Source organism: Xylocopa sonorina, chromosome 1 (genome assembly GCF_050948175.1).
Source record: "Xylocopa sonorina isolate GNS202 chromosome 1, iyXylSono1_principal, whole genome shotgun sequence".
Classification (NCBI taxonomy): Eukaryota; Metazoa; Arthropoda; class Insecta; order Hymenoptera; family Apidae; genus Xylocopa; species Xylocopa sonorina.
In genome coordinates this window covers 18,768,784-18,973,902 of record NC_135193.1, presented here as the reverse complement: position 1 = coordinate 18,973,902, position 205,119 = coordinate 18,768,784, and the positions used below count along the sequence as shown (strand labels likewise).

At 49.2% G+C, this 205,119-nt stretch overlaps 20 protein-coding genes and 1 long non-coding RNA gene across 38 annotated transcripts; 10 read left to right on the top strand and 11 right to left on the bottom strand.

The window, feature by feature from the left end:
• The first annotated feature begins 3,481 nt into the window (after nt 1-3,481).
• On the top strand, nt 3,482-11,285 carry Arm (armadillo). Of its 5 annotated transcripts, none has more exons than XM_076909052.1 (7): nt 3,482-3,672; nt 4,536-4,599; nt 4,694-6,330; nt 6,430-6,609; nt 6,687-6,989; nt 8,079-8,175; nt 9,482-11,285. In XM_076909052.1, exons 2-7 carry the CDS (start codon nt 4,563-4,565, stop codon nt 9,664-9,666), a joined length of 2,439 nt encoding a protein of 812 aa, XP_076765167.1. In that variant the 5' UTR covers nt 3,482-3,672; nt 4,536-4,562; the 3' UTR covers nt 9,667-11,285. The 5 variants fall into 5 exon arrangements, with proteins under 5 accessions (XP_076765167.1, XP_076765169.1, XP_076765166.1 ...); XM_076909054.1 differs by lacking the exons at nt 3,482-3,672; nt 9,482-11,285 and adding exons at nt 3,799-3,925; nt 8,565-8,587; XM_076909051.1 differs by lacking the exon at nt 3,482-3,672 and adding an exon at nt 3,801-3,925.
• Nucleotides 11,286-13,882: 2,597 nt separating this feature from the next.
• On the top strand, nt 13,883-23,900 carry LOC143427311 (atrial natriuretic peptide-converting enzyme). Its single transcript, XM_076901338.1, has 12 exons — nt 13,883-14,088; nt 17,314-17,497; nt 20,123-20,336; nt 20,425-20,796; nt 21,069-21,301; nt 21,384-21,590; nt 21,680-21,893; nt 21,972-22,117; nt 22,192-22,363; nt 22,456-22,703; nt 23,258-23,376; nt 23,694-23,900. Exons 1-12 carry the CDS (start codon nt 14,041-14,043, stop codon nt 23,865-23,867), a joined length of 2,331 nt encoding a protein of 776 aa, XP_076757453.1. The 5' UTR covers nt 13,883-14,040; the 3' UTR covers nt 23,868-23,900.
• A 991-nt stretch (nt 23,901-24,891) lies between these two features.
• LOC143427384 (pyridoxine/pyridoxamine 5'-phosphate oxidase) lies at nt 24,892-26,546 on the top strand. The gene is made up of 5 exons (XM_076901467.1): nt 24,892-25,144; nt 25,212-25,311; nt 25,374-25,448; nt 25,514-25,716; nt 26,268-26,546. Exons 1-5 carry the CDS (start codon nt 24,924-24,926, stop codon nt 26,395-26,397), a joined length of 729 nt encoding a protein of 242 aa, XP_076757582.1. The 5' UTR covers nt 24,892-24,923; the 3' UTR covers nt 26,398-26,546.
• Nucleotides 26,547-26,840: 294 nt separating this feature from the next.
• Rudimentary (carbamoyl-phosphate synthetase 2, aspartate transcarbamylase, and dihydroorotase rudimentary) lies at nt 26,841-43,021 on the top strand. Of its 2 annotated transcripts, XM_076901150.1 has the most exons (26): nt 26,842-27,136; nt 27,862-28,000; nt 28,226-28,511; nt 28,592-28,908; nt 28,982-29,549; nt 29,616-29,849; nt 29,934-30,578; nt 30,661-31,213; nt 31,279-31,654; nt 31,721-32,147; nt 32,227-32,425; nt 32,488-32,639; nt 32,721-32,825; nt 38,294-38,542; nt 38,890-39,141; nt 39,245-39,409; nt 39,525-39,686; nt 39,760-39,931; nt 40,025-40,140; nt 40,345-40,759; nt 40,827-41,170; nt 41,246-41,387; nt 41,459-41,529; nt 41,602-41,780; nt 41,878-42,082; nt 42,377-43,021. In XM_076901150.1, the coding sequence occupies exons 1-26, from the start codon at nt 27,016-27,018 to the stop codon at nt 42,572-42,574; spliced, it is 6,792 nt and encodes a 2,263-aa protein (XP_076757265.1). In that variant the 5' UTR covers nt 26,842-27,015; the 3' UTR covers nt 42,575-43,021. The 2 variants fall into 2 exon arrangements, with proteins under 2 accessions (XP_076757258.1, XP_076757265.1); XM_076901143.1 differs by having other exon boundaries at nt 26,841-27,136; nt 32,488-32,825.
• LOC143429690 (uncharacterized) lies at nt 33,253-36,871 on the bottom strand. Its single transcript, XM_076905409.1, has 4 exons — nt 36,657-36,871; nt 36,128-36,426; nt 34,266-36,052; nt 33,253-33,852 (listed from the first exon to the last, which is right to left on the bottom strand). Exons 1-4 carry the CDS (start codon nt 36,869-36,871, stop codon nt 33,253-33,255), a joined length of 2,901 nt encoding a protein of 966 aa, XP_076761524.1.
• A 287-nt stretch (nt 43,022-43,308) lies between the features above and the next one.
• Nucleotides 43,309-46,985, bottom strand: LOC143422473 (uncharacterized). The gene is made up of 3 exons (XM_076893143.1): nt 46,754-46,985; nt 44,440-44,584; nt 43,309-44,335 (listed from the first exon to the last, which is right to left on the bottom strand). The coding sequence occupies exons 1-3, from the start codon at nt 46,809-46,811 to the stop codon at nt 44,176-44,178; spliced, it is 363 nt and encodes a 120-aa protein (XP_076749258.1). The 5' UTR covers nt 46,812-46,985; the 3' UTR covers nt 43,309-44,175.
• LOC143422479 (uncharacterized) lies at nt 45,862-47,538 on the top strand. Of its 3 annotated transcripts, none has more exons than XR_013101719.1 (3): nt 45,862-46,058; nt 46,915-47,173; nt 47,399-47,538. It is a non-coding gene; the product is annotated as an uncharacterized LOC143422479 (long non-coding RNA). The 3 variants fall into 3 exon arrangements; XR_013101720.1 differs by having other exon boundaries at nt 47,376-47,513; XR_013101721.1 differs by having other exon boundaries at nt 47,391-47,504.
• A 102-nt stretch (nt 47,539-47,640) lies between these two features.
• Nucleotides 47,641-49,645, bottom strand: Sing (MARVEL domain-containing protein sing). Of its 2 annotated transcripts, XM_076893116.1 has the most exons (4): nt 48,361-49,644; nt 48,103-48,285; nt 47,845-47,985; nt 47,641-47,770 (listed from the first exon to the last, which is right to left on the bottom strand). In XM_076893116.1, the coding sequence occupies exons 1-4, from the start codon at nt 48,511-48,513 to the stop codon at nt 47,693-47,695; spliced, it is 555 nt and encodes a 184-aa protein (XP_076749231.1). In that variant the 5' UTR covers nt 48,514-49,644; the 3' UTR covers nt 47,641-47,692. The 2 variants fall into 2 exon arrangements, with proteins under 2 accessions (XP_076749231.1, XP_076749222.1); XM_076893107.1 differs by having other exon boundaries at nt 47,764-47,985; nt 48,361-49,645.
• Nucleotides 49,646-49,747: 102 nt separating this feature from the next.
• On the bottom strand, nt 49,748-51,872 carry LOC143422468 (uncharacterized). Its single transcript, XM_076893130.1, has 5 exons — nt 51,834-51,872; nt 50,712-50,848; nt 50,387-50,566; nt 50,184-50,300; nt 49,748-50,111 (listed from the first exon to the last, which is right to left on the bottom strand). Exons 2-5 carry the CDS (start codon nt 50,829-50,831, stop codon nt 50,037-50,039), a joined length of 492 nt encoding a protein of 163 aa, XP_076749245.1. The 5' UTR covers nt 50,832-50,848; nt 51,834-51,872; the 3' UTR covers nt 49,748-50,036.
• Nucleotides 51,873-52,292: 420 nt separating this feature from the next.
• On the bottom strand, nt 52,293-63,233 carry LOC143427410 (plasmolipin). Its single transcript, XM_076901525.1, has 4 exons — nt 62,863-63,233; nt 53,719-53,886; nt 53,516-53,629; nt 52,293-53,427 (listed from the first exon to the last, which is right to left on the bottom strand). Exons 1-4 carry the CDS (start codon nt 63,034-63,036, stop codon nt 53,344-53,346), a joined length of 540 nt encoding a protein of 179 aa, XP_076757640.1. The 5' UTR covers nt 63,037-63,233; the 3' UTR covers nt 52,293-53,343.
• Nucleotides 53,896-56,936, bottom strand: LOC143427296 (dynein axonemal intermediate chain 3). The gene has a single exon (XM_076901280.1). The coding sequence runs from the start codon at nt 56,839-56,841 to the stop codon at nt 53,998-54,000; it is 2,844 nt and encodes a 947-aa protein (XP_076757395.1). The 5' UTR covers nt 56,842-56,936; the 3' UTR covers nt 53,896-53,997.
• An 851-nt stretch (nt 63,234-64,084) lies between the features above and the next one.
• Nucleotides 64,085-66,899, top strand: LOC143426066 (syntenin-1). The gene is made up of 8 exons (XM_076899193.1): nt 64,085-64,323; nt 64,642-64,707; nt 64,797-64,985; nt 65,049-65,159; nt 65,272-65,507; nt 65,594-65,747; nt 65,828-65,937; nt 66,014-66,899. Exons 2-8 carry the CDS (start codon nt 64,657-64,659, stop codon nt 66,066-66,068), a joined length of 906 nt encoding a protein of 301 aa, XP_076755308.1. The 5' UTR covers nt 64,085-64,323; nt 64,642-64,656; the 3' UTR covers nt 66,069-66,899.
• Nucleotides 66,900-67,037: 138 nt separating this feature from the next.
• Nucleotides 67,038-71,724, top strand: Brun (trafficking protein particle complex subunit brun). The gene is made up of 12 exons (XM_076909535.1): nt 67,038-68,217; nt 68,304-68,577; nt 68,648-68,846; nt 68,929-69,140; nt 69,197-69,395; nt 69,481-69,895; nt 69,973-70,193; nt 70,289-70,646; nt 70,729-70,885; nt 70,954-71,131; nt 71,215-71,438; nt 71,533-71,724. Exons 1-12 carry the CDS (start codon nt 67,280-67,282, stop codon nt 71,722-71,724), a joined length of 3,567 nt encoding a protein of 1,188 aa, XP_076765650.1. The 5' UTR covers nt 67,038-67,279.
• An 81-nt stretch (nt 71,725-71,805) lies between these two features.
• On the bottom strand, nt 71,806-73,836 carry Pif1 (Pif1 DNA helicase). The gene has a single exon (XM_076909536.1). The coding sequence runs from the start codon at nt 73,743-73,745 to the stop codon at nt 71,892-71,894; it is 1,854 nt and encodes a 617-aa protein (XP_076765651.1). The 5' UTR covers nt 73,746-73,836; the 3' UTR covers nt 71,806-71,891.
• Nucleotides 73,837-77,853: 4,017 nt separating this feature from the next.
• LOC143424071 (uncharacterized) lies at nt 77,854-93,566 on the bottom strand. Of its 3 annotated transcripts, none has more exons than XM_076895881.1 (8): nt 93,359-93,566; nt 85,813-85,973; nt 82,953-83,110; nt 79,999-80,155; nt 79,626-79,922; nt 79,241-79,551; nt 78,710-79,059; nt 77,854-78,630 (listed from the first exon to the last, which is right to left on the bottom strand). In XM_076895881.1, the coding sequence occupies exons 1-8, from the start codon at nt 93,535-93,537 to the stop codon at nt 77,883-77,885; spliced, it is 2,361 nt and encodes a 786-aa protein (XP_076751996.1). In that variant the 5' UTR covers nt 93,538-93,566; the 3' UTR covers nt 77,854-77,882. The 3 variants fall into 3 exon arrangements, with proteins under 3 accessions (XP_076751996.1, XP_076752004.1, XP_076752013.1); XM_076895889.1 differs by having other exon boundaries at nt 78,710-79,035; XM_076895898.1 differs by lacking the exon at nt 93,359-93,566 and adding an exon at nt 90,308-90,782.
• Nucleotides 93,567-93,654: 88 nt separating this feature from the next.
• On the top strand, nt 93,655-95,132 carry LOC143424088 (uncharacterized; the record flags this gene model as incomplete). Its single annotated transcript, XM_076895910.1, has 6 exons — nt 93,655-93,848; nt 93,914-94,030; nt 94,127-94,388; nt 94,449-94,634; nt 94,703-94,863; nt 94,925-95,132. Coding segments are annotated over 6 exons (1,083 nt in total), but the record flags the coding sequence as incomplete, so codon positions are not given.
• A 439-nt stretch (nt 95,133-95,571) lies between these two features.
• Nucleotides 95,572-98,847, top strand: LOC143432606 (acetyl-coenzyme A transporter 1). Its single transcript, XM_076909356.1, has 8 exons — nt 95,572-96,342; nt 96,418-96,707; nt 96,797-96,951; nt 97,022-97,215; nt 97,299-97,483; nt 97,571-97,688; nt 97,769-97,984; nt 98,069-98,847. Exons 1-8 carry the CDS (start codon nt 96,130-96,132, stop codon nt 98,246-98,248), a joined length of 1,551 nt encoding a protein of 516 aa, XP_076765471.1. The 5' UTR covers nt 95,572-96,129; the 3' UTR covers nt 98,249-98,847.
• Nucleotides 98,848-101,269: 2,422 nt separating this feature from the next.
• LOC143432599 (cationic amino acid transporter 4) lies at nt 101,270-104,865 on the bottom strand. 2 transcript variants are annotated; one of them, XM_076909346.1, is made up of 9 exons: nt 104,732-104,865; nt 104,335-104,484; nt 103,848-104,096; nt 103,435-103,770; nt 103,116-103,362; nt 102,644-103,043; nt 102,340-102,568; nt 102,101-102,262; nt 101,270-102,018 (listed from the first exon to the last, which is right to left on the bottom strand). In XM_076909346.1, the coding sequence occupies exons 2-9, from the start codon at nt 104,474-104,476 to the stop codon at nt 101,837-101,839; spliced, it is 1,947 nt and encodes a 648-aa protein (XP_076765461.1). In that variant the 5' UTR covers nt 104,477-104,484; nt 104,732-104,865; the 3' UTR covers nt 101,270-101,836. The 2 variants fall into 2 exon arrangements, with proteins under 2 accessions (XP_076765461.1, XP_076765460.1); XM_076909345.1 differs by lacking the exon at nt 104,732-104,865 and having other exon boundaries at nt 104,335-104,503.
• A 570-nt stretch (nt 104,866-105,435) lies between these two features.
• LOC143432593 (ATP-dependent RNA helicase DDX42) lies at nt 105,436-109,264 on the top strand. Of its 6 annotated transcripts, none has more exons than XM_076909320.1 (10): nt 105,436-105,679; nt 106,103-106,331; nt 106,415-106,687; nt 106,753-107,293; nt 107,377-107,605; nt 107,738-108,012; nt 108,104-108,254; nt 108,349-108,683; nt 108,758-108,886; nt 108,951-109,264. In XM_076909320.1, the coding sequence occupies exons 2-10, from the start codon at nt 106,117-106,119 to the stop codon at nt 109,143-109,145; spliced, it is 2,343 nt and encodes a 780-aa protein (XP_076765435.1). In that variant the 5' UTR covers nt 105,436-105,679; nt 106,103-106,116; the 3' UTR covers nt 109,146-109,264. The 6 variants fall into 6 exon arrangements, with proteins under 6 accessions (XP_076765435.1, XP_076765436.1, XP_076765437.1 ...); XM_076909321.1 differs by having other exon boundaries at nt 106,100-106,331; XM_076909322.1 differs by having other exon boundaries at nt 105,446-105,568; nt 106,100-106,331.
• Nucleotides 109,265-109,363: 99 nt separating this feature from the next.
• LOC143432585 (uncharacterized) lies at nt 109,364-122,557 on the bottom strand. Of its 2 annotated transcripts, XM_076909303.1 has the most exons (8): nt 122,481-122,557; nt 121,970-122,392; nt 119,599-119,811; nt 119,395-119,533; nt 114,658-114,784; nt 113,237-113,285; nt 112,962-113,141; nt 109,364-112,877 (listed from the first exon to the last, which is right to left on the bottom strand). In XM_076909303.1, the coding sequence occupies exons 2-8, from the start codon at nt 122,263-122,265 to the stop codon at nt 110,237-110,239; spliced, it is 3,645 nt and encodes a 1,214-aa protein (XP_076765418.1). In that variant the 5' UTR covers nt 122,266-122,392; nt 122,481-122,557; the 3' UTR covers nt 109,364-110,236. The 2 variants fall into 2 exon arrangements, with proteins under 2 accessions (XP_076765418.1, XP_076765419.1); XM_076909304.1 differs by lacking the exons at nt 119,395-119,533; nt 119,599-119,811.
• Nucleotides 122,558-128,232: 5,675 nt separating this feature from the next.
• On the bottom strand, nt 128,233-166,585 carry LOC143432600 (uncharacterized). The gene is made up of 6 exons (XM_076909347.1): nt 166,349-166,585; nt 138,840-139,052; nt 138,473-138,611; nt 132,079-132,205; nt 131,216-131,444; nt 128,233-130,147 (listed from the first exon to the last, which is right to left on the bottom strand). Exons 1-6 carry the CDS (start codon nt 166,480-166,482, stop codon nt 129,124-129,126), a joined length of 1,866 nt encoding a protein of 621 aa, XP_076765462.1. The 5' UTR covers nt 166,483-166,585; the 3' UTR covers nt 128,233-129,123.
• Nucleotides 166,586-205,119: the final 38,534 nt, after the last annotated feature.

Sequence of the window (205,119 nt, the reverse complement as noted above, 5' to 3'; positions counted from 1 at the left end):
GAGAGAGAGAGAGAGAGAGAGACGAGGACGAGGACGACGACGACGACGACGACGACGACGACGGGCGGACACGTAGACGTTCGGCCAGCGAGGAGAGCCCGCTTACGTGTACGTTCGTACGGAAATCGACGTGTGTACCTACGGATCGGAGAGTCGGTCTCGAATCGTGCTAGTAACCGCACACTCGCATTTCGACGCGTAGCCCCGCCGTCCCGTATGCCGGCGCACCGTTCTGCCCTCGTGTGCGTGCCTTTCGCGATACTTAGAGAAACCGCTCCCTCTTATCACCCCTCCCGCGCGCCCCAGCAGAACCTTGTTCGATACCATTTGAGGACCTCCAATAACCTATCCGAGCCATTCCGATAGGAGCTGTCAGCCCGCACCCACACGCTGTGCGCGCGAGGAGCCGCTCAACGCGGACCGGATAAGCCCGAGCGCAGGTGTGCCGCACAAAATCGTCTGATCGACGTGCCGAGTGCGCTGATCTCGATGACCTTCGCCAAGGGTTTCGATTCGACGACGCCGCGATACACGAGGCACGCCCCGGATACCATCTCTCGACGAGTTGCCCCGGTACCAAGACGGTACCACGACGGGTACCACACGCTACCCTCGTAACTCCTTGCCTCCTCCTCGTGCCTCATACCCGCCTCGTAGCCGCCGCCTCTCATTCACACGACCGCGGGAACGCGCGAACCGCCGTGTCCTTTCTCATTTTTCACTCCCAGCCCACGGTTGATTGGCGTTTCAAAAGAAAAGGGGGCCAATTGCCCGAGAACCACCGCGATTCCTTCCGACGCTCGCGACACCTTTTCACTCGGCCACGATTTTCGAGGCCGCTCTCTCGATTTACTCGCGTCTTGGGAGTTGCCCCGGCAGCCAGTCCCTTTCGTTAGTCACCGGTGATGAATCGGATACCGTTCGTCGTACTCGACGTCCTCGTCCCCGACTACGCTGACTGTAACCCCCCTCGCTCGACATTAGCCACGAGACTACTCCATCAACTCACGCCAGACGATACGACTGTGTCTGGGAAACTTCTCTCGGTACCGTCTCTCGTTTTCTTCCCCCGGGAGAGGAGAATGGTCATTCCCACCTTTGCGCGGCTCAGACTTTTGGGGATATTGCCAAAACTTCCGCGTGCTTGATCATCCGCGACAGAGGAGGAAACGTTCGCCAACGCGGTGCCGCGCCGCGAACCGCGTTACCGCGAATCGATCCGCCGCGAAGAACGAATTCGCGGTCCAAGTTCGCAACCAGAAAGAGCTGAGAAATCGCGACTTTCATATGCTTCTATTAGCTGTCTCTTCCCTCCGCCCCGGATGCCCCCGTGCCTCCCGCGTCCCTCCTCCCCAGACTGGAACGGTAAATGAGGTACGGTGACTATCCTTCCTTTCGCCGCGTAAACACGAAGCATTGCAGAATACACGGGCATTAAGCGGTGGAGAGCAGCGCAGATTCTGAGAATGCATATAATTAAGCACGTTGCATCTCGGGAATCTTGTGTACGTGCGTGTGTGTCCAGCTTTGTGTAGTGACTCGTTCGAGAGGCAACGTGTGCCCGTGTGTACCTTATATAGATACACATAAATATATGCCTAGCCATCGTTGGTCCCTCCACCCCTGCGAACCTCTCAGCCCCTTCAGCTCCTCATCCCCCCCTGTCCCCGTCCCGTCGTCCCGTCTCCCTCCCTCTCTCCGTACCTCTCTCTCTCTCTCTCGCAACCCTGCCCGACTCTTCCCCCTTTTCTTGCCCCGCGTTCGACGGTGATCTATGTATCAGCCTGTGCTCGCCGAACCGGGCAACGTGTGTCCGTCCCCCTCGTGTGCTTACTTTATTATCGGGGCTCAAATGAGAATTTATGCAGACATAAACGCTCGTGTCAGCAGCATGCCGCGTAGGTGGGGAGACACACCGTTGAACGGGCATCTGTCACCCTCTATGCTCTCTACCTGGTCTGCCTTCAAGACGGTGTATACCTTGCTTTTTCCGAGGACCCTGCGAAATTCAAAGAATCCGCCGGACAAACGAGCGGAACGAAACCTCGATCCACTTTGTTCAACTACAGCTCCGTCGATTCTCCGCTCTCTGTCTGGGATCGATTGGTCGGTCGGTCGGTCGGTCGGTCGGTCGATCGATCGATCGATCATGAATGTACTCTGCTTGATCGCGGACCGTACGAATCCTCTTTAGGCTCGTAAAATAAGCGAAATCTACGGGAATACATTGTACGCTAAAGGAAAGGCAAAGGTAATTATTACTTTCGAGCGATAGGTAGATGATTCCAACTCTGGAATAACTTTTGTCTTGCGAATAACATTCCGTACACACTTGCGTCTCGCGTATTTCTGGGTGAAATACGAGTTGGCGCGTTCGATAATGCAAAAACGGGGCCGGTAAATCGATCAAGATTTTGTATACGCGAATCGAAATAGGAAACCATTTCGTTTATCTTTCAAATTATGCGAAACGTAGTTATTTCTCGTTATTAATTAAAAGAATGGGCATAAATTTATTCCAGGAAGCTTTGCGCCCCGATATTTCAATATCGGCACGATGATGTATTTCAAAACGCGTTTTCCTTTTTTCCGATTATCCGTTCAATATCAGCGTTGACATAAAATGTATCATCACTGTACGGAACGGAAGGAACGGTACCGCCATCACGCATCCGAAAATTAATCGGCGTGGGCGCAGCCGATAACGAATGGTGTTCCCGCCAAACGGCCAGTATATTTTACTTTGGACTCCAGTGTCTGTTATTTTGTGCGCATTCTAGCTGTCCAGCAGCACGATTTACTCCCGAACTCGATCAGAAATTCTCGACTACCGTGGATGGACAAATACCCACGAATCCATTAAAAAATTGCCGTGTCCCGGGGAATTGTCTTTTAATTGAAATTGATCTCTCCGACTGTACCATATTATCCTTCAATCTCCCTTCATACATGAGATATTGAAACATCATAGAATATTGCTAGTTTCATTATGACGCATATGCTTCTCTAACATACCGGCGGAACAGTTCTGCATTCCTTCCTTTTTCTTTTTTTTTCTTGCCACCAAGTACGTGGCGAATACTCGGACGCATTCTTTAATTTACTCGCGCAAATTGCAACTGGAAACTCGAGAACGGCTGGCCACGCTTAATCGAATATTTTTTAATTGTCGTTCGCGGCATCTTATAACCTTAAATTCAGCGTGCATCGAGCAGCAATCGCGATACGTGTGCTCAAAGCCGCGCGTGTATCGAAGGAAGCACAGCGGATAAAGGGGAATTAATTAGCCAGGGGATTCTGAGAAACGGAGCGAGCGGGTTTGAGTTAGACGGGATCGAGTATTCGCGAGTGGTAAAAATCGATAAATATTCGTCTATAGAGATGGAGGCGGGTAATCGGGGTTACGTTACGGGGAATGAGCACCGCTGGGAACCTCGAATCAGTGCAGGCGACAGGTGGCGGTAGAATCGGCGGTTCCGCGTCGTTTTCCGCCATCTTTAGTTGACGGATTCGAGGCAAGAAAGGCCAAGAGGTCCGTGCGGAGAAGAGATAGGCGGATTGTGCGTCGGGGGCAAAAGGGAATTTGGTGGATCGAGCGTAAGGTAGTGAGTTATTCGTGTCTTCGTTCGAGCACGATTCACGAAATCGCCTTCGGTCGATCCTCGCGACACGGTAAGCAGAGTAGAATTTAATCATTCGCCATTACATCGACCGATAGGGAAAAAAATTGTCATTTCCGTGACGGCGGTGTTTACGCTGGGTGTGTCAAAGTGTTCATCCTCTCTCCCCTTTTCTCGTTCCCTTTCTCTCTTCCATTAGTGTATCGTAGTCAGCTCTCTTGTTGCCCCTTCCTTCCGTTTTCGCTCTCTTCCCTGCCACTCTCTCCGCACTCCACTCTCCGCCGCTCGTGGATCCTCGGAAAATGGTGATACATCGCATTCTCAGAGCCTTTGTTGTGCCGCACGCCCACGCGCGTCCCTCTACCTTTGGAAATCGGGCATCGTTCGCGCCTCGTGTACATCTCTAAATGCGATTCCCTGTCGTATTCTCGATCGAACCGGACGCGATCCCCGCTTGTGTCCCAAGATAAAAGTGGAAGCTGCGACGAACGCTTAGAGGAATCTTTCGATCGTGCCCACATTCCGTGCGGTTGCATCCTCCTTCCATTCTTCGCGATACAGTGCGCTGACCCTACGCGCGTCGTGGCGTCTTCGAATCCTCCGAACGAGAGACGAGCCGCATAAGCTTTGCGTCGTGAGATCGAAGACATTTTTTTTTTTTTCTTCTTATTCGTTTTGCGTCACTCGACAGACCTGTATTACGCTGCGCTCAACATGTTCCGAATAACGTTTTAACACGTCTTTTTCCAACCTCGAGTATCTTGCGTTACATCATTCCTCCCTTTTTCTTTCTTTTTTTTCGTTACGATTTTTCTTCTTTTTTTTTTCTAACTTTTCACGCGAGTAGAAGTCCTTTCACGCGACCACCGTTCAAATCACTTCACAGCTGTGCAGCATAGTTTCCTTTTATTTCAGGTGTGGATAGACTCTCCAGTAGGAGCCATGAGTTATCAAATGTCTTCGAATCAATCCAGACCAAGTGAGTAAATCACCTTAATAGGTACCCGATGGTGTGTATTATGTACAGTTGCACAGCAAGTTCGCCATTACTTTACTTATTTTCATTTTTGTAGTGTCTCATGAAAATTATCAAGGTTTGGGCGACCTACCCATGGGTTCTGCCAAAGAACAGACATTAATGTGGCAGCAAAATTCCTACATGGGTGATTCAGGAATTCATTCAGGCGCTGTCACTCAAGCGCCGTCTCTGTCAGGCAAAGAGTACGACGAGATGGAGGGTGATCAGTTGATGTTCGATCTGGATCAAGGCTTCGCTCAGGGATTCACTCAGGATCAAGTTGATGAAATGAATCAACAATTGAATCACACAAGATCTCAGCGTGTTCGCGCAGCAATGTTTCCAGAAACATTAGAAGAGGGTATAGAAATTCCCTCTACGCAGTATGATCCTGCTCAACCCACTGCCGTACAGAGACTTGCGGAGCCAAGTCAAATGTTGAAACATGCAGTTGTCAATCTGATTAACTATCAAGATGACGCAGATCTTGCAACACGTGCAATACCAGAATTAATAAAACTGTTAAACGACGAGGATCAGGTTGTTGTGTCCAAGGCGGCAATGGTGGTTCACCAACTTTCCAAAAAGGAAGCATCTCGTCACGCTATTATGAACAGTTCGCAAATGGTTGCTGCGTTGGTGCGTGCCATTTCGAACAGTGACGATCTCGAATCGACAAAGGCGGCAGTCGGTACGTTGCACAATTTATCGCATCACAGACAAGGTCTGCTGGCAATTTTCAAAAGCGGCGGCATACCCGCCCTGGTGAAGCTTTTGAGTTCTCCGATGGAGTCCGTACTGTTTTACGCGATCACGACACTTCACAATTTACTCTTGCACCAAGATGGTTCTAAAATGGCCGTACGTCTTGCTGGCGGATTGCAAAAGATGGTCGCTCTTCTACAACGTGACAACGTGAAATTTTTGGCAATAGTAACCGATTGCTTGCAAATTCTTGCGTATGGCAATCAAGAGAGCAAATTGATCATATTAGCTTCTCAAGGACCAATAGAGCTGGTACGCATTATGCGTTCCTACGATTACGAGAAGCTTCTATGGACGACTTCGAGAGCCTTGAAAGTGTTGTCCGTTTGCCTTAGCAATAAACCGGTGATCGTCGAAGCTGGTGGCATGCAGGCACTCGCGATGCATCTCGGTAATCCAAGCCAGAGACTCGTCCAGAATTGTTTGTGGACGTTGCGAAATTTATCGGACGCTGGCACCAAAGTCGATGGACTGGAGGGTTTACTACAGAGTCTTGTACAAGTCCTAAGCTCCACCGACGTAAACGTCGTCACGTGTGCCGCTGGTATATTGTCGAATCTGACATGCAATAATCAACGTAACAAAGTAACTGTATGCCAAGTGGGAGGTGTCGACGCTCTTGTACGTACGATCATTTATGCGGACAGTCGGGAAGAGATCAGCGAACCCGCAGTATGCGCGCTTCGTCATTTAACGTCGCGTCACGTGGAAGCAGAAATGGCACAGAATTCTGTTCGTCTGAACTATGGTATTCAGGTCATAGTGAAGCTTTTACATCCACCTTCGCGTTGGCCGCTCGTCAAAGCGGTAATAGGATTAATTCGCAACTTGGCACTCTGTCCTGCGAATCATGGCCCGCTCCGTGATCACGGCGCGATCCATCATCTGGTCAGGCTTTTGATGCGTGCCTTCCCAGAGACACAACGAGTAAGCACGTTTTTCCAATAACGATTCTCCATCCAACGATCTAACGATAGCAAGCTCGAACGGTGACGGGTAAAAGAGATCTCGATTTCTCCATTCCAGCAACAACGATCATCCGTGGCGAGCACCGGAAGTCAGCAGACGTCGGGTGCATACGCGGATGGTGGCGTCCGGATGGAGGAGATCGTGGAGGGTACCGTAGGGGCGCTTCATATTCTCGCGAGGGAGTCCCACAATAGGGTCATCATCAGATCTCAGAACGTGATCCCGATTTTCGTACAGGTTTGTACGCACGCCTCGTTCACCATTGAATACCCGTCTCGATTTGCATTCTCGTTTGCCGTGTTCTCTGTTCGTAGTTGTTGTTTAACGAAATCGAGAACATTCAACGCGTCGCAGCCGGTGTACTTTGCGAGCTAGCAGCGGATAAGGAGGGCGCCGAGATGATCGAGCAGGAAGGTGCTACTGCGCCGTTAACAGAGCTGCTTCACTCCAGGAACGAAGGAGTCGCGACTTACGCTGCGGCCGTGTTATTCCGTATGAGCGAGGACAAACCACAGGAATACAAGAAGCGACTCTCGATGGAGCTGACCAACTCTCTGTTACGCGAGGACCCAAACATTTGGAACAACGCTGACTTCGGGATTGGTCCAGATCTACAGGTACCGTTGCTCATTGTGTCGATGCATGCCTCGCTTATGCCGTGGCTAAATTTATTCATTTATAAACACCTTGTAACATTGCGCCTAATGCTGTTGCGTTAAAATTCACTTCGATACATACACGCTACATCGTGCTAGCTTTCGAATCGATTCCAGGAATCAGGTTGGTAAGCAGATTCACTGTAACAGTTCGTCACCGGTTCGTAAGTCATTCCGTCTAGCTGTTTCCAAGCTTTCTCTTTTACGTTTGGTTACATTGTGTTAAGTAAATTAAGCCACGATGACATAAATAGCGACATAGAGTAATTTTATCTTAACTAGTGAACAGGTAATACACACCTGTATACGTAATCTGCCCCCTCCATGTAAGTTTAGAAGTGTACAACTAGATAGTTAGCAAAAATGAATGCCGTCATCCATTATTCCAGTTCGCACAACTTAGGTACGTTACGAAGTGAAATTGAGTCTAGCGGGAAAAAAAGTACGAACCTAATTACATTGAATTGACGACAAACTTTCGAATACCATCCATACATTTTTAACAAGCCTTGTGTATGCGTTCATCGTAACTTTTCATTCAGATCGATGCTTTATCCTTTCTTCACGCCATTCCGTACACGTCGAAAAAAACAAAAAAAAAAACAAACACATATCGTACGTTCGAAATGGATTCTTTATTAGCGAGCTCAAAGAAGGCCCCAGGGTCGTGCCTAATGGAGCAATGGAACCCGTAATATAAATGTACAGCGATGATTTTATTATGATCCTTAGTTTGCAACGTTACGTTATGCATGAGAATGCGTTTCGTTACCATTCGTGTCTCCTCCCACCCTACAGCCCCCCTTGCCCCCCCCCCCCAACAACCCCCCGGGCTGAATAATAAGATATCGCGATTATGTAGTTCCGAACGCTACGAACGTGTCACGGGTTGATTCGTGGCTTTTACATATTTGTGTATTGTAACACCGTTAAACGATATTATCACACGCGACTTATCTCGGTGATACTGCGAGTCTCGCCGGCTGTTAAAGACACGCCCTGCAAAGGAAGATACGTTTTGTGTTGATCTGAGCTACCTAATCTCTTCAGGACATGCTTGGCCCTGATCAAGGCTATGATGGTATGTATGGACAAGGACCCCCTAGCGTACACAGCAGCCACGGAGGTCGAGGGTATCAACCGCAAGGTAAGTCACCGAGCCTTATCCTTTTTATTTCGATTATTGCTTTCGGACGATCGATGCACTCGATCGGACGTAGATGGATTTACAAACATGGTCGTTTTACGGTGCTCTTTGCCCCGCGGCATTAACGCGACGTAATCTTTGAAACTTTTGATACGCCTTGTAGCCTACCTTGAGTCATCCGCTGGCGTGTGACTCATTTCGAAAGAGATCGAGTAGTTTTTCCTCGTTCGTTCGCATCGAATATCAATTTGTATTGTGTCCCATCTCTTTCTATCATCGGTACGGTATAAGATGATTGAATATGTTCGTAACTGTTCTGCCTCTCTAATTGTAAGAATTATCGACGATAAGAAGGAAGCAATGCATTTAATTCTGTGTTATTTTAACAGCAGCTTAACCCACGGACTTATATTAAAATACAGGCTATCAACAGTATCTCGCAGTAACATAGGTGACACTCAGCTCTCATGTACTGTTCTGTGCTTTGTTAATAATCGCTAAACGCCCTCCTGTATGCTTTCCATAGCTCATACGTTCAATCTTATAATTTGGTCACTACACAAGTATTACTGAATTTGGTAAATATGTTACACGTACTGCACGTTTTGTGAATGCTTTTTTCCTCTTCCGACACGCAACACGGGTCCTCACCGCGTGGTTTTTCTTCTCTTGTTCCTTTTCTTCGTTTATTTGTACAACTTTTTGCATGGTATATTTGTACTTTTACCGTTTCTCCTCTAATCGAACAATTCTTTATGGTGGAAAGACGCATAGATAAATACTCGTAAGTAATTAGATAAGATACGTTCCTCGAAACTCTACTATCGCGAAGAGAAGTATCGCGATGAAAGTTTGTTCTCAAGTGTCTATCGCCGATCGAAACTGAAATTTTTGCTGTTTGTTCTTTTTGTTTCATTGGAGTTGAATTTGAACGCTTTTCGTGGCTACATTGTGGTACTCGTCATCTCTTCCTTTTCAAGTTTCATTGGTTTCACGTGCTCCCTGTTTTTAAAAGCGTCGATGTTGTACGCAAAAGAAAAAGAAAAAAAGAAACATGTATATAGAAAACTCGACGATCTTAAGTAATCGTTTATCCTTTGTTGTTCTTGCTTCGTAATAGCAGATAAGAATGGAGAAATAGAAATGTTTCTCAGTAGAGAGAATATAAAGTGTTGTAAAGTTGTGCTCTACTGGGTTGAGAAAATTTTTAGCAAAACCGTTTACAATGTAGTACTTGTCGATTTAACGTAGTAGAATTAGCCGAGCTAAGCGGAATTGGGTTCATCGTAAATTTTGTACGAAACAGGTTATGACCAGATACCAGTAGATTCGATGCAAGGGTTGGAAATAGGTGGAGGGTCGACATATGGCGCGATGGACACTATGGACGTAGCGCACGAGGGTGACCTGAGCTTCGATCATTTAGGGGAGCTTCCCGCACCGCCGCAAGATAACGACCAGGTTGCAGCCTGGTACGACACCGATCTCTGAAACTGTGCCAGCATCATATCTCCCCAGAGAGAAACGGACTCGTGAGGCTCTTAAGTAATTTTAATACAAGACTAGTATCGTCGTTTTACTCTCACCCTTTATCGATCCAGATCGAATGAAATTTTGACGAAGAAACCGTGGAACGAAAGGTTCCTAGAGAAACGATACGGTACGAGCAACGGTATAGAAGCACACATCACACACACATACAGCCATTACACGCGAACAACAATTCGGAGCAATTATAAAGCTTGTTTTTACGTAAAAGTGACACAGGGTACGAAATCGTGTTAGACTACATACAAATATATATAAATATATGATACATAATACAACTTACCAATGCCGTACCTTAGATATTTATAATAAAGTGTGGGGGCCCTACTGCAACCGCTACTAGATGATTGTCAGCATGAACCGTTTCTCACAAGTTCTCGCTCGCGCCGTTAATAATTCCTATGTAACAAAAATTCTGATTTAACTCTATCATCTCCCGTATCTAAGGCACGAGTTTGTTACGTATCTTTACCAATGAGTCTGACTAACAGGCCCAAAATGGGAACGCTTCATCTTTTTCCTTCGTCTCTTTCCTCCAACTTCTCTCTCGTCCTTATCTGCAGGAGCAATGTAGGAAAATTCCTTGCCGACTTAATGAGCAAGCGTCTTGCAATGCTGTCGTGTCTCGGGGGGGGTTAGCGGTGTAAATAGGTAATCGCTCTCTGCCATAAGCATGTTAAGTACGTTGCAATAGGCAATTAGTCAAGTAATCGTTGGACTGATCATTGCGAGGAATGATTGCGTGAATAAATGCTTCACACGTGTCGTTATCACGCGTATTCGTGCACGCGATACGAATGATGCGCGTTGAATAAAATACTGACGGCCTTTTGAATATATGCGACACTTTTGTTTAATATTGCGCTATTGAACTGTATACTGTTGAACTCTGCTGTCTTAGGATGGCCAACGGTATAGTGGCTGTATTCAAAGTCTGTTCGCGATGCTTGCGTCTTTGCCGCGTATTCGTACGACGTTAGGATCATCAGGTGTAGGATGCTTGCTGAGCTAGTCGGTAAAGAATATTCCTACGTTACTCCTGTAGATAAGAAGAATGTGAAAGGAAAAAGACGAAGAGAGAGACGAAGGAGCGTTTATCCTGGACCTGTTATGATAAACTCGTCAGCAAGATTATCTAACAGATCTCAGTACTTAGACGAGAATTATGGTGAAGTAAACGCGGAATTTTTATTATGTAAAATATAGGGTAGAAGTGAGAAGTTTCGAGAAACTGTTCATGCTGACGAGCATCCAGCATCGAACGTGGTAGGACCGCCACAGTATCATTCTCGAGTATCAGTGAATCACAATCAAGTATAAATATAAAATATCAATGAACTTTCGCATTACGTATTTTACAGGGTAGTTATACTTAATTTTTATTATTACCATTAACGTAGCTGCGCAATCGTGGCGGTACTTTGCTTCGCGCGATGCTCTGTACGCGCCTGCGATCGCTGTCGATGTATTAGACCTAAGAGAGAGACACATAATTCGTACACACCATGTATATGTATCGTTTAATTGTCCATACGAATAAACTGAACGATTAAGTATTCGAATTGTATCAGACGTTCCATTTCTCATCTCTATTTACCTTTCAGCACGAGGTTTCTGCGAGCAGAGAAAGAGAGAAAGAGCGAGAGAGTGAGAGAGAGAGAGAGAGAGAGAGAGAAAGAAAGAAAAAGAGAGAACGCAGTGCGCGCGATCACCATGGGGTCAGAGCCTTCTTGGGATATGCCAACTTGCCACGTTCAACCGTATAAAGCGACTCCAAGTGAATTCCTCGCATAGATTTCTACCGGTCTGCTCGCGTTCAAACCGTTGATCGATCATCAGATTAAGTCCATAACAAGTAAAAGGGGTAAACAGACAAATATGCTACCAGTTTCATGAGTTACTTACCAGCATGGAAACGAACGAATGCCAAGCGGAGCTGAGAACGAACGAACTCTTCATGTACGACGACACCAGAATTTTATTTTTATTACAATACACAGTGTATCGACGTTATTTAATTATCTAGATGCGAGAATATTTTATATCGTTCATAATTGTAAGAAGCGGACAGAAATTTAGGAAACGGCGTTGCGACGTTACCACGAGCACAGTCTAAACAGGAACAGAATTTAGTGAATAGAATTGTAAACAATTAGTCGGCGAGCAGGTAATGGAACGGTATACGTGAGGTGATCCTGTGACGGAGAAGGGCGCGTGCGTATGTATACTGCTCGTACGTACGCTCGCGTAGGTCATTAATCGGCGGTTGGCTGCCGAGTGGCGCACATTCGTGCGTGTATCTCGCTCCCAAAAGGTTCGGGTATCGCGTTAACGGTTATTTCTTTCCCTGACACGAAGAAAGAGGATCGCCTTGAGGGGCGCTCTCGGTTGCTTCGTAGAGTGTGAAAGGCCGACTTAACGTTCCCGGCAGTCGAAGAGGGAAACGCTTCCGGTGCGACAGACACAGCTGTCATCGCGTAACAGCAGACGTTTTCGAGTGAAATGAAATCGTGATGCTGCACAAAGCTTGGTGAATATTTCGGTTCCTGTTTTTTTTCCACCCCACATTCGGGTTTCTGTGAGGAACGTGTCGCACGGGGATCGAATGAAAATATGAGGCGCGCAGTGATATAGATGGTGGAAACGATGATCGCACGACCATCCGCTGGAAGATTCGCGGTCACAGGGAAACCAAAGGTAAGTCCACTAATTATTTTATTTCTGCTTTCTCTGTCTTTTCTCTCGAATTATGTTTCTATTCGCGTACTTTTACGTATTCCCTTTCATTGCTGTCTGGTTTGTTATTAAAAATCAGTGCGCGCTTGCATGTGATCGAAATCGATACCGTTCGAAGGCGTAGCGTTGATTTCCATCCACGGATACCCTTGAAATTCGATAGTTGACCCGTATAGCAAGAACGTAATATACGTAGCATTTTATTAAGTTCATTGACAATAAGAAAGACAATAAAAGAGCGGGGATACACGACAGAGAGTCGAGAATTGGACCAGTTACCCTTGAAAAGTTTAAGCCAAACGAGTGGTTTCGGCTGCAACCAAATTCCTTGGTAACTGGTTAAAGCTAAAAATATTCCTTGTTCGTCGGATGGGATACCTTCACCTTTTTTCCCTCGCTTTTTTTTCCTCGTCAACCTTTCACATTCGGACGCGATGTACCATACCCACACACCAGCCCCTCTCGGCTCGAATATCTTGGACGGTACCCGCGTGCCGTTCGAACGCGGATGGCGCGTATCCGCGTGCCGATCAATTTCGCGCAAGATCGCAGGTAGTTCAATTAGATGCATGCAACGCTCAATGTGACGTCGCGGCGCGGCGCGGCGCGTCGTGTCGTGGAAAACCGGTAATGACGTGAAAGTGCATCCAGGAGCGAAGGAGCGATCTAGCAAGCGGGCCTCCGTTCCCCTGGCAGTCTGGTTTCGTTCGGGACAATCTCCTTTGGCTCGCAGTCGGCTCCGACTTGCTCGAAGAAATTGTTTCCGAACCGTCTCGCCGATCGAACTGTTACATATTTACGTAATATCGATACCGTCGAACAACTCGCGTTCTCTTTTTTCGCCACCTTTTTACAACGGATAATCGAACCGAAACCTTCTCCAACGGCTACGATCATTATCGTATCCACCTGTCGTCTATATAGATCGCTCGACTCGTTGCTCGAGAAGGGGGTTCGCTATCAGATACATTGTCGGAGGAGAGATTTAACTGTTAAAGGGTGTAGCGCGCAGGAAAGCGGGTTCGCGCGTGTGTTTAATCGAAAGGGACCGGTTGTAGGTTTCAAGTAGTACCGCGGTTAATGTAACAGTGTCGAGCGTTGCTTCTGAATCAGGTTTTCGAAATATCGCGTTACTCCGTGTCACGTGTACTGATTTTTTCCTCGATTGTTTACAGTGCCGTGGAATGTTGTATCTCCGAGTGTGCGCGTGCCTCATCGCGTTGTAATTGCTACTTTTTTGCGCAGGTATCAAGAGCCGAACGGTAGTAATTCGGTGCACGAGAAGGCACAAAGTGGACGCGGAAGTACTCGCAGGGGAGCTGTCTTAACCCTTCTCGGGGGAAAAGTTGTCGCCTCGCGAACAGAACAGTACTATCCGAGGTATTTGGTGCAGTGTGATAAAAAAAAAAAAAGAAAAAAAGAGTAACGGGGTAATATCGATTATCGAGAATCGGTGACGAACGCTAACCGGGCGTGACGAGGTTCGAATTACGACGACAATGACGTTGGCACGCCTTCACGCGGCGAATACACCGAAGAAACGTTGATGGAGCTGAAGGGAATCGTATCAACGGCACGAAGATGACCGTCGCGATGGAGCACAAGCGTAAGAGCTCGTGGGACTCGAAGGTGAGACGAATGCGGCGCACTTTCCCCTTGCACGCGCTTTCCTCGTTACCTACTCGCGGTTTAATTAACGCGGTTGGCCCCCGTGTGAAATCGGACGTGAAGGAAAAAATGTAAGATCGATGAGAAACGATGAGCATGGACAGAAATGGGCATTGTCTGGCACGAAAGTAGGTAGACGCGGTGCAACGCGGAACCACGTTCGTACCCGGTGGTAGCTTTCAGGATACACCGTTGACACGGTTCGCGACTGGTGGCTGCAAGAAACGACCCGCAAAGAAATGGTAAATCGACGCCGCGTGAATTATTTTCGCGGTTTCGTTGCGCGGCGGTCGTTAACCGAATTACTCGCGCACGCGCGCGCGCGCGCACAGTCGTTGCGGCAACCCGGCGAGTTTCGCAAACAGGCATTTGAATCACCTTTGATGCGAAACGCGGCGGCGTAGACGAACGAGACGTTCAACTTCCATCGGTTACTCCGCGGATACGTTGACCCTGTTCTCCATTGACCCCGAATGCCTACGCACTTGGCGGGAAACTAGGTTGAATGAAATAAAGAGCGATGCGTTAGCTGGGCTGGGTCGACAAGGGTTGGGCCCAGTCATCGGCTCTCCTCTAGACGCGTGCGTACCGTTACTTTACTAGCGGCGACCGATCACGCGATCGGCTCTCCCGTCGAAATATGCGAATGACATTTATCACGTGTCCCCGCGATTCCTCGGCACCGGCTCGAATCGAATCCTGCATGCGCGAGTCGCTCGATCGCGACACAAATTTCCAGAGAGTACGGTTCCGCGCGGCGGGTCACTTTTTAAAGAACCCGTTACGAGACGCGGTATACGCCAACCGTGGGCTCTAAGATGACAATACGCTTGGCCATTCGCGTCGATGCGAGAGGCTCGCTAAACAGCGATAACCTCGACTCTGTACTCGAGTTTTACTGCTACTCTTGCCGTTGCGCAGTGCACCAGCGTGCCCAAAGCAATCCATATGCACCAGGAACGCACGGCTAACCGATTGTAATTTAAAGCAAGCAAAGAACTTGTTCCTAGATTCTCGCTCTTTTGGAAAGGTAGGCAGACGTTTGGAATAACGGTGTAATAACGGTGAAGAAAGTCACGGGGAACCGGGCGAGCCAATGAAACTTGGTAGATTCTTTCCTTGGGTCGATGACACCGTTTCTTCCCGTGACAGACGGACGCGTCCGATCGACGGCCATTCTTATCTCGAGGGATTCGAACGCGCGCTGTCCCTGCGACGATCGAACGAGGGAAACGCGCGACAGGGGCGTCGCATCCGCCCGGTGAAAATCAGAAAGCGGTGGAGAGACGTTTCGATTCGTCGGCACGGTTGAACGATCATCGTTCGACTCTCTACACCGATGGAAAGCGCTTCGGTAATGCGCCGCGCTGTCAGCTCTTGATTTTTCTCGGACTTGAAGTCATCGACCGTGTCCGCCGCAGGAAGTATCCCCGACGCGAAACTAGACCAAGCGCATCGCGATCTCCTCGACCGATCTCTGCTCGGTTTCGTCTTTTGACGACGTTCAATGTTGGCCACCGATCTGACACACGTTTGGACCTCGATCGTTGGGCCATTCTCCTGCCACTAAGCGGACCATTTAACGAATAATCGCGAAACTCTTCGCCAGGCGTCCTCTTGGAAGAGTTTCTCGTTCTCCATCGTTGCGGATCATTCGTCGGAAGGTGTTTCGTCAGAAGGTGCCGTTTCTCTCGCAAGAAGAGATCGAGTCTCTTGACCTTTCCGCCGCGATGCATCGCCGTGGAAAGAAATACTTTTACCGGCGTGCACCGTTCGTTAAAGAATTTTCGTTGCAACGGTACTACAATCGTCATCGCGGGTATCCGCGCAATGGCGCGTTTCATTAATTGCGAACGATCGAGTTCGGAGTAAAAACCCCGAAGATTGGACTATCGAACTAGGTTAAAAAGAATACGAAGGTTCCCCGCTCAAACTTTCATTCGGCTTTCGTAATGCATCTCGGCGGCCATTGTTCGCCAATGGCACCCCTTGCGCCTCGATCGCGATTTCTTACGTAACGCCCGAACAAAATCGCGATTTGCGTTTAACTTCGATTGTTAACATGCACGTAGCCACGGGTACCAAGGTTTATCGTTTCGATCTGTGACTTGCAATTTTCTTCGCCGCGATTACCGCGGTGGGGGTAACAGGGGAGAAAACAAGGAGCGTGACAAAATTTAGTCCGCGAGATCTTTGTTCTCCTCTCGCAACTTTTTCGTCACGACGATGTTCCATCGTCCTCGATGGCAGAAGCATTCGCACGGTTCTCGCACAATTGGTGGTGAAGTTTGACTTTTAAAGAGGGAACGACGACGTTCAACGACTGCTCGGAGCGCGTCGAACGAAGCATCGATATCTTGGTATCTGCAGGAAAAGGCGCGATTCACCGGTTCCCTGGCACGGAGTTAGGAGCGTGTGCCGAGCGTAACATTTGAACGAGGGCGTAGGCCTCTTTGTGCCGACTTCGTGCATTCACGGGAATGAATATACGTACACAGAAGGCGCATAGCCTGTAGTCCGTGTTGGTGACGAATGTGCACGCGCATCGGTGGCGAGACGATTACACGGACGCTTACGCTCTTGGACGCGCGTGTCCCAGAACAAGAGCTCGTTACACCCGAAGCTGAATGCGTCTGCTCGAACGCACGTTCCACATAATCGTGTGTACACAGCGTGCTGCGAGCCGCGAATGCACGCGTGAAATCGCACGCAACTCGAATCCTGGATAATCGAGAACTCGGTTGCGCAACGTATCATTTCGAGAATTGCCTTCGCGCGATCATCGATCGCGACGTTTCAAAACGATAGCCCCCTTCGACGCGACCCGATTGCAAACGGCTCGTAGTTAATTCTCGAAGAGGGGTCAGCCAGCCGCCTCGCGTCTCGTCTGGCTCGTAAGACGGAAGTGCACGGCGATCGTTTTAATGCAAGTCGTGCCTCGGCAATGGTTGCTCTTTCGTGCCTGCGGAACGAATCTAGGGGCAAAAGAAAGGAGGGGCCCGCGATGGAATGATTCCTGAGCGTACCTCTCAACGGAGAGAACCCACCGAGGGTACCAACCGCCGTGGTACACGCGGACGTATCTGACGTTCCGATCGATCCTTCTTTCGTAACTTTCGTCACGTCGTTCCGTCGAGCTCGGCGGTTGCCACGTAGCCACGAATCAGATGCCCGTTTCGTTTTCAGATATCGGTGAGCACGGTGAGCACAAGGAGATTCAGCCGTGCCGGGACTCCGAGCTCGATCCTCTCCTCGGACAGCGATATTCGATTCACGAGGAAACTCGGCGGACAGTATCGATGCGGATGTTGCGTGTTAGCCGCGTTTCTGCTCTTTCTACTCTTCTCCGGCGTCTCCATATACCTTGGCTGTGAGTATAACGCGGTTGCTTCTCTGCGAGTATTTAGTTTTACTATTACTGTTATTACCAAACGATAAGGTACAGCCATAAACAGTGTACCACGATTCGAAAGTACCTTGAGCTGTTTCGCCTCGAGTAGCGTTATATAAAGGTTAGTTAATTCGGTGGTTAACCGTATTCATTCAATCTGATGAACAATAACCCGGGACCAGTTGGCGGTTAATGACAAGAAACCATCGATCTCTTTCTCTAATAATTATCTTAACTAGCACGTACGGATTTAATGTATTCCATCCGTAGGTGAATGTTATCTGATAGCAGTCGCGATCAAGGTACGACGTTCTAAAATACCCGCCGCGCAGCCAGCAGAAATCAACGGCGCGCGGGACGCATGATTTAAAATTAGAAACAATTAATAACCTCTGGTGTTCGAGCGTTGTATATCTGGCGCGAAGATCGGCCGCGAGATCGGTCGAGAAATCGCAAACACGGTAAACGGTTCGCAGCTTTCTCCGCGAGGCTTATATGTAATCCAACCGATCCCGTAAATGAAACTGCACCGCCGCCACGGTTAACCAACGATCGACGCTCGCACGACGTCGCTCCTCTCTCCGTTAGCCATGAAATTGCTACGGAACACACGGACTAGTTCGCCACGGTGTCTGAGCGTTTCGCCGAGCGTAAACGCGTGATCGACGTCTTCCTTTGTCCGCGATAAAAAACCGCGTTCTTCCACCAGCGAGCACGCGTGCCGTGTACTTCACCTTGGGATTCGCGTTCGATCCGCGCGACGAACGGAAGAGTCATGGTACCGCGCGATGGAAGACCCATTCACCTAATCGACGCGAGTGCGCCGACGATATTCGCGTTACGGTTAACGGTGAACGCCTGGAGGAGTCGAATGTTAAATAGGTGGATTTAAATGGTCCCGCGGCAAACGCGAAGGGGCTGGAAACGAAAGCGAGCGGCGTGACGCGCACTGGGGACGTCGTTGGCGAACAGCTGGCGAACGATACGATCGAGGAAGAGAAGAATCGTTGTCGCGCGCGTCGATCTTGGCGTGGCCGGTCCTTTTTTTTCCTCTTCTGGGTAGGGGAACGAAACGAACAAGAGGAGAGGAGGATGATGCGGCCAAAGCCCATTGAGGTCTTTCAGCGCGCAAACATAACGGTCCGACCGAGTTACCGAGAAAACGCGTTCACGTACACCGATCGGACGTTCCGTTCGGTGGCGATTTAGACGCGTCACGTCACGGTACGCTTGGTTAACACGTACGGCGCGATCACGAGACCCTGAAGACGTACATTTGTTTTTTTCTCTCCTACATATTACGTATAAATACATACTCGTTCTCTCGTAACGCACTCGATAGGTGTTATCAAGATTTTCCAACGAACACGTAGCGTACCACTACACTCGATGCTTGTAGATTATACGTGTGCATAATATACGATCAACTCGGTCACTCGAAAGCACCTTCTCCTCGATACCATGCACCGACCTCGCATCGAACGTATTCGAAAGAGCTCTCTCTCTCTCTGTGACGGGATCGAAAAGTTCCGCGTGAAAAGAAAGCGAGGTGAACCGTGGCGAGGCGAGGGCGAAGCACAAAGTGCAGACGACGTCGTTGTTATTCATTGCCCGCGGGTGAAAAGAGGCAAAGGTCGAAGAAGATGCACGGTTGCGAGTCCGGGGACCAGGCGAGCAGCCAGAGGCCTTGAAAGTAGCGAAGCTAACGGTCTGACCGAGTTGTCGAGCCATCTCCCTTGCGCACCCCTCCAACGGTCGACCTCCAAAGGGGGGGGATAGGTGTCCTTGGATCATTTCGAGTCGCCTCGCCTCGGCGTATCATCCGAATTCCCCTTTCGAAAGTAATGGCGGCGCTCGAGGAGTCGCGGGATCGCCGCGTCGCGGCTCATCGGGACCGTCGCTCGCCGTCCCGTTTCGCGGTAAAAGGGAAAACGAGCGGCGCACGGCGCTGCTGGAAAGAGCAGCTTCCGAGTAAAAACGGGACCGCTGGCTCGCGCGATCGCTCCGCGGGACCCGCGGATGATCGCCCGCGAGAAATCGTATCGCCGGCCCCAGCGGACAAGTAATCTCCGCGCCGCTGTAAAAATGATCGGAACCGAAGGTATGGTGAAAGGTGAGCCTTCGAGACGTCGAGCTATAGCCGCTCGATTGCCCTCGATTCCCTCGTTCGCGCTTACCTTTTAACGATTTAGCCGAATATTAACCGCGCGCTGGAAAATAGTCGGAAAAGAAACGGTTCCGACCGCGGAACGATTAATTATCGAGGCAACCGATAGGCCATTAGAAAGTGGTCGACTGTTGATTAGCTATGCGAGCAACATTTCTCCTTGTGTAGTAGAATGGAAAACGATCGATTGGTCCGAGGTGAAATCGCATTGTTCGTTCCTTCTCGAGTGAAGGAAAAACTCTGCTGGTTCCGTAAACGTTCGGTACGTGTAAAAATCGTTGCTCCTTTAATCGTCTATTTTGCAGCGGTATTTCAGTTCCGTTACTACTGATTAATTTAAGCGAGAATTATCGAAGGAACGTTACCGTCGATATTGACATAATTGTCGAAAGTAATCGCTCAGACAGTTCGCCAGCATGTGATCGGTGTATTTCCAGACACGTTCCTAACGTCGGACCCTCCGGGTGATCAGATCTTCCTGGCGACATTCCGAGTGATCGAAGGAGATTCCTTCGCCACGGAGCTGGCAGACCCCTCTACAGAAGCATTTCGTATACGATCTCGGGAGTATCGCGATCGGCTCAACCTCATCTTCCGTCGCAGCTGGCTGAAAGTCTCTTTCCTCGCAGTGGAAGTATTGGCGTTGGACGGGTAAGCGATTGAAAACGAACGATCTCGCGGTGTTTATCATTTTTAACGCTCGACAATGAACGCCGTATATATTTTGAAACCTGTGCAGATCCGAGGGTGGCGATTTAGTGGTACATTTCGACATTCGATTCGATCCACGGTATCAAACGATCGCCACGGCCGACGTCGTCGAAATTCTAGCGAGAGAGATCAATCCTGAGACTTCGAAGTACTTAACGAATCTGTCGATCGATCAGCAGAGCCTCGAGGTTCAGGAGAGCTTGAAAGCACTGAACGCTCCGGTTGGTCTGCAAACGACCGTATCGACTCAACCGCCGACGACCACGCCGCCGCCTCCTAGAAGATGCAGCAATTTGGATCTGGTTTACTGCAAGCACCTGCCGTACAATATCACCTCCTACCCGAACGTGCTGGGGCACCGTTCGTTGGCCGACGTGGAAGAGGACGTGATCGCTTTCAGGTGCATATCGAACCCCTCGATCTCCTAGCGGAACTTTCCTTTCGCGTTACTCCGCGCGCATGCCTCGATACACCTCGTTTCGATCGGTCGTGTTGTTTCAATCGTGGCGTCTGTAATTCGAATTGACACAGATTGGTACGTATTTAAACGTCGAGGAAAGGAAATTATATACGAACCTGTACTTTACGAATGAAGTATAAATCGAATAAGCCAATTTAAGGAAACCGACTTGTGTAACGAGGAAGTCATTCCACGAACGGTCTCCATTACAGGGAACTAGTCGACGCGGAATGTTACCGATTGGCCTACGATTTCGTGTGCCAGGTTTTGCAACCGGCGTGCGTGTCGAATCAGCCGGAAGACCTGCTCCAGCTACCGTGCCGAAGTTTCTGCAGGGAGTTCTGGAACGGCTGCGGAAGCCGGCTTCCGGAGCGGATCAAACGGCTGCTGGATTGCTCGAATTTCCCGGAGTACGCGGACCAGGGTGGCTGCAGAGCGAAACCAGGTAAACGAACGTAAACGATCGCTGCCGGCGTGCCCGACACGAGCAGGCCTCGCTCGAATCCATACGAATTGCGTTCTCGCAGGGTGCGTGCAGGCACTTCAGGCGAAGGCATTGTCGCCGAGAATTTGCGACGGCGTGATCGACTGTCCTGACCTTTCTGACGAGAAAAATTGCGCTTATTGTCGCGACGGCCACATGCACTGCGGTGTAGGTAGAAGTTGCATTCCGCGCGGCAAGAGATGCGATGGAAAGGTGGACTGCGCGAACGGCAGCGACGAGAAGGATTGTCGTACGTATCGTTTTACCTGAGGACCCGTTTCATACGATAACAGTGGCTTTCGCGTTCCTCATGTATCCAATCTCTTTACCTGTCGTTAGTGTTCCTGGCGCCGAGCATTCGATTCGTAAAGTCGCAGCCGTCGGACACGCCGTTCGCCGCCAAGTACAACAGCGAGGGGTTCGTGGTATTCAACGAAAAGGGTACCGTTGGCAAACTCTGCACCGCCAATCTGAACGCGACCCTACCTGGAACGGAAATGGAAACGGTTCTCCAAACCGCAGCCAGCTCTTTGTGCAGTCTGTTGACTTACACGTGAGTACACGCCACGTCTCGATTTTAACGACGGACGCTTAACGGTCTTTGAGAACGCAGCTGACTGTTCTATCGTAGCGGAGTGAAATCCGTGGAGGTTCGCGTCGACGACGAGGAGGACGTTCAGTACGTGCACATGGAGGACCCATCGGCCACGGAGATCACGTTCGTCAGGGCGCCGTGTCCGAGCAAGGAAGTCATGTACGTCCGATGCTCCGAGCTCGGTACGAGGGATTTCGTATGAGCTTTCTTGCTGCTCAAGTTCACGCGAATCACCGAACGTGTGATTTATGTTTAGAGTGCGGCGTGCAGTCTTTACACGCGAAGACCGGCAATAGAGGTCTGAATAAGATGGCTGAACCGGGAGACTGGCCTTGGCACGTCGCTCTGTTCAAGGAGGAAGTGCACGTCTGCGATGCTACGCTCGTCGCGGAAAATTGGTTGATCACAACGGCGTCTTGTTTTCAAGGGTGCGTATCACTGTTAACTCATCTTGCTGCGATTAACAAGCTGTTGATAACTTTACGTAACGATCGTTTCTCTTGTGATAATCGAAACGCAGTCAGCCAAAGGCGGAATGGTCCGCGAGGATGGGCACCGTTCGATTGTCGAGCACATCGCCGTGGCAGCAGGAGCGTAGAATCGTGGGTATGATTAAGTCACCAGTCGAAGGGAGCACCACCGTTCTGTTGAAGCTTGATCGACCTGTGACCACGTTCTCCGATTTCGTGAGACCTGTTTGCTTACCCTCGAATCAGGATCCACCGACGAACGCATCCCATTGCAACACTCTTGGGTGGGCTAGAAATCGTAAGTGTCCTATTGATTCACTCGTTTGTATCATTTTATACCTTCGATTTCTATGGTTATGTAAAGATTATGTCGCTGCGTTGTCCTTAAAGGGTTGCTTAGAACTATACCGGATTACACGTCGATGATTACTTTCTCGAGTTTAAATCGAGAAAGCCAAGCTGAACGCGGAATTTCGAATTGCATCATTTATATATTCTCTGAATAAAATGAAGCAAACGGTTGTTTGCTATGGTTGTATAATCGTTAAGACAGGTGAATTAATCGAACGATCAGCGTTCTCGTAATCGAGTAATTAGCCGTGTAGATACGCATCGGAATACGCTTGCGTGTACACGTAACGCTCGATGCATTCGAGCAGGCTTTTGACGAATGAGCGTATGCGTTTTACAATTCGTCGCGCGTTTAGACGAGCGCCCCATTTATACCACTCGTATTTTCCTCCGTTTCATTATCTGTTGATTTATTTTGTACGAGAAAGAAAGAAAGATCAACATAAATCAGCGGAATAATTCTTCGAGTCTGATGAGAAAAAAATGTTCTGTTTTTATCAGGAGATTTACTACAGAGGGTACAGCTTAGGCACAGCGCGATGGAGCGATGCGAAAACATTAGTATCGCATCGGTAAACAGCGTCTGCACGGAACCGGCCTATTCTACTGACGACTGCAACGTAAGTAACTCGCCGTAACATTATCATATACAGTAGAACTGACCTTATTGCAACGAGACTTTATTGAATGTTTGATTAACTGAACTGTTACCGCTTATCTAATCTGTCGACGATCGTCATTTCGTTACGAAAAAAAACGTAGGCAGTGGAGAGGAATCACTGAACTCTTGTTACGTATACGTATGACCTGGTTGTTGGTTTAATCTTAAAACTGAAAAAGATGTTAAATCAATAATTCATTAGATATCTTTTCGATAACAATGTTATACAGTATACGTAGTTCTCTCATTTCATTACTATTAATTCGATGTTCACAGGAAGAAGAGGTTGCCGGTAGTCCAATGTTGTGTCTCCAATCGGACGGTCAAAGATGGGCGCTGACGGGCGTCAGTAGTTGGCGAATAGCCTGCTCGAAAGCGGGCGTCGAGAGGCCTCGGTTGTACGATAAAGTTTCCTCGAACATTGCTTGGATAAAATCTACAATCGAGTAGATTATTTAAACTATTATTTAACGAAACGAACAAGGACTGAAATTGGTACCGCGGTATGCGAGCCATGGAACGAGAGCGTTTCCAGTTTTATAGAATTTTGTCACAACATTATCGAGATTAGGCTATCTAACTGGTTGTAAAATACGTAAATATAACATTGTAAATTAGTGCGTTGAGAATTATCGTTATACGTATACGGTGTCGTTACACACACACACACACATCTCGTACCGATTCGTGTGAATCGATTGTAAAGTTTTGTAAAGACGATTGTTTCATTAAAGCATAAATACGCTCGAGAAAGACCGACGAGCAGCGTTCCTCCTCTCGCAGACAGACTGATGTGATCATCGCGTCGCGATGACAAGTGATATTTCTCTACTCGATCGCTTTGGATTATCGTACAAGTTTATATTAAGTTTCGATTCGTTGTAGAAAATGTTACAAGTACGAACGCGCGAGCGGCATTCTATATCCACCTTGCGTTGCGAGTGAAGTCGTGCGCAGTGTCTGACAGAAATGGTGGGAGGCTTGGGGTAGGGGTGGTTAATAAAAGACGAAGTCGACGTTGTTTCAGCGTAGTCACTGCGACGGTGTACGCGACGTTAACAGATCGGCACGGTATAAACAGGAGCATGGTAAGCCGTGATTTTCTAGTATCTATAAGTACACATTACGTAACTATATATACACACATGGTGCAGCATTCTTAGATTTTGAACAGTGTCGCCTTTCGAACGAGCCAGAAATGCGCGTTCCTGCGCGAGTCAGATCGCAATTCGACACTTTGCGTTTGCAACATAGTAGCAAACTGTGCGTTTGCAACATAGTACTTTCAGTCAGGTAACAAATACCAGCCGTGAGAAATTCAATCGTGTTTACCTTGTGTAGCCAGAAATTTGATATATCCTTGTGTCAATGTTTCAATTTGCGAATTAAAGTGGCAATAACCAATAATGTCGGCTGCCCGATGAAATCAAGATCAAGACGAGCGTAATACTTTTTTCCTTTCTCGCTTCAATCGGCACAATGGATTGAATTATTGGCCAGTCGTTGATGCATTGGTTCTCACGTTCCACTCGATGTGTTATTAAATCGATCCCCTTGTGGGAATCATCGTCTGCTAAGGGGTCGACCGGGAACGAGGAACCCTCGGATCTGGCTAGAATCGACGCGACGATCGATCATCCGGTAGAGCTGTTCAAGGTTTGGCACGAGGAGAGACGAAGATACGATCCGAACACGCCGGACGCCTGTTGCTTGGCAACTACTTCCAAGTTGGTACTGGGTTATCGAACGTTGCGTACTATGTGCGTGCTTCTCAATGAAACGATCCCGTTTCAGGGACTGTAAGGTGTCCGCGAGGAGCGTCGTTCTTCGGGAGTTCGATAACGACGGCTTCGTGATCGTGACGGATTCGCGCAGCAGAAAGGTCGACGATATTGTAAGTGAATACGCGATTTTACGAGGACCTTCTCTCCCACCGATCGGTCTCGGTTATTTCAGGAGAACGTCCCGTACGCCGCCATGTGTTACTTTTGGTTCTACATCAACGATCAAGGCCAGAAGATCACGAAACAGGTAGAGAACGGAACGATTGGTGATACGTTTGATCGTAACGCGTAGAGTTCCTGGATTGTTCACAGGTGAGGGTGGAAGGTGCCATGAAGAAGCTGGAGAGGGAACAATTTCGACATCTGTACGACAGGGAGCCGTTGTTTTGCAAAATTCGTAGCCACTTGTGCGAACAAGGGCGGGAAGCAAATTGGAACGAACTGAAGCGGCGGCACGATGAAATATTAGATTCAGTTCGTAGAAAGGCGAATGACTTACCGATGCCGGAACACTTGTAGGTGGTACTCGTGTCTGCGGGAAGAATCGATACGAGCCGTTATCTAAAACAGCTCGTTACCTATGGGTTGTACTGAGAAACGTTTTAAATTCATTATTTTTTCCCCACGTTTCCTTACCGCGAGCTCGTGGTGCATACGTGGAAACACTAAAGTGATAGTGTTCTAATTTTAAACGAACTTAATCTTTACGACGTAACTGTGACTATTTTAAATCAAGAAGTTAATCACCGCTAATGTTTACATGCACTTTGTACACGTACGGATTTTCCGATCAATATGCGCTTATTTCAACTAAAAAAAATATGTATACTCAGATTTGCAACATTTTGAAATTTCACATCAGCGCAAGGTCAACTTGATAGCTCAGAAAGTATAACATATAAAGAGATCGATCTCACCGAATGCGCATTATAATTCGTTTGAAACGTTTATATCGATGCAACCGATAGCTAACGCGTTGTTGCAAATAATAATTCGCAATGTATCGTCTTGCGTAGATCGCGTGTAGCTATCTCCGATAACGAACGTGTATTTAAATGGATTCCAGTGTTGGATACAAACTCGTCCCGTCGATGATGGAGTTCTACTTCGCGAGGGATTATCTAATAGGCGATCGTCTACTATATCGAAAGGATACATCGAGCGATTCTTGGAAGAATCATCGAATCGCAGCGTAGCGTAACACGTTCAGTCAATGAACACTATTATCGTTCGATCGTGTCGTAACAACACGCACGATATTATCTTTTAATCGTTCCGTAATAAGATTACCATTATTATCGTTTAATTACTTCATAATAAGACTTGAATACTATCTACTCTGGTTGTATCGCAACGAATTGTTTTTAAAACCCATTCACTGCACGCGATCCCCTTCTTCCAGTCGATATCTATCGTCGAACGCGGTCAGCAACTCAGTGACGCTACGCGAACGCAACGGAACGGAAAGTTCGCGGGAGAATTTCAAATTCGAATCCGCGGCGCACAGTATAAAATGGCGCGCGAGCGAATGGACGGCCCTCGAAGAAAGTCTCCGTGTAACGAAGGCGGCGATTGGTCGACGAGAGTCGCGCAGTCGACCGCGCGCACAACGACCAGCAGAACCGGACGCCTATCGGCTGGAGCAGAAAGCGTTTCGTGGCGCTGCGCACGGTTCTACGCGAGGCTGAGCAACATCGCGAGGCCCGCTACGATCCTCGATTCTGAATGTATAAAGCGTGCCCTCGACTCGCGTTGCGAGCAGTGTCCACCGGGTCGAGAACACGCCCGGAGTATCCCGCGAATCGTTCGAGAAAATGCACGAGCACGCGACCGTTCTTGGTCCCGTGTCTAAACCGGTCTATCTTTTGCTCGAGGATGGCTCTGTCTTCCCGGGAAGACATTTCGGCGCGGAGAAACCGGTCGATGGTGAAATAGGTGAGTGCACGAGGAGCACGTGCTCTCGTCCATGTTCATTGCGTCGCGCGGTTCGGTGCACGTGCACAGACTCTTTTTCCGCGATCAGCGTGCTTTCGATTTTAATTAGACACCTCGGATCAGCTCGTTTCTTCTCGCATTACTTCTCGCGTAGAATCGTACTATTTGTTTGCGTCCGAGTACACGCTCCGATGAGAGCAGACGGAGAGGGATAGAGAGAGTGGGTTGTTACATATACGTTTGTTAGGTCAGCGTATAATCGAGACGCCACGTGGGACCGTTTCTCGTCCCTCGTTGATTATACCTCTTCGGTCAATGATTATCGTCTAGTTATTATCTTTCAACGAATTCTTACGATAATACTCGCCGTGCAGGAAACACGTCGTTGCGTCGCACACATTGACAACTCTATTTGCCTCGAAGACTTTTGCTTTTATATCGTACGCGAGTCTAACGATATTAACGTTCACGTGTATGTGTGTGTATATATATATATACAGAAATACGATTTCCCTTTCATGCAAACGTATTCAACAATTCACGAGGTGACCGCTATCATCTGCTCTAATCCGTTTATATCGCGAGCCCGTAAATCGGATCGTTCGGTCGCAAGTGATTTTCGATATCGTATTTACATTCCGAAATTACGGTTACAATCCGAACGACCGTTCCACGCGTAACGTGCGTATACCTACACGCTGCCCGTACTGATGCATTTTTTACAGTCTTCCAGACCGGTATGGTGGGTTACCCGGAGTCGCTTACAGATCCTTCCTACCATGCACAAATACTAGTGCTCACGTATCCATTGATCGGGAATTATGGCGTATTCGGTGACGAGTTGGACCAATATAAGATCCCATAGTAAGATCAAAATGAGAAAAAGAAAAGAAAAAAATAGAAAATACATTCGTTTTTTGCCGGTGTACACAGTAACTACCAAATAAATATATCCTTATCGATGACTAATATTTATCGCTCTACCGCTGTTTTCGTCGATACTCTATATCGACGATCGCGGAGCAAATGCCAGCGATAGAGCACTTCGAAAACTGAACACGATCGTAGCGGGGATCATTCTTCTTGCAGCTGGTTCGAATCTAATCGAATTTGGGCCGCTGCTCTGGTGGTTGGAGAGATATGCGAGACACCGAGCCACTGGCGGCAAACCAAGACGTTATCCGATTGGATGCGGGAACAGAACGTTCCTGGTATACACGAGGTGGACACCAGGGCTCTGACGAAAGTAATTCGCGAGAAGGGTACGATATTGGGTAGGATCGTGTTCGAGCCCCCGGGTGGGTGTCCGTTACCCTCGCTGATCCCGCCGATAGCGGATCCCAACAGGAGGAACCTCGTCGCAGAAGTTGTTCAGGTGGGCAAACGGCGAGGCGCGTCGCGATCTAAACGATAGCCTTCCTAGTAACGCTGATTACATCGTATGTTGTGTTCCAGCCACGGCAAACAAGCTACAATCCCGCTGGCTATCCGCGTATTTGCGTGGTAGACTGCGGTCTAAAGTACAATCAATTGAGATGCTTGATTAGTCAAGGTGCTCGCGTCGACGTAGTGCCTTGGGACTACGATTTAAACGAAGCAGATTACGACGGCCTGTTCCTAAGCAACGGACCAGGAGACCCTAACAGATGCGAGACGACGATCGACAATATTCGATCGATCCTACGATCCGAGACATCGAAGCCGATCTTTGGCATTTGCTTGGGTCACCAGTTGCTCTGTTTAGCCGCGGGATGTACCACCTACAAGATGAGGTACGTACCGTATTTTTCATCCAGTATCTTATCGTTATCTCGTTTCTCGTAAGCAAACGCAGTTTCCGTCCAGCTACGGGAACCGTGGCCACAATCAACCGGTGACGCACCACGGAACCGGACGATGCTACATGACCTCGCAGAATCACGGGTACGCGGTGGACGCGAGCCAACTGCCGGTCGATTGGGAACCGCTTTTCACCAACACCAACGACAACAGCAACGAGGGGGTCGTGCACTCGTGGCTTCCTTATTTCTCGGTTCAATTCCACCCGGAGCACACCGCTGGTCCCCAGGACCTGGAATGCCTGTTCGATGTATTCTTGGGCGCTGTGACCGACAATGCGAAGGGCAATGGACAAGTGGCCATCAAGGAACGATTGAATCGAAAGTTGATGTATAACATCGAAAACAGCAACTTGTTCCTACGACCAAAGAAGGTCCTCATTTTGGGATCCGGCGGTCTGAGCATCGGTCAGGCGGGCGAGTTTGATTATTCTGGCTCGCAGGCGATTAAAGCGTTGCGAGAGGAGTGCATACAAACGCTTCTGATCAATCCGAATATCGCGACCGTGCAAACGTCCAAGGGTATGGCTGACAAAGTCTACTTTTTACCAATCACACCGGAATACGTTGAACAGGTAGGCGAGACGCTGATATTCTCGCTCGATTTCAGTTCTATCTGACCAATTTTAATTTCATTTTAGGTAATCCGATCGGAGAGACCCGATGCCGTTCTTTTAACGTTCGGCGGACAGACTGCTCTCAATTGCGGCGTCGAGTTGAAAAGGAATGGGATGTTCGACAAGTACAACGTTAAAATTCTAGGGACACCTATACAGTCGGTTATAGAAACGGAGGATAGGAAGATCTTCGCTGAGCGCATCGCGGAGATCAACGAGAAGGTTGCACCGAGCGCTGCAGTGTACTCCATCCAAGAGGTGAGAAACTTGAGGATCGTCGCGATGAATGTTGGATATTTCCTGAAAATTTCCAGATTATATACCACGTTCGCATTTTTTCAGGCACTGGACGCAGCTGAGAAATTGGGCTACCCTGTGATGGCTAGGGCGGCGTTCTCTCTTGGAGGTTTGGGCTCTGGTTTCGCGAACTCCAAGGAAGAACTGAAACGCCTCGCGCAGCAAGCGTTCGCCCACTCGAATCAGCTGATCATCGACAAGTCGTTGAAAGGATGGAAGGAGGTGGAGTACGAGGTCGTTCGGGACGCGTACGACAACTGCATCACGGTTTGCAACATGGAGAACGTCGACCCTCTTGGTATCCACACTGGAGAATCGATCGTTATCGCTCCTAGTCAAACTTTGTCGAACAAGGAGTACAATATGCTTCGAACTACGGCCATTAACGTGATCAGGCACTTTGGTATCGTGGGCGAGTGCAACATTCAGTACGCGTTGAACCCAAACACCGAGGAGTATTATATAATCGAGGTGAATGCGAGATTGTCTCGCAGCTCGGCACTGGCGAGCAAAGCGACCGGTTATCCGCTGGCTTATGTGGCCGCCAAGTTGGCTCTTGGTATTCGTTTACCGGATATCCATAATACTGTCACCGGGAAGACAACGGCGTGCTTCGAGCCCAGCCTCGATTATTGCGTGGTCAAGATACCAAGATGGGACCTCAGCAAGTTTCATCGAGTCAGCACGAAGGTATGAACGAATCATACCACTGAATATGGATATGGTATCGTGATTTATGGTATCGCGAAATTTTCATTTTTGACCATTTCAGATCGGCAGTTCGATGAAAAGCGTTGGGGAAGTAATGGCGATCGGACGCAAGTTCGAGGAGGCCTTTCAGAAGGCTTTGCGAATGGTCGACGAGAACATCAACGGTTTCGATCCGTATGTGAAAGCTCCGAACGACGAAGAACTGGAGAAGCCAACGGACAAACGGATGTTCGTTCTTGCCGCCTCCATTAAGGCCGGCTACACGATCGATCGGTTGTACGAGCTTACGAAAATTGATAGATGGTTTCTGCACAAGATGAAGAACATAATCGACTACTACGCGGTGTTGGAGAATACGGATCACACGAAATTGTCGCACGACATTTTGCTACGAGCAAAGCAGATTGGATTCTCCGATAAACAAATCGCAGCCGTGGTTAAGAGCTCGGAACTAGCGGTGAGGATACAAAGACAGGAGAGCAATATTCGACCGATGGTGAAGCAGATAGACACGGTGGCTGCTGAGTGGCCAGCTACCACGAATTACTTGTACCTGACGTATAACGGCATAACGCATGACGTGGAATTCCCTGGCGGGTACATGATGGTGATAGGTAAGCGAATGTGCGAGCAAGAGGTAGGCGTCAAGATGATTCACGTAGACATTTCGTGTACATAGGCTCTGGAGTGTATCGAATTGGCAGTTCCGTGGAGTTCGACTGGTGCGCGGTCAGTTGCCTGCGCGAGTTGCGAAATTTGGGGAGAAAAACGATCATGGTCAACTACAATCCAGAGACGGTCAGCACGGACTATGACATGAGCGATCGATTGTACTTCGAGGAGATATCGTTCGAAGTCGTGATGGACATCTACGATCACGAATGCCCCGAAGGAATAATTCTATCCATGGGCGGTCAGTTGCCAAACAACATCGCGATGGACCTCCACAGACAGCAAGCTAGAATTCTTGGCACTTCACCGGAGTCTGTGGATGGAGCCGAGAATCGTTTCAAATTTTCTCGTATGTTGGATGGAATAGGGATCTCGCAACCTAGGTAAAAATGAAGTGAATTTTTCTCTCTATTTTTTTTCCGTTAACTTAACAATCGTACTTACAACAGATGGAAAGAATTGACCAACTTAAAATCCGCCATCGAGTTCTGCGAGGAAGTCGGTTATCCATGCTTGGTGCGTCCTTCGTACGTGTTAAGCGGTGCCGCCATGAACGTGGCCCACTCGAATCACGATCTCGAGTCCTACTTGAAGAGCGCCAGTGAAGTGAACAAGGAGCATCCGGTGGTCATATCAAAATTTATACTCGAGGCGAAGGAGATAGACGTCGACGCGGTCGCCTATGACGGAATCATCCTGTGCATGGCGGTGTCGGAGCACGTGGAGAACGCGGGGGTTCATTCTGGCGATGCCACCCTCGTCACGCCACCGCAGGACATCAACGCGGAAACGTTGGCGAAGATAAAAATGATGTCCAAAGCTATCGCTGCATCCCTCGGCGTAACAGGGCCCTTTAATATGCAGTTGATCGCGAAGGTAGTGTTGTCGATAAGTAAACTCCATCGAAGAGGTGGATGATACATATTAATCTCTCTTCTTCTTCTCTTCTCGGTAGGATAACGAGCTGAAAGTCATCGAGTGCAACGTCAGAGTGTCCAGATCTTTCCCGTTCGTCTCCAAGACGTTGGACCACGATTTCGTAGCAATGGCCACGCGATTGATCGTTGGAGAGCCCGTGGATCCCGTGGACGTTCTCGCCGGATGTGGCAAAGTGGGCGTTAAAGTTCCTCAGTTTTCGTTCTCGCGTCTTGCTGGTCAGTATACGAGTTTTTCATAGCCAATCGAGGATGAAGTATAACACCTGGTTGTTGAATAGGTGCCGACGTGATGTTGGGCGTAGAGATGGTGTCCACCGGGGAAGTAGCTTGCTTCGGAGACAATCGATACGAGGCTTACTTGAAGGGGATGATGAGCACAGGTTTCCATATGCCGCAGAAAGGCATCTTGCTCTCGATAGGTAGTTTCAAGGTAATTTCCACGTGTTCCAGCATTCTAGAGAACCGTTGTACACGCTTCGCGCACAGAGACATACGTTATTTTCGATTACAGCACAAAATGGAATTGTTGCCGTCCATTAGCAGTCTTCACAAAATGGGTTACAAGCTGTACGCTAGCATGGGGACCGCCGACTTTTACACAGAGCACGGGGTGGAGGTAAGTGAGAAGTACATTTCACGAGTGTCCTTTAAGATCCTCTCTCTTAGAACAGCTGAACACATATATTTAAATATAATTATATACAAGTTACGTTTACCTAAGCTCCTCTGCGTTCTACCGCGATTAATTTCTTTAGAAACAAGAAATGCGTCCGATCTCGTGTTCGTGAGTATAAATAGTAATTAAATATCAATAAATTATGTAGGTTACTCGCTAAAGTTTGAAAAATTTATTATGAAACGGAAGAGTAGATAGAGAACAGTGGGATAGTTACTATAAATGCCGAAACTCGTCGATGGATCAAGTGATATGCGTATATGTGCGCGCGCGTGTGTTTCTTTTTCTTTTCTTTTCCTTCTCTTTTTTTTATTTTCTTTTCCTTTTGCGTTTTTTCCTTCTCTCTCGTTTCTCAGTTAAGACGTTTCTAAATGTACGTAGTCTCGTGTGCTTCTGAGCTATCAAGAAGCTTTACCGTGAGTCGACGTTTCCCGTTGTTCGACTCCGAAACTACACTTTCCTCGGTCGAACTTTGACTCGTGCTCGCAGTCGGTGCACTTTTGTCGACCGGAACGCTCGGAGGCTGCTCGTCCGGTTCTTCGTAAGGTGACTCGTGAACGATCGCCTTCGTAACGTTCGTGACACCGTGACTAGCGCTAGCTCTCGATTCCATCGACGACCGAACTTTGTTCGGTGATTCGCGCGTGAACCGATCGTTCAACGCAGAGGCGTAAATGGCCGTCTCCTGGTTCCTCTTTGGCATAGGCGGCCGTTTTTCCTGCGATTCGTCGGAGCCTAGTTTCTTCCTTCTGAGATCCCTAATTTTATTACGAAACGCTAGTGCGTTCTCCTTGAAATTTTGATTCTCCAAGAGAAGGATGGACAGCCGATCGGCGTGGTTCAGGAAGCTCGTCTTCTGCTGGCCCGCTTTGTAATGGCCGCACCGTTCGGCTATAACGATGAAGTGCCGTATGAAGAACTCTAACAGAATGTACAACCTTGGACCTTCCAGACTAGCACATCGTATCTGAAAGTAGAAAGATAAATAGAGTTTTTAATCCCTAGGTATCATCCTATATCATAGATTATAGATAATATATGTGTAGATAAGATTAGAGTTTAGCGGAGTAGAAGTAAATTAATTTAATTTCACTAGCTGTTATCGAATATAGAACGATAGATAATCGTGTTTTTAGGTAGCCTTTTATTCGGCTGGTCGAATTAATACGGGCAATTGTATTTGACGTGGCGAAGGGTCGTCGGCCGAGGAAATCAATGAAATGGAGAAATAGCTAACAGATAGCGATATGAGTCATCTTTTTAAACAGGAGTGTAATGATTTCGAGAAGAACGATCTTTCGAAACAGCCCGCACAATCAGGAAACGTTCGTTCCGGATTTCGATAATAATTGGAATTCTGTTACGAAGTAGCGTGCTTACCGAGATTTCGATGATAGAGTCGGAGGCCTTGCGCGTGTTAATCAACGTTTTATTAACTATCGGTTGGGCGACCTGCCTGCTTCGTTGATTCTTGGTAGTCTTGACCCTGTCCCAAAATCCTACTGTGCCATACTTGTCCTCCTGCACGATCGCTTCCGGTTGCTTGCGCGTCATCGGCATAGGTATGTTCTGGGACAACGTCGGATTGAGCAACGACAACGTGTCCATCGTTAATATCTTGAACAACATCTCGTAATTTAACCGCGGGAAGAAGTTCTCGTTGTAATAGATGTTCTCCATCGCGTGGAACACGTACATCACCGGGTTCTCGGTGATACGTTTCAATTGCTTCTGCGTGTACAGCATGTCCTCGCCCGGTATATTTTTGAAGAGATTCCTGCCGTTTACGAAGTAATCTTGCAGCGTGGGCTCGTTCTGGCCGATGTTGCTGTAGAGAGAGTTGAGCAACTTCAACAGACACTCGCCCATTCCGTTGTACGGCCACTTGGACGGCCTGTCGTCCTCCTCGATCATCCAGAACAGCTTGTGCCTGATGTGCGAGGTGGTCAAGCCGAATATAGTGTCGAATACGGGTCTCAGGAACGTCTTGTGGAGCATCAGCGTGATCAGATACACTTGCACTTGGGCCTGTGTCATGCAGGTTTCGAGATACCTTTCGGTAGCTGGGAAGGTCAACTGCCACTCGAGATCCTCCATGAGATTGCTGTGTTCGTGCGTCAACTCGAAGGACTCTGGCACCACGTAGCAACCGAAGTCCTTGATCCTGTCGACGTCGGTGTAATCGGGCCAGGTACTCCGCGGCCTGTCCAGCCACTCCTGAGCGCACATCGGCCAATCCAGCCAAACGGCTGGTATTACCTCGTACTGTTCCATGTGGCTGTATCTCACCTCATTGGACACCATTATTTTGTCGCAGTAAACCACGCAATCGGCCGACTTCTCCACGTTATTCACCGACTCCTTGTCGAAGCCCAGCAAGTACGCCAGTCTCTTCTCGAACAGATACTTGAAGTGATCCGTGAACTGCTTGCTGTTCACGTACGTCAGTTGATAGTTGTGTCGACGCATGGCCTTCTTGAGTCTGCGCTGTTTACTGTTCAACAGTTTTATTTTTTCCTTCTTAGGGTTGTACACGGTCCCATCAGGCGCGTACGTGATCTTCTTGAAGCAACTATTCGGGTACTCCCCGTTCATCATTCTCAATATATCGGTCTCGGTTGAGCCAGATTTAGGGGATGCCTTCGAGGTTTGACTCGGATTGCTGTCAGTGTCCATGCCGTAATTGCCGGATCTGTATCCAGAACTATTGTTGCTGATCTGATCGTGATTGGTCGACCTTTGAACGATCTTCGTTCGAGGTACTTGTTTCTCCCATTGCGGACTCTCTCGCGTGAACAGCTCGCCCTTCGATCCTGCCTTGACGTTCGACCGTCCTCGCTCCTCGGCCAGCGACCCGTTATCGTAATCGGTTACATTTTTAACGTTACGATTAAAATGAGATAACTTGATCGGATCTTCGGACACGACGTCCTCGTCGCACAAGTTGGGTAGAGATTTCGAATGGTTGAACTTGGAGTCCTTGAAGGACTCTCGCATCGGTACCGCGGGCCTCACCATGTTGGCGGACGCGATCGATCGAGGCTTCGGACCGTAAATGCTCTCCGCCTCGCTGTACAGTTCGTCCTCGGTCTCCGCGATGGACGACAGATCCACGTCGTCGGACTTTTTCGATGGAAACTCATCGAGCACTTGGAGCTGCACGTATCCTATCAACAACGTAGACACGATAAATACCGAGAGGGATACGATCGCTTAAGTACACGGCGATTTCGATCACTTACCGCAATGCTGCGTAGGTTTCAACAGTACGTTGTACATGGGAAAGTCGTTCACGTTGCTGTACTGCGGCGGATCGTCGTGCTCGGTGATGTCGATGTTGTTGTGGACCACGTAAATTCGTATCGGTAGCAACGGCTCGAGGGTCGGTCGACCCGTTTTCCGCATCGACACGAAGCGAACATTCCGCGCGATTTGCTCCTGCAGAATGTCCGGCATCAAGACGTGCTTTTGCCGCGGCAGATGTTTGTTCAGTTCGCTCTCGCGCTTCGACGCCAGCGTCTCCTTCACGAGCTTGATTTCCCTGAAACCCACCAGCGCGGTAAAATGCGTATTGTTTTCTAATCGATCCCGATAAAGTCGCGTTTTATCGCGAGCACGGGCGTTAGCGGTACCGATAATCTACGGATCGTATCGGAGTTCAATGAATAAGTAGAATGGCCCTCGTCGTATTAATAATAAAATTAGAAACGTGTACGTGAATATTCTTCACGTCGCGATACACGATTCTTGGAAAATCGTTTGATATCTTACTCGTCGTAGTTCCCGAAGAACTGAACGCACATCATGAGATTGTTCAGTATGAACATCTCGGGGTTCCTTTCGATGGTCCTCTTCAACAACAGCAACTGCGGGTCAGGCTCGCCACGATTGGCCACCGAGCTTCTGGTACTCTCGGCTTGGCTGCTCACTCCGACCTTCCCGTATGTTTTCTCCCGCGACTTGATCTTCGACTTGGAGTTTCCCATCTCGCGTCCGTGGCACTTAAGTGCTTGAAACCCCGCGGGAAACTAAATTCACAACTACAGAATGTCTCCTCTCGGTTCTTCAACCGATTCGGTGGGTTGTTGTTCGTTGATCCTGACACTTCACCGAAGAATCAACGTCCGCGTTCATGACGCATGTAAACGGGTATACGAGACAACGCGTGTTCAATCATCAACGGGACAATAATGTAATCGCGGCGTACCGATCCCGATAAATACCTACCTACCTATCGTTATCGAGCTACGAAACGGAATGCCTCTAATCGACGCTCGCTATCGGCTATCGACAAATAAGCCGGTCATGAACAATTTTTGTGCTAACATCACGGCACTCGCGCCGCGCGGTTCTAAACTATAATTCCACGAGGGAAGTGCGATAGTCGTAACGCGCGTTTACGAGTACCGAAAATTCGCCAGCGGATCGTAAGTTCAATAAAAAAACCGAGGAGATTCGCGTCGATCGTGCTCTCGAGTCGATCGTGCACGATTTCCGTGCCGCGGAATCGAGTCGAAAAATCTGGGTCAGCTATTAAGGAGTGATATCGTTTCGATATGCAAGATATTTCCCGCGATACGGGATATACACACGCGATAAGCGACTACAGTAGGAATTAATGTATACGTAGACATATTTTCGATTGATATTGCAACTACAGTAGAATACTTTATTTGTTCGAGCAACAGTTGACTGAACTTTTGCAAGACTCGTTTCACACGGTTCCACTGTCGATCGTCGTATCAGTATAAAAAAATTGTAATTTTCATTCCTATATTGCGATGATTAATGCATTAAAAAATTAACATACTGAAATAATCAATCGACTTTTGTTATACGAGTGCTTCAGCTATTTCATTCTACAAGCTATAGAAATACTAGTAGAGTTCTGTTCAGTTATAACTTGTTTATGTCAATGATATATATTGTAACGGCAACTAGTTCACGATTCTCCTATTGAAGTCAGAGATAAAAATATGTTAAGAAGAAAGTTGATCCTTATCTAATCTAAGTGCTGGATATAAAGAGGCAATCGATATATCGAAAATAGCTTCTGATGATACCAAAAATATTTTTATATAAACATATTTGAAACGCAGCAATAGCGCACGTATCCGTGTCACGCAGCAGGGATTCACGTACGAGCGAAGAAAAATCGCCGAAACGATTCCCGTCTATCTTGATCGATAGAGCTCCGTCGATTCCGCCAGTGATTCAGTAAAACTACTGCGTATTCAAAGATCGTTATCGCGTAGATACGGTCAGATACAACAGGTCCAATTGCTTTGGCTTAACATAAGAAAAAAAAGAACAAAAAAAAAAGTAATATGAACAATCGCGTTGAAAAGCGTGATAGATAAAATATGCGAGAGAAAATGAAACGTGAAACGAATATTTTTCGAGCGCAGGTAGAACCGGTACAATGGACGTTCGAGAACATCAGCGTGAACGAGGATTCCAGCCCCAGCGACCTGAGACACCTGGCCGATTTCCTATCGTCGAAGCAGTTCGATCTTGTAATTAATTTGCCGATGAGGAATGGCGGCGCGCGGCGTGTTTCCAACTTTATGACACACGGCTACCGTACGAGAAGGCTCGCCATCGATTATTCCGTTCCTCTGGTCACTGACGTCAAGTGCGCCAAATTGCTCGTCGAGGTAAGCGTGACACTGTACCGCGCGCAGATACTTTTTTCACCAAGCCTTAATTCAAATATTGTTTATGTCCGCCTCTTATCGCCGAATATCTAAATCGCTGTATAATCACGTTGGCAAAGGAGTGACGAGTTGCCCACGGTATTTATTAAACTGATTAAGAAAGTTTAATACAAGGATTATAGTCGGTAGCATTTTTATATCTGCGACGAATCATTACGAGAGACGAAAAAAAATCAGAATAGAATTACTTTCTATAGTCGTCGATGAGTAACCGTATAGTTGTACTTATTGTTTAAACATCATCAAGAGCGAACGTGACGTCGAAAACGTTTCTGTTTGCTGCACAGGCGATGAGAATGCTGGGCGGACGTGCCCCACGCATGAAAACCCATACGGATTGCATGTCATCGCGAAGGATGATCAAGCTTCCAGGGTTCATCGACGTCCACGTGCACACGCGTGATCCTGGCGCGGTTTACAAAGAGGACTTCGCTTCTTGCACCGCCGCTGCACTAGCCGGTGGTATCACGATCATTTTCGCGATGCCCAATACGAACCCCGCGGTTGTCGATCATCAATCGTTCGCTCTAGCCAAAGAGGTGAATATCAAACGAACGACAGATTACCTCGGACGAGAAAATTACGAGATCGTCCCAAAGGTTCACGGATTACTTGTACATTTATTTCTTTACGATCGTGCAGCGCGCCCTTCCCAACGCAAGGTGCGACTACGCGATTTACGTGGGCGCTTCGTCGGATAATTACAACATTACGTCGGAATTGGCCCCGTTAGCGGCTGGTCTGAAAATGTATCTGAATGAAACGTTCACGACGCTGCGATTGACCGATCTCACGTTGTGGATCAAGGTACGTAAACGGGACGCGGATTAATCGCGTTGATAACGTGACGACAATTGCACGTTGCATGTTTCCCCGTGTGATTCACCGCTTAATCGACGTTTCGGGTTTTTTTTTCTGTTAGCACTTTCAAACCTGGCCGAAGAAGTATCCGCTCTGCGTGCACGCGGAGGGGCAAACGACAGCCGCGATCCTTTTGTTGGCCGGTTTGCATAACAGGCCAATTCACGTGTGCCACGTAGCCAGGAAGGAGGAGATTCAAATTATACGCGCGGCTAAAGAAAAAGTATACGATCCGTTGCCGTTTCTTTTCACAATAGTATTTCCTAGCGAATGCATTTCCCTTTTCTTTATGCTAGGGAATGGCAGTTACTTGCGAGGTGTGCCCTCATCACTTGTTCCTCTGCGAGGACGATCTAGATCGCATAGGACACGGACGAGGCCAAGTAAGGCCAGCATTGGGGACCAGAGAAGACCAACAAGCTCTTTGGGACAATCTCGATATTATCGACTGTTTCGCGACGGATCATGGTTAGTGCCTTCTTGGTCACTTTTTCAACGATTTGCCATGGACTCAGGATAGTTAAGTGATAGCTCTGTTAAACACGCGATTTTATGTTCAAGCACCCCATACGGTGCAAGAGAAATCCAGCGAGAAACCACCCCCAGGATTTCCTGGACTCGAGACGATGCTCCCGCTTCTGTTGACCGCAGTCCACGAAGGGAAGCTAACGATCGACGTAAGTATGACCACGAGTTTCGTGAACACCAGCTAAATTGACGATAACTTAAAATCTTGATTATCACACTATTACATAAGTGTCTTGTTTTATATCTTCTCGTTACAAAGTACGGGCTACTGATATCACTTTTCCGCTATTTTTTTTTATCAAACACTCGTCACATCCATCTACAGTACTGGCAAAAATGTCTCGTCATTTCAGGATATCACGGACAAACTGTACAGAAATCCGAAGAGAATCTTCAACGTGCCGGATCAACCGAACACCTACATCGAGGTGGATCTTGACGACGAATGGGTGATCCCGGACGCGATGCCTTTCAGCAAATCGAGGTGGACCCCGTTTGCTGGCATGAAAGTCCGTGGAACGGTTCACAGGGTAGTTTTGAGGGGAGAAGTCGCCTACGTCGAAGGACAGGTGCTGGTGAATCCTGGCTTCGGGCAAGACGTTAGAGAGATTCAAGCCAAGGCGAAACTCCTGACAGTTGCGAGTGCACCGGTCGTCGACGTGACTAGTCGACCAGGCTCAGCCATGGACGGACTTTTGTCGCCGAGTTACGAGAAGTACAACAATTACGCGGACCGGATAGCTGACATGTCGGAGGAGGAGCAGAACGGTAAAGTAGATCTTAGATCGAAGCTTCGTATCGCACGATTTATTCGTTCCTCTCTTTTTTTTTACAGATTTATATGCGCATCTATTCCAGACAACATCGCACAAGACGAACGTCCACTTCGCTCTGGACGTGGATTCTCGCGAGCAATCGAAGCTCATAACGTCTCATCAGCGCACCATCTCGCCTCTTCCGATTAGCAACGCGACCAAGTACAAAAGCGACAGCAATCCCAATCTCCTTCTAACCCCCGTGCCGCCAGTTCCTTCCGTTCACACCAGCCACAATCTAGCGGGACACGATATCCTGACAGTGGACATCTTCAATAAAGAATTGCTGAAAGACATCTTCAATCTTGCGGAGATACTTCGCAATGCTGTTAGAAAGGAAAGGCCTTTAGATCACATTTTGCGGGTGAGAAGGAGCTTGCAACGCCGTGATCAATAATATTTCAAAAATTTATCGTCGTTGCTCTCCATTTTGACGCAGGGGAAATTGATGGCATCGATCTTCTACGAAGTCAGCACGAGGACTTCTTGCAGCTTCGCGGCTGCGATGGAGAGACTCGGTGGTCGAGTGATATACATGGATGGGTCCACGTCCTCGGTGAAAAAGGGAGAAACGTTGGAAGGTGGGCTTGACAGGGAACTCTAATAAAAAAATACACGATGCATCGTATTTAACGTGCATCGACTTTTACAGATTCGGTAGCGGTGATGGCTGGCTATGCGGATGTAGTGGTGCTCCGGCATCCAGAGCCGGGCGCCGTATCGGTGGGTATTGAATTCTTTGAGATAAAGGTGATTAATCATGCTTCAGGCATTCAATGAGTGTTTCGCGTTCAGAGAGCTGCACAGCACTGTAGGAAGCCTTTGTTAAACGCTGGCGATGGCGTCGGGGAGCATCCTACCCAAGCGTTGCTCGACATCTTCACGATAAGGGACGAGATCGGTACGGTGAACGGTTTGACGATCACTATGGTCGGGGATTTGAAACATGGCAGAACTGTTCATTCTCTCGCAAGGTCAGAGGGTTCGTCCCTTATAAATTTTGCGAATCTACATACAAAAGGATGACACATCGACGGATCCCCCAATCCAAATTTTCCCGTCACATTACAGATTGTTGACTTTGTACAACGTCGAGCTTCGTTACGTCTGCCCGCCCGAACTTGGTATGCCCGATCACGTAGTGAAGTACGTGTCAGAACGTGGAATACCGCAGGATAAGTTCACGACCCTCGAGGACGCCCTCCCAGATACGGACGTTCTTTACATGACGCGCATTCAGAAAGAACGTTTCGCTACTCAGGAGGAATACCGTCAGGTAATTGGGTGAATGATTCTGCTATCAATGAACACGATAGTGTGCGGATCGAATAGTTGTCGTTAATACACGTAAACGAAATCATACGACGCACCTTGACCTTCGTATTGAGATAAATTGCTATCACCTAGTTAGAAATATCATAGCGCAAAAAAAAGGGGGAGAGACAAGTTGTAGAAGCTATCGCGTGATTAACCCCGTTGCGCAAATCAGACAGACTTCTGTTTGGTCTTGGCATAAGTGTTTTATCGATTTACGACGCGCGTGCCGGATATACGCGACGTTTTTTTACAGGTTTGCGGGCATTTCGTGATAACGCCGCAGCTGATGTCCCGCGCGAAGAGGAAGATGGTGGTGATGCATCCCTTGCCACGTGTTTTCGAGATCATCCCGGAATTCGACACGGATCCGCGCGCCGCTTACTTCCGGCAAGCCGAGAACGGCGTCTACGTTCGTATGGCACTCTTGGCAATGGTTCTTGGGCGTGCGTGATTCGTTCGGAGAATGAGAGTGGCGTCCTTCGTTTCTGGGTCAAGATCGTTCTGATTTCGGACGTACAAACAACGACGTAAGAGACAAAAAGAATAGAAGAAAAAACAGCACGTTCTTAATCCATCGCATTTCCAATTTGACTGTGATTCGTAACACGTAGATTGTTTTTATCGTTGACCAAAGGGTTAGTTAGACGGAGCCTTTCCCCTCCACGAACGAATGTAGGGTAAGATTTTAAACAAAACACGATGTGCCAAGGACGTTTACATTCGTCCAAATCTCATGACAAGGTAAAGCTTTTCTATTGAACGTTCGTCGTGCTTTTGACGGCATTTATTTTATACAAATGTATTTTGATAAACTTTTATCTCTACGCGCAACATGGTGTTAACGAGCATAATAGAAAGATACATGGTACGAGCCCCTTGCCTACCCCATATTGTTAAATAGGGGAGAGAAAGGACACGAACGAGATAATAAAAAAATATTCGACAGCATCATTTATTACACATATACATTTATATATATATTTTTATATACGAATGCTTCCCCTATATACACGTAATGTACGTATAAATAGATACACGTCCGGAAGTAGTACAGTTCTCATTGATAAGTGTCAACGTGTTCGCATGTCGTAACTGTGCGTACTTATTCCAGGTTAAGGTCTGCATTTCGTTCGAACTTTGTAACAATTCACTGATTATTATCGATAAAAGCATCAGTGATTCATAACGCAAAAATTGTTGCAAGTTCGAAGGAATGACTAGACGTTACAAATAATAGAACCTGACTACGTAGGTGTGGTAAAGATAAAAACCATTTCTTTCCGATTCGATTCGCATTAACGAAATGCATTCGCGTACAATCGTACGGGTTATCACGTACACTTGCTCGTTCTTCTCGTATATCATTACACCAACCTTGCGTATCGTTAACGTTAGAACTATCGCAATTTCAAGTTTCCCTTGACTCGATATAAAAACGAATACTTGCCTCACGCTTACTTATCTAGAATATTTTTTAAAATTACTTTCTTTGGGGGAGATTCATATACACATTAATCGTCGGTAGTTCTAACGTTAAAGGATCGAGCGTACGACGGAGCTCGATGCCTTCGAGCGATCGTTGGTATTCCGATGTTCGCCTTTCACATTCTGTAAAATTAATGCTGTACACACTTTGGATCGAAATCTGTTTGCTACCGGGGGGTAGGGGACTTTTGGAAACAGCCACGATGTACGATCGATGCGATCGAGGGACTCCTCTGGTAGCTCGTAGATAAATAGGGACAAAATAGATCACAGTCGCGCGAATTACGTCGAGCGGTGTCGGAGTATTCTGCATCGTTCGCAAAAATTTGGTTACGTCACACTTGGAACACGAGAGTCCACTGTTGGATCGAAATGATCGACGCGAGCACTGGTTAATCTGCACACGGTTCCCTGGGCGATCGCAACCCGGTTGCGTTCGCGCGTTTCATTTCCCTGGGGGGCTCTTTCGACGTTATCCGAGACGAAGTAATTCGACGCGAATCACCAGCCGCGTTTCAGCTCCCGCTCGCGTTGGAAGTGGACGTGGATAGGTTTGCAAAGGGGGTGTCAGACGATCGCGTCCCGCGTACGAAAGCCGGCGTCGCTGGCACCGTTCGGGCACATGTCCGACGCCAGGGACTTGGCGTCTTCCTTGCGCGCCTTTCTCGTCCGTGATATCGGCGGCATTTTCAATTTCAGCTTCTTCTTGTTCAAAATGTTCTTCTCTCTGCGGTGATGGTAAAAAAAAAGGGGATAAAATAATAATAATAACAATAATTGTTACGAGGGACGTTTAAAAGATAGAAGTCGATATTTGTTGTCTCTACGTACTGGTGCCTGCAATCGATAAAGATTCCCATTGAGAATAGCACCACTATTGCTACTATAATACCGATCACGATTACCACCAGCGTCACTATCGCGTCTTCTTCTTCGGGAGTAAAAGGCTCCTCTGTCGTTGGCCACGACACTTCTCCTGCGCAGACAGAAAGCGTACACGTGTACCATGCATCCTCGGCTCTAAATTCAACAATATTCCACGCGCACTTCTATATCATTTTTCTGCCCATTTCGCAATAATCGCTCGCGTTACATAAATACACGGTGAACGACCGCGCGGTATGCATCGCGGGGCTAGTTCCCCCGAATGCCCGGTTACTCGCAAAAATGATCAGCAGCGTATTCGAATTCCACGCGACAGGCCTGCTTTTATGCACAGGAGGCGAGAATGAAAGACGAATTGGTTAGTTCGGCGCGATTGACGTCATCCCGTATCCTCTCGTTCTTCGTAAGAACACACGGATGACGTCCTTTCGAGCACGTACGCCACCCTCGTGGCATTCCGCGACGAGCGCGGAACAGGAAACGGAAGGGTCTGAGCTATTTTAAAAACCCAACCCGTAGCCCGCGCTGGCGATCGTGGCTGTATTATTGTCACGACTCGAACGACTCGTAAAACGCGTACTATATCGCGCGGTATTATCACGCGGTATCAACTCGTGACCGCCGTTTCGTTTATTTACCAGGCTAAAACCGAATCATAAAACCGCCAATCATGTCGGATGCAATGCGCACAAGTTCGCAGCCATTCAAAAAAAGCGTACCGCGCTTGTCGCGGCAGTTATCGGTTGTACTTATTCACGGGAGACACCTGGACGAAAGGTCCGTCGATGGTTTTTGGAACACGTCGACGGTGAACATTAACGGCTCGCCATTTGTACACGTAGCGTACACCTGTTAACTCGCCAACCGTGTTTGCCCGCCGAAAAGTTACGAACAAAATGTCCGCGACTTGCCCGCGCGCGTAATCCCGACGAAGTAACGGTTCTAGAATCGCATAATCGCGTTAAAAGAAAACGGCGAGCGCCGAAATACTCTCGTCCCGCTGATACCGATATCTGCGAAACGCTCGAATGTGTGCAATTATGCTCCAAGGTTTCCAACCGATTAACTCTCAGCGAGGCAAAAACACGGTACGATAGCTAATGAAATAGCTGTTCTTGGAAGAGAGCGTCTTTTTTCCCCTCGACGTTCTCCCTGGTCGCGATACAAGTATCCGATAGCGGAATATTCCCCGGAATTGAGTACTCCGAAACGTGTTCGAGGATTCCGCCCGCGGTTATCACGGGAGGCGTATACACGCGCTTCGAAAACGCATCCCTGCTGTCTCGAATATCGTTTGTTCTCCAGATAAGCCCCGAACAACCGAGCGTCATCGAAAGAGTTAACGATCTGTACCACTCGTGCGTACCGTTTCGCGTCCAGCCATGGAGCGATTTTTTAACGGCGAGATATTTTTACTAGTAATATTGTCGCTGTACGCGTTGTGGCTGGTAATTTCCACTTGGATCATGGGCTAACCGATAATCGCCGCCGATAGATTCCGTTTGAATGACGGAACGCCGGTGCGAACGATTGCGACTGCTATTGGATTCGCGTGATCGCAACAGGTTAGTGGAATCTAAGATTTTATCGGCACCTGTACGTACCATTACCTTACCAGCTTCCTACCCTTCCCGCGTGGCACGATCGTCAGCGTTCGCGTTACGCGCGTTCGCCGTGTATTTGTTTCCCGCGAGCAAATATTTGTTATTCAGCTACCAGCGACCCGGATTACCTTCCCGTTCCCATTGTTATCCCGGCCTGTGCAAAATTCCTTTCCCCTCCCCGCGTCGTGGAAATTGTTCGATTTGTATTTGAAAAAATAACGATCGAAGTGAAATCGATGGGGAACACTCGTGCACTCGCGTTCGCGATTGATTGGAGAAAGTACTGAAATCTGTCACGATACGGTTCGATCTGCCGATACAAATTGCTTTTTTGCTCCGTAGTTTAAGAAACCAAAGCGGAGAGCCTTGAACAATTTTTATTCATTCCCTGCTTCCTGGCACGATAACGCTACAGGGATACACGGTACGCGTGTATACATTTGAACGACCAAAGGGAAGCGATATTTTACGGATAGTGGACACCTGTTGAGTTTCGCGGAGATTTTGGAACGACTCGCTTCTCACGCAGCGAGGCCAAACAGCTCTCAAGTCGCGAGTGTCACTTTGGGTTTCTCGCGCAACGATCGATTTGTTTTGCAAGACCGAACCGTGACGATCGTCGATGGAATTCGAGAGAAAAATGTAACCCGAATTACCTTTCATCGTCGACGCGAGTTTGAGGCTACCGTTCATGCTCCTGATGTGTACCCCCATATCAGCGATCGAGCCCTTCCTTCACTTTTTCTGCTAGTCCACCTTGTCCGCGGGAAGCGTCCGGGATCTGTGTACGCGAGTCAACCGGTTCGAAATCCCGTAGTAAACTGACGGCCACATGCCTCGAGTCATGCGATATGCTCGGTGAGGCCTCTATGAGAGCAACGAAAACCGCAGGCGTGGAATAAAGACCGGGTGAAGACGAAGAAGAAAGAGGGACTAGCTACGCTTCACGGATTGTTGGAAGAGGAAGGTGGGGCAGCGTTGGAAAGAGAAACCTCACGGTTCTCCATCGCGGAGCCCGTGAGGACCCGCCGGTACATATAACTTCCATTCACTGTCCGAGATCCACGTATAACCTGGTACGTATTGAAACGAGCCGCACAGTTTTCTGTACAGTCCTCGTCAAGAATTACTCGACGCTGTCAATCCCGATTAGCTTTTAAGGAACGATCGTGATACGCAGGCGATCGAGTTCAGGGAAGATACACGTTCGATCGATTTTGCGTTTTGTATTTTTCCTCTTTTTTTTTTTCTTTAATTCATTTTTTCGTTACAATACAGAATAAAAATATATAGATTTATAGATCGAGGATATTCGAGGATCGATTCTCTGGTGGATTATTCTGAACATTTTGGCCGACATCCAGACTTGTATTAGCAGCGGTGGTACAAATCACTGGAGATGCCACATGAAATAAAAGATTTTACGAACATCTAAGTGTCCGTCTGAATAACCAACGGGGTATAAATATATGCGCGATTTAATTTATGCATTTCAATTCTCTGGTCAATTATACAACTTTGGAATGCTGTACGTATTCGAGTCACATGCGAGTGACTTCATTTCGACTTCAATTAAATTTCACTCCCCTTCCGACTCATCTTCCGGTCCTATAATGCGTGTAAGAGAAGTATGCGTCTGCCCCGTGCAGCACACCGATGAAACCGCTCATGATCTGTAAACGATGAAGTTTTTAATAACGAGGATGAAATAATTTGATATAATTATGAATAATGGTATGATCCGTACGTAAGCAGCGGTCATTGCAGGATAGACGTCGAAGCCTGGCTTGATATAATATTCGGGGAGCAGAAATACCTTCGTGGAAAACGCCAAATAGGAAGCAGAGCTTAGATACAGAAACGAAGCCAACGCGTTGAACATCATTTCCTGAAAAAAAGAAAAAGACGGGAACGCGAGATGCATTTGTACGTTTGTAGACGCGCGAGTAAAGGATTATGCAACGTAGAAAATTGCGATCGAATGTACGATAGAACTTTAACATACAAAGAGCGACGATCTGATCAATCTGTACGATTTTTCGGACACGACGTAACAGGCGAGCAACACCGCCGACGTTAAGAAACAAGCGGAAGACGTGGTCAGAGACCCCTCGAAAGCTGAACCAATTGTCGTGCTGTACTTCAGCCCGTAATTAATCAGCAAACTCTGTATCAAACCACTGATAACCTGAAACAGAATTTCCCTATATACAACGGATTAACAGAGTCGACGCGTCCTTTGTATCGCAACTGAGTCGCGTACCGTTTCGCACAGTTTCAAAATGCCGGGCATGGTTTTCAGGAACTCCACGTGTATGCACGTGCAACATCTGCAGAAGCAACACTCGATACCTCCGGCAGAATGCGTGCCCGCGGAGGACATCCTGATCACTGGACCCGCTCCGTTTCTACCCATCGCGACGTCCTCCACGCGTATCGATCGATCGATCGATGGAAATTCAATGAAAATCCAATAAAAGTGTACAACACTACCAAGACAACCAAACGAGTTTGGAATGCCAACGTACGATCGATGGGCTCGTTAAAATCGTCTCGTGTGCGCTCAGACTCTCTATTCGATCTGCCTAATTGGTTAAACGACGATTAATTCGCATGGTTGCAAAGTGGAGAACGCACTGGCCGGGTTGATCCGTTACACTCTCGAAATCGAGATCCTTCTATCTGGCTTCCGTCAAAATCGACGTTGATTAAGGGACGACCGCGGTCGCGGGAACTTTCCGACGAACTGAGGGTGCGTTTACGTCCGATGCAGAACTGAATTTAAATGTCGTTGCACCCCCTGCGTCGCCGTCGGAACAAGGGATACCGATGTCTATTTCTGGCACGTGCCACGATGGAACGTGTAGCCAGCTGTACTGTCTGCACGGGAAATATAAAAATACAACGTACCGCGCGATTATGTCTCGTAAAAAAGGTCGAGAAACCAGATTGGATTCCGTTGGACTTAAATTTAATCGTAGGTAAACGCGATACCTATTGAATCGACGAGCCTAGACGAGAAGGCGCATCGATTCTTTGTCGCTCGTACACAGTCGCATGCATAATGCAATTACTTGCGTTATTATACATACGCGCCACGGTATCCTGTTCGTCTACCGTCTCTCTTTTTCCTCCTCTGCAACTTTATCAAAACTCCTCTCGCATACATCGCTACGTGCAAACTCGTACTCTATCAATGGCCGTGCGAAAGTCGTTTCCTTTCCGCGGACGTTATGCTCAAATTTTCTGACTCATAATTACGTCAGTCCAAGACTGGCGCGCGTAACGAAAAAGGACAAGGCTTTCTCTTACAGACGAATACATAATTGTTGGATTTTACGTTTCTCTTCAACCGAACCTCCTCCACGGGGCAAAGCATCGTTGCAGCAATTGGACTCGTTCCAATTGTTTTTATTACACTGTTATATTGTAACGTATAAATATCAAGTACAAGTACAATAAATATATATGTATATTTTTTATCATTTTTATATAAATACGAGTCGAAAATAATTTGAGACTGAATAGTGTGCTCGTAGGAACCGTGTATAATATAAAAGATTAAAAAATTTGAGACTGTGGTTGAATAAATTGTTCGTCGCAGTTGTACGTGCTCCGCTATCGAACGCATAGGAATTATATGTAGAAAATAGCGCTACGTTCAAATTCGATGTTTTCATCGTTTTGGAGCACGGTTTACTTTCAGTGCGACCTAGTAATTCGTTTTAAAAGTTAGAAAGTTTCGATTGTACAATACAAACATACGTAACGCGTAATATAAGTGTATAAAATACGATAAACATCTATAAAATAGACAAGTTTCGTATAAAAAGGCGTAGATTCGATCGCTAGATTCCGAACAGTATAAAAATCATAATGTTCGTGAGACAGATGACACAGAGGTATTCAAAATTGGCAGCAAGAGGCACGATGGGTCCTTCAAAGTCCTCTGTACGTGCGGAGAGCGATGAGTGTGCTTAAGAAATACAGCACTGCGTTCACCAAACCGCAGACCTGAAAAAGACATGACGTGCGTTTGAAAAACCGCAGACACGTAACGAAAATACTTTTCTTTATTCGACTTACTGCCGCAGCCATCAGTACGTTGTACTGTTGATACCCTTTCATATCGGACACGTGAATTATGAACGTTAACGATGCAGCTAAGTAAAGCGCGAATGCCGCAGCATGGAAAAGAATTTCCTAAAAAAAAAAAAGAGAAGAAAATATTAAACGTTGACATTTGATTCATCGATCGTTTCGTTACTCGTCAAATAAGGAATACTCACATAAGTGGTTTTCGCTATAATGGAGGATGTTGAAAAAGAAGCCAAGCAACTCATGAGCAATATGCCGGTGCCGATCAAAAATGTTGTTGTCATTAAAAGAAAAAATAAATGTGGGGTGTGTATGTAGCCGTAAGAGGGCATATGAATGGAAGCTATTGTCACGCATACCACGCCAAGCGCCTGAAACGTAAACGTATAGGAAAATGTTAATAAAGTAGGGAAGTCTGCTATGTATTAAAACTTAACTATAACATCTTCTGAACAAAGGCAGAACTACCAATAGCGAAAGTTTTTTACAAAGCTACAGGGTAAAGAAGAAACTCACTAGTTCCAACACTTTGAATATCCCGCTCCACGTCTTCAAGTAACCAGTGTTGATAACAACTGCGGTGGAGCTGGTCGTCATCGTCTGAGTCCTAATGGTTACCGAATGCGACATTGTCATTCCCTTCGTTGCCGGTCCTGACAAAATTCAAAGCAGCGCGTTACTACGAGTGGCGACACGTACCTACGTCCAATCAAAATATGACCGGACATGGCTGGACGGAAGGCCCCGGAGAGGAGGAAGAAGGCCAAGGCTAAAAGTTTCCAGGCGTGGCCTACATATCGCCGAAACGTTACCTTCTTTTCTCGTAGCCCAGGAATATAGTTCTGCCTCGGATCCCGTTTCAAAAGAAATGGAAATCCTCGCGTGTTAATTTTATTCGTCAATTTCTCGTGCCGCGTTGTACAAGCTTACGTCAGGCGACGATTTAAAATAGAACGCGAGGTTTCGACACGCTATCGTAACGCCGGCAGGGAAATTACAAGCATTATCGCTCACGTTCGCCTTCTCCAGACGCACCCTAAAAATGCTCGCCGGCGATCGATACGGCGTGTAAGCGTTTCTAGCTTTATATTTGGTGTTTGCCGAGAAGTGGGATAACGGGAATTTATTTAAGGCGGGATTAAGTGGTTCTGGAGGAAGGAGCGTCAGGTTTACGAACAGTGCTTCCCACTGAATTCGAATCGCGAATCTGCCCGAATTAGGGCGGCTGCGAATAAACATACGCGAAATGTTGTCATTGGCTATTTTTAAACGAACACTCGAGTACAGGAAACAAACCGACCGAAATCGTTTCAGACTTCCCTGAACTTTCTCGCTCGCTGCATTCGCTTGGCCACTATTGTCCCTCGCACCGGTTAGGATAATCAGTGTAAAATTAGACCAATTTCGACGGTAATCTTTTCTAATCCGCACGATCAGTTCACATATATATGTTGACTCGATAATGCCGGCATGATTCACAAGTGCGAAAACCTCGAGACCGCACGAGCACTCGCCAATGCCGTTTTACCTTATAATGGTTGCTCTGCGAACGCATACTTTATGGTGTAATTGGCGACGCACGATCGGTAAAACCGCGATAGATGGTATACAGAGTATGTACGCAAGACTTTAACTGACCTTAAAAAAATGCAGATGGTCACGCCTCGAGCGCCTGCGATTGACTGAAGTGCACGCTTGCGTCTTCGACGCGCTACCATGGCTGACGTCACTGGTGATATCATACTTTGATCCCTCGTACGTGAAAGACGTGTGCGTGTATACGCACGGGTCAGTATAAATGAATGGCGGTTTTTTAAATTGTTATAAATCGAACCGACAGTGTGACAACTGATGGCAACTTTTTCAAGCAAGAAACTCTTACCATTTTCCTTCAGATGTCAGGTACGAGGAACATCTTTGTCGATCGTTGTTGAATACCATTAATTACTTTTGTCTACTTGTTGCGTTGTCGTGAAAAGAAAAAAGATAATCGGTTACAATTTGTATAGACATATTCGATACTTTATACGCGTTGATTGTACCATCATTGTTAGACGCGAAGAAGAATGGAATCCGAATAGATTCTAAAAGACAATATCGAAAACGAACATATATTTCAATGGTAATGTGTACAGAAAAAGTACAATGTATTCAAAAAACATGCATTCGCGTAGTAACGAGTAGTCGCATCGACGAATGCTACTTACATAGCTGTCCTTTATGAGAGAGTGAAGAAAGTACGAAAAAAAAAGAAAAAAAAGGAGGAAAGGTAAAACAATGTACTGCATTCGCTTTGTGCAAATATATTACCTATATAAAATAGATATGTATGTATGTATATATATAGACGTATATATCTAGTGGGTGTATACATAGATATAAATAAAAAGTCGCGGTAGTGCGAAAAAGGTACGGTTAAAAAAGTAAATTGGACGGGAAAGCGGCGCGCAAGGTATGTGTGCAGATATTAAAGGCCAAAGGTGTGACCGATTCGATTGCTTAAAATTTGGAAGATCGACATCCAATATGGACTTCATCGACCTCGAGAGCGATTGAACATTTAAAAAGCCGACCATTACTTCCTCCTCGGCATTTTCATTGCCGATGAAGCTGTTTGTACGATAAGAAAATTGAAGAGCCGCGCGACGAAGAAAGTCCACGATGCTCGCCGAAACGGAGTTGTCGAGGATCGTTGGCGTCTCTTCAGCGCGGCGCAACAGTTCGTCCTAGGCTAGCGCCAACCTGTATGCTTGTCTGCTTTCTTTTTTGTTTCTGTTTTTTTTAATCGTTCAAGACGAGCGTGATCCCAGTAAACCGTAGTCGCAAACTTCCGCCGATGCAGGATCGCGCGGTTCCAGATTGCTGGTACCACGGATGGACGCGATCGAACCGCGCGATCGGACGATCGATCGACTAATTTTTAAGGCACGTTAGTTGCAGAGTCCCTTCTTATCGTTACATTAAGCTACGACACATTGATCGGGCACATTCCGGCAGGGGCCACGTTGGACTAGCTTCGATCCAGAAGACCTCTTGTACGATCTCGTTGTTGGACGTAGAACGAGCTATCGGGAGAGCCCGAGTGTGGTAGCTTCGTCGTAGGTGCTCTTCAGGTACCTAGCATTTTTTCAAGTACCTCTGCTCATCTTCACTGCGTATTGCTGCTTCGCCATTCGACCAGCAAGAAATAGGCTCCGGCTGCGTACGCCAGCGTGTTCAGGATTCCAAATACCTATGGAAATACAAAGGAGAAGGTTTAATCTTATTATTCTATTTAGTGTACAGTTCAGTATAGCTTGATAAAATTAGTTTATCCTTACCCCCGCTGCAATATTCCTAGCCGTGGATGATCCGTGCACCGCGCTCCACAAGGACAGTTGCGCTATGAAGGCAATCATGTAAAGTACACCGAATATCGCCGTGTTCAAAAGTTCCTGCGATTAAAAATGCCTCGTAAATATCAAATAGATTTACGACTGCGAAATCGTGAGCGATTGCACGTGTTAAGATCCTAAGTGTTTACCGTCAGAATCCAGTTGATGGGTAACTTGAGCGCCTCTCGAATCGATAGCAAATAAATGAAACACCAGAGCACGGTGGCGATGAAAGCTGTTACAGCGACGAACAAGAACCAGTGGCTAGCACCTACGTATGCCGGTGAGGCGCATGCCATGCATATTATACCAAGACCCTGAAACAAATTAAAACACACGTGGAATTTAACCACATCTCCCCCGAGCATTTCATCAACATTTTCATTTACATTTCTACTTGTTAGAGTGATAATACGAACGCACAACGACTATGGACAATTGTTTCCTAGCGCTTCGTTGGCTCTACGTCGTACTTCGGCAAATTTCTCTAAGTAATCGTTAATTGATCTTTCGATTTCCATCGGTCTCTCGGACCTTTCAACCTCCGAGTTCGTTTCGAACAGTTCAGGGAACTGTACGCGCAACGCGTTCGAAAAGTACAGGTCGCGACGTGCTATCGTATCTCGAGCTTTCTCCAATTTCGCGTTCCGTTCTGTTTTGTAAACGACAAGCGGCAGCCTCTTCGCTTCGATTTCAGACGGAACTAAACGCTTCTTATCCAAAAGCGTTCCCCTCATTCTGTCGAATTCCTTCGATTTCCACGCGACGTCTTTCGGAACCGGAGCACCGCGCATCCTTTTCACTGCTTTCGATCTCAGACGCGCTTCTTGTTCCCGTCGATACCTTTCCCTCGCATCCTCCGCTTCTCTCCTACGCGCCTCGTCACGCCTAGCCGATCTTTTCGCTATCGCCGCCGGGTCGTTGGCTAGAAAATCGTTCTGCCAATTGGCGAACACTTTTTTCCGCCGCAATTCCCTCCACGCGTATTCCTCGAACCAATCCATCCTCTCGACGATATCCTCCCCTCGAACGATCTCTGGCTCCCTGAACCCGCGAAACACTCCGTCGCCATCACCCACCCCGATCATCCTCGAGCCTCCGATATCAAACACGGACGACTCGAACAAAGCCAAGTGTGCAATCGATTTCGACGACACGAGCTGCGAGAATATTGGCTGATTCGGTTCGTTCTTTATATCCCACATTTCAAGGCTCCCGTCTTGGCTGCCAAGCAGAAACACTCCGGGTTCATTGGCCCAGCAACAAGCCGTGTACCGGGAGAAAGTTTTTCTTCGAAACAGCGGAGAATCCATGTAGCCGTCATTCCAAACGGCAAACACTTGACCACCGACTGTCAACAGGATGTCCTCGAGATGCGGCGATCGTGTAATACCCGTAACGGGACCATCGTGTACGTACGAGCAGCTCAGGACCTCGCAGTCTACCGTCTCCGCTGATTTCACCTCCACCGATCGCTCTTCCCATCTGCACTTTATCAACCCCTCCGCGCAACCGATCCACAAGCTTCTCAGGTAGTCCTCCTTCCTCGAGTCTAACTTGCTCGCGCCCCCCAAAGTTTCATCGCATTCGCGAAGAAAGTTGATCGACGGCAGACACAAGCACAAAGGGCTAACGTTTCGCGAGCGCTCGTCCGGAGAACGAATTGTTAAACGAAGCATCGGCTGGAACAGCTCGCCGTCCCAGCTGAGAAAGTCGAAATCGGGAGAAAGATTCCAAACGGCCACGGTGCCGTCCTCGGAAACGGTTAGAAACTGTACGCTACAGGAAGCGGACGATTTTGTCAGCTTTCCATTTGGCTCTATTCTGTACTTGGCTGGTATCCATCGAATTTTTCGAACAGGCAGGCAATGAGACCGGTGTTTATCCGAGACAATAATTGGTCGTAACACCGATCCGCTCCCAGGTTTCACACGTTTACCATTACGATCGTTGCAGAGATACTCCCTGGCGTTCCAAACGACTACTTGGCCGGTGGAGCAGCCGCCTATTACGAGACGATCATTGAAGAAACAGACGGAATACACTTCTCTGTGATCCTGAAGCGCAACCCGTGGACGTAGCGGATCGTTCAACCTCCAAAGAAGCACCCTGGCTTGAAATTCGCCCAAGTTCGGAGATTCGTTCCTCGACATTGAATTAGAAGCGGTGACGTATGCGATCGCTATGTATTCCGTGAATTGGTGATGGAAAGAGACGTCCGATACGGATTTACCTGTTGTGAAATTAAAATCGACGAGCGATACCTGCTCGCGAAACGTGACCGCCTTGGATGACGCTTCGATTCCACGACCTGATCGAGATAAATTTTCAATGTCGTCTACGTGGAGATTCATAGCTGCGTTGTATTGAATCGTATCGATCATTTCCTGCGAACGAGCTTCCAGGAACAATTGCAAAGGGGTCTTCTCCGGCGATTTTTCATCGTCTTCCTTGCTAAGAGCAGTCTCTTTCCCTTGCGACTGATCGTCGTCACTCCGTTCCAATTCCTCGTTCGATCTTCCTCCTCCTTCGGAATCTTCGTCGACGACAGGTTCGTTCAAACAGTCTTCGTACGCGTACTGCGTCCACGCGTTTCTGGGATAGCCAGGATACGTCTGAACGAACGTTTCTCTAGGCTGCATGCAAGTCTGCACGGATCTGCAGATGCATTTCTTGACGACGTTCTCGAATTTTTCGTCGACGTTTACGAGCTCCGTGTAACTGTCCCTGGAACCATTCGTATTTCTATCGCTCAAGGTCCTAGAAGAGCCCAAGAACTTTCCTGGTAGTACGATCTCTATCTCAAAGAATTGTCTTGTGTTTCTCACAAAGGTTTCCTCCACTTCCGAGCCGCCGCCAAAAGATTTCCACGGTTTCGCTGTTTTTATCACTTTGCCAACAGCTTTGCCTAAGATAACGTCGCTGATATTCTTGTTTCGACGCAATATCTGGCGTTTCGCCTCCTCCGTGAGGCAGATGACAAAGTCGTCGGAAATCAATCGAGCGGAGGAGTAGCCTACGAGTAAGGTGTCGGCTTCGTAAGCCTCGATCCTTTCTCGAAACCCTGCTAGAGGCGAATCTGGTAGTCTCGCGTGTTTCGCGACAACGTCTCGGTGGACGAACGCCCACGGGTATTCCAGGAACACGTGCTCGCCGACCAAACAACCCAGTTCTCGTTGCGTCTCGCGATCGATCTTCACGCGTTCCACATTTTCGATATTTTCGTCGACCAACGTCCAGCCGAGCGATCGCGTAACCCCATTTCCTACCATCCCGTTTCGCTTTATCACCGTTTAGTCTGGGGTATCGCGAGGTTACGAGGAGTTAAGTCGAGCGTTCCCCGGTATCGATCAAACTTTTCTACGTCCCATGGAATCGAGCGCGCGTGCATGAAGGAACAGGTGCAAGATTTATTCCATAAATTTACCTCGTTGCTCCTCTTATCGTTTAGATATCGCGGGACGAGTATCCGTCAGCTGCCAGTTTATTCCGCGTCCTCAAATTTCTCGAGCCGCGAGTAGAGACCGTGCCGTAGAAGGGCAGCAGGAATTTTCGCGCCGTGTCCTCGGCTCACCGTGTTACAGGAGTGTCGTGCGTGTGTTCGCGAAACGGCGCGCGAACAGCGGTCTAATGAAATTTAAATGTGACTGCGTATAATGCGCGAGTGTGCACCGGAATGCGTGGAAAGGGTGAACGGGCGCGAAAGTGCGAAGGATTGGAACGCCGGGAGTGTGTGTGGCGAAGGAAGAATTTCACTTTCACCGTTTGAAAACGTCGTCGACCGCGATAAACGTTCGGCTAGGAATGTCTAATATCGATTATCCGTGCGACTAGTTAAGTATCGCCGCTCCGACACGGTGTCCCGAGCGACGCTACGAGCATTTCAGAACACGGTTTGTCGAGCACCAAGCGTCCAGGCCACGCTGGTTGGCTCGAGCGGCCGGCAATTCGCGGCGAGCGAGACTAAATGTGTAATGGCGGCTACTAAAATAACTTCATGGAGGATTAAGTAGCCGGTGCCGCGCGGGAAATATAGGTCGGGATTCGACATTATTAATGGTGGGAATGATTTGCGCGTCGCCGCTGATGCACCAGCTCCGATCCACGTACGTAACATTAGCGATGTCGTAACAACGATGCGGCCGTTAGGCTCGCGTCTTAATCCCATTCACTCGAGCTGGTCGTAAGCATGTAGATATGGAATTGATGCGCGGCGAACTGGAACATAACGAGTGACCGTATCCATAGACCTCGCCTGCCGTTTACCTGTTTCCGTTAATACCACGATTATAGCGTTCGCGAGAGAGTCACGGCACGTAGGTATAACGAACCATTAACAGAACCGAGGCGTGGGTGCTACTTAGACAATGTGGAGCGATGAAAATGATCAAGGCAGCGGATCGGCTCTAAAATTAGCGACGGCCGTCCGAGATCCAAGTTTTCAACGTCGAGACGATCGCTCATGGTGTTTGGCGAACGACGACAAGATTTATTGGAATGTTACTAGATAGCGGTGCTTGAAGTGGGCACCCGGTCGCCGGCAGCCAAGGGTCAGATAACTTCGACCAAGTAAATACTATCGAGATAACAGAATATATTAAGTTGAACGGATGCGAAAGATGCAGCGGAGGGATATTTATCCACGCGCGTGTGTAACGCGATCGTGGCCGTCTGCGAGCGTATGAAACAGCTTACACGGCCGAAGCCGAGGGAACTACGCGGACACGCGAATACAAGACGCGCAGATAAGGCATAACGCGAAGGGAAACCGCGTACGACCCACATACGCGATTCGTACGCGATTACCGACAATAACCGGTTGGCAGTTACAGCCTACACCGATAATTTGCAAAACTCTGGCAGTTTCCATCTGCCAGTGCCAATTGATCGAGATTAACGAGGCTGTTTTCGTAAAGATCGGCAGCCGTGATCGGTACGCACTCACGTGAGCTCATCAAGCCTTTCTCGTTTCACAATTCAAATTGAAGTTAAAAAATTTAATTGACGCGGACAGACAAGCTGTCCCATTTGTGCAACGCCAATACGTATCGAGCCACTTACGTGTTAATGATAATCGTCTGGACTGTATTTACTGATAATTCGAGCGAATCGTCGTCACTTACCGATACGAGAAACTTGTTACTCACTACTATACCCTAACAACGATACGGTTACTTCGAGGCGGTGACGCAATTGCACTCCTTAAAACAGCGATGACTACGAGACGCTCCTCGTTTTATCTCGGCTCTCCAGAAATAATTATATTACAATCAACACGAGGAGGCGAGATCGGCCGCTTTCGTTTCGCAAGCACGGCTCGTCTCGTCGCTCGTAGTAAATGTAGTAAAATCGGACGAGCGAGCAATCTCCGTCTTCCGTCGTGACAACCTTCGTAACGACACCGGAAGCGGCGAGTCATAAGAAAACGAAACGTCGATCGGTTCCATGCTGGTTTCGCTCGTTCGAATTGGCCAACTATATCTGGAACCGAACTACTTCGCCGTGTGTCGCGAGTCCTCGAGAACGAAACGCGAGGGAAACCTCTTTTCCTTTATCGACGAATCGAAATTTCCGCGACATTATGATTTACCGAACGATTGCGCGTTTCCAGCAAAGTGACGCACGTCGCGTAATCGCGATGAAATACACCGCGCTTTTTATAGGAACAGCCGCGCAATTAGCGATGCAAATCGCGCGAAATAAGACTGAGCTTAAGTCAAAGCGCGTACGTTTCGACTCCGAGTATCGGCCTCAATCCTGCGAACGATTACATAAAACTCGCGTTCTGCCCGCCGCGCGATCGTTAGATATTGGTTTGTTGCTCGCGCGCGCGAGTAACATCGGCCATTCACAAGTTTTATCGATTCGCGCGATTCTATTATGAGAAGACGAGCTCGGTGACTAATAACCCGAGCCGCTCGTTGCTTTTCAAATACGTGGATCATTTGCACAAGCGTCCACCCACGTGGTGTTAACGTAAGAGTAATGCTCCTAGGAGGTTGGACAGAGCAACGCGATTGCAACGAGCTTGCACGTTTCACGGATATTATCGTGTTTAATTAGCGGCTGTCTAGTAAAATGATGAGAATATCGGCTTGATAAAAACGAGCACAATGTAATCTAATCGGCTGGCGGTACTTTCTGGAAGAAAAAGGAAAGAAAGACAATAGTCATCCGACTTGGACACATCCCCAGTATGTCCGCTTTATGAGGCGCGGTTTGTCCTTGCCTCTAAGGTATACACGTAAGCGTGGTACTTGCGTACAATTAGCGAGGTGTATAACTTGTTGCATCAACCGATATGCTCGGCGGGCAGCCTACACGCCACAGGAATCATCGTGGACCCTGTGATACCGCAACCGTCGTAACGCGCTGCCATTGCGTAATTATTCTGCGTCGCTTGCACTATATACCCTGGCCAATTAACGTATGTGTGTCGTGACGAATATTCGTCGAGATCGTTGAAAAACGTAGCGAGAACAGACCGTTCGATAAAAATGGAGCACGGAAACGTGTATACGCGCGAGGTTAGCCAGAGCATCGGTGGCACTCGAGGCTTTTGCACAGCGCTGCCTTTTCGCTCGTTTTCTTCTCACGCGTCATCGAAGAGAATTGCTGTACGCGCGCGTATTATTATTACCCTGACCGAAATTAACCCTTCGAACGAGACCATCCGCTCCCATTCGTCTTGACTGTTGTGAGAAGTACCTGCGCGATACGAGGGGAGCCAGATCTCTTTCATTGCTTCGCTCTTTCACGCTCCTGTTGTTCGACGCGTTACAAAGGCGCGAAATAGAATCGGTACTACGAGAATAGAATTCGATTCCCCGTTTATCGGTATCCAACGAGACCACTTAGAAAAGCGAGCCTAAGTAAGACACGCTTGGACAGCGTGTACCAAACGGTAACCTTGAAAAATGCTGGATTCATTCTGTTCGCGAGTAACGTATACCCGTAACGTGAGATTACAACTTATATCGCGACTCTATAGGCATGTATACGAGAATAAATATGACGCACGTGAATGACACGATACATAGCGATCGCATTATGCTAGGTGGACATAATAACGTATCAACAAGAGCCAGCCGATGATCGTTGCAGCCGAAGATTCCGGCGATTCGGTTCGCCTACGTAGTATCTTGTACGTAAATCGAACAACAAGCTTACGAAAAGATAAGGTCTCGATAAGACGATGCCGAACGCGGTGCTATTTATTGCGCGGAATACGCTGTTACGCATCGCGTTGCGATACTTCCGCGTGACCACGCGGAGAGAGAGAGAGAGAAAGAGAGAGGAAGAGAGACACGCGAAGTTTCGATGAGACGACGGTTCGAATGACTTATTAGCGATACGTAGAGAATTCTTCCTTTTCTCGTAACGGTGGATCGATCGGCGGTACGAACGAAAATTGCGGAGAAAAGGTCAAGGACAGCTGGAATTCCTAATGAGTCGCTACGATACCGTTGCTGCTACTCCAACGTATGGCAGTAGGATGGAACTCCGAGTATGTGGGACGCCACGTATGGTCCCGGTCATCAGGATGAACATGTATGGTCATCGAGCGTACGTCTAGTTTGTAGGGACGTGTGTCAGGCGCATCGGAACTATGCCACTGGCCGGGAATCGTTCCAACTTTTTTCGGTCGATCACCAAACGATCGTCATCCTCAGGTGGAACCGGTTCCACCGCTTCGATGTATCATTGATATTTGTAATTTCGGTGCGTGACGTTATAAGAAATCTATCCTGCGGACGGTTCCACGAAGCTCGCCATCGGTTGTACGATTGTTGCGCGTACAGTAGCGTCTATCGCGGGGAGGTATTTAGGAGTTGTCAACGCGTAACGATCGTAAGACGTTAATTATATAGGATTCATGACGTGTGTTACGTTGCACGCGGATGCGCGATCAATAGTGCCCACCCTCTGTATCGACGGATACGATTCGAGGACGGCAAAAGTCTCGCGGAGCTGCGTGGTGTATTTAATTTCTGTCTGTCGGTAATGCGATCGGATTGCTGCAGAGTCACCGTCGGGATTTATCGCGCCAGATAGCCTTTCCACTTTTGCGCGTACGTTAAACGACACTGTTACACTCGGAGATGTTGGTTCTTCCTGCGCGTTCTCGTTAAGAGTTTATTCAAAGTCGAGCCATGGCGCGATATATTTTGCAATGGTGGAGAAGGTAAATTTAGCTCTTCGTTGGTGTGCACGTTGTTGAATACAGGCCGCGTATGTGAGCGGTGTTATTTGGAGCATAAAAAAGTAGTAGAGGCGCGCGATTTTATTTACATGCGTGTGTAAACGGGGAAAACGTCGACGGGTGTGTCTCCGATTGCACGTGCGTGAACCGGAGCAACCGACGCTTACCGATGCTGATCGGTTAACGGTATACACCGTCAATTTCGACGGGAGATATCACACTCCGGTGGAGAAAGCAAAACATCTTAACGGTACACGTTTACGATATTAACAGTTGATATCCGAATTCCTTAAATACGAACTACCCCGCGCCTGTTCCATGAGGATAGTTCGTTAATCGTTCCGTAAGAAGACTACCGTTAGGTGGTTATGCCGTTGCAGGTTCAACGTCACGGTGCAAGCTACGCACACGGTTCAGTGCTACGTGTGTAACTCGTTTGCTTTTTCGTACGAAACAGAAAAAAAAAAAAAAAACAGAAGAAAAACCTCTTTCGCTGCACCGCACGGGAAACGAGTACGGTACGAGGGACGCGCGCGTTTAAAATAACAATGCCGCGTAAAAGATGTGATGATCGAAGCGCCAGAAACAATGATGAATGTTTGCCAAAATCTAATAGGATTAACGAGAGATCGTGAAAAGTAAAACCTTGCTTAAATGAGCGAGCCGTTCGTATTTCGCTGCGCCGTGTAACCGCGTATATGTACATACCATGTGTGTACATGTATACCATATCCTTGAGGTATGGAAAAAAACATGTACACAACGTCTGCTAATGCGTGCGATTCTATTTTTGTCAAGATAAATGTACTTTGAGATCGATTACGTAATATTATAATAATTAATCAGTTCTTAGGGGGAAATCAACGAACGACATCGACGAGCTGAATCGCTTCTACAAATCGATTTAACGATACCTTTATTCGTACTGTTCGCATTTTAGTCATCTGATGAGAGAATGCACAGTGTTATTTATAAAATTATAATCGATCATTGAGTGACGCGAACAAATTCTAAATATCGTTAAGGAACGAACTTCACCTAGGTAAATTAATGATTACAAGAACAATGATTCCAAACGCATCATACTTACCACCTGTAGGAGCTTAATGATCCCGGGTATCGTGGAGAAGTAGGGCACGTTCAGCGTAATGTTTGTTAGAGGGTTTGGTTGAACCGGTTCTGCCTTTGCGGTGGGCACCTGTCGTGGATTGTTGCTCGCGTTGTTGCTGGAACCGTCCATCGTCACAACGGTCTCCGACATCATGTTACGTTTCCTTCGACAAGTGTACCGCGAGACAATTCAACGTATATATTCGTCAGTGAAAGGCACCGGTCTAAAAGCACTATTAGAAAATGAAGGGAACCGGTACCGCGAGTGCCAAGCTCGAAACACCTGTTGGTTCACCACAGCTCGCACGGAGGCCTCACCACTGAATACTACCTACGTATTAGCCGACGACCCGCTATTCCCCTACTGCATTCTATTTCTCCCCCCCACTTTGGCTCCATTCCTTCTTTAACTTGTCAACGAAGTTGAAGCCAATCGCCACGTTTTATGCGGTTTCCGCTTCCTCTTCGACCGCCCCAATTGATAAAATCACTCCAATAACTTTTCCTCGCCGCTCTTTCTATGAATTATCGGGATTCTTTTAATATTCGTGACTAAACTTTGTTTCATTTGTAAAGTTTACAAATACATTATCTTCAATTTAAATGCAGAAAGAGAGAGAGATTAGTTGTATATTTATCGCGTAGCGGAGCTTTTGATATCGTTATTTCACAAAGTTACGATTTCCTCAAAGGCATTCTGCGAAGCAATCAATTAATATTTCGAATTTGTACGTGCAAATTTGTGAGTTGGAATTAAGATTTCCTTCTGAAAAGTTTTACGAGTGAACTTTTGAAACCAAGCCTGTTTCCCGCGGGTTCGAAACAACGCAAAAGGTAATTGGCGGTTGAAACGAACAGAGTTCCGCGTGCAGGTATGTAAGAGTAATATGTATCCAATCATCTACTTGCGTAACGTTGTATTATATCCAATACGCTTACCAATTAATAAATTTCTCTAACAGAACAGAGAGTACTCTGGTCCATCTAATAAAGTGAATTTTATAAATTTTATTCTAATTCCTGTTTCGCCATCTCTGCAAGGAGGACTCAAACTGGTTGCATAATATTATCGACAGCAAGGTAAACTAGCGCAGAACTCGTGGCGTCATCTTTTGCGGTAGGTAATCGCATCGTGTAGAATACAGTACCTCAGAGTTCGTTTAGATGCTGCAAATGGTTTTTTCTCGATTGTAACAAGCAGGATTCATTTCATCATAGAAGCAGTAAACCTATGCCATGTCCAGTCCTAAAGATCCGTGAACATTACTCACTAGGAAGACTGTTTTGTTCATTGTTTGTGGTTTATCGGTGATACTTCACGTATCTTTGGTGACGTTTAAAGCGCGTGACATCGTATCTTGCACAAAGTAGTGTAACCTGAAATAAAAAAAATTTAAATATTAGAGTGCAACGACCGCGTTATATTGATTACTTTACAAAGGTAAATACACGAAATACTTTGCAAGTAGTTGCGCTTATACTTGATCTCAGATATCCAGCACATTCATCGCATCGGTATGCAGACGACCATCAGTTGGAATACAATATAATAGATATTATCTCTGAACATTTTCCTTATTTTGTATGTTATACATGCAACTATTCCTATTTCATCGATAATATTTTTGTTTTATAAATTATAATAAATAATTTAATATCTCTGTTTGTTTTCTTCCTTTGCAACCAAATAATATTTTACAATCGCAAAGAAACACTTCCTTGAAGCATAAGTTACAAATGTAGGTGCATTTTATTCCAGAAAAATCTGTACAAAATGTCTCTATATCCAACGTTAGAAGACATGAAGGTGGACCATATGATGAAGGTAACTTCTGTACCACTATGCAGTTATCAATATTAATATACATATATAATACATATGACACTTAATATTCATTTATATCACATTTATAGGCCCAACTGCAAGCCCAGTCAGAGTATAATGCTCCACCTGCAATGCCTCAACAAATTGAACCATCTGCACCTGCTTATAATTCTCTTTCTAGTACTTTGTATCCCATGTTAGGAGAATATATGGGTTTGGAACTTACAGAAGAAGTAATAGCACAAAATATGCCTGAATATTCTATTGCCAATCGTACTGTAAGTAGTACAATATAACATCTATGATCTTGATAACTTGCTAAATATGAAATTGAATTTTAGATGGCAGTAAGCGTGCCTGCAACCTCGGGTCCTTTAGCAGGTATGGTTGCACCACTGTCTGGCCAATCGCTAGGATTACAAAGAGCACAAGTTACTAATGGCATAAGAGAGGTAAGTAATCAGTCATAACTTTGCATATATACCTTTGCTATAAAATATGCATCAACATGACAATATGCTAAAAAAGTATGGCATTTATGATATTATTATGTTCTTATTGTAGTTAATATTATGCAAAGATAAAGATGGAAAAATTGGCTTGAGAGTACATGCTGTAAACAATGGCATTTTTGTATGCCTGGTAAGGCAAAATTCACCTGCTGCACTAGCAGGATTACGGTTTGGTGATCAAATATTGAGTATTAACGAGGTCTCTGTTGCTGGATATACAATGGAACAAGTTCATAAAATGTTACGAAATGCTGAGATTAATGGGATTAAGGTCGTAGTAAGGGACAGGTTAGTAGTTATCTAATTCGAAGAAAATTGTAAACAAATGAAATTTATGCCCCGATAATTTTCATTAAATTTCATCGATATTTCAGACCATTCGAACGCACAGTAACAATGCACAAAGACAGTATGGGATACATTGGATTTCAATTTAAAAATGGAAAGATAATTGCCTTAGTTAAAGATTCTTCGGCTGCAAGAAATGGACTTTTAACCGATCATCAAATACTAGAAATAAACGGAAAGGTTTGCTTTCATTTATAAAATATAGATATCTCGCGTAAGTGATATAAGCTTGATAAATCACATTTCGCGAAATGGTTTAGAATGTTGTAGGTCTAAAGGACAAAGAAATTACAGCAGAGATCGAGAAAGGCGGAGATGTAATCACGGTAACGATTATTCCATCGTACATTTATGAGCATATGATTAAAAGGTATGTTTTTGTCAATAATTCATATTACTCTTTAACTTTATGATACATATTTCCTACTGAAATTTTTCTCTCTCAGAATGAATAACAGTTTACTGAAAACGTTGATGGACCATTCCGTGCCAGATGTTTAAAATACCTTCCTTACAAATCAATTATATATTTTTTAATTTTTTGAAGGTCTATATACTTGTCATTCCCAATATTTTGCAATCAACAGAATAATCATACATAAACCAGGTATGGTACTGTGTTTATATTGAAAGTATTGACACAACATTCTAATTAATATTTTTATAGATGTTGACTTATTTTTTTTTAACTAAACAACTAACCAAAACTAATAGAACCGTTTTATCATTCTTTATATGTTAATGCCATCAGATCGAATTTTTAAATTTGCATAATATTAATATTTACTAAATATCTAATGGGCTTATATTTGGTCATTTTGCCATATAATTACTATTTATTATTGTATGTGTAGTTAGGTTTAGGGTATACCCTTTGTTGTTCAATTAGAAAATATATATATATATCACTTGTTATCCCCTCATAAACTTTGTTCGTATATAATTATTTATAAAAATATCTCTTATAATATATATATAAAGACTTGAAGCCGACAAATGTTTTTTAAATGACTGCGCTTATTTGTGTGCTATTTTGTATGTACATATATGTTTGTGTACATTTTTTAAATTACCATACTTTCCTATATCATTTTATTTCTAAATTTCTATTGTTTTTTTCTTTACAATAGCATATATACTTTGGCATATATACTTTGTTATACCTGGCATTTTATAAAGTTACTATTCCGAGAAAAAGCAAACTGTTTCATGCTGTTCTTGTTTGTCAATGTGTGCCAAAATCTTGTATAATATATGTAAGTTACACATAGCTATTTAAGATAATATATGTATACAGATTTCGAGAAAATGTAGACGCCTAAAAATGGAAAACTGTCAATTTTAATACCTTCGTCCCCTTACATATTTTCTTGTACCCGATATATCCTTATCATCGAGCCACTTTTAAACGTTCTAATAGGAAGTTATCTTCTCTCGCTCAATGGCACACGATACCATATGATAACTTCTTGTCACGCACGCGCATTTGATCTGTTTCAAACGTGACAGTTTTGGTTTATTTGTCGTTTCTGCTACTGCTGCAGTACAAGAATTATCCAATCGAGGAATAACATTACGTATATTAGTATGATGAACGCAGAATTTAATTGCCGTCTTCAAGATTTCTTACGTGCCTGTTTCGTCGTAGAAAAGATTACCATTTATGTGAACCCAGGTACCGTAAAGTACCATTAGTTAGTGGAGTGACATAAATGCGCTCGGCTATCAGTGTTATCCTGTCGAGTCCGGTACCCGACAACAAGATGTCTCATCCTGATTACGAGCAAACTGCTCACGATCATGCGGCGTTACTTCTACTTTTGAGACCGATTGGTACGCAAATCAAACAAAAAACTGTTACTAGGTTATGTGAACGCATAATTAAAGCGGGCAGCAGATTTACAGTGGCCGATTCTACCGGTGGAACACGTGAAATCCTTGCCAGATTCGTTAGGGAGCATCCAGTTGAAAATAACGATTGGGGAGATTTCCAAACCCATAGAAGATTGTTGGGGCTGATCACTTTTGGCAAATACGACAATCAAACAGAACTGAACGAGCTATGTAGAATACATGAAACGTTGAAGGTAAAATACACTGCAACGTTGTACGATTCGCGCGCTATACTTTTTGGGCCACTCGAGTCGAATAATGTACACGAACCACCAACGTCATTTAGTACGCCATCGAATTTCAAGACTAGAGCTGTATTCTATACCGACGAGACGTGCCCTGACTTAGAAGTTCACGTCACGGAGTGCCTCAATTCTCTATTTTGGATTCTAGAATCCAAGAGATTAGAAAGGTCGAGAGAAAAAATAGATAGGGTCTCTCTTCTGTTAGCGCCTTTTGAGAAAAAAGATTTTATTGGACTAGACCTAGAGTCTAGAAATAATAGAAAACGATGCGTGGGTCGGATGACAAAACATTTGGGGGATTTGTGCCTTCAAGCTGGACTTCCAGCAGATGCTCTGAGTAATTATAATTCTGCGGCTAGTGTACTGCAAGCTGTAAATGATTGGCTCTGGCTAGGAGCAGCTTTCGAGGGTCTGTGCGCGGCATCTGCTTTAGTGTTGTATCCGAATATGTGTAGAAGTCTTCCATTACAAAGAAACTCTTCCCTGCAAGAAGGAAGTCCAGGTAAGCAGAGGTATGTACGCATCGTTACCGATACTCTTAAGATGTGCAAGTTTTATACTTCATAGAAGAAAAGCAATAGTTTATTACTATATTTAGAAGGGGTTCACAAGCTGTAACTATTTTACCAACACCACCAGCTATAGAGGTGGTGAAAAGTACAATGCCACATATTTTATTACCTGAAGAAATATCCAAAAAGTATCGCGAGGCTATAGTTCATTACAGTAAATATCAGTACGCTGGAATAATTGAGACAGAAGCTAGCTTTAAAGCTACAAGAATTTCAATTGAACAAAACTGTACTTTACAAGCTGCTTCGTATTTAAATAATGTCATACTTATAAATTTGCCATTGAGTGAGCAAGAAAAAGTATGTAATTCCACTGAAACTATTTACTGAATAGTGTAATAACGACAAGTAATTATATGCAACATTTTAGATTGATCGATTTACTACATTATCAGATTTATATACAAGCTTTGGCTTTGTAAGAAAAGCATCGTTTTGCTTAAGATTAGCTGCAACAAGGCATGTGTCTCAAAATAATCCTAATACAGATTGGCAACAGTGTTACAATTTAATGCTGCAAGCTACCTCTGGATTTAAATTGTCTTTAGATCCTATAGACATGTCTCCCGGTAATTTATTTTTTTCTATATAGAATAACATACAACATCGCGCTATAAAGCATAAACATTATGGAAAAGTTTGTTTCTATAGAGAATCATAGAGGTTGGCCGGTTATTCAAATTCAAGTGATAAATGAACTCGTTACCGCCGCTAATCGTATGGGCAATCCAGCATTGGCAACGAGACACATGACATTTTTACTTCAAACGATGTACAATTATTTAAGCCCCAATGAACGTAAAGAAACCGCTTTGCAACTTCAAAGCGTGTCCCAGCAGTGCGAAGGCGCTCCGGTACCTCTTGTAAGTTTTAAGAGAGAATGTTACAACCGCGTTGAGAGTACAATTTTTTCCGATAGGTTTTAGACTCTGGCACGGTCATACCACCTGCGAACTTGACTAATATTCCGAAAACCAAATCGTTCGTTTTAAAAAATATGCAACCACACCTTCAGCCGCAAAAGATCGAAAGAGTCAAGGAAGATCACGGCCCATTTTTATTTACACCAATTAATTTTGGATCGTTAGAAAGGAAGAATATATCTAAGAGTAAAGTTGGTATGTTCACATGTCATTAATATGAATATTGGCCCATAAAATTAAATGTACAACAGTTACGTTACAATAATATAAATTATCACAGATTACTTGTGGGTAGAGGGTGATATCTGTGAGGTATCGATGCAACTCATTAATCCCTTGCCGTTCGAACTTCACGTATCCAATATGAGACTTCTTACAAACGGCATAGTATTTGAATCAATTCCCGAAAGTATTACGCTTCCTGCCGAGTCAGGCCCAATCGCGGTAACATTAGCGGGCAGGCCTAAAGAAGTTGGAGATTTAGAAATTCTTGGATTTAGTACGCACACTTTAGGAGTGAAATCGAACTGTAGATTAAGATACATGGAAGGGATGGTTCATTCTCAGTATACAGTCGAAGTAGTCCCAGCATTACCGAGGATAGAAGTAACTACAAGTTTACCTCAAACTGCGAGTTTCAGCTCTGGGGACAATATAGTAACTAGTGCAAGTATATCGCTATACGGCGGGGAAAGGTAAATTGTAATTTAAATGAGCGTTACGTCAGTTACATCATTCTTTCGATTTTTATATAGTCATTTCAACGTTTTAGCGCGGAATGTACTGTAACAATTACAAATAGCGGCCAAGTTCCTATTGAAACGATCGAATTATCAGTGCAATCAACGTTAGACGCGGTAACCGAAAGTAAAATATTTAAATGGAGCGATGAAAATTTAATGGCACAATTGCCATTACAACCTGGCGCTAATGCGAGTCTTACATTATATTTATATGCGGCTACGGATTTTATAGTATCTACGTCCCGAAATGGTAATATTAGCAAGAACTGAGTTCGATAGTTTTTTTTGTTTTTTAAATAAAAATCATGGCTTAATTAATCTTTCCATGTTTTGAATATGTTTTAGATATTAGTAGCAGTACATATCTCAGTCAACCGAGCAGTCTAATGTCTCATTCAGGGCACAGTTCGTTACCATCTAGATTAAGTTCTCCGTCACATACAAAGAGACAATCCGAGCTAACTTCCTCGTTCAGGTCAGGTTTAAGTTCCCTTTCCGGACATTCTTCCTTGGCCAGTTCTCGCTTATCAAAGCTTGCTGTTCCGTTGCATACTTCAAATGTTGTCGAAGGGCAATTAAAAATAAAGTATTCAGGTGGTGCGGGCCTAATAGCAGGCTACTGTCGTATTTCGTCGGTCTTTATAACCATCGAGATGTTGCCTAGTGTACAAATTACAAGTTGGGATGTACTTCCGGCAGAGACGTAAGTGGTAACAAAAATACGATATAACGAATAGAGATGTCGATTGGTCGTACTTAATATAGATACACGTATGTTCTTTCAGGCCATCGCAATTTTATCTCGTACTCGATTTAACGAATATGACTAATCACGAAATGGAATTGCATTACACGCAAACTAAATGTATTTACATGGAGGGTAAAGAACCTTGTAGAATTCCTGTGCCAGTCGATCGGTGCCCGCTTAATAAATTGTCCATGGTAATAATGATTCTTGCGTACTCTATGAAAATGGAACGTAAACATATTTCTTCGTATTTTATTAACAGTTAAATGGGGCTGGTGATATCAGAGAACTTCAGAAAGTTTGTTCTGAACATATTGCCTCATTAGTTGATTTACGTTGGCAATTATTGGGCACAGAATCGATCGGGAAAGCGACACTTTCCGGCATTACACTGACCCAGGATATGTTAGATCTCGTTAGGATGAGTCCTTTACAGTGGGGTATGTTTAAATAATCATTACACAAGTAATTCTCCCCTGATAACTTTCTTATGCTGAAATTGCTCATTACGCGCGTTTTCCAGAGATTAAAATAAACGATACTATTGTTAAGGCGCAAGATGAACTTACGTGTAATTTAGGGGAATGCGTTAGTATTGGAATAGGAATATGTAATGCTTTGGAACATCCATTGAGTGATCTAACGCTGTCTGTCAACTTTTACCAAGATCATCATAATGGAGTGAATAATTATCAATTAGAGACGAGATTATCCATCGCTGGCGCTAACAAAGTCATGCTTCCAGCGGTAAATTATGTTATCGACACTAAAATGTTAATTAAAACTCGATAATAACAATTTTGCATTATCATCGCAACGACGTTGTTTTTTTTATTTCTAGCTACAGGAATACGGAAGAGTTTATCACGAATGTCGCGTAGTGTTCTTTACAGCTGGACAATATAAAATAGATATTCAATGCAACAGCAAAGAATCAGCCCCGAATACGCCGGTGCTATGCTCGGAATTGATAAATGCTGGACACACATGGCGTTATATACCACCGATAGAGATAACTGTTGACGATTATTAAATGTGTGAGTACTAAATGCATAACTTTGTTATATTTGTAAAAAAAAATGGGGGAAAATGAAATGTGTCTATGCTTTGTTATGACAATTGTACCTTTTTTTTTAATAAACTATTAAAAAAAATTTCTCTAATAATAGTTCTTAATTTTGAACTAGAATATTTATCTAATCAGATTCTTTTTTTCTTTCCTAGTGGAATCATTTCCATTTCTTGCAAGTTCCGCCTAAATTTTTTGTAAAACATAAGCACAGCTGGATGAGCCCACACCTGTTGATTATTAAAGTCTAAAACTCTTAAAGATTCTAAGCTTTGAGCCCTTGAAAGAGCGACGTACGACTGTCCAGCATTAAAAACTCTTGTAAGGCACATTTCGACACAGTCTAAAGTTAATCCTTGGCTTTTATGAATGGAAAAGGCCCATGCTAATTTTAATGGAACCTGTTTCCTGTGCACTATGGTGCCTAAGTTTGTCTTTAAACTCCATTTTTCCAGCTTTGCATGATACTGAATGCCAGATTTAAATTGAACTACCGGTACATTGTCTGCGAACTTAACAATTACACCTCTTGCTCCATTTACTAGACCAGTAGATAGATTTATATTCTTAAGCAACATTACTTGAGCACCTATTTTCAGTATTAATTTATCAGGGACGGTCAACTGTTGATTCAATGTTGTAGTCATCGATGGATCAGAATCTTGAGCAGTGTAAACCTTAGATTCGCTTTTCAATTCATTTAGTTGAAACTCGTTAATTTCCTCAGCTTCGTTCACATGGGAACAAAGTCTTGTTGCTAAAATACCATTGTCTTCTATTTTTTGCTTAGCCGTTGCTTTCAATTTCTCAGCAATTTCATCAGTCACTCTACCTATTCTAATGTTATTTAAAATCTGTACAAACTCAGAATCTTTCTGTCTGTGGACAATTTGCAGTTCGTAATTGAAGTGAACACATTTCTCCCATGCACTACTTTCGAAACAGAACTGTGCCTTCTTGTCCCTTGAAGAGACCGGTGGTAGTTGAAAAAAGTCACCGCACAATATTAATTGTATTCCACCAAATGGCCTTTCGTTTCTACGAATATGTCTGGCGACAGCTTCAATCTTATCGAAATACTCTCCATCCACCATAGAAATTTCATCTATAATCAAATGCTTAGTTTTTCTCCACATTGAAGCAGACGAATTGCGAGAAGCCATTTGATAGCATCTGTCTAGATTAGCGGTTCCTAATCCGATCCCCGCAAACTGATGTAAAGTTATCCCACCGATGTGACACGCTGCTACTCCTGTACTTGCTGTGGCCATTGTGACCTCTGGAGGAAGGGCCGCTATTATTCTTCTCAACAGATACGACTTTCCAGTACCCGCGCTGCCAGTGAAAAAGATATTCTTCCCGCTTAATACTGCCTCTAAAATCCTACTTTGTTCCTCTGTCATTTGACCCACTGTTGGATTCTCGTACAATTTTTTCGCACTAGGTAAACTCAATTTGTTTTCATCCACCCGCTTTCTCTTCTTAGAAGCACTAGGGGACGGAGTTGTGATTGTAGCGCGTGACACGCTGATGGCCTTTTCTTTAGCTTTGTTCACTTCGGTACTTGTCGCTGGACTGATTTCCTGATGACCACCGAACGACTGATTAGAAAGTAGTTTCTCCTTTAACGTCATTTTTCCTGCTCGTTCCGACTCGTTTGAGATCTTGATGTATATCGTCTTTAAAAAACTGATCAGCTGAGATGTCGGGGCATTCGATAAGAAGAGCGTACAGTGTTCCTCCTTGAACTTAATAGAGGCTTTCCCTTCAGCCATGAATTTATTAAAAACCGATATAGATTTCAGCGATAGCTTCGTCGTTTGATTCGATTTCTCCGCGCGTACCTCGACAAACATTTCACGGAAATTATTGCGGATTAAGCGCAACGTGGCCGTTCGATGATTCGTCTTCTTTAACATAGTACCTTGGGAATTGGTCCATTCGATTGTAACGGAACACGTTACCGAACAGCTTTCTTGATCCATGTTTATTTACGGAAATATATTATGTACAATTAAATAAGCGGATATCAAACACTACTTTCCAAATTATTTCGTTACATCTGATAAGAAATTACAAAAGTTCCATTGAAAAATACAACAGACGTTGGCTTCTACTTGTGTTCATTCAACGCCATGACTGATTAATTTGGCGCGATATCCTCGCGCCAGGTACTAGGGACATTTTTGGGCCTTCGTAAACGATTGGTCATTGTACAATAAATAAATATGTATTCTTTAATCATAGGGTTATAGATAAATATACGTATTATTTATGAAGCCACTGGGGACACAATTGTGCGCGCACAGTCATTGCAATCACCGTTGCACTTTTGCATCTTCTAAAAAGTTTGTTTATAGTAACCGTGGCGCCATCTCTTCGAAAAGTGCTCAAACTGGTCGCACATCGTTATCGACAGCGAAGTGAACTACTGATCGACTGGTGGCGCCATCTCTGCGCAAAGCATACGAACTAATCGAGGTTCAGTTTCACTCATCTCTAAAGAGATGGCGCCAATTTTTCGATGGTTCACTTCGCTATCGATAACGATGTGCGACCAGTTTGAGCACTTTGTGGAGAGATGGCGCCAGTAGTCGATCAGTAACGATGCGCGAACAGTTTGAGCGCTCTCTGTAAGGTGGCGCCAGGTGTTTTAAAATAATCAGCGCGATAATTGAATCAACGCGGGTTTCGTTTCCTTCGAATACGCCCGAACCCTTTTCCGACATTTTTCTAATATTAGTTTATTATACCTTACTTATTATATCAAATTATATAAATACGCTGTTCTATTTCTAATTAATAGTACGTGTAGCCTGATTGAGAACACAGATTCCTCTAGTTCGTAACCCATTCTCTTTTGAAGATTTCTGCGATATTATGCGGTATCGTGTAAAGAAAGATAAGCGAAGTAGTCTAACGGAATGGTTTCGACGAAATTTGGGATCGTTCGTTTCATATTAAGTTCAGAGATAGCAATTGATCAACAAAGTTTTCTTTATGCCTGGGACGAATGCTGATAAGTCACACGATATTCCTATAATCACCACGCGTACAAAATGGTGCTCACCTTCTCCACAGCTATTCTCTTAAACAGAGACACATATCAATACATAGATGTACTTACGTATAATATACATATATTGTCTGTTACTTAACATAGAAAAATCAGAGCGCGCGAATCGTTTGCTCGAAGGCTTACTCGTTGAGAAAATACTGCGCTCTGTGATATGAGAACACCATCGGAACGAGACGCGATCTGTTTCACTTGCTTTCACATCGATATCGTAACACCGTCTCTATCAATCGTCTCGCCTCGGTTCGCCTCGTCTTAGACGACGCGCGGACGCCATTTGGTAACGTTTTTAGGGGAAGCATAAGCCGGAAGATAACGGGGGTGAATACACTTTCCGAGAAACCGTCGTTCGTGTCCAGAAAAATATGAAATGCGTATATATATTTATATATATATCCGCGTAAAGTAGAGGCACTCGAATCAGCTACACTGTTTGTTTGTTTCTTTTCGTTCGACTTTTTTTGGGGAGGGGACCGACCCACGTCTTCGAGCTTATACTCTGGATCTCGTTTACGAGGCGTGCTATCCCTAAAAGGGGAGTCATTTGGCAACGGACACGTTTAATCGCGTGGTTAATACGTAATTGACTATCGTATCGCGCGGCACTCTGCTACGTAAATGAACAACGTCGCGGAAACTTTTTAATTAACATCGAATCCGCGCCGTTTCTCGCTCTCCCCTTTCTCGGCTCGTTAAATTGCACATGGCGAGAGAGGTTCACTGAAATCTCCTCGGAACTGCGACTGCCCGTCGCGTTGCTTACGTACACTTGGCACGATTAATTGATTAATTAACCACGGTCGTTGATCACACGGGATGGTGGTCGAAATGGCGAGGGGGGTGTACGCGTGAAAATGGAAAACGGGTCGCGAACAATAATATCGTACACACTGATACACCTGGGGACTGCGAATATGGCTATGCTACGGGGATTCTAAAAAGAGAAATGACATCGCGAAATGTTTATCTTAACGTCTGTACACTGAGATGCGAGTTCGACTAGTGCTACCAATGGAAAACATTGATTTTTTTTTTATTTTCGGGTGCTCGCGGCCTCTAGCTGAATATTAGACTGAATCCTTTTAACGATCTAACGATTAGCATTGCACATGCCCCTTTGAATCAATCAAATTTCGATACCTTGAAATATCCTACGAGTGAAATCAATTATTGGCTGCGAAAATTGTTCTATCGCAAGGAACGTGAATTATGAGAAATTAACGCGTCGCGAGAAAATGGTTGGTAATTTAATATTCAGCCTGCGAGGTTCCGCGTTGACCATTGCTACTGTATGGATGGATTACATGTGTTGGGCCTTTGCGGGCGTAAAAGCTCTACATGAACAAGAGAGACTTCCCATCGTACTTTACCATTTCTTCTATTTACGATATATCCATGGAATCTATATAATATGCTACCTTCTTATAAATACAGTCACAGCGTAGCACCTCGGCCTCCACGCTGATTCGTGCTTCTCTTACATCGACGTAAAGGATCGACGGTATATTTAAACTCTGTAGAATCGCCTCGGAACACAATTGTTTTCATACACACGATTGTACGTTTCTCGCGCGTTCGCGACGGGGTTCGAAACGAACGGTCGATTAAAAATTTTCCCTTCTCGCCTCTATGTCCGATCTCCGCGATCGTCGAGGGAATCTCATTCGAGGAATTGTCTTTTTTTTTTTCTTTTTTTTCTCTCTTTCTCTTATAAAAATCTAGCTTCCACGAAAACGATCGAGACGGGCATCGAATTATTCACAATTGGACACAATCACACATCGATTTCCATTTAAATATTCAGAGTGTTTTGAAACGTCGAACGTTAAGTTCAAGTTTATGCGGACGTAACGCGCCTAATTTATTATTCTCTATCGATATACGGAGTTCACAGTCAATGGCAGTTCAAGCGCAGATCAGGCGAGTATTATCATTTTTTTATTTTCTTCTTTTCTCTCTTTTTCACTTCTCAACTTCTATGCCGTTACTCGTGATTTTAATCGTCGAGTTAAAAAGTTTCAAATAATCTAAGATCGCATATTAAACCTCTATCTACCGTAGTGTGAAAAATTTTTATATCAATTCTGAGAAATCTAACGGTACCTAACGCGTCGATCTTAATCATAAATTTTAACGATACCCTCCGGCGAGACTTATTAATTACCACTTAAAACCGACAGGACGCAATGACGGATAAAGAATTGTTCACCTCCACTCGCTTGACTTGCGCTCTGGCACGAACGTTTTCTTCCTCTACGTTAGCTCTTACCTCGTAAAATTAAACCGTAGAACGATCATCGTCTTATATTAGTCGGTCCAATATGAACCCGCGACTCGCACGTACGCTTTCATTTACGGATCTACTGTAAATATGAACGTTCCGTGTACGATTGCGTTGATCGCGAAGCGTGAGTAACGGGACGAACGAAAGAACGAACGGAAACAACATTGAACGTCGTTCTACACGATTACTCTGTACGTGGGACAGTTTAACGAATGCATATTCGGTTTCTTCGCTCAGCGAAACGACGAGATCTATGGCGCGAATCCGGAGAAATCTAGATCGTACGATCGAACGCGATCGAAAATTGAAATTCGTTCGAACGAGACATTCAACGTTGCAAGCTCGAGCACTTCTCAGCTTCAATCACACTTGATATTGCACTATAAACCGTATAAATAATATATCTTCGAGAATCAACGCTTAATCAAACTTAAAGAGTATCTGGAAAGAAACAGACTTGGCTTCTGCGTTTAAACGCAAACGGAAGATTAACAGAAACATGTGCTCTTCAACAATAAATATAAAAAACCAGAGAAACTCTAACGAAGTAAATGAAACGCGACTAACTACTGCAGCGTGACGCTTGGCACTGGAAAACTTCCTCTGCGCGATTGCTCTTTCAATTCGTCAAAAGAAATTAACAATTCTTCCGCGAAGAGAACTAGTCCAATTTCACGAATGTACCAAAAAAGACATTCGAATGGAAACGCGTAAATGGACTTAGAAAAAAAACAAAAAAAAAAAGACGTACCCACGTCGCTCTTAAAAGATGTGCGGCGCTAATTGCAATTTCCACAAGGAAACGGGTCTGGCGAACACCGTGACCTGGCCCTTCTCTTTCCCTCCGACTAGAAACACGTACAGGGGTGCTGGTCCGTAGGATAGCGTCTCCGATTCGTTGATGTCAACCGCGGCAACTTTGGCGCGTTGCCTCTCCGCCCTCGACGCGCTGACCGCTCTTCTGGAGGGCGAGCCCAACGGTAAGCTCTTGGGCGGCACCCGTGGCACCCTTCTGATTTCTTGAAGCTCCAGTAGCTCAGCGAACGTCTGCGAGGCTGATCTTCCTGGCTCGTCCTCCAGGACGCTGTCAGGCGGGCTGTTCAACAGCTTCGCGTACTTCCCGTCTTGAGACTGCTGCTGCTGCTGTTGCTGGTGTTGCTGTTGATGATGACCCTTCGTTTCGTCCAGACCCAGATAATTCGGGTTGCAGAACCCAAATTGGCCCTCGCGTATCGTCGACGGTGTGATCATGGGACGATACTGTTTGCTCTTCCGTCCTGACGGCCAATCGTCGTCTGCCAGAGGATCGCCAGGACTTCTTGCCTCGATGCTCGCGTAATCCGACGTCGACTCCTCGCCCTCCTCCAAGTCGGCGAAGCGGACAGACGCGGACATGGGGATCTTGGATGTGGTTGGCGTCTTTGGGGTTTGCAGCGCAGCTTCGTACAGATGAGAGCTGTAACTCTCGCCACGTGTCGGTTGACAGGCTTGGTGCACAGCCGCGAAGTCTCTGAAAGGGTTGAGGAGGATCTATACACGTGCAGAGACGTCCATGGTTTTCTATGAGCCGTCGCTACGAGTTTACTTACCGTCTTTCCTCTTGGACTTCTATCAACCTCGATGTAGGCGGCTCTTTTCGCTCCTCGTTGTCGCTGTTCTCGTCAGGGTCGACGAACACGAGCCTGGCTGCCTCGACAGGCGTCAGAACCGGCGTGGGCAAGGTGAGAGCACGGAAATTCGGCACTGAGATGGGATCTCTGGTCATGCCTGAACTACTGGTGCTGTTGTTGCAGTTGCTACCATCAGGGTTCTTGGACGTCGTTTCTGGCGGTTTTTGTCTTCGACGTGCCAGCGTGTTCGCGCTTCGGGACTTGACCATCCCCGTGGACGGCTCGACCACCTCAGAGTCCACTTGCTGAAACGGATAATACGTATTCGCCTGCGGGCAGGCTCACTTGTCACATGCGTTTCGTGTGCAGATGGAAAACTTGACGCGTGTGTGTCTGTGCGCATGCATAGGATGGAAATGGAAGATCGATAACGAAATAGTAATTGTTACGATTAAAGGTACGATAATACTTTTATTGATTGAAAGGAGTAGCTTCGAACGAACTACTTACCTCTTGAGGACTCTCCTCGTTGTCGTCCTGTCCGCTTAGAACGGAGTAGCTGCACTTCGTCGGATGACTCAAACGCGACAGATTGATCTGCGACAATTTGGAGATCTCCTTGAGAAAACTGGGCCTGGTCGGCGCTTCATTTGGCGATATCCTATTGTTGCAAAGCCTCGTGCGTTGATTCCTTGGCTTCGGTTTCGGATTGTCGATATTGGTCCCGCGAATTAACAATTCGGAAACCGCTAACGCCACGCTCTCCGCTCTTGGTTGAGGCTTGGGACCCGGCACTGACAATTTCTCCCAGACTTCCGTACCTAGCAACGAACGTCCCTATCGTAACGTGCTTCGACACAACGACGGAGCCTTGGTCAATAATTCGATTATTTACCGAAATGAAATCGCCAGAGCTCGTTCGTAGCCAAACCGCCGCTTTCTCCGCCGAAGATTAGCATACAGCTGGGTAGTCTACAAGCTGCGTGACCGTGGAGCGGTCCTGGACCTGGCTTGTTCTTCAGCAAGCACCAAGATGCGCTGTTCACGTCCCATCGCCAGCAATCGCTTCTCTCCTGCAGATCTGTCATACCGCCGTAAATGTACATGGCGTCGCCGTGTAATACAGCCGAGTGTTTGTGCCTCGCTGCTGGACCGCTCTCACTCGAGGAAAGAAGGTGCCACGATTCCGTTTCTGAAACCAACGTACTTGGTATTGTAACCTCGCACTCGTTCGTGTTCAAATGAGACGAATAATCGTTCGATTTTACCGAAATGGAATGCCCACAATTCAGGAGAACTCCCGCGTAAATCTTGGTAGCCTCCGTAGACGAGCATCTGACCGCGATGAACCAGAGCGGTGTGTCCTCTTCGTCCTCTCGGCACAGCGCATCCCCGTTGCGCTCTTACTTTTCTCCACACGTTAGTCTGGAAAAAGAGACGAGCCCTCGATCGAATAAACAGAAATCGGGATGCATTCCGTGTTCATCAATCTTTCGAGAGACAATGGACACGAGAGTTCTCCAAATTTCGGTAGAACCAGTAGCGTTGGAGCACTGAGTATGATTTGGGGTCGCGTGTAACAAAAGGCACGCGAGAGTTCTAATTTGTCACTCCCCTGTTTCGCCCTCTGAATAGACTCCGGTTTCGTACTTGAGGGAATCGTTGCGACGATCACTTCTTGAAAACCCTGGATCGTTGCCCTCCGAATTCCTCGCGAGGAGATCGCGAGAACGCTTCGATGCTTGAAACCGATTGAAAAAAGAAAAAAGAAGAAAACGAGGAGGGAGAACGGTACAGAATCAGTGGCTCGTTAGATGCGTCGGTCTATTTTTAATCGTTCACCTTGAAAAAAAAATATCAGCGAAGAGATGTAGGACATACGTAGGCAACGCGCAGTTCGTTTCACAAGGATAGAGCACGCTCTTGTCCTTGTTCTAAATTTAATCAGAACCAAAACCGATATCCGCTCGTAACATAACGCGGTAATTAGCGCTGTGTTTCTCAACACGTTTTTAATCACACGCATAAATAATATAGCCGGTGACGGGTTTCTCTTACGCACGGTGACGATCACACGGGCTCCTCGCCTCGCAGCCTGTCGGCAGGGAGAAAGAAACCGCGTAAGCTTCGACGAAGACCCGCGATCGTACGCGTAAAGGAGAGAACATGGAAAGGAAGGTGTATAAGCTGTACGTAGCAGGGGGTGCTAAAAGTAATTACGTAACTTGAAGTACGTGCCTAAAGTTGATAGGTCTGTACAGCCACTTGCGTCTACCCCGTATTACGGCACGAGGGGGTCGGCGGAAGGGTGGAATACTAGCTAAATTTCGCCATCGACGTTAAAGCGCTGTAAAATTAGCGGGATAACAGTTATCGTGTACGATACGGACGTTTAAAAGGCTCGAAAGAGACGCGCGATCGGGCTCGATCGAGCGGCTGCCTACGAATTTACGTAACGCGGCACATGTTCAACTGTCTGGAATGTATAGTTCTTCCGGGTTCGATTTGCTGCAGACGAGAGAGAATTTTGCGCGTCCTGCTCGAAGGGAAGATGGGAGAGAGCACCGCGAAGCGACCCCTCCGGTCTAACCAATCGGGTTCTGGCTGGCGCATTCATAACGCGGATCTCAATGATACATCCACGAAGAGACAAGCCACGGGGAATATCCTTGGTCCACGGCACGGTTCGATAGGCAAAAACAAACGGACCAAAGGTAACCATGGCGACCGGTATCAAAGAAAAGTGTTCGAATTCCGGGGAGGAATAAAAAAGTGGGACATGCGACGAGCGTATTTCTCTGTTGGGAAACGTTCGAGTCGAAAGGTCGAGAAATCGGCAAAGATAAATTGACGAAACTGCTGATGTCATGTATACCCCGATATTATCAATTTTTAATGGTACACGGGTCGAGAGCGAAGAGGAGCCCTCGGGAGGACAAGCATCGTTCAATTTCGAGGGTACGAAATGGAAGGTGGGAGTGTTGACACCAGCTGTTGCCAAAAATTACCGCGATCCGACAGCTTTTGAAGGATCAGCGAGCGCGGTTGAACGTCGTATGCAGATGCATCGATTTTTTTTTTTAACACGGTTATTCCCTCTTCCGAGCAAACGAATCGCACGATACATAGGACGCATCGATCGGTAGAACTGTGCCCTTTCGAGAAGCTCGTAACGGCTGATCGTTCCAGGCATTGACAAACGACGCGTCTGCTGTTATTAATCATCGGTAGAACGACAAAAGCGTCGCGATGAGACTGTCAGTAATAGTCACACATGTTTGGAGACGTCGCACGTAGACGCATCGCGTCAGATCGTATTCGATGGTTAACTTGGACGATTCAGGGGACAATGTCTTCCCACGTGACGCGGTCCCGTCTGCGTGTTCGCGTTGTCCCTCGTGTTTCTTCGTAACGATCTAGCGTGGCCTTGTGTCGCATCTTGCAAAGGAAACTCTTAATGATCTTACTCGTCGTACGAGGGAGCGCACTGGGAGCGCAGAGAGGGGTCGCCGATAAAGGAGAAGCGAGAGGGACGAACGGATCGCACCCTCGGGAAACCACTAAATCAATAGGAACGTCATCGGGTACAAGCAGTTTTACGCGAGGACATCCACTCTCGCTTTCTCTTTCCCTTGGATGGAAGAGGGTTCACCAGCCGGTGACACGCGACGAAGAACAACCACGAGACGAGTACGTCGAGCAATTATGTTCCACCATTGTACTCTCCGCGGAGTGGCAAGGACTCCTTGGGGATGATGATAACCGCAGCACGAAACGGGCAAACGAGGATATCGCTCCTCTCTATACGATTAATACGCACGCCTACGTCGAGCGAACCGTACGCTCGTATTCTCGAACGAGTTTTCGGTAATGTAACTAAACGGAAACCATCGAAGCAAGATATTGTCAATCAAGAGATCGACACGGTCCACCGTCTGGCTTGCTAAACGAAGGGTGTCGTAACCCTAGCTAGATATATACGCGATACGGCGGTATACCCTGAGGCTACCGTGGCGTGGTCAAATCGAATCGCTTAGATCGTAACGAAACTGAATCTCGCTAACGAACGGCAAACTATTTGCGGATCGTTTCGAGGAAGTTTGGTGCGAGAATCGTTTCGTCTGAGAATCTCGTTCCTCGCGGCAAGAACGGCGTTTACCGCGACGCGTGTAATCTTCTTTGAAAGGGGCAGCAATCCGGCTCGCCTCGAGTGATACGTTACCTTGACATTGTAAACCCAGAGCGGTGTTTCCGTGCCCGCGGAGAAGCCGAGCTCTCCCCCGAAAACGTACAGGCAATCCTTGTAAGCTACCGCGCTGTGTTCCTGGAGTGCTGGCGGCCTTTCTCCCCCAGGATGCAATTCCTCCCATTTGCTCTCCGCTGTAAAGAAAATAGAGAAAGGGTTCACGCGTGGGCTCGTTATTCCAAACGTTTTCATAATCCAGACTCACCGGCTCGCCCTGCCCCCGTACCTTTAACCGCGAGCTGGATAAACAAGATTTATGCAGCGTCGCTTTGCGCGTCTCGCGCGAGGGGATGACGAAGCCGCGGTTCAGGAAAAAAAAACCGACGGTAGAAAAAAACAGAGGGGCTCATCTTATCGGTGTCGCGTGTGTGCATTCAAACGGCTCGCTTAATTTAACGGCGCGCAAAGATTTTTTAACGTATCCCGCTGCAACGCGTTTTAATTGCCTCTGCACGTTATTGTAACCAGCGATATTCGCGTACGAGCGCGTACGTGCCAGTCGTCCCAGTTTTTCCACGGGAACGTAGGGATAGGACGAGCCACCTTTGGTTGCACGCGCGCGGAGGAAAATTAAAAAGGAGGCTTACGCGAAGGGAGCCGCGGTCTCAGGGGTATCGAGAAATCTTCTTCGACGCGCTAAATCACGCTCTCACCCGCCCCGACAATCTGCTACTCTGAAATAAATCCTCCAAGCGGTTGGGGCTTCTTTGAAACAGTGGAAGGCAACGAATCTAAGACGGAGTTCGAGGGGATTAAATGTATAAGCAGTCCCAAGGACGTGAACGAAGCAGAAACGTTCACGAAGGATAATAATATCGCGCCTCGTGCGTCGAAACGAAACTAAACTGGCGTTGTTTAATCTTCTTTTAAAAACATCAACTCGATGCGATTTCCATTTAGCGTCAACTCGATGGTTAGAAGGGCGCGTTGGAAACTCGTCTCTTTGTTGCGCGGGTTTAACAAGACGAGCGTTCTTTACCCTTCGGGAGTTTTGCGGAAAGAGAAAAAGGGACGGTCCCCTAATCCGGTCAGAAAAATGAAGGCAAACGAAATCAGCGGGGTATGAAGTTACGTTATACGCATTGTACGAATAAAAGAAGAACTAAGTTTCCTTGATCGATACTGTAACAAAAGGTTTCCCTTTCCTACCCCCCGTTTCTTTTGCCGTCGCAATGTTCAACGAAAGTTGAAAACTAGTTCCACGTCCGACTAAAATATCCAAGTCACAGGCTGGTACTGGAACGTGCCACGGAACAAAGCCTACGAAATTTACGTAAGAGCCATAATGCGCTGGTTGAAGGAGCCGCAACTCTCGTAGACCGCCACTACAGATGCCCGACATTGATTACGTACACGTGTCCTATCTAGCTACGAAGCAATGCACCCTTTTGTCTGAAAGTGCTTCGATGGAAAAGAGATCGGTTCGAAACAGGAACAAACGTGACTCGTAAATGATTGATCGGCTACAGATTTCTGCCGTTACACAAAAACCTGCCCCGTTTCCTCGAAAAAGAAAAAACAAGGATAAATAGAAACATTGTCTCGATTCAATCGTCGCTGATGGAATTGGTTTCCCTGAGAACGCAAAGATATGCTTTTGTATTTTTTCGACTTTTCATCGATAGTACGCGAGGCGTGGAAATAAAATGTCTGCTAACACGATTGAAGCCCATTTAACGAATAGACTACGAGCGACGAGGAGTCCTCGATATCCCCACCGGTTGAAAGAGAGGGTGAAACAAAACGTTCAAAGATGAAGCACTCTTATGGTTCCTCGAGTTATCACAATATTTTTGCAAGATCGAGTATCGACAATGCAATGCTCTCAAAACATGCCAGGGGTTCCCGGATAGTATTTGCCCCCAGGAGACAAACCACTACGTCCAACCCTTCTGGTACTGTTTTAATATTCACCCGGTTCTCGTAGTCGAACAATCCCCTCTGATTAATAGGTACTCCCGCGGATGCACGATCAAACATGGCGAATTCTATTACGTCACAAATTCGCATCGTACATCGCGGAAAATATCGGATTATCTCGCGTGACGAGCAGTCTCGTTCTATCTCCATACCGATTTCAAGGCTTAAAGGACCCCCAAACGAACGTAACGCGAAATTCATCGAGTCTGAAAACTGCTGGCGTGAATTCGCTGGCTTATATCGAACTAATGGTCAATCGAGTCTGCAGAAAATACTGCTTAGACCACTGTCTGTTGGGCAGATCGAAGTTTGGCTAGGTTCGAAGCGTCAGCTATTTAAGTCAAATAATCCTTAATTCGTGGATATGTTTTTTTTTTTCTGTCTGACGGATAAAACATTGTGCTTGGAAACTCTCTGGGCATTCGGAACGAATTATTCCGGAATCGGAAAGTCAATCAGAGGTAGCATCGCGACGAGATGGTTAATATGCTGAGCGCGTAAACCACTGATCATCGCGAGAGCGTGCAATTAATTCGCATATGTCTGATCTCCGTGGAAACAGCCGTAATTGTGGAGTATCGTCGACGGATTTAGTTGATATACGTGGGCTTTAATAATGGCGTATTATTGATCAGACTGAACCCCGTTTAAATTCCGTCGCGCACCCTCGTTTGCCGAGCGAGATGATAGGGTGCGTTGGTCAGAGATGCTGTTCGTGTACCGTATTCACGGTGCCCAGACATCGTACGCGTATCGATACCCCCGCCCTCCTAATTACGCGCGTATTTTTCCATCTTCGAATTTCAATTTCCCTTTAACTGCACCGCAGTTTCCGTCGTTGTCTCTGAAAGCACCGCCGTAACGATCCGAGCGTTCTGCCGCGGACAAATTAAAAGCGATAGCAATTATCACTTACCAAGGCTGTATCGCCAGAGATCTTTGAGGGGAAGATTGCCGTTACGTCCGCCAAGCAGATATACGTGCCCAGCGAGCAAAGTGGCGCTGTGCTTGCTCCTCGATGGTGGTGCGGGCCCGTTTTCCGTGCCAGCCGCGGTAACCGAGCTCCACATTTTCTTCCTGCAACGAGGGAGATCTTCAATTAGTCCGACACGTTCTGGGCAAAAGAACGATCGAGCGTTTTCACTCGGGAGATAGGTGGTCGATTAAAAAATTAGGGTAGAATCAAGAAGCCTTCCGATTGGGTCTCCAATTAGCCGAGAAAAAGTTAAGCGACGATCTAGTAAACGTTCAATCCTCTCATCCAGCGTTATCTGTAGATCTACAACGATCTATAGTTTTCGCATCACGACGACAAAACGGTTGATTAAATTGACTCTCCTCCTGCGCCCCCACCCCCAGCCCATCCTTGTTTCTTGCACGCTCATCTTTAAGGCATGAAGACAAATGGATTCGTTGAAAGCAGGGCGGTGCCCTGGCGGCTGATGCGTCGGGAAATTAAAATATGAAAGGGAATAAAAATATTACGTAACGGAGGTTACGTGGTCCCCCTCTTTCCGCTGTGGCAGAGAGGAGAGGGTATCCTCAAACGCCTCCTACATCGCCGTTAAACTTATCAACGGCCACCCACGTAGGCCAACTTGAAATTCAATTATCAAAGCTTCGAAATCGAGTTTCGGGTAAACGAATGCACCCTCACGCACCCCAAACACGCGTACGCAAATACGGCTGGGAGGCAATATGCTCGCCGGTAGACGCGCCTCGGCCGTACAAATGGGATTCCCCGCGGTATTCGTTTTGTGCCACGCTATCAAAGGCACGGGGAGAAGAGAAATCTGTGAATGTACGTGAGAAAATAGCAAACGCACCCTCCGATTGGATTGCTTTAAGATACTTCGATCAATAATCGTATAAAAATGTCTCGATATACTATCGCAAAGATCTATTCTGAAAAAAGAACGATTTAAACCCGAGCAGCGACGTCGTAGGATTCAATTTAGCGCCAACATACTCGTTTCGTTAAAGAAATTAAGGGGAAACGCGTGTCCCTTGTAGAGGGCGGTCTAATTCAAATGTATGGAAATACGGGTCTCTGCGAAACCGTGTTTAAATTATACAAAAAAGCTGCTAACTTTTTTTGCACTCGCTCGTCCGTCCCAGCTCGCACTTTCACGCGTCGTCGAATCGATATCGGAGGTGTTTGAACCGGAAACAGAAAACGCGCGGGAGGGACGAAAGTCAACGCTCTGGTTAGCGATTGTGGCATTCGGCGTTCATCGTTCTGAAAACATTCAAAGTCGCGGACTTTTTAATCCCTTAATGTTCCGTCAACGCTACGTTTGCACGCGCTCATCCTAGATACGAAGCTCTTCAAACGTTTACCGTCTCCTCGCGTTTCGCTGCGGTACCATTGACGACAAATGAGTGCGCGAGGAACAACGTAGACTTATTTTTTTACCAACTAGAACGCGCGCTTCTTTCGTACCTTCTATCTCTTCCGCGGGAAACTTTACATTGGAACGCGATAGCGCTTCCATCCTGCTATCTAACCTTTAACGCGCAAGGTGTACTTTCAAACGGTAAACAATAGAGATGGCTGGTCAACAAAGTGGTTCGATAAAGGTCTGTCCACAAGCATTGCTTACAGGATCGAGTAAGACGTCTCGGATAGAAACGAATCCAATGAATTTTTTCCGAGTATACGTCCCAAAGCATTTTCCTCGCGCATTGTTTCACCGCAGCAATCTCCCTTCGACTGCCGACGCTTGAGCCAAATCTATGGGGAAACGTTTCCGCCTTGCAACCCTTGATGGGAACCGGCGCGTTATCGACCGGTCGTCGCGGGAATTTTATTTTTCTCGTGTTCGATACGTCGCGAACGTGAAAAGATTCGACTCGGATTTTGATCACCGGACTCCCTTCTCGTCTGAAAGACGAAGGGAGAAATTTTAGAAGAGGGTGAGCGGCGAGCTTTCTCTCTCTGTCACTCTTTCTACGTTTAACTCGAGTCGCGAGGGGATGCGCTGCCGCTACCGGCTTCCGTAAAGGGAGCGTAGTCAACAGACAATTTCCTCTATCACGAGAACACTCGTACATCTCTCGATTTCTGTGTAACGCTGCTTCGATGCTCCTTTAGCCGTTGTTTCGTCGTCTCTTCGAGGGTCTCCTCCTCTCTTTCGTTTCCTTGCTACGAGATCCTTGCCCTTCGCGTTAGCGTGTCGCCTACGTTTCGAGGGAAAACTTACGATTTTCTCACGCGAAAATAATCCGTCGGACTTGGCCGTGGGAAGGCGAGCACCGTCGCTCGCCGCGCTTTTTCAACGTGATCTTTGAAATGGACGCCACGCAGGGGGGAGAATCGAGCGTAAAGATTTTATGGAACGTACACGGGTGTCTGCACCGCGTCAACGAATCCCGACTACCGGGGAGGAAATGCGAGGAGCGATATAATGTACCGTTCACAGTTTTTAAAAAGCACACCCTCGCGCGCAAGTCCCAACGGCGAAGAGAAAAAGCTGGGATTAACGAAAGAGTGTCTGATATTCTTCAATACCGATTTCGCAGTATCGATGCTTCAGTTGTTTCTCTAAAAACTTTCGAACTTTACTTATCGCTACCATTTTTAGAATTTTTGTTATCCAGCGTAAAATGATGCGGACGATATTAATAAGTTAAGATAAGCCTCTGCACGAATTTCCGTCGAGAGGTCGTTAACGCATCCTCACGTCGACGAATCAACGGTGTTTCTCATTACGGTGTGTACGCGTGTAAAGAACCACTTTCCATCGTACACCACTCCCGTGTAATCTTTGTCCTTTTTTCCTCGCCTTTCTTCCGCGTTTTTCTTGTTTCTGTTCAACGAACGTCAACTGAAAGTCACCCGGAGCATGCAACGCTGCACACCCCAGAGCAGGAAAGCAGAAAAATGCCCGCGTATCGCGCGATCTTTTGACCCCTCTTGATTCATCGAACCGAATGAGAGCATTAAGAATCGAAGCTACTTAAAGAGACGACTCGAATGTTATCGAGCATTTCTAGCTTCGGTCAAATGACGCGTTAAAAAATCGCGTGTCGAAATAACGTTGCCATTCGGTCAGAGGCAAAATGTGTCGTTTCCTGATAAAGAACGATGCGGCGTTACGACGTGGAACGTCCCTCGGTTGACGCGAGATTTGAATGACACCCACTAGAGACACCCCAGCGTGTCACTAGTGTCACTTGCGGTGGGATCTGTGTAACCACACAACTTACATTCGCACGCGATTGTATAGCTATGTTTGACTTAAATCGTATAAGCTAGACCGATCAAAAAACGATCTGAATCAGGACTGATGAACCCGTCATCTTTTCTGAGCCGCTGCATTTCTTTTCGGGTCCCTAGAGGGTAGCCAAACCCACAATCAGTTTCTAATGAACCTCGGACAGAGGATTCGTTTGCTGCGATTTCATTTTTCTCTTCCGTACTCTTGTCAGTGTACACTTGCGACCCGTTAGCACACATAACGTGAAACGAAACCTTAGAACAAAATCGCGGATAGAATGTAGTGCCGGTTGATAATCCGGTTCCTTAATGCTCGCGGTATCGATGCTCCCGAGCAGAGCATTAGACCTAGCTAGGTTTCTATAAATGAAATTAATGTAACAACAGCGAAGATCGCGGTAGCGCACGGTCGTGATTGGTATTGCTTTGCAGACACGACACCGGGCCAGGTGGTCCATGAATTATTCCAAATGCTGCATTAGTCAGTGGACGTGTATAGGTGGACGTTTGTGTCGAACAAACATAAAAGATGAACGACCCTCTTCTATAACTCCTCGCGAAAGAAGGCTTCAAGGCTGTAAACCCGCGCGCAGAAAAGTAAAAGAAGAGGGAATGGAATATTAATTCCTTTTCATATTGCAATACCCACGTTTTCTTCGAGGCTTATTCCGCACGTATGGTAAAACCTACACGATTCTTCTGTTGCGAAGTTTTGTGCAAAGAGGTGTCATTCTTAGCTTGTTATGTTTTTCAAGTGGCATAGTTTCTCAGAGGATGGCATAGTTGATTACTGTTATGCGAAGAGAACATTGATTTTCCGAGGGGTTAAGGACACCGTCAACTGCATCCACCACGTGACTTGAACCTAACCAATTTGACGATTTATAAATATCTAGAACAACTTCAATTGTCATCATCTAATCGGAACGCGTGTCTAAACGCGTTCATCGTCCATGTGCAATTCGATTGTTGCATGCTTTTATTCTAATAGACGTTGGAAGGGGTGAGAGAGGAAGCGTTACGCGCGAAAGTGCTATTACGCATAAAAGGGGTGATAAATTTTCGGCTGCTTCGACCCACGGTGAATATCGAAGTGCTCCGCCAAAAAGCATTAAACGAAGAGTGAATTATAATTAAAAAGACAACGGTAACACGTAGGATGCCCGGGGGTAACGCAATTAAACAAGCTTACCTCTCTACTCGGTGAACCCTCTATCCCGTTAGCTTTGGCGAATGCGACCTGCGACCCACATGCATGCGGCGATTAAATGCGACTAAGCTTGTCTTTACGTAGTGGTAAGAATGTCACTGAATGCTCATCGGCGATTAACCTTTGATTCGACAGAAGTGCATCGTCTAATTGGTAAATCTATTCTGCCGTATGACGTGGCCCGAGGGAGCAACTAACTCCGGTTCGTGTCAAGTAATCTCTCGAAATTATCACGAACTCCACCTTCAACCTGTTGTTCCAGACAGACGTCTGACACGCTTAACAGACCGAGTCAATTGTTCGCGGTACTTCAGTCCGCGCAGATCATATCGCTGTCGAATACTGGGCTCATCCTGAAACCGTATCACCATGACACGTCGACTATATGCACCACGCGATATCCTCGAAAGTGCATCCTGAGAATTGACCAGTAGTTTTCTATCCGCGTCGAACGTACGGTGTGCGGTGCTTCACTATTATTCAGACATTCCACGCATCTCTCATCTCGCCGCGGTACAGAGTCATTGATAACTTTTACGTCAGCTCGGATGAATCATTTCCTCAGTTTAGAAACACTGCGACCACAGAGAAGTAGGAGTACCGTTCAGCGTCTTCATCGAACACCGGATTCACCCGATCAATGCTCGAGAGATCGAGTCACTGGCTGGCTGGCTTTCCCACGTTTTCTTGTTGCCATGGATAGAAAGTAAAGAAAGAGCGAGATGTGTCACGAGGACGGCACTCTACCTGCTCGATGTTTCTTCCGTACTGCGTCCGGGTCGAGCACCTACCTCGTCGAGTCGTCATCGAGGACTCGACGCAGGCGCCCAAAGGAAAAGCACCCCCTGTTACCCGCCAACTACTACGCCTCCATCCCCTCTGACTTGGCTAGGGGGTGAACATCCGAGAGTCGAACGTTCCACTATACTCTACAGTGACAACGATACATCAGGATGGCCATCCTCGAGGAAACAATCGTACACGATTAGCTTCCTTTCGGACGGAAATGTTCCACGGGAGGAAACTCCCTTGGTACGGCTAGTGCGTGTTGCAACAGGGAAATAAATAAGCGTCTGCGGTGTTCATTCGATCTCTATAAAACTGTGCACGTCATAATGAATTCGCTCGTTTCGTTGCACCTCGTTGCAACGTCGGTATATAGGGTTGCAGCTGGGTCGTTATAGGTTTCAGTGCAACGATACCCGTGCATACCGTGGCATACTGTTGAAACAAATCGAAACGATCGAAACCTTTACGATCGTATGGCTGGACGATCAAAAGACAGGGTGCATAGAATGTTCCGCATCGGACTGGGGCGGAATTGTGTCTGAGTAAATTTCTATGACAGAATAACACCGGTCAGGTTGCACATGCGCCAGCGTCGGTCCCCATGGAAACGGGATGCGAGCTACCGCGTGTGAATGCGTATTGATTACTCCACTCTTGCTCCATTCCGCGATCTCTTGGTCCTCGTCGTATCTCCTCCTGCCGCCCCCTCTGACCCTGCCCCAGCTCCTTTTTTTCACCGCTTTCTCTTCCCTCTTTCTCATCATCCCTGCAACGAATCATCCCGTTCCGTCCACGACCTTTCCCCCTTTTTTTCTCTAAATTAGCTCCGTAATGTCCCCGCGCGGTTTCCAGTCCCTTTGCATAAACCAGAGATTTCCTTCCACCACCTTCTGCAGGCTCGTTGCGAGCAATAAATTTGTATCCGTAGAATGCATTGTTCTTTCCGTCTTTCTTTCTTCTTTTTTCTATTGGTTAATACCAAGTAAATTATAACAGAAATAACAAGATTCCATTCACAATGGTTACACTCTCTGATCGTTTAAATCCTTTTCCTCCTAAGGCGTCTCCTCTTATCGTACTTTTCATGCCGCGGGTTTTCTTTTATAGTTCAACCTTGCGAATAATTCACGCACGATAAACAGAAAAATTTTTTACTATGTTGTAATGCGACACAATGCACGATTATTAATTTTAATGACCGGCACTACGAATGCCCAGGCGGAACAAATTATTCTTGCTGTATCTGCGTACTTTGCAAGATCGGTGAACAGGGTGTCTCGAACGACCATTGGAATCGAGGCGGAAGGTTTTCGTTTAAAAGTCTGACGACGAGTACGCATGCACTTGAGCTTATTTAACCCAGTACACGCGCACTTGACAAACGTTTAAGCTCAATCTTCCCGAAAACGAGGCTTCTACCTTTTTTTGATTTATCTTCGCGCGTGGAATAAATTTTTGGTTGGTTTTATTGTCTACCTTGAGACATCTTGTAGATTACTTTGTGTGCTTACAATTGTGTTCGTCAGAATTTTTACAAACGAAACATTTGCTTGGATGCACGTAAAGATAATAGACAACAAACGATGAGAACAGAAGATTTAAGCGAAGATATTTCGATAGTAGAAATAAACTGACGCGATGTACGAGCAACTCTAAGATAAAAACTGAGATATGGTTTGTCAAGCTGGTCGCATTTCCTGATACGTTATCGCATCAAATTTATGCTCTACGTTAAAAAATCTTGTCGCGTAATATTTCTCCGGTTGTTCGTAAAAATGTGTACTTTCACCTAAAACTGTGGTAACAAAGCGGCGTTAATTAAACTGAGCGTGGCGGCAGGAGCATTGTTGGCTCACCGGTGACACTTTTATTTTCACCAACGTGCTCCTGCGCATCTTTCCGTTACGCTTTGCGAGTTACAGGGACGCAATTAAACTTTCAAGGTTTTCATATTGTGCGCGACACTTTTTATTGCAATATCAAGGCGTTCACCTTGCATAAACGTAAAATTCGACCAATAAATTTCTATTAGAATGGTAGAACTTGGGGGAGAATAGCCTCGAGCACGTTTTAAGTAGTTTTGTCAATTGAGGTAACAATGGAAAGAAAATTGGTAGCAATCCTGAGGAACGAATGTACGACGATACTTCATGCGAGACCACTATATAAAACGGAGAAACTCATGGAAAGTGCCACTTTTGTTTCTGTCCTATGCACTTTAAAACGTATCTAAAAAATCTCTACCTTCTCTCGGTAAACAGTTGGTTAATTGGATTCCTTATTGCGATGTCGTCACGATTCATTTCTGCTTTGCTTACAACTACCGTTGTTTGCTGTGCACTTGCGGAGCATAATGAATTCACCGCAACTTCTGCGTCCATTAAGAAGCGGCCCGACGAGGACAAATTGCTCGCGAATATCATACGCGGTAGAAATTCCTCCGAGACGTCGCACACGAGGTTTGATTACGCGGAGGGATACGTGAAGGATTCGGATAAGCAACCGCGAATATCGTATCATCGATTGGAATCCAGAGATAAGTGTCGAGTATTTTAAAAATCGTCGCACCTCGTCACATTTCCATTAACGATAAATTGAATCGTGCAAGTTCCAGTTGTTGCGGATCGAGATACGAATCGAATTCGTCGACGCGACCGGATTGGTATTACAGTGGCAATCGTGTGGACGGCAGCCGATACCCATCTAAATTCGGAGAACGTTTACCCAGCGATAGGTAATTTTTTCAATTAAAGAATGTTCCCGAAATAGAAAATTTTATATCGAGATGACGATACGCAGATACGGATGGCAAACCCAAGGGCAACCGCCGTCAGGTTCGAGCGGAAGTGCTGGAAGACCCGTAGGCGGAAGCTACGGTGGAACTGCATTCTATGGAGGAAGTCAAACAGGAGATAGGTAATCAATTACCCTGCCATAGGATAATTACAGAACGGTCCTCAAATTTTGCTGCGCACACCTTGAACGCCTAACGAGATTTCATATAAATGTTAGATTTGATTCACGACCGAGTTACGCTGCTGAAAACTCCCACAGACCCAGTGGTTATGGTTCTGGTATACATGGAGGGTCTGATTACGGCAGTGGTAGTTATGGAGGATATAGTTTCAACCGACCACCTGGTTACGGAAGGCCAGTTCCTAGTGGTAGCTACGGGATTTCAGGGACTTTTGCTAATGGCGATGAATTCGGATCCGTTGAGCCAAGTTATCAAGAAGGAAACGCACCTCCGCATCCGAATATCCAAACGCAAAAAGTAATGCGATTATCATAGTCTGTAATGAAATTTCTCACTGACACGTGTTGTTCTTAATAGGCAGCAGCTTTAAAGGCATTGGCAGGCGTTGCTTTAATTGGAGCCGCCGCTGCATTGGCAATAAATCCCGTTCTTCTTCCGCTTGGAGTTATATCCGGTAGAAAGAAACGATCGAGTTTGGCCACTGAAAACGAAGACGCTTATACGGATTATATTCTGACGATATTGAAAAGTGATATTATAAAGGTAGATTGTGAAGGAGTACCTTCATTATAACTTACGATTATTTCATTATAACCGATGTTCTTAAATAGACTTACAATAACGGAGACGGAAACAAGCTGACTTTTTCTCCAACATGCCTCGCTAGAGTAACGTGTGAAATTCAAAAGAATTATTTAGTTAATTCCAGGAAGAACATCGATCTTTTCAAAGGGGAACCAACACTACATCATCATCTTATGAATCTATACGCGTACGTATACATCTTTTTCTATTACAGTAATTTGCAGAACAGTTAAATTTAATTATTGCAGAATACCGAGTAACGTGCCTAACGGAGAACCAGTGACCAAGCGCATTAAAAAATTAATAAAAGCAGGAATCATTGTAGCATCAAGCGGAGAAAATTGTAATTCCTTCGCCTGTACATTTGTAAAAGTTAAACGTGCAAAAAATCCGTCTATTCTTAAACTTTAGAGTTTATACAGGGAAAACTGTAATCTGTAATGAGGATCTCCAACTTTTATAATTTATAATGTATTTGAAATAAAAGATTTGTTAATGCAAGGAAAATGAAGTTTCAAACATACCGCTCATAAGCATTGCAATCAGATCTTGCGTTCTAGTATGCTTTACACTTGGAAGATGAATGAATAAAATGTCCCTACGCTGCACATTATACGCACGTTGCACAAGTGCTGCATTCTACACGCGTTACTACGAAATTTCTATGCTCAATGATTTACTATCCAAACTTAACAGAGGACTTAAAATGATTTTAATGATCAGATTTTTGGTACTCTGACTTCGTTGAACATTATTAATACACAATCGCGAGACTAATGGAAATGGAGACTAGGAAATATTGTATACGAAACGAAAGGCGCGTTATTATGTAGCTAGACGCATTGACGGTCCGCCCAAACGAATGCATTCGCAATATTTTTGCACTTCTATTAAATGTTTAGTTTTAGCGGTGAACGCGATTTATACACGTGACTTTAAGAATGTAAAGGACGAACTATGACTGACGTGTCTTTAATAAGAAACAACGTGGCAAATCAGAGCCACTGGACGTTTCTCTCCATGAATCCTATATAGCCAAGTCGATGAAAGCAAAATAGTTCGAGATGCTCTTCGGTGATTGTTCGTAACATAAATGTAAAAAGTTAATTTTTTCTCGGTATCTCATCTGACGATCAAACGTAGACGCGTAACATTTTATACACGCGGAATTAAGGTTACTACGAGCAATAACCACGTCAATACTCGATGCTTGTTTCATAACATAAATTATTCATTTTGTTATCGTCTAATTGGTTCTTCCGTTTAGAAATGTTTATGTCATTTGACCGAGTCGCTCGAGGTATCTGCGTTTATGCGGCTTGGGATAAGATATTGTTAAAAGTAAGCCGTTAAGAAGCGGTAGTTGACGCTCGTGTGAGAAGAAACAGCTGTTTTGCTGAAAATTTATTGATAAAGTAAATGAGATTGTTCTTGATCTCTTTAATCGTTCTCCATGGGGTCCACTAGAAGGAAAATGGAAAAACGTGACAGCCTGGAGGATGGAATTCACGAGTCGAATCACGTCCAGGAATGTTCAGATTTACGAGGTGACGAGAAGAACATAGCTATTCTTTTATTTTTATATCTGCTACAAGGAATTCCATTGGGTTTATGCGGGTCCATTCCTATGTTACTGCAGAACAGAAACATTTCGTATCGTCAACAGGTAAATCTTGAGATTTACAGTAAGGTCATTCCGATTAACAGGGATAGCGTTTCATGCGTATTGTTTTACCACCAGGCTGAATTTAGCTTTGTACAATGGCCCTTTTCTTTGAAACTCTTTTGGGCGCCAATAGTGGATTCTGTGTTCTCTCAAAGATTTGGAAGGAGGAAAACTTGGTTAATTCCAACTCAGTATTTAATGGGTTTTTTTATGCTACTTCTATCCGGCCATGTAGACCAATGGTTAGGCAATAAAACGTCACAACCAAACATAGAAATGTTGACTGTAATATTTTTTGCTTTAAATGTTTTGGCTGCTACTCAAGATATTGTGGTAGATGGGTGGGCACTTACCATGTTAAAAAGGTATACAATTAATCTGATTATGATGGACTGTACCGGCTGATATTGTTTCAATTAAAACTGCATATGTTTGTTATGTTACGCATATGCAGATGTAATGTAGGATATGCATCGACTTGCAACAGTGTGGGACAGACTGCTGGATATTTCATCGGTTATGTACTTTTTATGGCACTAGAATCTGCTGAATTTTGTAATAGTTATTTAAGATCCACTCCTTCCAACGAAGGCATCTTGACACTGCCTGGTAAGTTTAGCTACTAATCTTTAGTTTCGATGTTAAGTTCATTATGATAACTAACCATATTTTCTCATAGATTTCCTTTACTTCTGGGGTTGGATATTTATAATTACCACCACTTTAATTGCATTGTTTAAACACGAAGATTTAGAGAAAATGCACAAAAGTGGAGACTTGAATACAGATGTTAAACACGCTTACAAATTACTTTGGAATATTGTCAAATTACCATCCATAAAGATCATCATTATATTCCTATTAACTGCTAAGGTTAGAAGTTGCGTATATATGCAGAGTATGATAAGATTTTTATTTGTAACTATAGAAAATAATTCAATCGTGTGTTAACGCAGATAGGGTTTTCTGCCTGCGACGCAGTAACAGGTTTGAAACTAGTAGAAGCTGGTATTCCGAAGGAAAAGTTTGCCCTTATGGCTGTGCCTCTAATACCACTGCAGATATTGTTACCATTGGCAATTTCTAAATATACAGTGGGTGCAAGGCCTATGGATGTATACATAATGGCTATGCCTTATAGGTAATTTAAAAACATACATGTCCATGGAACATAATATTTCAACAAAATATATAACAATTATATAATATATAACAATTAATATTTTAGGTTAGCATTTGGGTTAATAGCAGCATTTTTGGTATGGGTAACACCATATGTCGTAACAGGTGGACAAGTTCCAGTCTACTATTTCATAGTTTTAGTAGCCATATATTTGGTACATCAGGTAAAGTGTAGAAATTAACGACAATTCGAGAACTAATAATAAACGCAAATAAATATTTTCGTAATTTTCGCTCGGTTTAGATTTTCACAAGCAGCATGTTCGTGGCGTCAATGGCATTTTTTGCAAAAATTAGCGATCCAGCGGTTGGAGGTACTTACATGACATTATTAAATACACTAAGTAATCTAGGAGGTAACTGGCCAGCAACTGCTGCTCTTTGGTTCGTCGATCCATTAACGTTTCGACAGTGCAGCACTGATCCGTCAAATGACTGTAGCACAATTTCGAAAAGGGAGGTTGGTACTGTTTAGGTCATCCTACTTCAAATTTGTACTCGATTATAAAAAGAGTTCGAAAATGTAATTATTTTTCGTTTTCAGTTCTGCACGAACACGCACAATGGTGTTTGCAATATGCAGTTTGATGGTTACTACATAGAGAGTATCATATGTCTAATCGTAGGATTTGTTTGGCTCAGGTGGGGCAGACGAAAAATCGACTTGTTACAGAGCAGGCCGATGTCTGCTTGGAAAATTATACTCTCAAAACAAAATAGATAACAGTACAGAATCAACATTACAACTTGTTGATGTGGTACCTGTAATTATTAAGAAGTTGTACAAATTAAATACGTATTTATACTGATCACGGGTCGAGTGTGTGCTCGGGTAATTTCCCGCACACCTTTCAAGTGTTCCAATTTTATTAGCGCAACATGAACCGAACTTTTTACGGTTCCACTTTTTCCACTCTTTTTTGTTGTGCTTTGATTTCATTTGACCATATTGTTACTAACATGACGAATCGCAACCGGTATAATACAAACTTGATAGTTAATTGATACAAATATGTGTACGATATTTTCTCACACATTGGCACAATAATAATGTTGAGCAAGTATTGCGTTCATTATAAAGTTATTCGTACGGTACGTGAATAAATTTGATTGCAGTACGGTACGGTTATCTTCTAAACCTTCCATGAAGGTTAGTGATTTTAGTTATGACATGATGTATGCAACATGTTGCACTGGTTTACTGCATATCTGTAACTTGCTGTTAAGTTTCTACAATTTAATGATAAAGATTGCGAACGTCCGCAGTGCTTGTAAGTCAATATGTACGAAAATATGATACGAATAAAAGTTTTCCATACATAATCCACATTTTGTATTACCTCTTCCATATTTGCCGAGTTTATAATTTGTGCGAATAGGAAGTAACAAGAAGAGTGATTGCATTATCTGATTCTATTCGTGCACCTTAATAACCATTAATTTATTTCATATTTACTATCTTATATCGTGAACGGAATTGGGAAAAAGATGGACCAGTATTTGGTGTATCCATTTAAGTACTATCTATCATTCGTACGTGAATACATTTAGAAGCAAATACTTGTGGAGCAGGATTCATCAACAAAGAACAGTTTACCAGTATAATCGTATTATCCGCAACATCCGGGTCGTAAATTGGTTCCACGATCTTCTTTCAAATTGGTTGCTTTTTTCTTTGACTGTTTTGATCTCGTATGCATTGTTTCGTGATTCGTAATTAATGTATCCTCGGTTGCAGATGTTGTAGATAACTGAAGCGCGAGTCGTTCTTCCTACGATTTGCATTTTTGCATTAATTTTTGCTTGTATTATTAAGGAAGGAACGCACCCAAGCTTTTACTTTTTCTTGAAAAAAATGATTCAAGAAAGAAAAGAAAGTATTTACGGCTTCAGTAGATTCAGCAACCAGGGTGGAATCTGGACGAGGGCCGCCGAAGGAATAATGTTGAACGTCACGATTTTCGATACTCCCAGCACAAACGAAACTGATTATCGTTAAGATCAGAACTAATTTGAACATTTTGCGTACGATCGGTTGCGTTGACTTCCCAATTCTTACTATAGCTCTTAAGTGTAAGAGTTCCGCCCTTTATATGGACCGCTATTATCGTGATTGCTCGTAAATCATGGTCATATTGTGCGTTGCTAATGATTCTTACTACGGCGGTGGTTTAATCAACCAGCGATACGTCAAAATTTCCGAGTGCTTTACGATCGAATTTCCAGAAAATGTTGTGAAAAATGTGTCGCACAAAAGATAAACGTTCACTTCGTACGCGAACCATTCGAAATAATTTCTACTTCGGTAGAAGTCACACATAATCCGGAGCGTCATAAATTGTCGTCAGAAGAATAATGATTTTTCGATGACAAATATTTTATATTAGTAGATATACAGTACAGAACACTGATAATAATTTTTCGGTATCTTTTTTTGTTTTATACATAATTATATGTACTCGGTAATCACGTACAGCGAATTGTCACTATTAACTATATTTTAAACCCACGTACATTTTCATAATGTCGTTTTTATGATCGTTGGCTGTGTACATATTCATGGAACAATTAAAATTAGTCTGCTGTACAGTACGCTTCTTAACGCTTACACGTCCATTGCAATTGCATTTGCAATTGTGTGCTATAGTAACCTTCGTCTCGAAGAAAATTTGCATCACTTTAAGCGTAACATATTCAGCAATATTCCAATTCAATCCTCTCGTTTGCGCGTTTTCTATTCCAAAGGTGGATCACTTTAGACGGACTATCGGGAGATCTTGCACATTTCTCGACGCAGCGAGAAATGCTACAAATATGTATATATGTACATATATGCTATGTAGTACTTCTATAATACTATGATTCTATTATAACATCTCACTTACTGTGTATCTTTTATATGAAACATTTCTATGCATCTGAAAAGAACGTGAGTTATTCGTCCGAAGCGACTTTTCATCTACATACATAGATATACATATAATAACATCTATGGCACTATGCAAGTACGTAGTTATACTTTCTTATGTAACATCGATTGATTATCTGTATAGTAAATTGATCCTTGTTGGACCTACTCAGCGGAGGACTGTCAAAACAAACTATTTAACAAAAGAATGCAAAAGTCTTAATTCAAGATACTGCGTGATACATTTCATTCGTTTATTGAATATTTCGAAGTAAGAGATCTTAAATAAAGTGGTGGATTAGGAACGGTCAGTCCCAGAGGGTTTTCGTATATTCTGAACGAATGGAAGAAAATTAGGTTGAACCAGAATTCTATGATTAGACAGGCTACATTATATACAAGGAAATCGTTTCAGTATTAAAAGGAGATTTAATCGAATGACAAAGTTATAATTAAGCATCGCGGGCAACCCACGTGCTTGGCAAATTCTTGTATAGATAAATCTTAAACTTAATGCCCGCCATACGATAGGCGAATCTATTGTCATGCTTTTAGATTCGTATATCTTACTGTATAATTAGTCTATCCGTTCCCAAGGCACCATGTTTCGATCCTTGCAGCAGAACGCTGAAATTCGTCAAACCGCACAATTGTTCCGCATGCCTTTTTAAAATTACATACATATATATATTCCACCCTTTTACACGTTTATTTTTGATTGCAACACCAAGTTCATAGACATTCTAAATTTTCTACAAATTTTGCAGACCGGACGATCGTTTCAATAAAATCAGATTACTAAGAATGCGATACTTTCGCGCCTACAGTCGTATCGTTGGATAAATTTTGTTTCTCTCCTTCGCCTATATAAATGCACAACTGAATGTTTCAATAATTAATAATCAATACACATACGTACGCATACACGATTCAGTTTTTTTGTACGTATATCGAGAATTAGTGTAAATCTATAAAATATACAAAATCTGTACACACACACCATAGATTTGTGCGTAATAAAGTATAAAGGTAACTGAGCTATCACTACAACTAAACTCTGATGTACGTGAAACATATGTAGCACGATGATTTATCGAAAATTAATTAAGATAAATTACTAATGAAAACACAGTCTTGTCTATTGTGGAATCCCTTCGATCATCGGCCAACAAATAGCCTCGAGAGGGATGCAACGCGTCCTAGCATTTTACGTAACATTGTTATATACAAAGATCCAACTACACTTAGACTTTTAGTTCAGCTCGACGTGTACGCAGGAGACCAATGGTCAAATTCCGTAACCTTTCCCATTTTCTACATACTACACTTAATTTACTTACATTCAGCTGACCGATCGGCGTACTTTTTCTTTTTTTATACAATTGCATCGAACTCTACTCTTCTCTACTGCACGAATTCCTTTTCGTTCAAGATCGGGACTTTATCGGCTTTCTGATTCACGCGTAGCGTGGCACCCCATTTCGCGCCACGACCAGCCTCCGACGTGGCCATTAGGATCGAATACGAATTCGGAGTTGCGGCTTCTTTGCTGTAGTGAATTCCATACAAAAAGTATATCAACATTCCTGCAACAAACGTGGGCAAGAAATTATCGGTGATCGTACGACCTGTTTCACAGCGTAACATAGATCGAACGCGTTCACCTACCGACTATCATCCATACGAGGAATCGTAACCATGTCAAGAGAGACAAGTGAAACATTAGCCCTATATTGAACAAGATACTCAGAGCTGGGACCAGAGGTACCATGGGCACGCGGAATTTACCATTCGCTGGAGTTTGTTGGTGAGCAGCGATTACGAACAGACCTACGCGGCCAAGTATCGTCGATTAATTCAAGAACGATCGTCGTCTGTCCAACGAAACAGTATCGAGCGGGACTTACTTGCGATCAACAGTAGAACAACGTTTACCAAGACGAAGTAGTCCCACCAGGCTGGTACAAAGTATGTCTGGGATGTCAGTATCAACAAAAGACACAGGGAGATGCAACCTACTGTGTAAATCATTACGGAACCAGTCACCGCGTCCCCAGGTTTGCAGTTGCCCACGAAACTAGCCAACCATATGTATCGTGGTTTCAGTTTACCAGTGCCCTCGCTCAGATCTAAAAGCTGCGCGAAAAGGAAGCAGAAGTTATCAATGTTATTGCCTTATCTTTTCTTCTTTCTAAATACGAATGGAGTTACTTCAGATTCGGCGGACGTGACGCTGTTGCAATCGCTGTTGGAATCGGCACCCTCGGTGGGAGGCGACGTTAAGCTGCTCGGTGTGCCAGCGTTCGATGGCATCGGTGTATTCTTTTCAGGGCGATACCTTAAAATGATCACGCTCGCTGAAACGATGGTGTAGGCTAGGAAAGTACCGATCGACATGAATTCAACCAGATGCTGGAGATCGAAGAGCAAGGCGATTAAGGCACTGACGGAGCCGCTGATGGCCAAGTTGAGGACCGGTACTTGGGTGCGTTCGCTGATGTGGCCCAGGAAGTTAAAGAGCAGACCATCGTTCGCCATGGCGTACATTGTTCGCGGTAACGAGAACAGGGATCCGAAGAGGGTTGTCGTCATACCGCACAAAGCTCCAACGCTAACGCGCGAGAACAGATATTTCGATAAGTACGCGTATAATCGTTTTCAAGTTAAGCGAGGATCGTCTTACCTTATCACGTATTTGGCCCACGACACTCCTCGCGCTGAGAATGCCTCTGGAAGAGCTGCCGTGGGATTGATACTCCAATGCGGTACGACCAAAGTCAGAGCAGCGCTGACCATCACGTACCCGATGGTAACAATTGCCATCGAGTATAACGTTGCTCGTGGTATGCTGTACGCGGGATCGCGGGCCTCTTCGCCAGACGTTGCGATGGAATCGAACCCGACGTAAGCGTAGAAGCACGTTGCGGCTCCTATTCAAAGATAGTAATTATCACTACGAATAGATACGCAATCGAATCGTGTACGCATCTCGCAAATAGTACCTGCCAGTACGCCGCTGAAATGATAAGGTAAGAATCCTCCGTTCTCGTAGCTCCAATTAGAGAATTTTGCGTAAGCGATACCCAGTCCTATCACCAATCCCATCACGCCTAAATTAACGATGGTGAGCAAAGAGTTGACTGTTGCCGAACACTTGACGCCCAATGCCAACAGCATCGCGTAAGCCAGACATAACGCGGCGGCTAAAAAGTCTGGAATGTTTCCAAGAGGCTCCACCATGGTGTAGCCATGCATCATGTGACGGGTATAATTGCTGATTGATCCTCCTGCCAAAGAATCGACGTATCCGCTCCAGGCTCTAGCTACTGATGCCGCACCTACGATCAAGTATAAAAGATTGATTAACGAAACTTGACGAGACGAAAGAGCCGTGGTCCACTGTATAGAACGTTACCGATCATGTGCTCCAGTATAATGTTCCATCCGATGACAAAGGCCCATAATTCACCGACCGATATGTAGGTGTAAACGTAAGCGCTTCCAGCCTTTGGGATTCGTGCACCGAATTCCGCGTAACAGAGCGCTGCTAATAAAGATGCCACACCGGCGAGGAGGAAGCTTAAAATTACACCTGGACCGGCCGTGTTGTGAGCTACTGTCCCTGTTAACACGTAGATGCCGGCGCCGACCATATGACCTACGCCTGAAGGGTGAACGAATGATCGTAAGCATGTACAAAGATCGTAAATTAGCGGGCTAATTTTACGTTTCACCAATATCGGACGTAAAAACCGCCTCGCGGTCCGGAATGTTATTTTGCGCGCAATGCAATTAACATTTTTCCGGCTCGGGAACTGCTTTATCGTTGCTCGTGAACGCGATACCGCGAGCGGCGGTCGTGTACGTCCTTACGACGAAAATAGCACGGTTAACATACGTACCGAGCAGCGTAATATCGAACGTGGAAAGGCATCTTTTCATTCGTGTCTCGAGTAAATCGCCTTGAAGCTTTTTCGTGCGGTTCATTTTGGTACACAAGCCGGACATAACGTGCCCGAGGATCATCCGGCGGACCGACGGCATCTTGGCTACTTTAAAACGCATTTATTGTTAAAACCTGTTGAGGCGAACGGTGGCACGATCGTTCTTTATGCACGCAAATAATGTGTTTTGCCAAAGTAATCGTCCTTATGTCTAGAGCATTATACGAACCAAAGGCCACACTTCTGGACCGTGTACCGACAAAGAACGGACGCCTGAGAGCGAACGTTTGTTTGGTAAACGCGTCGCTGTTGCTTTAAATCAGAGAGATTTTGGAAATGAAAGTTCTCTACTTACGTGCGACTGATCACGTCCGTGTTCGCAATTGCTCGACACTTGTCTGATTGTGGCAGGATCTGAACTGCAACGAAGGAGATCACGACGGACGCTGAAATCTACGAAGGAGTCGCATGGCGCCTCCTTTAATACGCAGGCTCGTATATTCGATCGATCCAGCTGTGATAGAAAACTATTTATGTCACTCAACCGCAAGAGTATGAATGAAGATTCTATTACTCGGCATCGCGGGGACATTAAGCACGATTTAAATAATCGTGTTCTATCGTATCCCTGTGTTAACATCTCTAATCAACATTCGGGAACCTGATTTTCTTTTGCTCCTATTTCCTAACTCTAATTTATACGCGAGTCATTCTGAATTTAGCTCCATGAAGCGACCATGATTATCGATAGTTTACAGGGTAATCACGGGATAAATTTGATTTCTCTAACGAAGTGTAATTGCGATTTATTATTGCGCAATATTGCCCAACTAAAATGGTGAATGGGGATGAGATAGGGATGAAGAAAGCGGCATTTGTTATAAGTATTTTCTTTTCAGATTCAGACGATACTTTCTTTCCGTAAATTAGTTAGGATAATATAATGGATATTTTTTGTTCACTTTATAATATTTTCAAGCTATAAAAGGTGAATAATGTCTATGATTAGTTTTTTGGAAGACAATGCCAGCCAGGAACCGTAATTTGGAATAGCGATTACGGAGGATGGAACCTCCACTTGGAGGCAGCACCGTCTAAGTTGTTGCAGTTACTTTACCGTTCGATATTGAAGTACAGTCGAAGTCGCACTTTGTTAAATGTGAAATAACGTCTTGAAGGATATTTGTGTAAGGTAGATCCGCCTCACGTAATGGTCTTAAAATATCGACCAAGTAGTGAAACAGTGTTTGTGGGGAAACGAGACGTGCCTCAACGTTATACCTTAAATTAGTTGGTTGCAAAGGTGTTCTAACCTCTTTCTTTGCATTGAAATGAAAACAATAAATATGCATTGTTGTAAAGCATTTCTTATTATCCCTAAAACTATATTGCCTGAATATTAACTGACGTATTCTCTTGATTTTGGTACATGCATGATTTGCCTCTACAATAGACATAAATTAGAAATAATAAGCTTCGTAGATAGCATTCTGTCATATGCACTTATCAAATCTTGATCCAAAGGTTCATTAACAATATATTTTCTGAACGGTTGTTGCTCTAATAGTAGAAAATAAACTGCTCCTTTGTCTAGAAAGAGAAACGCATCAAAATTGTAACTGTATCCAAAAGTGATACGACTAATAGCATCTGCATGACTGTTTTCTAGTAAAAATAGAATTAGGATACGTGACAAGAAATCATTAATATAATAACATTTTAGCAGATAACAAATTAGACATGAGTTATCACAGAGGAGGTGGAAATAAGCCAAAAGGCTTTGGGTTCGCCGGCTTCCAAATGACCGGCACAAAGAGGAGTGGTTCTAACATACCACCACCTCCGCCAAATTCTACTCTAAGCAAACAGGGCTATCATACCATGAATTCTATTACCGAAAATGCTTTATCCGCATGCTGGGGAATGCCAAAGAAACGTAGCAAAACCGAAGAAGAGTGAGTATACGCCTTAGGAAAGTAAGAGAGCATGTTCGAATGAGAAAGAAAACCGAAACGCAAAGCTAATCGCGTCATGTTAGATACTTTGAGGACGACGACGATCCTCCACCATTCTCGTTGGAGTACATACCGGCGCCTGGTTCTCCCACTTACGAATGGATGAAGAAATCGACGCCAAAACAAGACAGCGACAGCGAAGAGGATCCTCTGGATGCATTTATGGCCGGTATAGATGCGGAAGTGAAGAAGAATAATTACGAGGCTCAGCTTGCGGAAGACGATCGGAAAGAGGAAAAGTCTAAAGGGTTCAGAGCGGACATCGATGGCGAAGACGACGAGGAGAGTTACTACAGGTAAGGAGAGATCTTGTAACAGGATAGAGCAGGGGAAAAAAATATCGAACTGTTCCTCCGCTAAGGTACATGGAAGAAAATCCAACTGCGGGTCTGCTGCAAGAGGAATCGGATCAAGAGATCGAGTACGACGAAGACGGCAATCCTATCGCGCCACCGAAAAAGAAAGAGATCGATCCTCTGCCCCCTATCGATCACAGCGAGATACAGTACGAACCGTTCGAGAAAAACTTTTACAATGTTCACGACGAAATTGCTAGTCTAAGTAAACAGCAAGTTGACGATTTGAGGAAAACTTTGGGGATAAAGGTGTCTGGTCCTTGTCCCCCGAATCCGGTCACGAGTTTCGGCCATTTTGGTTTCGATGACGCGTTGATAAAAGCTATTAGAAAAAACGAGTACACCCAACCTACTCCCATTCAAGCTCAAGCCGTTCCAGCGGCGTTAAGCGGTAGGGATATAATAGGTATCGCAAAGACCGGTAGCGGTAAAACAGCGGCCTTCATATGGCCCATGTTGGTCCACATTATGGACCAAAAAGAATTAAAGACTGGCGACGGACCTATCGGTTTGATACTTGCCCCTACAAGAGAGCTGTCTCAACAGGTAGTTGAAGCGCTAACATAGTTTAACGGATTACGCTTGCAATGGGATTAGTTGTAGATGGAATTGTTCGTATTTATTCGCAGATTTATCAAGAAGCGAGAAAGTTTGGGAAAGTGTACAACATTCAAGTGTGCTGTTGCTACGGTGGTGGCAGCAAATGGGAACAGAGTAAAGCGTTGGAAGGGGGAGCGGAAATAGTGGTCGCAACGCCGGGTAGAATGATAGATTTAGTTAAAATGAAGGCGACAAACTTATCGAGAGTAACGTTTCTGGTGTTGGACGAAGCCGACAGGATGTTCGACATGGGTTTCGGTAAGCGTACCGTTGCTACGCAGTTTAATAATAGTGATCTTTATCGATTGCACGTAGCTGCTGGAGAACTTTGAATCTTCAGTTATTAATAACATTCTGTAACTCTCTTGTTACCGCTCTATTTGATTTCAGAGCCACAAGTGCGTTCTATATGCAACCACGTAAGGCCAGACAGGCAAACGTTGTTGTTCAGCGCAACTTTCAAAAAGAGGGTAGAGAAGCTTGCCAGGGACGTTTTAACGGACCCGGTCAGGATAGTACAAGGGGACGTCGGTGAAGCGAACGCTGACGTCACTCAGCACGTGGTGGTGTTCAATAACAATCCAACCGGCAAATGGACGTGGTTGTTGCAAAACCTGGTTGAATTTTTGAGCGCTGGTAGTCTGTTGATTTTCGTAACCAAAAAGGTCAGTAATCGCGTTCCTGTCCACCGTTCACGAGACATATGTACGGTGTAACGAGTAAATTCTTTCTACAACTCTTTCTTTTCTACCGTAGCTCAATGCGGAAGAGCTCGCGAACAATCTTAAGTTGAAAGAGTTCGATGTTTTGCTCTTACACGGTGATATGGATCAGATCGAAAGAAACAAAGTAATAACTTCTTTTAAAAAGAAGGAAGTCAGTACTTTGGTTGCTACTGACGTTGCTGGTAATTATAGATATTCTGTTGCTACGAGCTGGCTCGTAGGCCTGCGTTACGTTGCGCGGCAGTCTTCTTAAAATCGTTCTTAAATCCCCTATAGCCCGAGGTTTGGACATTCCACATATCAGAACGGTTCTTAATTACGATGTCGCCCGCGATATCGATACCCATACACACAGGATAGGTAGAACAGGTCGAGCGGGTGAAAAGGGTACAGCGTATACCCTTGTGACGGAGAAAGACAAAGAATTCGCCGGCCATCTAGTCCGAAATTTGGAGGGCGCGAATCAAGAGGTACCAAAGAGTCTGATGGACTTGGCGATGCAGAGCGCTTGGTTCCGGAAGTCGAGGTTCAAAGGCGGGAAGGGAAAGAGTTTGAACGTCGGAGGTGCTGGACTTGGTTTCAGAGGTAGACCTGACGCTTCCTCGACTTCGGTATTTATTTGTCTACACTTTTTACAGCTTCGATATTATCGGCGTTTTGAATTTGCTCCCATTATCTCGTTTAGAGTGGAGGTTCATCGTCGCAGAGTTCAAAGGACATAAGCGAAGTTGTTAAAAAATTAGAAAGACACGGACCGGGTAGCGATCGGCTGTCTGCCATGAAGGCCGCGTTCCGTAGCCAGTACAATTCCCAGGTAAGCATCGAAATGGTAAACGGTGAAATTTCAAGCTACGAACGCGGCGCGATTATGATTTCAGTTTCGAGCATCCTCGGATCATACGTGGGAACAAACTATCACGCGCCCTTCGGTAATAATGCCCCCACCGCCGCCGGTTGCTCCGAAACCAAATACCGAGCAACCAAAGGTACAGGTACAGGCACAAGTACAGGATAGCCAACCCTCGAATGCCGGAGGAGAAAGGAAGAGGGTGAGAAAGAGTAGATGGGAATAGTGGAATGACCGAGAACCCGCAATTATTTTGTGTATACTAATATTATTATCGCTGATAATACGCGAGCCAGCTACGATGCCGAATTGTTTTATATTATAATAAAATTTAATTTTACCAAACCTGTGCACACCCCCTTGGCTGCAATTTTCTCCTCGTCGATTACCTGCGCGAATGTTCACCGGGTTTCGTTGCCTTTCAAAATCGATAACGCTTACCACTCAGCGGTGAAGAGTCTTTATTCGGATATCCTCGATACAAAACTGAATGAATCGTTTAAAATCTAAATCAAGTATAACTGCTAGAGTACTACGATTTAATCGAGTTACAATTTTCGGCGCACCAAATTGGACAGTCATCGTTACTAGTTGAACTAGAGCTCCCTAAACGATAGGTCAAAGAGAGTTAGTAGAGGCAAAGTTGTATCGTAGAAAGATAATCTCGCGAGTGAGCAATAGTTTTCAAACGCAAGACGCATTGCGTTCTTTGTAAGAGTTAAGCGATTCGTGAGTTAAGCACTTGGCTTTCAGTTACCTACACAATTCCGGTTTGATTTGAATTTCTAATCGACGCCACTCTCGTAGAGTAAGTTCGTATCCCGTTATTCGTTGATTACCATTTTTTGGCTGATATAGCTGCTCCCTTCTCTTATATAGTAGCCAGCCGCGTGTTTCGCCGATACTACGCACTTCGTGCGAAAAAAGTAGCTCTCGAAGATCGCTCGATATGGAGATTAAGTCAAGGCTAAAGGCTGACGATCAATCACGTACAATCGCCTTGTTTGACCACGCGAGGTGGGATGTTAATGACAGGTTACCGTTTGTCGTTCGACAATTTGATGACACACGCATGCGGATTATTTGTCCGTCGGTTTGGTCCAGCCTGAAGATGACTATCGCGCGATTCCAGTCATCTAGATTCGCGAGCGTTCGTCGGAAGCGAGGTCGTGGAGTCGATCGTTTCCTTCCCGGCCGGTCGGTGGATTAGCGAAATGAAAATTTTAGTCGTTTGATTTAGGCTTTTCCGGCCTGAGTCACCGTGATTCGGGAAGGCCGAGTTCTAGATTCAAAACCTTGTGGAAGGGAGGTCTATTTTTACGGATCCGTGTAGCGAGTCATAGCGGGGCTGCTTTTCCGTCTGGTCTTCTCGTTCTGTTGTATTCCATTCAGCTGACTGACAGGCTTTTTGTTCGCGTCGTTGTTCTTGCTAAACTTCTCCATCGCTCTGCTGTACGAGCCTGTGCAAACTCTGCCCCAAAGTCTCTTGTCCTCTGGACATTGCTTGCCTCTTCCTTCACTCGAAGTTCTCTGAATTTCGTTTCTCCGTCGAACTCTACCAGGATCTTCTTTTTCCAGGGACACGTTCGAATCGGATGTACTGTTCTGAACGTCTTCCCAGGGCACGTGCGAGTCCGAATGAACGCTAGAGGGTGTAGGACAGCTGCTCTCGCTGGACAACGATGGAGATCTCACGAAGGAAGATGGCACGACCAATTTGACTTTGTGATCCTCCTCCTTGGTGGTCAGCGTCGAAGGAGGCTCGTTTCGGATTCGACCGCTCGATCGGCAGTCTTCTTCGTTCTTGTCGTGACTGTCATGCGTCATGTTGTCATTTAACATTATTTTAGCGATAGACGTCCTTTTCCTCAAATTTTCCATGTTCTCTTTCGGAGTATTCTGAAAACTGTCTACCCTCTGCAAAATGTCCTTCAAATTTACGTTCACGCTGTCCGTAGTGTACGTAGGCTTCGATCGATCTGCCTTTTGGACTTTTGAGTTTACTTTGCCGTTCGCGTTTGTCCGTCCGGAAGTTGGTTTTTCAACGGAGTCTCGAAGATCGTCTTTGACGACGTGGCATGTGGTCACGTTGGAGTGTATGTAGTTTGGTAGTCTCTCTTTCTGACGAGTCGAAGTCCAGAGCGTGGAACGATCCGTGCTAGATGGCAATTTTTCAGCTTTCTCGTTGTCCCTGTTCACCGTCGTCTCCATTGCGTTCAACTTGGCTCCTTTCACGCATCGCTTGTACTTCTCGTCTATCGTCGTATCCACGTTGTCTTGGATCGTGTCTTCCGCGAAAATCGAGTCTCCGTTAATTTCGATCGGCGGCAGATTCGGCCATCGATCACAGGACGAATCGACCTGGTCTTTATCCTCTTCGTCCCTGGTCGTTTCACCGTTGGATATCTTTTCGTCGTTCGCGGAACCGAGAGCAACTTCGTTCTCCTCGTTCTCGTCCTCGTTACCAGAATCGTGGCCAAAGTTCGTCAATATCCCCTCGTTCTTCTCGCTCTTCTTCCTCAACTCTTCCCAATTCTTCCGCGGCTTGTAACTGGTCTTCCGCCTGACGATCTTGCTCTCGGTGATGTTGATGTCCGGTATGAACAGCCTGAGAGCCTTCGTCCCGGTGGGGAACGTGACCTCGTTCACTCTCTTCTCGGTCATGATCGCCTCCAAGCTGGTCCTCGACGCGACCTCCTGGTGTTTGTTGAAAGCGGAGACAAGCTGCGCGACCGTGTACTTTGGCTCCTCGGTTTCAGACTCGGTCGATCGATCCTCTTTGTCGTCGGATGTTCCCGAGTTATTCGAATGGCTCGAGGCGTCGGAATGTTGCCGCTGACAGGGCCGCTTGCTGGCCGTGGGATTCGTTCCCGTTTCGCGGTGCACCGCCGTTTCGTCCGAGTCCTCGGTCAACGTGTCCGACTCGATCGACTTCAGCGAGTCGAAGTTCTCCTCCGATTCGGAGGTGTGCACCCTCGACGCTTCCGGGCTGGTTTCAATCTCGTTCTTCGTTTGCGCTTGAGACGCTCGATCGTCGAGCTCGCTCCCAATCACCGATCCACTTCCATCCGTCGTCTGCGCGCTCGAACCGTCGTATTTATCCTCGCGCTCGAGGTCCTTCCTGGTCTCCACCAGACTCGAGATGTCGTCGTAGGACAGGTGATCCCCGACGTTGCACGTGGTCGCGATCGACGCGTCTATTTCAGCGCCCAACCGCTTGAAGATCGGTAGCATGTCCTCCGTTTTCGCTCGCTGATGGCTCTTCTTCCTTCGTTTCAGACACTCGAGGCTTCTGTATATATCCAGAACCCCCTGGGACTTGGACAACGATCTCAGCCCGTACAGCTTCTCGCGCGACTTGCTGATCACCGGATTTATCGTCGTCATTCGTGGCCGCAGCGAAGTCGAGGCTGGCGATGAGTTCCCGTTGAGCAGACACGCCTGCGACTGGATTCGATTCAAGCTTCGTATTCTGGAGAGGAGACCCCGGCTGAGACCGTGATTCAGGTTCGCCTGCGATCGACTCTGGGCCCGGCTCAGTAGGCCTTGAGTTTGCTCTTTGTTCAACAGGCAGCTCTGACTGACGCAGCTCAGATTCGTTCCAGAGGAGTTGAGGCTGGTGCGCGAGTCGGCCGGGCTCGGGAAGTCCTCGCTACCCTCGAGGCTGGACCGACTTCCGGTGAGACGGTGACTCAGGCACATCTCGCTTTGACTCAGCAGACAGTCCTCCAAGCTCTGATCGCGGCGGCTCGACGATTCTTGGAGGTTGCTCGAGAGGTTCGCCTGGCTGCTCGCCTGGCTCAACAGCGCCGCTCTCCTCAGGTTCTCGCGGCTGACGACACGCTCCAGAAGAAGTTCCCTCGATTTCGACAGGTATCTCCGGAGATGAGGCGACGCTTGCGTAGGCGCGCCGCGTAGCCAATCGTGACGCAGGCATTGTTTCGCGGTCAATCGTGCGCTGAAACATACGCGATTACATGGAATAATTGTTAGCCGCCGTTTTCGAGGGACGACGCGATTCTGTACGCGATTCACGGCTCACCTTGGGTCTAGCACCAAAAGTTTGCCAACGAAATCTTTCGCCTGCGCCGAGATGTCGCCAAACAGTTCCTCTGGAAAGTCTACCTCGCCCAGGGATATGTTCTGAAACGTCTCCTGATCGGTTTCACCGCCAAACGGAGAGAACCCCGTTAAAAGAACGTACGTCGTTACGCCCAAGGACCTAGAATTATAAAATTATCGCGGTGTTTCTACGAATTTTTGCTCCCTCGACTAGATACTATATGTTTTAATCTCATTTCTCCTAGTGTTACGCACCACAAATCGGCAGCCAGCGTGATCGGTTCGTAGTGAAGAATTTCGGGCGCTGAAACGAAGAAGACTCGGTTTAATATCGCGCGTGTGTCGTTGTCGGCTGAACGGCCTCGATTGCGTTTTAATTCGTGATATCATCCGGCGATGTCATTTTTATTTGCAAACGAAAATTGATTGGCCCGTGGGCGTCGGCGACGGGAGGATGATGTCTTGCTCTCTAAACTCTGAACAGCTGAATTCGCTAATCCCTGCCCTCCCCGCTCCTCCTCCCATCGTTCTCTGTTACGGCGCCGTTGGAAATAATATTAACGTCATTACGCACAGTTACGCACACCGACGCGCGTACCTACGGATCATTAGTTCTCAAGGCTCGATGAGATGCATATTGAGAATTCCTGGGGCGATTTAATTCGAGCATCGAGATACGATCGCGGCGGCCGTCCTTGTTCAATTTCAAGAAGCATCGAGCCCGATTAAGATATCCAACGGATACAAACTAGTTTTATTGTCCCGCGAGCCGATACGATCGACGACAATAATGGCGCGCATCAATTATATCGGCGTACGTATACGGGCCGCGATCGGAGGCGGCGCCTCTCGTTCGGTAAACTTCCTGCGCCGTTCCGCGGTTCTAATTGCACGGCGCAAACGTCGCGTTCAGAACGGACCGTAACAAGTGTATCGCTCCACTGTTCCCGATAGTCCCGCGATAACGATCCGCGATTAACTCCGCGACTCGACCGGCGGCGAATCGCGAACGGGCACGGGCAATTAAAAAAAATTACGATAACGATCGGTGACGTCCAGCGTGGCGAGGCGAGAGTTTCGATAAATGCGCACGAAGCGCCGGATCGAGCGGCATTCCGGGGACCGTTCTCTCAGATCTGGCGCCGATCGACGGACGTCGACGCCGCTCGCGAATACCACGAGACGGCCGCTACCAGGGGATTTAAGGCGCCGATCGCAATTACCCGTCACGTATCCGCGCGCCCCGCATCGATCTCCGGGACCAGCGTGTACGTTTATTAAAACCCGAATATGTCAATTAATATCGATTATGCTCGCGTATCCGCTCCGAGCAGGGATCGTCAATTAGCGCGCGGCAAGATATTGATTGGCGGCAATTAACCGGTAGCGGAGCGAGCAAAGTGCCGACACACCTGTCGGGTTCTGGTCCCGGTGTCGGCGAATTCGTGGCCACAAAGTAATACCCGCGATATGTCATTCCGTGTACACGAATAACCGCTGTCATTTATATTTTCCAGCAGTGCGGGATGGTTTCACCGGAAAAGGCGGCCACGCTTTGTCGGAGGCTGCGGCTCGTTCAGCGTTTCCTCGTTAGCTTCGCCCGGGTGATCGCGAGCCGAGATAAAGTCCGAGGAGACGAACAGTGAGTCGTCTCGCGGGAAATAGTCTCTGCTTACCCACGTAATCCGGTGTCCCGAGGATCTCGCGGACCTCCGTCCCTTCGAGTACCACTCTCGAGATCTCGAAGTCGCAGAGCTTCACCTCGCACTCCGGGAAGCTGCCCATCATTACCAGATTCTGCGGCTGAAACGTAAACCATCGTCTGTAATTCGATATCAATTAGCCTGCCGTTAATTGAGTCGTTAATCCAGCCTGGCCAAGGCCCGCTCGTTTTTTCCCCTTTAATTGAATTTCGATCGTAAATAACGCGTAAACGATAATATAAGGTGCGCGTATGCGTGCGTATACGGCCGGCCGGCGTGCTTTTAGCTCGCAGTCGACGAATGAAAAATGAGATCGTTAATGCTGTTTTTTTACGGCACGGATTATTGCTCGATGGGTTTCAATTATAAACGAGTTCGCGCATTGTTCGATCGATTTCCCGCGGGAACGGTGCCGTTCCACGTTTATTGACGAGACGCCTGACGTCATTCAGATCGCGGAAATTTGCATACCACCACGATACTCGTCCCGGCTAGAGGCACTTTCACCGTGCAGCGACGAAGACAACGACGACGACGACGACGACACGTGGCGCGTCACGGTGACACACCTGTTAAAACGTGAATAGTATCGGTACACGCGTTGAGCGCGCGTTCGCGATGATTCGCGATAATCGGACGGAGGGACGGGGAGGGAAGAGGGAGGAGGTTTGTTGTCCCGCTGAAAGGAATCGGTTATGCTCGTTCACGTCCAACCCGGCGGTCGCCTCGCGAATTCTCGATGATGCACGCGGCCGATAAAAAATCTCGAGGGACTTTGGTCCATGCAAATGAGGCTGTTTAAAAACAACGTCGCCGGCTAATGACGAGTTAATCGCGGCATCGGGAGTCGTTCTTTTACGCGTCACGTACAGTCGGTCCGTGGACGACATGCGCGCAGCGGGACACCTTGTACCTTTCTTCTCTGCCTGGACGATCTTTTAAAAATCCACCGCGCGTTTGGGGATGGTATCGAGCGCGCGAGCGCCCCGGTTCTCTCGCGGTGCGAGCGAGCCACGAGAAAAACGACCGTTCGTCCCTGATTCGCGCTTCCACCCGAGGGGAGCATCTCGCGATCGTTTCCATAAAACACGGCAGATGCTGTTACGATAAATTCGAGCGCGCACGCGGCTTGAATAGAATGGAATATTAAGTTTCTCGGGGAACGGGCGCGATCGAGGCTGCGATCTTTGCTGCGTAGCCGTGTTCGCCTGCGACGCGGACGCGATTTCGTTCGAACGAGAGTCGCATAAGAATGTAACCTATATTCGTGGCGAGCGTCGTCCCGCGGAGCCTAGATTTCCCAACGCAACGGCCGGTTCTTCGTGTTTCCTTATACACGTCACCCGTCGCGATTTTCCAGCCTAACAAGTCGTCGATAAGCGATCCTCGCGTTAGACCCACGCCTCTGGATCGTCGTCCGTCTCGAACCTGGGCTGAAACGCGGCGCCCGCCGAACGAGATCCCGCGCGACGCAGAGAATCTTCGCGGCGTTAAAAGTCCGGGGTCCTTGGCGAGATGCGATCGCGTGGGCGGATCTGAATATTCAAAGTTCCCCTCGGTAGTCCCCAGCGCGCGACCGGCTGATAAATAATGACAAAAGCGCGAGACGCACGATTCCAAGGGTACGATCGAGAAACGCTGGGACATCTCGCGCGGTGTTTCTAATCCTCGAACGCTCTACTCTCGTCGACGGACCTTTCTCTTTTTCTTTTAATAGGCAATCGAGGTGGACAGTTTTTCGGCGGATGTCATCGAATCCCACATCGAGTCGTGGGTCGGAATGGCTTGTAACGCGTTGCTAAATCTCCGTTCCCCATCGACCGTTCGCCTTGACGAAAAAAAAACGAGGAAAAAGTTGTTGCGTATCCACGGCGACACCGTTAATTTCGCTTTGCATTTAGCGAGAGGCTGCGTCGATCAAGTCGGATCGGTTATTATCGTGAGGCTGTTCTTTTCTAGAGCACGGCACGGTCGAAAAGAGCCGAGGCGTTCGATTAAGTTACCCCTCCCTGTCCGCGCGTTCTAGTAAATGTCGCGATCGACACCCAGAGGTGCTCCAGTTACGGCGAACAGGTTAGTCGCTGGCAGATCTATGGGTGCACGGCGAACAGAGCCAGTGATTCATCGGGTGCGAACTGGCGAGCGAACCAGAATGCGATTATTCCGTTCGCGCTGGCAACGTGGGAGCTTCTAGCCGCGGTTTCGCTCGCGAAATCGCGACGGGCCCTTTCCTTAGCCGGCTGTACTCCCCTTCCGCCCTTTCTCTCTCGCGAGTTATCAGCTGTTGCTCCACTAACGGCCGGCCAGAGACATAGGTGGTATCGAGCGTCCGACGAGATAGGAACCAGGTGTGATTCACCGACGAACTCAGGGCGTGGTCGCTTCACCGCGAGGAGCGTGGGGTCTGCTCGCGTTCCGTTGCTCCCTTTAGATCGTAGCGAGCGTACGATCGATTTTCGGTGAAAGAAACGACAAACAAAAAATGGAAAAAAAAAAGGGAAAGAACGAAAGCTCTCGTTTCGGATAGCTGGGGACGTTATTGAGTCCTCTCGGTGGGAGGACTCGAGGCAGGAACGATCGGACTGGATCGGTTTCTGGCGGACAACGTATCGCTTACGGCGAGACAATGTAATTGCATCGTTTCGGCGACGCACACACAGTCTCCTGGGCAAGGCAGCGAGCGCATCGATACGCGGCCCGCTACGTCCAAATACGGTGGTCGAGTGTTTATGGAGCGCGGGAATAATGTATCGTACGCGCGGCGGTGGCCGGGCGGTGCGCGCAACAATCCTTTCGGTTCGCAGCAGCCCGCGAACCGTGAATCGTGGATCACGAATCGGAGCGGCGCGCGCGCGAACGGACGCACCAACACGCCCGAGAAAAATTCGCGCTGGTCAAGGTTGTTCATTGCCGCGCCCGTCGTTTCTTCCATGGTGAACTATACGAGACGCTGTTTGTTTTGTCGTTCGCCATCGCCGCCTGGTACCCTTGGTCGCGAACGAATTTCGCCTGGTCGCGTGAAAAAAAAAGGGAGAAGAGAAAAAAAAAAGGAAGGAGTGGAGAAGAGAAAGAAGGAGCATCGATTTCCATGGATCCTCGAGACCGCTTTCTTTTCTAGACCGTGAGCACCATCGAAAGCGACGCGGTGGTAGGCCCGCGCGCGCCTTTTATTTCGGTATTTACGCGCGCGCGGCTTGTAATCGAATTCGGAATGGACAGCTAAATAAATAACTTGGCCGATTCGAGGGAAAAGATTCGCGCGACACGATTTATGCAGCCGATAAAAGTCGGCACGCGCTGGGTAACACACGCTCTCTCTCTCTCTCACTCTCTCTGGCTCGCTCGCACTTGGGCGGTGTACGCGGGCGTTTCGTGTTGGCGCCTTGGCCGAGGATGTTGTTCCGTGCCCGGGTAAAGGCTCGTCGACCTTTCGCGAATTTCTCGCGAGGATAACGAGAAGAAATCCTTTTATCCGTCGCGGATCGAGCCGTAGTTTATTGCTGCTTCGCTCGTCGTCCCTCTCCTCCGCCGCGCGCGCGTATAAGTATATACGTGCGTGCGTGCGTACGTACCAGCGCGCGTCCGAAACGAAACGATCCTTTCTCGCTTTGCCCGTAAAGAGAAACGGACGAGCGGCGAGAAGAGGGTGGAGGAGGAGGAGGGGGAGGAGGGAGGGAACGCGTTACGCGTACCACGAGTAGCTTGTATCGTCGGGGCATCGGAAATCTCGAGTGGAACTCTTAATTACGCCGACGCGCGTTACTTTACGAGCGTTGTACATGGCCTGGCGCGAAGATCGCCGGAGCAAAGTTCGCGCGAGACACCGCGAGACCGGTCGTTATTCCCGGTTAAGAAAGACGGTCGCCTCGACTCACGGAGGAGCTGAAAATACACGAGGGGCAGAGGAGCCTTTATTCGACGACGCGCCGCGCGTACAGAACGCTCTTCCCCTTCTCTCGTCTTCTTTTCTTCTTTTTTTTTTCTTTTTTTCTTCCACCCGGAGCAGCGCCCCGGCTAAAAGGCGTTCGCGTTTCCGCAATTACCGAAATAAAAGAGCGGCCCGTGTATCGAGGGGACGCGATAAATTGGCCGGGAACGAGCCGGGGAACAGGGAGGACGTTCAGGGCGCATCGGGCATCTCAGCCGTTCTCTTCGCTCGTGTCCGAGTTCCAGCGAGTTTTTTCGTCGCGTTCAACGCGGCGTTCTCGCCGCCCGCATCGCGGTGTATCTCCCTCACCTTTGTTCGTGGAACGGGTACGTAAAAGGCGATTCCAATTTGTTTACCGGCCCGTTTATCGTCGGAATCGCCTTGCCCCGATCGTAACGCGAGCGAATCGCAATTAACGGCGCTGCCTTAGCCGCTCGTCGCTCGCTCCCCTTCCGCTGCTCCGCTCGTGCTCCGACGATAACGCGTCGCGAAAATTCCCTTTTACGCTCGCCGGCGGCACGTCCGCCGCTGAATCGGTTTTTCTTGCCGTTCCCGGCGAACGCCGTTTTCACCGGAATCGCGTAATCGCGGCCGAATTCCATCGCGATAGTTCAGCCGCGCTTAGCTCCAACCCTGGATAGGACGCGGCGCGGGGAGGCACGGTGTTACGCGCGGGGTTTTGGCGCGTTCGCGTGACGCGACGTCGAGCGTGCTTGGTTCCGGGATCCGGATATACGAGGAACGTGACAAGTTCGCATCGACCTTTTATGGGTCGAACTTACCTTGATGTCCAAATGGGCGATATTTCTCTCGTGGAGGTAGACGAGTCCTTCTACTAGCTGCCTCACAAAGTGCACCACGTCACCTTCGAGGGGCACCAAATCACCGTCGATGAGCGTCTGCAGATCACCTCCGGGTGCGCTGCAAAGTTTAAAGTTCGATCGATCTCTCGTCGGGACGCGGCCGTGCGTCACGCGGATACTCACTATTCCATCACGAGGATTATCTCCTTGGGCGTCTCGTAGACGTCGTGCAGTCGTACGACGCGCGGCGATTGCGAGCAGAGGGACAGCAGGGCGATCTCGTGTCTCAGCTCGGCGCTGCAGTCCGCGTTGAATCGGCTCCTCGACGAGTACTTGGCGGCGTAGAGGATGCCCGTCGCTCGAGATCGGCATCGGTACACTTTCGCCCATTGTCCGCTGTGCGGAACCACGTCGATCGTTTTATATGAACGCGTTTTTCTAACTCGACGATACTACCGAGAGTAACAACCGCCGGGGGGGACTCGTTAAGGACAGCGTACAAAGAAACGAGTACGAGCAGGCTACGAAATTTCGTTGGCCGTCAACTGGAATTTTTATGATCGTCATGGAGGATTCCGAGCGTCTCCGACCGGCAAGGTCGACGCCGCGGCGCCTCGCAAGGCTACGTCTGTAACGCGTAAAATCGACGAGACGCGATCGCCTTTACGCATCTTCGCCTTCGACGTCGCGTGAACCGTCCCGGATCGGGACCTACCAGCCGTCGCGTTCCGAGACGAACGATCTTCTCGAAAGATCTCGAAGAATGGGAACGGCGCGATCGCCGCCGCGTAAATTTTCCTCAAGTACCTCTCCCCGGAAGCGGTTCGCAGCCCGTAAATTAAAGTAGACGCCCTTGCTGGACAATCGACCGGCGATCCTCCTTCCAACGCCGCGACGCGCTCGCGACGTCCTTTAATCGGCTGCCAGATAAGCGGCCGACAGTCGTAACGAGCATCTGATAGTGGGTGCAATTAACTTTAATCGCTTCCAATTTGAACGCGCCGTTGCCCGGCGAAGCGGCCTGCTCGAGCCTCGATTTTTCCAACCGCCCTTCCCCCCTCCCAGCCACCCTCGAAACTGGTGGCGTGCGCAATTTTTGCGCGCCGTTTGCCGTGGATTCAAGGCCCGTTTCTAAAAGTAATTACCAGGTGCTCTCGCGATACCGAATCGCAATCGTGCTCACTGAATCACGGTTACACGGAACAACACACCGATCGGTTCGCTGTGTACGCGAGAGGATCGTAGAAGAATTTTATTTAAACGCCGTCTTGCACGCGTGCCGATAATTCGATCGATCGGTCGATCGATCGAGCTGTCGCCGCGGTATCGACCCGTTGAAAACCCGACCTCGTCGACGTCGCTCAACCGGCGGATAATTTATGAAAATTTATTGCCGCTATACCTGGCCATTTTTATTACTCCCCCTTCGATCACGTCCCCTTCCTCCCTTCGGGAACAGCTACTGCCTCGCGTCGAGCAATTAACCTCCGATGCTCGGCTGTCGTTCGTCGGATTAACTGTCCGCTTGCCTTTCGCGTCTCGATCGTTTCGAGCGGAGTACGCGCTCGCTAACGAGACCAGGAGCGACGAAGAGCGTCGCGAATTCGAGACCGCGATACACGGGAATTGCGGGGATAAAGTAAAGCGAGCGTAACCGTCGAGGTTCGCGCGGATCCGGTATCGGTATCGGCTGGATGGATCCTGGTTCGTTAAGGATGCAAAGAGTCGCGCGAGGCAATTGCGCCCGATATCGATGCACGGCGACGGCTGTTTAAAGTCGCATTAACATGTCCAATAAACGTAGGGACGACGGTGAATGTTATAATTTTGGATCAACAATCGCGGTACGCGTCGATCGCCTCGGTGAGTAACGAGCGTCCGCGATCGTTGCGAACGGTCGGCCGGCGGAATCGACGGTCTCGTTTTTACGAGTGTCGCATCTGGACCGAGTTACACCGAGTGACTGGAATTCGTACGCGTGTAATACCTATATATTATCGCTTTCCATTCGAAGCGCGCGACAGTTCGCCTCGATTGGCCCTCGATATGCCCGGCAGTCACCCGGGGAGCTCGAGAGCGCCTTATTCAGCCGACGGTCGTTTAGAAACGTTCCCGTTCGACGTATCGTTCCATATTAAATTATTAGCGGGAAATTACACGTTCCTGGCTCGCACTATGTTACTTTCGCCGCGAGACCGCACCGTTTTGCTTGCCTATGATCAACGATAAATAATCCTGCAGCCATTTCGTGGCTCGTCTGGTCGTAGATGCTACGTAAAGATAGGCGTAACAAATGTCCCACGCGTGCAGTAACAACTACCGACTACGATATACCTACGCGAGCTGTTTGGTCGAAGGTTTGGGAATCGCTGCGAGCTCGAAGGGACGCAACTATTTGAAAAGAACTACGGTTCAGAGTAATTAACCGTGTAACTTGGGGAACTTTTCAATGAAAAATGTACGATCGAACGTCAGCGATTTGCGAAAAGCGTGACTCGAAACGTTCGACCGATAACAGCAAGGAAAGGAGTTAAGTGTGTCGAGCGCGTCTTACTTGGCGAACGGCTTCGGATCGATCTCGTAGTGTTCCGTGATGGGCCCCGTCTTCACCACTCTGGCGAGCTGGGCCTCTTGGACGAGGACCAACCCCTCCTTCACGTGTTTCTCGCTCCACTGCACTCTGCACCTTCCCCTGCACCTTTCCTCGGTCCCAGTCCTGTCGCCGCCGCGCTTTACTTTCGTGTTCGCACATTTCCCGGACACCGTTTGCAAACTGCGACGCTGTGGCCACGGCGACGTCTTCCTCGCGGACGACATCGTCGGCGACTGATGGTTCGGCTGATAGATCATGCTGCTAGCGGCCAGCTTCCCCTTGTTCCCTCGTCAATTCGTGGCCGCGCGAGGACGATCGAGCATAACGATGTGAGAAACCCTTTCGTCGATCGCCAACAGCGATTAACCCACGGGGCATCGAGAGCTGGAACGAGAAAAATAACAGATTCGTTAGAGGTAACAGAGAGAGGGGAGAGAGACGATCGATCCTCTCTCAAGCCAAGTCGACGTACCTGAGCACGATTTCCCAGTGACCGAAAAACGGCCTCCGCGCGACTCTCGCGGTACCACTTTCGATTTCACTGATAGAGCGGGTGACGGGCAACGAGGCAGGCGTCCGTTAAAAGTTCGCTCGCTGGCCGTGCGAACGATCGGATCGAATTCGCATCTCGAGGCGAAACGACAGGGGTCTGCCGTCCCTACGAGAGGATCGCGAGCTTGACGGTCGAGCGCCGCGGCTGAAACTGGCCACAAGTTCGCGAGAGACCACAAGCTTCGGGTTCGTTTCAGCTCGCTTCTCTTTTCTTTCGTGCCGCGGAGTCGCTGGACCATAGACTACCGTTCCTCCCGTTCCCTCTTCTCTTTCGAACCGTCCACGGCTTGCCCGCTCGTCTCCAGCCTCCCGCTCACTGCTCCCTCGTCCCACTCCGTTCGTTCTTTCTCGAGTGGACGCGAGAGCGGTCGTCGTTGTTCCCGCCGGTGTGTACACCGTGTCGCTGGCTACGTACCAACGTAGGTGGTACCCCACAGCCGAGCCGAGCCGAGCGTGGATCTCCTCGACTCGCACGTACGCGCGCCTTAAAATCGCGTTTGGTAAACTCGATTTCCCGTGCGTTCCTCCTTTCGAATCGCTTCCGTTTCGAGAGACGGGACGAGTGGAAGGAACAGTTTCCACGCAGGTCGTTGTATTCCCCTGCGGATGATGGACGTTCGGTTGTCCGCTCGAGAGCTCGTAGCGGCGGTAGTAAAACGTGGTATAAGCGTGCTCGTAAAAGCGTTAATATGTTAATGAACGCGTGGGGGTCTTACCTTCGAGATTTCCATGTCCGATTGTATCGCTTCTTGGAAACGAGTCGCGGTATCGAGATCGATACCAGTGGAACACCTCTCTGTTAGAACGTAGCGCGGAGCACCCTGGTTCCTCATTCTTTCTTCTTTTCTTTTTTTTTACACAATTTTCGTACACGATTTTTCAATTACACCCAACGGAAGTCGACTGCGTAGTTGCAGGACTTGTTTAGCGTACCTACATGGTACTTGTATAAAGATTCCGCGTTTGTTAGTCGCCGCTATTATGGATCGAGCGCAAAAACGACAAGGATGCTTGATCCCACACCGAAAGGGTACGCAAAGGTCTTTCCTGGTCGAGTCTTCTCTAAGGAGAGATCGATTAACGAGCCGACGAGTCCAAACTTGCGTATCCTCGTCGCGTAACATCGTCGCCTGTCGCGTTGCGTTTCGATACGCGACGGTGCAGCGGTGAACGGATACGCGTCTAAAAATCTGCTCCATCGCGCGGCTAGTAGATCGTCCCGTGGCCTCTGACGCTGGTCTCCTTTGTTCTCCGCTTGGCATTCGAACGATTTTCTACGGCGCGACACTTCGATCCGATCGCGTCGGATCTATTATGCAGCGGGACACGCGCGAATCACGAATACGCGGAACTCCGTACAGCCGCGAGTGTTTGTCGCCGCGAAGAAAACGTATAGATACGTGCTAGTGTCCACGGGACGGCGAGAAGTGGTGACAAGCAATTAGTACCGACAATTAGCGGCGACGTGTTCGCCGGCGATCGTGCCAAGGATAATTGCTCGCTTATCCGCAGCTCGTCTACTTTCAATGGCGAATTCGCGATAGCTGCTGTCTTTTTTTTCTCTCTCTCTCTCTCTCTTTTTTCGCGGCTTCCCGCGATGTTCACCTTCGACACGCGAAGAAAGAACCGCGTTCTCTTCCGCCGGTGTCTCGTCTTTCGCGCGCGTCCGATTAGGCTCGAGATCGATCGGAGCTGGGAGAAATTGCGTGGTCGTCGTCGTCGTCGACTTCGAGCTAACGAGGGAAATGGATTTCTTCGTGAAAGGTGGACGCTCGTTTAGAAGTCGGTAATGTTATTCGAGAAACTTTTCCCGGCTGCCAGTTTAAGCAAAGAGATTTCTCGTGCGACTCGCTCGCTTCTGAAACGGAAGGCTCCTCGGGTGGATGGTAATAATGCCGTTAGCGGCGCGGCAGCGTTGGTCAATCCGAGGAGACGATCGTCGTTAATAGAATATAGGATATAGGCGCGTTTGCCGAGAGGATCACGCGAGGAATCGCCATTTACGGGCTAAACTGGTAAGCTGGAGCGCGAACTCGAGGTCGTGCCTCTCTTCTCTGTCGCAGCGAACGAATTCAATTACCTACCCGCCGACGATGACGACGACTCGACGCGACGTCGTCGATACGGACCGCTTAATGATTTCTGTTTATAGCTCCGCCGGCAGGTGCAATAAATTCAAAGCGCCGCGACATTGTTGCTGCCACGATGGGGCCGGCTATCCTCGATTTCATGCGTTTCGACGCGTTTCACCGTAATCGCGACGGAACGTCTCACTTCTGTCGCGGGGAATGAACAGCAGCGCTTGTTCTCCGCACCTACGAAAGGGCGCGCGATTACGCGATTCGCGTTACGCTCGCGGTTCGACCGTCTGGAACGCAGAAATACGAGGGAGGCGGATCGTTTAATTCCTTAGACAAAGCCAGTGGGGCAGGGTGGAGAGCGAGCGAGACTCGTTAGATCCGCGGACCGAGCGAGCAGGCATTATTTGCACAACGAAAGAGTATCCACGGGGAATGCAAATTGGCGACTACCATAAAGGACGGCACGATGCGTGCACCGGTTGCTCGTAATGCGCGACGTGCACGGCATGCACGTGCAACCTCTCCGCGATTTACGATCCAAGAATTAGACACAATAGGAACGACCGGCTCGTGTCTAATAACTGAGTTACGACCATACTTGGCGGTCGATTAATGTCCGCTGCCTTGGTGTATCGCCAGAATTTCTGAGCTCTCCGTTCAGAAGGATCCGCGACATTTATCTCGGTCCTATCGTTAAGCTGCTGTTTTCCTCCTCGTTACTCGCGACGACCTCGAGGTGTTCCTAGAAAAATCTGACCGTTGTCGTCGCTTCCTGGACGATCCGAGAGTCGATCGATGTTCCCTTCCGAAAGGCTGTCGCAGCGAAATGAAGAAATTTTGTTCAGCCGGATTTTCAGCGCGTCTTCGACTCGTTTCCGTTGATGGAAAGCGCCTCGGGGCTCGCGAGACAATCGCTCGACGTCTGGTGACGCTTAGAAATCGGTAAATCAACACCCGTGATACACACGCGCGCGGCACCAGTCGAAGTCGAATAAGGCTCGACGTTCGCGATTTCCAACGATGATTCGTTAATTAGCGCGTAGGTAAAAAAAGAAGAGAAAAAAGAAGTACCGGCATCGGCGTTAATTACAGGCCACCGCGATTCCATCTTGGTCCGTGCTGCGAATTCGTACTTGCCGGTTGTTCGTCCTCGCCGATTAAAATCTGCTGCGCGTCACCTCCGTTCGACGTCGCCGTCGCGGAACTTCGGGCCACCAACTCGAGCCAGCCTCGACTACCACGTATTTTCGGAGCTCTCTAAAAAAGCGGGATCGCGCTAGCCGCGCGAAACGCGTCGTTCAACTTTCGAGTTTCTCGAATGCGAGAAGAATTATGGGCGCGTGGGCGGGTTCGTTCAAGGTGAAAAATGAACGGGGGTTCCGATCGCGCAATTTGTCAAAACGTCGGGCACGGTTGCTCCTTTTCGGGAGGATGATGCCCCCCGGTGATCGCGATTTATGCAACGCCGCCTCCGTGCGGGCGAAGCGACGCTCGGCTGTTCGCTATCTCCGCGTATCGCTCGGCCGAATTAATAGCTCGTTTTCCGTTTACGTTCGCGGGTAGAAAAAAAACCGGGTTGTAACGTGAAATTCCCCGACGCGGGATTAGAATGGTATTAACGGCGGCTTTTGTCCCGGCAGGAAATCTCGCTAATGAATCACCGCGTCACCTGGCTGCTATTAATGACCGCCTATTTATAGGATGAAAAGAAAACCGACGTTCTTGGAGAAGTTGGTGCCCAAGTGAAACTAGTATGGCGATGCACGTAGCCACCACCGATCCTGGCTCTCCGTCAAGCGAAACGTCTGCTGCGCGAGTTACACGACTTGCGGTTTCGAATGATTTGCGGCATTTATTTCGTACGATATTAAAATTAATACAATGATAGAAGTATTTACAGAAGGTCTTCTTATGACGTCTACATGCGCGATTCTTCTCATCGTAATTAACTTCGATATTAATAACATTACAGCAATAATGAAATAATAATAATAATAATAATAATAATTATAACAGTAATAATAATAGTAGTAATAATAATAATAATAATAATAATAATAAAATAATAATATTAAAATAATAATAATAATAATAATAATAATAATGATAATTGATTAGGTCGGAGAAGAGGGCGTGCGCGCATAATAGAGTAGAACGCGGTGTGCTCTCCCGCGAGGCCCATTAATCGGACTAAACGCCACGAGAAGGAAACGCGACACTCGGCTAATTAAATACGGTACCGGATAGAAAAATTAGGCGGAAATAAATAACGACGAATTGGCCTTCGAGGAACGGCAAACCGCTTCGACCGGGTACGCACGCCCTTCTCTACCGCGGTAGCAAAACTATATTACAGGTCTCTATTGATTTTCTTTGATTCTCAGAGGCAATCATGAATCCACGCATCGCATTCACGCGCGTATCACCGTCCACTCGTACTCTCTCGTCCGCTCGTTGTTCGTATCCTACGAGACAGGATACCAGAATTCTCCGTGAACCGGGCATTACGCGTCGTTACGCGTAGTTCACGTGTCTGTGTGCGCGTTGGAATTGCCGCGGACGAACGCTCTCGAGATTAATGTCTGCGGAGTCTGAAAATTCGATGCGAACGTGTCCCCTCGATCTACGAGGTACGATTTGACACGAAATGACGACGCAAAGCAAACGCATTTCTCCGACTATTACCACACCTCTCTCTCTCTCTCTCTCCCTCTCTTTCATTCCAAGCGTTTCCGCTGCTATTTTTATACGTCTTCGAATCGCGCCGATTCGTCATTTCGATCCCGCGCTCGTCCTTCCTTCTCGAATCATCTCGTCTCTCCGATTCTTCCGTTCGCGTAAACTTGTCTGTTACAAAAGGCACGGGTGTCGTCTCCGCTCTCACGGTGAACGCGTAAGAAAAAAGAAAAAAAAAATAGAAAAAATGGCAAGGGAAACGAACGAGTTCGAACAAGAGGACGAGCGACTGTATGACTAGCATTTACGGAGCGGTCCCTTCGTTATCACGCAGGTAAGCGCTCCACGAGATTTCCAGGCGTTCGTCCATTCGTTAGACTTTAGCTACGATACGCGGGGTAAACGCGACCGTACACCTGTGCAACGTGTTCGTTTTGTTCGACGAGTGAGCAACTTTCGATCATTCGATTCCTCGCTAACGGAAACCGGTCCACGAACGGACACGTTTCCACACGATGGCTACAGTTCGAACGGTTGCTCCGTAAGTCTTGAGGGGATGCGTACAAGAAAGAGGAAATGGGGACGTGAGGAGGAGGAGGTTTATCGTAACGAAGCCAAGGTTCGTTCGGTGGTGCAAACCGCGATGTCCACCGCGTCGCGAGGGTATGTCTCGAAAATGTAATCTCCCTCGTGAGACGGTATCGATCCAACGAGAAGAATTGGAGAGGCCTAAAGCTAGTCTAGGCTCTCAATTTCGCTCGATCGGTAAGATCGTCCGTACGACTGTAAGGCACTGTGCGATTCGGCGATGTTCCCATATCTCTCACTCTGTCTTCCTTTACGTTCAATCGCCACACGCTTCGTCGCGTAGACGAACAAAGAAGCCGCGCGGCGAACGGGACAAACAAAAGTAGGCACTAGGCGGGTACGCGCTCGCGGGTCGCGATCCGCGCGCTTGTGAACGGTTCGTCGAAGCACGCGATCGATCGAGCCAAGCTATCCGCGAACGTGCGTACACGAGTCTCTTAAACGCTTACGGTAAAAGGCACCCAAGTAATCGGATTTAGATTTTAGCGAGATCCGTCGAACGGACCCCCCCACCAGGTAATTCGCGTTACAGCGATTCAGGCCCGATCGATGATAATGGTATTATGGCTAGGTTTGGCGTCGAGTCGCTCGCGGCCGTTCTCCCCTAACCCGTTACTCTACTATTCCGCGCCGAGTCTGACATATGCTTGACATTTGCCGCTTGCGTAACGATCGCGAGGCTCTGCGGCGCACGGATTTTCGTTTCGCGAGCAACTCGATGCATCGAACGCGCGGCTCACGTTCTCTTCTCATTACTCTCTCTCTTTATCTCTCTCTCTCTCTCTCTCTCTCTCTCTCTTCAATTTTAATCGCCCTTATGTACAAATCTACGAATTCACCGTCCGCTTTCACTTTCCGCGCGATCGAATCGTAGTGAACATGGGCCGGCGTTCTTACTCTCGTTAGACTCTTTTTTTTTTTTTATTTACATGGGTGCGCCGCGACGGATCGGTATCGGACGACGTACAGAAGTGTAATTATTTACAGCCAACAGGTTCGATCGACCTCCTCGAATCTTCCCCACCCTGCAGATTTCCATGCGGATACCGATCTCTCGCGACGCACCCGTTTATCCGAACTACGCGCTGTACATCGTGAACTAACATATATATATATATTCATACATATGCGTATGCGTGTATGTACAATGAACTCGGCGACGTGAAAGCTGCGCGAGGAGGGAATCCATTCGCGGACGGGAGCGGCGACGCGGCCGTCCTACGATGCTCCCTGGACCTGAAATCGTCGGATCCGTGCTTGGACCGACTCGCACTGCACTTCGCTGTATCTGGTGTACCTGCCGGCTCTGACTGGCTCGCGTATCACCACCAAGTTACCGCCCCTTTCGCGGAGCGCCTCCAGACCGGTCTTCCCGAGGACGGTCGGCGGCGTCGAGATTTTGCTGAACTTGGCGCTCGTCGTCTCGGAGGTGAAACGGCTGAGCGCCTTGCTGACGACGCCGTTGCACTCCCTCGGGCATACCCTCGTGTGGTGCCTCTGCTCCCATCGTTCCGACGACGTTTCCGACGCTGAAAATGGAAAACTGGCTCTGCCTTGGTTCTTTCCGTACAGGATGAAATCCAACGAATCGTCCGAGTAGATGCTACTTCGATCGCTCGAACTGTCCGTAGAGATCTCAGAGACGGAGTCGCTACCGCTGTCGTTGCAGTGTTGCTCCTCGCCCAGGATGAACACGGGCGTGCACTTGAACACCTCGCCGGTGGGCATCGTGTGCGTCGCCGTTGCTCTCCTCTGGCTGCCGCCGGTCACGCTAGACGAGACCGTCATTCCGCTCGACGTAACTGGCTCGATTATCATTATCTCCGTCCCGGAGAACTTCTGCGCGAGGTTGTCCATGTTCCTCTTGAAGGTGTCCCTGCGGTCCGAGCTCAGCCCGAACGTGGCTGGCTTCGCGGACAGCTTCGACTTCGAGTAGAGATTCTCCGTGTGCGAGGAGATCGCCCTGTTCGCGATCGGTTTCGCCTCGACGCCCTGGCAGTCTCTCGCGCTCGTCGATCGTTGCTTGTCCGCCGCGTCGTTCTTCGCGTTGCTCGACATCGTCGTTTGCTGTTCCTGTTTCGCGCTCGACTCGGAAACCGATTTCGTCGTCTCCTGCGACGCGCAGTCGTTCACAGCCGACTGGTCCAACGTTGAACAAGCGGAGCTCGAGAGTGGTGGCCGAGGATCGTCGAACATGGTGAACCATGGATGTTGCAGGCACTCCGTGACGGTCAGGCGTTCGCTGAAAAACAACCGGAGATTCGATCGATTAAAATCCTCTTCTACCTCGGTCTACACGTTCGCGAGCGCTTTTCAACCGGCGATCCCATTAGGTATACTATGCTATACTATACGCGGAGCAACGATTGCACCGTGTCCCCGCGAGCGAATCTTTTTCTCCGCCCGTTCGCGATTCGCGATAACTTCCCGATTCGCGTCGACGTCTCGCGACTTCCGGCAGCAGCTGCCCGCGGGACGCGTCCTGTCTCCTGGTAACGGGTGCCAGCTGGTTGTGTAACGCGCGACGATGGGCAAAAAGAGAAAAGAACGGAGGCGAAACGGAAACGCGATCGCGGTGAACAACGAGGTGGACGCGAATCAAAGGGGAGACGCGCGTTCTAACCGGCGGCGATAAAAGCGCGCGTTGCCAGCGAGATAAGCTGGTTCCGCGGTAGAAGGGCCAGGATATTCCGGATGGGGACTTCCTCCCAGCTGTCCGACGATAAGGAAATCTACCAGTTTTTCAGCGGAACTCGTTCGATGTGTCGACGTCCCTCTTCCCGTTTCGAAGAAAGTAGCCGCGCTCCGGTGGAATGTCGACCGTTCAGCTTCTGGGATTCAGGAAGCCGCACGATCAGGTTGTTCGTACCGCGGCGGCCGCTTAAATCGCGTAACGAGGACGGAACGAAACCAGAGGTTACTCGCGCACGTACGCGAGGCGACCTCGAGCTTATCATCGCTCGCGAAATGGCGCCCTCGTCGGCCCCGATAGGACAGCGACATAGCGGATAAGCATTATCGGACGGCACCGGCTACTAAGAATTCCGGCACCGGTGAAAATAATGCCTTCGGGGAAGACCGCCGGGCGCTACCTACTACCGAGAACGTTTACCGCTCGGCGTTTACCTCGAAGCGAAAGAAGAGATAGGCGGCGGATCTTGAGAACATTGTTTGTTACAAGTTCTGCTCGCGTACGTTCGCGTTACTTAACTTCCGAGAACGAATGCAATCGCGTTACGCGGTAAACGGCCACGAGTGCGACTACGAGCGGGACGATTTCGTTCGTCGTGATCGCGACGCTCCGACTTACTTTGGATCCTTGACCATCAGCTTGCGCATCAGATCGCGCGCCTCCTCGGACACGTCTTCGAACAGGTCGTCGGGGAAATCTAGGCGACACCGGCTAATGTTGCAGAACGTTTCCTGCTTCGTGTCACCGCCGAACGGGGAGCATCCCGTTAGCAGCACGTACAGCAGAACTCCGATGGACCACATGTCGGTCGCCAGGCTGATCGGCTCGTAGTTCAACACCTCTGGGGCTGAAACAATCGAGAAACCCGATTTCAGCGGTGAAACTACTTCTGCACGGCCGTGGGAACGTTGCCGAGTTCGCGTTGACCAGCCAGTCGACTGGGGTCGTCCGGGACCGTTAGATGGAAGCCAAAAGTACCCGCGCGTACGTGTATATACGCGGTGTCGTGGTAACAACGCGCGAATGTTAGACGGTGGACGGTCGAGCCGAAAAATTCGACACCGTTTCCGCGAAACCGATTTATCGACGCGAACCTGTTACTTCGCTTCAACTAGCTTGGCGAAGTTTAAGTTCGTTCAACTATCCCCGCCCTGCCTTGAAACACATTTCGCGCGATGGGAAGTTCGCGTTTAATTGAACACGCATCGAGACAAGTTACTCGACCCGTGTAAATACGGGCTCGAATTCGAGCAACACGACCAAGTGTACCGCTGGAGGTATAATGGAATTATGCAACGCGAAAACGAGTCGCGGGATACTGGTCCGGCGACCGTGAGGACGGAGACGTAGAAAACAGTATCAAGTGCCAACGGTCTAACGTCATCGCACGGCGCCACGGCTCTAATCTTTTTCTCCGTTTCTTTTTTTCTTTATTTCTATTTCTTTCTCTTTTCCTCGTTCAACGGGTCGAGATTACTCACCAACATAATCGGGCGTGCCCAGAATTTCCCGTATGTCCGCGCCGTGGCTGATGTACCGCGAGATACCGAAATCGCACAGTTTCACGTCGCAGTCCGGGAACTCGCCGGTCAACACCAGATTCTGTGGCTGAAAGAAACGGATGAACGCGAGTTAACACTTAACATATGCTCGTAACGGCGGCGATGATGGTCATCGTCGTCGTCGTCGTCGTCGTCGTCCTCGTCGTTTAAGAAGCGGAAGTTCGCGGCAACGAAGAGGAGCAATTTCGGTGGGTTTAAACCGGTGAAAGCGAAGATTCTTTCGGAGTCGGTCGGTGGTCCGGTCACGGCCACTTTCAAGAATTCCCTCCCTTGACCGACAACGGAGACAAAAGGGATCGTTATTTTCTTTCCTCGTGCCGTGTAATTGCTCGCAGCTCTCGCGGAACGCTCTTCAAGACGGCGAGACGATCATATTTTATCCCGTCGCGATAAACCGCGCGATGAGATCTCCGGTGCGGAGGCTAGTAGACCGGCCCAGCTAGGCCCAAGGGCCTAACATTGTTTCATATTTTACCCGCGACGTTTTACAGCGGGAATAAATTATTTCGGCCGATCTTGTCGTCGCAATTATCAGCCGGCCCAGCAGCGTTCGACGGGGAAAAAACGCGAACGACGCGCATCGGGGGCAGTTTTTTCCCCCGTGGGCGCCGTATCGTGGTCCCAGCGATCATTACACGCCTGGTGCCTACGCGATGCCACTTAATTAAACGTATTTAATAAACGACGATTCGCGGCTCCGTTCGTCACGTAATCTGGATAATTAATCGCCCTGGGAGCGCGTGTACTCGACGACTTTTTCCTCTTTTTTTCTTTCCCTCTTCCCTGTCACCTTTTTTCATCCAGTCGAACAAGAGGAGGCGGACGAAGAAAGAGAACACGTTCGTCGAGCGAAAGTGAAACAGAACCACGGGCGGTGGATCCACGCGATGGTTTCCACGTTCCATTAACTTGGCCGGAACTTAACGACGCGCCATTGTCCCACACGTATCGGGACAATTAACGCGTTGAACAGGGACGCGGGGACTGAATCCAAAACAGTTTTGCTGGAAAGTTGTTCGTGCGTATTGCGAGGTGCGTTTTCCGGGGGTGGTCGCGTCACAAGAGCGTAGTTAACGGTCGTTAAGCGTCCGAATGGACGCGCGCAAACTCGACGCTTAATTAAAACTATCGAATAAAGGCCAATTCGGTGGCTGGTTCGTTGTTGGATAATGGGTGCGATTAATCGCGACACTCGGTGGCATCGTTCACGTGGGCATTTGATAACCCTTTCGCGCTCCTGTTCAAACGTTCACCGATCGCTTCTGAAAAAACGTACGTATCGTCGTTCTACCTAGGAGGTCGTAAACCGGTCGTGTAACGCGTTGTGACAATAGACTAGCAACGAACTCTCCCCCACCTTCTCTCTTTTTTACCTGAAACGCGTTCCTCTGTCTCTCTGTCCGCGCAGCCAGTCGAGCATTGTTCGATTGTTTCGAGAGAGGAAAGAGTTCTCGGCGAAGAGGAGAAAGAGGAGGAGCAGGAGGCGAAGGAAAAAAAAAACGATCGAGAAAGGAGCATGAATCGCACGGCTAGGCCGCTCCGCGACCTTTCTTATCGGCGATCGTTTGCATCCGCGTATCGAGTCTAACCGTTCAGACGAGACGCCAACGCATTCTCTCTCTCTCTCTCCCTCTCTTCCTCTCTATTCGTTCACGATTCGAACACCCACGTTTCGGGACTCGCAAAGAAAACCACGTCGATGGAATTCGTTCACCGTTTTATAGACACAAGCAAATAGACAAACACCTGCGGTGAAACTCTCGAGCCGCCTAGCGTGACAGAAGCGTTTTAAGGGAAATGCTTTCCTCTCTGCTCGACTGGTTCACCGCGTTATCGTGGCGAGTCATCGTTACGTTCACCCGTTCCGCGAAACAGCGTCCCTCCACGCGACTTATTGCGAGAGCGAATCGAAATCGTTCCGAGATGACGAGGAAGAAGATTGCCGTGCACGCGCGCTCCCCCCTTCCTCGCCAAGACTTTTGTTTCTGCGTTACATTTCGTTATACCGAGTTACCAGTCGAACGTGACTGGACTGCGTCGCGAGACGCTCGATAAACGAACCAAGAAACGAATAACGCGTCCGATTTCAGAGTGACCCCCTTTCGCACCGCTTTCGATTTAACCACCAAACTCTAACCCAGCCTACATAATACCCTATATACGCGTCGTGACGCGCGTAAATTTCGTACGCGTTCGCCAGGGGCAGAGGATCGGTCGGGGTTCGAAGCGACGCTCGCCGCTCGGTTTGGAGTCGCTCGAGTTCCGGAAGTCGTTCAATAAGGAACAAAGACATTTCCATAATTAGCCATTACGAGGTTCCTGCGTCGGTCGTGTCTCGCGAGCGTTCCACGGGCCTCGACGCGGACGCCTACGTCGTTCGCGATCGATTACCGCGGATATATTATCGCGACGCGCGCGATTCTCCTTGGCGAGCGGGCTAATCGCTTCCTGATTCATCGTTTTCGTCGTACACGGTGCTCGTACACGGTCGAGTACGGATCGCGGAGGGGGCGCGGTTTAGGAAAGCGTAACAGGTGAGCCGCGTAACAGCCCGGAGCGCTGACTGCCGCGGATGTCGTCGTTTAACGTAACGCGGGGCGATCGCAAAAAACTGCAGGAAGGACGCGAGCCATTAAGCCCGGGTTATCCACCTTTCGAGGGAAAAAACGAGCGACCGTTCGAGATGATTCTCACGATCCGGTGGATCCGATAACGCCGCGATAGGCGATCCGAATTTCCTCGCCGATCGAACATCTGTCGGATCGGAATGCGAAAGAGTCTGCAGGCGTGCTCGTGCGCGCGCGAGCGCGAGCGCATCACCAGTTGGAAGGCAGAACGCGTTTTAGCCAACGGGCAACGAATTTATGAGGATCCGTCTCTCGCGTTCATTGAAACTTCCGGCGCGGCACGCCGCGCCGGTTGAGAAAAGGGGGAAGCGGCCCTCCACGCCGGCTCCGAGGCCAGACGCGAGAACACGCGTCTCTGCGCTGCTGGCGAACGGCAGAATTTAACGAGAAACCAGCTCGATCCTCGATGCGTAATTGATACGGGACTGATATCGAGCCACGCGTCGCTAATCCCTCTTCGCCTGGGTTTAGTCTAGACTGATAGACGATTGTTCGCGGAGAATTCGTAGATAGCGCGAGACAAAAGCAGCACGATTCGCGGAATCTGTAAATGCAGAGCATACAGACATCTCGTGAAACGATCTTCTCTCTGTTACGTATCGATAACCTTGGACTAAGAGGATCTACGTGTTCGCGATCTTCATCGCTCACAGATCGTAACGACACGTCTAAATTAATTTCATTGTCCGAAGGAAAGGTCCGCTTGAAACGCGGCGAGCCGCAAAAACCGCTCGAGCCCGCTGTTCGTCGACGGACAATGTCTGTCAGTTTAAACGAGGCTTCAGAGAGCGAGGAGAAAGGAGATCAACGAGCGGCGTAGGCTCTCCCTCGATACGGCAAGTATCGATTGAATTTTTTCCGCCTCGGCCCGTATCGCGTTCGTTGGCCAACGCTTGGCGCTGCCCGATCGGTTGTTCCATTAATTGTAAGAGGGCCCGATGAATCGATTTCATCGAAAGCCGCGCCGCCGCTCGGCTCCGTCCGGCGAACGGAGGAACCGGCGAGCCATTGACCACGACAGAAGTGGAATTCTCGGTAGAGAAGCCCGGCTCTCCACCGACTATCAAGGCTAGCCGAGACCGTTCATTGATGAATCTCTCCCTTTCTCTACGGAGGTCGATCGCCTCTGTTCCCGAGAAAACCACGCTGGAAAAACTGCCCCGGCGTTCGCGGGAGAGCCAAGAATATAACGGATGCCCGCGCGATTCGATTGCCCCGGGTCTCTCGTGAACGCGCACCAATTTCAAACAACGCGATCCGCTCGAGCGGTGGCGAATGGCGGAGGTGGCTTGCTATCCGGGTTTTAAACGCGACCGCGGATAGACTCGAGTTTATTATCGTTCGATCGCCAGTTTCTGTAAGCTTCCACGAATCAGAGGCGCGGAGGGCAGCGAGTCGGGGAGATAAATGAAATCGTTCGACGATGACCGCGACGACGACGACGACGACAACGGCGACGACGATGCATGCCTCTATCTCCCCCGCGAGTCGTTTCGAGTTATCGATTACAGGGAAATCGTGGGGCGCGAGCAGTGACTCCGTTCGCCAGGCGAGCCCTCGTGGACGCGGGCCAACGACAACGCAGGCGTTCCTGGAATCGGGCCAAAGAATTCGCCGGCATTTTTCCATTCATAACCGCGATGATCTATATTTGGGTTAGGCGCGTTGCGCGAATCCGTGGCACGGCGGTATTTTAAGACGAACCGCGAAGGGAGTGACGAATTCTTGCCGCGCGTGGAAAAGTTCGATCGGAAAGTCTCCGAGAGCCGGGTACACGGGAACGCGGAATCGGCTCGATGATTCCCCTCTGCCATTTTCGCGTACTCGAGGCGCACCGAATTATCTTATCGTTTGGGAAACATCGCGATAATTCTGGCAGATGTGTAACCACCGGTATCAAAGAGGGAATAGCTGATAAGGCGAAGCGAAGGACGCGTTGCGCGCCGGAACGAGCGACGCGTTAATGCGGGAGGCCGGCCGTTATTTTATTGGCAATTTGTAAGATCGCGATCTACCTTGGTAATTGATTGATTCTTTGCAGAGGAGAGATTAACAACGTCGCGGCGATATTCAGCCGCCTCGTACCCGGTAACCCGCATCCCCGCAAATTGCTATCAATTTGCGAAAGGCTGGTTAATTGGGTTGCATAACCGCGATCATAATCCGAGCCGCGTTAAGGAGGTACGTAAGAAAGAAGAAAAAAAGGAGAGAAAAAAAGAAAAAAAAAAAAATAAAAAGGAGGAAGGTTGAGATAGGCGACCCGCGGCGTGTGTGTCGCCCAAGGAATAATATTAATACGACCCGTTCGCCTTGGCTCACCCATATCGATCGCCTCGATAATCGATAAACACGTAAGCGGCGGTGGTGTCGGCGGTCGCGCGCTGCCCCTCGCGGGCCTCTCTCGCGGTGCGCGCGTCGCAAATTGCAAATCGTCGCCAAATAAGAAAAACCTATCGCCGCGCGTGTGCAACGCGGTTCGTGACGCGCATATAAAGCGCGGTTGTCTATCGGGCCAGGAGATTCATCGCCGTCCTCTTACGCTTAACGCGACTCGATGCGATTTATTGGCAAAATCGAGAGATTTATCGACGCGGCCGGTATCGGGGCTAATTATGCAAATGCCGCGATTGATTTTCATCGACGTCGCGGGACCAGAAAACTTTGTTCCGCGGCAGGATCGCGCCGTCACCCTCCGGCTATTACCCTGCGGGAGCTTGGAAACGGCGGCCAGGCCAGGCTCATCGAGTTATTCTCGAAACAAAGTTTCGCGTCGAGACGCGAGACTCCCTCGGGGATCGGTACAAAAATAATTTCGCTTCGGGCATGAAAACACCCTATCGCCGGAATTCCATCGCGATGATTCCCGTCTCTTCTTCTCTCGACGAACGAGGGGGACGCATTGTTATGATAACGACGCCGCGGACAAATGCCGCGTCGAATTCCAACGCGATCGTCTCGCCTCCACTTTCTAGCAAATATTTGAATTCGCGAGAAAGTTACTTTCCGTCGCAACAATGCGAACGCGCCGCTGAGAGAACCGGCTAGGAAAAGTTCCACGAATTAATGCAACCCTCGTAACTTCGATGGCCTACACTCCGCGAGTTCTGGCCGCGGTAAGAACGATCGATCGACGGTTAACGGCCACGCGACCGTTCGAGCGACGGTTAAAGATGCGCCGCGCATAGCGCCGTCCCGACGACGACGCAACAGTTTACCCGCTCCCGCTCGACGTTTGGCAGAGATCAGCCTATTATACGGACACCTTTACATAACAATTTAGGTCGTTCGCACCGTCCGCGACGAGGACGCTGAGAAATTGCCAGCGCCTTCCGAAATGTCGCCGTCCCGTTGCCAACCCCGTTTCTTTCCCCGATTAGCAGCAACGGCCGGGCTTTTCCCCCCATTCGACGAGCGCGATCGAGAGAGCTGGTGCGCGCGTGCTAGTTTCCTCCCGAAGGTTTTTCAACTCGCGGTGAAAAATCCAGATAAGAATTATTTGCAGAAACGACAATCTACCAGCCGTTATCGGCGCTGTTCGTTGTTTTTAACGTTCGCGCACAGATAACAGAGTTGACCGGAATTCCTAGCCCCCGTCGAGCGTTCATCTCCGTCGTGCCGCGAGCTGTTTCGCCGCCTCTTCTTCGTTGCACGCGAAGTTTATTAATTCCGTTTCAAGGGGCGCTCACCTTGATGTCGAGATGAGCGACGTTCAGGGAATGCAGGAAGGCGATGCCGTCCAAAATTTGCTTGAGCAATCTGGCGACCTGCCGCTCTTCCGGAACCTCGTCTCTGTCCAGTATCATTTGCAGTTCACCACCAGGAGCCCTTCGGATAGAAGAGAAAACTTTGTGAGTCACGGGATATCGTAACAATCGAGTGGACTCGCGTCCAACGGTATCTTCGACGTAAGTCTATCCACCGATGAATCAAATATTTATGGCTCTAGGACCGATATCGGTTGAAATATCTAATCGCCGGTTGGAATTCACGAGTTTTACGGACGACTGATAAGAACAGCGGTTCTGCGTCAACCTCGACGCAGGTTCGACTTACAATTCCAACACCAAGACCATCTCGGTGTTCGTCTCGAACACCTGATGCAGGGACACCAGGCGTGGGCAATTCGCCGCGGCGTCCAGCACCGCGACCTCGTGGAGCGCCTCCGCCTTCAGCTCCTGCGCTCGCCTCCTCTTCCTCAGGAACTTGGCGGCCCATTGTCGTCCGCTGGATCTCTCCCGACATCTCCTGACGGCCGCGTACTTTCCCCTGCGAACACAAGCAATCGAATTCAGCTCGTTAGCGGAGAGAAGGTGTACGAATCAAGAGCGAATCGGTATCTCTACCGCGCGAGCACCGTGACCAACGAAAACGTCACGAATGAGGTAACATCGCGCGTTCCTATCCATCTCGCGCGATGTAAAACAGTTAGGTTAGAAGACTTTCGCTGTTTCGTTAACCAGCAGTCAGAGGATCGGGGCTGGGTACGCTGCTCGCGATTGTTCCAATTCCCCCCCTCGCTAATTCGATTCCCCGGCTTCCCTCGGCGTAATCTCCTCGACGCGTCTCTCGGCGTGCATAATCCCGTGATCTAAAACAGCCTCTAGAAAGCGAACGTTACGCGTGCCACGCCGCGGAGTCCTAGGAACAACGGTGAAAGCCATCGGCCGTTAATCGCGGCTGCCTCTCTCGTTTCGTTCTACAATGCCGCGGCATTTTTCCGCTCCGTGAACGATTCGTTTCGGGAACGCGGGCTCCCGTCGCGCGGCGACGAATTAAAACGAAACGAGTGTCGCAAGTCCCTCTCACGAATGGAACGGCGATCGTTACAAAAGGACAGATGGAGCGAAGGGGGATCGACGTGGCCGCCGTCAATTTAGGCGTCGTTAGACCGTATTGTCCGGAAGCTCGCGTCCCATGGAACGGCACGACGAGCGAGCGACGAAGCCCCCGTTCACCATTACGACCGTTCGAGTACTATTGCTTTTAATTACCAGCGACCATGAATCCGTTAACGATCCTGTTTATTTCGTAACAGGATCAATTTTACGATTCTCCGCGAGGTAACTCGGAGGTGGAGTTGCGTCGTCGATCGTCGACGAAGGAAGCTCGCTATACTTTCGCAGAATTTTAATCGTTAGTAACTTGGACAATTTCTCGTCTATAAAACGGTCGTAAGAATCTGCGTGTAATCGCCATAGATTGGCGAATGAGATAAACGTTACGATCGATCCTCCTGGCGGCGGCGCGACGATATTAACGATTCGTTTGCAACGCGAAGAGGTTCCAGGACGAGTGGCAGGGACGACAGACGCGTTGAACGGAACCACCACGGACGGGAAGCCGCTCTTTCGAGCCCGTTTCGACGAAGGCGTAACGAGATTGCGCGTTACGAAAGGAAAAAGCAGTCGGCTTCGGAGAACGTGATCGCGACAATTGCCGGTTACCCGTACTTTCGTTTACCCGGCGGGTTCTAATTTTCGAGCGAGACGCCGCCGCGGCAGCGTCACGATGATAATGACAAACGTCGCAATCGTTCTCGTTGTAACGTCGGTTTTACAGTTGCGCCATTACGCGGCGAGAAATGGCGAGCATCGGTTGTTCCAGGAACGTTTTATATCCTCGAGTGGTTACGACCGTTTTCCCCCGTTATCGACGATCGTTCGACCACCGTGTGTCACGGTCGCCGTGGCCAAGCACTCTTCCGACCATGTACGCGATGCGCAGTTCGATTCGCGAGACTTGAGATTCGCGAGAGCGACACATCGTGGCCGACTCGCCTAAGGTGGAGGGTTTACGTAACCGACGTTAAACGCTAGGAAACAAGTTCAGAAATCTAGGAAGTGAACGCAGAGTCGTGGCTGCATCGGTATGCGCGTGATCCCGATTTCCCTGGCCTCGGTCGAGCCCAGGTCGAACTCCCACGCTCTGTTGTTACCGCGAACGTATGCACGATCCGCGTAAAGATCGCGCCTTCCTACGGCGATCCCGGATCGCGATCCACGCTCGAGTTTAAATTTCTCTCGGGGATACGATTCGAGCGGGCGAACCTCGTGCCCGCGATGACGAACAGGTTTCAGAGTAGCAGCGGCGGGTAAGAAATCGAAATCGTATTTTTTGTCGCCTCGAGGTAGCACCTGCGGGAGCGCGCTCGTGCGTTCGCCACGCCGTTGAACAAATTCTCCGTAATGGCGGACAGGGGCAGCTGCGGCGGCGGCGAACAGGTGGCGCGATAAATCGAGGCACCGAAATTTTATGCGCGGCCGTTACGAGTTTAACGAAACGAACGAACGAACTCTCGCGCGGTGGTGGATCGCGCGGATCGGTTTCTCGCGGAAACAGGACCCGTCGTGACGGAAATCGGGTCAGCCAGTGGATCCGCTCGAGCGAGATTAACGTTCGCGGCGGTCGTCGCGCCGATAAGTCCTCGAGACGCGGTGAATTTAAAGTGGCCCGAGTCCGCGTTCGCTGTTAGAGAGGCCTCTAACGAGAAATCTCGTCCGCGGCTGTCCGTATTCGGATTTCACCGGGAATTAATTACCGCGGCTGCGGATTCTTTCGTCGAACGTGCGCCGCGCGTTTCCGTGTTCCGTTGCGCAACGAACGTCGTATCCCTTAGTCGGTTCGCGAGACGTGGAAACGCTGCCAAAAACTCGACGCGCGACTCGCTCGGACGGCGTTAACCGCGCACGGGCGCAAGAAGTCGTCGGGCAATTATGTACGCGGCGGCGTCGTCCAGGACTCGCCGGGCTTTCCGCGGTTTCCCGTCGATTCGTATTCGAAATCCCTCGTACGCGCTGCCTCCTCTTCCCGGGGTGCAACTGTTTTTGCCAGGCGGTGCGTTCGAGACGTCGGCAGGTAAACGAGAGATTCGCTGGAATAGCCGAGCGGCAAGAAAATCGTCCGCGCGCGGAGGTCCTCGCGATCCTACGACCACCTTCCGAGAAGGAAACGAAAGAACGGAATATCTCGAACGAAGCCGATAACCGTGGAGACGAACGCGCGGGACTAGGCGAGCTAGCGGGATGCTAGGGGGTGAGCGATCGTCGTCGAGACGTTTCTTTGTCGTCGGGTCGAATTTACGAGCGGGAGTCGAGCGGCTCGTGAAACTGGACCGTTCTCCACTGTCGCGGGCTCTCGGCTCGAAGAAACTCCCGGTCGCTTCCTGCTCCTCGATATCCGCGACCGATACTCGTTCGACGTACGACGGTGTTAGCCTTGAGGCCGTTCTCCGAGTTAACGAGAAACCGTGGAAAGACCGGGTTCGCTTTTACCGCGTATACCTATCTCGGGTCCATTAGGTGCAAAGGCGAAGGTTGTTAAACCGCGTCGAAGACGGGGACGGAATCGAGAGTTTACTCCGTCTGGCCTGGAACGATCGTTCGCAAAATGTCGTGGGACCGTTCGCGAACGGTCTCGCGTTTAATATTTAAGGACGCAACAATACTTTCACTGTGTTTGTTTCTCCGGAATGGCGGCGGCGGCGGAGGCTATGTTATTATTTCTCCCGTGGCGAGTCTCTCGTGTCCGTGCTCGAGGCTAAAAGCGAACTTAGAACCTCGTTCGATCGTTCGAGAGCGTCGAGGAGCTCGCAAAGCCGAAGATGAGAACGGCTCGATCCCCTGAGTCCCGTTGGAAACGTTTGGCGATCCGCGGCTGATTCGGATGTCTCGGTCGAAGACCTCGCTCGCGTTCAGCCGAGTTTTCCGACATCGAGCAAAGTTCTAACCGAGGCTGAACGACGCGGTAGTGCCGGCGACTCCGTCCGTAGAAAGTACACACTTTCACCGTGGTATCTCTCCGTAGCTGGATTCGTGGACGACGGTTGTCTCTTCGGAGCGGTTCTGCGAGGCGGGCAACCGGGCGGTGGACACGTCTCGGTGGACTGGGTGGCTCCTAAATGGGAAGGTCCGTCGTTCCTTCCCACGACCGGGGATCAACCGCAAAGCTCGGAACGGCGGGTTATATACTTAAAACTACCGAGCGTAGCCCCATTAAAACTGTATATACGTAGCTTGGTGTAAGATCAACGACCCAGGGTCAACGGGAGAGGTAGGGGAGCCGAGCAGAGCGTTAAGTGCTCGTTGCCCTCTGGTGTACCGTCGCGGACCAGGAAATCGGTGCTAACACCGGGATCAGAGTCTACGTCGTGCAACACAACCTTGCGTATCCGTCGTCCTTTAAGGCATCCATTAGCTTCCTAACTACTAAACACACCGGTGTCGGTCCGACGACCTCGCCGCGCTTCCACCGGCCGACCAGTCTCTACGAACAGAACCCCATCCGCCGCCACCGCCGCCGCCGCCTCTACCCCGGGAGCTTGTCCTCTTATTTTTCTTACTCCTTCGTCCCCTTTCTGCTTCCTGCTCTTTCGCGTCCCCCCTCCCATCCACCGTCTTCCGTCCACCGCCTCGTCCCGATACCAACGTTCGAGGGTCATCGACATCCGCGGCCGGAGACATTGTGCGCGACGTTGTTGCCTCGGTTTATCGCGGTTACGAGCGCGCTTCGCATGGCCCGCTGCGCGCTGCACCTTGCGCCGCGCGCCCGTTCCTCTTCTCTCCTCGCCGAGGTTCGGGAAACCGGGCCGCCGCCAGCCTTCGAAAAAAATATTAAACGTCCGAATGCCCCTGAAGAGAGCCAGGTTGCGCAACGTTGCGCAATCGGCTAACGAGCTGTGAACGCAACTGGAACGAATTTCACCGCGTTCTACCCAGCGCCGGTTGCGCAATCGATTTGCATTCGGTGCAGACCGAGACGAGAGCATCGACGCGGACGGACCTGCCGACTGTTCGCTAATTTCTTTAATTGCCAACAGTGCCCGAGCATAATTAATGACGGCCGCGCTACGGTTTCCGCGCTGGCAGCCCGTTAATGAGACGAACTCGGATCGCCATCGACCGCCTGCCTCGCTGCCCGACGCGGAAAGTATCCTCGCGAAATGTCTCCTCCAGCCTCTGATCGAACGAGTACCGAGAGCTAGACGAGAGAGAGAGAGGAAAGCCGCGAAACACGAGCAACAGAAAGGCGTTATTGCGCGAGTCAAGCGGACACGTTCGCAGCCTTCCCGCTCGATTGTCGCTCGTTAACGCCATTGTCCCGGAGAGATGTTGAACGCGGTGCGTGTGCACGAGTTACGCAATCCACGCACTTGATACGAGTCGCGGCTGCTGCTGTCCACGACGGACCCGAGAAAAATACGGTGAACGCCATTTAAAGCGTCGCGTCGTCGACTCGGACCGATTAAGCTCCGCGAGGAAGGAAAATTTCCAGCGAGATCGTTCGTGGATCGAGCGTGCGTTCTACACAGCCATTTCCCATTATTCCGTTCCATTATTGTCGCTAAAATTTGCATCAAATGGTAGAGCGCGAACGAACCGCGCGCTTCGTCCGGGATAATGTCGCGATGGCGAAATCCAGAGCGTCGTTGGCACAAAACTGTGCGCTTTCCAGCTGGTTTCCTCGAGCCTCCATCCGGGAGCAGTTTTATCATTTTTACGGGATCAACTGCGTTCCCGCAAAACCGCTTCGAATCGTTTCATTCGAAACCATCTGCGGTCGATCGCCGCAGAAACTTTTATTATCCCTCCGCGCGGAGGATGATTATTATTGCGACACCGAACACGAGAGACGGTCCTCGATCCGCTTGGCTCGATCACGGTGATACGCGCGTTCTTTTCTCGGCGAACAGAAGCGGAATTTCGTCGCACGCGTGAAAGGAACGTGCGTCACGGACTTAACGACTTGGAGTTAGTCACGCGAACGACATTGGACGAGCGATTCTCGATTACGCATCTGGTCGTATCGGGAATTTCATCGAAAGGTCAGGCGAGGGGTCGCGGGTGGTAGGAGAGCTAGTTCCCCGAGCGGAGAATTTTGATCGCGCGGTGAAACTTTCACGCGAATCGTTCAGCGGCCTTTGCATTGTTGCTCGCCGGAGAACGAACGGAATGATATTTAACCTCGTTCGAGAACGGTTACAAAACGATCCGTTCTCGTTTCCTCCGGCTTCTCGCGGCTCTGAACCGATCGACTTGGTCGGTTATTTTCCATATCCTCCGGAATAGGGTAGCGAGAATCGGATAGAGAGAGAGAGAGAGAGAGAGAGAGAGAGAGAGAGAGAGAGAGAGAGGAAAGGTGGGACCACCGATCGATCCAACAATCGTTAATTTCGAGCGCACTGCGACTTCCTCCTGTCGATCGTTGAAATATGGCTGACGCGGCTCGACCAGTTTGGTTCCCTTCGAAACTTCCAATCGAGGGCCGTAAATAAACCGGACAGATTCCTCTTTGATGCGTTGCGAAAATAAAGCCAGCTCTCGTTCCTCTCTCTCTCTCTCTCTCTCTCTCTCGGTTCTCGGTAGACGCCGAGCGGGACTGTAACGAAGCGTAACTACTGTACTCGCGCGTCATCGGACTTGCAGATTTCGCGCGAACGGAGACGAAGAGGGCGAGCGTCGCGTACGCGGATCCCGCCAAAAAGATAGCGCAAGAAAGGGACGGGCACGGTGGACCCACCGGTTTAATACCGTTTCGAGATGCACCGGTTGTTTCGTCGGTGGTTCTCGATTTAGCCACGGAACGCCGCGATACGGGCAATAAAAGGATAGTTCGGTCGTTGTCAGGATTAATGCTCGTCACGGTCGGGCGAGGGGACGGGCGTCGACTTTCAAATTTCACCGAACGCGAAGAAAAAGAGACGCGAGAGGGTCCGCTCGCGGTGGCAGGGGGAGGGTGGCGAACGTGAACGAAAAGAAGGAAGTCCCGGGCAAAGAGGAGAGAAGAACATCCCCGGCGTCCTTCGTCGGTCGCCACAGTTTGCTGACCCGGTTCGAAAAGAGCAAAAATCGATGTCGATCCGAGAAGGACGGGCAGAGAGGGTAGGAGAGTCGGAGGGATCGGAACAAAATCGAGGCAACCGGTTGAAGTCCTGGTACCGCGCGGTAAACTCGTACAGGCTATTCGTATCACCTTCCCGTATCGCTTTCCGCGCGGAACGAAACAACGTCGGATGACACCGCCGGCGGTCGTCGTCGATCTCTCGATCTCTCGATATCCTCGATGATGGAATCCGTGGATGCACGCGCGCGCCTCGCGCTTACGATAGTAGCGGGGATAATTTCCATAAACGTCGTAGGTATCGATGGCTACCGTCGATGAATCATAATTAACCGAGGAAGATGTTGCGTTAAATCAAGGCGCGGCGTGTCCCTCCCTCGTGAAAACCAAATCAAGTCGCGTGAGTCACGCGCGTGTACCACGCACCCGCGGACTCCACTTTACGACGCGCGGTGATCGCCGCGGAACGTGGGCGACCGAAAGGAAGAGCGTCCTCCTGATAGGGGCCGTTAAGTACCATCTCGGACCACGGGCTCGTTTCTTCGCGCGGTTCGCTTGCATAAATCGTGTTTGCCGACCGGACCCGACGGATTTGCTAATTCCCCGGTTTCAGCTTTTCTTTTTTTTTTTTTTTTTCTCTTTCCACCGACGAAAATACCCTTTGTCCGATCGCGACGAACGACGACGATCGAGCAAACAGAAAAATCGGTGACCAAGAACGCGAATTAACACCCACCGAAATTACATCAGAACGGATGGGAAACACGTTTGTAACCTTTCGCTGGTTGCCACGTAGAGAGCGAGAGATAATCGTGAGGCAATCTCCCGGCGTCTTCCACGCAATGATAACTGGTTATCGTCCCGGGTAATCGTAGGCACCCCTCTCACAATGGGGAACCCTGTTGCGGCGGTATCTCCGCGCTCTGGGTAAATAAGCAACGCCCGAGCGATACGTACCCGCAACGAACAGGAGAACCACCGTCCGGTTAGCCTCGCTCGCGTTAGTTGGCGAACGCGACGGAATTTCGGTAAAAATACCCTCGGGTACAGGTGTGCGCGCCTCCGCGGGCCGATAAAGCATCCGCGAAAGGGTTAACGTTTGGTGCATCGAACTCGGTTGCGCGAGTCACATGCAAATTAGTCGACGGTGAGAAGAGGAGAGGAGAGGAGAGAGACACGGTCGGGCATTCTCGTGCACGGAGGAGGAACGCGTTCGTGCGCGAGAGGAGAACGCCGGTTATCCTCGACACGTTACGCGGCGCGTGTACGTGTAGGAAGGAGCTATCGAAAATCTCAAATCCCACTAACCTCGTTGGCGAGCTACCAAGGCGATGGTGCACGCCTCCTTCGGTACCGATTTCTTTACGGCCCGTCGGGAATTTATTTCTTCTTTACGTGCGACGGATATATGTATATTCGCGATAGCGGACGGTCACCGCAGGTAGCCTAACGCGGGAGAAACGCGAGACGCGACGAGTAAGTGCCTGGCGAGAGACTGTTCCACGTATCCAGAGTCTATACGCGTACGATGGAACGTGTTCCAACGGTGATGTCTTTTCCCGAGGTATCGAATTATCGCGAGATTTTTCGCTCCCTCCTATTACGATGCAGCTTCTCGCGCGCGAAAGGAAAGCGAAAGCGCGGCACTCGCGGTTCGAAATTCTCTTCGAACCGTATAAACGGCCTCTCGAAATGAAATAGCCGCTGGTATTCGCGTAGAAGGAATCGTCGTGGAAGAACGAGGAACCGCGTCGGCTCGCTAAGGGGCATCGATCAGGGGCGACCGCGCCGCGATCGTTCGCGTTAAACGGATGCTAGAAACTCGGTCGTGTGACGTAACGTCGTTTTGCTCGAGACTAACGATTATTAGCTTCCCCGTTACAGCTGGCGGTGTTCGCGGTTGCCAGCGAAAGCCGAGCGGCCACGTGAAATTGCGACGAGCGCCAAAACCGTGTCGCAATTACCGGGACGACGCTGCTCTCCGGGGATCCGCTCTGACACGGGTCTCGTAGCTGCCGCGGCGACCATTTTCTTTATTGTTCTAAACACGAACGCGGTCGTATTCGAGGCACGCGCGTTACCCGGCAGACCTACGGGTATGCGTGTTCCTAACGTGCTCTCGTTCGAGAGTCGCCCGGGGAATCCGTACGATCGTGTCTTTCCATCGTCTCACCGTCTCGAGGACGCGCGTTCCGCTTTTCACCGCTCTCGACCGCTCGACCACGACCACGACTTCGAATACCGCCGCGATGGGTGACGCGCCTGTTCTATCGGTCGAGTTCATTAAAAAGAACGAGCGACGATAGTCGACGACTCGGGAACCGGTTATCGTTCCAACCACCGTTTCGAGTTTGGTTCGCCGCGGGTAGGATCGGCAAAAATTCGATCCTCCAGGCGGAACCGCTCGCAGATTCGCAGTTAGGTATTCAAGCTACCCGGGGATATTCGTTACGCGCAATTAGAATCCATTAGCAGAATCGCGTTCACGCCTGGTCCGAGCACTGGTAGCAACGAGTTTGCAGATACCAGTTCTACCTGCGGAATTCGCAGGGATCGTTCGCTCCGTAACGACGCGAGACAAAGATCTAGGTTATCGTCAATCGTCGAACGCGCGTTCGCGATGTTTGTCATCCGATCGCCGGCTTCGACGCGATACATCGTAGAGCGAAATAAGCCGAGTCGACGACGCGCAAAAGTATCGTCGGGACGCGATGGCGGTGAGGCTGCGCGCGGTAACGACCTTTCGTTCTCGTTTCTCGCTTTTTTCCGATCGACTTTTTTCCCGCGTCCCCGTTGCTCGACGGTCGATGGAGGAAACCAGGATGAAAAGCAGACGGTGGCATTCCAGCCGAGGTTAGCCTCCTTAAGGACGCTCTATTCTTGGAATGCATCTCGGCTGCGGCTACCCTCTCCGTTAGCCGCGACTCCAGCCTCCAGCTCCCCCGGCGATCGCGATCGCGCACAGTTCGCCGGACATCCTGGAGCTTCCGTTCCAATTGCCTCGCGATCGGATCGTATCGATTCCGCGGCGAGCTGAGATAGGAGCGGCGCGATCGATGGAAACGCGAGCCAGGCTTTCTCGCGCGCCAAGGCAAACAATAAAGGGGCAAGGTTATTAACGTCAGTCGATGCGAGCCGTTCGCACGGGGGACTTAATGAGTTTTCCGAATGAGCGGTTCGACTCGAGAACTCGACGTGCCCGTGATTTATAGCCGGTATTAAAGAATCCAGAAAGACGTATCGCTCGCTGGCTGAAACGCGTGGGCGTTCGCGTCTCGGTTTAACCAGGGGGAGGGAACACGATGACCGGGGTGTCCTCCTCGAGTCGATTCGTTTTAATCGCTCGAGCGTGGAGAAAACACGGACGAAGCGGAAGAGAGAGACGCGGTGTCGGAATCGGCGATGAGTTTCGCGGCGACGCTCGAAAGAGAGGCGGGCGAGCGCGTCGACGCGGTAAAGGGACCGCGTCCGGCGCGAGGCGGGACCTGCATCCGGCCTGAAAACGGATGAGACCTGGCATTCAAGTGCAAATCGTTTCGCAGCATTGTGCTCGAGACCTCGAGACCGTGGTAATGGCGAAGTCGTTCCTGTCCGACGTTCCAACGACGCTCTCTGCTCCGAGAAACATCCCGACACACTTTTAACGGCTGCCCTTTCGGCGAAAACTATCGTCCCTCTTCGTCTTTGCCGCGCAAGAAAAGTCTCGCTCCTGGAAGGATACGTTTCGTACGGAACGAGGCTAATCTTCCCTCTATTACGGAATTAACCATAATCCCCGGTCGAATGATGTACGCGGCGGTGCATCGGGGCGAGCAACCCTCCGATATTTATTACCCCAACCGTACGACCGTACCCTCCTTGCGAGGTATACCAGGGCTTAATTGGAATACTCTTGCTCCATTATTGCGCCAAGGTCCGACCCAGGGCGTAATCCTCCTAATAAAGTATTTACATAATACCGGTAATTGACCGTTCGATGGGAACCAGAAAGAGCACCGGTAATAATCCAAGTTGGTTGCTTTGAAAAGTTCGAGCCGCTCCAAGGTATCCATTACCCTAAACCGATTCGAGTACCTGGCCACCATCAATTGTTCCTGTATTATCCTTCCGAATAGGCGCAGCTTTCGATGGTTAACGGTAGTTTCGAATTGCTCCATATAACCGTAATTAAGTTAAGTCAAGGGACGAGGATCGAACAATACCGCGGGCCAGCGGAAGCGTTAATGGAATTCTTTTCCCGTTACCACCGGTAACGACGTCAATAACAGGAGATCGCCGGGCATTAAGTCGACGCGGATAGCGACGCGAGTCCCTTAAATAAACGCGTTGGTAAACGGTAGGCAGAGGCGAGAGAGCGGTCGACTCGGTCGCGCCGGTTCGCTTGGAAACAGCGAGAGGAAGCGAAGGAATGGAGAGGAACGAAAAAGAAGAAGAGAAAAAAAGGGTCGAGGGAGGAAGAAGACAGGGGTGAAGGCAAACGCCGAACCTGCCGAGGAATAGCTTCACGCATGCTTCCCACGTGACTCAGCCGGTCGAGCATAGATACGCATCGTTCGGCGAGCCCTCCGCGTGCAACCTGCACGCACAATGCGTGGCGAACGTCGGGGCGTTTTCAACGGCTCGTGCTCGGTGACTCATTGGCAGAGAGTCCAGGAGGCGCACGGTTCGCCCGAGCTCGAAGCTTCTTCGAGGATTCTCGAACGGTTTCCCATCGTCGACGACTACTGGTCGTCGTCGAAACGATGACGCAACTGGTATCGGTGGTTACGAAACGAACGGTCGCGTTCCTTTCTCCGCTTGGCGAGAGAGCACACGCGGCTGTTTTGACAAGGGTCCGAACGCGAACGGTGTGAGTCACGTCACGATCGGTACGCGCATACGTCGAGGCGAGTTAACGTCCGCGTGATTCAACGTCGGCCGGGCCCTGGTCGAAATTCCTCCGCGCAGTCCGGCGCATACCGCCCCGCTCGGTTCTGCATACAAAAGGGCTGCCCGTGAGAACGGTCAAGAGGAGGCTAGGATAATCCGTAAACCGCGGTGCACACCGGCATCGATTCCGGGTTCTCCCAGAGCCAATTTGTCCGCGGTAATATCGTTGTCCGTCACAGCGGTACCAGCCATTGTTCGCCTTTCCGAGGGAACGATATGGTCGTATGGAAGCTATACGTCGTGGTCGTAAATTAAGATACTCAGCGGGGACACCTCTATCGATGAAGTCGAAACCACGGCGAACGGTATGCACGGTACGTACACCGAGTACTATCCGCGCGCGTGCACCGTCCTATAAATAAACGCTCGGTTTCGAGCCGCAGGCCACGGTCGAACCGATTCCTGGATCTCGTCCTGGGATGTACCTTTTTAATCCTTTGTTTTGGCTAGCCGCGAGTATTCGGGTCTCTTTCGAACGACTCTCGGGACTACCTGGCTAACGATTCGGCGACTTTCAGAGTTGGCGGTTAACCGTGAGGTAACGAGCGGCGACCTGCCCTCGAGGATTAGCGATTTACGGTAGGAAAGCGTGATTTACGAGCCGGCGGCGGGTGTTTCGTAAAAACGTCACGGCGGAAAGTGTCGCAAGTTTGCGCGGCGGAATAAGGTCGGGGCTCGAGCGTCGAGGTCCCCGTTAAAAGGGTTGTTATTCGCCTGGTTGGTTGTATCGGCGATACCTAATCTCGGTTTCGTAGGAAACCGGGGTTATAAATCAACCGGCTTTCAAAACTGGTTACACGCCGCGGACATGCTCCCGTTAATACCACGCTTCGGTCACGGTAATTGGACAGTCCTTAGCGGTATGATCGACAGCGTTCGGTCCGTATCGGCGGAGCCCACGCGCGAATCCCCGTATCCAGAAATCGGTGATACGAGGTCGCCGCCGCTGGGTAACGATACATGGAATCGACCGTCTAACGCTGGACTGAACGTGACGAAACCGGGAAAGGCGGTTCTCGTTACGAACCGCTCTCTCTCTCTCTCTTTCTCTCTGACAAGAATCGACGCTCGATTCGTTCGATGCGACTGCTGTTCAACGTAACTTCTCGAACGTGATCTACATACGTGCGCATTGCCGATTGAAAAGTAAGGTATCGGGGCACCTGCTTGAAAAACGTCGCGACGATATCGATTAGAAGCTACGCATATGAATTACATTAGTATCGCGAGCAACCAGAGAACGCAACGACGTTCAACGATGTTCGAACGCGCGCACGCTTTCGACAATCGGGAACACTGACCACCCCAATTGTTCCCATTGCCCCGGATCGTTTAAGCGTTTCGCGTAATCGTTTCTAAATCGTCCATTATCGAGCGATTAACGACAGGCCGGCGAATAGGGTCGTTCCGATCGTGAGCGTTGCTTTTCCGCGAACCTACTATACAGGCGTCGACTGATGGACGACGAGAACGAGGCGCGACGGACCATCTGCCGCGTGATTTATCGCGGTCGAACGATATGGCCAGTTCTTCCTTTAAAGAAGAACGCGCCGCGAACAAACGATTTCAGCGAACGATTCGAGCAAAAAGAAAGAGCCAACTGAACTTTGCCCCCTCGGTACCTCGGCCCCGGGTACGCCTTTTGCAAACTGGACCCGTGTGTTTCGTCGAGAGAACGCGCGCGGAGGTTGGGGATACGTGGTAATTCTCGCGATGCGTCTCCGTTGAACGGGCTCGTTCGTGAGGAGACCTACTTTGCACGTGGCCTACTTGCGGAAGACGAACGGTCACGCGAGGAGGCATCGGAGCCGACACGTGTCCCGAGCCGACGAATCGGCTTTGACCTCGAACCGAATCGGAAGTGGCGTTCCCCAAACGGACGAGACGAGTCGCGGCCGGTGCGAGCGACGGAAATTCGCCATTTAATTGACGCTGCCGGATCATCGACTGGCGTCGAAGAAGAAGAAGCAGAAGAAGAAGAAGAAGCAGCAGCTCGAGGAGGAGGAAGATCGATCGTCGAAGACGAAGGCGACGGTGAAGGGGGCTGTGTCTCGACGCGCGCGAGACGTCGCGTCGTGTCCTCACCTCTGTGTCGCGACGATCAGGGACCCAGAGACCTGAATAGCCGTAGCCGCCGGGCCCGGCAGGGCAGAGTAACGGTCCACGGATGAAGGTTACTCGCATTATCCGCAGCCCGGTGTGTTTCTCTGGCCAAGATCGACCACGATCGGATCATCCGCGGAGCGTACGATTCCGTCGACCGTTCGTTCCGACCACTTACCAGACGGAGAAATTGAAACTGGCAAGCCCCGACTACCACCCTTTAATCTTCTAATCTCCGAGTTGGACGTTGATCAGCAGCCGAGAAAAGTTTTGGCGCGTCGTAAACTCCGCTCGGGACGGATGTTACGAGTCTTTGAAAGCGCATAAAAGGAAGGGTTTTCTTTTCTGGCGGCGTTCCAGCGAACGCTGCCGCGTGCAGAGCTAATGGAGGAAAGAAAACAGTGGGCAGGAGAGAGAGAGAGAGAGAGAGAAAGAGAGCGACCGTAGCCAGCAGGATGCTGGTCCGCTTCACAGGAAAGGCGGTTTTCGAGCGAAATTCCGGAGGTATTACTCACCGACACGACAACCAGACTTCTCCGGGTAAAAGGACCGGGCTGCGGTTCTTTCAGGTAGAGAGCGTCGAAAACAACCATTTCCATCTGGAGGAGATCCTCCAGAGGGCAACGGCGGAGGGACTCGTCCGATGGAATGCCTTCCGCGAACAGAGAAAGGGCGCGCGGCGGACCGACCACTTTTCCCCGCATCCGTTCTCAAATCTCTCTCGCTCAGGCCTTCTAACGCGCGAATGAGGAGAGCTTCGTTGCCGCGCTTGGCGCGCTCGTAAAATTAATGCTCGATAATTCGTAATTCGAAGCTTCGACTTTCCATCGTTCGTAAAAACGCTGCAGGTAAAGTGGCGAGAGGAGCAGATGGGGATTCTGGCTTGCTCGCTTTCGTACGCGTTATACCACCTTCCAGGCTAGCAGCTAGGTCGCTCGCTGACAACTCGTCTACGCAAACACGCCCGCGACACACTTCTCGTGCGGACCTTTATCCACCGCGGTGTTCGTTCCCGTTTAACGGTCTTTCTCTCTTTCTCTCTCTCGATCATCGACGATGTCTCCGCAGGGCAAACTGCTCGCGGTGAGTAACGCGGGAGGAATTTTTCGATAGCCCTGGCGAATTGTCGGCGCTATCGTTCGTTAAGTAGTAGCTGGGAACGGTTATCGTATTGCTTCTGGCTCGATAAGCTTACCGATCGTGGTTCAAGGTTCATCGAAAGAAGGTTCGTCTTCGTCTGTTCGACATGTGTTCGACGATAAGATAACATTGCCCACGGGCCACGATTTTTATTGATTTAGACTCCAGTGCAACGTTCAAATCCGTGTCCTCGCGATACGTCTACTCCACGCAGGTATAGGGAATATAACGCGATGTCGAAGACGAGCGCGTTGGCACCATCGCGGGCCAAGTAGTCGTGACTAACGTCGTAGGGAAACGAGGGAGAAAGTAAAGCAGAGGAGTGGAAGAGGAGAAGGAGGAGGAGGAGGAGAAGATGATGAAGAAGGGCCTGTTGAAGAGGAACGGAAACGTGCTCTCGCAGAAAGGCGGCCCCGATAAAATCGCAGTAACTGTTTTTCCATCTAGGGTGCCTCTCCGGGTTCCCTCGAGCTGAAAGAGCGCTGGCGCCAGCGTTAATGCAGCGCTCACTCCTCAGGAATGTACCGCTGTCGCAGCCGAGGGAATGCGTGCGCGGCGTGTGCGGCGTGCACACGGCTGCGATATATTTGTGGTACTCTGGTGCATTCGCCCGGCGCGGCACGACGATCGACGAATCTGGAAGCGAGCCGAGGTGGAGCCTTGACTAACGGCCACCACCGTCGAAACCTTTCGATCTTTAAATTTAGCTACGAATCGCGACCACCTTTCTTCGCTCGCCCGCGACATCCTTGCCCCGATCATCCTGCGCGGCTCGCCGCTGACTCGTTCGGATTTCCGCTGACTATTTCGTCGTTCTTCCTCTTGTTCCTCGCGGAACGGAACAACGGAAGAAGAGAGAGAGAGAGAGAGAGAGTGAGAGGGAACCGTGTTCGCGTTCGTGGTGTAGCGTTTGGTCATTAAACAGGATATTCGATTAAAATGCCGCTGACGAGAACAAGCAAACATGATCCTAAAAATAGTCCGTACCGGTTCGTGTTCTGTTCGCGCGCGAACCTCGCGTGTATCCGGGGCAGTTTTTGCGATCGTGACGCGTACGCAATGTGTTCGAGGCTTGGACGCATCCGTTACAGGCGGAGCGCGCGAAAATCGAACAACGTAGAGCGCGTTTTTTTTTTTTTAATTTTCTTCTCTCGCGAGTTATAAACGACGAAAGACAGGGGGCGGGGGGAATGGCAACGAGAGGCGAGAGACAGCGGTGGCAGGTTCGATCGGAAAGGCATGCAAACGGTGAAAGGCGGTAAAATTTCACTCCTCGGATTCGTTTGAGAATATTCTCTCTTCCTCTCGGTGGACGAAGCCGTTTATATGCCGATTTCGCGAAAAGTTTCACGTCAACAACGGCGGAGGACTGGTTTGGCTTCGCTTTTTAATCCAGCTCGATCTTCTCGCCGGCGATTCTCGTTGGAATCTAGGTTTGTGGAGCTGTCGGGGCAGGGTTGACGACGGGTAGGCGCGAGCAGCCCCTTTTACAGCCGGTGCGTGCGGAGAGGATCGAACGCGCGTCGCGAGAGAACAAAGGGGAAAAGAATGGCGCGCGGATAGGTCCGTTTCACCTACACGGGACGCGCGCGCGTACACAGCCCAATTAAAGCCTACGCGCGCGATTCTATGGTAACAGCGATACTTTCTCACGCGAATAACGTAGACGCGTCGCGATCGAAGGTGAGCGCCCACGTGGCGCTTTCGAGGCTGCCTTTTAACGGCACCGTTTCCTCTTCGTCGCCCGCTCCTGCCTCTCGCCTGAGAAGCGGGCCCCGTTCTACCTATTACTCGCGATGACACAATAACAAACAACGACAAAGGCCGTCGTCGAGCCGCTTACGCAAGGACGCGTGGAAGTTGAGAGGCGAATCGATTCAACCGGATATCAGTCCCTCTCTCTCTCTCTCTTTCTCTCGAATCGTCGCGAGATTTAACCACGATTTAACCGGTGCCAATTGGACCAACGTCGACGGACCTTGAAAAGGCTACGGTTCGAGCCGTTGCTCTTTTTACCAAATTCTAACGCTCGCAAACACGAAAGAATCGGCCGTTATTTCGCTCGATCGAGCGTTTAAGCGGATATTCGAGGGTCGTCCGGGTCCGTGCACACGGAGAATCGAAGGAACGAAATGTACAGCTGCAACGTTAAGTTGGCTTAGCGACGATTAGCAAGACGGACACCGTGGACTTTCCTACCCGTTCGGAGTAAACGCGAACGCGTCTCGTTGAACTAGCCCCGAATAGCCAAAGGGATAAGTCGTATCGTTGGAAGAGATAATTACCAGCGTGGACTGGTTTGCTGGTTAAAAGATTACTGGTTACGCGCGGGGAAAGCCAAAGCCTCGGTTAGCGCCAGGGATGACATTGCCGGACGACGGAGGGAATAATTACACGGATCGGTAATAATTATCGGAGCGCGTGGAATCGGGGGAAAGGCCCGCGAGCGACGAGCGTCCCACACGAGCATTTCGCGGCATTCGGGTCATCATCGCCGGCCAACCGCGCATCCCACGTCGAAATGTCCCGCGTGTACACGTGGAACTCGTGAACGCGTCTACACGGATGCCTACGTGCGACGAAGAGCCGTTGGCATTAATCGTTGCGTACTATCCGGAAAGCAGCCGTCCCCAACGAAAGTTGCGCGTTGGTCGTTCGCTGATATCCGTGGATACGCCGAGCGATCGGAAGAGGAAACGAGGACACGTCCGAACCTCGTAAACGAGAACGCCGAAGCGTGCGGCTTACGAACGAGGAAGCGACAGTTAGGCAGTTCGAACGATCGCGTTCGGTGTACGCGGCTACCCGAGCACCAGGCAGACCTCTCTCGTCTTAACGGGTCGAGTGCCCGCTTCCGATCTACTTTCGTGACTCGCCTAGCTTCGTGATTTTCTCTTTTTTTTTCTCTTTCTTTCTTTCTTTCTTTCCTCCTCGAGCATCTTTTTTCGCTCGTCAAAGTTCAACGGCCCGAGACTCGCGATAACCACAGGATTCCGTTCTCGTTCCGAATCGAACAAAGTTAAGGGTCGCGTTTAAGGGCTGAGCGGGGAGAGGGTGCAAGGCTGGAAGGTATCTCCTCGAAACCGCACCGACGGACTTTGTTTGTCCATCGATCGGAACTGGAGGAGAAATTGATTTCGAAATCGAACAGCGCCGCAGAGACGACCGCAGAGGATAACGGCCACGATCGCAAAGTAGAAATCGAGTCGGTTTCACGCGCGCGCGGACACGGTTACGTACGCGGGGAAAAATCGTGGCGATTTCGATAGGGGCGGATCGATAGGTGGAAGAAAGAATCGGCGGGACGTGGGACGAGAGAAGCCTGTCGTTACGCCGGTGCGCAATATCTTTGGCTATGCGGCAATAAACGAAGAGGGCAATAAATCGAGCGGAATAACCGGCCACACCTGTGCACGGTATACATGGGTAGTAGACGAGGACGGTAGGTGGGCACGTAAAAGAGTCCCTGGCGCGATCAACCGGCGTTCAGAGACGCGGGTCTCGCGTGCTCCGATTGGAAATCTAGAGCCTCGGATATCTAGACGATACGAAATATGGACGAAATCCACCCTCCCTTACGACGATCCACACGCCCACGTCGGTCTAGACCCGCGACAACGGCTACATTTATTTTCATCTGGTTTCGCGTCCTTTCTCTCGGAACGCGGTGCACTCGCGATGGAATGTCATATCCCGTGTCGCGGCAACGGGGACACCGCAGGTGTGACTGTCATTTTTACGTTTCGCTTTACATTCTTCCGGAGAAAAGAATCCGGATCGCGTCGACGTCTCGCAGCATCGACGGAGAGGACGCGGAATGGTTCGATTTCGGACTCGACTGGCTCTAAACTACGATCCACGCAGGCGATGTTTATTTGGTCGCGGAGAAAATCGCGCAGGCTGGTAATCGCGTGCGGAGTCTGGCTCGTCAGCTGTCGCGGCCCCTCGAACGGAGGAATGCGCGTGTCGAGGGGAACGAATTCTCATGTTTCAGCTGACGAGAGTCGTTTCTGTAGCCGATGCGAGCCTGGAACTCTCGAGGGCAGACGCGAAACTTTTCACGGCGCTCCTCGCGCCGTTGCGAAAATCGCACCGCGATCGCTTCCAAATATGTACGCGGCAGCGTTGCGCGCGCTTTGTATCTCCCGGCGATTTCGCGTGCCAGGATCAATGGGGCATTTATCACGGGACAGAACGCGGCAGAAGCGATTCGTCATCCCCGGCGTTGCGGAATCGCGAAGCGAACGGCGGCTTTCTTCGAGGGGAAATTCTCACGCGGGTGCGCGCTCCTCGATTTTCCCCCGAAACTCGCGCGCGCGGGCGCGCGCGACGACGAACGAGCCCACGCGATTCGATCGCGATCGGAAGCGTAACGCCGCGCAACTTTCACGGGGAGCTGCTCGCGTCATTACCGTAACGCCGTTGCCGTGCATCTTTCAGCCGCGGCGCACCGTCTGTTCCACGACCGCCGCGTTTCGTCATCGCGCGCATAAACTATACTCGTCACCGACCAGAAACTCATAGACTTCTACGAACCGATCTGGCCTACATATGTGCCCCGTGAATCACTGATTCGTGCCGCTGGGAGTACGGTAATTCGGTGGGGCCGTCCCGGTAAACTTCCGTTAATTAGCATCGACCGATCGGGCACCGATGGGGCACCGATCGGGAACGTTCTCGAGCGATCGTACGGTCCGGGGCTGGGTGTTTACAGACGCGTGTACCGTGCATCGTATTGCATCGAATCTGGGACAGGGAAAGAGAGAGGACACCGGTAAAGCGATATCGTCGCCGGGACTATATCGATCGCGGTTGCATCGGAGGTGCGCGTATAAGTGGCTCGAGAGAGGCATGAATTCGCCCTTGAGATTCCTGGCAGGCGTGGGTGATCGGTTCTCGCGGAGACGCGACAGATTTTTCACCGAAAGATGGATCCAAAGCGGCGAGGTGAAAAGGCCTTCGGGACAGAGGGGGGGATAGTAGGTTGCGAGGATGAGGCTGCGCTGGCTGGTAATAAATATCTCGGTACGATAGCCACGTTTCTCCGGCAGTAACAGCGGCATTCGCGAACGGGAATATGAAAAACCGTGGTCCCGATTCGTTGTTCCCCGGTCATATCCCGCGTATTCCGTTCCTCGCGACGCTTAAACAAGTGGGACGAGCCGTGAAGATGCTAAGGGGATCTGTGAAATTGATTCGCGCGATTCCTCGCCCCGGCTTTACCATCCGATTACGCGATACCCGGGGTAATAATCCATAGCAGCATCGGCTGGTGTAGATAAACCGCGCGTGCTGCCGTCATTCAGCTAATCGCATCCCTCCCATCGGGGTAGGTAGCCCGAGAATCGATTAAACGAGTCGAAAGCTTGAAATTACTCGTGACTCATCGCGAACCAGCCGGTTATCCCGGCTCTCGATCGTCTGGCCACGTATTTCGACTTAGACGTAAATAACCCCGGGCACTTCGGATTAATTGGTTTCCGGCGGAAAAACGAGATACCGTATCTGCTCGGCCGGCTGGCTCGAGAACAACCGATCCGCGCCCCCGTCCGACAGCGAGCGGATCGAGATAGGGGTGGCTATCTCGCGAGGCGATAGAAAATGCGAGCAAGGTTATATTCCCTTTCCAATGTGCACGCCGCAATGGATACGCGGAACCGCAACGATCGTCGATATAGCTCGCGGAAAGTGGGACACCTTCTGTGTAGCTGGACGGTGGTTAGATCGAGTCGCTTTCGAACGATTTCTGGACGCTCGCCGAGATAACGTCGATCCTCTGAATTTTCCGTGGCTAAAAAGAAAGCGAAATTAAAGAAGAGCCGCGCCTCGAGCCGAAGGGATAATCGAATCTGCATATCGTTACCCTCGATCGGCGTTACCCATCTCTCGGACGACGACACCGCATAAGGAGAGGGTTGGCTATCCTTCCGATCGGACGCTCGATACGCAACAGCGCGCCGTATCGGTTTTTCGATTCCGATTCTCGATTTCGCGGACGGGTTCTCCATTTAAGTTTTTTACAACGCGAAAGAGAGAAAAAGGGCAAAAGGAAACGGCGATCGATTCGTATTGTTGTTTGCACGGCCAAGTTGGCCGACCTTCACCCGGCTACCGTCGCCATTATGCTCGTTACACATCGGTCGTGGTTGTAATTTACGGTTAACCGAACGGAAACCGAAGGGGAGCGACTGCGTTGTAGTAACGAGGTCGTCGCGTATAGGGGTCTTAACGAACGAAACTGCGACTCTCTCTTTTTCGTTTTCTTGCACTCGGACTCTCTCTCTCTCGAATCGTGCCTCCGGTTAATACCGTCCTCGCAGTCGTCCGCAGGAATCCCTGGGCGATCGCTCCATTTCACGGTTTACGATTTCTCTCGACTGGGGATCGTCCGAAACGAAAAACAAACAAGAACAGCGGCGGCGGCGGCGGCGATGCTTTTCGCGACCGAGACGAGAAAGAGGAGCGAAAGGGAACCGGCGTTTTACGTATCGTTAGCCCTAAAATAGCGATGAATGAAACCGCTCGGTAAAGCTAGCTTTCGTTTCGTCGAAAGTACAGGCCGCGGAAGGACGGTGCGAACGGTGATCTCGTATTCAAGAATGCGGCTACGTTATTTACCAAGTTTCCCTTTTGCTTTTTTTCTTTCCCTTGTCGAGAGGAACGTCGATTCTAGAAGCACGATCCGAGGCTCGAGTCGTGAGGATTCGAGCGAAAAGTGTCCCGGCGAGGGGTAGATCGTGACCCATAGATCATCGCGATCGAGAGCCGGCTGGTTGCCTCCACGGTACGCGGAGTCTTGTGTTGTAATATCTCGACAGCTAATACCTCCACCTCCGGTACCTGGTTCACCGCTCGTGATCGATCTCGATCCATAGATCATTCCGACGGGACGTTTCTCGTTCGATTGAGATTTGCTGATTTTCCGTTCGAACGAGACACGGCTCGGATCTGCACCACCGCGGCGTGTCTCGTCGGGAACGCACGGATCCAGAACGAGATAGGTATCTCTCTCTCGATCGTCGGTGTTTCGCCGTGGCGAGTTAGAAATCGAACGTGGCGAGTTCGAGACAGTATTTTCGTTTCCCCCGACCCTTGGACGGGAGCGACAGGGTATCTCTTTATACGACGGTCGTTGGTCGAAGCGAAAAGAACGAGCGCAACACCTGCGCGGTCGGGTATTCGGTTCGTTTGTAACGGGCAACGAATAACAGCCTGTCTAAATACGGTGCGCCGGTGAATAACGATCGGTGGAGGATTTCTCGTTACTCCTGCGGAGACTCGCGACGACGCTGGGTGGCTCTCTCGTCTAACGCGAACCTCGAGCAGCAGAATTATGTATCGATCGGATGAGCGAGCAGCGCGCTGGTGAACGGACAATGATCACGGCGACCTTGGGAAGAAGGCAACGTTTGTTCGTCCGATGGGGCGCGCGCAACCCGCATACCATTGCATTTTCTCACCCGTGAACATCTCGAGCCGGCGGTGTTTTTCTCTTTTCCATCGACACGGACCGAAGGGGGAGAAGAGGGTCCATCGGCGCGGATCACCGTGCCGACCGTTCCGATCGACCGATCCGATAAATATAATTAAGGAGACGGGAAGCTGAAGAGCCCTCGACACGGAACGCCACGGCCGTTTTATCATCGGCTGTATCTGTATCGCCGATAATCGTCGTCATCGTGCAGAGGGGATGTTAATAAGATGTCGTGCGCGCCAGGTCCGAACCTGGTCGAGTCACGACGTCCCCTTGCGCCTTCGGCGAACCGACGACCGTCTATCGCCGATTGTCAAAACGGGAACGCTCCTGACGGGGCGGGGTCGCGGGGTTTCGGAAAACACGAGCGCGGAGCCTCGCACATCCTGCTCTCGGGGGGGGGGGGGGGGGGGGACGAAAAAGAAGAGCATTGTTATGCTAAGCGAAAAGACACGCAGAAACGGTGGCAAACGTCTCGAGGACCAATGAAAAGCACCGGGGAGTACACAGCTGTTGTCCGTTTGGAGGCAGCTGCGTACCACGACGACTACCCAGAACCTTCTCTCTGTCTCTCGAGGGTTGCTTTCGAAAAATCGACGGCCGGGAAACCGGAGTTTCGGAAGGAAAACCGTGGAGAAAACGAACAAGCGGCTAAGCGACGCCGCGTGTACACCATCCGTGAACCGGAGCTGGTACGATGTCGGGCACGATTTTCGAGAGAGATTCGTATCGTAAAAAGTGAAACGGAACGGGTGGTACGCAGACGAGGCGCGTGCCCTTCGGGACACGGACGCGGACGTCCTTAACCACGTTTCGAACAAAGGCCACGCGGAATACGACAAACCGGATACGCGGAATCGTTCGGCTAGGAGAATCCGCACGCGACCGCGGATCCACCCGGAGAGATCTCGTTCTCCCCTCTCGGCGGAAGGTCATCGGCGACCGGATCGTGAAGCAAGACTCGAAACAAGTAGGCAGCCAGGCTGTCGCACTAATTGCAGGTGCCGTTACCGTTACTTTCCAGATGGCATGCCCGTTTCTGTCGCGTTACCTCGTCTGCTCCAACCGGAGCGTTCTCCGTGAACGTGACCAGAGTTCGCCTCTGGCCGCCGATTTTCCGTCGCGACTCCGTTCGTCTCGCGCGATTCGAAACTCGTAATCGTCCGCGGGGACCAGCTAGTTTTTAGACGAGCGAGCGTCAGCCGCGCGGCGCGTCCTTCTCGATAAATCGTCGGTGACCGCGTTTGCCCGGTGGGACGCGGGGGATACTTTGTAACGTATCTACCTATTATAAGGGTATAAATATCGAGTGGCAAGTGCATAGCGAACGGTCTCTGCATTCTCGGTCCGGCCACTAGCTATTTTCAACCCACGCTAAACTCTCTCGCTCTCTCGCTCCCTTCTGCGTTTGCACGATCCCCACTTGTCCCCGTGTATTCTAAGACGCGACCCGATACCATAAAAAGCACCATCTCTCCCGTGTGTCCCGCGCTCCTATGGAACTACGAAATATCTCCCGGCCGATTCAATCTGCTCCGCGCGGTCGATAGCTCGTTAAAACGCCAGTTAGCATACCGGAGCAGGTATTCCCTACGTAACTGCCTTCGCAATCGCCTCTGCGCCGCGTATGCTACCACCTGACGATCCTTGCTTATGCGCATACGTAGCTGTGCACGTACGCGGAGGATGCTCCGTTCCGAGATGAATCGGTACCCACGACGATACCGATCGTCTCGTGGAAAGTTTTTCATAAATCTTCGAATTCGACTCTCCGCGAGAGTGGAGCAACGTTTAATCAGCGAATTAATGGAGCAACCTCCCGGCTAGACGCACCACCACCCTGTGTCCCAAACGCGGAAACTCCGTTACGTCTACCCACATACCTGCTACCGCGATCGTACGGTATTCCTATCCGACATTCCTCGCGGATCCAACGATATTTTAAATAAGATATTGTCGCGCGGCCTTTCCTGCGGCTGGTAGAAATCCGCTCACCGTCTCTCTGAGTCACGCTTCGAGAACGAATTTATGCATGTCCCAACACGAGGCACGTACGACACCAGCATCTCTCCCCCTTAACATGTTTCTCTAATCAACGAAACGAGATGTTTACAGAGGGAAATACCGCGCTCGTGATTCACGGGTACACGTTCGCGAGGAAACGCGGAAAAAAAGCAGAGGGGAAGGGAAAGCGATCGTGGCTCGCGCGGGGTGGCTAACGGCGGCATCGTCGGGGTTGCGTCCGCTCCGACGAATCATTAATAATCGTGAACGCGAGTCATCGCGCGTAAAGGGATCGCGTTAACGATCGTGATAAGCGCGCGGGTGGGAACGTAAAAACGCGGTCTTTGTTCGGAACGAGTCGAAGGTGGAGTAACGTATCGCGACGCGGGGCAAAAGTAAATCGACGGTAAATGCCAAGACCGTGACGAATACGAGAGCAACGACGAAGAACCGAGTCGAGGCGGGCGTCGCGGCCAATAAAGCTGTACTATGTGCCGGGGATAAGTATCGATTACGCAGGCGAAATCGCTTAATTGGTGGGAACGGGACGCCGAGAATTTGCTCCGGTTTATTTACACTGGCGAATAACACACCCCACGGCCTGATACAGCCATAATATTTACGCATATCGGGGACCCCTTTTCTTGCGAACATTCGCGACGTCGAGCCGAGTGTGACTCGATTTTATCCGTAGCGCGGATCGATCTCCCGCTCGCTCCTCTCGAGGGAAAAGGATCGCGGGAGAAACCGCGAGTGGAGAACGGCCTCGAGAATTCCCGTGTCGCTCGCTTTGTATGCAATTTTCTTTGGAACGTTACGCAATCGAGGCTTTTTCGGAGAATCGTGACAGTTGTTTGCATTCCGCCGGCATCGTTCCCTCTTAATAACGCTCGCGAATTTATACAGAGATTGCGAATTCGTTGCAACTGATCAAACAATCTGAGGCATCGTTTCCCCGAATCGCACGTACACCTACCTACATGCCAGCCGCTGATATTCATTTTTACGCGATCGAACAAACAGAGAATAACACCGCGAATACGGTAAACACGTTTCGCATGCCGTCGAACGAGATGCCTCGTCGAGAGAGATAAAACTGCCTCGGATATCGGAGCAATATGCGTGTGTCGTTGGAACCAGATTAAGTGGACACGTTCCTTGATGCGAAAGCGTTCCATATGCCTCGCTTGTAAATCTCGAATGCAGCAGGTGTTTAGTAAGCAGCTGTTATTTCGCGTTCTCGTAGCTAACGCCTAACGACCGACGATCCTGATCGACGGCTGCATAAATCATCGGCACGGTTAACACCTTTCAGGAATATCTCGAACGTATCCGGTCGACGATGGAATACTAATAACCGAAGTGTGCTATATGCGTTTAATCCGCGGTTCGGCGTGTCCAACGAATAAATATTAATGAAACGGTTTCGCAATTAATCCCCGTGGCGATTTTCTATTCGTACGTACGAAAACCGCGTTGCTCAAGCGCGTTGCCGTATTGCTCGGACGTTCTATCGCAACGTCTGCGGCCGATGCCGATGTAGCGGATTACGTGCAAACAACGCTGTACGATGTTGATACGTGTAACGACAACAAACATCGTGGCTGGTGGCCTACATTATCGCGGCGGAGCGCGCAACGAGAATATCGTTCGCGGCGGTTCTACTACCTACTTCCAGTAATCGGCAAACAAAAGGACCGCGAATGGAAATGGCACTCGAGCAAATCGAGGATGAATGCACGATTGATGCTGACCGTAATGGGATCTCTCGACTTTTTTCTTTTTTTTTTCTTTCTTTTCTTTTACGGGGCTAAACCTCGCCATCACGGTTCGTGGCGTTTTCAGTTCTCTCGAACGAAAAGCGAGAAGAAAAAAGGAAGCGAAGAGAGATTATCGGCGTGGCTGCACGCGTCTCTTCGCGTGTAGGTAAATATGCGTCGAACGGGTCACGAGGAAAACTTTTCCTTTCGCGATGGAATGCGAGGCGCGCGTCCTTCGCGATTAATCGCTCGAAAACTATAATTTTAAGCGCGGATACCGCGAGTGACGCGCGGTGTGTACCGTTGTCGCGCGAGTTTGCAAAAAATGCTCTCGGCCTTGCGAAGCGTTGAAACAACGCAATAGATGCATCGTTTAGTTATGTACATACATACAGATAGATACATAAATAATATCGTTGGAGAACAGCCGGGTAGTTCGCGGCGAAAGAATAGAGAGTAACAAGAGTTTGATTATTTTCTTTTTTTTTTGTTTTTTTTCTTTTCCTTTAACGTAGGACGACGACGATTTCGCAAGCAGGTTTTCGCAACGAAGCGATTAATATTAGAAACGAATTAACTGTGTCGTGTATATACGAACGGCGCGCGACCCGATTCGAGGATTTCTCTTCGACGTTCTCTTACGATCGAGGAGTCATTCAGGACACTCGGAGAAGCGTCTTCGCAGATGGTCCTCGACCTTGCATAGTTTCGGAGGAACGGTTCGAACACCGTTCGCGCGCTCTACACGCGTTCTCTCCGCTTAAGCGCAGTAAGAAACAACAACGGAATTCTCGAGGAGTCAAAGAGGAATATATAGAGAGGAGGTCGTAAAAGAGTATCGGCGCGCAAAGTCTCGACCTCGATCTCTCGCGGTTGGGGCACTTTCTTTCTTACGGGAAGGGTCCACGGGTAGGAGTGAAGGGTGCCCTCCAGGCCCTACCAGAATATTCTCTCTCGGGTGTACCCTTTTTTGTTTTCACGCTCGAACCCGATTTAGAATCCGTTTAGAATCCGTCTGGTCCGCGTTGGTTCGCAGCGGCGAGACGTCGCGTACATATTTAACGAGGGGAAGGTAGGAACGATTTTAATTAGCGCGGCGCAAAGGGGAGCGGTGAATCGGCGACCTCGCGAGGTCGCGAGGAAGAAGAACACACGGCGGTATCCCGCGGGTCGAAAGAATAGACGCGGTAACCTCGTTACACAAAGAGACGAGGAAAGAGAAGGAGAGAAGAAGAGACAGAGGATGTCGGATGGAGAAGGTGAGGCGTGGGGGTAGAGGGCAAGGTAAGGTGATGCGAAGCAAAGCCTGGACTCACCGTGCGAAAGGTTGTTCCTCGACCTCGTACAGCTCCTCGAGGGTCTGTTTCGAGAGAAGCCTCTCCAGTCTCTGGGGCGTGGGAGCGAGATGCCCTGGGATGCTGGTAGTCTCGAACAGGCTGTCCGCCGTCATGGCCGCTGCCGGGTCCGGGACCGTGCGTCAACTGAACGGGGAGAAGTAAAGATGCACGGTAATCCAAAATTTCCGTCTGCTCCCTGGTCCGTACGGTCGACGGCGGAGTTAAGAAGGAAGAAAAAAAAAGGAAAAAAAAAAAACAAAGAAACGAACGGCCAATCACACCAGTCTCTCGTACGAGTCACACAAGAAAGAGACTACGAATTTTTTCACTTGTAGCACAGCCCAGCAGCGAATACCCTCGTGTAACTAGCAACTATCCGTGTGCACGAAACGAGCCGTTGGTAAGGAAGTTGAGAAAGGAAGCGAACACGACAGAGATGAAACAGGGAAGGTGTCGTTTCCCTCTTTTTTTCCTCTCTTTTCTTACGCTTCGGTCACTGCGTTTACACGGTCTACGTTTATTACTCACGCCGACAATGCAACGGCGAACGAATCACCACGTCACTGTCGCGTTTAGAGGCACGCATTTCCGATACGAGAATCCTGGCGGCACCGGGGTCCCGTCTCATCGGTCGTCGTCGTCGTCGTAGGCGCGAGCTCTTTTTCGAAGTGCGCGGCACCGTTCGCGAAACGAGGCACGCGCTACTATCGTGCGAGCGTTATCACGCACAACCACTCTACGCGACCGTTCACCAACAATTGAACCTTCCGCCGAGGCTTCGCGGATCCCCACCCTCGCGGTACACTCGAGTGCCTTTGCTATCTCCCCGTGGTGGGGAAAGTGCAGCCCCCACTCGTCCGCTCGGTGACAGTACCGAACCGAACCGAACCGAGAACCCGAGCCGAACGGCTACGAAACCGGCCGAACCGGCTCCGCGCTCCCAACCGACTCTGCACGCATACTTCCTCTTTTCTCTTTCCCTATCGAGCGCACCCTCCTCTTCTATTCGCCTCGTATTTTCTCTCTATACCGTTCTCGACAACGCCTTTCGAGCTTCGCTAATCGATCCCCCGCGATTTCCAACCGACGTTTCGAACACCGCGCGAGCCGCTGCTCCATTTTTCCCACTCTGACCCGGAGATTTCAATGCCGCGCTTTTCGAATAGAACACCGCTCGCCGCCGTTCGCTTTCTACGCGTACTCGTGTGCGTCTCTACACCGACGAGGTCCACGCGATCGATTTTTACGGATCCTCGACACGATCCATCCTGCACGCGTATTATACCGTGATAACAGTCGGGAGAAGAATAGCTCGGGAATCGGTCGACCAAACGGAACTCACCTTGGGCTAGGAGTGAAACGCGGAGAACCGGGAGGTTTGTAAAGCGTGCCAGGATCTTGTCAACCACCGTGCATGATTATGGCGGCCGAGCATGAATAATTGAATGCATAATTTATCGATTTAACGGCGAAAGAGTAGCAGCAGAGAGAGAGAGAGAGAGAGAGAGAGAGAGAGAGGGGTTCGCAGTTATGCGCGACTCTGCGCTAGCTATAGATCGCCTAATAAGTCGGTGCAGCTTCCAATGCCGGGATGAATCGGTTATTAAATCTCGATAACGCGGTTATCCCTGTTCGAGGAACCCGTCTCGCCGAGACGTCGCGGAATCGGAATCTCCCTCTGTATCCTATCCTCGACCGTTCCTACGAACGCATAATATGCTATTAAGAAATTTGACCGGTCGGACGAGGAGTTTCTCGAACGCGTTTCTTAACAGGATCTTGCGAAACACACGGACGAGTTTCTTAATCGAGTTATCCCCGACGCTTCCGACGAGCCTATCTGACGCAATTAACGCATACCTGCGGGATAATATTTCCGTCCGAATTAAATCGATCCGTAAATTAGAAACTCGCGATGCGTCGCGAGCGGACACCTGGTGATACCAGATCGAACGAGGTTGTAGATAGCGCGGTGGCAAATCGCGAGGACGTGTTTTAATAGTCGATCGGTGACTATTCGCGGCATCCGAAGGCTTCGTCGAGAGACGTTCCGCCCGTCCGTTTCGAAAGAGCTCGTTACGTTTTTCGTTCGAAACCTCCGAGCGTAAAAGTAACGCGAGGTCGCCGCGGAGGGATCGGTGGCTTATCGTGAAAGCGGCGAAGCGTTGCAAACCCACCGGACGTACGATGTATCGCGTGGAGGAGCACGCACGAAGGGCCCTCGTGGAAACCGCGTCAACGGTGCTCGATGCACCTCGAGGCGAAGTGAAATTTTGGCGGCAGCCCACGGGACGCGCGTACGGGTACCGCGTGATTCGTACCACGTCGGCGATGATGCACGGTTGATTCATCGCGCGACGCAACCAGTTTTCCTAGGACGCCAGCCGTAATCGATGATCCTGCGTTGCGGTACGCGCTACATCATCTCCGTCGATTTCCTTCCTAACGTCGACATCACCGGACATGCTCGAGTCCATTAATACAACTGCCAACAGCTAGTAGCGAAGACTATCGCAAAAAAACTATTCGCAATTCCAATATATATACCAAGAAAGTGTATTCGCGCGGCGTTTTTCCAGCGATAATTTGGCACGCGATCCAACGCGCGTTACTTTAAGGACAACGAACGCGATCGGAATCGCAGCTAAGCAAGAGAGCCCAGTATGTAGCAGAGGTAGAGGGTACGCGTGTACACGTTTCCTGCCGCTCCTCCGACGGCTGGCTAACGGGTGGCGATAATACGCGCGGCCCGCGACCGACTCGCTCCCGATCCGTTTCGGGGCCTGTTTTTCGTGAACAGATGTCGATCGTTCGAGGGCGCAGCTTCCTTTTCGAAAGACGAGCAAGCGGGTCACCGACGCGGCGGGGATCCTGGTAACTTTCCCTCCTACGCATCGACCGCCGTGCGAGGAAACGAGAGAGGCGAGAAGAAGGCACACCGGCATGCCGAGGAGAGGCCTTTCTAATCCGCGCGGCGGAGTTGATGTTTTCGCGGCAGCTAGTAGATGGTAACGGAGTGCTGCCTAGCAGAAGGGGCAAGGACGGCCGAGGCCGACCATGCTCGGCAACATGGCAGGAAGTCAACCCGAAGAAAGAAAGAAAGAAAGAACGAGAGGTCTGACGACTACCGCCTGGCCACCATACCGCGTACGCCCCGCTCTGTCTTTCACGCGAATTCGTCTCGAGCCACGTTCTCGAGGATCGCGAGACTCGTTTCCATTTTAGACGAGTTCGCTTTTCCGCAAATCTGCGATAGTTCGCGTTTCTTCGGAAACGCCGGTTAAATCGATGAGACAGACGGGGTGGTAGCGAGAGAAGTGGAAGATCGAAAGAGCGTTGAGACGGTTCGGAAGTGGCTGGTAGCCTTTCTCACGTGCCTGTTTCTCACGTCGCGGGTAAACGAGGGTATCATAATTCGAAGGAAAGAATAGGCGCGCGCCACCCGGTATCGCGTCATCGAATGGCCCAGTTTCGTGGCACACATCGTGTTATAGGTTCGGTATCGACCGTTGCTGCAGGCTACGTAACGCGAAAATCTTTGAGCTTGGTCGAGCCTTTCGCGCGAGTCCCAGTTGTTCACCGAGTTATCTGATAATATCGTGGACGACGAATTTCTTGTACGTTCCACGACATTCCGCTCCGTGGAAGTACGGTTCCCTCTGCTCGCTCGAGCGATTCGCCTCGATACACACGCGGATCCCATGCTAATACGCGAGGATCATAATTTACGTCCGCGAGCGCGCGACGGTGGTACCTGGTGTACGCGCTTCCTCGGGGCTTTCACGGCCCGTTTGAAAAGCTGGCTCCTTTATGCGAGGTCCGGATCGTTACGCGGCCTTGCGAGAACCGTCGAGAATCCGTTCCGGATCTTTTGTACGGCGTTCCCCGGCGAGCAGCTTCTTTTTTGGATTCGCGCGAGGCGATAAGGATCCAGATGCCGGAACATTGTTCGCCCGCTAGTCCTTTTCAAAGCCGGTGTTTGTCGAGCGAGCGATCTTCGCCGATCTCCAGCGTAGATCGGTACGCTGCTTGTAGCCGAGGGAAGTAGACAGCGATTCGTCTTTGTTTTGAGAAGATAAGAAACCGATGAACGCTCATCGGGAATGCCTTATCGGGAATCCGGCTGACTTTGTTTCGTTCCGAGTTAAGTCGAACGGGACGAAAGCCGAGTAAACGTTGCTCGAAATCGATGCGCGTCTGGGATGTTGCCTCCGCTGTTGTTCGTGGGCAAAAGTTATCGTACCCATAGGGCTACAGTCGTACGAAGCGTGGTCCCCGCGTGTTCGCAAACAACTCGTACCGGATGCAACGACGGGCGATCGATAACGAAATTGTTTTCGTCTCCGTTTCGCGTACGGTCGCGCAAAATTGTCACGCGCTGTTTGCTCGGGACCGTCGCTCGTTTGAACAAGATCGATTTACATAAGCGCTACTTCTCCCCCTCGATGCTTGCGTCTCCCGGTGAATACCTCTTGTGTTTCCTTTTAGTGGACGTCGTAACGCGTTATCTGTATTCAAGGCATCCCTTTCTCGTAAGTAAATTCCGGCAGGAAACTCGTGATTACAATCTATTTCCGAAGGGGACCGAGAGATAGATACGTACTGTGGGAATTAGAGTTTCCACGGTTATGACAGGATGCTCGTACCTCGTTCCACAATCTCGTAAACGTCATCGTGTTTGCGGAAGTATGTCGAAACAGATTGGAACGTTTTTAACCGAGGCGCGTCGATGTACTTTGGCCGGGGTTGAAGTTCTCCGTTGCGTGTTAACACGTCCAGACATATGTACGCGATTGGACGGCCATAATGGAACGAGCCCCGCGAGACGAGGGTGCGGAATGGGCGCGCGAGCACGATCGCGTCTGCAAATACGCGGGCGCGTGGACGCGTGTCAGAAGCCAGGATGAGGGTGGAGACGCGACGACACAAAGGACTCGATCGTATTGCACGGTGACTCGAACGATTTACACGGTCGTCGGTCTGGAAATGGTTACTTTCCTAATCCCTGGAGAAACCGTATCGGAAAGGTTCGTTCCAATCGACAAAGTTCGGCGCAGCTGGGGCGAATCTGGTTATTTACGAGCACGGTTTTTAAATCGCTATTGTCACGCGTGGTCAAAGGTTTTTAAAAGAAACGCGGGCAAAGAGAACGGTTTGTCAATTTCGTTTCACGGCGCATAGTATCGGTTGGAGCGCGGAGAACTGTCTGGCTACGGAATGCTCGCTCTCCACCCTTTGGTCGAACCCTCGGTGGAACTCTCGCGTCGAGACGGCACGAGATATCTCTCGGCAAAGCGAGGGAAATATACGTTTATTCCCGCATGTTCGCATCAAAGGCACCTGTCTGGCTCTGTGTCGGTGGCATTCGCTGCCGGATGCGTACACGTTTTGTCGATACCGGACGCAGAGGTTATCAAACCGACATCGAAGATCACCGCGCAGGGAACTTTTCTATTATCCGGCGATGTCGGCGTCTGTCGTCGGCCACTTTCACGGACTGGCGGCGGCGGTTTGACGTCCGGTGAAAATTAAATCGCAAAGGACAAATGACAAGCGACGAGTCGCCTCGGCGTAACGACCGGCTGATTTATTGGCAAACTGCTTCGATATGGACGCGACGCTTCTCGAAGTCGAAGTTACGATCTGACGCAACGAAAGAAATCGGTTGAACGATACGCGCGCGTACGTAACTTGATTATGACTCGTCGTTAGATTTGCAGGAAGTGAAAACGGCGACGAAAGATTTATGCTACATCGGAGATCGTAATTGCTTAGTCGCGGCGGTGTTCCGCGCACGGGGCACCCTGTCCCGTGGCGAATCCTCGTATAGTTTCCACGTGTAGCGAATACATTTTTACGCCGTCTGCCCGTCGAGCGAGCGGTTAAAACAGCACGTGGAAAGAAACCTCGAGGAAAACTGCATCGCTTCGAGTGCTGGCTGGACAATAAAAAGGAGCCCGGAGTCCGTCTGGCGCGAGGGTGATCCGTTCCACGTGTCCGTAAGAGGATCCCTTCGCCGATGTAATCGGTAGTACGGTTCGGCTCGAGATTACGCGAGGCGACACGTTTTCCACTCGGCCCGTATCACGAAAGACCCGTAATGCCTGCTACCTAGAAGTGAAATCGTCGCCGGAGAACCGGTAGCGGACGCTACCGGAACGTTACTCGAACCCATCGGCTGTCAGAAATTCACGAGTAAAACGTTTGTCATCCAAGCGGTCCGAAAGCGAAGGGTAGACGAGGGGCAAGCGCGTCATCGTAGCGATCGTCGCGTCGATGGACGTTAACGACGTAGGATCTAGCGTGGAATCGCGCGTCTGTCAGAGAGATATAGCCCGATATAAATAAAAGTGTCGAGCACACTCGAATCGAACGGTAAAAATGATTATCAGGGATGATTCGTAGCCGGGTCGGGTGAATCATAGACCGGCAGGATCTTTGAGAGGGTCTGCAACGTGTTCCCGATAACGTGTTCACGCAATCTATTTCCGGCCGTGCGAGCCACAGGCGCCAGACATTAGGCATTCCACGTTCGTCTATGGCTGGTAGTGATCGGTTACTGACTTGGACCGAGGACATATAGCATGTGCGCCGGTGTGCGATGCAACACTCCCTGACGCTCGGCTCGTTTTCCTATTTAATTCCGCGCGGCTCGCAAAGGAAGTGCGCTGGACTCGGATATGTGGCGCCATGCATCGTCGAGAATATCTCGCGACTGAATCATCCGGCCGGTGCTTTAAGAACCGTCGTTGGTTAGCTCGGGACGCGCGCGACTCGTGTCGCGTCTATTCGGCGATTCCGTTTTCACAAAATTCGTCGAGATCGTCGAGAAGAAAGAATTCTCCGGTGAAACGAGCGAATCGAATTGTGGGGTGGAGAGGAGGCGCGCAGCGAAGATTGGCGACGCAACCTAAATAGGAAGCGTGTATCATCATCGGGTGGTCGTCGTCGCGTCCACGGCCGCGGTCGCGGCGATTTCAGCAGCTGGCAGAATTTAGGCGGGCATACTCATCGTCCCACCTAAAATTACGCAACCGTATTTAGCTAGGGTGATTCAACCGGGGGGCCAGAGCCCGTGGCGAGATCTATCCGCTGGTTACCGCGAGAGCGCTACGGCCACTCTGCCCACCACCTCCTCTACCTATTCCTACTTGGCCGCAACGTGGGCCTAGGCTAAGCGCGCGTTACACCGGGATGCGGTATACAAACCCGATGGAAGCCTCGAGAATACGTACACAGTCGCGCGTGCACGCTCCTCGCGTAGTGATTCATGCCGTGGAACGCGAGAAACACGACCTAACCGTGCTGTCCGTTAGAGAACCGTTCTATTTCTATTTCGGGCGAACCGTGATGTCCATTCGGTCTGTTTGCGACCGCTAATAGAAGGAGACTCGCGCGGGCCAGGCACCGTCTTCCACCGTCTTCCACCGTCGAGCATCCCTCGGGGATCGCGCGACCACCGCCGCCGCCGCCACCGAAACCGAACGTTCTCGTCCTCTCTCTCTCTCTCTCTCCTTTCCAATTAAACCCGGCTCTGCCCCGCGAGCCAAACGCTTTCAGGGTAACACGATTCCACGATGTCCTTCTCCCGTTAGACGGCGAGGATATGCGAGCTACTTCGCATATCTTATTTCCGCCGACGCTTTCACTCGCTCGGTGAAAATAGAAAATCGTGGGCTTGGGAACGCGAATTTAGATTCCAAAGTTATTGGTCGACCGCGGGGTAACGGCTAGGATATTTCTTCGGTGAAATAGTCGAGCGTATTTTTACATTCCTACGAAACCGATATCCGAGGCTCGAGCGAACTTTTTTGCCTCCCTCGTTTTCGAATGACGCGCGGCGACTCGAGAGAAGTCGAGAGAGGCTCCGGCGCGGCGATAAAAACGTATCGCGCGTGTAGGTAGACGGGGATCGACGCGAGGCATTCTTGCGGCACGTATTCGCGTGTTACCGTGAAACGGAAAAACGCAACAAGAACACGGCCGTAACATCTGATTAAATTCTAATGCCGGGACGCGCGATAGCTCTCAACTTTCATAAGGAAGTCTTACGTGAAGTCTAACGAAAGTAGAATTCTATACGATGCGTTGCCGGCCGTCACGGTAATTTAACGATTATTGTGACCACCGCTAACGCGTACCGTATACGCGTCGGTTCTACGTATCGCTTCCGACAGCTCTTTTTACCCACGCGTGCACGCCTATTACGATTTCCTGATTAAATTTCGATTATTGCTTCGCAGCGACAGGAGAAGAGAGAAGGAGAGGGAGCGAGAGAGGCTGCGGACTCTAGCGAACGGTTGTGCATTCGCCACGAGCACCGCAGCTATTTCAGTCGACTATTTGGCAGGCCACGTGCTTGCCAAGTATTTTCCAAGTTCTATTAACCTCGTGTATTCGTGTCGAACTAGCCTCTATTACATAAATGTCACCTTCTTCCTACACGATCGGCTTGTACGCCGATCCTTTTCGGGTAGCAACAACAACAAGGTATCGATCGAGGCACGGACCGACGGTTTTATGAATGGCGATAGAAGAAAATTCTTGGAAGTTGAAACACCGAAACGATGGAACGACGGTTACTTCCGGTTTCCTGGGTGGCTTCTTTGCGCCATACATATTGGTAATACCGATCACGCGCCGAGTATCCGGTGATTGCCGACCATTTTAAAGCCTACGGAGCTTTTAGGACGCCCACGGTACGTGGGTATAAACGCGATACGTGAAATCTCGATCGGGTCACCAATAATCCAATCTCCGGGGAAAAACTAACAGATTTTTACCACCGATCGCTTGCGCGCTGTTTACATCCTCTCGATAAAGGGATCAGGGACGTGTCGCGCGCTCGACCGATGATTCACCGATCGATAAATATTTGCTACCAACGAATCGTTCGAGCAAGCGAATTACCCGTCTTCGGCCCGGTATCTTCAGCGTAGGAAAAAAAAAAAAAACGACGCGACGGTATTTCGATGGCATCGAGGGCGACGCGAACGTCTTCGCGAGCTCGTAGAATCACAGAGCCAATCCTTTGGCGCAGCTGGTGCAGGTGCCACGACGGCGCAGCTATGCGCCCGCGTACCTGATCGGCTTCCCTGAAATTCGAACGAAAATCGCGCGAGGCGCGCATCTGTCTTCTCTCGGGCGAAAAAGATCGGACAGGCCAGCTGCGTTTTAAACGGCACACCCTCAGAACTCGATACGGTTTCTCGTTGAATCTCGAGCGCGTAGGTATTCGCTGGTCTCGAGCGAGAAAATTTGTTCGCGAGCAACGAGAGCGAGAGAGGAAGGCAGGGGATGGAGCGAAGGTCCCTAGGGACAGACCTTGCGCAACTACTGGGCCGCAATTACGCCACGAGTCCCCTCCCGGCCGGTGGCCATTTGTTTATGCGCCTCCCCGTGCATTAAACTAACAAAGCGATGAACAGGAGCTACCCATTACGCTACCGTTCCTACGGGGTGTACGTGCGAGCGCGGTCATTGCTACTTTAGCAAAGAACTCGCGCGATTGTTATTTCCTACCGCAGAGCTGATTCATTTTACACGCGCGCAACTTACGCGCCGGCCCCGTCCTTTGTTTGCGAGTTTACACGTACCTATAATTGCTCGTTTAACGAGTGTGCCTAACGATAATGCGAGCCTTTGATTACGTGGCTACCGACAAATTTGAATCGGCCGGGGGGCCTGCGGAACGATCCCTTTTTACGCGACAGATTAGACGGCGACGTAACCGCGCCATTATGATTATTCCTAAGAAAGCTCGTGGACTAGCCCGCGCGGGGTTTCCGCACCCGTTTCTCTAACCCTCGCTTACTACGCTTGCTCCGTATTCTTCGGGTAATTACAGCCGGATAATTACAGAGCGCTTCGAAGCTCCTTTTTTCTCCAGCCGCTCGCGGAACAGTTACGATACGGCTACTGTCATTGCAGCAATTTTATTATCCCCCAGCCGGGTATGAAAAAGAGAATTATACAGCGATCCCACGGTTTAAAGGATACGCTCGTCTTGCCGAAAACGCCTCGGCTCTTGCCGCGTGTCGAATGGGAACCGGACCGGGCGTACCCGCGCTGTCGTTGTTTCCGCCGATTATTTTCTCGTCAAGGTTCCCGAACGGTCACTCCGCGTACGAAAGTGCCGGTGCGGTCCGCTCGCACGGCCGTAGAAATCAGTTCCCCGTTGGACGGGGACTATTAATAAGGGCGACCCGTCCACCAATTGGGTTTTAACAGCCGGAGCAATTTCGTGCGATCTAATAGAGGATCGTTAAAGGTCCGCGTAGACACCTACTTAACCGGGCGTTTACCGATGCCGCTGCACGCGAAGGAATTTATCGCCCCTGTACCCTCGACGCTCGCTGTTCCCGGTCCCGATACCAACACCGGTCCAATTTGCGAGGAAATATTTACCGCGCACGCTGATAAATGCCGGTGTCCACGGTAACGTAAGCGACGCCGATAATGATATTTCAGGCGCGCGGTCACGGTGCGATGCTGCGCTCGAGCACCTCTATTCCCCTCTCTATTTCATCCGATCGCGTTTAAATAACCGACTATTTCGCGGCTCGCGGGATACCCGGGTTTTTCGTCCCGGGCTGGCCGCGCGCGATGAGAAAACCGATGGAATCCGAGCGTTAATAATGTTACGCAACGGTTACGAAGCGAGGGTCTCGCGGGGTCACGGTGCCTTCGGGGAGCTCGATCTCGAGGGAGGTTGATGCGTCTACCCCGCTGGGATAATTAATATAAGCCTCTTCCTCCCCGAGGTATCCCTTATTTATCGCGAGGTTTCGAGCCAGCGAGCTTAGCGTGTAATACTCCGGCCAGTGAAATATGCTCGCCGTAATGTCGAGTATTTTACGCTCGCGACCGCGTCCGGCCCGGCTGAGACCTTTGAGCGCGGTTACGAGATGCTTATTAAATCGGTTGCCCGCGAGCCTAGCGAGCGATAACCGTTTTCCCCGTGTGGGAAACCAGGCGAATTCGCCAAGCCCCGTGTACCGTACGTCGGATAGAGATTCGACGAAAGACCGAGCAACGGAAAGACACCAGAAGGCGGGGACGCGCGCGAGACACGGTGTCGCGTTCAATTACCGTCGCACTGGACTCTCCTTGGAGCGTATCGTTGCTCGTCACCCCTCGTCGACGAGAACGGGCCACATCCGAATCCAATTTAGTCGTCGCGGGGTCGTAGCTGCTCGAGATCACCTTCGACCGGGGCCGTCCACCTCGATCGCATCCCTTAACGATGATCGAACGAGGAGCTATCCGAGGAATTCCGTTACCCCCAAAGGTTCTGTGAAATATTCGAGAAATCTGCTGGTCATCGATGATAATGCGGTTCGTTAAAGCTGGCGCGATGAATCGCGAACCGCGCGTGCACTGGTATGCGGTTCTCTTCGACCGTGAGTTTCGTTGATCGCCGTCGCGATTAACCGCGCGAGACATCGAATGGAAACGTGAAAACAAAGCGGTGGATAGCGCGTAGATTCGTCTTCCACTCGGTGTACCCGATACCGTCGCGTCGAAGCGATTCTTCCGGACAGTCGAGGAGATCGGCAAAGAAACTGGACGTCAACGACCGTTCCTCCTCGAGCGACCGTTCGTGATCTTGATCGCGGCGACGCGTCGGGTCTCGGTTAGAAGTGGCATTGACTTCGATCGCGTGGCGATAATGAATGCGATTCCGTTACGCGCGACGAGCAAAGGTCCGCCGCGTCGTTAAACGGTCATCACGCTCTGAAAATCTCCTTCTCCCCTACCGCGGTTACTTAATAAGAACGATCCTGGCCGCGCGCGCGTAGGTACGCGTACGCTGGAGACACGTTCGGACGAATCCCTTGACGGACAACCCTGACAGGCGGTCGAAAGTTTTCCAACCCCGACTTTTCTAACAGCGCGGTATCGAGAACGGTACCGGAGAGGAAGGTTAGGCGAGAAGGTTTATCGCGCAACGCTCGCTACGGATAGGTACGTAACTGTACGCTCGATCCCTCTTCCGGTTCGCGTAGCGATTCACCCGCGAAAAGAAGCGGAGATGAGAAAAAGAGAGGAGTAGGAGTAGGAGTAGGAGGAGGAGGAGGAGGGAAAAAGAAGGAGAACAATGTTCGGAGAACGATACGGAAGATGTACGAAGCGACCCACGCAATTTCGTTCTTTGGGAAGGAGCATCTTTTGTCGTAAAAGTCGAGATAGCGCATAGGCTTGGAGTAACAGCCCGCGATAACTAGATAAGAGGCTGGCCGAGTATGTAGATGTTGGCCCCAATAACGGTACGGATTTCCCACACGATTCTGGCATTCCTACGTCGGAGGCACGTTTGCTTCCTGCTTCGCGGCGTACTACGATCGTAGCCACCACGGCCGCGCATGGAAATCGATGAGAATCGTTCGGGTATCGGAATTCCCTGCGAAAGACGACGGCTAAACCGTGGCCAGAGGAGGTCAGAACACCCGGATAGGAATACGGGGATCCCACGGGGCTGGCGATTATCCGTAAGATACGGTGCGTTATGCTCTCGCTGGAATTAAGTAATACCGGTGGCCGAGGCGGTGGTCAAGGCGGTAACACGAGGATTAATCGTAAAACGCGATCTATTCGGAAGTCCGCAACGTAGCGGCGAACAAATCATTTCCACGAGTACTACTCGCGGTACTCGCGTCCGATTTTATCGAGCGAAATTATTCGGAGAGGTCAACGGCTCCGATTAACGCGGAGATATCCACGGGAGGTGGCCGCGTGTACACGCGGCGCATTCCGTTTCTTCTTTTCGAACTCGAAATAGCCGATCTCCGTTTAACTAGGAAGACCGCGCGCGGATCGTTCGCGGATCTCGCGACGCTGATTGGCCCTCGCGGGAAATAATTCGCCTCGGACAAACGACGTGACAATACGCGTTACGAGAATGCTAATCGCTCGGTCGGTTGATAATTTATCGTTTTCATACGCCGCCGTTTCTTGCGGTGCGATCGATCGAGTCGTTGGGCGGCTGCTGTCCTTTAAAGCGTAACGTATAATTCACGGCGATATATTTAGATAAACTATCAATTAAAAACACCCGGGGGAATGGAATGCTAATTGAAGCTGATGGATTAATAAGTAGGTTTTTCTGCGCGACGCGTCGGCTGTCCCGGCGTGAAATGAATGATGCAATTAGGCGCGGCAAAAACGCGGCTGAATTTCCAACGATAATCAAAGGATACGTATTTCTAAATAGATTGTTCGTCCCGTCACCGCAGCTGGTCGTCTTTGAACAAGAAATGGGTATTTAAAGCGTCGACATCGATGCGCCCTATCTTGACGACTGTCTCGTTCGACGGGTCTAATTTAGAATGCAAATCTCCTTCGTTAGCACCGCCGATGCTTAACTGCTTTTAATACTATGTATCCTCCCGATGCGTCCTGTAAAAACTGCGGAGAATGCAGCGGAGACAGCGGCGGTTCGCTTCGGTTAATAGCGATTTCATCCTGTTTTGCGTAACTCCGGGACACGTAATTCGCTTCGAGTGACGCCTAATCGCGGCCAAAACTCCATTACCATATTCATACATTCTTATTATTATTCGCTCCTCCTTCTTTCGTATTGTTTATTTTCGTTCGCGGCGATTCACGAGGAATCGCGCGAGAGTAACGTGAATCATCCGTCCGGCGAATGCAACGGACGATTCTTTCGGTGTCCCGATCGGATCCGCGACTATTTCGGAACTAAACACGAGTTTCCTGTGCCTCGGTCGCTTTTCTAAATATACACGCGTGCATTACACCCACCGTGACCAATGTCGATCCACAAAGGAAATGACGTACAAGTTTGGATTATGAATAAATTCTCGCGTATTTCGGGCTGCATCGAGAGGCTAGCGAGATCGCGTTAGATGTTCGAAATGACTCATCGTATCGGACGACTTGTTCGACGCGAGCAGATACCCGGTACGTTTCGAGTTGACGGACTTCCATTTCTTGTCCTCTATCGTTTAAGAGAAAGGAGAAAAACCGCGATGACGTACACGCGGCGAATAACAGGCATCTCTCCTCGGAGCGGCAAGGAGTCCGGTCATAAATGAAAGTGAAAATAAATTGCTGGAACGGTCCCCGCGCGAAATGCAATTTGCTCCATTCATGGAGCCGGTCGTCCGCGTACGCGTCCCGTGGACACCTAAATTCCCTTTCTTTTTCCTCGCTGATTTTAATAACAACCGACGCGGGCACGCAGAGAGATACGCGCCTAGGACGGCTCGAGCTTCACCCCTTTTAATCCGACGTTTAACTTTTTTACCCTCGCTCGGTCGAATCGCGAATAAATTAGTCGAGTTGCTCGCGTCCACGGTATTATTATGTTATTACCGTTCCGAGTTCGTACGGCACGGAACGGCACAACTGTCCCTCCCTCTCTCTCTCTCTCTCTCTCTCTCTCTCTCTCTCTCCTCTATTAATTTATCGTCGCGAAGCTCGATTCTTTTACGACGCGTAACACCCGAGGGCCCGCGGGCTCTGTAAACGGATGCTTAATAGCCTCCGTACTCGACCGGATAATGATTACGAGTCGAACTTCTTCGGGTTTGCTTTGGGCCCCGGCATTATCCCACCGCCGAGTATTACTCTTCATAAAGTTGGGTGTCACGCGCGTGAACGGTATTTACGAGTAGCAGCGGGGTGGTAGGAGCGAACGCTTTTACCCGAACGGGCAGAGAGCTAGGTAATATCCAGTCGACGGGGTTACTTATTAAGTCGCACCGCTATTAACTCGTTCGACGCGGCTCCCTTGAAAGTGAAAATCGCCGGAACCGCGTCGCGGCAACCACCACCGCCGGTGGTTCGTCCCCGTTTATCTTCCACGGGGGCCCACCTTTCCCAACGATCTGGCCGCGTGAATATTAAAAGTATCATTCGCGGCTGAGAGACACGCGTGTCGCGTGGGAGATACGGTACACGTGGTATGAAAAGTCCACCCGGAGGAGTTGAAACCGCATTCCAGGTGACGTCTGGCGCCAAAAGTGGTTCCCAACTGCTCCGCGAGGTAGACGAGCTCGAGCGCTTTGATTAGCGCCGGGATGAACTTTCTACCCAGAAAGGGAACCCTCTCGCCTCGAAGGTTGACGACTACGCTACCGTGTTATGCGCGCGTGTATGTGTATCAATTATCACTTCAGCTTTCAAACGATATACATATATATATATGTATATACGTATGTAGGTGTTTCAGGAAAAAAGAACAAGCCGCGCGAGTAATTTTTGAACGTATACGTTTATCCTTTAGATCCGGAGAAAGTCTGGTATTCGTAGAAAGTGAATTTAATTACCAAAGATACGCGGCGTTGTTGCAACGGAGGATTCGGGCCTCTGACGGGCTCGTAAATAAGAGTCGCGACGAACGCGATGCACCGCGGTCTTTGATAATGCAAATGGACGTCGTCGATCGACCGATCGTTTATCATCCGTGGGGGACGTTCCGGGGGTGTGATAAGAGAAAGGTTTATTATTTATAGCAACGAACGATTCGTTTTCGAAATCTCGACCTTCGACGAGGTGGAAAGAGTACGAGACGTCCTTCGACCCCGAAAATGGAATCCCCTTTTACGAGTCCTCGGACCTTGCGCTTCTCACAGGATTTCGCTTTTCGCGACTGCTGGACATTTACTACTCCGCGAGCAAAGTGGGAACAAGTACGAGTATACCGTCTGTAACGATATTACCCCCTTCGATCTCGAGAGGCTCGCCCACTCGACTAAAAATAGAAATTCCTGCCAAATATGAAACCGAGTCGCCAGACAGGCATTTTTCTTACTCGATCGCCGCGAGCGACATTTTTAGAAATTCTCGTCGGGACTGGCAAGTAACGGGGATCGAACCGAGAGAGAAACGAAAATGCATCGGTTCGGAGGGACGACTCCCTTTTTCTAACCGCGCACGGTTGCCGCACGGGAACGAACGTATGCTTGATAAATAAAACATGATCACGAGATGAAGCCACGACCGATCCAGGCTGAATTCTATCCCACTGACCGGAACCCTCCGAAACCAGCCAGCGTCGTCGGATCGGTTCGCATTTAGAAGTGGTGTTCCGCTCGCAGCCGAAGCGAGCACGGAGAAGCGTGAATATCCGCGCGGACATTCCTGTGCAGACATCGCGGCGACCCTCCCAACTATTCCTGAAGAGGATAGATTTAGCGGGTTATCGGCGTTCAAAGTAACTACCGCACCGCCGCGGGGACGTTTTCGTTACCAAGGCTGTGTACGTGTATAATGGAACCGTGACCTCCTGAATATCTTCTACGGAGAACGGGGTGGAATAACCAGGCGGCTCGAGGTCGCCAAATGCCGTTTCCCACTTTTTTTCCCAACCGAACGATCCGATCCGCCGGGAAGAATGTCTCTTTACGCTTTACTGCCTTTGTTAGTTGCTCCTTTGAGGAGGCTACGAGCGAGTCGCCCATGATTTCGGTGTCGCTTCGTAATATCGACTCGAGCGTATCGAGCGTACACCTTTCGCCTCGCATACGAAAATCCTTTGAATAAATTTCCGATAAATTTTGATCCGCGTACTTCTCTCTCTTTTTTCCTCGCCGAGGAATCGAGATATTAACGATAATTTATCTCCCGCTCGTTTGCACGGTGCGTCGCGGTGCACGCAATCGCAAAAGTAGGTGGAGGGCGAGCCTTCGACGCCCCCGTGGAGGGTGCTCCTTTATTTTTGTTCGCAGACTAAGAAGACGTAACGTCGAGCGGATGTACAATGCCAGCTCTCTCCGGATAATGACGATGTTTCAAGCTGGATGGCAAGGAACGCCGGTTAGACGAAGCAAGGTTGTTGCCCGTGCGACATCGGTGCGTTCGTTGGTAATTGTTATGCGCGGGACATTAGCGCGGTAGGCCGTGTACCGAGGTGATACACGCAGGCTTCCCTAAATACGGTGCACCGTCCAATTTGTCCCGAATTTTTCACGGCTGCTAACGACAGGGTAGGACATATTCTAATTACGCGCGGATACCGGGTACGCGGTTAACGCGTTAATTTGACGTAAATTGCGTGCTCGCTTAGCGCGTACATAATATCGGCGGATACCTCGCGCTCGTATTTCACCGTAATTAAGCATATAAATTGGTCGCGATTGATTTACAACCCACTCGGCGGCGCACTTTTAAAAGCTCTGATACCCATTGCGTTTCCAATTAACGTGGTATTACTTAGTCGGATTGCGTAACGATGAAATACCAACGCGTGCCACGTGGACGATAAACGTTCGACGGTGTCAAACGATGACGACACGGGAGTACGAGTGTGCGTACGTGTGTACACGCGTGCGATCGTGGCGCGCGTTCGCACGGCGATCTCGTATAAGACGGGGCAGCGACGGTGACGTTTAAAATTCGCACTTTCAATTTCCGCGCCGGCAAGGTGAACACCGCCGCGCTACTACGCTCTAATAAAATATAGAATTACCAAGGTAGGTAGGTAGATAGGTAGGTAGAGGTAGGTAGGTAGGTAGATAGGTACTTAACTTTCGCCGGCAGATATCGAACCTTTATAGAGTGGCGCTCGATTGCGCAAAAGGTTCGCGTGGAAAGAGCCTTAGCTAGTCGCGAGATCGCAAATAAATAGCTCGTCTGAATAAGCGTCGAACGTTCGCTGGCCCGTGCCGCATAAATTTCCACCAACTTTAACGCGTTACCCTCGTCAGATCGGTAATTGAGTTTCGGTTGCGTACCGTGTATACGAGTACGTGCATCGCGAGCGCCAAGTGCTCGCACCGCAACCGATGCGAGAGAAATTGAAATCTGTTGGCTAATGGAGCCAGCGCAGCGTGCCGACAAAGTCGACTTCGCCGAGAGAGCGGGAGGTAGAAGAAAGAAAAAAGAAAAAAAAAAAAAAAAAAAGCGGAAAACGGTCCAACAGGTTCTATTTTTGCCGCTATTGTCGAGCGTTACCCGTTGTTCGCGCTTGGAAGCGAGTTGCGAAGTAGAATTTCAGTGGAAACGTAGGTTACGCGATCGATCGAGCGATCGGATCGAGAGGGGTTGGCACGCTCGCAAACTTCGCGGGATTTAACCCGGGTACGCCGAACGAGTCGCGCATAAGGCTCTGGACGGGAATAAATTCTCCGGTGCACGTGAATCGAGACGATCGTACGTCATTCGGCGATCGAATCGCAGCGGTTGGTAAGTGAGAGGCTGTACGAAGCGAAGTGGAAAATCTTCCTCGAAGAGGCGACGTTTCCCGTAACAGACGGTCGCGGTGGATTCCGGTTCGCGTTCGCGTTCGCGTTCGCGTTCGCGGAATACGGTGAGCCGCTTCTAGTATGGCGTCCCTTGTGTAATACCGATTACCGATATCTTTTTTCGATCGTTACCAAACAGAAACGGCTCGTGAAAGCGGCCGCGGACGTTTAGAAAGCCCGGCCGATCGTGGCCACGAGTAGTAGAAATAGTTGTGTATCGATGCACCGGGAAAAATTGCGCAGCCACCTCTATTGTTAGGCGAAAACAAAGCGTGACTCTGTTTGCGGTCGCGTCTGTTACGCGAAAGTACCACGGGCTACGTTCGGTTAGGTCCCGAGGACCTAATAGGAGCATTCTTTCCTTACCGATCGTTAGACGGGGCTGTGCGTCGCAATCCCCAGGCCTGTAACGTGTGTGTACACGGTGAGAGGTAAAGAAAGAGGGAACGCGCCGCTGCTCGGCCGATCAAAGAGCTGGTTGCGCGTTACAAATCGCGAACGCGAACGTTCGAACGAACCGTGGCAAATCGGAACGACCTCCGATAAATCGAGCCACCATTATACGTACGTAGGTATTCGACGCCTGAACAATCGCTGGATCCAACCACCGGCATTCTACATCGGCAAATGTTCCCGATCGTCGCAAGGAATTACCGTAGCGCGTGGCCTGACGACAACTAGGCGAACTCGGTTCTCGGAGTTTCGTTTAATTGCCATTAATTAATACGCCTCGGCTTATTGAGATCGTTTTAATCTGCATGTTCCCGGCGGTCTGTTCCGCGGCGATTTCGCAAACGAGCATCGACGGCAGACGCTGAACGAACGAACGTTCGTTCTTTCACAATTGATACTTAGTGCTCGCGTCTCGTTTAAAACCGAGTCGCTCGCCAGTAGTAAACATTTCCGCGTATCGATTTGTGTCACTTACAAAGTACATAGATTCTTTTCCGTCGAGTTATTTACGTAATAATACGTGCATCGAGATTTAACCCCGTTCGACGCAGATGAACCGCGTTACGACATCTGGTTCGTGTTCGACGATCGAAGCGAGAGACGAGCCCGTACGGTGCGTCGCATCTCGGTTATCAGCCAATTAATTCGCATGAATCGAACCACAGATAAGAGAGATGTTGATCGTCCTCGATCGAAGTCCCGCTGTCTAGCTCGTTGGCTGTTATTTAAACATCCAAGGGACGCTGTCGGTTGACGCGCGAGATACGTACGTACATGCTCGTACGTCGTCTGGCTTCCATCAGCGGGAGAGGTGAACTTTGAAAGAGAAACTGGCTCTCGAAGGAACGGCGTAAGGAACGTGTGGTACACGGATAATCGAATCCAAAGTCTCCAGCTAATAATAATAAGTTATCGAACGATTCCCATGGAATCTCGACTGCTCCTCGACAAATTTCCTCCTCCTTTCCTAGTCTCCTTTCCTAGGCGATGCTCATCGCTACTCGAACGAGAATGATCCTACGCGTTCCTGGAAACGGACCTTTCTTTCTCCCTTGACAGAGGACGACGCGGTATTTTTCGCGTGTCACGCGCCACACCGGATTTGCCTAAGCTGAGATCAGCCATTAACAGCGGCAAATATTTGCGCTCGTCGCGGCTTCGAAACTCGTCTCGCCGCGTATCTGCATACCTACGTAGGTGCAATTACAGCGTGACGATCACTGGCGAGCTCCAGCTTTAGTTCCATCGACAAAGTATGCCCGACCGAAAGTTCCTTCGCCTCCAATGAGAAGTTCCGTCTTCAGAGATTTGCTTCCTGGTAATTGGGCAGACACAATGAGTTATCTAATCTCCTCGAGGGTATGTATCTTGTCATCGCTGAATCCGTCCGTAAGACGCAGCGCGGACAGTCAGATTCGTTCCCAGCGATTGCGACGACGGAAAAAAAAAGAGTCGCTGCGATCGTTGAATTTTCCAAGGCTCGGCGAAGAGTCGATTCACTGCGTCGAGCTACCGATTCACGTCCAGAATTCTACATCGATCGCTCGAGCGTCCATGAAAGCGGAGGCGCGTAAAATCGCATTCTAACCGCAGGAGCGAGAGTGTCGCGCCGCGGTACCCCGTGAATGAGCAGGTAAAAGTGATACATCACGATCCATTATGCCCGTTTCTACGCGCGTAATCCAACGCGACGATGAAACTTATCGCGACAATCCGCGAGACGCAGAACGGAAGCTCGTGTTACCGTGTAAATCGTTCGTATCCCCGCCAGGTATCCCCGCTTCATCATTAGGTGTGATTTATTTCAGGACCACGGTCCTCTTCCTCTTCCTGGTGGAAACAATCCACCTCTCGACTGGCTGGTTCTTTGCTTCCAGCGTATCTCGCGTTACGCGAGGTATCGCGCGGTGACTTTCCCAAATTCGTCGGCACTTTGTCTAGGTTAACGTTAAAGCGTCCCGTTGAATCGGTTATTCTTCCTCCTCACCAACGGTCAACCATAAAACACAGTCGAAGAGAGAGGCGATCTCGAGTGTGGTAATAGCGGCGTTACTTTATGCGATTCACTCCATTCTTTCGCTACGACTATGACAAATGACCTACCTCGTGGGTCTCTCTGTAAGGCTACCATCGCGCAGGGAACCGAGGAGCTTCATTCCCATCGCCAAGGACGTCGCGCGCTGTTCCAGTCGAGAGTAGACACGATCTCGAGGCACTTCCTGGATCTGAATAATCGTCGGGGATAATTTATGCGCCCCGAGGCTTCGTCCCGTAAGCTGAATATCGAACTATCCGCGAGATTCCGTCATCGACAGCGGACGTCGCTCGAGACGACCAGGCCAAGAATGTGGACGAGGATTTCTCGGAGCAGACGCAATTAGCGGAATTAAATTGCTCGCGATTGTTAGGAGACAGCCGATAACAACCCGTGGAATTCAGCGTTGAACGTATTCGCGCGTAAGGCGAGCGATATAGGATTCGTCGACCTCGCCGTCTGCGGCCTTATAAAATATTTAGCTTCAACGGTAATTACGGCTACCCGCTACGCGAGCATTTTATCCGTGGGAAACGTGACCGAATGTATCGCGGATACTACACCAGGCGGATGACGATCGGTGGTCTTACGGTTTAATTAAACGTGATCCTGGTACGAGAACGAACATTGTTCGAGGAACTAGCTGTAGAAGAATCTCGCCGGTTGAAATTCCTTGCCCCCTTACCGTTAGCCGCGATGAAAGCGAACGAGCATCGCGAGCGCGTCGCGAGCGCGTCGCGAGGCCCGCGAAACGGAAAGGGACGGGGATGCGCGGGCCACGATGCGAGGGACCAAAGGGGAAACCGGATTCGTCACGCTGTCACGAATTCGAGTCCCGAGCGGATCTGCGAGAACGGTTAAAGGTGACGACGCGATCGGCAACCTTTGTAGGTCGTAGCTGCTCGGCCGATATCACTTTCGCTGGCAGCGGAGGCAGATTCCGTATCGTTGACCCGTGACCCGCCTTTCCCTTCCACACGATGTGACAACACCGTGATGATAAATATTCAATCCGCGTCGTGACGAGAACTCCTTTTGTTTCGTGCATAGCCGGTGTTTCTAATTAATTAATTGTTCCGTTGGTTCACGGGGCCACACGGTCGAGCCAGCCTAGGCTCTCGACTTCCTATTTCGGAGTGGAATTTCCCACGCGAGACTTTTTTCTCTCGCGGCGTACGTAGCCGGCTGCAACGACCACTTTTTCTCATTTTTCGTTTCTTTTCTGTTTCTCTCTTTTTCGTATTCGCCGCGACGTTCACCGAACGCCGGAGAAGGGATCGAGCGAAAAGAAACGCGAGAAAGATTACGTTTTACGAGCGAGCCGGAGGAGCGGCGTTCGATTCTCCTGTCAATGGGGAACGTTCCTCGCGTTTATAATTTAATCACGAGTTACACACGGTCGGGAACGCGCGGTTTCCAGACTGCTTGGCATCGACCGCTGACCCGACGATTGCGATCGGACGATAAAAAAGAAAAAAAAATTCATTAACGAGCACCCGTCCGTTCGATAACTATGCAATTACGAATAAACACGGTTCTGCAACGTAGCTGAAAATAAACGCGCATCGATTCGATAAGAAGTCGAAAATAAAAACAGCTGGTCTCGATCGCGGATAAAGTCCGCGTTGGCGATTGCGAGCGAACTTTGTGTTTCGCAACTGCGAAGCTCAAAGTGCAGGTGCACGTGACTGGACGCGGCGAAACAGCCGATAACCTGGGGAGCGTACGATTCGAAATCGGGAAACGTCACGGTTAACGGATTCGGTGGACATTTCCGGAGGCTGGTCGATTTAGGGCGAGAGTCGGGGTACAGGTGCGTGCGGAGACCGGACTAGAATAGGTTTACTACACGTGAACCGATTTCACACATGTCGGGGCACGTGCAAGCCGGGTACCGAGCGCGCGCATTTCTCCCCGGCTGGCATAACTCTCGATCGCGTGGGCAATGCCTTATAGGTATTGTGACCGCCGATTGCAAAAGATCGGCGACCTCTTTTCAGATCGACCACCTTTACGCTCCGGATCCTGTTCGACGGTAACGATTTGTTCGGAACGATAAAGATCAGCCGCGTTGACGATATCTAAAGAAACGGTCGTTTCATCGGGTTTCTCGGCGTCCCCGACGTCTAGATGGTGTCTTCCCTCGTAATTGGTCGAGAGCTGGCCGTTCGAGCTGTTCGAGGGACGGGACGGGACGGGACGTGGACCGGAGAGGATGCATACTTTCTCGTCGGCAACAGGAAGAAGAAAAGAGGTAACGAAGACCCGAAGGCGGTTTGTTCGAGAGGAAGAAAGGAACGGAGAAAGATGGCGGTGAAAGACGACGATGGGAAGGGGGTTAAAGGGGGCGAGGGTTGTACGACGAGGGCCAAAGAAGCGTTAAAAAAAGAAGGAGTGAACGAGTAAAGGGGAGGAGAGGAGCGGCGATGGAGAAAGAAGGGAAAGAGAGGAGGAGGAGGGCATTAGAGTCGACCTTGAAAAGAACCTTGCAAGGCCGTCACGCTTACCTCTGGACCGTCTCGAGCCGTTGCTTCTACGGACTGGATCTCGGTTGAGATACGATACGGAGAAAGCCTACGAAGCTTTGATGTCTTCGACGCGTCCATAGTCCAATACCTGGGTATAGTTATACCCTAGGTACGGGTATATAGTTTTACGGACTCGAAATCGATCGGTCGGGTACGCGCAGGGATTAGTGAAAGGGTTACATTCCGAGGCGAGCCGAGCGCTAATTGAATCCGACCGATTCGATCGGGATAGCTTCTCGGTTATCGTGAATTTCCTATATATATATTTGGCAACAAGATGGTCGAACGAGCCGACAAGATCGCTTATCGAGATCGCTTTATCGGTCGGTGACGCTCGCAAGGCCGAGCAACGGCCTCGTTGAGGCGAGGTGTACGAATTCGCGCGTGGCTCTACCGCGATCGAATTCGGTTAATGGGTAAGCGGACGGCTCGTCAACGTCGTTCGGAGCGTCAAGGTTAATTGGACGTCGAATTAAAACGAGTCTCGCTGCGCCGTGGAATCCTTCGTGTTTTTTTTTTTTTTTTCCCTCCGCCCCCTCTCTCCCTCGAGCGAGAGCATCGCGGTCGTTTCTAAAACAGGAATTCCAAGTTCGTTCGCTTCCTCGGCTGGCAGCTCGCGCGGCTCTGATAGCCGCGGTGAACGTTGCTTGGATGGATGCGAGTCGTTCCATAAATATTCGTTAATTTCTAATAAGCGTTCCTTTTAATTCCGGCGTAACTACTCCGCGAGTAAGCCCGGCTAGATAATAGCCCGTGTCTGTAATTACGCGGCGGATGAGTTTAGTTGGAGAGCGTTCTCCCGGGGTTAACGACGGATAGTAACCCTGGAATACCATAGATACCGCGTTCAGGCGACCGCGCGGTTCGCCGCGATGGGATAAACGATTTAAACTAAGATTCGAGGGAAGAGGTTCGAGCCAACAAAAGATTCCCAGCGGTAGATAGCGGAGGTAGGCAAGAGGGAGGGAGGGAGGGAGGGAGGCGAGGGTATCTGACCGAGTGCGCGCGGTAATTGAAAAGCGGGTAGCGCTTCTCGTGCGGACGGACGGACACGCGGCTCTCGAAAACGATTGGGCGTTACGCAAGATTCGGTGTTCGCCGGTGGTAACAGTCGATGGTTTATTTGCCGGGCCGGTCGGATGGGTTAGTTGGCTGCACGGCAACACGGCGATACGGCAACTGCGAAGACGGTCGCCCAGCCACGAGCAAGAAGTAAAGGAGAACGTCCTTGCAAGGCCGGCCGCCGACGCCCGCGAGTCAAGCCTTTCGCTTTGCCTCTCGTTCCCGCCGCAACGGCAACCTCTTTCCCTCTTTCGCTCTCGATCCCCGCGCACACACGCGCGTATTCATCCGATCTCTCTGATCCTTCGACTCGCACGTTCGCCGGTTGCACGCGGCTATGTAACATCCATTCTACCATCCTGTTCGCTTCTATGTATTGAAAACTGTCGTCTCACCTATCCGGGTGTAGTTACCAGCGTGCATCCTGCATTCCGATCTACCTAGGCCGGGATAACGCTCGGGGAACCTTCTCCGCGAGATCGCATGAGAAAACCGTGCAACCAGGGGGATCGAGTTAATTCGTTTGACAATGACCAGGTATCGACTTCGTGGAAGACGGCTGAACGCCTCTCCTCCGCTATCGAACGCGTACCTACCACTTTACCAACGAGTATTTCTCACGCGAGCACGCAGGATTATCGTTTTCGCGAAACCAACCGCGCGTATTTTCGTAACCGTCCGCGACGCGATGCGATTCTTTGTTCCCGTTCGATCCTCCGACTGGAGGCGCGCGAGCCGAGATAATAACGCGGCCAAACAACTAGCAGAAGGGAATAAAGTCCCCGATGTATCTGCGTTCCTGTCGCCGGCTAAAAAGAATCACCCGTGGGCGACCGACCTCGGTCCCACTTCGCCAACAGAGATAACTTCACCGACGATGGTGTTCCTATAAATACGCGCCGGGTATATTCTGGTAAGAGTTGAATAAGACATTCACTAAGTCCATTCTCGAGCACCGATCGAGGGACCCGGTGGTGAATGGCTGGCTACTTTAAATTTCGTGCCCGCCATACGCAAGCCCTCGTACGCGCAATTAGGACGTTTCGACGTTACGACTAGCCTGGAATTCGCTGCGAACTTCCTCGAATTCGAGTTTCCCATACGGCTCTCGTGAGAATCGTTCGCAAGGGTTGTCCGTTCCTCTTGAAGCGGTGATAAGCGTTAATTTACAAGACGGCGGGCATAAGGGAACCTATTTGTTCCTTTGTTTAGCACGTATCGTTCGCGACCGGGCGTTAAACGAAAGTCGATGAACCCTCGCTATGGATACGCGCGCTCCGAAATTCTCCGTTTGCATAAAATAACTGGTTACGTGCGTGTCACGTAGCGGAGTTGCGTCGCCCCGGTGTCGATCAGGTTTTCGCGTACGCACGCTGTACACGGCGCGGTGTCGATTTTTATATTAACAACGATGACGTTATTTATCCATCATCGCTGCGGATACCTTATCGATCTCCGTGATAATGCGAACGTTTCCGTTTCGCTGGTCGGTGTGTTACGCGCGTATCGCGCAAGGCGTTAATTACTCGAGGCGAATTCCTCTCGACGAGTCGCCTCTCTCGGTTACGTAAAAAAACCTCTTCCGAGTCGATCGAGAAACGAAGACAATGTTCCTGTTAGTTGAAACCGCGGACGATTTCCACCGCGGACGTAATACGACGCGTAATAATAAGAGTTTCGAAAGAGGGGTGCTCGCGGAGTTTTCGTGGGTGTGTGAGAGCGACGCGTGGTACGCGCGCGAAACCTATGAATGCGGCCCACTGAAATGTGCATGTGCACTTGTAGCCGGTTGCGCAGCGCCCGATACTCTCGAAAGCGTGGGCGACGATCCTGATCGATCGGCTGTATCGTTGTCACTCGTTCGCGTGAATCGTGCTTTTATAAATAGGCGAGCCGGGGCCATTCGATACCTCGTCGCGACGTTCGCGTTTCGCTCCGTGGGTTACGTCTGATTTAACGAAAATAATCGCGCGGCCCGTACCGGGCCACTGAACGAGCGCGTATTAATTTAATCGGTTCAAGTTCTCCCGCGTTCGAACGGATATCTGAATCGATCGGCCGAGACGCTGCGAGAGGCGGCTCGTTCCGTGGAAATTACGCGTTACACTGAATTCTGTAGCCAGTGATGCATAAAATAGGAACGAGCGAACGCAATACGTTTTAGATACTTTCGAATTGCGAATTTGTAGACGACCAGTCTATAAATTGGACATCGTGCTCGGTTTCAACCGTAATATCGCTATTTTATAATATCCAATAAAATTTTATTCGCCGACCCGTTAGCGTTCGATCAATGGCTCGGGAGATATACGAAAACCGAAGCAACGCTTCGCGTGATCAATCGTTGGCGATCGATAAACTAAACGGCGGATACCTCTGAGAGCCGATTGCAATTTGTTAATACCTATGGAAAAAAAGATACCGGCAATAAACATCTTCGCGACCTGATAAATCTCGAGACAGCTCGAGGTTCGATACGGTCTGTAATTACGGCACGTAACGAAAGTGTTACGTGTAGGCTCCCTGAGAGCCTTGGGGCTGAGAATCAGGTATCTAAGGGCGTGCCTACCTCCGGACGATTTTTATTGTCAGCGTATATCACTGGCCGTATCTAGAGGGGATTTTTCCATCGACAAATGAATAATCGTCAGCGCCCATGCCGCGAAACGTATCGGGGGAAATAAACGGGCGAGTAAACGCTGCCTCTCAGAATTACGTGGCCGCCTTTCGAGGTTCGTTAGTATTATCTGAACGGTTCGTTCTAGCGAGGCTAGCCGCTTTACACTGTGATAACTAATCGAAATAAAATTGGAAAAATCAAGGTTTCGGCTAATCTTATCCGCTCCGATGGGATATCTGCAATATGCTCGCGCATGACGGAGATACAAGTAATATCTCTTATCGTTGTCGATCAGCGTCGGATAAGATATTTGCGAAATTCGACGAAATTAATATTTTCCTTCCTAGTTACGTGTTCCCTTTTAATTACGGATGCTCCAAGTACTACTCTGCGAGTTACCGCCTTACATAACTCGACTAGATCCGTTGAACGAAAGCATAAGAAAAATTTCGCTCGATAGCGGGTATCGATTAAAAACAGAAAATTGATTGATTTGTGGGACCTTGGAGCAAATCCTTTGTAATCTTGAATATCGTACCGTAGTTAAAGATCTCGCGTAGTCATGCTTAAGTTACATTCTCGTTTCATCACGTTCGATCGGAATATCGTTCGCGTAAACATGAATCGATGAAAGCTAAATCCGTCTAAATGGTTGAATAAGTGACTAGCGATAATTCAATTGACTTCAAATTGATTTACATTCTGCAATGTTAACGTTACGCCATTCGCTATCGCTCGACTCGAGTTCGTTAAGAAGGTCCGACGACGCACAAGTCGAAATCGACTTTGCTCGATCGCGTTTAACAGGGATCGTGTTATTCTTTTCATCTAAAACGCTGCAAAATTGGATGGCACTTCGCGCGGTGGATAGTACGAATCGAATCGACCGCCAGCAACAATCGAATTATTGCACGACCCTCTCGTTGGTCTATTTCAGTTTTACACAACCCACGTCTCGTGGTATTTATCGAGGTCGAATCGAGCAGTGCTCGAAGCGTGGGCCTTAACCTGTCACAATTCGATCGTAATTTCGCGACAAACTGGCAAGCAGCGGGATAAAACAGCGGATACCGAAAAGATCGACCGTTGTAACTGAAGAGAAAAGAAAAAACGTAACTCTCGTTTACTTGGAATTTAATTTGCACCGGTGTCGGAGAAACTCCTCCGCAAGATACTCCACGGTCCAGCGTTTTTTTACCGATTCGAACCGAATATTTTGATCGATCGGTGTATCGAGATATCGAGAGTTCGCGCGGAGACTTTAATCCGCGCGGTATCGGCGTCCGAGCGGAGCAGCATTCCTTTCCAATCGAATATCCGTTTACGCACGATCAAACGTAAAATGTGGTTCCAATAACGATCGTAAAATTCCGAACGATCGCAGCGGACTAAAAGGCGCGTGTCGTAACTGAGAATGAGAATAGGAGGCGGTAATAGCTCTCGCGAGATTTATCCTTGTCGAGGGAAGAAAGTCACGGCTCGGCCTTCCACGGTCCGCTGATACAACCGAATTAGTCACGCCGTCGTAAAAATGCATTTTCCTTAAACGAGCAAGTAGGAGGCGCGTTCGAAGGTGCTCGGCAAACTTCCCAGTTCGAAGTACGCGAGACGAGGCGAACGTTAGATTGCAAATTACCGCGATAGCCCCAGCTGCCGCGGCGTTTCCTACCTACCAACCTACCTACTTACCGATCAGCCCATAGCCGCGTTAAATATTTGCGTCCGACTATGTCCCGCCGCAAACGGGCTGTTGCATCGCGATGACTCGTCGAGGCACCTCGATCACGGAATTATTTCACAGTTAAACCACTTGGCAAGATCGCTATCGTTTCGTTATTCGTTCCGCGAGACATTATTGCCATGGATCATGGCGTTACGAGCGGAGAACTCTCGCGATCAAATTCCAAGTCCCTGACAAACCGCGTCGCTGAAGAATATCGAGTACCTTCGCGAACGATCTAACGGAACGCAACAGACTGAAAACGCGGCAACTTTCCATTGAAACGAACGTACGTATTACCAAACGGAACGCAGAGCCGTGGACGTTTTTACATAACCGCGCATATCCTTACGTCCGAGTGCGGAAACAGAATAAGAGTAAGAGTAATGTTTATTATAGAGCGTGGGGAGGCGAGAGGGGAAGAATGAGCAAAAGTACTGTTACTCGGACAAAGGCTGCCCACGTTTACGGTCAGGATGCTATAAAAGCGGTTGCTTCGCGCACACCCAGTTCTTCCTGCAGTTTATTGCTATTGGAAACGGTTCAGGAAATCTCGTTTCTACGTAATGCGTTTACGGAATGACGCTTCATTTTTCCGCGCCTCCTCGTATTCTGCTGATACGACGTTCCTGACAAAACCGTTATTAAGCCTCGCGCGTTTCCGCATGACGCGGACACTTTGACGTCCCATGCCTTTATCGATACGGTTTTCGAGCAATTTCCAAAACTCGACGAAAATTCCATTGTTCGATCGCGCTGAATTTTACGAATACCTGATTTACGACGCGTCGCATTAACGAGCACTTTTAGACCCTAATTACGATTTGACCGAGCAAAGGCTCACGGAGTTCCACGAGACCATCCATAAAACCCAAGGTTCCCAAGGTTCGCGTTCTCGCGCTGGTACGGTACGCATGTACCTTACATGGGACGAACTCGAACCTTTTCTCAGAGATCATCAGCCTTCCTCCTCTTTCCGTTGCTCCTTCGTCTTCTTCATCTCGCCGAGGCGCGTATTTACATGGCGGCGCGCGCGCGCGAACAAAGGGACCCTCGAAACGAGAATTTCGCGCTCCGTTCTTTCCTCGCGTACAAGATGTTTCGAACTTTGGAGCGAAGCGTTCCACGCGCTCGACAATTAGCAGGACAATCTAATCTGTACGTGAGTCGCCGCGACTCCCTCGTGTATACAGTTTTCGCGCGACGCAGCGAAATCTCCGAAAGGATTCTTGGAAACAAACGAGATTCTTACCGTACTTTTATCTTTCGAAACTTTCTCGAGCTCTCTCTCTCTCGCGTTCGTCAAACCCTCGATAGTAAGAAAACCCGAACGCATCATCGGAGGTGATCTAACGTTGGACGCGTGAATGCACAGTATCGAAGGCTTGGTCCGTGCCTTGGCTCGCTAATGGAAACGCGGCGAGGTCTTTCCAGCTGTTAAGCCGTGTCAAGTGAAATATGTTACACCCGCATATGGGACACGGATCTCGCGTTACATGTCAGCCACACCGCAAGGTTACCGATAGATAGGATCTAGCGCAGAAATTGTGGCCGACGACGAAGCTGTTCGATCGGCGGTGGAAAACGGACGTCGCGAGGACTGTGACACGGAGGAAGGAAAACGGTGGATGGGCTCCGCGGGGTGGTTGACGCGAAGGCGCGAAACGAATGATTTAACGACGCCGGTTCGATAGATCGCGTCGAGTCGGCACCATTGATCCGTCATTCAGAATGCAAATGGATAACCGGGACCGTCGTCGGGGATCTCTCGCGCGAGAGTGACGATTCCCTGTTATCAGAAGGGTGATAGTCGCGAGGAGGCTAGTAAATTACAGGACGGATCGAGCCGTGGCATGTGGCATGCGGTTAAGACGCATCGTGTATTCATCGAACGGTCGGCGCATCGTGCGAAATTCCAGCGTCGAGGCACGAAACGACGCTTCGGGTGGAGGGAAAAAATGCACTGACTCGGAATATCATTGGCTTATCCGTTACCATTTTAATTTGATCGCGTATCGTATACTCGGATTAGTCTTGTAGATTTTCGTCGGTAGGCAGGGTACGATTCCGGATAATTGTTAGTGGTTCGCGCGCGTATCGCATTCAAGAGGGAAGGTATATCCGATCGGGTGGAAACGAAACGCTATAAAATAACTTTCCCCCCGTACAAATCGCTAGCCGGTATTTAAGTCGGATACCTGGCATACCTCGCCGTTTATCCCGTGGATCTCGTTCCTAGCGGGCATAGGTGGAACCAGAGGGATGAAACCGCAGGCGCAACGGCAGCAACAACGGGCAGCCGATAAGTAACGACGGAGCATTAACTTGGCCGGACAGTGGCGGTGTTCGAGACGGTACAGGTCGGGTGTACGTATACGCGGCTCGGGCAACACCTACAAATGGAAGCCGTAGAACAACCGGGTGCCCTGTTGCTCGCCAACTTTACGACGACCAGCGCCCAGAGTTCGCGAGCATTACTTCTGAACCATTAGCCTGCGCGCGCCAGGATTTACTCGATCCACGGTATTCGTCCCGGTGGAATGTCCGCGTGGCATTCGATAACTCCGCGATTACCATTCGACGCCAGTTTTTCCCCAACTACCAGCCGGGGGAAAAGGGAAGAAAAGGCTGTCGGCGGTCGTGGAAAATTGCAGACGCGGGTATCGGGTATCGGTTGCTAATTATATCGTTACGGCAAGGTAACGTATTTCATTCGCAGGCCTTCCGCTCGAAATTCCTCTGTGCACTGACGCATAACGCGCGCGCGGTGATTTGCATATTTGAAAGTGAACGAGTGACTTTGCCCGAAGGGAACGTGTTAACAAATGTATGGACAACTTTGGAGCTGCGTTACGTCAACTTCTTCGGGGTATTCGACATTTGTCGACAAATCATTCGAAACTTGTAGATATCGGTTTATACGCGTTACAACTCGGCTCGTTCCTATCCTTCTCTCTCTCTCTCTCTCTCTCTCTCTCTCTCTCTCTCTCTCTCGTATCGTACACGTTTTCTTCACGGATCGTCAAGAAAGTTCATCGTTTCACCCGTGTCGCGACTATCTCACGACGAGGCGTGACGCGAGAATAATCATACGTAGCCGATATTCCAAGTTACGCGCGGAATGAACTCGAGCTACGCGTCCGCGGAATCTTACGTTACATCCCTAAATCTCGATACGTTGCGTCACGTCGAGCATTTATCTCGCTGCTCGTTGTTGTTGCAACTTTGCTCGACGACCGCCGCGTTTCATGCCTGTGCAATGTGATGCAACGATCGACCGTGTCCATGCAACTCTTTACACGAACGATGTAATACGCAAATATGCAAACGTGTTTTATCGCGCGATTTGTGTAACGTCGGGGAAACATCGAACGAGATAGTTGGTTTGAAAAATTCCCGAGCAAATAAAAATCTTGACGAAAGAAAAAAGGAGAAAAGAAAGAAAGAAATACGAGCGAAGCACCGCCGATCGAAGACCGATTTACCAGGAAATATGATCCACGGGTAACGCGTTACCGGGGTGTATAGGAGCGGATCCTCGATTTTCAATTTCGCCAGCAGGCAAAGACCTAAGATACCACCAAATAAACCAGTCAACGTCCCGGACAGCAGCGTAACAGTGCATACCACCGCGTGGCCGAGGACCTAACAAGCACGAGTCTTCGAGCTGAGGTAACACGAGAGGGCCACCAGCGTCGCGAGAGTCTCCGGTTTCGAATTTGTCTAAAGTAATTAAAACCCTGCACGCGCGCGCACGTTATGCCTGCGAATCGACGTACCTCACGAGGGTGGTTGTTCCTCTCGCGGGCCACCACCCTGGTTAGTTTCGACCACGACCATGCACGCCGGTTACCTCTTCTAACCTGAGTTATCGCGGGGAGGACAGCGTTATGCGTGTATCGTTCGCGCAGTAACATTAGAATTCGCAAAAAGAGAACTGGCTGGATTAATCGCTTTTCTACGCCAAGAGCGTGAAAGGGTGGGAAGGGGTCCCCTTTAGCCGCGTCCGTGCCGCGAGGAACAACGACAATGAAAGGTAAACAGAAGAAATGAGAGAAGAAAATAAATGGTCACCTGTTTAGCAAGCTAGCTTGGTCACCCAGCTGAGATACGTGATGTCACGTGTTGTATCTCACCGTTACCCTAAGAAATGTATGCAGAGGAGGAATTCGATTGTCTCCAAATTGAGGAGCACTTATCCCGGCACGTGACTCCGTGTCGTCCAAAGGCCTGAACTTCGATCTCTTTCTGCCTTTACTTTTCTGCTTTTTGTCACGGTGCATCGTTCATTCTCGAGAGGATCGTGAGCACAATAGAACGTTACCGCGAGATTATCGATGTCGCCGCGAAGAATAGAGATTTTCGAAACGAAGCGAGCAACGAGGTATACGCGGCGAGCGTGATCACCAGACGTTTCGATTTAATTCTTTTTGACGGAAGAGGGGGTCGAGGTTCGACAAACCCGTAGTCGCGTTTCAGTCTTCTTCGTGGACGGCACGCCCTGAACCGCGTCCGGCATAATACGAACCGGCGTTCTTCGAAGAAGAGGCGAAAGACAAAAGCGAGCCGCGATATAAGTAACGCTACGAATCCACCGTTGCGAGAGTCAGTCCTCTCACTTGTCATTTCGATCACGCGCGCGTTTAATTGAATTTAGAAACAGCCAGAGGGGGGGGGGGGGGGGCATTTCAGCGATCGTTCGCAGTGACGCGAGTAATTGTGCGAAATCGTTACCGTTGAACGGTTTAAAAATTCTCTAATTTTGCGTCACACACGGCTGAAGGCCCAGCGAAAGAGGAACGTTTCGGCGGACGCGATTCCGTGCGCGTGGGCCGCTGAAAAATTTAAAAGCCGACGGACTCCTCTCGGACGCCTCGCGCGTAATGATGACAAATGACTACGTAAATCATGCGACGCTTCGGACGGGTTGGATTATCAAACGTAACCTTTCGAGAGGCCACTGTACGGGACGGATTCGCCGGGATTCGTCGAAACAACTGGATCGCTTAATCATCGAAAATACGTGTTCGTACATAGGATTTTCTAACGGAGGGGAAAGGACGAGCGAGGCATAAGAGATTTCTCTCGAGTAGGTATGGTGTTTGCACGTGTAGGTGCTTTGGAGTACGGGAAGGTACGGGAGGGAGGGGACACGTTCTCGTGGGCGTAGGTGAGGCGATTATCGAAGGCACCCCTCGCGAATGAAGACGTCAGGGTTTGACGGGCCTACAATAGAGTATAAATTACTGATGGTAGAGAACGATGATGACGGTGGTAGCGCGAACTCCCATCGTAGAATGCGCGCGGCTGCGCGCGCGAGTTTAGAGAGGTGTATGCACCGGCGTTAAACGTCACTGGATCCTAGGGTTTTATCTATCGTAGGCGCGATTCGAGCACCGAAGGGATACCCACCGTAGGCTCGGACCGTCATGGCCAATTCCTGGAACGCCCACGAACTGCTCGACCTCCGAAGACGATGATCCAAGATCGAGGAGGTCATCGCTGCATCGAGCACCAACCTTCGCGTCTGACCTTTCGATACTTCGAGGACAACCAATTCGCGATCGAACCGTAGAGTCTTGGTAAATTTTCCTTTCGAGCGCGAGCCTCGAATGGATGCTTTCGCGATGGACAGGGAAATTTAACCGAGCGACGTATGGTCGTCGAAGGTTATTTCTTTTCTTTCTTTTCTTTTTTTTTTTTTTTTTCGTTCGTCGTAAGCACGGCAAGAGAGAGGCCAGTGTCCAAAGTGTGCAATCTCGCGTGCGGTTTTGCAATAAATCGTAAAAGACTCACCGTTTCACGCGACATTGCTGCAAAGCGTGGGCAGCTCCGGTGTGGCAATATGGCGCCGTGCCCGACCGTCCTTCCGTCCCACCTGGACATATAAAACGGGCATTGCGGTTAATTAATGAGCATTACGTTAGGTGCCAATCTGCATAATTAGCGGCCCGCGCGCACGTTGCATCGAATGCATTCGTCATTTACATCTGATCATGGTGGATACGCGTCTAGAGGAATTTTTCGCCTCTAATCCGAACGCTACTGTTGCTTTAGCCGAGAATTGTGCTGGTCATTTTTCAAGACTAGCCTCTCGAGCGCTTTATCGTTCCGATCGGAAACGCTACTCGAGCGGAAGGAGTGCATCGAGCGTAATTGTTGTAGAAAGTGAATCACACGAAGCACGAAGTGCTTATTCCACGTGGAAAGAGAGCAAAGAAAAGATAGGGAAAGACACCGACCCCCTTAAGCGAGATTCCTACCGGTTACTACCTTACGTTTACCTGTTATTGTAGCTACGGGGCTGCATTCCAGCTGAATCTAAATGCCTCTGTCACGGCTCGCAATAACCCTAATGGCAGGAACACGATGTTCCTGCTTCTGGGTGAGCATTTTCTGCGGATATATCGCGTTGCCCGCAAATGAATATCTTCTTTTGTTTCTCGCCAAACCCGCGAGTCCACGAGCACGTACGATCTGCACGGGGAACGACGAGGGTGGAATGCGGAATAGGGAGTATTTCGCGCGGTAACTTTTCGCGTCCGCGTCATTAAGTTCTTCCGAGATAGGGGGGGGGGGGGGGGGGAAATATCTGAGAGTTATCCGTTGAAAAGCAACGAACGACTACCTCGCATTCGCATAGCCGTGTCGTTGATATCGTAACGATCGTAATGATAAATCAAGGCGCGATCGTTTCGAGATGTCGATGATAAAAGCCGTGATCCGGCACGAACGCCGCTCACGATTATGCCACGGCGAACCCGTAACGCAACGTTTCGTACGCTGATAATAAGAACGTTCCCCGAGTTAATCAGGCTCGTATAAGGTTCGTCCAGGTTATCCGGCACGGTGCGCGCAATGCTTCGGACAAGTTCACGTATCCGTCGTAAGTGGATCTACCCTATGGTTCTTACGTGACAACAACATTTAGATGGTTACCGCCCGATAAGCAAGAAGAGCTAGAGAGAAACGAACCTTCGACTATAATAGGGACGGCTTGAAACCGCAAACTCATCGAGGCAAACACTCGTTGGTAAACAACCGTTCTAACAAACAACGAATAAGCGTACTGTACGTATTGAAATTCGAGCATCGAACGATAAGCAATTAGTCGAAAATGTTAATCGATGTGTCGGTCGCGAGGGGAAGAATCGCGCGTTGCGCCACGCGAAAATTAGAAAGGCGATTGCATTGGCAATCGCGATCGTGGCTCCGTATAGCGTACGGCTCTACGTATATCCATTTCATATGTACAGCACGACGCGTTTTCTTGCTATTTACTCGGTTGTGCAAGTCAGAGCTGTTCGCGTCCCTGGTGATTCTTTAATCAGGGAAGCAGCCGAGACTCGGCTCGTAAATCGAAGCGGAGCGCGGAGCTAATGTCGCTGAACGGTTACGAATCGGTCCCGATACCGCGGCGACCGCGCCAACTCCATTTTGGTATCGCGCGACACCATCCGCGTCTCCGTTTTCCTCCGCGAAGCGAACTGCACGCAGCGGGTACTTACTTTCTTCGGCCTCGATCCCCTTGCGGGAACCTCGCTTACGTATCGCTTTCGCAATCGTTATTAGACGTTGTTGCGCAAGCGAGAGCGCTCTGTCCTATATGAAATATCGCCCGCGTTCAATCTCGGCCGTGGATACGTTGTAATTAGCGTGCAAGACACTGCGTGGAAGCACAGCCTCTAACGTACCGTGAATACGCGATATCGCCGCGGCTCGCAGGACACGGGGTGTCTGTAAAAATTCAGATGCCATTTCAGATAGGTGCCAGCAGATTCGCCACGGCGTTTACACCGCACCGCGGCGTACTACACCAACTTTACGGCAAGCTCACAACATACCGATCCTCGCCTTCGTCTTCGTCTTCGTCTTCGTCTGCCTCCAGTTATTCATCCGCGACTGGCTTTTACATCGTATTAACGCGTCTCCCGCAATAAGTCATCCGACTTCTTATCGGGCTCGCGATAGAAACGAAAACAGTGTTAACGATTCACCTATTTAAGAGGGGCAGCGAGATACAACGAGCGATACGGGCAACGGTGGAAAAGGTAATCGCGAGGGGATGATCCGATCGTTCGCCAATGGCAGATGCGCTGACAGATGCCGGGCAAAAAATTGCCCTGGAAACACGCGTTACTAGTCCGCCTCGGGTCGGTATAATCAACCGACTATAAACTCGCTCTCCGTTAAATCCACCCCTCGTTTTTTACGTCACGGTAAACCTGTTGCTCCGCCAACGATGTCCCGTAATACGTATCTATATGGACGCGTGCACATCCTGTTCTCCTCCTTACGACCGTTGCCACCCACTATCCCGCAGGACGATATCGATCCCCGATCGCTGTCGATGCTCGACCGTATCGCACTTCCGTCGTTTTCAAAGGCCAATCTCAATCGGGCTGCACCTCACGTCTGGTTATGTAATTCTCTGAACTCGACGATGAAACGTAACGTCGCTGGATTCCACGGAAAACCGGGCAACCGTTGCCGCGTAAAAAGTTCGTAGGTTATCTTTCATCGTCGACGCGTGGACGGGCGTGTATTGTTCATCGAGAGTCAACGTAACGCGCGCGGTGCCAACTCAATTAACGCGATCGCGACGACGATAAATCATCTTCCGCTTCTTCCCGTCCTGCCTTCGTTTTTTTTCTCTTCTCCGCCTTCGACTTTCCGGCTGACAGTTTTCGAATCAACGAAATTAAAGGATTTGCCTCGTTGCGAAACTCGTTCCCGTTTTATTACGCGACGCGGTCGTAACATTTGGAACAATCCGATTAAACGAGTGGGACAATCTGACGAACAAAGAGGCGCGAGTTTAAATATAGCCGGCAGCCGGGCTAAGTTTATCTTTATTGAGGTTTATGCTGGTTCGCGTCGACCTCGTTGCTTCACGAACCGACGCTCCTCCGCTCGGATACACGCGTGCATCCTCGCGTCGTTCTTTTTTTTCCTTTGCTCTTTTCTCGTCGATCGCGTAAAATGTATCGATCGAGGATGCACGGCGAATTGACAAATGACCGGGTACTTCGTAAACAGCGTGCGCGGCAGTATTTTCCGGTTTCGCGCGCGCGTGTGCGAATGCCGATAATAAGTTGACAGCGATTACTCGAAATAAGGGGGTATAGGTGCGTAATGGTTCACGCGAGCGCAGATAAAACAGGATCGCGTGCCACGGTGAGCTAGCATTTCGTGGCGCGTCGAAGGTGTGTCGCTCGCCTGGCGAACGACACGCGTTAAGAGCCCCTCGCGGATATGCAAATCGAATCGTTCGATATTATTTCACGAGTGACGAGATGGGTCGCGTAAGGAAGGAATAAACGCGCGAATAAATTAGCTGGTTTATTGAATGAACCGTCGTCCTGAGAGCGGAACCGGAGCGAGGCAAGACAGCGACGCAAGGGGATCGAGCCGTGGCTTGGTCGGACCGATAGCCACACTTGAATTAGCGTCGTCCGGTTTTACGGTTCGAACGTGTATATATATATATAGGTATCGTAGGCGATAAGTGGAGTGGGTAAGTGAAATTGTCGACGATCTCGAAAACATTCGTCCTCGATCGTCGAATCCTCGGGTCGTCGATGGTTTATCAACCGATTTCGTAGATTCCAGAGGAAGTTGAAAATCGCGGTGGTGTTGACAAGACGTGTCCATCGGTAAATCATTGGGGCTCCGCTCGCATCAGTTGGTCACGAGCGGTGACATGTTTCGTAGCCCCCTATCAGGACGAGTCTATTAAATCTGCAACAGGACGGAATGTCTGCCACGGCCATTACCATTCCGGCAAGTCGTAAGTTATCTTCGCTGACAGTGGGTGCGCATAGAAATGTCTTCGGCCGTGATACCTCCTGACTTCTTCTTCTTCTTCTTCTTCTTCTTCTGCTTCTCCTTCTTCTGCTGGCTCGCCTCCTTGTTTTTCCTTTAGTCCCCCCCCCCCTTCCTCGGATTCTGTTCGAGGCCGTCTTTGGTCGCACTGTCAGCCGCCGGCATCCGTATCGGTCTTTAGAATCAACAGAGTCACGGCATTTAGGCGACTTCGTTCTACATTTGATTGTGCAAAGCGCGCGTGCGCGATAAGCCCCGGCTTTGTTCGCCGATTTTTCGCCACCGAGTGCGACAGGTT

Bases quoted from the DNA above. Each gene is read 5' to 3' on its own strand.
- LOC143427384 (XM_076901467.1), top strand. From the start codon at position 24,924: ATGCATTGGTTCTCACGTTCCACTCGATGTGTTATTAAATCGATCCCC. The intron at 25,312-25,373 runs GTAAGTGAATAC...CGGTTATTTCAG, and splicing joins GCAGAAAGGTCGACGATATT to GAGAACGTCCCGTACGCCGC. The intron at 25,717-26,267 runs GTAGGTGGTACT...AATGGATTCCAG, and splicing joins TTACCGATGCCGGAACACTT to TGTTGGATACAAACTCGTCC.
- LOC143432599 (XM_076909345.1), bottom strand. From the start codon at position 104,497: ATGCGTTTTAAAGTAGCCAAGATGCCGTCGGTCCGCCGGATGATCCTC. The intron at 102,569-102,643 runs GTAACTCCATTC...CTTTTCGCGCAG, and splicing joins TCACGTCCGCCGAATCTGAA to CTTTTAGATCTGAGCGAGGG. The intron at 102,263-102,339 runs GTAAGTCCCGCT...TTGGCCGCGTAG, and splicing joins TGTTCTACTGTTGATCGCAA to GTCTGTTCGTAATCGCTGCT.
- Pif1 (XM_076909536.1), bottom strand. From the start codon at position 73,745: ATGGATCAAGAAAGCTGTTCGGTAACGTGTTCCGTTACAATCGAATGG.
- LOC143426066 (XM_076899193.1), top strand. From the start codon at position 64,657: ATGTCTCTATATCCAACGTTAGAAGACATGAAGGTGGACCATATGATG. The intron at 64,986-65,048 runs GTAAGTAGTACA...ATTGAATTTTAG, and splicing joins ATTCTATTGCCAATCGTACT to ATGGCAGTAAGCGTGCCTGC. The intron at 65,748-65,827 runs GTTTGCTTTCAT...GAAATGGTTTAG, and splicing joins TACTAGAAATAAACGGAAAG to AATGTTGTAGGTCTAAAGGA.
- LOC143427296 (XM_076901280.1), bottom strand. From the start codon at position 56,841: ATGGTAGGAAATGGGGTTACGCGATCGCTCGGCTGGACGTTGGTCGAC.
- Brun (XM_076909535.1), top strand. From the start codon at position 67,280: ATGCGCTCGGCTATCAGTGTTATCCTGTCGAGTCCGGTACCCGACAAC. The intron at 68,578-68,647 runs GTATGTAATTCC...GCAACATTTTAG, and splicing joins CATTGAGTGAGCAAGAAAAA to ATTGATCGATTTACTACATT. The intron at 71,439-71,532 runs GTAAATTATGTT...TTTTATTTCTAG, and splicing joins ACAAAGTCATGCTTCCAGCG to CTACAGGAATACGGAAGAGT.
- LOC143427311 (XM_076901338.1), top strand. From the start codon at position 14,041: ATGACCGTCGCGATGGAGCACAAGCGTAAGAGCTCGTGGGACTCGAAG. The intron at 14,089-17,313 runs GTGAGACGAATG...TTTCGTTTTCAG, and splicing joins AGAGCTCGTGGGACTCGAAG to ATATCGGTGAGCACGGTGAG. The intron at 23,377-23,693 runs GTAAGTAACTCG...CGATGTTCACAG, and splicing joins ATTCTACTGACGACTGCAAC to GAAGAAGAGGTTGCCGGTAG.
- LOC143422468 (XM_076893130.1), bottom strand. From the start codon at position 50,831: ATGACAATGTCGCATTCGGTAACCATTAGGACTCAGACGATGACGACC. The intron at 50,567-50,711 runs GTGAGTTTCTTC...TTTACGTTTCAG, and splicing joins TATTCAAAGTGTTGGAACTA to GCGCTTGGCGTGGTATGCGT. The intron at 50,112-50,183 runs GTAAGTCGAATA...TGTCTTTTTCAG, and splicing joins ACGTACTGATGGCTGCGGCA to GTCTGCGGTTTGGTGAACGC.
- LOC143427410 (XM_076901525.1), bottom strand. From the start codon at position 63,036: ATGATGTCGGAGACCGTTGTGACGATGGACGGTTCCAGCAACAACGCG. The intron at 53,630-53,718 runs GTAAACACTTAG...TTTTAATCGCAG, and splicing joins CCATCAACTGGATTCTGACG to GAACTTTTGAACACGGCGAT. The intron at 53,428-53,515 runs GTAAGGATAAAC...GTATTTCCATAG, and splicing joins CTAGGAATATTGCAGCGGGG to GTATTTGGAATCCTGAACAC.
- LOC143422473 (XM_076893143.1), bottom strand. From the start codon at position 46,811: ATGGGGGTACACATCAGGAGCATGAACGGTAGCCTCAAACTCGCGTCG. The intron at 44,585-46,753 runs GTAATTCGGGTT...CTGTCTGCGCAG, and splicing joins ACTCGCGTCGACGATGAAAG to GAGAAGTGTCGTGGCCAACG. The intron at 44,336-44,439 runs GTACGTAGAGAC...CCATCACCGCAG, and splicing joins TTTATCGATTGCAGGCACCA to AGAGAAGAACATTTTGAACA.
- LOC143432593 (XM_076909320.1), top strand. From the start codon at position 106,117: ATGAGTTATCACAGAGGAGGTGGAAATAAGCCAAAAGGCTTTGGGTTC. The intron at 106,332-106,414 runs GTGAGTATACGC...GCGTCATGTTAG, and splicing joins CGTAGCAAAACCGAAGAAGA to ATACTTTGAGGACGACGACG. The intron at 108,255-108,348 runs GTAATTATAGAT...AATCCCCTATAG, and splicing joins GGTTGCTACTGACGTTGCTG to CCCGAGGTTTGGACATTCCA.
- LOC143424071 (XM_076895881.1), bottom strand. From the start codon at position 93,537: ATGATATTCGCGAGCAATTTGTCCTCGTCGGGCCGCTTCTTAATGGAC. The intron at 80,156-82,952 runs GTAACGTATCAC...CTCTTTTTCCAG, and splicing joins TCTGGGTTTACAATGTCAAG to ACTAACGTGTGGAGAAAAGT. The intron at 79,552-79,625 runs GTAAATAATCGA...GTTCGTTGCTAG, and splicing joins GCTCTGGCGATTTCATTTCG to GTACGGAAGTCTGGGAGAAA.
- Sing (XM_076893107.1), bottom strand. From the start codon at position 48,513: ATGGGTAGAAACGGAGCGGGTCCAGTGATCAGGATGTCCTCCGCGGGC. The intron at 48,286-48,360 runs GTACGCGACTCA...ATTCTGTTTCAG, and splicing joins TTTTGAAACTGTGCGAAACG to GTTATCAGTGGTTTGATACA. The intron at 47,986-48,102 runs GTATGTTAAAGT...TCTTTTTTTCAG, and splicing joins TGATCAGATCGTCGCTCTTT to GAAATGATGTTCAACGCGTT.
- Arm (XM_076909051.1), top strand. The intron at 6,610-6,686 runs GTTTGTACGCAC...CTCTGTTCGTAG, and splicing joins TGATCCCGATTTTCGTACAG to TTGTTGTTTAACGAAATCGA. The intron at 6,990-8,078 runs GTACCGTTGCTC...TAATCTCTTCAG, and splicing joins GGATTGGTCCAGATCTACAG to GACATGCTTGGCCCTGATCA.
- LOC143429690 (XM_076905409.1), bottom strand. From the start codon at position 36,871: ATGGGAAACTCCAAGTCGAAGATCAAGTCGCGGGAGAAAACATACGGG. The intron at 36,427-36,656 runs GTAAGATATCAA...GGTGGGTTTCAG, and splicing joins TTCTTCGGGAACTACGACGA to GGAAATCAAGCTCGTGAAGG. The intron at 33,853-34,265 runs GTAAGCACGCTA...TTCTACTTTCAG, and splicing joins ACTCTATCATCGAAATCTCG to ATACGATGTGCTAGTCTGGA.
- LOC143432600 (XM_076909347.1), bottom strand. From the start codon at position 166,482: ATGACGGCGGACAGCCTGTTCGAGACTACCAGCATCCCAGGGCATCTC. The intron at 131,445-132,078 runs GTGAGTAATCTC...CGATTGTTTCAG, and splicing joins GGGCACGCCCGATTATGTTG to CCCCAGAGGTGTTGAACTAC. The intron at 130,148-131,215 runs GTAAGTCGGAGC...GTTGTTTTTCAG, and splicing joins CTGATGGTCAAGGATCCAAA to CGAACGCCTGACCGTCACGG.
- LOC143432585 (XM_076909303.1), bottom strand. From the start codon at position 122,265: ATGATCTATCAGCCGAACCATCAGTCGCCGACGATGTCGTCCGCGAGG. The intron at 113,286-114,657 runs GTAAGCAGAGAC...TCTTCGTTTCAG, and splicing joins CGGGACACCGGATTACGTGG to CGCCCGAAATTCTTCACTAC. The intron at 112,878-112,961 runs GTGAGCCGTGAA...CGTATGTTTCAG, and splicing joins CTTTTGGTGCTAGACCCAAG to CGCACGATTGACCGCGAAAC.
- Rudimentary (XM_076901143.1), top strand. From the start codon at position 27,016: ATGCACGAGCACGCGACCGTTCTTGGTCCCGTGTCTAAACCGGTCTAT. The intron at 40,760-40,826 runs GTAAAGTAGATC...TTTTTTTTACAG, and splicing joins GTCGGAGGAGGAGCAGAACG to ATTTATATGCGCATCTATTC. The intron at 41,171-41,245 runs GTGAGAAGGAGC...ATTTTGACGCAG, and splicing joins CTTTAGATCACATTTTGCGG to GGGAAATTGATGGCATCGAT.
- LOC143432606 (XM_076909356.1), top strand. From the start codon at position 96,130: ATGGGGTCCACTAGAAGGAAAATGGAAAAACGTGACAGCCTGGAGGAT. The intron at 96,343-96,417 runs GTAAATCTTGAG...TTTTACCACCAG, and splicing joins ACATTTCGTATCGTCAACAG to GCTGAATTTAGCTTTGTACA. The intron at 97,985-98,068 runs GTTGGTACTGTT...TTTCGTTTTCAG, and splicing joins GCACAATTTCGAAAAGGGAG to TTCTGCACGAACACGCACAA.